The sequence below is a fragment of the Pelobates fuscus genome, chromosome 4 (genome assembly GCF_036172605.1).
Source record: "Pelobates fuscus isolate aPelFus1 chromosome 4, aPelFus1.pri, whole genome shotgun sequence".
NCBI lineage: Eukaryota > Metazoa > Chordata > Amphibia > Anura > Pelobatidae > Pelobates > Pelobates fuscus.
Window position 1 is genome coordinate 284,657,863 of NC_086320.1, and position 288,358 is coordinate 284,946,220.

At 42.0% G+C, this 288,358-nt stretch overlaps 1 protein-coding gene across 4 annotated transcripts; it reads right to left on the bottom strand.

The window, feature by feature from the left end:
- Positions 1-16,915: 16,915 nt before the first annotated feature.
- DNAJC13 (DnaJ heat shock protein family (Hsp40) member C13) lies at positions 16,916-206,475 on the bottom strand. 4 transcript variants are annotated; one of them, XR_010090773.1, is made up of 58 exons: positions 206,160-206,475; positions 166,684-166,764; positions 153,034-153,109; positions 142,950-143,099; positions 141,723-141,764; positions 141,208-141,408; positions 139,879-140,085; positions 139,659-139,754; positions 137,402-137,493; positions 133,836-134,002; positions 129,931-130,010; positions 126,709-126,878; positions 110,910-111,009; positions 102,197-102,304; positions 94,074-94,229; positions 90,613-90,669; positions 89,524-89,645; positions 88,541-88,616; positions 87,768-87,863; positions 86,556-86,699; positions 85,684-85,698; positions 79,458-79,540; positions 78,479-78,632; positions 75,110-75,213; positions 74,859-75,018; positions 65,500-65,562; positions 63,682-63,783; positions 59,944-60,048; positions 57,098-57,300; positions 56,431-56,515; positions 55,997-56,151; positions 54,074-54,119; positions 49,478-49,632; positions 48,965-49,166; positions 48,143-48,258; positions 47,211-47,289; positions 46,045-46,180; positions 42,819-43,000; positions 41,867-41,941; positions 38,345-38,464; positions 38,003-38,182; positions 37,173-37,340; positions 36,400-36,513; positions 35,083-35,199; positions 34,644-34,821; positions 34,047-34,138; positions 32,833-32,932; positions 32,201-32,275; positions 31,453-31,565; positions 28,805-28,974; positions 28,422-28,464; positions 27,384-27,557; positions 26,301-26,480; positions 26,076-26,216; positions 25,034-25,177; positions 24,784-24,883; positions 22,424-22,532; positions 17,754-17,839 (listed from the first exon to the last, which is right to left on the bottom strand). XR_010090773.1 is itself a non-coding variant. In XM_063452169.1 (57 exons), exons 2-57 carry the CDS (start codon positions 166,749-166,751, stop codon positions 17,742-17,744), a joined length of 6,735 nt encoding a protein of 2,244 aa, XP_063308239.1. In that variant the 5' UTR covers positions 166,752-166,764; positions 206,190-206,475; the 3' UTR covers positions 16,916-17,741. The 4 variants fall into 4 exon arrangements, 3 of the variants coding, with proteins under 3 accessions (XP_063308239.1, XP_063308237.1, XP_063308240.1); XM_063452169.1 differs by lacking the exon at positions 22,424-22,532 and having other exon boundaries at positions 16,916-17,839; positions 206,190-206,475; XM_063452167.1 differs by lacking the exon at positions 22,424-22,532 and having other exon boundaries at positions 16,916-17,839.
- Between the last annotated feature and the right edge of the window lie 81,883 nt (positions 206,476-288,358).

Genomic DNA, 288,358 nt, shown 5'->3' on the forward strand with positions numbered 1-288,358 from the left:
CCTGTGTTATACAAGTCACTATCCCTTTCTCTTTTGGGGTAATTTGTACGGGTATATACACAGAGTCTTAGAATTTTCACTGTTTTCCGATTCTATTCATCTGCAATTGGGCTGGGACTCTTGAGATTCACTTCGGTTCTTACAATCCTTATTTCGATCATATGACCTTTAGTTACTGGTGGTTGTTGTGTTCATTTCTTGTCTGGAACGAATATACCTGGATATATACCTCATATGATAGAAATGAAATGCGTTTTGGTTATTCTATTGTTTTTATCTTTTTTTTTGTATTCTATAATTAGTCATTCATAATTAGTGTATTCACCTAAATTTACTCAGAACAGCCACACTCCTACTCACACCCCAACAACTTAAGGGTTCCTCTTTGTCTGTTTGTAATGTTGAGAGGTATGGGTAGTGTTCTGAATGAGGGTGAAGCCGAGTAAGGGGTCAGTAGAGGTTCGCACAATTTATCAATGGACACATTAGAGGTTTGCACATTTATCAATGGAAAACATCCTTTTCTAGACTCAAAATGCTAAATAAAGAGCAATTACCTTGGAAATCAACAGAGCATCTCTTAATCAGAGGCGGCTCTCTAATTAGGTGATTTAGTGGCCGCCCAGGGCCTCGCGCTGACTGGGTACTTGCAGCCGCCTAAATCACCATAGGGCAGAGTGACCTATCAAGTCCTCAGTAGATGACCGGGGGCCTGACGGCTTGTCCTGTATGCCGCTGGTTTTGAGGCTCCTCCTCTCAGTCTGCCATGGGGAAGAGTACCCATTGCCTTAGTTCTGCAGCTCCACTGGGTGCAGAGCTGCAGACTGTGAAGCTAGTGTCTCTTGATCTCTGCTCAATCAGAGCGTTGCTACGCTCTGGAGATTGTGAGACTCCTACACCTGGTCTGCAACTCTGCACCTAGCGGAGCTACAGACCGGATGGCTGATCCACCAGGGATTTGATGAACAAAAAACAAAAACAAGTTTCCAGACACTGTCACCCCTCCTACCACACTAACTCTTCCACACATTGTCACCCCCTTTACAAACACATTTACTCCTCCTAATCCTGAAAACAGAAAGTATTAGGATTGGTTAAAACAGTAGGAAAGGTGCTACAATCACCTATGTGGGTCACTTTACCACATACAAGTGCAATACAATAAAATCCAACACATATGTGAGAGCACACTAAAAGACATGCATATTATCATTCATGTATATGGAATAATCTGTCAGGGTATTTATATCGGCAGACATTTTGTGGTATGATAGAAATTAAAGTGTATATTCCCTAAATCATTTTGAACAGAGCAGACTCCATTTTGTTATCTTCAAGCTAGCAAAAGACACAAGATTTCTATCCTTTCTGTAAAACTAACCACTTAGCCAGAGCTAAAGGAATGCATAGTATAAACAAACCTGTTGATAAGAAATGAGAACGGGGGATGTACAGACTGTTAGCTAAATGCTAATGGAATATAATTAATTCTAAAACCCAGACATTTGTGACAGAGAAGATTAAAAAAAAAAAATTTTACTTTCGATAATGTGTAAGAGTCCCATTGTAATTTAAGGGTCATATTTAGTATTATAACTGTCATATTAGAAATTATAGCCGAATTTGCCAGACACATAGTCTGGACAAAACTCAAAGAAACTCTTTGATCTGACAGTAAACTTAAATTATAGACAACTATAAAGATAAGGTAAATGACGTCAAAATAGCCACCAGGAGGGGGGCGGGGCCGGACCGCCGAGCTGGATGGTCGCAAGCATGAGAAACTCCTGCAACAATCCACTAAAAATAAGCAAAATGCTGCCAAATAACAAGCCTGCACACTTGAAAATAGACCGACAGCACAGGCGCCCAAAGCAGAGGGAACACTGGATCCAGGGAGAGGCTGGCCTATCGGGCTCCAGTCCTCTGGAGGAGAACTTTCCATGGCCTCAACGGAGGCCTTCTCCGGCGGTGAGTGGGGCAGACGGCCGCTGCCCCTACTATCCTGCAACAAAGCTCCCAGCCAACGGCGCCAAACAGAGTGGACCTGGCCCTGTTCCCCCCCTTTGGACCGGTGGGGGTCATCCCGGTCCTCACCCTGCGGCTCTGGCCGGGCTGCCTCTGAAGGGACCGTGGGCACGACAGCAGCGTCTAAGATGGCGGGCGCCACGTGTACGGAGGACGAGGGGGAGGCTGGCTCCCTCCCCACACTCACAGCGGTCACCGCGGCTCCCACATTCCGAACATGCCACAAGAATGCGGGATACCACTCGCATACCCCCACAGCCGAAACAACCAACCTCGACAGCAGCTGCACTGAGGGGAAAGCACAACAATGCACGCCAAACGATCCCGCCCGAAACACCGAATCTGCAGCCAAGCGAGAACTGCTGGCAGCCCAGCTGACCTTCTACCGACCTTCTACCCACCTCCCAGCAAGCCTGCACCGAGACGTCCCAAGAACCGGCAAGCCTGTTCAACCGACTTCAAATCTCCCTGTCATCAGCCTCCAGATCAACATGAGGGGCACGCACACCACCTTACAGCTACAACCCGAGAGACTTTTGCACGACACCCACAGCATGGAAGGGAAGGGCTGCGCTCTGACACCCGCTCAGACAGATCCTCGAACCTACACAGAGGCAGCGGAGCAGGTGCCGGACGGCGGTGGGACTCCTTCTTTGCCGGTGAGAGCTCGGGACCAACATGCTGGCTCTCTCCCCTCCCGCCCCTACACCCCTTGGGGCGGCTTGGACAGCCCCGATACAATAGGGTGAAAATCTGTAATACACATGATCCGTATTTAATAGTCTCTCTGCCCACTGGCCCTCATGGCGTTATTTTACTTATCATTTCGTTTGCATTTTTATTAAGCGTTATTTTACTTATTCTGTGAAACGTTAACCCAGAGGCAGACTCTGAGGGATCCCCTCTAGCGCAAAATCACAGCAACTGCTTAGCTAAATATCCTTAGAGCAGTTAGCTCAACCCCAGTAGTCTACAAAACTACTCTTGTCTCCTCAGAATGCCACTAGAAAACTAATATTTCAAGTTTAACAAATAACAAGTTTAACAAATAACACCGAACAGCAACTAAATAAGCAACCACAGCAGTGACTTAGCTAGCATGTAACTTAACGTATGGTTCATACCTAAGCAATCATATCCGTGTTATACCCATTTATCTGGTCTATGCATGTTTGTAGTGGCACTATATATAATAGACAACTCATTGAGAATAAGCTTAAAAAACTGTATATTAAACATAAAATTGTGCACGCAAAAAAAAGCAGGTACACACAACCGTATAGCCAAGCTTGCTAAAAATATAAAATGTGCGGACTCTCATGCCACTGTTTATCCAATGTATATCTTGCAATACGCTGTTGTGGCGTCTGTTGAATCCTTGTACCAACCTGCACAGCAAAAATAAAGAATAAAAAAAAAAAAAAGCCAACAGGAAAAGTTAACTCTTTCCTGGATAGGACTGTTTAGTGAGACAAGACTGCCCTCTATAGACCAAGTACTTAAAATGTTATCTGGAAGGTAACCACACCTCCAGTGTCCCTATTGGTCTATCACCTAGTGAATTTTTCCTTTAACCCCTTAAGGACACATGACATGTGTGACATGTCATGATTCCCTTTTATTCCAAAAGTTTGTTCCTTAAGGGGTTAAAAGTTAAGACAAAGGGAAGAGAGAGGTATGCAGTGAATGCAGAGAGAGCAAAGCAAGGAAGCAAGAGAGTGAGCAGTCGGGGGCAAAGAGTTGGAAGCAGGCTAAGTCAGGAGACAGAGAAAGAGACCCATGACATTCAAATTCCTGAGAATACCTACTAATCTGATGAAAATATCTACCCAACTGGTAATTATACTGGTTTCATTTAATTAATCTAATTTAATTAAAAAATTCTAATAGCATGAAATATGACTGGATAAATCACGATCAGATTTCGATATTTAGAAATCTTAGTTAACTAAGAAGTATATATTTATAAACTTTCTATTCTGCAGATAGAAATGAATAATTATGTATTTTTTTCTGGAACGAATATACCTGGATATATACCTCATATGATAGAAATGAAATGCGTTTTGGTTATTCTATTGTTTTTATCTTTTTTTTTGTATTCTATAATTAGTCATTCATAATTAGTGTATTCACCTAAATTTACTCAGAACAGCCACACTCCTACTCACACCCCAACAACTTAAGGGTTCCTCTTTGTCTGTTTGTAATGTTGAGAGGTATGGGTAGTGTTCTGAATGAGGGTGAAGCCGAGTAAGGGGTCAGTAGAGGTTCGCACAATTTATCAATGGACACATTAGAGGTTTGCACATTTATCAATGGAAAACATCCTTTTCTAGACTCAAAATGCTAAATAAAGAGCAATTACCTTGGAAATCAACAGAGCATCTCTTAATCAGAGGCGGCTCTCTAATTAGGTGATTTAGTGGCCGCCCAGGGCCTCGCGCTGACTGGGTACTTGCAGCCGCCTAAATCACCATAGGGCAGAGTGACCTATCAAGTCCTCAGTAGATGACCGGGGGCCTGACGGCTTGTCCTGTATGCCGCTGGTTTTGAGGCTCCTCCTCTCAGTCTGCCATGGGGAAGAGTACCCATTGCCTTAGTTCTGCAGCTCCACTGGGTGCAGAGCTGCAGACTGTGAAGCTAGTGTCTCTTGATCTCTGCTCAATCAGAGCGTTGCTACGCTCTGGAGATTGTGAGACTCCTACACCTGGTCTGCAACTCTGCACCTAGCGGAGCTACAGACCGGATGGCTGATCCACCAGGGATTTGATGAACAAAAAACAAAAACAAGTTTCCAGACACTGTCACCCCTCCTACCACACTAACTCTTCCACACATTGTCACCCCCTTTACAAACACATTTACTCCTCCTAATCCTGAAAACAGAAAGTATTAGGATTGGTTAAAACAGTAGGAAAGGTGCTACAATCACCTATGTGGGTCACTTTACCACATACAAGTGCAATACAATAAAATCCAACACATATGTGAGAGCACACTAAAAGACATGCATATTATCATTCATGTATATGGAATAATCTGTCAGGGTATTTATATCGGCAGACATTTTGTGGTATGATAGAAATTAAAGTGTATATTCCCTAAATCATTTTGAACAGAGCAGACTCCATTTTGTTATCTTCAAGCTAGCAAAAGACACAAGATTTCTATCCTTTCTGTAAAACTAACCACTTAGCCAGAGCTAAAGGAATGCATAGTATAAACAAACCTGTTGATAAGAAATGAGAACGGGGGATGTACAGACTGTTAGCTAAATGCTAATGGAATATAATTAAATTCACCTAGTGAATTTTTCCTTTAACCCCTTAAGGACACATGACATGTGTGACATGTCATGATTCCCTTTTATTCCAAAAGTTTGTTCCTTAAGGGGTTAAAAGTTAAGACAAAGGGAAGAGAGAGGTATGCAGTGAATGCAGAGAGAGCAAAGCAAGGAAGCAAGAGAGTGAGCAGTCGGGGGCAAAGAGTTGGAAGCAGGCTAAGTCAGGAGACAGAGAAAGAGACCCATGACATTCAAATTCCTGAGAATACCTACTAATCTGATGAAAATATCTACCCAACTGGTAATTATACTGGTTTCATTTAATTAATCTAATTTAATTAAAAAATTCTAATAGCATGAAATATGACTGGATAAATCACGATCAGATTTCGATATTTAGAAATCTTAGTTAACTAAGAAGTATATATTTATAAACTTTCTATTCTGCAGATAGAAATGAATAATTATGTATTTTTGTGACATATCACATGTTAGCATATCGTGATATTTATCCAGGTGTATTGATTTGCTCTAAAATAAGATAAAATATCTGTTTAGGCAAGTTAAGATTCTGCTTATAGAACATAATAGATTACTCTTATTGGATGGTTCCAGGAAATGACTAATGAACTGGTTTAAATGTTATTTTATTTAAAATCACATGAGAATAGGTCTTAATTACTTAGGAGATCTAGCCAGCATTGAAAGGGTCATTTTAACTGTCAGCTAAAGTTTTATGGCCTTAAGCTGCAGCTCTGTGTTTGTGTGTAAGTTTCACTTTCGAAGCTCTGTGAAAGACAGTCATAAATCTTGTCTTAGCCATTGGAAGATGTTTTTAAATTACCATATTGTATTGCATACTATGTTATACTAAATATTCATTGATTATTGTCACGCATGTTACATATTATTATTATTATTATTTAAATTGTCACAATAAATTGTATCTATTTTTATAACAAATTGTGATTTTTATTTATATGGAATACATTTCACATACACGATAACGATCTTTGGGATCTGAGAATTGAAATAGTGGGCAATTCGCAACTGTTTACTATTATTATCCCATAAATATCCCCACAAATCCAAATAAATTCCAGCCTGTTGACCAGAATTAAAACAGCTAATTTTGCTCCAGAGCAGTAATTGTCCTCTATGTGAATTCTCAGCCTTTGCTCTGAACCCATAATGTGGTAACACTCCTAATCCTATCACACTCACCCAGTCCGACCATACCACACTCACCCTATCACATTAATCCCCTCTAATACGGTCAACTTCATCCTCTAGTAATAACCCCCCGACCCTAATATGCTTACCTCCCCTTGCCCTGTCACACTTCCTCCTCCAACCGTGCCACACTCCAACTATTGGTTGGAATATGTTATAAACCACCTAATGTTAATATTGACGAGGAACAACAGCTGCTTGAGCAAATTGAGAAAGCTGCAAATCTGGGCAACACTTTAATTATTGGAGATTTTAATTACCCGGACATAAATTGGGACAGAGGGAGCTCAGCAAAGGGAATTAGGTTTTTAAACTTGTTAAATGACACCTTCATGTCACAACTTGAACAAGCACCAACTAGAATGGACGCTTGTCTGGACCTGGTTTTAACAAACAACGTTGATCTTTTGACCAACATTCAAGTAGGTGAGCACTTGGGAAATAGTGATCACAATATAGTGTCCTTTGAAATAAACTCAAAAAAACAAAAGCACATGGGGTATACTAAAACATATAATTTTAAAAAGGTCAATTTCAATAAATTAAGGGCAGTTTTACAATATATTGACTGGCGGAGCGTTGCCATGGCAACTGGGTCTCGCGAGAGTTCTTAGCAGAGAGGAGAAGAGGAGTTGAAGCTGTGTGCTGCCTGGGCCCCCTCTGTGGACTGCGGTAACAGGGAGCCGGGCCCCCCCTCCCAACCGGACCACCAGCGATAGAATCTCCCCCCTCCCTGGACACAGGTAAGCAGGGAGGGGGGAGAAACATTTACATTAAGTTTACACATTGCACATTTACACACACACACACTGCATACACTAACACAACACACACTCTGCATACACTAACAAACACAACACACACACTGCATACACTACACATTAACACACACTCTGCATTCACTACGCATTAACACACACTCTGCATTCACTACAAATTTACACACACTCTGCATTCACTGCACTAACACACACACTACATTCATTACACTAACACACACTCTGCATTCACTACACACTAACACACACTATGCACACACTCTGGATTCTGGATCTTGATGACATTCTTATTCATTCTCCTAATATTCAGATACATCACCAACAAGTTAGACATATTTTACAAACCCTTCTTGTTAATGGCTTGTATTGCAAACTTGAGAAATGTCTGTTTGATCAGACTTCTATCCAGTTTTTAGGGTATATTATTTCTACTGACGGATTTCAAATGGACCCTAAAAAACTATCGTCTATTCTTGAATGGCACTTACCCATTGGTTTGAAGTTCATACAGAGATTCATTGGATTCGCTAACTATTATAGACAATTTTATAAAGGGCTTTTCCCAGATTATAGCTCCAATCCCAGCTATGACCAAGAAGGGAGATAATCATGTCAATTGGTCTGAAGAAGCCAAGGTTTCTTTTACTCTCTTGAAGAAATCTTTTGCCTCAGCTCCCGTCCTGGTACATCCAGGCCCCTCTAGACCCTTCATCCTTGAGGTTGATGCCTCCGAGACCGGTGTGGGGGCTATCCTTTCCCAGAGGGAATCTCCTACCGTTGCATCCTTGTGGATTCTTTTCCCGTAGGCTGACATCTGCAGAAAAGAATTATGATATCGGTAATAGAGAACTATTAGCCATAGTATCAGCTCTCAAGGAATGGCGTCACTTACTTGAGGGATCTACGGTTCCTATCATGATTCTCACCGATCATAAGAATTTATCCTATTAAGTGACGCTAGAAGGCTTTCGCCCAGACAAGCCCGCTGCGCTCTTTTTCTTTCCCGCTTCAATTATGTAATCTCCTATAGACCTGGTAATCGTAACACCAAAGCAGATTCTCTTTCCAGACAGTTTGCCACTCTTGATAAAGAGGAGGTCATAACAGAACCCATCATACCTCCTGAGAGAATCATTGCTTTAACCAGAACCAGGGTCTCTTCCCCTATTTTGCACAAAATCCAAAGGATCCAAGATAGGGCACCTAGTGATAAGCCTGTTGATAAATTCTACGTACCTCCAGAGCTGAGAGGGGGAGTATTCAGCCATTACCATGACAGTAAAATGGCTGGAAATATGGGGGTATCTAAGACCATTGATTTGATTACTCGACAGTATTGGTGGCCATCTCTTAGAAAGGAACTTGAAGCTTACGTATCGTCGTGTAACGTTTGTTCCCAATCTAAATCTTCCCATCAAATACCATGTGGTCTTTTGCATCCCCTTCCTTTGCCATCAGTTCCTTGGTCCCAGCTGTCTATGGATTTTATAGTCGAGTTGCCACAATCTAAGGGTTTTACTGTTATTTTGGTTATAGTCGGTGGCACCTTCTTATGTTGCTGGTGATAGAGTTTGGTTATCTACTCGTAACTTGCGCTTACGTGTTCCCTCTATGAAGTTGGCTCCTAAGTTCATTGGTCCTTACAAGGTCTTGCGACAGATCAATCCTGTTTCCTATGCCCTGGACTTGCCCAAAAGCCTCCGTGTACCCAACGTCTTTCATACGTCCCTCCTGAAACCGCTTGTTTGCAATAGTCATTCCCGTTTCCAGCCTCGTCCTCCTCCTGTTTTGATTCAGGGTCAAGAGGAGTATGAGATTTAACATGTTGTAGACTCCTGCATCTCCCGTGGTTCACTTCAGTACCTGGTTCATTGGAAAGGCTATGGTCCCGAGGAGCGCTCCTGGGTTCCTGCTTCTGAGGTCCATGCGCCCCGACTCCTTAGGGCGTTCCATGCTAGGTTTCCTTCTCGCCCCTCTGGTGTTCCTCCAGTAGGCGTTCCTTCAGGGGGGGTTCTGTCATACCTTGTGTCCCGCGCCATCCCGGTCCCGCCGTCCGCCCTCTCCTGTTGGACGGTGTGGATCGCTGGCGGGCGTTGCGCGCGCACACCTCCAGGGGCGCGCGCACGTCTGGGAGAACGTGCGCGCGCACAAGGTAACAGGCAGGGGTAGCATTGAAAGATCTCTTAAAGAGATAGTAGCCAATTGCTACTACCTATTTTATACCTCCCTCAATTCTGTCCCTGCCTATCAGTATTCACCTTACCCTATATATACCTCCTTCTGACATCACTTCCTTGCCCTGTCGTGGTTTATTATAGCCCGAGAGTGCGTTCTGAATAGTTGTCTTTTCTTTGGTTCCTGACTTCGGCTTGTTTATCGGTTATTCTCGTTTCTGGCTCCCTGACCTTGGCTTTCCCGTATCTCTGTATTCCTGACCTTGGCGTGTTTGACTATTCTTATCTCTCGTTCCTACGTTAAGCCCGGCCACCTTAAGGTCCGGTAATACGTCTATCTGTGTTCGTCTTTATTGTTCTCTGGTTTGTGTGTTGCGTATTAACCTTGACAGAGCCACATGCAGCCTTACATGCAACTCCCCATGCAAGGGGTGTCTGGATACATATTCCAGTGGCATTCCCCTCTGGACCCAGGAGGAGACTACAGTAAAACACACACATAATTACATTAACTCTCAGGTCCAGGACACTCCCACACAAAACAGGGCAATCCCTCCCCTGTGCCTGAGAGATAATTGAGTCAGGAACTATGATAAACTCAATTATCTCATACCCCCAAAACACATGGTAACCCCACAAGAGTCATAGCCCCTATCAGAGAGACCAACATATTCAAAAATCACCCAGATTGGTTCAGGATTTCCATGGAAGTAATAATTTGACCGACTGCACACAAGGCTCCTGCCCAAAACAGTTCTATGCAATGGGGCTGGGCAGTCTGTCTCTTTCAGGAGTGCAAAGTACAGTAAAAGTACAGAATTAGCGGTTCGTGGGTACGCTCAGTCTATGTCTCCCGTTTAACGCCTTTCAATTCCCACACGTTTTACCGAACTTGGATGGAAATGGAAGTTCTAGCGGTGTTTGCGCCGTCGAGTGTCCGATTTGAGTTCCATGCACTCGATGACCAAACACCGGTCTATGCGTTCGCGGCTAAAAATGGCCGCCACCACGTGTTCGGCAATACGAACGCCGATCACCCAGCCGATCACCAATTAAGTTGCGGTTAAGCACAAATCAATGGGGTTAATAAGCTGTACACTAAACTTACGGGTGGACCAACTGTTCCCGAGTTGGTTCGGTAACCGAAGAGAATAAGTACAATCTGTTCAGTACATCTGCTGTACTGAACCTGGGGATTAAAAAGGCACGAACAGAGCCATTTAACAGTCCTGAACCAGGGGCCATATTCCTGAGGTAGGAGACTGGCCAGCCGGCTGATGAGGTTCAGTTAATCACATTTCTTTCCCCTCAAGGTAAGACTAACCAAGTACCTGACCTTTTGTTGGTCGGTACCTGAGTTAGTCGAGTAGCCCACCCATAAACAACCACTTGACCTGGTGGCCGGCTCTGTCCTACAGGTCCAAGGCTGTTGCGTGGATGTCCATCACCCCATGTCTCTCTAGTACTCCCAGGTAGAGCATTGTGGGTACTTGGTGGGCAGAGGCCAGCAGCGCTCTGCCTCGTAGCCAGCGTTGCTGCTGGGTAGGTCAGTGGGTTGTCAGGACCCAGAACAACTGGACCGGTAGGTGAGAGGCCAGTGATGATCTGTCCGGTGAGCATTGCTTCTGCACCGGGAGCCTGCTGGGCGTCAGGCTCAACAATACTAAGACAGGTAGGGCAGAGGCCAGCTGCGCTTTGCCCGGAAGCGAGCTCTTCCGCTGGGATGGGGTTAGTTAAGACTGCCATCCCATCCACTATCTCCAGAGCTGGGGTTAGTTAAGACTGCCGTCCCATCCACTATATCCACTATCTCCAGAGCTGGGGTGGGCATCTGTTGTGGGGAAGCGGGACTGGTCATCTCCACCATCAGGGGCTCCCCTTGTAGTGGGGAAGAGAGGGCATCTGTCTCCTCTTCCGGTTCCTCCGGCTGCCGCTGGGGAGGGGGACCGATTATCCCCTCTCCCTGTATGGTATGCTGCCGCTGAGGAGTAGGACCGACTGTCCTCCCACCTGCAGTTGAGGATCTGGGCATCTCTGTAGGGCTGGTGGAGAGACCCCTGTCCCATCTCCACCTGCCAGTTGGGGTTCCTTCCAGGACCAGTCTGTAAGGTCCCCCTGTAGTGGGGTAGAGAGACCAGCTGTCTCCACTTCCGGTATCTCCAGCTGTAGTTGGGGATTTGGCCCTTCTGCCCAGCATCCCTATAGGGCCGGTGGAGAAACCTCGGTCACATCTCCACCTGCCAGCTGGGGGTCCTTCCAGGCCCAGTCTATAAGGTCCCCTAGTTCTGAAACCGGTTGTGCAGTAGGGGTGACCACAGCCACTTCTTCCCACCTGGAGGGTGGCAGGTCTGGGTCAGCCACCCAGTTTCTCTGCTCTCCCTGCAGGGTATATTGTGACTGAATTGAGCTGAGCAGGTATTGGTAATCCTGCTCCAGCTCCCATTCTAGTGTCACCAGAAATGTCATGTCTTGTCTCACATCACTGACTGTAGACAGATCATACATGGTCTCCCTGTAGTCATGTATATTCCCAAAATCGTAACTTTCCAGCACTCCCGAACTCCGGTTCGGCAAAAGCCTCTTATAACAGGCCAGGGCCATCGTAATCCTCGCCCTCTGGCCTGTCGCGCTCAGCCATCCCAGGAACATGCTGAATCGTGTACCACCATAGCACCTGGTATGCGTTGTTGAGCCAAAGCTCCTTCCATACCAGGCTCTCGAGCTCCGTCACCTACTCATCCAGAGGCTACTCTCCCAGGAGAGGCATCCGCAGCGCCACCCTTACCAGTAGCCGCTGCTCCTCGCTGGGGAGGCTCTCCCCCCGTCAAGACTCCATAGATCAGCATGCCCTCCTCTAATACAGATCCATTCTTTTGGGCCAAGTGGTGCTGCAACCTCCAGAGAAACTCCTCTTCTTACGGGGACGCTGCCTGGGGGCTAGCTCGCTCCATCTTGCCGAGTTCCTTCGCACACAGGGGCGCTGCACAAGTGCTAGTGTTGCCCTCAATTATAAATCCATGATACCGGTGTCTCCAGGATTCTTCTATACTCACTAGGAAGCTATCCCACCGCTGCCACCAGATGTGGCGGACCGCCTGGCACCCCAACTGGGTGCCTCTGACAATCGCTGCTTCCTAGTACCTCCAAGCACTCCACCAGACACCATAACCAACCTTAGGGGTGCTACAGCAGTATAATACATCATATGTTGCTCAACTATGTCATCAGAGTAAAGCAATACCCTCGTATGTATATACTCCCAACTTACCTGATGTCTGAGTGTGGTCTCTGACTGGTGAAGAGGCCCAGTGGTGCCTTGCACTGACATCAATATGACTTGAGCTGTTAGGCACAAGACTGCAACTGCATACAGATAGATTTTTATGTTGGGAGGGTAGGCATTCAAAAGTATAAAGATATGAGAGCTTGGCAGAGCACATATGTTTTTTGAGAAATAAAGCATTAATGGCTAGTGAAGTTTAAAGCTGGTGTGTTGTTAAACCCCTATTCTTGATGGGCTCTACCCACTTAGCCTCATATAAAGCCATGCCATGTTCAAAACCAGGTGCATCTCCAGTCAAGAAAGAGGAGAATGAAAACTGCAGATGTAATTCTGACATTTATTGGTAAAACACTTATCAGAAGTCCTTACATTGCAAATTAATTTGACTTGTGTTTTTTAATGTATTTATTGCAACAAAAACTGGGGATAGTGGGAGAGCAGTTGCCTCTATGGACCACTGATATAAAAGTATGATATGGGAAAGAGTCTTGGACTACAGGTCATATTAAATACAGAAAGGAATAAGGGTACATAACAAGGGATAATATGGAAGAACATCTATAAATGTAGCACCAAGAACATCTATAAATGAAGCATATGATGATAGAGACAAAGGACAAGTGGCAAAGAGTTATAAGAATGTTTGCTAGCAGCTTAGCATGTGCTGTTTCTTTTTTTTTTTTTAAATTCTTTATTTTTGAAGCGCAATGTCAGGTACAGTGTGTAGTCATGACAATTAACAGGTTACATGAGTTGATGCAGTGACATAATGGTAAAGATGATTTGTTGCGCTTTTTTTTTTTTTTTTGCTCGTTTAAACATACGAAACGTTATGGCATTGGATAAACTGGCTGTGAGCCTAAAATTAAACAGATTATGCATGTGTTGATTAGACTACTTGCAGGTAGCATCTATTAATCATAGCTTATTAGGGACTATGAGTAGATAGTGAGACAATTAGTAAGCTATGAGAAGAAGGTAGTTTAGGTCTTCCAGCTTATGTTGTGACAAGTGGGCATTATACGCTTTTTACAATTAGCTAGGTGCGTGCTTTAGAGATGAGAGACAGAGTAATGCTGGACACATGTGTGGTTATGCATATTATAAACCAAGCTTAATGTCCACCGGAGTTTACATTGGGGGAAGTCTTGCTGTCCCCTGGGTTCAGCGTCAGCGGGCTGCTAGTGGCGGCATGCTTTCCGGGCTGCTGGGTCTTTGGGTTCAGCTGCTTGTGCCTCCAATTTGGATGTGAGAAGAGCGGAGCCTCGACGGAAGGGAAACTCTGGTGCGTATCACACCGCCAGCCCCAGGCTCTGTATGAGCTTACCGCTTGCGCCCTCGGTTCCGGTACCTCAGATGGCCGGCAACGGGATTCCCGGTAAGTATATTCCCTCCAGGTGCTGGGCTGCGGTTTGAGGGATGTTCTCTAAGGGCTCAAGGTCCGAGAAGGCTGATGAGGCGACCATGCCCGGACTTTGGGTGCGGTGGCTGAACGATGCTGGCGGATGTTGAGGAAGCTCCTGCAGGAGTCCCCGAAGTTGAGGTTAGTTGCTTCTGGGTGTACCACTGATTGCATATTGCATATAGCGTGTGCAGCCTGGTGTGGATCCCTGAGCCGCCATGTTGGTAGTGGAGCATAGCATGTGCCCAGGCGCCGAGCTTGCCCAGATGGGGGTCAGTGGCTGATCTTCGTTTCCCTCCGGTGGCGGCCGGGGTAACCCCCCCGGCCTGTGGGGGGGGGACCAGGGCCTGCGAGGTGTGTCACAGGGTTGCAGTGTGGCTGCCAGACTTGCGGGTAGGGCAGCGGCCGTCTGCCCCGCTCCTCGTCCGATTAGGCCGCAGGCTCCGAAGCTTGGTACCACAGGGGCCCCAAAACACCCGATCTCGGAGTCTACGGTAGCGCCAACCTTCACCCATGCACTTGAGTGGGCAACTACGTTCCCTTAGTGTCCGTAGGACCATGATTATTGCTATTTAGGTTGGATATAGCAGGAGCCTCTGTGACATGCGACCGGTCAGCATGGCGGTCAGGCCCCGCCCCAGCATGTGCTGTTTCTTGTCAAATACTGGATTAGCTTTTTTGTGTGCTATATTTACCCATGATAGATGCACGGTCAATGTTTGAGCGTCATGTGAGGGGACAAGTCATCCTTTGAGCATGATTTGTGCCAGTAAATGCTAAAAGCGACTGTCATCCCACCCACCCCTTCAAAATGAGAATCTCATAAAGATAAAATGTTTGACTGAGTTGGAATTACACTGGAATTGCAATGCAGACAAAATATATAATAAAACAAAGGGACTACTTTGTCTGTGTTTTCTAAACTTGACCAAAAAAATAAAAAAAATAAAAAGTGGAGCTACCTTTGTCAAGCATTGTCATTTCCCCCATCCGTCATTAACAACTTCATAAGTTGGTTTCATTTTACACATGAAAACCTTGCACGATAAGCATGTTGACATTATTTTGTAATCCAGCTAGTTCATGTTATCTCAGTCTTAGTTATCCTGCCCTTGATCAATCATAATTTATCTGTTGATCACAGCCTCTAGCTGGTAATTTTGTTAAGCCCCGTCATCTGAGCAGGAGTCATACTTTTGACAAGTGAAAGATAGGAGTGCATTGCTTTACTAGACATTATAGTGGGATATTTTTTGATATGGTTACTAGTTCTAAGTCTTCTAAAGGCAATTTTAATCCATATTAAAATGATAAGTAAAAGAAAATCCAATGGATGTACTGAACTTGTAAAATTTAGTCTGAGACGGTTGGGATAATACATAGAATGTGATGGCAGATAACCATTTGGTCCATCTAGTTTGCACAATTTTATAAATACTTTAATTAGTCCCTAATCGTATATCTAGTATAGCCTCATGCCCATCTCATCTACCACTTCAGCTGGAAGGTTATTCCATGCATCCACTACCCGTCTCAGTAAAGTAATACTTCCTGATATTTTTTTTTGCAAGCTTTGCCCCTCTAATTTAAGACTATGTCCTCTTGTTGTGGTAGTTTTTTTTTTTCCTTTTAAATATAGTCTCCTCCTTTACTGTGTTGATTCCCTTTATGTATTTAAATGTTTCTATCACATCCCCCTTTCTTCTCTTTCCTCAAAGCTATAAATGTTAAAATTCTCTAATCTTTCCTGATAAGTTTTACCCTGCAATCCATAAACCCGTTTTGTAGCCCTTCTTCTGGAGATATACGGTCTCCAGTACTGCGTACAATACTCCAAGTGAGGTCTCACCAGTGTTCTGTACAATGGCATGAGCACTTCCCTCTTTCTACTGCTAATACCTCTCCCTATACAACCAAGCAGTCTGCTAGCATTTCCTTCTTCTCTGTTACATTGTCTGCCTACCTTTACGTCATTTAAAATAATTACCCCTAAATCCCTTTCTTCAGATGTAGATGTTAACAATGTATCAAACATACTATACATGTTGGAGTGTGTTTTCCAACTCCGTTATTTTTACGACTATTATGTGTTGAATATTTTGTTCACGGACAGGAACCCTGAATGATATTTTGGAACAAGGTGTTATCGCTATTAAAAGGACACTTCAAGCCCATGGCTGTTGGACTTTCATTATACTATTGTGAAAAACTTGACATTTTGTTTTTGCTATATATTCTACTGCTTTCTAATGTGCAGCAACAAAGCACTAGCGGTAGCATCTACTACCGCATATACACAAGGGTGTACATAATACATACAACATTTAATACTAGATTTGATTACTAGAGTGATACCTCAGGATAGTATTAATTATTAAAGGGATACCCCTAAGGTCATAAAACTCTACACCTTGTGGATTGTGCATAAATGTTCCCCACCTTTTTAGATTATGTAAAATAAACTACCTTTTCTGAGAAATGGCATCGGTTACAACTGGCAAAGTCACACCTTTTGTGCCAGTCAGATTGACAGTGTGCTGTAGTGTTTATGGTGCCCCCAGTATAAAGTAGTCAAACCAGTTGCCAGTGGTTTGACAAGTTATCTGGGACCACAGAGCTTCTGGCTCTCATGGAAGAGATGTCTAGCACCCAACGGACCCCAGATTGCGTGTTAAAACCTTTGCAAACCAATATAAAATATATAGAATACCACAGCAGCATTTTTCTAACAGTGGGACAAAGATCTTTTTAACAAGGTTGTCAATTCCCTTTATTTTCTTAAAATGTATGTACAACAATGAATGATCTGTATAATGTACATTCATAGAAAGCTCTATAGTAATGGTTAATGAACGAATAGTGTGATTATTACACCATTATATAACAGGCTGACATTTTAATTTTATTCTTCACGCAGATATTCTTTTTTTTATTATTTGGTAAAGCTATGCTGTACACGGGAATTTCTTCTGGTTTCCATTCTTGATAAGGTAGTGTTAATGAATTATAAAGGATACAACAAATCGAGCAAGAACATTGTATGTAATGTTCATTAAGCCCAACCACATTAAACATGTAAGAAAATGGGAGACAAAAATGCCCTTCAGATTTTTTTTTTTTTACTCCACAGTCCTGCAAATCCATGGAATATAAAACGGAGAACGGAGATTATGCTTTTTGATTCACAGTCTTGTAAACAAATACAAAAAGGAACAGAATGTGATCACGTACAAAACAGAACAAAAAGAAACAAAACAATTTAACCCAAAATGGTTGTGTAACCAGACAACTGATCCACAGAGTGCTTTCATGTTTATGTTACATAGTGATGATACTTCGTCAGAATCACATCCCAGATTGTTTTTTTCTTTTTAATATCCCTAAATAAAAATATATTTATTACAAAAAAGAATAACACTTTGTCGTAAAACAAGGAAGGCAGAAAATAAAGTCCTTTCAAATCAACCTCAGTGGGAGGGAAGGATTGTGTGCTCTCCCTCGTGCAACAATTGGCTATTATGCCTTTTGGAACTTCATGGGTGGAGATTCTGCACATCTAGCCAAGATCGCCAGCTTCATGGTCTACAGGTGGTGGTACGCTGGGCAGGACAGTTGATGAAGATCCTGCAGTAAGGTAGCCAGCAACTCCAGGTCCTAAGACAAAAATAAGGCAAAACACTGCTTGGGTTTTCTGAATTTAGTTAATGCAGGACATAAAAGTAATTGTTTAAGATAACTTGACAAATGAAAGTCAGTAATATACCAATCTTGGCACGTGGAAAGTCTATTCAATCAGTTTTCTGTTACCTAGTTAAACTTGCAGGATCATACAACATTCTGATGAGTCCCTACTGTAACATGGAAGAAACCACAAAAAATTCGAAATTACACAAGTTTGTGCTGATTTAGGAGGAATTGAGTAGTTCAGACATTTCTTTCAATAATACTATAATATACCCAAGAAGCTAAGCTCAATTTCTAATCCAGAAAGTGTTACAAATGGGGAAACACAAAATTTCCCTTGTTCAGTCAAGGGAGACTTGATGGGTATTCAAACTGAATTTCACATTTAAAAGGACACTATAGACACCTGAACAACTACAGCGTGATGTAGTTGTTCTGGTGTCTGTTGCCTGTCTCTGCAGGCTTTTTGATGTAAAAACTGCCTTTTCAGAGAAAAGGAAGTGTTTACATTACTGCCCAGTAATCCCTCTAGTGGCAGTCGGACGGCCACTGAGGTGCTTCCTTGGTCAGTGCTGCACAATGTGCATGCGAAGCCCTGCGTGGCGCTGGAAAAAGGAGAGTAAAATAATTTTTTTATGGGAGTGGACCAATATCCTAACAGACTATTTAGACCTATAGTGTCAGAAATAAGTTTGTATTACAGACACTATAGTGTTCCATTAATAGCAAAAAAGTCAAACTGGAAAAACTCTCCAAGTCAGTTTTGCAACCTGTCTGGCTTTTATGGTTTGCTTATTTCAAATTCACCATGAATTCCCAACAACTCTTGGATTAGTGATTAAACTGTCTATTTCCTTTCTATGCCTATCACAAGAATTCCTTGCACTTTTCCACTGCATTCCTTTTTTTACTCTGACCCTCTGCCGCCATGCTGGAGCCTAGTCAAGGACTAGAGCAGACAAAGCTGCAGGGAGACAGCCAGGTAGGTACTTACCAATGTGCCAGTCCTGTTGCCCACAATATAGTTATCTCGTACACACGATTTAGCAGGTCACAACACTGAGCTGTCATACCCACAAAATAGTTGATTTAGTAGATTATGACCATGAGTGGGTTAGAACATTTGCACTTTAACTATTTTGTGGGCATGACATGGCTAGGTGTGGAAAAACATAAATATATTGCATGTCACCTCTGGGGCTCTGCATGAATCCCAATTTCTGGTGGTGCCTTTTTTAAGGCAAACATGCAAACAATTAATAATTTCAAATTCCCTTTAGCATTCATTACACATTTACTTGGATAAAGTATATATCAAAATATATTAAAGCAGCTTTGTCATACATACATCTTTTTTATCCAACCTGCCTATTTTTCAACCCCAAATGTTCCCCTTTCTATATTTCTTTGTTCCAAACACCCTCTTTACCTATCATTGTACTAATCTTCAGGGCGCCAGATCCTTATTCAAGGCGTACCCATATACCAAGTACTGGCAATGACGCAACGTCATTGCCTTCTCCTGTCCAAATATGCACCGGGGTCTTAATCCCATGCATGGTCTTTGTGCATGATAGACTTAAACGCATGTTTTTTCCCTATGTTCATTTGTTTTGACAAAATTTGGCCATTATTTTTGTTTCAGCATTTCATTATAATGAATGAAATTCCAAATCAGGGCCTGGCTGCATCTTGCAATCATTTAGTAGATAACTACTGAGATTGGTACCCTTGTGGGATTGCTATATTTAAGGTTAAAAAGTTAGGGAGCGGTTTAGTAGATAGTTCATTTTTGGTATCCTTATGGCAATCTCACAAGGATCAGGGAGCTACCTACTAAGAAGCTGAAAGACCAAAAGTATGAAAAGCTAATTTTCTTAATTTTAATCTTTCGGGCAATGTTACTAATACTACACAAAAAGAATTGGTAAGTAAGAGAGGTTAAATCCTTCATCCTGCCCTTACCCACCGTGTCGCGGGTAGGGGCATGTTTATTAAACAACAAGAAATCAGTCACTAAACCCAGGTGTGGGACCTAGTGTAAACATTGGTGGGGGCTATTTAATAAAATGATAGGGGAGACATAGGGTGGGGGCTATTAGATAAACAGAGGGAGGGCTAGTGTGGGCAATTAAGGCCAATGGCTGCTTGCTGTTTAGTAGACCTGCCAGTACGGCAGTAGGGTTAGGATTTAACCTCCTTTGTACTAATCTGGGGGTCCACATTGGAACAGACTAAATTTGTTTTTCGTTTCATTTGTTGTAATTTGTATTCATTCATTCGTCTTTCAGACGAATTGATGAAATTAGGCTGAATACCAATGCCCAAGTCTACTAGCAGAAGAAATTATCTTGCGAGACAATGGAGGAAGAACAGGTCAGAGAGGCGATAATTGTATGATAATTTTCTGTGATAAAGCTTTAGTTAAGCTCCACCCTCTTGTCACATTTGTCATGCGTAGGAAAAATATATACGACAAAATAGTCCCTACTTTGTCTTAGGTGTTAAAGAGAAATACATCAGAAATTAAGATTATAAGAACAGATTGGAAATGTGGAAGAGCAGAGGAAATAAGAGAAAGGTAAGTAGTATGCAACAGAGCCGCTTTAAACAGTTTGACCATACAGTTTTGGAGCAGACAATACTTTAGAAGTTAAGGAAAAATCCAACTCATTCAAAAAGTATATTTAAATGGGAACCATTACTTCGCTAAAAAATACAGTTCAATCAGTACAGCCAGTGCACACAGCCCAAAAGAGAACAAGAAAAAGATACTTTTTTTTTCCACTTCTCTTCGTCTCGGTATCCTTTCTCAGTGCAGAATGCCAGGTACAAAGAAGGACCAAGCTTATGAGAATGATTGACATGGAGCCAAGATGGCAGTGCCCAGTTGTAGTTTAAAGATGTGTGGATTTCTACATTTAAAGGGACAATATAGTCACCATAACAACTACAGCTTAATGTAGTTGTTCTGGTAAGTTAGTCAGTCCGTGCAGGCTTTTTGCAGCAAACACCATCTTTTCAGAGAAAATGCAGTGTTTACATTACAGCCTGGCCACTAGAGGTGCTTCCTGGGCCAGTGCTGCACAGTGTGCAGCACTGACATTCAGTGTCTTCACCCTCTGCACGGAGACACTGAAATTTCCTCAAAGAGATGCGTTGATTCAATGCATCTCTATGAGGAAATGCTGATTGACCAGGCTGGTGTTTGCCCCCACCCCACCTCCTTGGCTACGTTTTTAATGGTAAAGCATTGTGATTGTCTGTGATCATCACTTTTTATGGATCAAGGGCAAAACCTGCACCAGCAGACTGAAATAAAGGTAAGATTTTACTATATTTAGGGAGCAAAGGGACTAGAAATTAATTTAAACAATATTGGGTCAAGAACAGTCAAGAGTGACAGATCCCCATTGTATGGATACAATTTGATTCTTCCATTTAGTTTTTGGGTATATTTTTCCTGTAATGTCTATGCCACTGACAGATGTGTTACTCTGAGTATTAGTAAATAGATGTGCCGGATACTCTCATATCTACCACACTAGCCATCTTAGAGGTAATAGAAGAAATCTACAACATGGGTGTAGGGTCTGAGAGAGGAGCTCTGTTGTTGCATGCTACAGTTTTAGGTAATGAGGTGGCTAGTTAGAGAAGCAGCCTCCACTAAGTGCTTGGTGATGCTAATTTTGGAGTTAAAAACAAGTAGTGGTAGATTGATTAAAGCAAAACAAAAATATGAGATCTATTTGGGGAGAAAGGCAAACAAAAACTCAGTGAGGGAAGATTTGGGGGCAAATTCTAAGGAGAAATTTTGGTGCGCATAAGCTTGGCGGGTGGGGGGGTGGGGAGGTAGGTGAATTACAGTGTAGACACAAACTGTGCAGAGGATTTAAGAGCACACAAACTTGGGGGTGGGGGCACATATAAACTCTATAGGGTAGGGAGATTTGGCACAACACAAACTCGGCAAGAGGTTTGGGGCAAACACAAACTCTGTGATTTAGGGGAAAGGCAAGATCTGAGAGTGGAGATTTGAGGCAAAGTAGGATTGGAGCAGATAAACACTGCAAAGAAAAAAACTAGGGCAATATAATCTGCAGAGTGGTTGGATAGAATACACAAGTGAAGGGTACATTGGGGATAGAAGAGGGGGAGAGTGACACAGATGCAGATGGTAAAATGAGGCAGAGAGAAAATGGGGAAGACGACTGGGAAAGATATACCATGAGAGAGGAGTCTGAGCAGATACAATCTGAGGGGAGGTAGGAGCAAGCACAATTATACCCCTGCATTCTTATAAAGATATTGGGCAAATAAACACATCTGCGTTTGTACTGGCTACTACCCAATAAAAACTTGCTATCACACATATCAATTTATTCACTTAAGTGAATTTTCTAAATCCCCTATCTTGAACTACAATTTTAAATTCTTAATTTGTTAGAGTTATACACAGTCATGCATTTGGCGGGGGAAAAAAAAGAAAAATAAACAGCAAGAACGGAGCAGGAAAACAGCAGTTAGCAAGCAGTTTAGCAAAACATGTTCTACCTGTGTTAAAAAGGGACACAGCAGTTAGCAAGCAGCTTGGAAGAGAGTATCTAAAGCCCACTTCTGAGGTGAAGGGGGCTGCTACCAGTAAGAAGGGAAGGAGAGACACCTGAAGGAAAAAAAGAAAAGGTAAAAGCAAGGGATAAGGTTAGGAAAGTGCAGACAGCAAACGCTCAAGATATTGGGTACTATAAGTTAGGAATAAGCGATTATACACTGGAACTTATGGGGCATTAACAGAGGACAGGGTGGAAAAGACAGGTAAATATATTTAAAGTAAAAGTAAAGGTAAAATATGCAGGACTTAATCCACTAGAACTCACTGTATAATGTGTTTCAGATAACTAGCCTTTTACTAATATTTACCAATCAAAAAAGTTTACATGCATGTGTAGGACCAAGCAATTCATGGAAATTATATTACTTCCATTAAAGGGACACTATAGTCACCAAAACAACTTTAGCTTAATGAAGCAGCTTTGGTGTATAGCTCGTACCTCTGAAGCCTCACTGCTCAATGCTCTGCCATTTAGCAGTTAAATCACTTTTGTCTCGGTTTATGCAGCCCAAGTCACAACTCCCCTGGCTCTGACTGACACAAACTGCACGAAAAAAAATTGTTTTATTTTCAAATCAGATGTTCCCTACTTTAAAAGTTTGTATCTCCTGTTATGTAAATTGAACTTTAGTTACACACAGAAGGCTCTATCCAACGATCAACAGAACAGGAGATAGGAAATTCTAAATTAAACAGAATTTGCAATAAAGTGAGTATAAACATTAGAGGACTCTTTACAGGAAGTGTTTAGGAAGGCTGTGTAAGTCACATGCAAGGAAGGTGTGACTAAGGCTGCATAAACAAAAGTTATTTAACGCCTAAATGGAGATTTGAGCAGTGAGACTGCAGGAACATGATCTTTACACTACAACTGCTTCATTAAGCTAAAGTTGTTTTGGTGAGTATAATGTCCCTTTAACTATTCCCAAAGGTACAGATAATATCCTGTAACTTACAGGGTTTAGAGTCTCTTTTGAAAATTACTTGCATGGATATTTCACTCTACAAGTCTGCCTTCATCCCTCTACTCTACAAACGGTCAGGCAGATTGCAGCAAACAAGTTTTATATTAGGATCAATAAATTATATTTGAACATTTTTAGAACACTCTGCTGAAATATAGGTAGACTTGGGAGCTATTTGGCTTCCACATGGTGGATTGGGGTTTTGTGTACCCACAATGTTAATGTGGCACCAAACACAGACAACATTAAAAAGAAAAGCTGGAAAACAAGACGGTGGTACCTTACAAATCTACCAACTGCTGAGCTTCTCTTCATCCATGTCAGTCCCAGGCTCCAGAACAGGCAGTGAGTTACTCCACAAGTTAATCAGAATCTTGTGTGCAGGATGTGTTTTTATTTAAATTTTATTTTTTTGTTGAAACATTTATTTTAATACGCTGAAATAAAAGCTAAGTTTTAAAGACTCAGAAAAGAGTCTGTCATACTTGAAATTTGGTCCTTCACTTCAATTAAAGCGTTCTGTTTCTGGGTACCAACTGTTCTTTTGTTTGCCCCGCAAGGCCCAAGCATGAAGTGAGGTTTCATCTCACAGACTCTCATGCACACAATCAAAAACCCCCAGGTCCTATTAACAGTATAGACATCGCTATGATGCTTTATGGGTTTAAAGCCAAAACTTGCCAATTATATGTAATGCATAGGTAACTAATTTTTTTTTAGCATCACAAGTAAGCCAAGAGTACGTTTTCTAGTGGAGGAACTTTGTACATAACTAAAAACACTAGGCAGTGATGTAATAGTAGTTATGCAAGCAGTATTCCAAGAAAAAGTCAATGATAAGTGTATGTGATGTCACTACCACAAATAGAATCCTATACAAAATTCCAAACTTGGGTGTTGATCAAACTGCATTATTCTTTCAGTTTGACATGCTCATGTGAGATTTATAAATATATATATATATATATATATATATATATATATATATATATATATATATATATATACAAATATATAAAGTTGAATGATACCATCATGTTGTCCTGTAGGAAGTTCCTGTGTGGGACTGAAATATTGACTGTTATGGATTATATTGAATAAAGTAGATTTGTTTTTAGAAGAGTGCTGGTATTGTTCAACTTTGTACCCAGTGTTGCTGAGAACCGGGCAGTTTTAGAACTTTTAAATTGGAGTGCAAATCTTGTGGATTTATACATATGGACAGACAGACAGACAGACAGACACACACACACACACACACAAAATGCTTTCAGAATATATTATTTATAAAAGTCACTGACCATGTATAATATATTTAGATTGGGAACACAACTTACCAGTGAGGTATCCTGCTGTTTGTGATTCAGAAATGAACAGGTCATGCTTCTGATCTTTAAAGGCACTCCAGATAGAAGAGCGAGACAGGATTTCATTTACCTACAAGACCAACAGGATCTGTCTAAATTTCTTGCAGTCATGTTATTATTCAATATGATTTTCCTTCTGAATAAACAGTAACCTATTAACTAGGTTAATCTGCAGAATATTATACATTATATACTGGGATGTAATCCCAGGGGAACTCACCTGTTCTCCATACTGCAAGCTACGTGTCATTGATTTAAGAGCTTTAACAATTTGCGCCTTAGTGGATGCAGGGCTTTCCAGGTTCTCAAGGCCCTGCCCTTCTAGTAACCTTAGTAAATATGGAACCAGGTCAGCTTTCAACGCCTGAAACACAATTATATTCATCTATATAAATTCACACATGCAAACTGTGGAAATCAAACATAGCTTCATTTTTACAACAAATAAAAGTGCTGTCGGGTTCGACTATTTTTAACCCCTTAGTGACAACTGCTTCAGTTTGCTTCTTTTGTACTTAAAGGGAAACTCCAATGTTCAAATACGAAAATATATATTTTTTTCACTGGGGTCTACTTCTTACATAAAGCTGAAGGCTCAGTATGCACGCACATGCGTACACAAGTCAGGGAGGGAGGTAGACAAAGGCAGGGCTAACTGGCGACAGATATAATTAATGCACAAAATAAACAGTATGCAGTCCAGAGCAGAGTTCTGGGATACCCAAGTTATGTGTGCCATGAGTACCACCATGACCACTTGTAAAATCAGAAGTGATCATGGACATTGGCGTAACCCTTTAAGACACACAGACCGACATACATTACATACACACGAGAATGGTTGCTACCACATTGAACTATTGGCTACAACAAACGTACATGGCTCAGGAACAATACATTTCTAGTCTTACTGCAAATGTTTTCAATCTAGAAATCATTATAACTACATGAACTACACGGAATTACAATGATGTAGATTTCTTGATTAAAAAACCCTCTGTATTTGCAGATCTTTGTATTATGTCTAGTCAGTTAATTCTGATAAAGCGAATATTACAAATATAAACAGATATTTTATTTAAAAGCCATAAGTATAAAAATGAAACAATAATAAATGGATGTGATTGATGTATGGCAGATTAAGTTATACTTCATACAACACACAGAGTTCAAACCAAAAAAACTAAGTACATGTAATTAAAATATATGGAAACACCCATATTAATTATGGAATATACAATATATGTTGTATATAATCTTACTTGTGCCACTAGCTCTGTTTGCTCTTTCTGGAACATCCTATTAAGTGCTTCACAAGCCAACCCGATGATGTCGGAACGTTTCTTCATACCACACATCAATGGTGAGATTGCTTCTAATGAGGCCATTGAACGGACACAAAGCTATGAGAAATGGAAGAAAGCACATTAAAGGGATATCATTCTAAAATGTGCGTGTGGAGTAAGAGACATCAAAAAGAGTAATACCTCATTATCCGACATTGTGTGGATAACCCTTATCGCACACTTTGGAATGGCATTGTTCTTGTGGCTCATGGCCTGCAGAATCTTGGGAAGGTGACCCAGGGGTGGGACTTGGTCCAATAGCTGAGGCTGTGCACTGAACAAACATACAGTTGCCGTGGTCACCGTTTCTAATGTTTCCCCCTAAAAGAATATTATGATTATTAATTTAAAAAAGTTGGACATTTCGTAAAACACAAACTATATTTCACATATTGTCTAATGTTTGCAATTTACTCCTTTTACCTTTAAAAAAATTCTTCATCCCATCGCTTTAATTTCCCACCACTCCCTAGAATAACCTAATGAGCCGCCTTTCGTCTTCTTTTTCCCAGAATCTTAGTAACATCTACTTCTCCATAAAGAGACGGTATAAGCAACATAATCACAAAACCTTAGTGAAATGCTTATATAGTCAAAAGTCTATGGATTCAATCTACTAGCTCTTCCTGGAACCCAGAGGCTCAACTCTTTCGTGGGCTACATTTCTAATGTAGAAATTACACTTCCAAATTATCAAAAGCATTATCACCCAACTTTGACTGCTGTTACAAGGTCTTTGTTATGCAATTTGCTTTAACAGCATGTATAATGTTTTACAAAAAAGTAAGTAACAGATGCCCTCTCCAAAATACACTGAACTGTAGTGGTTATGCTGCCATCATTGTCACTTAACCCCTTAAGGACACATGACATGTGTGACATGTCATGATTCCCTTTTATTCCAGAAGTTTGGTCCTTAAAGGGTTAAATTCACAGATCATGGTGTTCCCTGCCATTGTTTGGTCATCTGACATGCAACAGTGTGTTTTAAAACACTCACATAAACCATATTGTGTTCTCCCCAGTGTCTGTTATTCTCACACTTTCTAATGTGCAAACTCTCTGCTACTCTCAAGTGCATTTATACTTTTCTACAGGTTGGCGTGATACAGAAATGCATGCACTTGAAATCAAGCAGCTAAAATTGCATCACAATGAATGAAAACAACTAGTGCTAACATGCACAACTACAACAGGCGTTCGATTTCTGAAATAAAAACTTACATGTGCATTATTCTTTTCTAGCAGCTCAGTGAATTTTTCCAGAAGAGCAACAAGAAACTCTCTTGGCTTCCGGAGCACCCAAGCCGGCTGTGCAATGAAAATCCTTAAGAAGACACCACCCACAGAGAGTTCACCATGTGCCTCTCCAAATTCTACAGTGAAATCGTCTGGGAGCTACAAAGTAAGAAGAAATAATATATATAATATACTACAGCAAGTATGAAGGAAAAACAAAAAACACCAAAACAAAAAACAACCCACATAGCACAGGGCTTTCCAGATGGATCTAGCCAAGAATATTATTTTGCTACAAAAAAAAAGGCATTTTTAACATCAAAAGCCCACCTATCAACTCAAGAGACTTCATCCTATCCCAAAGTTGTGAGTTTAATACCTAATCATGAAGGTTAGCCAAACCAAGTATTTTCTTTAATTGACAGAGTATTGCAGTATGACAGATGCTCTTGCCAACCAACCATGATCTTATTGCATTTGCCATGTTTCAATTTAATGAAGAACTAAAGAAAATCCACTTGAATGTACTGCATGCCATACATAGGACTGTGCTATTTAGTTATCCAATTTAATCTGTTACCCACTATATTGTAGATTGTTTTTAGTTATATGCACATATATGATATAATGCTGATATCACTAAAACAAACTACAATAAAGTAGACAACAGATTACACTGGATAACTAAATAGCACAGTCATATGTATGGCATGCAGTACAATTCAAATGCATTTTCTTTAGTTATTTAAATAAGATCATGGTTGGTTGGGAATAGCAACAGTCATACTACAACACTAAGTCAATCAAAGAAAATACTTGGTTTGGCTAACCTTCATGGGTGGTGTTGTCATCCTGTCCGGACGCATCTGCTATTGCAATGCTAATCTTTATGTTAGGCTGCTTACCGGTATCTAAAATTACCCTATGAAAGTGGAGGAAAAGCATTTCTTATAACCACTAACAATATCAAAATATGATAATACAGCCACTTGATATATAATATACATAAAACTTAATATTTACCTTCCAGTTTACATCAGGGTTTTCCACTTGTTGCTTAAAGTGCCTGAAATTTTTAACAAATAAAAAGACTTATCTTGCTGTTTCAAATCAAGTTATACTCGGTGCTAACATTTTCCAGACTAACAGTTGCATATTAGTTACATATAATTCCAAATTACAGTTAAGCCATGATTAGAATATAAAAACATTATAGGAAGGTTACACTGAAATTTACTGAAATTTAATTTGAAGATATGGTCTGGGCTACAGAATATGATTACACAACTAATTTATATTGGTTTTCGCAACTTAAAGAGGAAATGGTCTCGAACTTGGAACGCGTACTATAGTTGGGGCATAATTAACATAAGTAAAATTAGTTTTTTTCTTCTTCACCAACTTACTCCAACATCATTTCCCGGACAGTCGTAGAAACCCTTTCCCTGGAATTATCATTCCAGATTAACTCTGGATTTTCATGTGTTCCCTCAAATATATGTACAGCAGCTTCAGGGTTGTCTCGCATTGCATCCATAAAAACACCGGGCAAAAACTTTGTTAGAGCAATTCTGACCTGCAAAATAAGTTACAGAAAAAATAATGGCACACAATTAATAATAAAGATGGTGAAAGAAGTGAATAATAGGCCAACAATATGAACTTGTTTGGTCATTGTTCGTGTCGCTTCTTATTTCCATATAACAAGATAGGTTTGCTTTTGAGCATGGGTGAGCATTTGTTTGAAGAAAGATTTAACCTGTTAACCTTCTGAAGTCATGTTAATGCAGTAATATTCTCCACCTTTATTTTCATGTTATATTTGGAGAAAATGCTCCTCACTACTAATGACAATGCAATGACTCAAACTCCAAATATCTTACAATGTGGTGTAATGTTTTACATTTAAATAGGATTATGACAATGCAAAATATGTAATGCATTGTAATAAGCAAACTTGTGGTATTGAGAAGCTAACGCGGTGAACATTAATTTAAGTGACATTTCATCAATCAGTACATGGATAAAAGCAGGCAGCATGAGTATATTTAGAAAATATTTTTCTGAGAACAAAGCAAAAGCAGTTTAAAACAATCTAGCATAGCTTGTTCCTACTTGACATCTTGTGGCCAAAAAGCACACCACAGTACGCTTGCCAGTTGTTTTACTACCAAGCAGTTTGCAGTAAAGTTCGTATAGCACGGTGAGCTTAATCAGTGCCTATTTATATACAGTGAGAAGATTTAACCAGCCTAGATGTCTCTGGTAAATTGCTCTAACTTGCAATAAAAATGACCAGATTTTACCAATTACATGACGTAAAGTCATGATTTTATTAAGGACACGGAGGAGAGTATTAGGCTTCTCTCTTTCTTTTATTCCTCAGCAGCAAAGAAAGGTAAGATATTCATAGTAGAAAAAATTAAACAAATACCCTCAGAGGGTTAACCATTACCTCACAACATCCTAGCCTATGAAAGCAGTCCACATAGCATATACTCCCATGTGACCCCAATCTATTCCTCTTTCTTTGCTGCTGCCTCAGCTAAGTATTACCAAAATATTGCTCTGTCATATTTTGCTATATTGTGTTTTTCATTGACTTGCAGTTTTTGTATTTATTATTTTCTGGTGATTTTGGCTTTTGATTTACCACCCTCCGGTTTCCCGCCTCCCATGGCGGCTAACCCTCTTTCCCCTCAATCCCTTCGGGTTGTTTATTACACGCGTGCGTTCCCGGACGCAGGACACCTCTTAGAAACGGTTCGTTCCGACGAGGCCTATTTCGCAACCTGGGCCATTCGCGCATGCGCAGTGGCAGTGACCATACTGTGGGTGGCAAATAGTTTGCTGCGCTTTTCTTGGCTTGCGCTGCTCGTTAGGGGGCGGGCGCGAGATCATTGGATACTTATCATGCCAGTCAGCTTACCAGTGCTTCCCCGAAGCCATTCCTGAGGGAACACTCGGTAAGCTGCCAGCAAAGTTTAAATTGTGCCTTGCCTTTCCTTTTCTTGCCGGTCACTGCAGTGTATGAGTTACCAGACACTGGGAGGCTGATAAGCAGAAATTGCCATACTATTTTTGCATTATATTTCCATGCAGTCTAGTTTACCATACCCCTTTTAGTGTCTATTATGCAGACCCCTAAAGAATGCCAGGGTACTGTTCCTACCACTGCTGAGGGTGTCACTAGGCACCAACTGGCCCCTGAGCCTAGACCCCATTCCCTTCAGGGAGAAGAGGTAGCTTCAATGCAGCAACTGAACTCTGAGGAGTTCCATTCGCCCCTGCACGCTACAATTACCAAATCGGTCACCCAGGCTTATTACCCTGCAATGGGGGCAATGTCGGATAATTTATCCCGCTCCATTACCAACGCCATCCGGGCGTCTAGCCACACCCCTAATTTGTCACGCCCCAATGCCTCTGAGGATAGGCTGGTGACCCATAGCGGCCATAAGGCCATGAGTAAGACCCACAATGTGGGCGTGAATACCTCCAAAACTGAATTGACGGACAGGTTGCGTCCTGTTACCACTGAGGTCGTGGGGCCCCCACGAAAAAGAGCCACCTGCTGGGCAAAAGCAGCGCGGACATGGAAATCGGAATCCGGAGACTGATTTTTCCGTCTCTGGTTCAGATTCTGAGGAGGTCTCGAACGAGTCTGAGGAGATCGGCTCTATTGAATTGGAGAGTTCATCTCCGGACCGTAGTGTGGCGTGAAAACCGGCTATAGACACTAACAAAGTTGCAGATGCTTCCGCCATTCTAGACCCACAGGGTAAACCCATGTTTGACCCCGATGGCTTACAGAACCCGAGGTCGGCCAAATGGTAACAGACTGAGCACGTGGCACGATATATAGCTGCTAGAATCAGGAAACCCCTGTAAAAGGCCACAAAAAATAAGCTTAGGGCGGAATGCCCGCGCCCTACGGTCCCCGACATGGTCTGCGCCATGCTGGACATGGACCCAAAATTCGCCTGATAATCTTACAAATAGTACTTTCTACCCATATTTTTTTTTTTCTTTAATAACCATTGCTATTGCTCACCTTTGGGCCAATAAGCTTGTCTGTAGTCATCTTGGCAAATAACTCAGCAGTTTGGGATCGAACTTGTGGATGAGTTGAATTACAAAACATATCTAACAAGTAGATTAAAGCACCTGGGGAAACACATTTGTATTAATCAATTAGATCAAGGAAAGTGTACATTTGAATCCACATAATTTTTTTTTTTTGTATTTTATGTACATGAATCATCTAATATGTGTTCCATATTAAGGGTTAGTAAGTATATAGGGGTGTATATAAAAAATACCCCTCTCTGTCTCATTAGAGATATCTTTGCCAGAGGCTCAAGGAAGCAGGGTGAAAGGTCAGTGAAGGACCCACCTAAGGGGGTCTGCCTTGACGTTGGCAGGCGGGCATCCCTCCAATGGCCATTGGAGTAACTAAATTACCTCCATTTATTTAAATATACATAGGGATTTAGGAGATAGTGCAGGTAACTTTTTCTTTGGTTTTTACTGTATGTATTGAGGCTGATGTGTACTGTGGTCGTTGCTGCCGCTCAGGAGTGATGGGAGTGAGCGCAGGACTTGTGTTTTTTTGTATCAATATTCTCTAGAGTTTACAGACCACGAACATGTGCAAAAATTCTGCAGGCATTCCAGTTTGTAACTCCAAAGGTGAGTCACCAAATAGTAGTATTCACAGAAAGCCTGTGCATTGTGCCATTTAACAGTATTAGCTGTAATAAACAAAATTATATTTGGATGAAAAAAAATGTAAGGATTACCTTTTGCCATGGCCTCCTTTATAATTTTTGTACTGGATGTCAAGGCATAGAGAGTTGCAAGAACAAGCTGACGACCTAAAATAATAATAATAATTAGAAACAGTGTTTTGCTTTATTTCTGTATCAATTTCAATAAGGAGATGGCGCTACAAAGCCACACATGTATATTTATTAGGCATGACAAAATTTCAGATACATAATCGGCTCGCCAAACTGTTCGTAAATGAATCACATCGCATATATTTCTATATTTAGTTTTCACTTCAATATATTTGGCTCAGGTAAATAACTTTTTTTTTTTAATTAAGAATTTAGGGATAAAATGCTGCCTGTCCTTAGAAGATAAATGAAGAAAAACCCTCATGTTGGTACTGCCACTATCCGTATGGAAAATGCAGATAAGGCTATCGTTAATGCTTTGTACAGCACCAGATAATCATTAAGAGTTTAGATGCTGCAGTAAAAAATAAATAAATAAAAGTAAATAATAATATCTGGCTTTGGTAGCTTCTGTTTACGCCTGTGTAAGTAATTTTCATTCTCCTGAATTTTAGACACTATCAGCGATCAAATCATATTATTAAATCATCACTCCAAGAATCAATATGAATAGCAGATGACGGAGTACGTACTTGTTGGCAGTGAGTGCAAAAGAGATAATAAGCTTGAGAGGACCATAGATTCCGCAATGTTATTGACGCACTCCTGATTATTGGTAACTATGTTAACCACCTGTCAGGGGGAAAAATACATATATAAATAGAACAATAAATGCATCAGCACTGTGCAGTAAGGTACACAATTCAGATATCAATCCAAAAAGCTATTTAACAGCACACAAGGGCTCAGTGATGGAAACGAAAAGGTTCTGTTTTCGAAATAAAATGATTTAAATATTTGCTAATTATGAGCGGACATATATTAGAGGTTATTTTAGTTATTTATTTAGACACTCATTTTGGATGAAGGGATTCTGTTAAATGGGCCAACAGATTATTGATTATTGATTATTGCCATTACAGTTCCAACAGAGAAATTTAAAATTAAAACTCTAAAGAAAAGGGTACATCAGTTGCATGCCTGTAGATGAAATAAAACGGAATGCGATGGCATGTATAGAAGTGTAGTTTTCCAGATCAGTGCACCAGTAAATACAGCAATTATATAGGAAGTAAACACTCGCCAAGGGATAAATGTAGTTTGGGTAGCGCTCACTTTTCTTGTCTTAGTAATCAAGTAATGATTTGACTTGAATGAAAAAGGACTAGTCGTTAAAAATAAGACAGACACCAATTAATTTCTTCCTACATGCAAATCCCCAGGATTTGTAAAGATCAGAAAGTGGCTGAAAAATATTTTTCATTCCTGCATTTCCTATTGATTGCTGTGTGAGCATTGCAAATACGGGGTTTAAGGTTGCATGGGTCATGGCTCAGCTTTCGATGTAAAGCTATAGTGCGTGTTCCTTGTACTAAACGGACCAGTACTTTTATTCAGGTTTTTTTCTTTCCAAATGTGAAACTATGCCTGTATTCAGAAAGTTGTGGGTTATTTAGGAGTTGTTTGACATGCATTCCTTTTATCGAACAACAAAAGTAACACTCTGCAAATCTTACCCCACTTGGAATAGATTTGCAGAACTGTTTGCACCACCATTACAACAATAGACACAGGCACGAATGGACTGATCCTTATTCCATAACCTATGCAACTAACCGAAGTCGTTTTATTTTTCAACTGTCCTTTAACATCTGGTCTAATACGTTTTTACCAAATAAACGCAATATCTTAAAATGCTTTATATGATGGCGTACACATGGTATTTATCATAGATCCAAGTCCTTACCTCCAAAGCAAGTTGCTGCACTGAGCCAGCTCCATGGACTCGCAGTAAAGAAAACAGCAATTTAAAATGCCCAATGCATTCAGTCTCTGAGCCTAAATATAAACTCAAAATAAATTACAGTTAATTCGGACAAGGGACAATTGTTTGATGAGATAATGGATTTTATAACCAATAGGACTGAGCTGCATAGTTTACAAAACCTAGAGCTTTCCATCTTGTAAGGCACACAATCACCAACAATCACTTAATGTACTTTTCAGAAAAAGAATGGAACAAAATGTGCAAAATGTTTAATAAGTGGAACAATCCCTCAAATTGTTTCCCTGGTGACACTTGTAGAAAGGTCATATTTTGTAAATGTTCAATGTAACAATGACAATTAATGTATTTTCATGGATGTTAATGTTATATAATTGAAACTAATGGGCAAACGGATAGGAACCACAGTTACTGAATAGCTTCTCTGAGGAAAGAGCATCTTCCATTAGCTGTCCCAGTTACATCCAACTTTAACAAAGAAAACACATGCAGGAACACAACAATTCCTTGCATCATATTCTACTGCACACAGAAAATGACACTTATTGATTGCCTTACCAGGGTTGTGTTTGATTACATTCCTCAGTGCTTCCAGTGCCATCTCCACCCATCGCAGCCTGTCTACATGCTGATCAGACTCCACTTTCCCAGTCTGCGTCATGGCCATTAATGTATAGAGGTATTGTGCTTGGGACCCAATATAATCCAAAAGGCTTGCAGCAAATGCTTTCGGCATCTAGTCACAAAAAAATTGGATATATTGCAAAGGTCAAGACTTCATGAAAGCAGAAAATTCCTGGCCGATTTTTCCTCATTTCCTATGGCACTCATGTGAACCAAATTGTGCATTAGTTAATATCTTGCTATAATACTACTTATTGCTAATGTTTAAACATAACATAAAATCAAACCACTCTAAGATGCCATTTTAAGGACTATTCATATGGACAAAAAAACACAACACTTTAGTTGCAGATAAATTATTACAGTAACTTACTTCAAGTTGGAAAGTAGGCTGCTCGTTGTACACGCGTACAAATATCTCTCCTACAATGAGTTCCTTCGAGTGTTCTGTGTACACAAATTCCGCACCGTAGCTTTTATCACAATCCCCCTAGAAAAAGAAACAGGCATTACATAATGGGTGCTTGCCAGCAGAGATCTAACTACAACGTATTTGCAGAGACCCAAGAAACTAAAATTGAAAAACACACTAACAAGTGACAAGTATACAAAAATACGTGATGAGGATAGTGGAAATAGTGATCAAATAGTTGATAAAGTGCAAAAGGTCACTTATTAATGACATTTACTCAAAAGTTAATTTGTGTTCAACAGTGCAGATAACGTGAGTATATTCAGTCTACGGATATTCTTATCCGCTTTCCGCATCAGTGAACGCCTAAATAAATATTATGCCTTCTGTTGTAAATCATGAAAAACCCCTACGAGGCTTATCCAAAAGAAAAGGGTACTCCATTATTGGAGACAGCAATGTCACAAATTAAATAAAGAAGAGCAATATGCATCACTAGTGAATACATCAAGGAACTACCAATCATAAAGTCTATTCTATTGAGTTCTTGTTACAGTAAGATGTAAGCAGCAGTACTGGGTAGAATTAGAGACTGGGTTACAGCCATGTGTGTTTTGGGCTTACTCACAGGCGTATACATGAATGTTGGTTAGCACAAAATATAATATGATTAAACCAATAATGGATGCACATGTATTCAATGCTTTATCAGTTACTTGGAGAGGGACAGAATACAGATTATTATTGTTTCACTGCCTTCTTTATTAACAGGTGCTCTGAGGAAATATATTGCTACTTGTCTAGGCAATACTCTGCAACGAGACTATACTTAAATGTGAAATCACCACTTTAAATCAGTTTTGCCCTTAAACAAAACGATTTTCTTTGCAACAAGTACAACATATATGAGAAGTTGTATTTGGAATTCTTGACTTAAAGGGTTTAATAATAGCTACAGTACTGCCACTCCATACTGTGGAGACTCTAGTAATTAAAATTCTGTGATTCTGACTTCAGTAGTACAGAAAGAATTACGGTTAACAGAAGACGGAAAAAAGATCAGAAGGGGTTTTTCGCATGGTGTAGTTTAGATATAGGGAAAGAGTGGTTAAATCTTGATTAAGGAGGAGGATTCATTCATAGCTTATATATCTCAGTGGTATTTCAATTGACTAATTATCAGATGAAGGATATGTCACTAGCACTCTTCAGATCTCATCATAATCTCCTGCCAATATTAATAATGCAGATGTGTAGATCCCGATTGCAATGCCTTACCCGTCTGACCATGCTCTCCTGTTGAGATTCAAGAAACTCCAAAATCTCTGCCCTTGTGCTGTTGTTCCATATTAGATAAGGGCTTTCAGTATTACTGTTAAGCATTTTCAGAATCTGAATGGATAAAATTTAAATCAATAAGATTATAAACATGCTTAATATGATCTAAGACAAGATCACTACAATCCCATTGCACATTAGTATGATTCCTGTTGATATAGTAGATGGATTCAATAAGCATCAAAGCATGTTTTTTTTTTTCTTTAAGGTGAAACACAGACCGTTAAACATGTCAACTAATTGTCCCAATATATTACTAGTTGAATAGTATTTGATCTATGCATAAGATTGTAGAATAAGCAAAAACAAAACCAATCCAGTTTAGTGTTTTTCACTGTACTTTAGTATTTAGCTTGAATTTACCTCTATTAGAACAATTTACTAACGGGTTAAGAAAAATAAATAAGGATGGGTAGGTGTAACTCTGCCTTTGCTATTTCTCCAGTGAGGGCAGAGCTATGGGTGGTCGGGGACCTTTGTTCAGATAAAACAGTTTGTAAAAGTATTATTCAGTTATTGTGTCTAGAATATCCCTTTAAGATGTAGACCCTTAAAACATTTAGTTGTGGGTTAAAGATTAAAAAATAGAAGGGCTATAACAAAATTCACCTTTTTTCGAGATACAGCGACTGATAAAAGAATGTTTTCCGGCCTTTAAACCTAGCAAAAGCAACAGCAATATAAAAGAGAATCAATCTGTGTGTTACAGTTACCTCTGGAGGAGACGCCACAGAGAGTTTTCTTGCAATATACGGAGTGAGCATGCCAGCTAAACATTTTCTGATTGACGGATTTTCAGGTGTTTCTTGGTCTTCAGATAAATACCCACCCAGCCGGCTAACGGCAAGAAGGCTTAGTTTTGCAAGACTGTTGGCAACCTCCTATTGCAAGGAAGCAGAAAATAAAGCTCTAACACAATTCTTGCAAATAAATATTTGAACTTCTGTAACAGATCACTAGAGACTCTTGAGTCGGAATACATTTTATATATAGGACCATATGGTGTTTTAATCTGTAAACTATCGGAGATTACAATAGCAGTTGGTGTAAGTGACACATCTCAATATTCAACAAGGCAGCATATTGCTAATCTCCACGTACATCCAATTTTGTTAAGTGATTCTGAACAAGGTTTCATTTACTAATGGCTCAGATTGTAAACTCTAGAAACCAGGTATTATAATGTATCCATATGCAGTCTATCCACTATTATAATGTCTGTATAACTACTGCAAAATTCCTTAAATGTAATGTCACCTGTAGTGCTGAGAACACGGACTATGGCTATAGCTATAAACTATACACATGTTGTATAGCTCTTGTACCTCCTATACCGCCTTACTACCCTTATGTAACCTGTAAAGTAACAAATACTCAAAAACTCAATGACTGGGGACAAAATTAACTCGCAGCTCACCATTTACAGTGTTAATTAAAATTTTAGCACATGCGAGTATAATAAATAGGTGGGCATATGACACAGGGATTTGTTTTTCTTGCAGATCCACATCAACAGACTACATGAGTATGTGCATGTCTTTACCTGTTGATTAGTATCTTCATTCTTCTGAATTCCACTTTCCTCCAAAGTAAAGTCATAGTTGAAAGGGTAGACCAATAAATGCCACAAAATCCCTGCTTGAAACAAATGTGTCTGCAACCAGTAATCCACAGCAAAGGAGCTGACGCATTCCACTGCCAGAGCAGCCAGTCTTTGGACCTTCTGAAAATACGAGCAAATGATCACTGTGTTATCGTTCCAGTAGGTATTTATTAAGCACAATAGACTGTTGAAACATAATGAGAAACTAATCATAATTACTGGGTGGCTCTTTTCTTGATCTTTTCACCCACAATAAGTATGAGAGATAAAGATCAGCCCTACCTTGCCATAGTACAGAACCCTGCAAAGATCTTTGATGATGTTTGGCATCTCTGTAATCTTCTCTCTGCAGTCCTCAAACTGAGCTGCTACACTGTAGCACTTACATATATGGCTACAGACCTGTAAAGAGTACCAATTGGTTATATGCAACACAGGTTTGATAAGAATTTAAACAATTGATGGAGGGTTTTATATATATATATTTTTTTAAAAAAAAGTAAACTATTATCATGCTTTGAGAAACACTAATGAAAACGATAAGTGGATAAAAACAGGAGCGGATTAATAAAAACCAATAAAACTCAAAGTGAAGTATATACAAAAAAACTGTGTGAATGTCTCTTTAAGGTGCACAGAGTTACATGCAGACAAAAACACACTTTGCAAACTTTCTTATTAAAGTGCTTGTGCTATTAAAAACAGTGTGAATGTTACTGTGCAGCAACCAACACCGAATACAATTCAATATCCTTAAGTACTCCAATAAAGCCCGCAAGTTGGTGCACAAACTGATGTAAAAATAAATAAATGGTAAAAAGTATAAAAATACTATTTCTCAGATAAAGCCTTGCAGCTCTGGCAGCTGTCACAGCAGCTTGCACACAATCCCCGTCTCTCTTGCCTGACTGGACACTCCAATGAACGGTACTGTGTACTGCCATTTATGGGCATTGGTTAGCATTACTTAGCCACAGGTCTCTCTCTACACCAGGCCACACACAGCAGTATCCAGATCAGCTAGTCTAGCTTGATACTTAATATCTCTGGCTACGCAGGCACCCAGTGCAATTATTATGTTCTGTTGTTTTATCTTGTATCCCACACTGCATTGTGCTAATCTTGTCTTATTTCCCTTTATAAAAAAAAAAAAAAAAAAGAAAAGGGCAGATAATTGTCTACCTTGCTGGGTATAACTTACTATATTTTTATCTCTACTATAAAACAAGCAATGCCCACGATGTATTTATGCACATTAAAAATACTATTTCTTTTATATTGGTTTGCGCACCAACTCGTGGGTTTTATTACCATGCTTTAAGACACCAGGTAATGACCAGATATTGTTTAAAGTTAAATCACATTAAGTCCTATTGAATTATTAATAATATCTATCTTGACACTAATTAGTTGGCAATCAGTCAGATGTGGATGGTATTTAAAAGGAGCAAACACACAACACCTAAAATACTACACACAAATTGACACGCTACACTGCAACCCATCACTACAAATATTCAATCTCACTCTGCATTCATGCAATGGGCCACTAGTCACGCAATTATATAGTCATATTCATATATAGTTATATTCATCCACTGACATAATACACATAAATACATCCATGCAAATACGATCTACACAAAAGCAAAACACAGAACAAAGAACACCCCCAGAAACACACATTAATTCTAACACTAAACATGGAAATACATATTTACACACACAGATGCAAAATCACACTAAAAATAAAAAGAACAAAAATCTAAAAAAATGCATGTCTGAGCTATGGACCTGAACATAATTGTGCTAGGTCTGGACATTTCATCTTCTGGTAGACAATATGCAGTGTGGAAACTACTGTGTATATTCCAATGCTTTCTCTCGCCCAGAATGCAAGCTATACACAGGGCTGCCATCAGAAATTTTGGGGCCCCTGACAAAGCACAAGGTCTAGGCCCCCTTCCCGGGCCCGCCAACGCCCTACTAGTCCACTGACAATGATGCAGGATTGAATGTGGTGTGTATAGTGGAAGTGAATTAGAATGTGTGTAATGGATGTAGTGTTTGTGTGTATTAGATACTGTTTGTGCAGTGAATGCAGAGTGTGTGTTTGTGTAGCGGATGCAGTGTGTATAGTGAACGCAGTGTGTGTGAGTAGTGGATGTAGTGTGTGTACAGTGATGTAGTGTGTGTTTGTGTAGTGGATGTAGTGTTTGTATGTACTAGATGAAATGTGTTTAGTGGATGCAGTGTCTGTAGTGGATGTAGTGTGTGTATTAGACGCAGTGTCTGTGTATAGTGAATGCAGAGTGTTTCAATTTGTGGTGGATGTAGTGTGTGTACTGTGAATACAGGATGTTTGTGTAGAGGATGCTGTGTGTAAAGTTAATGCAGAGTGTGTGCATAGTTTAGTGAATGCAGAGTGTGTGTTAGTGTGTAATGAATGCAGAGTGTGTGTTAGTGTGTAGTGAATGCAGAGTGTGTCAGTGTAATGAATGCAGTGTGTGTGTTAGTGCAGTGAATGCAGAGTGTGTGTTAATGTGTAGTGAATGCAGAGAGTGGGTTAGTGTGTAGCAGATGCAGAGTGTGTGTTAGTGTAGTGAATGCAGTGTTAATGTGTAGTGAATCCAGAGAGTGTTTGAGTAGTGGATGTAGTGTGTGTACAGTGATGTAGTGTGTGTTTGTGTAGTGGATGTAGTGTTTGTATGTACTAGGTTAAATGTGTTTAGTGGATGCAGTGTCTGTAGTGGATGTAGTGTGTGCATTAGACGCAGTGTCTGTGTATAGTGAATGCAGAGGGTTTCAATTTGTGGTGGATGTAGTGTGTGTACTGTGAATACAGGATGTTTGTGTAGTGGATGCTGTGTGTACAGTTAATGCAGAGTGTGTGTCAGTATAGTGAATCCAGAGTGTGTGCATAGTTTAGTGATTGCAGAGTGTGTGTTAGTGTGTGTTAGTGTGTAATAAATGCAGAGTGTGTGTTAGGGTGTAGTGAATGCAGAGTGTGTCAGTGTAATGAATGTAGTGTGTGTGTAAATTTGTAGTGAATGCAGAGTGTGTGTTAATGTGTAGTGAATGCAGAGAGTGTGTTAGTGTAGTGAATGCAGAGAGTGTGTTAGTGTAGTGAATGCAGAGAGTGTGTTAGTGTAGTGAATGCAGAGTGTGTTTATGTGTAGTGAATGCAGAGAGTGTGTTAGTGTGTAGCGGATGCCGAGTGTGAGTTAGTGTAGTGAATGCAGAGTGTTAATGTGTAGTGAATGCAGTTTTCACATAAATGTATTTATTTTTTAATTTAATTAAATGTTATCCCCCCCCTCACTGCTTACCTGTGTCCAGGGAGGGGGGAGATTCCATCCCTGGTGGTCCAGTGGGGGGGAGGGGGGCCCGCTCCCTGTTACCACAGAGGGGGCCCAGGCAGCACACAGCTTCTTCTCTGCTCGTCTCTTCCAATAACTCTCGCGAGACCCGCGGAGCGTTGCCATGGCAACCAGGTCTCGCGAGAGTTATTAGAAGAGAGGAGAAGCTGTGTGCTGGGCCCCCTCTGCGGTAACAGGGAGCCGGGGGCCCGCGGCTGCCCACATAGATAGCGATATTCGCTATCTATGTGTGCAGAGGAAGAAAGTGGGGCCCAGGACTGCCAGAGCAGTCCGGGCTCCCCAGGGCCGCCAGGCCCGTGACAACCATCATGGTTGTCACCCCCTGATGGCGGCCCTGGCTATACATAATGGTTTGAGAAGTGTTGTAAATGAAAGTTACTGCTTGACAATTACAGCACTTCTGTTCTATATACTGATAAAGTACCTGCACAGGCATGTCATCTGGTTTGCTTGACCCAGTCAATACTGAAACACAGCGAGAGAAGGCATCTTGTAACACCTGAACAAAGAGAGAGCAAACAGACATATTACAACAAAGCACACATCAGCACACAGTGTATCACAGTTCGTTACATAAGGGGCTGCATAGCCATAGACTGGTCAAGAGTGCCCACGATGAACCCTGCCCACCGCCGAAAGAGCCTTCAAAGTGCACATCAGAACCAGAGTAGCATGGTCTGATTAATCACGTTTTCTTTTAAGATCAGGTGGATGTTTTGCTGCAAGTGCGCTGTTTACTTTGGAAAAAGATGGCAGCAGGATGCAGTACGGGGAGAAGACAGGCCAGCGGAGGCAGTGTATTGCTCTAGGCAACGTTCTGCTGCTAAACCTGGGACCCTGGCATTCATGTGGATGTTACTTTGACATGAACCATTTACCTATAGATTGTTGCAGACTACGTGTACTCCTTCACGGTAATGGTGTTCCCTGAAGGCCATGGCCTCTTTCAGCAGGATAATGCACCCTGCCACATTGCAAAAATTGTTCAGGAATGGTTTGAGGGACATGACAAAGAGTTCAAAGTGTTGCCTTGGCCTCCAAATTCCCCAGATCTCAATCAGATTGAACATCGGTGGGATGTGCTGGATCAGCAAATCTGGTCCATTGAGGACCCACCTCACAACTTGCAGGATTTAAAAGAATCTGCTGCTAATGTCTTGATGCCATATACCACAGGACACATTCAGAGGTCTTGTGGAGTTCTTGTCTTAACTCATCGGAGCTGGTTTTGCAGTTTGAGAGGCATGCAGGATATTAGGTCAGTGGCTTTAATATTGTGCCTGATCAGTGTAGGTTCCAACAGTACAACTGCAACACAAGCCGGGAGAGGGAGATATAGAGGGTAGAAATAAAAATGTTTTTCCTCTTGTCCATACCTCTATGCCATTTTCTCTTCGGAGTTCTTCTGCATTAAGTGCTGAGCAGTTAACAGTGTGGAAAGCCAACTCCGTTGAAGCAGGCAGCAGAGACAACTTTGAAAAGAGTTGTTCATCGCTTGTCTCCATGGTGATGGTCCTAATAAGCATGGGGTAACCTGCATACTTGTAAGGCTGAAGATCTTGAAAACAAAAACAACAGGATACAAATAAATATTACGCAAAAAAATAACCACATATGAAATCTAGGACAATGTTAATTTCAATCAGATGAAATATATCCTACCACGAATGCCCACAGCTAGATCTGCTCAAGCAATTTCCACAAACAGATTGTAACAGCAAAATATACTGGCATAGAACGTCTATTACATCAAAGATAAAGAAATAGAGATAAATCATTTAGAAGTAACACTGTCAATGGAGTGCAGTGTCTATGGTCCCTGGCAGTAGTGATGCAGGACTCTGCACCTATGGGCTTCAGGCATCTTAACAACTTCAATCTATTTAAGTGGTTATGGTGCTTATGGTTTTTCCTTTCATGTGAACCTACCTGCTGCTAAGAGGTATACAGCTTTAATCTATGTACTGTGCTGGTTAAAACACAAGGAAACATATAGATCACAGAAACTACCCAGAGTTGATTTACCATCTATTCTCCTATTGATATTATCAAAAACCAAGAACATATTTTTCCCTATTTTCTCATTAAAGGCTAGCAATATTCTCCATCTCTGATTATCCACTTTGGTTTTCCAAATTATATAACCACAAATAGGTGGCAGGTCACAAGCCTTTAATATCGCTTGTTAGATCACCCTGTGTAATTTGTATTGCAATTTTTACTTATTGCAATCTTTTATCTGTTATTTTAAATTCCAATAACATTGGAGAGTTTTAATTTTTTTATTTTGTAATTAATAAACCCCTTTTTTCTAGTAGTTTTACCCTACATTATTTTAATTATTTTTTTTGGGGGGGGGGGGGGGGGGGGGGGGGGTTTAAATAGAATTTTATATTGTTTGCATGTTAAATTCATGCTTTTGACCAAATATACAATGGACAAATATTATTATGCCTATTGGAATTTAAAAGATGTTTTAAAATCATGAATGTATAATTCAATATTGATTAAGTCTCATCTTTTCCCCCTTTCCCACGCATTGCCCTTCCAAAATATGGCCGAGAATACTCTTCTATAACATGAAGAGTATAGCAGAAGGAAGTGTGACGTCATTTCCGCTGGACGCCACACACACACACATCAAACTGAACCATCCAGCTAAAGACTATCTTTACAATGTGTGTGGCAGAGACATTACCATACTTAAACACCACAGGTCTATCCCCATCATCCACATCATAGCACTAGCCGAATGGAACGCAACGGCGCCATTTTGGCGCCGTATGCATTCCAAGCTGGAACGCACAAAATACCACACTGATTAACGCCGCGTCACTTACGGTATGATACGTGCATTTCAGAATGGTGACAGGAAATTGGTAATTGAACACACCAGGAAGTAACTTTCATTTAACAGACTACCTATATAAAGGAAACGCATAAGGACTTTCTCCACACTTCTGAAGAAGCCTGTAATAGGTGAAACGCGTAAAGTAGGATCCTTTGAAGCTATTGAACATTGTTTTTATTGTTTTTGTATAATAAATGGTATATTTTACATTTATATTCTCTTATTTTTTTATCTACATTTTTACTTCCTGGCACCATCACATTCCTAGGTGGGGATTATACCACCCACGCTGAATACACTAAAGCAAATTCTGCTCTAGTAAATGTGAGTACATTACTTTACTTTCTCTTTTTTATATTTAATGGTACTTAATTCACTATTGGAGCAGTCTTTTATGTTTTTACATATCAACTGTATATCGCATCCTATTTGAGATACCAGACGTCTACTTCCGCATAGATCCTTAGACGGGGATTGTTCCGTCCGTGCGCATTACAGCAGAGCTCTAATTTAGCTCTATCAAATGTGAGTGATATTACATAAGGTTATCCCAGTATTTCACTCACTGAATATACCATACTGCACTATTGTATTTCTTTATTTTATCTTTGAGGTCAATTGTGTGTACAACTCTAAAAATATTTGTGTACTTATATAAATTTATGTATATCGCTTGGGGCGCGGTCTCCTATTTTCTTCAACACAGAAACAGAATAGGTTTAAAAATATATGCAGAATTAAAAAAATAAATAAATAATAAGATATCTATAGTGCTACACATGAGTTTATTTGCTAATTTCTAAAAAGCCAGACAAGAAGCGCTACTTCTAGTGATGACCATATGAATGCTTGGATACCAGAGTATGTTTTATTAGGCAAATTGCCATTTATGCATTATTCCACTAATTTGTAACCAAATTCTGGAACAGAATTCACAATGTCTAGATGGAATAGATTATATAATACTGCTGGAAATGTTATATTTTCAAAATGTACACAAAATAAATACATATTGAGAATTATTACTGCTATGAAAGATACGTAGAGGTATGAGAGATTTTTAACTGCGGATAGGTTACTCCACATTTGGGATGCTCAACAGGAGAGGATGCACTGCAAATGGAATGGAGGTGGCAATGAAGAAGTGGAGAAGGAAATGGCTAACGATGGACAGCACTGTGGCTGTAAGGTACACACATCTGAAAGAGAATGGCATTGACCTTGGGCCCAATGGGTTTGAATGGGTGGTGCACAGACTATACCAGGCTTTGAACAGCACAAATGCTCATTGCAGGTGACACATCCACTAGAAGCCATTCATGTTCCACCCCACCAAAAAAAAAAATATTTAAGAAATTCCCAAAAGTGTATGGATGGAATATTCCTTCTGATTAACATTTTGACCCCAAAAAAAAAAAATCAACAATTCATCTGATACCACAAAAATGTATAGAGATAAATACCAAATAACTGTGAACAAATACCAATTTTCTCCTCAAAACTTCTCCTTTTAGCTGGAACATTTCATCCATCCCCAAAACCTTTATAGTGAATGTCAGCAATCTCCACAAGATAATCAAGTGAAGTTTCACAAAAAAAATCCTAGCGTTCACAAAGAGAAGCCCTCTATAGGATCCAGCAACGTAAGATAGAGGTTATGACATCAATACTGGACGAGTCCTACTGCACAGAGCCCAGCACATCCAGAACCCCTAGCCATTACCAGTGGCATTTCCATGACTTAATTTTACCTTCTTTGTGTCTGTTGAAAAGAATGCTTTGGGTCTTGAGAATCAAGATAATATTTTCTGGATCTGGTCCATCCACAATTTTGGCAGATTTTGTGCACAAGAACTCATATGCCTTATTGACTTTTTCAAACATATCCTGAAAAATAAAGCACCCAAATGGGATTAACCTCCTTCCTACTTTGCTTATTAGACAATGCCTTATTTCTGGCTGCACACCACTTTATCTATATATGGATCAAATGAGTTTCAGATTCCTATCACAGTTATTATTAGAAATAAATCTATAACAGCGATGTTGGAAGAATTGTTCCAACCTGCCAGTACATGTGCTAAAAGTTAATCCTTTGCATTCACTACCCATAATGGAATGCAGCAAAAAATAGGTAACATGATTGTAGACCGGCAACGTTTTGGCTCAATACGAGCCTTTCTCAAGCCTCCTGTTTGAGTCGAAAAACGTTGCCTGTCCAACTTTCATAAATTCTGCAGTTTGGGATATAGTCTGTGTGTGCCCGGATCACTTTCTTTTTGCCTACAATTTTTGAAGGATTGGCGGTCCCCTGTTCTGTGTGGCACCACAGAGTCCCCCCCCCCCCCCCAATTTTCTTTGATTGAGAGTGCCGTAACTTTAAATATACATGACGGCATCTCCTGTATTAAGTGAAGAATTTATACTGGGTGCAATCACACATCTGGCAAAATCACTGCACTCCTTCCTTCTTCGTAAAACCAAAACACAATTTTCTCTGCTACAGTCGGTAACAACAAATAAGGTGAGGCATTTCTGCCACTGCAACCACTCCACATCACAATATTGTGTTTTGGTACACATCGAATCCTTTTTCATTTACTCTTGAGGCATCATCTACAATGTAATTAACCTACACAGGGCTAGCATCAGTAACAGGGCAACTTTGTATCATCTATTTAGCATCCATTCGTGATACCCATCAATAAACCACAATCCCCATAGTACCCACCAAAATAAATGATATATCTGTCATACAACATTCTTGGAACACACAACAGTCAGTATTATAAAAAAAAATATAGAACTCAAAATCCAGACAGAACCTATACGTCAACTCTACGGCTCGCAATTACCACATATCTCTAAAACACAACACAGCAACACATCTTATTTTTTTTTAAAGTTCGACACATACCCTTCCTTCTGGGTTCTTGTCTGGGTGATATTTCTGAGCGAGTCTAAAATATGCTTTCCTTATCTTGCTCTCATCATGCCTTTAAAAAAAAAATATATATACATTTATTTATTTACAAGCAACAGGATGATTTCAACAGGAACGGTCACTTGTTCATGTTCTATTTAATGTATATTAAACATATAGCAAATAAACTAACAACCCAGTCTATTCCAGGCACTATAAGAGGAGAAGCAGTAACATTGTTTTGGTTCTTTCTCCTCCTTTCTCTACATTGATTGACAAGTGCAAAGGACAGAGCATATAGCATTGATTGACAGGGTGTCGAGAAGAGCTCAGCTCTAAGATAGAGATTTTATTATATTTTTGGACCCTGTAAACACAGATTTGGTATACATAAGGATAAGTAAATATAATACTTTAAATCACAGCAAAATACATTTCCCCTAAAATTATTCATTTTGCACCGTTGCAAAATTGTATTTGTATTCCTTCTCCAGTTTATGTGCAGTGTTGCACGCCCCCCTTAATTAATTCCCCTCCTGATAGGCAGCTATTAAATCTTTAGTTCATATATCTCTGTTCATATATTGTAGCGATCACTGAGCTGCACACCGGATAGAGATTCGTGTGAGATTTAGGGATAGACTTGAACTAATACACACTTAAAAGATGCAGCCTTGGATGCTCACTCAATATTACTGTGGTAATAGTTTTGTGTGAATGTTTCACTAAGCCCAGTAGTTATCATGTATGAGGCTATCAATAAGCCAAGTAAATTCAGACAGTGTGTAAGGTGTACGATTTGTGGCTATCATGATACCAAGTTATTTTCTGAATCTCATGTTCGGGAGTGTAAACAAAACTAATCACAAGTACAATTGTTTATTTACTTTTAACAAGATGCACATATAGGACACATTTTCACTTACTGGCCATGTCCCTTGAGAAGCCCAAGGACTTCGTAAGCTTCCTCTATAGACATGGTAGGAGGCTTTTTCTCTACCTCCTTTTTCCAGGAATCGAGAGTGTCCTTCAGCAATTTCACCTAAAGCAACAAAAAGCATATAGCATTAGTCCAATATCAATGCATATATCAACATTGCCCAGTCTGTTTTTTCCCCCCCACAAACTTTCTTCTGAATGTGGAATTTGATCAAATTTAAAGCACACAAAGGCTTGACTCACATGAACACTTCACTATTATGTAAATGTAACTTTTTTTAGCCCAAATACTTGAACTAAAAACAGAGCGGGCATGGAGAAATTTTAATGCAGCCATTTTGCCTAAAATCTAAAATTCACTTCAAAGTCCCAACAATTCCCAGTTTAGTGAATAAATACAGTAGTCAAACAGAGTATGAGCCTTCATAATGTAAGCCTCCGCTCATACCTGGCCTATGATTTTGTGCAAAAATGTGTTCCTCCCCTTCCTATGTCAGACAGCAATAAAAGTAAGTTCTTATAGAATGATGAACTAATAATAAGTGTACTCTAGCTGAAGGATTCTGATGTTATCGGCACCCTCTTTTATCCCTCAGATTAAGCAATCCAAACGAACGTAACCAACATAACAGAAGTAACCATGTGTTAAGAGATATGAAAACAGCTCAATATGCAAATGCAGTATATAACTTCCCTGCAATAAGTACATTCAGGGGAGATGCAAGATTTGACAAAACAACTGCATAATAATTTCCACCCAGCAAATGATGCAAGACTTTGAATTATTCCCAGCAGGATCAATAACTTACAGGATCCTTAATGGGCCAATCAGGAAAGCGGAGTGTATCGCAGAAATGCTTTAAGTAATAAATGTTGCAGAACAACTCATTCTCCAGTTGAGGATAATTGATGACTGGTATGGGACAGTACTGATAAAGTGCTCTAGTGTTGCTCTGGAGACGAGGACTGAAATCGGCCAAATGGGCAGCGATCTTCTCTATCATGAGTCGCCTGCAAATAATCAAGAAAGTGAATTATGGATCACATTACTATTACAGGCAATCAACAAAAAGGGGTTTAAAACTAAATCAAAATACGACTTCTGAACGCTTGCAAGAATATTGAGATCTTAAGTGGCCTAAAATACTTTAACAAAAATAATGTAATTGTCTTCATTTTCCTATGGACTGGAGGAACATTTAATACAGATAGTTCAACATCTATTTTTCAAGGGCTTTATAAGACATTAAGCTTTCAAAATATCGAAAGATTAAACCAGTAAGCAAATTCTCAAGCAGGTGAAATAAAAGGACAATCCATACCTCATCTCGCTGCTCCATATGGCTTCTGGAGTATCAAATTCTCCAAGGAAGATTTCTGAAAATTTTTCAGGCTCATAATTTTCAAGGTAGCACACCATGGCTTCTGGAAGAATATGGCCAAGAATACTTCTCTGAAAAATATCTGGTCCTTTGCTCTGTTGAGAGAGAAACAAAACATCAGTACACAATGGTACTATAAACTTAACATTTTAAATGGGTGTAAATTTTTACTACATACTGTTTAGTAATGCTATCTTTCTATATTACTAATATAAAACAAATGTACGGTTTGTTTTACAATAAAAAAAAAAAAAAAAAAACATTATAAGCTATTGTTCTTGCATAATTTGTGGTGTAAGAAGATCCCTTGTCCCTGTTGCTTATAATTGTAGTGATTTGTAAAGGATGTGCACCTATATGCAACAAGTCTAAAGGAAGGTATTGCTTGATGGAGGTTATTGGATTCTCCTCACTACATTGGTCAAGCCCCCACTTTAAAGGTTACTACAACCTGCTGTAGTGTTAAAGGAAAACTCCAGTGCCAGGAAAACAATCCGTTTTCCTTGCACTGGAGGGTCCCTCTCCCTCCCACCCCCCAATCCACGGTTACTAAAGGGGTGAAAACCCCTTCAGTAGGGGGGCGGGGCCTGACTGCAGAAGGGAGCAGACGTGTGCTGCTGAAGCTCCAGAGGCCACGCACAAAGCGACATAAAATCCGTTATACGGAACCTGCGATCCGACCCATATTGGCCACTAATCGACTCAGGGCACCGAGACCGGCAGAATGACACCTCTCCTGAGGCTGTACGCCAAAGTCCCGAATATCCAGCCGTCGCGGCCTACTCACGAGGTGGACACGGGGGAGGCGGCCGCTCTCCCGTCGCCGCAAAGCATGGAGAAGCTCAGTTCCGGCTCCCGTTCCCCCCCCATGGACCGGAGGGGGTTATCCCGGTCCCCACCAACCCAGCAAGTAAAGAGACACTGATTACAGCAGACTGCCCAGACTGGGGCCCTGGACGGGCTGGACCCAGCAAGATGGCGGAGGCTGTATCCCAGCCTACATTCACGCTGCCACAGCCGACCAACCTGGACAGGATATTCCAGAACTTCTGGGCCCGACTGGAACGACTCCTAACCGGGTCCTCCTCTGCAAATGGAGAGGAGACGAAGGAGGTGAGGAGAAGGGGAAGGAGTGGGCCGATCCCGGGTAAAGCTTGCCCCTCAACACCCACTGTACCCACTAAATACCCACCTGGGCCAGAGGTCCCACGGAGACATCCTCCACAGCTTCAGCCACCACGCCGAAAGCCCGCCCGCCGCTGGCGGCGGCGAAACACCAGGGCAACCCACGGCGCCCACCAGGGGAAAGACCCGGCTCACATAGACACCCGAGTCTGTGGCAAGAAGAAGCCGACCCCACAAGAGGCCTGGGGCTGGGGAAAAGCCCTCCCTTCCTCACGATCACTCAGCACTGACCAAACGTCGAGAGATGCTACATACAGTACACCCTCCACTCCAAGAGCAGCCATATACAGGCTTGGTGACCCACCTCAACGACTCCCATCACGCCCAGGAAGCCATCGCATCAAACTGCCGTCCAGAGGACCCTCACTGGGTACTGACTGCACCCCAACAGAGGGCATCGGCTAACAGGGGCAATACCACAAGCGCCCAATGTTCCGGCAACATGCAACCACAGCAGCAATGCAGCCGGACAATGTTGGGGATTAGCATTAATCGGACTTGACTGTACACTTAGACAATAATTTTCCATACTCTAATGCAAATCTTATAGTATGAAACCATTTCTCCACTCCATATGCCATGTTGTCATACTGCTATTGTGCTTTAGGCCTCAGTCTACAACCTATGTAAACTACAGGTCAATCTTACTATTATTAAGCGTATGATCTCTAGCCCTAGCCTATGAGACTTATTCATAGTTGTGTTTTAAAGCTTCATAGCCAGTTTATTAAACTATATGTTGATTGTTACGCGCTGAATTACTATACAATAACTACTCACACCTAATTTGAATAGCATGTTTACTATGCATAAACCCGCGACCTCTTAATTTGAACAGCATGTTTAATACGTATACACTCGTGACCTCTTAATTTGCATAGCATGTTTTCTATGTGTAAACTCGTGACCTCTTAATTTGAATAACATGTTTACTAAATTTAAACTCGTGACCTCTTAACTTGAATAGCATGTCTACTATATATATATAAACTCGCAACCTATCCTCTGGTAACTAAATATATATATAAAATTGTGCATTGTTCCTATGTACCCCGTTGTAACCTTTGTTTCGAATTGTGCAAGTGGACTGCCTTTGGGGCACCACGTGCTTGTATGTTATCTTAATATGCACTGCAAAAATAAATATTTACAAAAAAAAAAAAAAACCCCTTCAGTAACTTACCTGAGGCAGAGGTGATGTCCCTCGTCGCTGTCTCCTCCTCCGCGACGCTCCTACTCTCCATTGCGTCGGCCGGTGGGCGAGACTGATCCCGCCCACCGGCCGAGGAGACCTAATGCGCATGCGCATTAGCGCTCCCCATAGGAAAGCATTGAAAAAGATTTTCAATGCTTTCCTATGAGGAAATGAGCGACGCTGGAGGTCCTCACACAGTGTGAGGACGTCCAGCAACGCTCTAGCACAGATAATCTGTGCTATGAAGGAAGAAGTGACCTCTAGTGGCTGTCTAGGAGACAGCCACTAGAGGTGGAGTTTACCCTGCAAGGTAATTATTGCAGTTTATAAAAAACTGCTATAATTACACTTGCAGGGTTAAGAGTAGTGGGAGTTGGCACCCAGACCACTCCAATGAGCAGAAGTGGTCTGGGTGCCTGGAGTGTCCCTTTAATGATACCAGGATAACTAGCACCTTTCCCCATTAAAAAGACAAACTGTTTTGTAGTGGTTTGCCTCTTACTTGTTGCCATGTTTGCTCTATCATTATCAGCTTCTTTTGGAAGCACAACTATATTTCATGGCCTAGCGAAGGGTAAGACAAAGTTCAGCACTCTGCATATTGTGGACTACATCTCCCATAATGCTGTTAAAGCTATAATGCTGGCAAAGCATCAGGGGAAATGTAGTTCACAACATCTAGAGTGCCAAAGGTTGTCGTCCCTTGGCCTAGTGTAATAGACAAACGATGAACACGTTAAAGGGACAGTTATGCAAAGAAAAAAACTAAAATATAATCCAGAAAAAGCAAGCGCTCCTAATACAAAAGGAAAGGTTTATTCTACAAGGTATATAAACAAACAGGAGCAAACAAAAGCCAAAGAATAATCTTCCTTACATGTTTTGGGCCACGCGGTCCTTAGACATAGGAGCCAGTATAACCATTTAATCTTATTGAATTGATTCTAGTGCTTTGTATTCCCTGGCACTGTACCTCCAATCAGTGCTAAACCATTTTCAAGTAGTTTAACATTAAATACTAGCCACTCATAGCTGGCCAATAATTGGAGGTGTAGCTAAGGCACAGATTGCACACTTCTTTGTAGCCATACAAATCCAATGGAATGATGGTGACAGGGGATTACAGACACAACAACCATTTCACTAATATGAAGCAGTTACAGTACCTACAGTGTCCAATTAAGACAAAGAAACAGAAGGTGAAAAGCGTCTGGTACAAATTATTTTACAAAAGTGAATATTGCATAAAGAAAACTTTCAAAATAGAAACTAAATATTGTATCCCATGCAATTAAAAGTTTACACCTCCAAATGTGCTAAAGTTAGTGCTCAAGATCCATTCACTATAAGGACTAAAACAGCAGCCACCGTAAGCTGTAAACCAACCAGAGTTCAAACCTATGGGCTACCATTGTTACTTTCATTAAAGTGGTGGCTTTGGGCTGATCTCTCTCTCGTTCCCAGAACGCATACACAGTCAGTGGCTCTGCTGATCGCTTCACAGAGCCTGGTTTGCAAACATGTGACCTGTGTATAAAGCAAAAGCAGTGGTGGTATGGATGCTGGCAGTATAGAACGCAATTCCATTCATCATATAAGCTGAGTGGAATAGTGGCTTGGGATAAATTACTTATCCCATAAATCACCTGCCAGATGTCTATGTGATATGATCAGACCTCAAAGACTACAATAAGAAGTTTGTTGCTGGTTAAGTCAGGGTGGAGTTTGTCTGCTACTTACCCTTGCTGTGCACGTGATAGCTTGAGGAATTTTTACATTTTATTTTATGTTTTAGCGCATAAAGAGCAAGAATGAGAAAACCCAAGCGCTGTTTTTATTGACATGAAGAAAACAAAAAAACCTTCCACATCTGAAGACGGAAAAGTATTTTTTATTAACTATGTTTGATTGTCAGCCAATCAAAACATCACTAGAATTAATCTAAGAAAATCAGAGACCATCATGAAGCAAAGATTATAAAATACAACAGTCAGCCACCAGTTAATAAGATGCTGTATTCCTGTAGTAATAAATTAAATGCATATTGCTCGATATTGTTGATGTATATGTCAGAACTTCCCAAAAACTTTGCTTTTAAATTAGCAAAACAGTTAAGAGCTACTATTTGTCAAAATACACGTTTAATATGTCCTCACCTCTTCCGATCTAAATGCTTGTTTAGTGTGGGTGTACTTCAGAAATCTGAAACAAAACCAAAGAATCAAGTGAATCATTCTAAAGTTAATACAAGAATTTCACTCTAAATATTCTAAGCTGAATACAAACATCAAATAAGTTAAACATTCAAGAGGTTTTTCTGGGTGACTTTATTGGTCAAAGTATTCTTCTATTACCAGGAACTAATGACAATTTCAGAAAAAGCTCTCAATGTTAGTAAGTTTTGTAGAAGTATGTTTATATTAAGAGGATCTATTATTCAAACATAGGTCCAATCTCACATGTTGGAACAAGAGTTGCAGCTAGATGTTTGAAATAAAGTTCTATAATTTTAGGGTCTCAACTTGAATTGGTACTTTTACATATACACCTTACATAAAATACCACCAGGATATGTAACCTTATGTGTAAAGAAATAATTAAAAAAAAATCTGAATCAGAGTAAGACAAAACAGCCAATTAACAGACACTCCAAGCTGGATGGTACCACCAGCATTTCAACAATTCTATAGAAAAGAGCAAAGGAAAAAAAAGGATTTATTAGAAAAGTCAAGATTAGGTGCAGACCCTAAGTATTTGACCAGTGATAAGGTTTTTAGTTGTAATTCAGCATACTGAATATGAAATAAATCAACTGTAGTATTTACTTTTCTTTATTAAAAAGAACATACATTACTTAATTATTTTTAAACCAGCAAACACTTTTAAACAAATACAGTATAAATCAAAAACAAAGCAATGAAAACTTTATCAAGTATGTAAAACTCACTAAACGTTGGTCAGATTGCATTGTTTGTCACGCCTCTCAGTTAAGGGAGTTTCTTCAGCCTCACCCCTCCCATTCACCTACCCATTTCAGTTGCAGACCAGTCAATTAATGACATAAACAGGGAATCATTGTGCAGCAGCAGGAGAGAGAAACCCAAAAGAACAGCCTGCTCTGCATGAATAACACTGATCAGACTCCCTCTCATCTAGCCCTTTCAGGATGTTACAATGTGAAGAAACCTGCACGTGTGTAAATCTGTCAGGCATGCCCAATGCACTTTTAAAGCATTCCTAGGGATAGCACACCGGTTGGTTGAATCAGTTACCCCCCCCCCCCCCCTCCTCCACCAGAGTTGGTGTGGAAAGCAAACAGAAGAGGAAACAGGTAAATGTGAAACAAAACAAAAAAAATCATATTTATCTGCGGTTATCAGCCTGCAGTGTGTGGAAACTGTCTCATTCAAAGCATTTGAATGACAAAAGATGCATGTCCCTTTAAGTATGTTGAGAGAAAACCAGAACAGATTTCATAAGCAAATGCCACACCTAGAATCACATCTGTGCACAAACAATCAAAGATACAAGTGAGCAGCCAATAACCTTTAGTCACCTAAAATGTAAGGTCTGTAGATACAAATAACGGTAGTCCCTACACAATTCAAATACATACATGTATATAATAGTACAGCATGCACTGTATAATTTCACATAAATTATTCTACATGAGATGCACAAAATATCGCCTTCAGTGATAGTAGAGTGAAACGTCCCATATTACAGGAGTTTCAATAGCCAGGAAAACTGCTTTGAATTTTGATTAAGAAAAAATCTAAATTCATCATAAGCTAGACACAAACTGGCAAATTATGCAAATCTTGTGGTGTCCCATGATGCCATACTCTAATGTGGCGTGCATGGCATCAATGTAATGATATCACCATGCATAGCATTTCAAGAAAAAGATGTGTTTTACACTCCTTTCTACTGCACCTCACCCTAATAAACCTGGGTGAGGTGCAGTAGATGGTAAGTGTTTGTGGAAACATCACAAACGCAAGGGGACAGTTCTATGAAAAAAAAAAAAAAAAAGACTTCACTTCTCACTTGTGAGCAGTGACTCACTTCCTCCTTACCTTGCTACAGGAAGCACGTTGGAACCAGTGTACATCATAATAAAGAAGAACACTCCGGTGAGATAGAAACGAGGCAGCTGTGGGTTGTCTTGCATGATGTGATAGAGCAATATGGAAACCTTCTCAACCAGGATGGGGTCAAACGTCAGCAAAAGCTGAGGAATGAAATGGAAACAAAAGCTGCTAAAACCCAAGCAAGTCAACAGCATCTTGGCCACAGAAAATGAAAGGGGACCGTTCGAATGGTTAGTGGAAGGAAAAAGTTTAGAATGACTAAATGCTTCCAAACTTTCTTTCCTTTATGTATTTATAGTTAATGAATCTGAAAAACTGAAAAGAAATATGAAAGAAAGACAACTAAAACAAAGATCGCAGCCCAAAAAACAAAAGGGTGGAATGCGATTTGTTACTAAACCTCAAAATAAGGTGCTTACCTGAGTAAAATGGGGTAGGCAGGTGTTATCACTCAGCAGTCTCTTTACCTTTGGCAATGGTCTAATGATGGCATTATCCTGATCTCTGGAAAACACACGTTTCACTCTATTAAACATTTTGATAAAAACAATCTATACACCAATATTTTTCAATATATGTCACCATCGCCCCCCCCTCACCAGAAAATAAACAAAAAAATCTAAAACCTGTTTTGCATGTTTTCTTCGTCAGAGGATGAACTATTTATTTGCAAAAGCTGATCTAGCATCTGCAGCTACTATGGCTGTCCAATCCCAGACATCTCAGTGAGGTATCAATGTGAAATCTTTACAAGGTAGAGCTCTGGGCATTTGGACCTAAATTACCCATAGTCCGAGTCACTGTTTGGTAAAGTTCCATTCCACATTAGTAATTTCAATTTTATCCATATTTGGATGGCATTGATTGGCTTTCACCAAATTAACTACCTCAAATCTGTCGATTTTATATTGGGAAAATGAATTTTATGTATTTTATCCATTGTACCAGCACCCTTTAATAGCATTTCTTAACAACTTGTTTTGCACCTCATGAATGGGTACATGACAATAATTAATATGATACAAACATTTAAATTAAGAGAGAAGTCAAAATTCTGCAGAACGGTCATATCCATCTCTTCTTTACCTGCTAGGAAAGTATCCGCACATGGTGATGAGCATGTTAAGTATTAAGGTGGCAAGATCGGTCTCATTCAGCACAGCCTGTCCACTTGCCAACAAACACCACTTTAGCTGAGGAATTACTTGTAGAGGTCGCCAGCCATCCATACCCTGAGCCCAACAACGGGTTTTTGGACTGAGGATTCCTTTAGCCCAGAACTCTTGCATCTACCAAAATAATAGTTCTATTTCAATTATTGTTGACACCAATTCAGTCCTTCATATTCTAGTCATTAAATGACACCATTATAATCCACTACATGTATTAGGCAAAAGTACTATGATGATACAAACAGATCAATCGATAAACAGTTCTGTTGGTGTGTAGCAGCAACAATCCTGCCAAGGGTCTCTTCTCTTGGCTAGAGAAATGGTAATAAGTCACAGTAGGTGGAAGGTTTCACTTCAGATGGATATAGATCTAAGACAAAATTAATAAAAAAAGCTCAAATGGTTGAATATATTTCTATTCATGGACAGGAAAAAGTGTGGAATGCCACTTACATTAGGTGGAGCTTCATACCAGCTCTGAGATATAAACTTTGAAAAAGCCTTTTTTATGCGCTGAAAACGCGTTGGTGTTTTTATGATACTCTTTATTGCTTTTAAATAGTTAATAATGAAAAAAAAGTTCCCTCTTTATCCTTGCTCCTACATGCCTTCTCATCTGTGAATATTTTTCCAATTATATCCTTAGTGAGGATTTTATCCACTAAAGTAAAGCGCTGAGAATTTTTTTTGTCTACGGAGATCAGTATATTTTGTTTTTACATGACACCCCTGACTGCTCCTGATTGAAATATCCAAAAGTGGGGATTGTATTGGAGCTGTTCAGAGCTCTATTACACGCAAGTGCATAAACTATATACTTATATTATTCAAAATATGCCTTATATACTACACCATATTTTGTATCTGTACCCTGCTCTATGTTTCATGTCTTGGCGAGGACCAATATACAGTACAAGAAGATCTCTCACATATCCTTAGTTGGGGATTGTTCCTCCCAGGCCCAAAATCTCAGATCTGGTGTGGAGCTACACCTAATGTAAGTGGCACTCCACACCTATTTCTGTCCTAAAATAGAGATATACGCCACCATTGGACCTCTTTTGTTCTTTTTGTCCAACATATATATTCTTCTGAATCGAAACTATCTTCCTACTGTGAATTATATATAAATGTACTTCCTTATTTTTAACGCAAGTCGAACACTTTCATATATCAAATAAATATATATAAGTTTGTGGAAACATCACAAACTCAAAGGGACAGCTATATGAAGAAAAAAAAAGTATTAGACTTGCATTAAAAATAAGGAAGTACATCTAAGCTTCATTTATGTTTATATATTGTTATATGTACTTATCAAAAGAGCTACTCTTTAAAATCCTCACATGGTTAATAACAGATAAAAATCAAATATAAATGCTGTGAAATGAAACTCAGGAAACAGAAGAGACTGCAACAGTGTAGATTATATTAAATGAAGCATTTCACATTTACAGAGATTGTTTTCTGTTTCACAATTGGGATAAACAGTGCTTTATCCTAGTGGTACACCATTTTGTGTTTTTCTTTCACCTTTTGAAATGTTGTTTTTGCTTATACAGTTAGGAGCAACAACAAAAAAAAAAAAATTAAAATAAATAAATATATATATATATATATATATATATACACACACACACACACACACACACACACATATATATACACATATACATATATATATATATATACATACATACATACATACATATTTACACACAATATAAAATGAAGATATAATTAAATGGGCTGGCAAAAAATAGAGTATGTGCGCTCCTTAATTAAATAAAATATAAATAAAAATTTGAGAAATAAAACATAAGTATATCTTTAATAAACAATACATTTAAAAATCACTAGATAGCGATATCAAGCTGTTCTGAATCCTCTATTACATAGAAACAAATTAATTCATTCTTCCTATAAACTGCTGTCCCTGACTTGGAATACATAAATGTGTTAACAGATACAAAGTAGATATATAAAATGTTTCAAAACTGGGATGCTGCAATAATGTTAACAAACAATATCTCTTGCAGCAACCCAGCATGAAGATAATGCAAATAATATCTTAAATACACACTATAACATGATAGGCAGAAATCTAATTTTTATTTATATTTTATTTAATTAAGGAGCGCACATATACAGTTAGGAGCACCAAATGGGTTTGCAGCAATGTAATGCAATATATCAGTTAAAGGTTTTGAGACAGCCAAGTTCATTGAAGGAATGTGTTCATTGGTAAACAGAGCCATTGGCCAAACCTAGTCAAACTGAATCGGATTCAAAAAGAGGCCATTGCCAGAAAAGATTAAGATTTTAAAAAAGCAATCTGCTATAATAACCATTAGCACATATTAATATTACATACCACCAAACATTTCAAAAGGGTAAAAAGGGACACTTTAAATGTAGGGGTGCGAGTGGGGGTGTAGGCAGCGGAAGGGTGTTCGGAGAAATTTGAGACTACTTACTAATAACAATTTAGGCAATTAAAATGCAACACAGAACAAGAGCAATGTATTTTATTTACACACACTGATTTCTAAAGACATTCATTGTAGTTTAAATGCATATTATTGTGAATATTAATGCTTTAAGCTCTGGTATACACTCAGACACATCGATAATATGGAGATTCTAGAAAAGAGGGTTTAAAGAATTTGAACCCAAAATAGGGACCATGCCTCATAAATAGGGACACTTGGAAAGCATGCTAGTAATAGGAATCTACTGTTGCTATTTAAAGAAACCTACCTCAACAAAACTGTATGGACCGCTCCTTTCCTTGTCAGCATTCCCAAAATACCACTCCTTCTCACTCTCCCTCTTCATGTCAGGAGATGCTTCGATGACATTACTCTATAAAACAGATTGAAGATTAATTCAGGACAATATTTAGTTGGTGCTTTTTAAGGCATTTGTGGTATACATATCTGTTGAATATCATTCATGTACAATAAAAGAGTAGCTGTGATCTAAAATACATTGTTCACATCATAAACAAAAATAAAAAAATCTAGTGCAAATAGTGCAACACACAAAAATACATCATGCACATTACATCACTATATATGTAGTGCCAGCACATTCTAAAAAGCTGTACAAAGGTTTAAAGAAAACAAACAAAAAAAAAAAAATATATATATATATATAAATAAAAGATAAATGATGACAAACAAGTAGCGCACATTTAGCCTTGTGTCAATAAAAAGCCATGATGTCTAGCTTTAACACTTACTAAGGGTTACGTTTGTACAGGAAATTATTATTGCAAAGTTATCAAAACGTAGCCATAAATACAGGCTATATATCTGTAAGGGTATAGGCCTTCATCTAGCTAAGGATGAAACTCCAGTAGTCTAGAACCCAAATACACAGCTTTATTATCTATAATTAATTATTAAGTAGCTAGAGATTAAATTAATTATTATAAATGATAAAAATATAGTTAAAGGGACACTGTAGTCACCAGAACTACAGCTTATTGTATTTGTTCTGGTGAGTAGAATCATTACCTTCAGGCTCTTTGCAGTAAACAGGGTCTTTGAAGAGAAAATGCAGTGTTCACATTACAGCCCAGTGATCACTCCACTGGCCACTCCTCAGATGGCTATTAGAGGTGCTTCCTGGGGAAGTGCTGCCTAGTGTACAGCACTGTCATTCAATGTCTCCACCCTCTGCATGCAGACACTGAACTTTCCTCATAGAGATGCATTGATTCAACTCAGGTCTATGTGGAGATGCTGATTGGCCAGGGCTGTGTTTGACTTGTGCTGGCTCTGCCCCTGATCTGCCTCCTTGAGAGTCTCAGCCAATCCTATGGGAAAGCATAGTGATTGGCTCACAGAATCACTTCTAATGATGTCAGCTGTAAGCAGGCAGATCAGGGACAGAGGCAGCAGCTGCAGACTTGAATACAATTAAGATTTTACTATATTACGGGAGGCAAGTGGGGGCCAGGTGGAGTTTTTTTTTTTTAAATTCTTTATTTTTGGTGCAAAAGATTTTACATGCAGGCCCGTGTAGCCATGACAGCGGGCACAGGCAGGTTCATGCAGACATGTTCGTGGCTTTTTACATTTGCACATTTTTGTTAAAAATGAATATAACAGGCTAGTAACCATTGCTTATATGATAGAACATGCTAAAGTATTTAGACATATTAATAGTTAATCGTAAGATTGAGAATCCGCTTCGTCTATTTGGTATGATTCTAACAGGCTAATACAAGTCGAGTGTTCGTTAAAGGTTAAACAGGCTTATTGGTTAACTGTAAAATAACAGGCTTTGTAACATTAGTAGTCATATGAAACAGTCTATGCTAGACATGTATGTGGTAAAGTTAATTACGCTTAAGATTATGCTGAGGTACATGACATTGCTTATCCGAGAGGGGGTACCATTTATACTTCCTTAAAGTGGGCTGACGAACTGCAAGCCGTTAAACACAGGCTAGACTACCTGAAAGGGGTTAACGTAACATGCTCATTATGAACACAGAGCTAGAATTTAACATGGTTTGGGAATGATGGATGTTGTGCGTCATTAATTATTTATGCCGGCTTATGAAATAATACGTTAAAGTAGATTAACAGTTAACGCTTTCTGCAGTGGTATCTGGGGAGTTAATATTGCTGGAGTCTGAGAATCAGGCCTGCCCTCAGTGCTGCCACTAAAGGGAACACCTGAAGCCCCCTGTGGCAGTAGTCCAGCAAATGCTTTACAGCTTTGCAGGGAGTCTATGCCAAGTGAAGACCGTGTTATTTAAGATAGAGGCCAAAGTCTAATGCAGGATAGCTGTCGTTATTCATGTTAGAACAGAGCTCTCTGATTACTAGTGGTCATTAGCGTTACAGGGGCTTTTAAGTAAGATAAGCTATACTAACAGTGCTACCCCTCCAGGTTAGGGATGATTCGCTTAGTCGAATAAAACAAAAGACATGTATCAGATGCAAGGCAGTGATAGATTAGTGAGTGATAGGTTAGATGTCAACAGGGTCACTCACGGCTGCGTTTGAGTGTTAGTCAGGCCTCCGGTAACATAAGAATGGGCAGTAATTGAAACAACAAAAAAAACCAAAAAACTTTGTAACCCAGGTTCGTGAGAGTCCATTTGGGGCATATGAGGCTGGGTTACAGCGTGTACTATGCCTGGTATTGAGTCCAAGTCCCTGTTGGTTCAGCCGATGCCGTGTTGGGGCTGAGTGTTTTCCCCCTGCGTTGGTCGGTGCATTTCGCTCGTACTCTCCGGTGTGTGTAAGCCTGGCGTCCCTGTGTCTTTTAGGTGTGCGTTGGTCGGCGAGTCGACTCTCCGGTTTGCAGCTGTGCTGTGAAGGGGAAGATGCGAGCCTGGCTGGACGTCGGCTCTTGGAGCTTGTGGGTAGCTTGTGTGGGAGGTCGGCTTAGCAGCCTTGTTCTCTCGGGTGCGGGGGTCAGTATGTTCGCCCATGCAGTATGGCGCCGCTTCCCGCCCATTGGGCTTGGCGGCGTTTGCAGGTTGCAGGTGTCACTGGTCGAGAAGTGGGTCTGGCAAGATGGGTGGTCCCCTGCTGGTGTACGTTCGAGTGGGAGCTGGTGCCCGTGGGATTTATTGATTTCTTCTGCCGTTTGGGTGTTTGGTGTAGCCACCGTCGGGAGGCAGCCCTGGGAGCCGCTGGCGGGTGTCCGCGTAATTGGTGGCGGGTCGTGGGGCGTACCCACGCCGCTGCTTGTTTCAGTACCAGCTTAAAGATCTGGCCTTGGGTGTAGAGTGCTGACCAGAGGCTTGCGCCAAGCCGGTCAAAGAACTCCAGAGTGTGCATGGGTGGTTTGATGCGGGTTCTCCCCTGCGCGGGCCGCGTCCGGCCCGCCATCTTGGTTGGGCCCTTGTATTGTTGCCTGTCTGCAGATTCTGTCGCTTGGTTGGGGGTAACCGTCCCCAGCGAGGACCGGGATAACCCCCGCTGGTCCAAGGGGGGGGGGGGGGGGGGTAGCAGGGCTGTGTGTGTGTGTCTCGTGCCGGGTGATCTGCCGCCTCCCCCATGCTGCAGGCTCCGCTCCTTTTTAGGCCGCATGGCCGGTTCAGGCTCTCTTAGTGCGGATCGGTGCCGGACTGGTATCGCTTTGATCCCTGCGAGGTACTGCATCTTGTTCCAAGCACCTGAATTTGCTAGCACCTGTGGTTTGGACAGGATTAGTGTATTTGTGGCTGTTGGTGCTGGAGGTTTCAGAATGCACGTCCGGCTATCTTGGCTGTCAGGCCCCACCCCCAGATGGAGGTTTTAACACTATGGGTTCAGGAATACATGTTTGTGTTCCTGACCCTATAGTGTTCCTTTAAATATCTAGCTAGAGATTACATTTTAATAGCTGAAGCTACTTATATTCAGGAGTAAACCCAAATCCCTATTAACTACAGGCAAGTAAGGTATAATGAGAAGATGAGTACAACAGGCAAGCTTGGGAGTGAAGAGAGACAATACTCTAGCAAAGCGCAGAATGTGTGAAACATACTTGCAGAGGTACAGTGGCCCGGCTGGTGTGGAGATGTGCCAATGTCAGGAGGTCTACTAGTATCCTTACACCGTTAGAATCCATAACTTCTTTTACATTTTTCTAAGAGATAAGAAACAACATTTTCATGAAGAATAATTTCCAAATTGAACCATTCAATTTCTTTATAAGTATTAAAGGAACAGTATAGTGCCAGGAAAACAAACTTGTTTTCCTGGCACTAAAGGGTTATTAGGTCCCCCTCTCCCTCGGATCCCCCCTTCAGCCACTTACCTTAATCCAGCGCCGGTGACCTCTTCTCCCCCTGCCGATGTCAGCTCCGAATGAGCATGCGCAGCCAGAGCTGCGCGCGCATTCAAACCGCCCATAGGAAAGCATTACTCAATGTTTTCCTATGGACGTCCAGCGTTAGTTCAATGCGATTTTCGCATTGAGGATCGCGGAAGCGGCCTCTAGTGGCTGTCAGGAAGACAGGCACTAGAGGCTGGATTAGCCCTCAATGTAAACATAGCAGTTTCTCTGGAACTGCTATGTTTACAGCTGCAGGGTTAACTAATTTTTTCTATTAAATTTTTCTATTAATTTTTATATATAAATTCCTTTAGTGATTATATTTATGTCATCCAATCGTCCCTTTTTTGAAATATGAATCATAGTATTTACACTTTTATTTATTTTTTTATTTTTTATAGCTATATCTTTTATGTATATGACTATAAGTGGACTTTGATATCAAGTATGTTTTTTCAGTATTCTTTTATACTTTTATTTTCGTAATTTAAACTGACGATATTAAATTGTTTCAGTTATAATGTATCTATTCATTTATCTTTTTCTGGCTAAGAATCTGATAGTTACTCTTCTTTTTCCTTTTCATGCCCGTTTTCTACTCATTTGTTTAATTTACGAGTGTGGAACGCATATTTGCGTTCCACACAATACCGGAAGTATATACACCTTATACGGACATGAAAGAGAGTCTTGAATAGCGAAAATGGAACGCAAATGACGGCATGATGGGATTGGCCACATAGATGGCGGGATTTTTGAATCCAGGACTTAAAAGACGGACGGAGACCTTTTCTGCTTGCAGACCTTCTTTTTTTGCCCCTGAGGAAGTCCAAATTTGGACGAAACGCGTAGGGCGGAGGGACCACAACAGCACCTTTGGACTTTATTTGTATTTTAATTTTTAAAGTTCATTTTTATATATGTTCTAAATTCAGCGATTTCCTATCGGCTATGGGAGGAAGGATGTCGACACCATAATCCCTTTTAGTGATTGATACGCTGCATTACACCTGAACTTCTGTAAGTGTAACTTAATAAAATCATATTGTTATATATTATATCGGTGCACTATGGTTTGTGTGTCTCTCCTTCTCCAATAAGGTCTTAAAGAAGATTACAGAGACTCCGTCAAGTCCACAAAGATTGTTATACGCCTATACTGTGCTTTCTTTCTGTGAGTGCAATTTAACTAGCGCATTATATGGTGTTTAAAACCAACTACACTATGTTCTTTTATGTTTATTTGTAGATTGTATTTTTTGCATTAAAACTAGGGGGACCTGGCACCCAGACCACTGCATTGAGCTGAAGTGTACTGGGTGCCTATATTGGTCCTTTACTAGTTGGAGTCCGCCATAGGTATTCAAATTTAGATTATTAACACTTTGAGGGGCACACCATATCCATTTTGGAATCCTCACTCATGTTTGCGTAGACTGACAAAATCAGGTTTGCTTGGCTTCACAATTTAACCCTTCTGTAGATGAGTGCAAAAAAACAAAAAGAAAAACCCCCACAAAAACTAACCTTATTTAGTATCAGCTTGTTCAGGAATATAATCAGCCGATCCCTCTCCAGCCTGTCTGTACACTGTTGGGGACAGAATAAAAATCCACACATTACTAAAATAACACTAATTTAAAAGATGTAACAACCAATTATTTTGATTAACATTTTTAGGAAGTCTTAAGGTTTAAAACACGTCACATTCTGCCACTTATTGATTAAAACTATGTGTTCCAATAATTTGACAAGGCAAGTTGATAAAAAATAAAAAATAAAATAAAAATGGATTTGTCAGTAACTTTACAAACTATACAAATTGTTTTATTAACTTATTTACTGATCTAACAACATTTCTAAAGTATGTATAGACACAATGCTATTTACTAGAGGCTGGGATGGCATAGATCTGAGAAATTAAAGACTCTACATCTCTCTAAGTAACCATTATTATTGTAGGTAGACAAATCTATACATTTGCTGGCAATTTTACTAGAATAATAGAGCCATGCAGCCAGTGTGCACTCCGAGGAGTGAAAAAAAAAAAATTGTCTCCTACCAGGCAGTGTCACAATGACTGTTGGGTAGGGGAGATAAATGTAGGAGGAGCAGTGTTGCTGCTGTTATATAAACTGTTGCTTTGCCAATGGCGAAATTTATAGCAATGTGTTGACTGTGTCAAATCATGCAGCATCACCTGCAAATGTATTGATCTTTGCTAAAGGAACACTCCAAGGATAATAAACACTACAGTACACTCTAGTAGTAATGGCTCTTGACTGTAAGTAGTCCAGAAGTGGTTATGGTGCCTGTAGTGTTACTTTAACCCCTTAAGGACCAAACTTCTGGAATAAAAGGGAATCATGACATGTCACACATGTCATGTGTCCTTAAGGGGTTAAGGAGATGTGATTCTTCTTAATCAGTCCACCAGCTGTATTTCAATATACCACTTGTGACGATACGGCCTTGATATATATCGTCCGTGGGCAATCTTTTTACATAACTTGCAGCACTAAACTGCTCCACTAAATGCTAGGACTCCCCTTTGGTAGCATATGCAGGATATACTGAGCTGATATCTGGTTACTATATGATATTCTATCCATCCAGTCTTCCGGCAATACTCTTATTAGTAATTACTCTAAAGAGGACAATGAATCGCCATATCGTGTGAGACCTCAAGGAAGAGACAACACCAGCTTCTTTCTTGGCAACTCCTTAGAACTCAGACTCACTCTAACTGTTTATTGTATCTAGTTCCAGCTTACAAAGATCATAGCATACAGTAAAATAAACATTACACAAAACATTCACCAATGGGAATACAGAACAGATCGCAGGGAAAGAACTACATTGCAACAAAGTGATTCCTTACACAATTTACCATCTCCCCCTGTGCCAATACACCATGACAACAAAAGGTTATCTTGATTGGACCCACTGTCCCTTCAGAGCAATCTCTAGTTACATCAACACAGCCCTTTGCTGTAGTAGATATACTTGCTGGCTCCCACAGCAGATGGTCACTCACAGGGCAGCAATTAACTTGATTAGCCCACAGAATACATTTCACACCTAACTATACTTTATGCCTGAATAGAGCTGCTGTCCTCTGTTGACCCACAGCTGCATTTACAGACATACATTGAACTCTGTATAATACAGGTACACAATACAAAGATGCCTGTAATACAGAGATACCTAGGTACATGGAAAACAGTCACAAAGGGGGGCGGGGCCGGGCCACCGAGCAGAGCGGTCACAGGATAGCTCAGCTCCTGCAAATGAAGACACTCTAAAGCTTATAAAATATGACCTTAAGCACCCAACTCACCCACGGCCGTGACCCTCGATGGCCACCGGAACCGGGGAGAGGCTTGCTCCTTGAGTTTTAGTCCCGCCTAACGGAGCCACACAGCAAAACTACACCTATGTGGTCCCGGTCCCGAACGACCCCCCCCCCTCCCCCCCCTCTGGGCCGGGGGGTGATCCCGGTCCACACTCAGTGGCCCTGATCATGAGGCGGAGGGGCCTGACCGCTGCCTCTAAAATGGCGGGCGCCATGTGCGCAGACAACAAGAGGTAAATCTTATACCTCCTGTGATTCCAACTAAAGCGGCTCCTACCTCCTGATTCCAGCCGTCGCAGCCACTTAAGCCAGCACTGAGAGGCACGGACGACTCGAACAAGCAGTGGGCAGCAACCATCCCCCGCCAGGGGTGAATGTGCCAGTTGCTCGGTGCGACATCTCTACTGGAGGACCGACCAGGTGCTCACATACCACCCAGCCTGCAACAAGACTGCTCACGGATAAAACCCAGGTGAAACATGCACAGATGCCTGCTCTGAAGGACACTTCCCCCAACTATTCGGACACAGCAGAGCAGGCACCGGATAACATCGGAACATCCCCTGCCTGAAAGCCCCTGGGTCCACCGGAATGCCGACTCCCTCCCACTTAGGCAGCACTGGAAACCCTGACCCACCTGGGTGACAGTGGCTTTAAATTGTCCAATCTCACTAGTCTTTATTATATGCTCAACTTAGACCTAGCTTAACGATTACTCTAAAATATATCATAAGCAGTCTAACGATCCCTGTTTTCATTTAGTCTTATTAAGCCTGTATTTGCGGCTCACATATAGCTCACTATAATTACAGCTTAAACGTAATTATGCATGCCATGCTTTCAGGCTCCTTTGTCACTCCTCTGTCCACTACCTCTTGAGCTCGCGGGGTGTCATTTGTTGCATGAACAAGCCATGTGTTGCATGTATAAACCAGCATGATACTCAATGTTAAATACATTTAACAAAGCTAACCCGTGATTAAACCAGATCATATGCATATTAAATATAAAAAAGTGCAAGCTCTAACTCCTGTTTGTAAAAATTTTTTTTTGAAAAAGCATGTGGATTGCCCTTGGGGTACCCCATGCATGTTGTTATCTCATATGCACTATAAAAATAAAGAATTAAAAAAAAAAAAAAAAAAAAAGACAGATAAAATTAGGTGTTATTTTGACACCGATAGTATGTTAAGTTTTAAAAATATTTATTTGATATCATAATTTATAAACTTGCTGTATTGCTTTTGGATTGAGTAATAAAGAATAAAGAAAACAGTCACAAAAATGGTGCCATGAGCTTGCTGTTTGCACCAAACAAATCAGGCCGTCCATCACACCACTGTATTTTTTTTACATTTTTGCATATAAATATATTAAGTAAAGAAGAAGAAAAAAAAAAAGAGAAAGAAAAACACAGCAAGGGAGAAAATAAATTGCTGAATGCATTTCAGTCCAATTTTGCATTTCTTCAGCTGCTCATATTATGTGCTCTGCACCATTCTGGGATTGCTGTACAGTCAAGCAACTCCCATCATTACCCTGTTTTCCCTTCAATGGCATGTACAGCTGCAGGGTGGAGTCAAAAAGTGAATGGTGTAAACTTGTCAACTATTCTTCCAACTAGAAGATTTATATGCAGACCTGATCATTTACAAATCACTTTAATGCTCTGAATGCATACAGTTAAAGGACCACTCTAGTGCCAGGAAAGCATACTCGTTTTCCTGGCACTAGAGTGCCCTGAGGGTGCCCCCACCCTCAGGGACCCCCTCCCGCCCGGCTCTGGAAAGGGGAAAAGGGGTTAAACTTACCTTTTTCCAGCGCTGGGCGGGGAGCTCTCCTCCTCCTCTCCGCCTCCGATCCTCCCCGTCGGCTGAATGCGCACGCTCGGCAAGAGCTGCGCGCGCATTCAGCAGGTCACATAGGAAAGCATTCATAATGCTTTCCTATGGACGCTTGCGTGCTCTCACTGTGATTTTCACAGTGAGAATCACGCAAGCGCCTCTAGCGGCTGTCAGTGAGACAGCCACTAGAGGATTAGGGGGAAGGCTTAACTAATTGATAAACATAGCAGTTTCTCTGAAACTGCTATGTTTATAAAACAATTAGTTAACCCTAGCTGGACCTGGCACCCAGACCACTTCATTAAGCTGAAGTGGTCTGGGTGCCTAGAGTGGTCCTTTAAGTACGGTTTAGGTAGGTGCCTCTCCGATAAAATGAACACATTTACGCACATTTATGTAAATATTATTACAATAAATACTGTGACTCATGAACTGAATATAAAGACAGAACAAAGTCTGCATTAGATTATTTTGACCAGAAAATAATTGGAACTAATGGTTTCGTGACTTTAAAACAGTACGTGGAGCAAGGCCAATTGCTTAATTATAGCTAAATATAACGCATGATCTAATCACGGTCTTCCTATATTGATGTGTAAGGGATTTAATGCTGCAACACAAGCAGGTCTAATATAGTAAGATGATTTGGATAACTACACCTCATCTGGTAAAATGTAATAACACAAAACAAAACAAAAAAACTATTAAATAAGAAAGCATCTACAGGAATCCACATATTTATATTTTTCATTTTGTCCTGTCCTGTTAGAGTGTAGTGGATTATATGGGTATTTATAGGGTCTAGACCAGGGGTAGGCAACCTACGGCACTAGTGCCATGCACGGCACTCGAGGTGTCTTTGCACGGCACTCAAGGCTGCTAGAGCCAAACAGCCTCTGGCCTATCAGGAGTCCCAGTAAAACTTCAGATATCTGCTAATACGAAAAGGTGGTGAAGGACAATCCTCAATGTATGCATTGCAGCACATAGAGGAAATGATCTCAGAGCACGTAATTCCAGCACTTGTGAATGGGAATCCACACTGTAGTAGAGCAGCTCGCAGTTGCTGTTGCAACTCCTGTCCTTGACCTTTACTTGGCTGGCCTGGTCCCCACTGGAACCCAGGGAAGTCACCCACACTGCTAGATATACACAGACCTGCAGAATAAGCCTCCCCTCATACAAATAATACGGACAGCCCACACACAAACATACACACAATCCGCACAAACACAACACCAGTAACAATCCACATACATGCACACGAACCCACATGCAGCCTCTCACATGCAATACCCCAAACAGCCCCCACACACACTACCAAACACACAATGTGACATATCCATCCACACACATACAATTCCACAAGCAGCCCCCATACACAGCCCACATTTATATGTATCATACACGATACCACAAACTACTAATGAACAGATACAATAGCTCATATACGCACAAATACAACGATACAAAGCAATTACAGTAAAAATAACACAAGCAGAATACGGCAGCATACACACCTCAATTTTAAAAAAATAGGACCAGCACGCTACGGGACATCACAATCCTATATCGGCACAGTGCTGCTAAAAGGTTGCCTACCCCTGGTCTAGACAAACGTAATTGCAAAATTATATGATGGCAAAAAATAAAAAATAATAAAACCCTTTTATAGTTCTTAGAGTTGCACATTTTGATTATTCAGTAATAAAACAATCTGAGGATCTTGTGTAAGCACAATAAAAAGATAAAAAAAAAACCTGCTTACATGCTTAAGAGCAAAGTATGCTTTGCTCAATCCAATAAGCGTAGGTGGTATTATCCCCACCAAGGATGTATCCCAAAGATCCAGCATCAGGTCCAATGAAAAAGTACTTTAGTGTTAAAAAACCCCCAAAACAAACAAGCAATAAAAGCTAACAACAAGGTAAAAAATATATAAAACAATATATTAGGAACACTTGCGTGTTAAATTAAGTGTTCCTAATATATTGTTTTATATATGTTTTACCTTGTTATTCGCCTTTATTGTTTTGTTTTTTTTAAACATTAAAGTACTTTATTGGACCTGCTGCCGCTGCTGAATCTTTGGGCGGGATAATACCACCTTAGCGTGTTGGATTGAGCAAACCGTACTTTGCTCTTAAAGGGACTCTATAGTCAACATATAAAAGCAAGAAAGACAGGTCCCCCAGCCTTCCTTCTTGCTTTTATATGTACTTTCATGGATTACAAATAATTTTCGAGGTGTTTATAATAAAAACTTACCTCTGTTCCAGCGCCGAGCTCCCAGCCAGGCCGTGCCCCCTTTTTCGTCAAAATGACAAAATCGCGGGGCCCAATAGGACGCTTCTCTGAGAGAAGCGTCATCGCGATGTGGTACGCATGCGCGGCTTCGCGCTGCACCAATCGCGTTCTTCATAGAGCGGCATTGACAGCCGCCCTATGAAGAACCTGAGCGCTTTACCGCGCATGTGCGCGGAATGCGCGTTCGCGAGCTGAGCTGTCTGACTGACAGCTCAGCTCGCTTTCTAAAACTAACAGCCCCCACCCCCTGTGCGGCGGGTGGGGACCTACTGTCCCCCCCCCTGCCCCCACCCCTGTGCGGTGGGTGGGGGCCCTAAAACTAAAAATAAGGGGGGGTCCTACTGCCCCCCCCGGGCCCCCACCCCTGTGCGGCGGGTGGGGGCCCTAAAATTATCAATAAGGGGGGGGGACCTACTGTCCCCCCTGGCCCCGACCCCTGAGTGGTGGGTGGGGGCCCTAAATACAAAGGGGGGGGGGATCCTAGTTAACCCTCCCCCCCCCCCCCCAAAAAAAATGATCTCCCTACCTACCCCCCTCACCCTAAAAATAATGAGGGGGGACCTTTAACTAAAAACCTGTAAAAAAAAAAAAAAAAAAAAAAAGAGATAAAAACAACTTACCATTCAATGTTTTCTTTCTTCTAAAATCTTCTTTCTTCAGCCCCAAAAAAGTCCAAATAAAAAGCCATAATAACCGACGCAATTAAATAAAAAAAGAAAAAACGAGCGCCAAAAAAACAACATGTTCACCCATGGAGGGCTCCGCGCAGACTGAGCTTTGCAGGGCGGGGGAAGGCTTATAAAGCCTTGCCACGCCCTGCAGTTAGGCTAAGAACACTCTGATTGGCTGGTTTAAGCCAATCAGAGTGCTCTCTGTCATTTTACAAAGCGTGGGAAAGTTCTTTTGAATTTTCCCACGCTGTGTAAAATGACACAGAGCACTGTGATTGGATGGATTTCAAGCCATCCAATCACAGTGCTCTGTGTCATTTTACAAGCGTGGGAAAGTTCTTTGGAATTTTCCCACGCTTGTAAAATGACACAGAGCACTGTGATTGGATGGCTTGAAATCCGTCCAATCACAGTGCTCTGTGTCATTTTACACAGCGTGGGAAAATTCTTTTGAATTTTCCCACGCTTTGCAAAATGACAGAGCACTGTGATTGGACAGATTTCAAGCCATCCAATCACAGTGCTCTGTGTCATTTTACAAGCGTGGGAAAGTTCTTTTGAATTTTCCCACGCTGTGTAAAATGACACAGAGCACTGTGATTGGACGGATTTCAAGCCATCCAATCACAGTGCTCTGTGTCATTTTACACAGCGTGGGAAAATTCTTTGGAATTTTCCCACGCTGTGTAAAATGACAAAGAGCACTCTGATTAGCTTAAACCAGCCAATCAGAGTGTTCTTAGCCTAATTGCAGGGCGTGGCAAGGCTTTATAAGCCTTCCCCCGCCCTGCAAAGCTCAGTCTGCGCGGAGCCCTCCATGGGTGAACATGGATTGTTTTTTTTGCGCTCGTTTTTTTTATTTTATTTTTTATTCCGCCGGTATTATGGCTTTTTATTTGGCCTTTTTTGGGGCTGAAGAAAGAAGATTTTAGAAGAAAGAAAACATCGAATGGTAAGTTGTTTTTATCTTTTTTTTTTTTTTTTTTTTTTTACAGGTTTTTAGTTAAAGGTCCCCCCCTCATTATTTTTAGGGTGAGGGGGGTAGGTAGGGAGATCATTTTTTTTTTTTTGGGGGGGGGGAAGAGAGGGTTAACTAGGGCCCCCCCCCCTTTGTATTTAGGGCCCCCACCCAGGGGTGGGGACAGTAGGTCCCCCCCTTATTGATAATTTTAGGGCCCCCACCCACCGCACAGGGGTGGGGGCCGGGGGGGACAGTAGGTCCCCCCCCTCCTTATTGATAATTTTAGGGCCCCCACCCGCCGCACAGGGGTGGGGGCCGGGGGGGGACAGTAGGTCCCCCCCCTTATTGATAATTTTAGGGCCCCCACCCGCCGCACAGGGGTGGGGACAGTAGGTCCCCCCCTTATTGATCATTTTAGGGCCCCCACCCGCCGCACAGGGGTGGGGGCCGGGGGGGGAACAGTAGGTCCTCCCTTGATAATTTTAGGGCCCCACCCGCCGCACAGGGGTAGGGGCCGGGGGGGGGGGGACAGTAGGTCCCCCCCCCCTTATTGATAATTTTAGGGTTCCCCCCCCCCTTCAACCATTATTGTTGCCAGAAAGAGTCCCTGTGGGTTCGGGCTTCAGCTGTCAGCTGAAGCCACTCCCACAGCAGTGCTGACAGCCTCAGCACACAAAGCACGTTCACAGTGCTTTGTGTGCTGATAGCCCGTCTGAAGTATTCACCCAGAATGCATCAGACGTGAGGCCTTTTTAGGGCCTCTGAACTCGGAAGTCCCTCTGGTGGCCGTCTGATTGACTGCAACAAGAGGTGTTCCAAGCTTCCAATGTAAACACTGCATTTTCTCAGAAAATACAGTGCTTACAAGAAAAAGGCTGCAGGGAGCTGTAGCACTCACCTGAACAACCTCGTTAAGCTGAAGTTGTTCAGGTGACTATAGTGTCCCTTTAAGCACGTGAGTAGGTTTTTTATCTTTTTATTGAGCTTTACAATCCATATTTATGGTGTACACTATTGTGGTTTTATTTGTTCTTTTTCACATATATATCAATGGAGAAAGATGGTCTACACCAGGCATAGGCAACCTTCAGCACACCAGATGTTTTGGACTTCCCCTCCCATGATGCTTTGTCAGCATTATGGGTGAAAGAGCATTATGGGGGATGTAGTCCACAATATCTGGAGTGCCGAAGGTTGCCCATCCCTGGTCTACACTTCATACGCTAATTTGGAGCCATACTTACGGCTCCATTACATGTGAGTGCACACTTTATATTTATACCTACCCCTGCCCCATAACCCAAATATACTACACTATACTACGACTTTTTATCTATTTTATTTCTTCTTTATTTTATGAGGATAACTCCTACAACCACGATCTTTTGAAGAATCAGCACTTTACTTTATCCTTAGGCGGGGATCAAACCGCCCAGGCGCAAAAGTTGGAACTGTATTGAAGCTCCAAAAAAGTGTGAGTGCACATTTTTTATCATATTTATACCAATTATAGTTGTACATAGTACACTATTAGTTTCTTCTTTTTTTTCTTCTTTTTTTTCTTCTTGTCATTACAAACTCCCAAATAAGGACTATTTAGGCGCTGCAGCTAACTACTGTTTTACCCAGCTTTTAACCTGACTAGAGAGACTCCATACTTGGTATTTGAGCTGCCATTGGATTGTAATTATCTTACATAAGCGTTAAATTATAGTTGTGTGTTGTTCGACATTTTAAAAATGGCTTACCCGCTCAAGCATTCCAACAATGTACCTAGTGTCCCCAAACGCCCCTATTTCTTCATGGCACCTCCCATATACAATAGCCAGCGCTTGTAAACAGAGGCATTTCATGTTCACTTTTGGGGTGAGAAGAAAGCGGTGATAAAGTTCATTGAAAAACTCGTACCTACAGAGAGGTAAGAAAATAAACCGTTATGGGATTTGCTTTGGTAAAAACCCAAACATGTATTTTAAATATAGCTTTGTTTATTGCTTACGATTGCTTTATAGCACTGGTGTCTTCATTTTCATCTTCTTCTAAAAGTAATCTCAGATAATAGTCTCCTATTTTAATTTCTTCTGCTAGGCATTCATACTTCACCTAGAGGAAAAAGTGCAGGATAGAAAAGTGGAGAGATTTTAAGAGGACCTGTTACCAAAACGTTGTGAGCAACAATGGTAACTTCAGCCTTACATAAATATTTGATCTATATACTGAACAAAGAAAAGCTCAAGCAAATGTATAGATTTAAAAAATATTCCAAACAGACAATGCTTTATACAGAAGATGAAAAATCGGCTTTAAAAAAATAAATAAAAATAAAATAACGTGCAAACTATTGATGTAATTGCTCCCTGAACACCACAATGAACAGTCAGACGTGTTTAAGGTGGGTTAGAAATTAAGACTTCAGCATTTCTTATTTTAGACTTTCAAATATATGGTCATTCACTGAACTAAATTGTGGGAAAGTGAAAAGGGATTTGTATTATTCAGACCAAATGTAGCAAATGTGGAAAAAGAGATGACAAGGAGAATGAGTCCAGTATGCCTATAAAATCTCCTTGTAACTTTTCCACAATTCACGGCTTAGCGAATAAACACCAAATGAGATGTACCGTATATACTCGAGTATAAGCCGACCCGAATATAAGCCGAGGCCCCTAATTTTTCCCAAAAAAACTGGGAAAACTTATTGACTCGAGTATAAGACTAGGGTGGGAAATGCAGCAGCTACTGGTAAATTTCTAAATAAAATTAGATCCTAAAAAAAATATATTAATTGAATATTTATTTACAGTGTGTGTATAATGAATGCAGTGTGTGCGTATGAGTGCAGCGTGTGTGTGTATGAGTGCAGCGTGTGTGTGTGTATGAGTGCAGCGTGTGTGTGTATGAGTGCAGCGTGTGTGTATGAGTGCAGCGTGTGTGTATGAGTGCAGCGTGTGTGTATGAGTGCAGCGTGTGTGTATGAGTGCAGCGTGTGTATGAGTGCAGTGTGTGTATGAGTGCAGTGTGTGTGTGTATGAATGCAGTGTGTGTGAGTGCAGTGTGTGTATGAGTGCAGTGTGTGTATGAGTGCAGTGTGTGCAGGGCCGGTGCAAGGATATTTGCCCCCCCCCATATGTCCTGACCTCCCCTCCTCCTCCCTCAGTGGTCCTTACCTCCCCACCCCCGTGTTCCTTCACCCCCCTCCCCCAGTGGTCCTGACTCACCCCTCCCCTAGTGGTCCTTACTTCCCCCTCCCCATCCCTAGTGGTCCTTACTTCCCCCTCCCCATCCCTAGTGGTCCTTACTTCCCCCTCCCCTCCCCTAGTGGTCCTTATCCCCCCCTCCCTCCCATAGCGGTCCTTATCCCCCCCCTCCCTCCCATAGTGGTCCTTATCCCCCCCCTCCCTCCCATAGCGGTCCTTATCCCCCCCCTCCCTCCCATAGCGCTCCTTATCCCCCCCTCCCTCCCATAGTGGTCCTTATCCCCCCCTCCCTCCCATAGCGGTCCTTATACCCCCCCTCCCTCCCATAGTGGTCCTTATCCCACCCCCTCCCTCCCATAGTGGTCCTTATACCCCCCCCCCCCTCCCACAGTGGTCCTTATACCCCCTTTTTTTTATTATTATTTTTTTTATTATTATTTTTTTTTTAATTATTATTTCTTATTTTATTTATATTTATTTTTCGTCCCCCCTCCCTGCTTGATACATGGCAGGGAGGGGGGCTCTCCTTCCCTGGTGGTCCAGTGGCAGTTCAGTGGGGGGGAGAGGGGGGCTGGCAGAGCTGTAACTTACCTGTTCTGCAGCTCCTGTCAGCTCTCTCCTCCTCCGCGCGGTCTGTGCAGCTCCTTCTATCAGCTCACACTGTAAGTCTCGCGAGAGCCGCGGCTCTCGCGAGACTTACACTGGGAGCTGACCGAGGTGCTGAACGGACGGCGCGGAGGAGGAGAGAGCTGACAGGAGCTGCAGAACAGGTAAGTTACAGCTCTGCCAGCCCCCCTCTCCCCCGGTCTGTATTATGGCAATGCAAATTGCCATAATACAGACTATGACTCGAGTATAAGCCGAGTTGGGGTTTTTCAGCCCAAAAAATGGGCTGAAAAACTCGGCTTATACTCGAGTATATACGGTAATAATGTATTGATGTAAATTCAATGTAACTAACAAAGACGTTGTTCAAGCTTACACTGTAAGAAAATGATTAAACGACAACATTTCCTAATGATGATGTAAGACTAAGTTAATGTATCAATTTGTCACCTATGTCATTAGTGCTGTGATACGCAAGTAGAATGACAGTTAACTATGTATCAGCCAGCTATATGATGTGATGACTCGCTCTTTCTTATTTCTGCATCCCCAAAAACTATTTTCAATATAGTACAAATTGAAAGGAAAAAAAAAATGTATGACCAGTCATTGTAACGAGATATGTGTGAATCATATATAATGTAAACCCCTTTGCTGATGGCATAGATCTATAAGTTAAATATTGAAGTAAAATTAAACAATACCACAAAAATTTGGCTAGAGTTGATGAAACTATATGCCACAAACTCTATAAAGTGACACTGTAAACTGCATAACAGGTACAATTTATCTCCAGTCTAAGTAGTTGTCTGTGGCCACGGGTTTAATGGCAAATGTTAGGCAATAGTTAGCTTTTTTTTTACTTTTTTTTACTTTTTTTAATGGCACAATCTACAGGAACATTCTACTATTGCATTGTTTTTCCTATTGACAGCTCCAACATCCTAAGGGTCTAAATTTAAAAAAGGCCCAAATCATATCTAGTTTCCTTTTACAATCATTTCCCCCTCTCTATGACTTGAATACTTCCTTGTTTGTGCTTGGAGTTATGCAAACAAATGCTTCTCTATGAGAAGAATTGGAATGGCGAATCACGGCATTAGGCGAAGCACTGTGGGCACTATAGCAGCAAACTGCTAAGCCCATTCTTCTCAATGTGTGCACACCCAGAATATTGCATTCACATACTAAGCATGCGGAACCTAGAAACAGGTCAATTTAGAACCCATTTTAGATGGAAGCTCCTGATTGACATCTACAAGGAGCATAGGGAGGGAAAACATACAATGCTTCCTAGAAACTGCATGTTCACTGTTTAGGCTGCAGTGATATATGCATCAAAAACACTTCATTCAGATAAAGAGATATTTGTACTTAGACTGATCCTTTAATTTGTCGTTCATAGAGAACAATTACCTGCAACTGTTTTCAAAGCAAAGTCCAACTACTCCAATTGAGAAGTGGTTGGAACGACTGATAGCAGTATTTAAGGAAATACAGCAAGAGTTACATATAGAATCAAAACAGATGTTAAAGAATCTGCATTAGTTATACAGGTTACACACCTCAAACTCATGGTGATTCCAAGAAATTACTGTGGCACTTCCCAGTTCCCGATCTACATTGAACGCTCTCATTTCAGACTCTAAGGACTCTCTCAGTTCTTCCCTAGTTTTAAAGTTCCAGATGAGATTTGACCGTGCATGATCCTGGTGAAACCTGAAAACAAGAGAGCCGTGTCTTAAGTGTTATTTAATATCTCTTTTATCATTCTAATGTTGGCTTAATATACATTTCCTCTTGTATGGTAATAGCAAAACTGCATTGATAAGTCATTGAAATGTGATTATACCTATCACAGGTCCTAACCATAAAGGCCCTGTGCTATCATTGAATTTCCGTAAAGCCCTGCTATTAATAAACAGGTAGGACAAACCAAATCATAGTAAGGCTCCAAGGATATATAATGAATGCCATTTGTTTTTGATGGGTAACTGAAACACCTGTATTCATGCTTAAAGCTGAGCATACATTTACAGACTACATGCATGTCTGAAATACCCAATTTTTGTTCCTGACTCAGCGGTTAAGAACACAGCTCTAAAACGTCTTTGTTGGAGAGTGAACCACAGTGCTATGTTTTCTAAAATGATGCTATTCATGAAAACATGGATTTCTTCCCTGAAAATTGATTTCTTGCATATTTTGCACAATTTAAAAACTGGGGTGCATGCTTTCTAAATATACTGCACAGGGAGGATTCTGAATTTAATTACTGAAGAAAAAAAAGAAAAAGAATTTAGTGGATAGATTGTATGCTGAGTTTGGGGTATCTGGTAAGAAGCAATAAAATGTTTTTGTGGTAGAGACTTTTTAGGTATTTAACGGTTGCTGGATTTGGGGAGATAAGGGATTTCATGTGTAGATGGGGTAAGCACATAAAGGTAATAAATAGTTATTGACATATATCTATGACGAACTATAAGTTAAATAATTGGAATAACGTGGAGAATGAGATAGATGAATGTGCTTGAAGAATTTTACCTGTAGTAAAAAAGGTCCCAGTTGGATTCAATCTTTATTCTTTGCCTTCTTTTTCTAAGTATGACAGGCTTTTGGGTAACATTCTGTGAACAAAAAAAATATACCTATGTAGAAAATGTACTTGAAAATGTAACTTGATATCACTAACTTACTGTTATTGTAATTCACGTGACAAAACTATTTTAAACTGGCTAACCTTATAAGGAACACCACCTTGCAATTATAAATTATTATTAGCTAGCCCTGCTAAGAAGACATAAATAAATATATAGGTCTAGTCAGTAAAGCCTCACTCACCCTCATTTATAAACTTATTAGGATTACCAGCTTGTAGAGGAATTAATTTCACTGTCAGAAGCCACTAATCACTGATATAATACTGAAAAGCTCACTACTGCTTCCAAACAGTACAAGAAGTCTGAGTAGGTCATAGAGAGTTAAAGCGAATGGACTCTACCACTTCACTTTTAGCATTACATTAGCATTCCAGAGATTGATGAAGATTGCTATAGCAGTTTTAAAAACCTTCATTTTAGAAATCTAGGTATTACCGGAATTTACTGTATGTGGGCATTATTACCAAATGCAGACATATCTTCTTCCATTTTAGCTGAACGGCTAGTAATACCTTTGGGCCCTTACAAATACCTATAAGTAAGGTTTTTGACCATTTTTATGTATCTATTTTTTGTCACATCTACTGTAGATTTTTCCTTTTATACCAACACTTAAACCAGTGTGAAACATTGGGAAAAAATGGACACATTATGCAGTCTAAAGTTTTTAATTTCCCATATATTGTTTTATAAAGGATGAACAAATAAGTGAAGAAAATTGTGTAAAATCACTGGAACTCTGAGCTGTGATTCTGTGTTGCAGGCTGAATAGGGTCTCCCAGTCTGTCCTCAAGATTATTATGATTGGTGCGCGGCATTGCCAGATGCTCAGCACCAAATCACATTGTAATCAGCTGGGAAGAAGGCTTCATTCATAATTACATAGAATGTAATTATGAAAGCAGCCAGTAGATGGTGGTCACAGACCACTCTCCTGTTTTAAACAGGAAACCCACATTCTAATATCAACTTTGATATTAGCAGAGGGATTCCTTAGGATTAGAGGTAGATTTAGGGGCAAGTGTAGGGTTCGTGTTACAGTAGGGCTAGTGTCAGGGTTAATGGTGTATTTGGGTTAATGCTGTTTTAGGGTCAGGGCTAGTGTAAGGTTAATGTAGTTGAATGAAACAAAGAGAAACGGCGCTTCTATTTTTGAAAGAGGACACACTTTGGTAGCATGAAAAAAAAGGGGGGATAACCTCTAAACAGTGAACTTAAAATTGAAAAAAACTAAAGAACAAAAGAAAAGGTCTACCAAAAAATGTGTTCTCTTAATGTGAGTATTAATATAATAACTTTTAAGAAATATCATAAAAATTTGAAAAAAGTGACTAAAAACTAAATGGAAAGTTCAATCCTCTCTATTTGGACAAATCTTAGTGGTTTAGCAGGAATATAGTTCTAGAACACGATACATTGTCAAAATTAGCAATTAATTATTGATTTAATGTAGTCCAAGTGATAGAGAGAGATCCCTCTCTCTGTTTTCCCCACTGTGGACTCACTCCAGATGCTTTATCTATCTGATTTCATTTTTATTTTTATTTATTTTTTTATTTTACACTTTATCCTAATCTTGTTGTGATGCTTATTCTATCCCTGTCATCTCCTAATTATACATATAAGATGTTTTTAATAATAGACTGTGAGTAATGTATAAGATTAACAAAGTACTGCTAACATTCAATCACTATATGTGACAAGTATCAGATGTTGGGATCACTTTAAGATCACGAAAATGTTTTAAGTGTGTTTTACTTTTCAATATGAAGTTTGAGTTTTCAATGTATACAATTTTTTGGTTGGCTAAATAAGAATAATGCCCTGAACAAAACACTAATATTATGTATCTCTTTTTATCTTATTTTATTAGATAATGGTTGCTTAATCTTCGTGGGGATGAAATGGAACGCACGTGCGTTCCAACGATATGGACTGCGTCCGCACAGCTGATTACTTCCGCACGGCTGACGAGAATGCGGATGTTTCCGGGTTGGTGGAACGCACGTGCGTTCCACGGAGACGCTCCGGAACTCCTTATATGGACTGCCATTACGAACTGCAACACAGCTGACGAGCAACAGCTGATAGGGGAAAATCAGCCCGGAAAAAAACGGCGGGAGGACCTATAAATAGAAGACCAAGTACCCAGAAGATTTGAAGCACTTCATCACTCCTGAGGAAGTCTGTGAACACAGACGAAACACGTAGAGTTATATGCTAGAACTGTTTGCTTGACTGAGATCTCTACAAGGACTTCGTTCTCTGTATTGACTGGATGACAGAATTATATTGATGAGCCTTTTTACATCTTTTATGCTGTAAGTGCAACCATTAAAGCTGATTTATACTTTTTCAAACAATGCTATACTATGCCATTTCTCATTTCTTACATGTAATGTCCACTACTCCAACTACGAGGAATTCATTAAAATCCACATATTTTTGATGGGCTTGAAAACAACCTCAATTCTGTGAGTGTGACATAAATAAGGGGCAGTTTATTGTATTAACGTTAATCCCCTATGAGCGCATTTTCTATTGTATTTTTTAGGTATAGGTATATCTTGCTTTGTTTCTATGTTCAAGTGATAGTTACTGGCTTTCTGGGTATAGAGGGAAGGGGAATATAGCCACAAAGCTATTTCTCCTATTGTAGAGTCTAATATGCCTTCGAGGGAACCCCTTAAGAAAATCCTACTCTGTAGTAAAGCCCTCTGCTCCCTCTAAGGTCTGAGATACAAGCGGAAATCAGATGGCACCTGTCAAGAGGTGAGATATTTTAGGCAGCAAGTGAACAGTCAGTTCTTGTATTTCATTTGCTTGAAGCAGGAGAAAAAATATTTGAGTGACTTTGGCAAGGACTAAATAGCGATGGCTAGACAAATGGGTTTAGAGCATCTCCAATATGGCAAGTGTGGTGTTCCCAGCGTTCAGTGATTAGTACCAACCAAAAGTGGTGCAACCGGTAAACCGGCATCAGGTTCATTGGCGCCCAAGGCTCATTGATCCATTGGGACAAAAGGCAAGCCCACTGAGGGTGGGGCCGGGCCGCCGAGCTGAGCGGTCGCAGGACAGCTCGGCTTCTGCAAACAGAGGCACATATAGCCTGTAAATCGAGATTTTTGGGGAGATTTACCTGCAAATAACTGCGACCCTCGACGGAACCGGGCTACCTGAGCTGAGGAGAGGCTTGCTCTCGAAGTTTTAGTCCCTCGGAGGATGGGGCCCGCTGCAACAGGCGGGACCTATGCTGGCGGTGAGTGAAGCAGACGGCCGCCGCAACACTATCCTGCCCGACGGAGCCCGACATACGTGGAATACCTGCGGGCCCGGTCCTGTCCCCTCCCCTCTGGACCAGGGGGGTGATCCCAGTCCAAGCCAAGCTAAGCTATGTAGCTAACTGTGGAAGCGCTGACATGCAGACCCGAGTACAAGATGGCAGAGACCATGTGCGCAGGACCTGCAATTTTGAGCACAAGGCGATCGGCAGCCACCACCTGGTCTAGCACACGGGGTAATAAGCGACAACGGACATCTACCAAGCAACGGTCCCCACGCCCGGAGACACCCCTGGCATATGGCGCTCGTCAACCACCACACACATGGATACCACTGCCGAGAGGCCCGCTCACTCTTCATCTGAGCTGGGCGCTCACCGGGAGGAACCCCCCCCACAGCCTGCCATACACCCAGGGAGAAGCTTGGGATCCGGCGGAACCCTGGGCCCACGGTCCTGGTGATGGGTCCAATGGCATAAGGGCGCGAGAGAAGCCACGGCAAGGAATCCGGCGTTACAACCCACGCCCACAGCGCCCGCTAGAGGAACCGGGGAACCGAACAAATGAGGCCGGAAGGGCAGACACATGGAAAAGTGAACTGACAAGGTACAGTCATGGGTTGGAACATGTGGGTAACCGACATCCGCCTCTGCCGTGCTTTATCAGGACAGACTACTGTATACACGGCTTCTGTGATGGACTGATGCGGCCTGATCCTGTGCAACTGTCGTGCCCGTGCACAGCAGGGCTTCATCTGATGAGTACCAACGTCAAGAATACTGTTTTCTTTTATGATTTCTTGTTAGACCGCTAACAGCATACTTACACCATCAGACAGACATCGCTAGAGTTAGCCACACAGAGGTATACCCTGCGGAATCTTTATCTCTTTATCTAACACCCAGAAGTAACTAGTAAGAGGGCCAGACTATGCTTACACCATGCATACTAGCCACTGACGTAACATACACAGAACAGGACACACCAAACCAAGTCAGCCCGCACAGCTCAGCTCAGCCGCTCTGAGGATCTGACAATGATGGGCATACTGCAGGAACATAACTCGACCAGCCTGTTCACAATTATACTTATCCCATAACGCTGAAGCGACGACCATTGCCTAACTTACCAACCAATCTTGTGCCTAACTCGGGCCTGTGACCCTTCATAATCTTGCACCATTCTTTAGACCACTTAACTAGATAGGCAATGCACTAGAGCAAACTCACAAGATTTGTACTAATTTGCCAATGCCATATAAGCCAAGCTAACCAGACATACTGTATTATCTCCTGTAACGGAAATTTATAAGCTTGTATAACTAATAATGTTAAAAAGTATTGAGCAAAACAGTTCAGCGTGTTTAAGATCTTATAACATATAAAAAAGAGGCACTGTTATCCAGGAAATGTTTATTTACAGCTGTGATCTCCCTAACATGTATCTAAAATTGCACATTTCCCTCTTCTTTCTTCTGTACCCCTACTCATTTGACTCAATAAAAGAAAGATTGACAAAAAAAAAAAGGCAAGCAAACCTGGTTCGATCACACAGAAAAGCTACTGTAGCACAAATGACTGAAAAACTTAATGCTGGCTATGATAAAAAGGTGTGAAACAGACAGTGCATTATAATTTGCTGCTTATGGGGTGCTTAGCCACAGACCATACAGAGTGCCTATGATGAACCCTGTCCACCACCTTTCAATGGGGACATGAGCATCAGAATTGGACTATGGGCCAATCGAAGAAGGTTGCCTGGCCTAATTTTATTATTATTATTATTATTATTATTATTGCCATTTATATAGCGCAAGCAGATTCCTTAGCACTTTACAATATTATGAGAGGGGGGATTTAACTATAAATAGGACAATTACAAGAAAACTTACAGGAACGAAAGGTTGAAGAGGACCCTGCTCAAGTGAGCTTACAGTCTATAGGATCAATAACGGTTTCTTTTAGATCAGGTGGATGGCTGTGTTTGTATGTTGTTTACCTGGAGAAGAGATGACACAAGGGTGCACAATGGGAAAAGGGCAGGCTGGCAGAGGCAGTGTTAGGCTATGGGCAATGTTCTGCTAGGAAACCTTGGATCCTAGCATTCATGGATGTTACTTTGACACGTACAACCAGTCATGGCAATGGTGTACTCTGATAACTGTGGACTCTTTCAACAGGATAATGCACCCTGCCACACTGCAAAAAACTGGAATGGTTTAAGGAGAATGAAAAAGAGTTCAAGGTGTTGCCTTGGCCTCCATATTACCCAGATCTCAATCCAATTGAGAATCTGTGTGATGTGCTGGAAAAACAAATCCAATCCATGGATGCCCCGCGTGGCAACTTGCAGGACTCTATGCATTAGAGCTGATTTGGTGGCAGAATGGGGACTTACAAGATTTCAGGCAGGTAGTTTTAATGTTGTGGCTGATCAGTGTATAGGATATTAAATAAGAGCCCTTTCTTTCCTTTAAAAAAACAATATACAATATGCATGGGAGCACTTGAAAGAGAAACCTTTAGATTATGGTGGGACAAACACATTCTAGGTTTTGTTTTGGTTCACGACTAGAAAAATTATCACGATCCATCAGGAGTTAATTTTGTATCATACACAACAAACACATTTTTTATGGTTGTTTTGTTATGGGTAACCCAAGTTAACAGTTTAACCACCACAGAATAAATGTTAGGCACATGCTTCCAATAACTATAAACAAATATTAAAACAGTTTTTTATTCAAGTCATGCATTTTAGAAGTACAATGCACAGAAAGGCCATGCAGGTCAAACACTGCCTAACAAAAAGGCAAAGACATAAACTCACCATATTATTTCTGTCCTGATCATGAATATGTGCAGAAAACAAAACAAAAACAAGGGGAATGCATATTTTAAAGAATGTAAAACAATAGCAACGAATCATGCACATATTATGTTATTTTACAAATCAATTCCAACAATGAAAGTAAAAAAAAAAAACATTCAAACTCTTGCTAGAGATAAAACATTGTGAAAGACGATAAAAAGCCTTATAATTTTCCTAGAAAGTTAGATAGACAATATAGACAACCATGTCTTAGTATTTCAAGGGAGACTGGCACAGCGGCAGCAATTATTCTCTCCCTGACAGCTGCAAATTTAACACGACCAAAAACCCCTCTGCTTTGCCCGGCATTCCAATTGTGATAACAACAGAGGTAATTGCTGTGTGTGAAGTTTGTTCAGTTAGAAGCCAGACCAGTTATATCTCTGATACAATGGCTTCTAAGAGTATAACAGCGCATATGCACGCAGTAATAAATGTCCATTCAAAGCAGAGGCAAAATAAAAGACTCACTTAAAATGGCAGAACTCAGAGAGAGAACACGAGGAGGTGACAGTTTTTAGATGGAAACCCTTTCAAGCTTTATGAAGGGACCTAGATTTGGTGAGAATTACATTCATTATAAAGTACTTATTAAGTCCTTTTCTAGCTAAGGAGAAAGTCCTTAATGTTCTTAATATGGAGAAAGGCTCAGGATACAGGGAAAGTTCATAAATTGAATATGCCCAGAACTTGCTAATTGGCGCACTACAAAAGAACAAGAATTAGGTTATAAGCACAATACTATATATGAAGATCCCCGCAAGAGAATTGACATTGTCCTACTATCTGCCTTAACAGTGAAAGATTACAGGTATATCTGATAATTTTACCTCTTTTTGTGCAATTCCCATCCTATCCCTCCAGTGCAATAAAACAATGTCCACTTTATCCTTGGCAAATTTTTCAACTTCTTTAGCAGCTTTCCCAGCAATTCTTTGCCATTCTGGGACTTTGTTACTTTTGCCATATTGGTCCTATAGAAGCAGACAAATGTATCATGAATACCTGTCGTACTTTGTTGCATAGTAACAATTATTAAAGCTCTTATAGTATGCATTTAAGGGTTCCATTTTGCTCAAATAATAAGATACACAGCTCTAAATGAAAGGTTTCATTTAGGTGAAATGGTTAGGCATAGAAGCACATTCAAAATATACAGTTAGAAGATTAGTGCATACTTTGAACAACAATGTTTATGGTAGCCCATGTTTCCGGTTTCTGTCATGTTAAAAATCAGGTGTAACAGAATAAAGTTTAAAGGAACACTAGAGGGTCAGGAACACAAGCATGTATTCCTGACCCTATAGTGTTATACCACCATCTAGCCACCCTACCCCCTCCTTCTTAAATACAATACAATCTTGCATTTACTCCAGTCTGCTGCTGCTGGCTCTGCCCCTGATCTGCCTGCTTGGATGACATAATCAGAAGTGTTATTCAAGGCCAATCACAATGGTTTCCCATAGGATTGGCTGAGACTCAAGGAGGCAGATCAGGGGCAGAGCCAGCACAAGCCAAACACAGCCCTGGCCATTAAGCATCTCCTCATAAAGATGCATTGAATCAATACATCTCTATGAGGAAAGGTCAGTGTTTGCATGCAGAGGGTGGAGACACCGAATGGCAGTGTCACAGGAAGAACCTCTAGTAGCCATCTAAGGAGTGGCCAGTGGAGGTATCAGTAGGCTGTAATGCAAACACTAAATTTTCTCTGAAAAGACAATGTTTACTGCAAAAAGCCTGAAAGGAATGATTACACTCACCAGAACAAATACAATAAGTTGAAGTTGTTCTGGTGACCATAGGGTCCCTTTAAAAGGGAAGTAGTAATTTAAAACCTGACAGGACTGTTCAAGTTTTGGGACACCATAAAAATAATTGCTCATGTATATAAATATAGCTTGCCTTGAGGATGACTGTATTATGTCAATGTCATTTTGTATGCCTAAGTGAGAAACAACTGACTGCAATTAATGTGTATCTGATAGGGATAAACAGTTGTGAACATAATGGTGGCATATCAAAAAGATAAGTCAACTTACTGTAGCAATTTTCAAGTTATCCCTGATGTGCATTCGGTCTACGTCCTTTTCAGGAACCGGATCCGAACTGTCCAGGTATGCCAGCAAACCCGGGGGCTAGAGACATATAAAACAGATTACATTATGGCAGACAGAGGACTACTCGATAGCTACAGTATTCGTTTACTAAACTCATTTTTAGGCTTCAACAGCAGTTTATTTTGATACAATTGCTGTTTGAGATCTCAGAAACATGTCCTGTTTGTAATAAACCTGAATAAAGATTTCACAGATCATAAGAAAGGTAATTTATCCGTTTTTAAGTGCATTAGGACTTTCTTTTGATTCCTCATATTTTGTATACATGCTTGTACATGTACATATGCACAAGTGCACAGCATTACTTTACATTAGATAATTAATTTACAGCTAGTGTATTGGAACACTATGTTTTATGCACATCAAGGCCTCCCAAACAAACAGTTTTACATGTGTAAAAAGTTACAGGGACATATTTAAAATGTAAATATTATAATCTCCAAACTTTAGTGGGCTTATAGTATAGCAGTTTCTCTAATCCAAAATATCACAACAAAAATCAAAAATATATAGAGAATGCGGAGTGGTAATAATGGTCAAACTGGCAGACTAATACATTAGGAACGGCAAGATGTTTTTTGAATGCCTTTCGTCCTGCAAGGAGTATTTTTCACAATGTCACTGGCATGTCGCCGGTCACACTTCCACAAACACATACCACCTTTGAGAAAATGTGTGTTTAATCTGTGGCTTACCAAAATCCGTTTCAGCAAATGTAATGACGTTAAGTTGTCGGCTGTCCAAAGGCCCACTAAATGTCTACTCAGCTGCCTGAAAAACATATGGATGAAGTTTGCAGACTTTTTATTTGATGCTTTGCAGGGTATGTCTACTTACAAACAAGTACCAATAAATTATAAGCTCACAATAATGATAAGCTTAACAGGGCATTTAAAGGACCACTATAGTGCCAGGAAAACATACTCGTTTTCCTGGCACTATAGTGCCCTGAGGGTGCCCCCACCCTCAGGGACCCCCTCCCACCGGGCTCTGGAGAGAAAGGGGTTAAACTTACCTCTTTCTCCAGCGCCGGGCGGGGAGCTCTCCTCCTCTGATCCTAGTCCTCTCCTCCCATTCGGCTGAATGCGCAGGCGCGGCAAGAGCTGCGCGCGCATTCAGCCAGTCTCATAGGAAAGCATTATCAATGCTTTCCTATGGACGCTTGCGTGCTCTCACTGTGATTTTCACAGTGAGAATCACGCAAGCGCCTCTAGCGGCTGTCAGTGAGACAGCAACTAGAGGATTTGAGGGCTGGATTAACCCATTTATAAACATAGCAGTTTCTTTGAAACTGCTATGTTTATAAAAAAAAAAATGGGTTAACCCTAGCTGGACCTGGCACCCAGACCACTTCATTAAGCTGAAGTGGTCTGGGTGCCTATAGTGGTCCTTTAAAGCACCACCAGTACAGCTTGTTGTAATAGTTATGGTAACAGCAAGTGTATAGCTTCCACATAGGCAATAGACCAGGCAAAAGGCTAGGTCAAGGGTGCCGGGGGACCCACTGTTTGTGTTAACCCACACTAAAACAGTTTGGAAAACAACCAAGGATGGTGTCATGGGCATTCTGGCACCATAACTTCTACAGCACTGTTAGATAAGAAAAAAACAACATCTCAGGTACTCATAGATGTGATAATATGGGAAATTACAAAGAAAAAAATAGATAAGATCTCACCTATTTGTTAGCATTCTTTGATCAATGCTAATTGTAAACATAGCAGTGTGCAAGTGTCGAGGTAAGGCACCTTCACTGAGGGCAAGTTCCTGCATTTTGGTTGCTATTTCTTTATCTGCTTCCTGGGAAACAAGGACAAAAATAATAACAGCAATAAATATGTTATAGCGATACAAGATTCATCAGCAACAAATTAATACAGTCTATAATCGTATAGCCTCCTAACTTTTCAATACATCATGACGTCATGAATCCAATATGTCAATAAACATGGAAGTGACAAAAACTTCCTAACAGTCCTAGCAGCTTTCTGCAATACTTGCTCCCTCCACATGATCCCAAGGTTTTTCCCAGGTTTGCAATTTCATGATCAAATCCTGACAATTCCCAGTTTATTAGATAACCTTGGCAAGTCCTACTGAAGCTCCTCAGTTGCAAATCACATTTAAAATGTGTATGGGTACAATGTTTTTTATAAAAGGTATGGCCATTGCCCACTGGTTTTAATTTTGGAGAATGTCTACATACAAGATGACTAGGACACTATAGACCAGATATAGTTCTAACAATGGGAGTACTCAGCAGAGAGATTTCGTTGGTTTATCTGTCATCACTCCAGTTTTAGAATTCGTAAAACATTTTAGAACATTTATTGAAATTTAGTATTTTTAGTTAAGAAAACAATCGGAAAAACATAGCAAAATTAAAGTCTTAAAAGTTTGCTTAATTTTGTCCCCACTGTGTTTCTATGTGATTGATTTTTAATCTATGCATTAAAATAGCAAAACTTTCTTCTGTAAGTAAAGAAAACTTTGGATTTTCAGTATTTATCATATTGAACCGATCAGCATTTGAATTTCTTTTGTATGTTTGTATCTGGTTCAGTTTGGTTTGTGCATTTGTCGTTGGTCAAACCAAAAGATAGATATTTTTCTCTCTCATTATTGCAACACTACAGATTCATGTCACTTTATTAATTTCAATTATACACTGCACAGACCGACACACACACACACATACACTATAGCATTGTATGATACCTGTGACTATATTTTGCACTGTACATCCCTCGAAATACACAACACTTACCTCTATAATAGCCTTCATCACTAAGCCGGCTCCTTTTACAATGGCCATGGAAGGATGCTAATAATCAAAGAGAGGAAAAAAGAATGTACTACTTTATTATTGATCATTTTATTGAAGTAAAACAAAATGCAATTTGGATTAATATCAACCAAGAAAAGAAATGTATATAGCAATGAAATGAATTCACTAATCTGCAAGTTGAACAACTACAAAGAATACATATACAAATGAGACACCAGGGCACTCAACATCATTTTTCAGGTCTTTCATTTGAGAAAAAAAAAACACACGTTTACTTAAAACTCTATATACATAGCGTTCCAGGTAGCAGGCTGGCTCTAATAGCCATGTTTTAGTGAGCTTTGACAGTGGACCACACAACTCACTGCAATCCAGTGCCATTTGCACATAGTACTTACCCAAAAGCTATACCCTGATATTGCTTAACAGTTTGGCTGGGGGAGCTGCTCTCAATTACTTTAGGCACAAAATAGAAGACCCCAACAGTCCTTTATTTCCACAGTGGCAAACAATTAGCAAAAGAAGAAAACTTGAGCCATTATTAGCCTTTATATAGCGCCTTCATGTTCCGCAGCGCTTTACGTTTATAAAAAGCGGTAGATGTAAGACTAAATAAGACAATTACAAACGTCTACAGGATAATAGGTTGAAGAAGACCCTGCTCAGAGGAGCTGGGGTATAAAACTACAATAAGAAGGGCATCGAGTAAGATAACTAACCAAACAACGTCGGAAAGTAGCAGAACTGGATGGCGATAATGGAGTGTGGCCTTTTAAGAGAGAGGAAGAGACAGGTTTGTTGAATAGAAGTTACTCTGGAAGGTTATGAGCTCTTCTGAGTTGTTTAATATGGATCAATTAGAGTATTGTGACTAAGTTGCTTCATCACCATTTTTGACTAAATTGTGTTGTAAATGTAAATCTTTTTACATGCTTATTGAGATTTAATGGTGAATTTCATAGAACTTCTATGTCCCACTACTTCAAAAACCCCAAATTGGTATTTTACTATAGCTCCTGAGAACAACAATAATCCACATAGCTTTTACTGAATTTTGGGGAACTTGTAGGATAAAACTGGACACATCTGATCCGAAAAAAATGCCAGAAATTCGTCCTAACTCAAACTGACCAACCGTTCACATTCTATTACGACAAAACTCAGTCAAGTCGCAGGTGCCCTAGTCTACATGACAGGACATTCGCACAGCGAATGAAGCAACAAGAGAACACGAAATAGGGTTAGTATTGTGGGAAACTGTATTTGACTACAGGAAATGAAGCAGACTTCAGCTCCTCCTTTAGTCAAAGCTACTTTGTTACCCCTACTTTTACCCTTTGTGTCACTATACCCCACTCCCTCTGGTATGTAAGCTCATTGAGCAGGGCCCTCAAACTCTAGATTCCTGTGTGTCCAACTTGTCTGGTTACAATTACGTGCCTGTTAGTCCACCCATTGTACAGCGCTATGGAATTTTCTAGCGCTATACAAGTAATACAATGATAATAAAGAATGTCACGAGTAGGAAAAATACATAAGACAAAATAGCCCCCATTTTGTCTTTTTGTTTTTAAACTAGATCGGAAATAAAGACAAGAAGAACAGATTCTAATAGAGGAAGAGAAGAGGAAACAATAGGAGAAAGGTAAGTTCGGCCTGACAGTGCCGCTTTAACACGGACAGATAACTATTTTTAACATTGTCCCCTCTTTGTATTTGTTAATCACAGTGGTCAAACTGCCTTAGCGGACAGCTGTGATTAGCTCCCAGTGTGATCACTCATCCTGGGGGTAAATAGCGCAATATTTGTTGGACTACTTCATAGTCAAAACATGTACTGTGCACAGAGACTGCCTGCAGCAGAGGTTTAAATTAAACTGATGTCTCATACTTCCGATATCCAGCAATAGCTCGGTACATGATGCAATCGACATGTAGCAGAGCTAACACGATCCTGCAATTTCCAGACTCCATCAGAGCACCATGTTACTTTTAGATTTACTACAAGGTATACTAAGTCTCAACTGTGAGATACACTATCTGGGGTTGCAAAAATAAAGACCGTAAATCTGCAAAGTTTGGGTTATGGGTTTGCAAACTTTGTAGTGTTGCGACACTACTTTCTTTATTTTTGTACTTCGAAGGTTTTGGAGGGTAGCCTTGGAAGCTTACACCTACGCTGGTGTGCAGATGTTTCAATTCCACACACTTTAGCAGAAGAGGAGTAACACTTTCCTACATACTTCTAATTTCGGTTGGCAATGCATGTGTGTTACCAAATTGTACAGTCTGCCTGTTCTGTATGCTGTCTGATATCGTTTTTTTCCTACGTAAATGCATTTTCTGTGTTTAATAATAACAAAAGAAGAAAAATCTATATAATTAATTATACATCTATATACACATGCATACACACACTTTCAACTCATGCAATCCATAATGAAAGAAATATCTTTAGGGGATCTGTATGAACTATCAGGAACTATTTTTTTTACTGACCATTTTCAAGGTCAAAGTGCCAACACCATTAAAATATTCAGACCACTTATTAAACACTGGCTCATTAAGTAATTATTATAATGAGCAGGTACACTTTAATTTATTAAAACAACTCATAATTACCTCATTGTCAATTGGATGCTGCAAGCAATTAGAGATTATTAGCAGATTATATAATCCATTGTTAATATTTTCCAATATAATGAAACAAAATGTAATGTATTACTCGTGATTACCAATGGAAGAAGAATGGCATGTAAATGATTCTGCTTTCCAGGAAGCTCTCAGCTTCTAGACTGAGCGACCTTTGGTCCGAAGGGTCTGGATCATTTTTGAGCTTGTCTGATTTTTGTTAGTCTTCTTTTTTTTTTTTTTTTCTTTCAATAATTTAACTATTTATTGGTTTCAAACAGAATACAAATGTGTTAAATCCAATAATACCATTTTTTTTTTTTCATTTTAATTTGTTGCGCAAGTCTCACCCTATGCCCTTTCACGGGTGCACAATGTGATTTAGGAGAATGGACAGGGTGCAAACTGTCAAGCCCCTCTTGGATATGCTTTCCCTTTGACTCCCCTACGATTACAGAGGGGAGCTTGGGTATCCAAATAAACTACTGGATCCTTAATAGGTTAATTTTATTTTTTTGATGGCTTGTTGAAGTGTTTTAGGGACAGGCGAGGCTGCTTTGGTGAAATAAATTCTTTAAATAACGTTTTCTTCTGATTTTGTAAAAATGAATGTTTTACTGGTTCATGTTTTAATATTCATATGTGAAGAAAAGGAAAATGAAACAGAAAATGAAAAGGACACATACCAAAGGATACAAGCAATCCATCTCATGTTTTAGCTCCAAATGTTAAAATGTCCCCAATACTGGGGGTTCACAAGCAATAAGCAACTTACAAGGGATTATTTAACAAAAACCAAATAGCTTTACCTGAAATAGCTTGAAGAGGGTCCGGCCATTAGACGCTACCATCTCCAATAACATGTCAAACTGTTGTCCTTCTGTTGTCTCGCTGTATGGAGCGCAGAGGGCAAAGGTGAGGAAGTCCAAAAGTGAACTGATAACAAGCGCACCTGTCCCATAATTCTGAATAAAAAATAAAAAAAATAGATTTGGTTCAATTTACACATTTGCAATGAACATATGCAAAATACTGTAGCATTATTAGGAAGCTGAAAGGGACATTATATGCTTAAAGTATTTTAGAGTCACCTTCTGTTTTTTTTTGTTCCATTTGGTAATGTGAGTCTAGGGAAAACAATTCATTTTGTCTAATGGAAGAACAGGAACACCACTGTTGGCGCAGGCATTTCTTCCCCTGCTCCCTCATCTGCTCAAACTGTCACGGCATGACCTTTTTTTTGGTCATTCGCAGAGTGGACCATAAAGGTATCAGGATAAATACCTATTCCACTGCATTCAATAGTCCTCTTACAAGACTGCAAGTACCACATAGAATGCAGAACAGTTAGACCCTTTTAAAGATGGGAGCCCTAATTGTAATTGCATTTCTGCAGTCATCAGAAGCAACATCACTGTACATTACACATCCTACGATTATTCATGGTCTCTGCACGACACCATCCATTTTATATTCTGGCTGCAATTGCTATGATCTGCATGCAAGGGTATATCAATGACCTTAAAAACACAATTTACAGAGAAAATACGGAGTTTCTATTTTCTGAAAAAAAAATAAAATTAAAATGACATTATAAACCGCAAAACAACTTTAGTTTAATGAAGTAGATCATGCCCCTGCAGTCTCGCTGCTCAAGTCTCAAATAACTTTTGCTTCTGATTATACAGTCCTACTTACACCTCCCTGCATGTGACTTGCAAAGTCTTCCTAAACACTTTATGTAAAGAGAGATCGAATGTTTAACCTTCTTTTATAGAAATCTGCTTAATTTAGATTATCTTATCTCCTGCACTATTAAAGGGACACTACAGGCACAAAAACATCATATAAATTAAGTTATGGTGCCAGGAGGCCCTTGGAGGTACTCTTACCTTTAGCTGTTAAACTGTTATCTAATGTTTTAAACGCAAAGTTGCCTCCAATGGCAATTTCCACTCCCCGCCCCCCCAGACGGATTTCGAATTTTGAGGTAAGAGTGCCTCCAGGCACCAAAAAAAACTTAATTTAGAGGAAGTTGTTTTGGTGTCTGGAGTGTCCCTTTAACAACACACAGAAGGCTCCTGCAGACTATTAAAGTTAACAAAGCAGGAGATAAAAAAATTCTAAAGAAAACACACTGTGCTGTAACATCTGATTGAAAATGTTACTTCTTTTTTAAATAGGCTGTGTGAGTCACAGCCAGGGGAGGTGTGGTGTGTCTACAGCTGTATAAACAGAAACAAAAGTGATTTAACTCCTAAATGGCAGAGGATTGAGCAGTGAGACTGCAGGTTCATGATCTATACTTTTTGTCTTTGTCATGATCTATACGCAAACTGTTTTATTAGGTTAAAGTTGTTTTGGTGCTTAGAGCATCCCTTAAAGGAAGGATATCAAATAAAGTGAAAATTTCACACAGGACAACGACATGTTACTCCATGTCAGGACCCCTAAATATAGTCAAACCATTACAGTGCAGAATTGTCTGCAAACTTTGGATCAATGAACTTAACTGGTCACTCCATACCACTCAGACCCTTTGTCAATGTTTACGGATTATGGCCATGATGAGTGCTAGCAAAATATGGGATAGATAAAGGGCAGTTACATTAAAAATGATTCCTTGAAATGTTGTTCCTTCTTTAGATGGGAGGCTCTATTTTAGGGGGTTGAAGTTACCAGAAGATTATCAACATTTTTACAGTATCTTACTGTCTGGGTACCGGTTGTCTCTACCTCAGAGGAGGTGAGACACTTAGAATTCCGCCCTCTCAGAGGGGCTGACTCACTCGTTCCTCGCAGTCCTCTCGGCCGTTTACACGCCGGACGCCTCTGATCCGCCTCCTTTTATGACGCGGCTCTAGTAGCCGACGTCATGACGACTATCCGTTCCGACCTGTCAATCAAGTCCTGAGCACGAATCAGGACTCGTCGGGGGCGTGATCATCTATTTAGAACCAGGGTATAAAATAAGGTTTTGTGTATTGGTTCATTGCCCTGTCGTGGTTCTAGCTAGTCTTTTCACTCAGCGCTCTTATTTCTATTTGTCTCTTTGGTTCTGACCCGGTTCGTATTATTTCTACCCTGCTTACCTCTATTACCTTTTTGACCCGGCTTGTCTCTCGTTTACCTGCTCTCTCGTTCCCTCGACCTCGGCTTGTCTCTAGACCATTCTTTGCTTACTCCTTACGTTAGTCCGGCCATTCTAAGGTCCGGTATACGTAACTTCTCCTGTTTGTACTCTGCGTGTTGGATCCCTGTCCCGATCCTGACATTACGACAGGGCCAATGGATCCTGCAGGTACAAACACTCAGGTCGGTTCTCCTGACTCTAGATTTGAGGCCATGGATCATAGAATGGACCAGATGGCTCTAGCGTTGCAAGCCTTACTATCTCGTTCTAGTAACCAATCAGAAGAGATGCGTACTGCATCCATCTCTCCTGTAAGTTCAGGCCTAGAGGTAGCCACAGTAGGTGCTTCATCCCGTATAACTCCCCCTGTACGTTATGGTGGCTCTCCGGATACGTGTTGAGGTTTTTTAAACCAGATAGGTATTCATTTCGAATTACAACCCCGCTCCTACCCTACAGATAGGGCGAAGGTTGGATTCATAATCACACTACTCATTGATAAAGCTTTGAGATGGGCTAATCCTTTGTGGGAGAATGATAATCTGTTAGTCTATAATTATAATGCCTTTGTCACTGCTTTTAGAAGGACTTTTGATCCTCCAGGTAGAAAGGTTAATGCTGCTAGACTACTGTTACGTCTTAGACAACATAACCGAACCCTTGTTGATTATGCCTTAGAGTTCAGATCCTTGGCAGCAGAAGTCAAGTGGAATGAACAGGCTTATATGGACGTATTTCTAAACGGACTATCAGACGAAATTCTAGATGAGGTTGCCACAAGAGAGCTTCCTGAAAGTTTGGAGGATTTAATTTCTTTTATTTCTCGAATTGATGAACGTTTAAGACAGAGACAGAACACTCGAGATAGAACCCGTAGACCTTCCTTTAGACTAGCTCCCTCATTCCAAAGTCCTGAATCTACAACTTTAGCGCTTCCAGAACCTATGCAGATAGGCAATACTCGTCTCTCAGAAGAGGAGAGACAGTACAGGAGAAGGGAGGGGTTGTGCATGTATTGTGGAGCAAGAGGTCACCTACGCCTAAACTGTCCTAACCGCCCGGGAAACGCTCGCACCTAAGTTCCTCTAGAGGACAGGCCTTGGGTGTTTCTATCTTGTCCTCTATACAGGACTATAAAGATCATAGGCTTCTACTACCTGTTTCTTTAGCTTGGGAGAAGGGAGTATTAAATACTATGGCGTTGATAGATTCCGGAGCTGCTGAAAGCTTTATTGACCAAGTCTTCGTCACTAAACACTCTATCCCATCCCAGCTAAGGGATACACCCTTGGCCGTTGAGGCCATAGATGGTAGACCATTATCTGAACCTGTTATTTTTCATGAGACCATACCTGTTAACTTAACTGTTGGTATCTTACACGAAGAAGGTATATCTTTTATGCTTATTTCATCTCCTTCTGTTCCAATAGTCTTGGGGTATCCTTGGCTTAAGAAACATAACCCCATTATCGATTGGGAATTGGGTGAAATAGTCTCTTGGGGTCAAGGTTGCCAAAGCAGGTGCTTACAGAAGGTCTCACCGGTTTGCGTAGCTGACACACTGGTTAATTCTACCCAATCTACAGACTTACAAATACCACCCCTATACCTGGATTTAAAGGCAGTCTTTGACAAGAAGAATGCTGACACTCTACCTTCACACAGGTCCTTTGACTGCAAGATCAGACTCTTGCCCGGTACCATGCCTCCGAGGGGCACGGTATATCCTTTATCTACTAAGGAGAACCTAGTCTTAGAGGAGTATATTCGTGAGAACCTGGACAAGGGATTCATTAGGAGATCCTCCTCCCCTGCCGGGGCCGGGTTCTTTTTTGTGAATAAGAAAGATGGTACATTAAGGCCTTGTATCGATTATCGGGGATTGAATAAAATAACTATTAGAAATGCCTACCCGATTCCTTTGATTACTGAGCTCTTTGATCGTTTAAAAGGCTCCAAAATTTTCACCAAGTTAGATCTCAGAGGGGCGTATAACTTGGTGAGAATTCAACAGGGAGACGAATGGAAAACAGCTTTCAATACCCGTTACGGGCACTATGAGTACACGGTAATGCCTTTTGGTCTCTGTAATGCACCAGCAGTATTTCAGGACCTGATTAATGAAGTTCTTAGGGAATTTCAACATGATTGCGTTATTGTATATCTGGATGATATACTTATACACTCTAGTGAGATTGAGACTCACCACAGACAAGTCAGAAGGGTATTGCGCAAACTTCTACAACATGGATTGTACTGCAAATTGGAGAAATGTAGTTTTGACCAGTCTCAGATAAACTTTCTTGGGTACGTTATTTCTGGGGACGGGTTTAAGATGGATCCGGTTAAACTCCAGTCTATTTTAGATTGGCCATTGCCCAGGGGACTCAAGGCCATTCAGAGGTTTATTGGATTCTCCAATTATTATAGGCGCTTCATTAAAGGATACTCGTCTATTATTGCGCCTATTACCAATATGACTAGACAGGGGGCTGACACTAAGACTTGGTCTACTGAAGCTCTCGTTGCTTTCAAAACACTCAAGGATCTTTTTGCTTCAGCACCGATTTTAGTTCATCCTGATACATCTTTGCCTTTTCTACTCGAGGTAGACGCCTCGGAGACAGGTATAGGTGCTATCTTGTCTCAAAGATTAGGTGTGGATAAACCGTTACATCCATGTGTTTTTTTTTCCAAGAAATTGTCTGGGCCTGAAAGTAGATATGACATTGGTGACAGGGAACTATTAGCGGTTATTATGGCTTTAAAGGAGTGGAGACATTTATTGGAAGGGACCTTGCACCCTGTTACTATTTTGACAGATCACAAGAACTTGTCCTATATTGGGGAGGCCAAGCGCTTGTCCGCCAGGCAAGCTCGTTGGTCCTTATTCCTCACTCATTTCAATTATGTGCTCACTTATAGACCTGGTTCTAAGAACACTAAGGCCGATGCTTTGTCTCGCCAACATGAACCCTCTACTATATCTGATGCGGTTTTGTCCTCTGTAGTTCCCAAGTGCAATATTATCGCCAACACGAATCTCAGGATACACTCCCCGTTGCTTGCCGAGATCATGAAGGTACCGCATCTGGCTCCCAGACAGGCTCCCGGGGCACGGCACTTCGTTCCTCCTGAACTCCAACTGGAACTGTTGCAGTGCTTTCACAACAGCAAGGTGGCTGGGCATCCTGGCATACGCAAGACGTGTTCCTTGATTTCTAAAGATTTGTGGTGGCCTTCATTACGTAAGGATATTAAGGATTTCGTCGGGGCATGTGAGGTCTGTATGAAGACTAAGCAACCTCATACGCTTCCTTGTGGGCTCTTGCACCCCTTGGAAATTCCCGAGAGACCATGGTCCTGTTTGGCTATGGATTTCATTGTCGATTTGCCTATTTCTAAAAGACAGACTGTTATTCTCACGGTGGTTGAAAGGTTTACTAAGATGGCTCATTTCGTGCCCTTACCTAAACTTCCGTCTTCTCCCGAATTGGCTGAGATATTCGCGAGAGAGATTTTTCGTTTACATGGTATACCCTCCGAAATTGTCTCTGATAGAGGCCCCCAATTTGTTTCCCGTTTTTGGAAATCCTTTTGTTCTCAATTGGGTATCAAATTGAATTTCTCTTCTGCATATCATCCCCAGTCTAACGGAGCTGCTGAACGCACCAACCAAAAGATTGAACAATATTTGCGTTGTTTTGTTTCCGAACACCAGGACGATTGGGTCGGTCTGATTCCTTGGGCGGAGTTTGCACACAACAATCTCGTTTGCGATTCGACTCGTTCTAGCCCCTTTTTCATGAATTATGGCTTTCATCCTCCTATTCTTCCCTCGGTTTCCCCTTCCCAAGGGGTACCGTCGGTTGATGTCCATGTTGCCAATTTGAGGAAGTTGTGGGATCAGACTCGACAAATTCTCCTTCATAATTCCACGTTGTTCAAACACGCAGACAAGCGTAGAAGGGCGGCTCCGATTTTTGTTCCAGGGGATAGGGTATGGTTGAGTACCAGAAACATTCGCTTGAAGGTTCCCTCTATGAAATTTGCGCCTCGTTACATTGGTCCTTACAAGGTTCTGACTCGAATTAATCCTGTTGCGTATCGCCTTGCCCTTCCACCTGGCTTGCGCATTCCTAACTCCTTTCATGTTTCCTTGTTGAAGCCTCTAGTTTGTAACAGGTTTTCCTCCGCTGCACTCTCCCCTCGCTCTGTTCAGGTTGAGGGCCAGGAGGAGTATGAGATCAACTCCATCCTCGATTCTCGAATTTCTCGGGGGAGGTTACAATATCTTGTGGACTGGAAAGGATATGGTCCTGAGGAGGTGCATGCTCCTCGCCTCCGCAGGGCTTTTCATTCCCGGTTTCCGTCTCGTCCCGGTTCCTTCCGCCCGGTGGGCGTTTCTGAGAGGGGGGGTACTGTCAGGGTACCTGTTGTCTCTACCTCAGAGGAGGTGAGACACTTAGAATTCCGCCCTCTCAGAGGGGCTGACTCACTCGTTCCTCGCAGTCCTCTCGGCCGTTTACACGCCGGACAACTCTGATCCGCCTCCTTTTATGACGCGGCTCTAGTAGCCGACGTCATGACGACTATCCGTTCCGACCTGTCAATCAAGTCCTGAGCACGAATCAGGACTCGTCGGGGGCGTGATGATCTATTTAGAACCAGGGTATAAAATAAGGTTTTGTGTATTGGTTCATTGCCCTGTCGTGGTTCTAGCTAGTCTAGTCACTCAGCGCTCTTATTTCTATTTGTCTCTTTGGTTCTGACCCGGTTCGTATTATTTCTACCCTGCTTACCTCTATTACCTTTTGACCCGGCTTGTCTCTCGTTTACCTGCTCTCTCGTTCCCTCGACCTCGGCTTGTCTCTAGACCATTCTTTGCTTACTCCTTACGTTAGTCCGGCCATTCTAAGGTCCGGTATACGTAACTTCTCCTGTTTGTACTCTGCGTGTTGGATCCCTGTCCCGATCCTGACACTTACTAAGTAACTAATGGGTGGATTGGTTTCCAATTGTGGTCCTTAATTAAGGAAACCATAACGAAACGTGAAAATAATTTCAGTGAAAAAAAAATAAAATCTAATAGTTCCAAGCCTGCCATGTCTGTCTGCACTTTCCAAAGGAGATATAGAGTCAGACATTATTTAAAACACAAATACATTTGAATCAATGATAACGGTGGAAGAGACAGACGACAAACAAGAACGTCATTACATCATAGGATTTGTCTAATCCCTTGAGACAGTTTATTTAGTCATCCTGATTGGTTCTTTTTTCTTTCCCTTGTAAGATTTTCAAGCTGCCATTTTGAATGATCAATTGTTAAAAATCAGGTGTTATTTGATCCAAGATCACCCGCACCTGCTCTGGTGCCGAGGATTCACAATGTAATGACATCATCAGTCATTGCCCTGTGAGCACTGCACAGCCAGGCAGTTTCCCAGGAGTTCTCCACTCTGTTGAATCTGTAGTATTTGCAGCCATTCCTGTTTACTGAGAACTCAAAACCGCCTTGAAAGCTGCCTGGCTATTAACTATTCGGTTAACCCACAGCAGCCAGGCAGGTAAGAGTGATCTTGGGTCAGCTAAAAAGTTATTCTGATCCAATATCACTCAAAATGGCTGTGCATGCAGGTATAAAATGGGAATGTAAATGTTGAAGATAGCAAAATAAAGGAAAAGCAATGAACATGGAGGAATGGTGAAAAACAGTCTTAAAAAAATAAATTAAAAATTAAATTAAATACAAGAGAGATTTTTTTTTGGTTTAAAACAATTGTAGATCCTGCTTACCACGTGGGAGTTGAACTTTTCAAGCAGGTTTTCCAGAAACTTTTTTGAAGAAAGAAGGGACGCTTTGTTCAGCTGCTCTTGCCTCAAGTCATAGTCGTCATGCATAGGCTGCAGAATCAAGAGATTCAAAGAACATTTTTAAAGAGCGTCCCCAAAATATTTAAAATAAATGAGCGAACGGTCATGCACAGCAGAACGACTACATGAAGGCCTCTAAAATCGCAAAACTACAATTATTTAACACAAGCAGTTTATTTATATTATATAAGAAAGCAGTTTATATATATTATATATAATGTGTATTTTTTCTAAGTGCTTGTTGAATCGTTTTATTTTTTGGTTATAGTCTATAACTACAGATAATTGTATTTTTATTTTCCCAACTCTCTCTGAAAATCCTTTTCAACAGCTTGAATGGTAGTACAGACATATGGATAGTTGCCCCCCATTCACAGTTACACAGGCTCTTACTATTCTTTACACCCCTCAACCCCCTCTACCCCCTCCAAAAAAGGCAACCATCCTCCAACTCCTGAGAAATAAGCATTCGATACAAAATATGGAAAAATGATAAAATAAATCAAGAGAAAATGAACATGTTTTCCATATGCCTTTGCTTTGCAGGCTGTGGGTGGACGGGCAAAGACCCTCGTTCAGTGCTAAACTGCTTGAAAATGTCTTAACACTGAATGCAGACACTGAATGCCAGAGGACATCAGAGACTAAAACCAATTCAATAAGATGAAAAGGTGTAAGAAGTGCCTACAACGTCCTTATAAAGTATTCATCAGCTGTGATATTTTCTGATTGAATCTGCACATTTATTTGCAATGTGTTTGTAGAGAAGACATAACTTGATATAATAGAATGCCATCTCAGTGTTCTTGATACATTAATAAACCATTTGAAGGTATGCAAGTCTAAATTCTGGATGCCAAAATAAAGGGATCTCCCTTAATGGCCTCGAAGTGCACTTGGAGATGAAGGTGGAAAGCACATGCCAATGCTGTGATCATCAAGCTCTATGCATGCTTTCGCTCTGGGTAAATATGCAGGCCTAACTGAATCTGGTTCCAAATGAGGCATGACTGAGCCACAGTAAAGGTGGGTCCTAACATGACCTACTTGAAAATCTAAGGTATAAATATGTGTACTTATTAATTGTAGATTATGCTAGCTTTAGTGTACCTATAATCTTAATTTTATTAATGACAGGAGGCGAGTATTTGCTTAAGACTTTCTTTACTTAAGCTTCACAGCAGCACTTTTTTACTTAGTAACAAGGTAACCAATCAGAAAAAAGAGATAACAAGGTATATAAGTCCCTCCCAGTGACGTCATTTCCTCTTTCTGGCTGCGAACAAACAGGAACCGGAACAGAAGGAACCAGATGAGGAATTCAGGATGTCATATGAGAAGAGATGCTTGAGAGGGAAACAGGAACGTAGACTTGCGTTCTTGAAGGGTAGAGGTGAAGTTCGTGAAGGAACGGCCACTAGCTTTGACTTCTTAAGGGAGTTTTATGCTGAAACGAGAGAGCAGAGTCGAAACCAAGGATTAATCCGTGAATTGGATTTGGAAATCATGATAACCGGTTGTTATGCAACATATGTTATAATTTGTTAGAACAGTTAAGCTATACAGGATAGACAATAATAGCTGGCCCCATGGAAGTAAGGTATAGTGTGTTCGTTCTAGCCTTAGAACTTACCTTAGAAACTTACCTAGTGGGGCGAACCTAGGGTGGGGAAAAACCGAAGGTAACAGTGGTGGGAAATACTCGCCTCCTGTCATTAATAAAATTAAGATTATAGGTACACTAAAGCTAGCATAATCTACAATTTTATAACATGACAGGAGGCTTCGTATTTGCTGTTTTAACGCTCCCCAAGGAGGGCTAAGGAAGCGTGCACAGCGGGACGAAAGTAGAAGTTGCGGAACGTCTGTTCTCGGGACCAGTCTGCAGATTGAAGAATGTCTCGAAGCGAGGCTCCCGCGTTGAATGCCCCCGATGCTGCCGCCCCTCTGATGGAGTGGGCTCCGAAGGAGGCTTCAATCCCGGCTAGGGAGAGTAACCACCTAACCCATCGGGCCAGGGTTGTGGATGACACTGGATTATGTGGCTGGACGTATGAGACCAATAGTTGGCTGGAAGTTGTGGAACGAAGTGAGGAGGTGAGTAATAAGTAACGAGAAAGAAGAGACACCACGCACAATTTTGGGTGGTTAGGAAAGTAAGGGTAAAATATAGAAGAAGAGTTCGATTTTGTCCGTCTGGACACGGAGAATGTGACACCCTCTGGGGAGAAATTGATAGCGTCATGGTCAAATGCTCGAACATCTGATATTCGTCTGAAGGACACTAAGCAAAGTAATAGGGTGAATTTTGCCGAGAGTTGACGGAGGGAGAGATCTTCGTTGTCCGGCCAAGACTCAAGGAAACTGATCATGACATTAACGTCCCACAGATGGGAGTATTTTGGTTTGGGGGGGCGAGCTAGTTTGATGCCCCGCAAAAGTCTACAAACCAGGTGGTCCTGGCCCACTGGAACTCCGTCTAGAGGAACATGGGCTGCCGAGATGGCTGAACGGGAAACGTTGATGGATCTGTATGAGCGGCCTAGATCGAAAAGATGAGAGAGGAAGTTCAAAATGTATTGTCTAGGGGCCGTAAGGGGATCGGTATTCCGTTCCAGGCACCAATTGCACCAAGTGTTCCAGGAAGAAAGATAGCATCTTCTAGTTCCAGGGGCCCATGAATCCCAGAGGAGTTCCTTAGATCTCTGATAGTTCTCCGAAGTGCCAGGTACCCCTGAAAGAGTCCAGGCTACAAGGTGGAGGTGGCCTTGCGTTATCATTGGATGAGGGTTCCCTTGAGGGTCTTCTAGAAGGTTTGGCCATGGAGGCAGAAGGAGGGGATCTTGGCAGGAGAGGTCCAGAAGATCCGGAAACCATGCTTGGCCCCGCCAGAGCGGTGTGAGTAATACCAGAGTGATCTGTTGTCTGCGAATCTGGAGGAGAGTTCTGGGAATCATCGCAAATGGAGGAAAAGCATAGGCTCCCGTTGTCGGCCAATTCTGAAGGAAGGCATCTACCGCTAAACATTCTGGGTCTGGAAGCCAGCTGAAAAACCGTGGGACTTGAAAATTTGTCCGGGAGGCGAATAGGTCTAGGGTAAACGGGCCCCTGCGTTTGGAGATGTGGAGGAAAACTGTTCTGTGTAGGCGCCAGTCGCTGGTGTCCCTCCAATGTCAGGAGAACCAATCCGCAGTGATGTTCGATTCCCCTGGGAGATATTCTGCTCGAAGTGTGATGTTGCGTTGGAAGCAAAACTCGTAGATGTCTTTCGTCACTTCGGAAAGGATGCGGGATCTGGCCCCGCCCAATTTGTTGATGTATTGGACAGCTGAGACATTGTCCATCCGAAGGAGAATACAGCAGTTCGAGAGGTGACTGGTCAGACTGCGAATTGCGAACGAGCCTGCGATTAATTCCAGACAATTGATGTGGAGAAAGTGTTCTGAGGTGGTCCATGGTCCTCCGGTGGAGGTCGTATGACAGGTTGCACCCCAACCTTGGAGGCTTGCATCTGATTCCACTACATAGTCCGGGGTGGGACCGAAGATTGCCTTGCCATTCCAGGCTGACATGTGACGGAGCCACCAAAAGAGTTCTTTCCTCACCTCTGCAGTAATCGGGACCCTCTGATCGTATGATGGATGAGACCGGAGGAATTGAGCTTTCAAACGTTGCATGGCCCGGTAGTGAAGGGGGCCTGGGTAGATTGCCTGAATTGAAGCAGAAAGCAGGCCTACAATCCGAGCTAAACCTCGAAGGGGTAAATCCTCCTGACGAAGGACTTTGCGAAGTTCCTTTCTGATCGCAGATAACTTGGACTGGGGTAGGCGGAGAACACAAGTTGAAGAGTCGATCTCGAAGCCGAGAAATTGGATGACTCTGGACGGGGACAGTGATGATTTCTCTTGGTTTATGACGAACCCCAAGGACTCGATTAATCCAGATGTGTAGTTCGTCTGTGAACGCAGCCTGGATGCGTCTTCGCAGAGAAGTAAGAGGTCGTCGAGGTAGATCAAACAACGAATGCCCCTTTCTCGAAGATGTGCGGTGACTGGTTTGAGTAGTTTGGTGAAGCACCACGGGGCGGAACTCAGGCCGAATGGAAGGCAGGTGAATTGGAAGATTCGGTGGTGCCAATGAAAGCGGAGGAAACGCTGACTGGCTGGGTGTACTGGTACCGAGAGGTAAGCGTCCTTGAGGTCGAGGCGAGAGAACCAATCGCCTGGTCGTAGAATGTCTCTGAGGAGGTGAATCCCTTCCATTTTGAAATGCCTGTAGACAACGAAAGAGTTCAGTTGACGGAGATTGATTACTGGACGAGAGTCTCCTGATTTCTTCTGGACTAAGAAGATGGAGCTGAGGAAACCTCCGTCTAGAGGAGCGAGTTGAATTGCTCCTTTTGTTTGAAGAGAACGTAGTTCTGAATCTAGAAGAAGGCTCTGAGACTTCGACATTTTTGGATACTGAGGAAAACCTGTTTGAGAAGGAAGAGAATGAAACTCTATGGAATAACCCTGAACTGTGTTCAGGACCCAGGTATCTGAAGACAGAGTCTTCCACATGTCTACACAGTGTGACAACCTGCCCGCATGATAAACAGTAAAAAGGTGAAGGGTAGGAAATCTCACCTGTTGGATATCTGTTGCGTCCGCGGGATCTGTACCCTCTTCCTCTATCTGCCCTTTTGGGCGTAGGAGCCTCTTGTTTGATAGTTGGGGAAAAAAGATGATGAAGTTGGGGTTCTCTGGCGTTGGTTTGTGGTCCAGAAACGGCTGACTGTACGACCCCTTGTACGGCCAGCCCTGCCAAAAACCCGTGAGGGTTGATAATGAAATACCCTTTTCATGGATGACTGCGCCTTGTTTAGCGTGGCATATAGGTTTACATGCTTATGTAGTTCTTTAATGTATGGTTCTCCAAACAATAGACCCTTTGCTTTGGGGCCCAATTCTTTGGTTCCCAAGTCAGCCAGCTTGGCATCCATACGCAGCAGCACTGCTTTTCTACGCTCAGTACAGAGAGATGTATTAGCGTTGCCCAGCAGGCAAATAGAGCGTAGTGCCCATTCTCTAATCACAGATGGGTCTAGAGGGCCTTCATTAGATAGGGCTTCATCAGACAGTAGGAGAATTTTAGCTAGGGGTCCTAGGATATCTAGCATTTTGTCTTGGGTCAGGCGTAGGCTGCGCTCAATGCCCTTCTTTGGATCACGGCCCGATCTGGCCAGATATGTGTGGAGCAGCGTATCAAATTCTGGGGTCACTGCAACTCTATCCGGTAGAGTGGGCCTAGGACATTCTGCTCGTAGTTTTTTACGGATCTCCCGCTCTAAGGGTCTTCTGATCCAGAAGTGAATATACTGAGCAAGATGGTCTGGAAGTGACCATTCAGATGATCGGGGATATCTAATTTGCCTCGGGTCAAACAGAGGTTGGCCAAGTGCATCCAGGAAAGATTCAGCGTCCCCAGATGGATTCGATCCGGGTATCTCACTTTCAGTTGGGAGATCTCCCATGATGGATTGAGGGAGAGGAGCACCTTTAAAGGGTGCTTCGGGCCAGTCTTCCCCTTCATCTGAGGAGTGGTCAGCCTGCCATTCATCCAGGATGGCTAAGGGGTGTAGGTCGAAGGAGTCTTCCTCCTCTTCCGACAGGGTAGGCTGGATGGAGTGTTGCTCTCTAACATCCGCCTGTTTAGGGCGCTTCGCCGGCTCTTTCCCTTTACGTTTGAGAGGTTCAGGCCCATTCCCTTTCCAATAACGTTTACTGGGTTTGGAAGGGTTTCTATTTATGGAGTCGGACTCCTCCGCATCTTCATCAGAATGCGGAGTTTCCGAAATTTTTGGCTCTTTTGAATCCACGGGCAGCACCCGAGCCAGGGCCTTCTCCAGTGAAGCAGCTACAGCTGCGTTAATAATTGCTTGCAAATTTTGGTCTTGATTTGAAGCCTCCATAGCAATAGAGTGTTAGAATGTATTTAAAGGCCGTCACGGAAAATTACAGTTTGTTATAATTCCACATTGCAAGCTGAAACTGGGGGTCACCCAGTAATAAATCACCTCAGGGAATACTTTTTCACACCCGTATAGAGGTATCGTGGCACAGACAAAGCGGGCCGATCATGGGCTGTATAAACAGACAGCAATCATATTTAATAGTTCATCAACCTTATACACATGAATTGTGTAAATTTGAGATGTATTAATCATAAATTATATATGTGGAATTGTTCAAAATAAGTATTTGAGAAATATGATTCCAGTTATATATGAATAAATTGGTTTTAAATTCCAGTAAAACAGATGTAATATAAACTTCTCCCCAAGGGGGAGCAAGACATAGGTAAAGCTGTACCAGTATAGTGGTGAAAACTTCCTTATTAGTGAGGGAAATATGCAGGGAAAATATATATAGCCTTAATAATATAAGTCCGTGACGTTGATGTATTGAACTTGTGTAATGGAATCTGACCGCTGTGTAAAGCGGTATAATGCCCGCCGCACGGGTGGAGGGAAAAAAGCAGATCGCGGCTCCAAGAAAATGGCCGCCGCGATCTCGCGCGTGCGCACTAGAGAGGAAGCCGTTTGGATCCCGCGGGGGAGCGCGAGATCCAAGATGGCCGCCGTGCGCACTGAGGACCGTTGGAGGCGTTCTCCACAGTCCGAAAAGCCCGGGAAACGGGGCGAGAATGCCGCCGAATAAAACCGGGCTGGAGTGAAGGAAAAACGAAATTAAATGAAATAATAAGTAAGAAACTTTACACAATAAATAAATGAATAAGGAAATACTAAACAAAATAGTTATATGGGAAGAGAAAATATATAAACAAAAGATGAGCTTAGGAAAGTAGGTAGTAAGCTCAAAGGATAAAATAATATGTAAATAGATAACAGTTGAAGGAGTATGACAGAAAAAATTAATAGGTAAAATAGTAGTAAAACCACAGAAACCCACATTAAGTAGGAGACAGTGGCACTCTGACCTGTACTGGTGTGAAGCAGCAAAGAAAGAGGAAATGACGTCACTGGGAGGGACTTATATACCTTGTTATCTCTTTTTTCTGATTGGTTACCTTGTTACTAAGTAAAAAAGTGCTGCTGTGAAGCTTAAGTAAAGAAAGTCTTAAGCAAATACGAAGCCTCCTGTCATGTTATAAAATTTTAGGACACAGAGGAGAGATTTTGGAGACAGAGACGCTGCTCTATTTTATCATGACAGAGAGCTTGACATGTTCAGGAGGGTATGTTATTCTAGTTTACTGATATTGCAAGCATATACCGTACTTTAATCTTATAAACTCGGCTATAAATTATTGTAACGGATTATTACGTTTTTATAGGTCTATATTTATATTTTATTTAATAAAATATTTTAAATGAAAAAACTTTATTTTATTTAGACCTGCTAAATTCTATGCTTTAAAACATTATAGTGGTAAATATGGGAATTAGCTGCGGTTACACCTGTGAGGTGCATTTTTCGGTTAAGGTGAGATACAGTATTACACAGTTTGCTCTCCATTCCACCTGAAGACAAATCTGGTATAAAACAATGGCATTAAACGTATGTTTCAATGCAGACACACTGTTAGCAATCAAAAACCAGCTCAGTTGGCTAGACTCCGAGGAAAGGGCAAACCCAACCAGTGACCTTACAACCCAAGCGTAAGCACAACCTATAAAACAAGAAAACAAAGGTACTTATCCTAAAATATTTGCAGATAGGCATAGGCATTTTTTTTGTTTAAAAGGTTACCTGCCTGGTTGTGAAGGGCAGTTATCGAACCATGCAATATGGGAAACATCCTTTGAAAGGTTACTCCAAGCACCATGGCCATATCAGTGATCTGAAGTGGTCATGGTGTCTGGAGTCTATGTGTTTAGCATTCAACTATTTGACGCTGCACATACAGAGTTTAACCCCTCTGCTGCTGAAGTTGTAACTCCACCTCCCGCAGTGTCATTGGCCAGCCTGGAACAAGGTTTCTGATTGGCCAATATTAATTCTGTAGGACTGGTATTAGATTCCTCATGAGGATAAGAGAAGATTATTTTATTACCCTGATAGGTCAAAGTATCACATTCAGCTCTGCATATCTGTATGAAGAACATGGCTGGAGCAGAGGTCAGGATGTTAATATTTCATTAGGAAAACACTAATCACAGCCACATTAACATAACAAAATGGTGACAACAGAATCACCAGGAGAGTTTTCTAATAAAATATTAACATACATTTATATAGCACATATATTCAGCTCCAGCCTTTAAACCAAATTTGTGTTTATATGATTTAAGCAGTGTCTTCAGTATATTGCTACAGATTTTTCCCCTCTAGCTAATAAGAGAATGTCGGCAGTGGATGGTGACAGCAGACATTATAAGGCAATCCAGACTTAACTCTACATGCCATTTCCATCAATACTGTGCACTCCATTAATACCAAATGCACTGAAAGCTAATCAATTATCTGGAAAGCTAATTAATTTTGTAGTTGAAGGAACTAGCCTTCTAATGCATTATAAATTGCCTGCAAGTTGAGTTTCAAAAAGAAATTGGAAGTCCCCGGTCAGGGAAAATCAGGAGAAAAGAGGGGTTTGTAAATACGAACATCAATACGGCGAAAACATTACTTACACACATAAGGGCACACAGCATGTCAATTGCAGCGTGAGTGACTCCATCATTGTTTCTTTTCAGAGCTTTTACTACTTTTATGCCAAGACGTTCACGGAACCTTTAAAATAAAGGAAGCATCCAAGTAACAAAATATGTAATGAGCAATGTGATTTAATACAGAGAACCACACATCTTAAATCTAACTTTTCAAAGTCACACAGCAAATTACATAGGGTACAAGGGCCACCACTGACCGTTTTTGCAGGCCCTGAAAGATGATTGAAAGGCTGTATTTCTGGTAAACGAGCTGTAAAAGATCATTCCTACCGCTAAACAGTTTCTTCTCAACTCTCTATACCAGTGGTTCCCAAACTTTTTAGGTTGAAGGCGCCCTTAATATTTCAGTACAGGCACCCAAAGTCAAAATTTCTAGGTTGCATATCTGTACAGCGCTGTTGCATTTACTGGCGCTATAGTGTAATGTACAGTGTTGGTGTTTGAAGGGGTGCTTGTATATACAGGGAGTGCAGAATTATTAGGCAAGTTGTATTTTTGAGGATTAATTTTATTATTGAACAACAACCATGTTCTCAATGAACCCAAAAAACTCATTAATATCAAAGCTGAATATTTTTGGAAGTAGTTTTTAGTTTTAGCTATTTTAGGGGGATATCTGTGTGTGCAGGTGACTATTACTGTGCATAATTATTAGGCAACTATATATACCCATTTCAATTATTTATTTTTACCAGTGAAACCAATATAACATCTCAACATTCACAAATATACATTTCTGACATTCAAAAACAAAACAAAAACAAATCAGTGACCAATATAGCCCTTTCTTTGCAAGGACACTCAAAAGCCTGCCATCCATGGATTCTGTCAGTGTTTTGATCTGTTCACCATCAACATTGCGTGCAGAAGCAACCACAGCCTCCCAGACACTGTTCAGAGAGGTGTACTGTTTTCCCTCCTTGTAAATCTCACATCTGATGATGGACCACGGGTTCTCAATGGGGTTCAGATCAGGTGAACAAGGAGGCCATGTCATTAGATTTTCTTATTTTATACCCTTTCTTGCCAGCCACGCTGTGGAGTACTTGGACGCGTGTGATGGAGCATTGTCCTGCATGAATCATGTTTTTCTTGAAGGATGCAGACTTCTCCCTGTACCACTGCTTGAAGAAGGTGTCTTCCAGAAACTGGCAGTAGGACTGGGAGTTGAGCTTGACTCCATCCTCAACCCAAAAAGGCCCCACAAGCTCATCTTTGATGATACCAGCCCAAACCAGTACTCCACCTCCACCTTGCTGGCGTCTGAGTCGGACTGGAGCTCTCTGCCCTTTACCAATCCAGCCACGGGCCCATCCATCTGGCCCATCAAGACTCACTCTCATTTCATCAGTCCATAAAACCTTAGAAAAATCAGTCTTGAGATATTTCTTGGCCCAGTCTTGACGTTTCAGCTTGTGTGTCTTGTTCAGTGGTGGTCGTCTTTCAGCCTTTCTTACCTTGGCCATGTCTCGGAGTATTGCACACCTTGTGCTTTTGGGCACTCCAGTGATGTTGCAGCTCTGAAATATGGCCAAACTGGTGGCAAGTGGCATCTTGGCAGCTGCACGCTTGACTTTTCTCAGTTCATGGGCAGTTATTTTACGCCTTGGTTTTTCCACACGCTTCTTGCGACCCTGTTGACTATTTTGAATGAAACGCTTGATTGGTCGATGATCACGCTTCAGAAGCTTTGCAATTTTAAGAGTGCTGCATCCCTCTGCAAGATATCTCACTATTTTTGATTTTTCTGAGCCTGTCAAGTCCTTCTTTTGACCCATTTTGCCAAAGGAAAGGAAGTTGCCTAATAATTATGCACACCTGATATAGGGTGTTGATGTCATTAGACCACACCCCTTCTCATTACAGAGATGCACATCACCTAATATGCTTAATTGGTAGTAGGCTTTCGAGCCTATACAGCTTGGAGTAAGACAACATGCATAAAGAGGATGATGTGGTCAAAATACTAATTTGCCTAATAATTCTGCACTCCCTGTAGGTATTGTGTTTTAATACAGGGGTGTGGTTGTATGTAATGTTTGCAATTGATTGCAGGGGTGTGTCTGAAAGTAATGTTCACTTTTAAATGCAGATGTACATTTGTGTGAAGTATTTGTGTTTGAGTAAAGGGGTGTGTTTGTATATATTTTTTTTTAAGTTTGTATGCACGGGAGTGTGTATGAAACATTTGAGTTAGATTGCAGGAGTGTGCTTGTATGTTGTGCTGGTGTTTGACTGCTTGGATGTATGCACATACACTACCACATACATAAGTACATACACACACAGATATTCATGCACATTGTCACACAGATGCATAATACACTGACACATACACACAAATTCATATAGACACCGACACACACACACACACAGACACATACACACACACCGACATATACACAAATGCACCCTGACACACACAAACATTGATACACACACTGATATAAAAACACACACCCTGAAACACAGATGCACATACACAGATGTGTGCGCAGACACAGAAGCACACTGATATATATATATATATATATATACACACACACAAATGCACACCCTGGCACACACACTCAAACACCCTGACACAGACTCACACACACACAGACTCACACACACACAGACTCACACACACACAGACTCACACACACACAGACTCACACACACACACGTGATTTTTTTAATTGTATTTTTATATCTCCACCAGCTTACCTTATGTGCCAGGAGGGTGGCTTGGAGTCCTGCTGGTGTTTGGTTTTGCTCCTCTACCCTCACGCTGCGGCTGCCTCCTCCCGCGCTGTCTCCCTGCAGGATGCTGGGAGGAAGTGACAGGCTGTCATTTCCTCCCAGCCGGCCGACATTACAGGGGTCCGGTCGCAGTCTTAAAGGACCACGGCACCCAACCGGCCCCTGTTCAGCAGTAATGTTTCCCCCGGTGCTATAATCGGCACCCCCGGGACACAGTTTGGGAACCGCTGCTCTATACTATATCTGCAAATTGTATGTGTCAGAGTGTCCATAGCAGGAATAAAGAGCCAATAATTAAGATCTCACCGGATAAAAATTGGATGGTTTTAACAGCAGATAAAAAGCAAATGGTTCCATTTTATCTGCCCATTAGATATCACAAACTTGCACAATCTTTATATGCAATATATATTGATTACCCAGCCCTTGAGTGCTCTACTGAAAATGTAAACCTTGATAAAGCTTCAGATACTATGGATTAAATATTTCATGTGGTCTGTAACATTTCCAGAACCATGGAGAACAAGAGTATGTTTAGAACAAGACTATACTTTAAATCTCGTTTCTTTCACATTTCTCCATTATTTAAGAGGAACACAAATTCATGCCAATGCTTTTATTAACATTTGTATTTTTTAACAAACCTTTATTGTATGTACGGTTTACAGTGATGTTTTTGAAGATAAAGGAGAGTAAGAACCAGTAAGAGTGTGTACTACACAAAATTGGAGAATGCCATACTGAGCAGCATAAAATATTCAAATACTTTGGGTTATGTGGCAGGTTCTTCTTCTAATAAACCTAACAAAACAAATGTTTCAAAATGGCGTTCGTAGATCCTTGAAAAGTAAATGGTACTATTTATACATTTATTTGACACACACACACACACAAAAAACAGACTGATAAACAGAGCATTTTAAGTTTATAAACTAAAAAAAGCAGACATTCCCTTTAAAGTCCCATGATATGGAGGAAAAAACTAAACAAAAACAAACCAAGAGGTGGCAATAATGGTGCTGTTGTTGTTACTAGGAGTAAATAAGGTCATATTTCCTGTCTTCTCCATAAGATGTAACAAAATGTAATTCCACCAGAAGTTCGTGAAGCCGTAATATGATAGGCAGCAGAATGGAAACACAATTAAGCATGCATTATTAGATGGATATTTAACTCTGGGTCAAACACATTAACAGTCATACTTTTTCCAGGCACAGTACTATAAAGTGCATAAAGATAGTTGTTCCTGTTACAAATAGATTGCTAAATTGATACTGCATGGACCCATTGACAGAACCATGGTGTATTTCATAAATCTCATAGCATAGCTATGGACATTGTTCCGAAAGCCACACAGGGAACTGCCAGCCTGACATTTAAACTACCATCAACAGAGTTGAACAACTTAATAAATAATGTGAGCCTCTGAAGTTAGAAAATAATGTTTGGTGAGGTCTTGTCTACAGATATTACTAGGGGCTGCAAGAAAGCACAACATGCTCTGACCATTGTATAACTGCACAGTTTCATTGTCCCCTGCACTACGACACAGATACACACACTGATATAAAAACACACACAGAAGCGCAGACACAGAACCACACCGACATATATATATATATATATATAACAAATAAAGTAGAGGCTGGAATGGGTTAACTAGAAAGTGCTCCCAATTGCAGTCTCTATACCCTGAATGTGACTGCTCCGTTAATGTAGAGCCATAGATTGCTAAATCTGGAGTATAAATAGAACTAAAAATAAATAAACTTTATTGGTCCCACTTGGGGAACAGGAAAAATATAACGAGAATCCCAAAATAAAATTAGTAATGAAAAAGAAAATAGCTTTGGAGAAGACTCAGTGTATATACAGTGTATTAAGAATAAAATAGGATCATCTAATACTGTGTAAAGATGTTGATCACGTCAGGTATTGTGACCATATAAATGTATGTAACGATGATTGATAAAAATAATTGTTGCCTGCTACTTAGTAACAGTTACTGACAACTTGTGTGTAACATTATATCAGCATGATAGGAAAGTAACATATAGTCACTAGGACAGACTCAAGATTAAATCTTTTAGCGCAGCAAAACAAATGTCTGCACGTGCAGTTGCTGCCTAATCGGAGTAAGAATATAGTTAGAGTATTAAATATTGGTCAACATCAATTTTAGAGAAACGAATAGACACACTATTAATCAGTGGGTATATAAAGCTGGGTATCTGGGAGCAATGGTCGGCAGAAAAACTCAAACAATACATTAGTCTAGATACTAACCGACACGGTATCTACAGTCTCAATTATGACACCCCCATAGGGTCCCCCACAGAATCAATAGATGGTAAAAAAGAACCTGGGGTACAAGTAAATATTAAGTCCGGCCAGACAATGAATAGCGGTAAGAATAATGATGGTATGAATAGACCTTCAGATTAATCCAGACTCATTAGTTGAAAGGGCAGACAAGATCCCCTAAAATAGTCTGTTTGATAGCCCAAAAAGGCAACTAGTATGAAACAACCTACAGAACAAGTTGAGAGATGTCTGAAAGAAGTCCTACGTCTCAAGAGGAAACTAACTGAAGTTCCTAGGACATATACAATAGCTCTCTAGCTTAATTTTATAGTAATCCCTAAATGGTATATAAACAAGCTTCTATAGTAAGCCCTAGGGTAATATACACACACCCCAAATAATGATTAAATAGTGAGCCCTAAATGATATAAATAAGCCCTAGACCAAGTTAGGTATATGCTAGGTAAGGTCGAATATAGGATGATCCGAAATAAGATTAATATGAATCAAAAACGCGCGTTTCGGCACAGACGTGCGCCTTTATCAAGAGCTATATATATATATATATATATGTATGTATATATACACACACATAGGATTTGACAAAAAATAAAAACCCGAAACATTTAGATTTTATCTTTGGTCAATGTCAGATGAATTTTAAAATGTATAAAAAGAATATTTATTACAATTAAAAGGTCCATTGACTGGGGGCGTGGCCTGGCAGCTCGAGGAGATGGTTGTGTGAGCTGTTAGCTCCAGCGAGGGTACGTACTAAACAGCGATTAGAAGAGAATTCCTGACCTGACCCAGCATTTATACACCACCACACGACGCCCGAGATAGCCATGGCACAAAGAACAACCAAAAAAAACAAAATTCGCCCTGCAACTATGAAAATCGCGGCACTTACACCTCCGCGACGGACCTCTCAAAATGGCGCCGGCGGCCCAACATCTCCCGCGGCACGCTCAGATAGAAGTGACAGCACCTCAATTTCAATAGGGACTGCTATACCAACGTCAGAATCGACCCTCCAAAGACTGCTACAAGATTTACAACAATCGCTCCAGGCAGACTTCTCCAAACTAGCCCGTGATGTGAGGGCAGATATACAGGCTATTGGGGAACGCACATCTCTACTAGAAGATAAATCGGAAGAGATTATTGCTGCTCACAACTCCCTAGCAGGTGCTTATGACGCCATGGAAGAAAAACTCACCTATCTCACAGCGAAGGTAGCCGATCAAGAAGATCGAGACCGACGTAACAATATACGTATTAGGGGGATTTCTGAGGAAATAGGCCCCGCGGAACTGAGAGAATATACTGTCAACTTCTTCAAAACACTCTGTCCGGAACTCTCGGACCGGGACCTAGGTTTGGACCGAGTGCACAGGCTGCCAAAGCCCAAATTTCTAGCTCCCTCTGTGCCCAGAGATGTTATCACCCGAGTGCATCACTTTGTCTCCAAAGAAGCCATAATGCGCGCGGCGCGAATTACCAGCAACACGCCAGCTCAATATGACGGGATTAAATTATTCGTGGATTTATCTGCGGCCACCTTAATGAAACGTAAGGAATTTATGCCTGTCACCAAAGCATTACGAGACTCTGAGATATCTTACAAATGGGGCTACCCCACACGTATTATAATCAAGAAAAATGGTTTGGAACATCAGATCAGATCCCTGGCGGAAGGAGTAAAGCTATTGAAGGAGTGGGACATCTCTATTGAATATCCAGAAGATGGCAATTCTACTAAAATCACGCACAAATCGCCTACGAAGATCACTAAAGACTGGACTCAAGTGGCGCGAAACAAATGAGACTTTACCCTTCGTAGCTGCCAAGTGCAGCCTTGATCTTTCATGACGGTGATCCGTGAGGACACGTGAGAAAACTATACCGTTAACAGTATTATTATTTCTGTTATTGCTATTATCGTTTTTTATTGTTAAGTATGTATATCTCTATGCCAGGCGGTATCTGAAGGTCAAGATATCCAACAAGCTAATCGCTCCACCAATCTTTTAAATACTCTTGATTTAAGGCGTTACTGGCCGTTGCCGTGGCCTTGAAATTATCTCCCCTGAAAGTGCTGGTCTTACTGACCGTTGGCGACCGGAGGTCGCCAGGCAGAATGGGCACTAAAAACTGCGAGGTCAGGCACACATAATCAACATTTACCCTCCCCCATTATGGCTCCGAAGGGCCGAAACTTTTTACTTTTATTTGGACAGTGGACTCTATGTCCTGGTTTGTCCTTATGTATATAGTTGCCCTAGGGCATTATGTTTGTTACGTACACCTTGTATCCCTCCCCCCGGTGTCACGAGATATAGCACCATATACCAGCAGGTTCAGATTCACTAAGGGCTGTGTTGTACTTAATTGGATAAGCATGAACGATAAGGTACCAAACAGGCCTGGCGGACAGGTTCATTCAGGCTATAAGGATAGGAAATACTGTGATGCCCTAGATCTCAAAACTCATGTTCATGTTCATGTTCAACCATACCGGTACCGCTCAACATTGTTTGTGGTTGTGCACCACACAGGCGCACATAATAAGCACGGCGCAAAGGCCAAATGGGCAATTGACATAAAAATTTTAAGTGACGGTATAGGTATTAATCTAGGCTCCTATCAAAAAGCACTTGCAATGATGTCGCTGGATGCACATACTTCCACTACCCATGGCCTTAACTATAATGTCCCTTAACGCCAAAGGCCTGAACTCCCCTCACAAGCGGAGACTGGCCTTGGCTGAAGCAAAAAAGCTAGGAGCAAATATAGCATTCTATCAAGAAACCCATTTCTTGAAGGGCCATATGCCCAAATTTTATTCCAAATCCTTCCCAATTAATTTTCACACTGGTTATACCAAAAAGAAAAGAGGAGTGTCGATATTGGTGCACAAAGATGTGGTTTTTGCACTCCATAAAGTTGTGAAGGACAAGGAGGGTAGATTCATCCTCATTCAATGCAGCATAAATAATGAACCATACACACTACTGAACGTGTACGGTCCACATGAGAATCAAATAGATTTTGCGAATAAAATGATTTCTCTAGCTCACATGCACTCTGTTGGGACGCTAATTATAGGAGGGGACACAAATTTTATTCTAGACAGTGGCCTAGATACCTCATCTGACACATCAGTAACACATGCAACCACTCAAAAGAGATCTCAGGTGGCGACACACATTAGAACAGCAATACATGATGCGGGACTATTAGACATATGGAGGGTGTTACATCCCTCAGAAAAAGATTACACGTTCCACTCTCAGGCACATAATTCGTATTCACGAATTGATAGATTCCTGACTCATGCATCCATTACACCGACAGTAACGGCAGCACATATCGGGGTCATTACGTGGTCTGACCATGCCCCTATTACCATATCGATAAAAGAAAAATTTTCCACCATAGGAAGGGGAACTTGGCGTCTCAATGACACTTTATTAAAAGACCCTCTAATCGTTGCCCAAATTAAAGAGGATTTGACCTCTTATTTTGAACTTAATACCACCCAAGACTCCTCCATAGACACAATATGGCTGGCCCATAAGGCAGTAGTAAGAGGTCTGTTCATTAAACATGCTAGCCGAGCCAAACGCATAAGAGAGGAAAAATATCGCAAACTTTTAGCAGACATAACGGCTCTTACGCACACTAATAAAAATAGTCCAACCCCAGCGCAATCTAGTGAACTGAGGAAACTCCAAACTACACTACAGGAATTTGAACTAGAAAAAACAAACTATATGCTACAAAGATGTAAATTTAAATTCTTTGCACATGGGAACAAATCTGGTGCGGTGTTAGCATCCAAACTGAAAGCACGAATGGCCAACTCACGGGTGGCTTGGCTCCAATCCTCTGACAATAGCAAAATTACCAACCCCCAGAAAATCGTAGACGAATTTGCACAATACTATAAGAAACTGTACAACCTTCGGGAAGACGCAGACACACACACGCCATCACTAGCCCAAATTCAGGATTTCTTAGAATCAGTTAACATTCCCAAGCTACACAAATCAGACATAGATCTCCTCACATGCCCGATTACCGACACTGAAGTGTTACAGGTGATTAAGACTTTACCCGCACAAAAATCACCAGGACCAGATGGCCTCCCTAACATCTACTACCAGACGTTTTCTGGGACACTCATTTCCCCTCTTACAATGCTCCTAAACCACTGTTTCCTAAACGGCAATATGCCACAGGAGATGTTAAGAGCCCACGTCTCCACCCTGCCAAAACCAGGCAAACCAGCCACTCTATGTCAAAATTTCCGGCCTATTTCATTGCTGAATTGTGACGCAAAATTGTATGCTAAAATCTTGGCTGAGAGAATGAAACACATAATGACAAAGATAATTCACAACGACCAATCTGGCTTTGTTAAACACAGGCAAGGTTCAGACAATACGAGAAAAATCTTGAATATATTGTCCCATATGGAATCACAGAATATGGAAGGTCTTCTCTTAGCGCTGGACGCGGAGAAGGCCTTTGATAGGCTAAATTGGTGCTATATGGAGCAAGTCCTCCTAAAATTTGGGTTTCCTACAATATTTATCACTGGGATCTTTACCCTATATTCTAACCCTACAGCTAATGTTTCTAATGCTGGCTTTCTGTCGCAGCCCTTCCCAATTACCAATGGTACCCGCCAAGGTTGCCCTTTATCACCCCTATTGTTTGTGCTGTCCTTGGAACCTTTAGCTTATAAAATACGAGAATGTAAAGAAATCACAGGGGTTCAGGTATCTGCTAAGGAGTATAAACTGTCCATGTTTGCTGATGATGTTTTAATATCTCTGTCTACACCAATGCAAGCCTTACCCCACCTCATGCGAATTTTAGACGAATATAGTGCAATATCATACTATAAACTGAATAAAGCAAAAACTCAAGCCCTACCAATCAGACTTCCTACAACTGCAGTACAAAAATTAAAGAACACATTCTCCTTTGATTGGAGACACACACATATTACCTACTTAGGGATTAAAATAACACCTACTCTTAGAGGCATCACCACTCATAACTTGTCTCCTTTACCACTAATGTGCACACGATTACTCCATAAATGGAAAGATGTTAAACTGTCCTGGATGGGAAGGATCAATGCCATTAAAATGGTGATACTCCCCAAACTATTATATATCTTCCGAATGATTACAATTCCAATCTCACCTACGCTGAGCAAACACATTCAACGCATAATTACTACGTATATATGGGAAAGGAAAAAGCCGAGGTTACCATTGTCCTTACTCCAGACCCCAACTAATGGGGGGGGATTGGGTGTCCCCAATATCTTAAATTATCAAAGAGCGGCTGTGTTGGAAACAGCGGTTAAACTCCACGCCCCTAAGAACACCATACAATGGGTAGACCTTGAAAACGAGTACAATCCGAAAAGCTCAATTCCGGAATACATGTGGACCCCCAAAAGCCTTAGAGATCCTACATGTACCTTGCTACCACTGTCGAGGTTTTCAATAAAAGCATGGGATAGCATACACCGCAATCTCACTACTGAAAATAAATTCTTGCCGTGGGCCCCACTGACTACTCTAAACACAATATCGCCTTGGTTATCTCTAAATAAATGGAAAGATCTGGGAATCTCCCGCATTATTGATCTTTGTAGACAAGGCGAAATCAAACCGTTCCCAGAATTGCAAGCCACATACAACCTACCTCACTCATATATCTTCCCCTACTTGCAATTAAAAAGCATAATAGGGAACAAAGTAATAACATCCTTGGGAGAGACACAGGACAAGGTGGGAGACAGGATCGCTCTATATGACAGATGCCATAAAAACCCGATTAAAAACAAAACTTTATCCCTAAGCTACTCAGTACTACAGAACCTGATCCCTACCACAGAATTTAAGTTTAAAGCACAATGGGAAAGGGAAGTTCAATTGAACTTTACTAATGAGCAATGGATCAAATCGATACTAGCATTAAAAGGGATAACATCTTGCTATTCCCATTTAGAGGCCCATAAGAAACTAATTTTCCGATGGTACCTAACACCCGACAGACTTCATAAAATTTATCCGAATTCTCCGGATAGATGCTGGAGATGTAATCGAGAAAAGGGAACCATGTCCCACATTTGGTGGGAATGTAACATTATTGCTCCCCTATGGGGCGAAATTAAGAATTTATGGACCAAGATTTATTCACAAACTCTTAAACTAACAATGCCCGTAGGCATCTTTCTTAGGCTACCTGACAATTTAGCTGTCCCAGACAGACAAATACTCACGGTAATGATACTGGCGGTTCGCAACCTAATTGCCACACACTGGAAGCAGACAATATGCCCACCCTTACCACTGCTTCACCAAATAATTCGAGCATATCTAAAATATGAAATGCTCTCTGCCATTACTCCCAAACAGCAAGAAACCTCGCAATATAGTTGGACAAGATGGTCTTCCTTAAATATGGAAAACACAGGGTGAAGAGGTGATTTAGTGCTTCAACATCCAACCCCCCACACTACAATCGTTTAACAGGATGCACTAATGCACTACCTGCACAATATTACTGTAAATATCACAATCCCGCTCCTCTTTAGTTGTATATCTCTTGCAAGACTATTGACGCAATGTATGTAATTGTGGGGTTTGTTGCACAATACTACTACTGTTTTTAGTTTGTATAACTGGGACATATGTATCTAGTACGATGTGAAAATTGTATACTATCATATTAAATTGTCAATGCTGTATAATCTCGTGACCTTACCCCCCCCTTCTCTTGTTTTCTGTTTGTTAATAGTGATAAACGATTGTTGTCGCCCCCCCTTTTTTCTTTCTGTATCCCTTATTGTATTTGAAACTGAATAAAATATAAATTTGAAAAAAGGTCCATTGACTAAGTGGCAAACAGCAATCGATGGAACATTTGAAATTTGTAATGAAAAGCTTGCTATGGGAAACTACTAAACAGAGCTAATCACAGAAGGCACACATTGTTATTTCAGCAGAATATACACTTATATTTGAGAAAATCTTTATATAAATTAGAAAATTCCTTTTATATTTATCAAAAGCCTAAACCAACCAAACATCTTTTTTTTCCAATGCCATCCCTTCGCTACAGTGATCCGGTTTTCCTAAATCTCCGCAAAACCGACTCACAACTTGGAAGCATTTACTTTTATTATAGCTGGTCATTCAAGTATAGTTCTGTTACCCTTTTGCAACAATTCATTGGGACTAGTGATGTCCCGAACAGTTCGCCGGGAACTGTTCGCCGGCGAACATAGCTTGTTCGTGGCGAACATAGCTTGTTCGTGGCGAACGCGGCGAGCGAACATATGCGATGTTCGATCCGCCCCCCATTCATCATGGAGGTGGGAGGGTCTGGGAAGGAGGGTCTGCTGCTGATTGGCTGGTATGTGTTTGCTGACTGTGAGGTACAGAGTCAAAGTTTACTCAATGATGACGAATAGGGGGCGGACCGAACATTGCATATGTTCGCATGCCGCATTCGCCACGAACAAGCTATGTTCGCCGGCGAACTGTTCGGGACATCACTAATTGGGACCCATTTTCAAACAAATCCAGAAGAAGAGAGCTGCTACCCATTCAGCTCAATGCAATTTCAATTCTGTGACAGTAAATAAATTGAGACAGTGAGGAATTTAATTAGCACAACTGAAGTGGCCATGTAGGTCCTGTAACAGCTTCATCCCATTTAAGTAGTTATGGTGACCAGATTCCCCGGGGGCGATCATTTAATCCACCATTTAACTGTTGTTAATGTTTTAAATTCTTTATTTTATTTGTGCATATGTTTACAAGTAGAATAGCGTCGCCACAATAGCTGGCGCAAACAGTTTTAAACATATGAGTATATTAGTGTGGCATCAAGAACTGTGCACATTTTTTATAAAACAAAATGAAGAAACAGAGTTTATCCGAAATAGATTAGGTACGCTTATCTGATTGTATAATCAAGATTCAAACTTTCCCATTGGTAGAGTATGTCAGACAAGAGGGATGTTTTATAAACCACAAGCCAGGTTCATGCATCTAAACATTAGGACATGTATATATTCTAACCTTAACAAGCTTTAACATATTTAGGTACAGGAGTAAGTGCTCTGCTTAGCCATAAGTGTGACTGTGAGGTGGAAGGGGTGAGCACATGTGATGTAGGGATTCTGCATCATATAGCTTTGCCCCATTTCTATAGTAAGTAAGCTAACAGACATTCACAGACTATGCTGACCTACCAGGACTGTCATACAGGTAATATGAATAGGTTGCTGCAAAACAGGCTAGATATGTAAACTCGAGCTAGGGCTACTACTGTGGTTGCCCCTGAGTAAGACTGCTGCATAACAGGCAGGAATTACAGGTATTAATAACAAAGGAATGCCCTGTATCCAGACTACATAAAAGTATAACATCTATTGGACATGCTAAACTAGCAGAGCCAGCGTGCCTAGCAGGGTGGTGCATAGCTGAACATAGATAAACGAGAAGTAAATTATATTAATATGTCCCATGGATTCGGTTGTGAGAGGAGTGACAGTATAAGAGGCAAGTAACGCTGCCAGAGGTCAGCCGATGCCTGTGGTGTCTATCTGCTTGTGTTGGGTGTAAGAGTCCAGCAACTCCGTAGCGGGGAAGGTGCAGTGTAGAGCTTCTCTCCAGCCTGGTGTCGGCAAGTATGCCCGTTTAGCTGTGGTGCTGATCTGGCTAAGGTTGTCCTTCCAGCATGGAGGGGGAGAGGAGGTTGTATTGTGGTGATGCCGCCGCCTGCGGGTTCCTCGCTGGTGGCGTGATCGATGTTGCAGGGTCTTGCTCCTTTTTGCCCGTGGTCTAGGGGTTCTGGTTGTCGGAGGTGCACGTGTGCGTTTGGGGTTAAGGCCCTGGGTAGGCCCACCCTCCTCCACTCTCTCCGGTACCTCTTTTGCCGCTGGGAGCTGAGATGCCCTTATTGCATGTCTCTCCTCCAGAGAGGCCCAGAAGTGGGCAAATATTTGGTCCAGTTTCCTCAAGGTCTGCTGGACGCTGACAGAGTGCTTTCTCTCGGGCAGAATGGGTTCAGTGCCACGAGGTGGGGTTGCAGCCGCCATCTTGAAAGTGGGATCTGCATGCCGGGCAGGATCGGGTGCAGTGTCCTCATTTCTCGGTGCGGTTTGTAGCTGGCCTGTGGGGACCGGGATAACCCCCACCGGTCCAGAGGGGGGGGAACGGGTCAGCAGAGGCATGTCAGTGCGGTGCTGTATGCCGTGCGGGAGAGCGGCCGCCTCGCCCGCCCGGCAATTTCTCCAGGCCTCGCCGGGACCTTCGTTATAAGAAGTTGTGGCTGAGAGTCTCGAGTGTCAGGGTGCCCCGGCAGGCTCCTGGCTGAGTTTTGTTGCATATTTCGCAGTTTTGGCTTGCTGGGACGCAGTGTTGTCGCTTAATTCTCCAGTTTAGCGTGGAGCTCTCTTGAAACGCGTCCAGCCGCCATGAAGCTCAGGCCCCGCCCCCGTTTTTAATGTTTTAATGCTAAACAAGAGTCACCAGCAGGTCCTCTCTTCTGTGCTACTTGGGCTGAGGACAGTGTTGCCACCCTTCTTGGAAAAAAATACCGGCCATGCTAATTTGCATAATGAATTATATATGCATGACATCACTGGATGTAAGTCACAAGGAGTGACATAAGAGAAATGTAACATTGTAACAAATGTAACAAGAGAAAAGATATTTGGAACAAGGAAAATTAAAAAAAAAAAATAACAGAACAACTTACAGTTTGATTCTGCTGTATATAAGGATTGCTCTACAGTTTGGGGAGATTGAACTGCCCTTCTGAGTGATCACTCAAAGGACCCAGCAGCAACAGGCTGTTTGCGTCACATCCCTGTCTGCATCATAGACAATATATACATGTACAAATACACTAAACACCCCAGTGTCTCTGTCAGGGACTCCCCCCATTTCTTCACTTACCTGCTGACTGGACATGCTCTAAATCACCGTGGATTTGGTGAGTAGAGAGAGACGGTATAGAGACACACACACACACACTAATAAATATGCTTAGTTGAGTTTATTATGGGAATACATTGCATTTAAAGGTGGCATTCCTGTGACAAATATGCAGCTGCAAAATGTGTTGTCAAGCTTCTGACATGCCCAATTAGAATCCCTGCCAAAATACGGCTTTAAAAAAAGGATATGTGGTAAGCATTGAAACTGTGATAAATAGAAACAGAGGGGGAGATTTATCAAAGTGCAGTGATCTAAAAATTTCAAAGGGTTGCTGGTTCCAATATGTTTCATTGTGACTGTGCCACTATTAATACATAGGACCACTTTTTTTTAGAACAGAACACTTTGATAAATCTCCCTTAAGTTTATAATTCTCCTCCTTCAATGCCATGTGTGTCCCAGAAGATTGTCAATTTGCGAGATTGTCAATTTATAAAAAACAAAACAAAAAAAAACCAATAAGCTGAAAAAAGCCAATGCAAGTTATAGGTGATTTTTTTATGTTTTAATCAATGGTGATAATTTACCTTTAACTTGACAAACATGTAAAGTTATAGCTCATTCGTTTAATGAACAATACGGTGTACACTATTTATGTAAAAAAGCAATTAAGAACTGCTAGAAAGATTGTAGCAGAAGACATGACAAGCCGATTATATGCTTACTTTGGGAGTTGAGTGAAAGCCTGGAACCCAGCTTTTGAAGCCACTAATCGTCTGACTGCCTGGAATTGGCTTTCAAGTTCAGCATTTGATGCGGTTGCTTCTCCTTCTTGCGAAAGCAACGATATTATCGCATTATTAATTAACTTTTCTTTGTTCTCAGAGAAGAGTCCCTGTTAAAAAAAAAAATGTAAATAAATAAACTGTTCGGCTGGTAAGATTAGCACTACTCATAATAAAGATATTTACAAAAACACCAATTTATTTTGTACGCGATAATTTATTTTGAAAGCATTTATTCCAGCACTGATTTCCTGTTTTTTTGTTTTTTTTTTAAATAGGAAATTATTATTAATTCACCAGAATACTGCTGTGGGTAGTTCCCATCAAACAGGTGAAAATCTATAACACATGTGACTTATGGGCAACCTATTTGAGCCAGTATATCTTAGATCTCAGTATATGACTTAAAGGGCTACTATAAGCACCATAACTCTTTTGCCAAAATCAAATTCAAAATCAGTGTAATGTTTACAGGTTTTGTAGCTGGCCACTTAAGATATCATATGGCACACAAAGCTAAGCCTCTACCAAAAACGAAAAGCTATATTTTAAAACATCCTTTAGAGATGCGGGTTTCTATTAAAAAAAATTTAAAAAATCTTAAAGGGATACTATAGTTACCAGAACAACCACAGCTTATTGTATTTGTTCTGGTGAGTAGAATAATTTCCCTCGAGCTTTCAGCAGTAAACAGTCTTTTCAGAGAAAATGCAGTGTTTACATTACAGCCTACAGATACCTCCACTGGCCACTCCTCTGATGGCTACTAGAGGTGCTTCCTGGGGCAGTGCTGCACACTGTACATTACAGACATTCAGTGTCTTTGCCCTCTGTATAGAGAGACCGAACGTTCCTCAGAGATGCAAGGATTCAATGCATCTATATGAGGAGATGCGGATTGGTCAGAGCTGTGTTTGGCTTGAGCTGGCTTTGCCCTGATCTGCCTCCTTGATCGTCTCAGTCAATGAAATGCTTTCCTATGATAAAGCATTGTGATTAGCTCACATCAAGACGTGTGATGATGTCAGCCAAGCAGGCAGATCAGGGGCAGAGTCAGCAGCAGCAGACTAAAATACGGTAAAGGTATGATTTTTCTATATTTAGGGGAGCAAGGAGGGGCAGTGGGGCTAGATAGAGTTTGTAACACCATAGGGTCAGGAATACATATCTGTATTCCCGACCGTATAGTGTTCCTTTATGTATTAAATCAAAAATTTGGGGATTTTTTAAATTGGATGTCTAAGAAGTTAACTTTAGAATTTAGACTTACCGTATCTAAATAGAAAATATGTAATATTCTATATCTAGATCAATTAATGAACGCCTCAGGTACCAAACTATTCCCTAATTTAACGTCTGAATCCAAACTACCTCCGTCTAAACTCTTTAATTACCTAAGGGTCAAACATACACAGCACATAATTTGGAATTAAAGAAAGCACTATCAAACAATAAAAATATTTGTAATTATAATAAAGTTCATAAAATACTATCTAAAGATTTAGCCCTTGTACAAATCAGTAATACAGATATAAAAATAACCGCTATAAATAAATGGGGAAAAAGAATTAAACATTGAGATTTTACAGATCGAATGATATAAATCATTAATTAATATCAGAAAAGCTGCTCATTGTATAAATCTACAGGAAAATCAATGAAAATTGATTAACAAATGCTATTTAGTTCCTTCTAGAGTAGCCAAAATGTTCCCTAGGTCATCTGAGATGTGCTGGAGATGTGAGACAAAAAGAGGATCCTATCTACATATTATTCTTTGGAGAGAAAATTATTTACATGCATCCATAAAATAACGAATGGGAGATTAGGTGTCTACCCAGAAGTAGCTCTATTGCATTTGAAATAGCTTCCTTTATTTTTTTAAATCTCTCAATTATTATATCAATTACATATTGAACTGCCCTGTTATAATGGAAGAGAACAACTTATTATGGAAAAAACTGTATTAGTAAATTAACCTCACTGGGGCCCTGATGATGGCCCTAGGGTACGTATGATTGAAATGCCAGTGTCCCTTTGTTCCAAAAAGGTACATTATAAGTGCTGAAAATAGGCTATTTCTACAGGACATTCTCCTTTAGACAAGTGTCTATTTCTGTTTAATGGGAAATCTGGCCATGTGGAGCTGTGAATAGGATAACAGCAGACATGGTATGGCTGCTATCCACTTGTTTAACATTTCCATATATCTTACATGATGGGGCTGAACTACATGTCCAATAAACCTCTAACAGAAACAGAATAAGAAAAATCTCATAAATCTTATAGATCAGGGGCTTTCGATTGCTCAATCATTTTCTTGGTCTGGGAGGGATCTATATAATGTAGACACTAGCTTGGTGGTGCAATTTGTTTGTGAAGTGTGTGTTCTCTTTTTTAATTTTGGAAAAAGGGCAGATTTCAAGAGAAATTGTCACTTTTAAATTAACCGTGTTACAACCCCTGGCTGTCAGACACTTGGTTCCTTTACTTCTTGTTTGTTTAGCTCAGTGGAGTTAAACTCAAGAAGCAGGCAAATGCTCACAGCACAGCACCGGCCTTGCAAAGACTTCTCATTGAGCTGCATTTAAAAGTCAGTGAAGGCCACAGAAAGCCTGGGCTAGGGGAAAAGAGGAGGGCTTGCAAAGGCTGCAAACAATAGATCATACCGTACAATAGACATACCCTACAGTGGGCTGTGGTGCTTAAGATGACTAGAGTAACACTTCTAATAACTAATACACCAAAACGTGGCATCACCTTCACTCTGACAGTGACATTTTAAGGATGTCAAATTGTAAAGAAATTTCAAAGAATGCTTAAAGAGGAAGTAATTCAATTTATATTAAATCCCTCAAGCTAGGCCAGATTTTATTTTTTTATCGGTTTAAATGAAATAAATGTATCTTTATGAACAAAACACAGATGCAAAAGAAAACAAACAAACATAACCTGTAAAGAGTTATTCAATAACGTGTAAACTGTCAGAGGTCTGAATGAATTTCAATAAAGTTTGAAGCACATTACCTCTATTGAGGCTAAGCAGTTCTTTTGTAATTTATAGATTCTGCCCAATACGATAACACATTTATGACAGAACTGGATATTTGGGCAAGGGTTTGTGGCAACACAAATGCAAATTAATCACTAATTGCAACTTACATCTTGTGTTACAGCATGCAGAACTCCGCTGTAAGATATATTTGCATTAAATCTAAATACTGCATCAGCAAAGATCCCATCTAAAGGAGGAAAGAACAGAATAAATGTTCAGTTTTATACACAAGTATATCACATAACAGAAAGACGCTTACAATGCAGAAAACATTTTTTGGATGTTATGAATCTACAAATGGGGATCAGCACAAAAAGTATTAACACCACACGTGGTTTCAGCCAAGCGACAATAGCTAGTCCCACTCACGCTTCACTAGGAAATATGTCACTGCTTGTTTTACAGATAAATTCGAGGATACTGCATGAGAAACAAGGAATTGCTAAAGATGGGTGAATCACCCTTCTCCCCCGTGCTGCAGAGGATGTCTAATAACCACTTTCTAGGAATCTCCAGATTGATGCATTAGCTAGGCATTCAGCTTCCACAAAGTACAGATTGCATCATTTGCAGGTTAACTGTTATGAATGACATAGTCCATTTACGGTAAAATACATGTTCTCAATTTAATAGATATCCTGTGTCAATTAGGAAACAGCCAAGAGTGATGCCGAGGTCTGTGAATTCTCCCTTAAAATACAGTTTGTTAAAATATGTGCCAAGCCAGGAATCGATAAGAACTGCAAAAATCATTGGTAACTTGCACACATTAAAAAGTCTAACAACTGGAAAGGAGTTTATTCACTAAAAACTTGCTTGTGTTGAATTGAAAATCAAATTGAAAAATTCAGGCCAAATGAGCCAAACTGTGACAATTCTGTTTTCAATACACAACTATTCCTTAAAGGGACACTATAGTCACCTGAACAACTTCAGCTTAATGAGGTTGTTCAGGTGAGTGCTACAGCTTCCAATGTAAACACTGCCTTTTTCTTGTAAGCACTGTATTTTCTGAGAAAATGCAGTGTTTACATTGGAAGCTTGGAACACCTCTTGTTGCAGTCAATCAGACGGCCACCAGAGGGACTTCCGAGTTCAGAGGCCCTAAAAAGGCCTCTCGTCTGATGCATTCTGGGTGAATACTTCAGACGGGCTGTCAGCACACAAAGCACTGTGAACGCGCTTTGTGTGCTGAGGCTGTCAGCACTGCTGTGGGCGTGGCTTCAGCTGACAGCCCGAACCCACAGGGACGCTTTCTGTCCACAATAGTGGTTGAAGGGGGGAAGACCTACTCTCCTTCCCCCCCCCCCCCGGCCCCCACCCCTGTGCGGCGGGTGGGGGCCCTAAAATTATCAATAAGGGGGGGACCTATTGACCCCCCGGCCCCCACCCCTGAGCGGTGGGTGGGGGCCCTAAAATTATCAATAAGGGGGGGACCTATTGTCCCCCCCGGCCCCCATCCCTGAGCGGTGGGTGGGGGCCCTAAATACAAAGGGGGGGGGACCCTAGTTAACCCTTCCCCCCCACCCAAAAAAAAATTATCTCCCTACCTACCCCCTCACCCTAAAAATAATGAGGGGGGGAACATTAACTAAAAACCTGTAAAAAAAAAAAAAAAAGAGAAAAACAACTTACCATTCGATGTTTTCTTTCTTCTAAAATCTTCTTTCTTCAGCCCCAAAAAAGGCCAAATAAAAATCCATAATAACTGACGCAATTAAAAAAAAAAAAAAAACGAGCGCAAAAAAAACAATCCATGTTCACCCATGGAGGGCTCTGCGCAGACTGAGCTCCGCAGGGCGGGGGAAGGCTTATAAAGCCTTGCCCCACCCTGCAATTAGGCTAAGAACACTCTGATTGGTGGGTTTAAGCCAATCAGAGTGCTCTTTGTCATTTTACAAGCGTGGGAAAGTTCTTTGGAATTTTCCCACGCTTGTAAAATGACACAGAGCACTGATTGGATGGATTTCAAGCCATCCAATCACAGTGCTCTGTGTCATTTTACAAGTGTGGGAAAATTCCAAAGAACTTTCCCACGCTTGTAAAATGACAAAGAGCACTGTGATTGGATGGATTTCAAGCCATCCAATCACAGTGCTCTGTGTCATTTTACAAGCGTGGGAAAGTTCTTTGGAATTTTCCCACGCTTGTAAAATGACACAGAGCACTGTAATTGGATGGATTTCAAGCCATCCAATCACAGTGCTCTGTGTCATTTTACAAGCGTGGGAAAGTTCTTTGGAATTTTCCCACGCTTGTAAAATGACACAGAGCACTGTAATTGGATGGATTTCAAGCCATCCAATCACAGTGCTCTGTGTCATTTTACAAGCGTGGGAAAGTTCTTTGGAATTTTCCCACACTTGTAAAATGACACAGAGCACTGTGATTGGATGGATTTCAAGCCATTTGTATTTAGGGCCCCCACCCACCGCTCAAGGGTGGGGGCCGGGGGGGACAATAGGTCCCCCCCTTATTGATAATTTTAGGGCCCCCACCCGCCGCACAGGGGTGGGGACAATAGGTCCCCCCCCTTATTGATAATTTTAGAGCCCCCACCCGCCGCTCAGGGGTGGGGGCCGGGGGGGGACAGTAGGTCCCCACCCTCATTGATAATTTTAGGGCCCCCACCCGCCGCACAGGGGTGGGGGCCGGGGGGGGACAGTAGGTCCCCCCCCTCATTGATAATTTTAGGGCCCCCACCCGCCGCTCAGGGGTGGGGGCCGGGGGGGGGGGGACAGTAGGTCCCTCCCCCCTTATTGATAATTTTAGAAAGCGAGCTGAGCTGTCAGTCAGACAGCTCAGCTCGCGAACGCGCATTCCGCGCACATGCGCGGTATAGCACTATCTTCATAGGGCGGCATTCAATGCCGCTCTATGAAGAACGCGATTGGTGCAGCGCGAAGCCGCGCATGCGCACCACATCGCGATGACGCTTCTCTGTGAAAAGCGTCCTATTGGGCCCCGCGATTTCGTAATTTTGACGAAAAGGGGGCGCGGCATGGCTGGGAGCTCGGCGCTGGAACGGAGGTAAGTTTTTAATATAAAAACACCTCGAAAATTATTTTTAATAAATGAAAGTACATATAAAAGCAAGAAGGAAGGCTGGGGTACCTGTCTTTCTTATTTTATATGGTGACTATAGAGTCCCTTTAAGTGAATAATCATTACTGTAAAAATATGACACAAACTGCCACTCATTCCTTGAAAGTTGCATTAGTCCATGAATCTGCAGTTAAAACTTCATCAGGTTGGCAGGTATCGTATACATTCTTGGCATTACCAATATTCCAAACAAATCTTTAAATATTAACATTGATAAGATGGGAGTTCAGGCAAGGTATCAGAATTATGAAACACGCTAAGAGGATAATCAGCAATGGAAGTTATTTACTCAACATATTGATTAGCAGAATCAGGTGATGATGCTTAAAGGCACACTGTGTGCACCCAGACCACTTCAGCTCATTGAAGTGGTCTGGGTGCCAACTCCCATCACCCTTAACCCTGCAAGTTTAATTATTGCAGTTTTTATAAACTGCAATATTTACCTTGCAGGGTTAAGTCGTCCTCTAGTGGCTGTCTACCAGACAGCCACCAGAGGGACTTCCGGTTTCTTAGACGACTTTTGGTTGTCTAAACGACGCTGGACGTCCTCACGCTATGCACGAGGACGTCCAGCGTCCCTATAGGAAAGCACTGAATAATGCTTTCTTATGGGGAGGTGTAATGCGTGTGTGCGGCCATTGCCGCACATGCGCATTAGGACTCCCCTGCCAGCGGACGTGGGTGGAGCCTGACCCAGTCCCAGGTTTTTTTCCTGGCACTGGATAATCCCTTGAACCTCTAGTGAAGTCTCATAGAAGATACACATAAGTAGTCCTCCACCGGCAGCATAGATACAGTTTTTTTAATCTTTATTTATTTGAGAACGTCTTCGAAAAGTCAAAGATAACGAGGCATAGATAAGCTACGGTGGTAACAGTATAACAATCTGCCAGGTATAACTTACTTGGAGGTGTGTTTAAGAACCTTAAGTGAAGACTTTCTACTTCTTCATCTACAGGGACACTCATTAAACCCCAACGTTGCCCTCGTTGAGTTGGGGTCATCTTGACACAAATATCCCTGTTTCCCGACGCTCTGACTCCATCTAGCAGGCTTGCCAGCAATGAATCTCTGAGAAGAAGACACATAAATTGTGAAAATACTGGTTAAAGTTGGCACAAGTTAGCAAACACTGAATCCACATTGCAGAACATATAAAATACATTTTAATTTAATGTGGTGGAAGTTTATGGAAAATACCGTTGTGAAGAAAATGGACTTTTATTTAACATTTTCTTCTTTATTCGTTTGTTTCCTTTATTACTACATGGATATTGAATATTGGTTCGGTAGTTTGAAACTACCGAACACCGACCACCCTCCTGGCTCATTAAGTTCAAAAGAACCGACTATTAAGTGCTCCCTGGGCGGCCGCTGTTCGTATAGCCGAACGCCACGTGGAATAGAAAACGGCGGCCATCTTGTTCGCACGAGGGGAGTCAGCGGGACTTGGTCGTCGAGTGTCTGGAACTAAAATCGGACACTCAACCTCACGAATCACCGCTGAAACTACCGAACGCCGGCTTCTCTTAATTACCGAACAGCCAGAAGAGCGCCATTCGGTAGTTTTGTTCGTACAGACAAGGGGAGCAATCGCTCCTATGAGCCAGGAGGATCCATTCGGTACTTTGTTCGTTGTTTTACCTTTTTCTCAATTGACCGACCGCACACGCTGAATTCGTGGAACTGTTTTGGGCAGGAGCCTCGTGTGTGGTCGGTAAAACATGACTTCCAAACTTTTTAAGAACACCCTGATCTGGGTGAAATTTGGATATGTTTGTCCCCCAGATCGGGGCTATCAGGGGATATGTAATTTGTTGGGATACCTTGTGGGGAAAGGGGTTTTCCAACTTTTGGGAAAATTGTGTGCCCTCTACCTGGAGATAATTTATTTATTCCTTAACTTATCTCAATATCTCCCAGGCAGAGGGAAGGCGTGTATTACTGTAAAACTGTAGGATGATTGGCTAATGTCTTGGTTTGCTGTAGGAGGTCCTCTTGCAGGAGGATTTCTCATAAAAGCCAATGTGTTTTCAATAAACTTCATTCCTGTTACACCCTTCATGAAGTCTAGGCTCATGTTTGGGAAATATACTATTTGCTGAGGAGAATCGTCTTGGAAGCTGCATTCGTCTACCCTATTCCTCTACTCCCTGCTGCAGCTATATTCACTTATGCTCAGCTGTTGGGGAAGGAATAGAAGACCGCAGTACCATAGCCACTGCAGGTCTTAACAACTGTGTATAACAAAAACAAATAAACAAAAACCTGCAAATAAAGGTAAAGTGTATTATTTTCTTTACACTAAGCTAAATACCAATTATAAAGGTATTATTATAAGATCACTTGGTACCCACTTGTGACCTGTGAAATAGGATCTGAGTTATACATCACCCTTAATAATATTGTGTAGAAAATACCTTTACAATGGCAGGGTGGTTGCTCACATAATGCCATGACACAGTGGGTACAGGCTGAAGCAAGACATATACTTTTCTGCAAATTAAATAGTCCATGAACGAATTAATTCAGTTAATGTTGTCCTCAAACTGTGACTTGAATAAATGCTCTTAAAATACTAAAGTTGAAAATCAAAATACATATATTACAAAAGTTCAGTTTTTCAGAAGAAAGCCTAATAAGGATTCCTTCGATCTCCATTTAAACTAGTATTTCTCATCTCTGAGTTGGACCCAAATAAGGGTCATTATATTATTTCACTTAAGACACAATGGCAAGAAAAGCCATATCCTAAGTTTCAAGCAATGGGTAAGATATCTTACTGAAGAAGCATTTCCTTCCCTGATACTATGGAGGCCCTCACAACATTAGAAAGTCTAATGAAGTGGTTATTATACTATATATTACAATAGAGTTGCAGAATGGTCATTGAGCTAGTTTTAAAGTGTGTTGCCCAAAGACGCAATACATCAGGGTACATCTTAATGCACTTAAGATACAAACTGCATACATCAAGATGCCTAAACAGTTGAAACTATAAATCAGTGCATAACTCATCTCGCAGACCGTAACATGTTACTAAAAGCACTCCTACTCCATTTAGAGTACAGTGGTAATAAAAAAAAAAAAATGTCTTCTCAGCAGGGACGGAACTAGTGACAACAGGGCCCTGGTTTAAGCAGAGTTTTATTTGTTTGTAGTGTTGGCATTTGACTGCAAGATGAATGTGTGTAGTGTTGGCATTTGATTGCAAGATGAATGTGTGTAGTGTTGGCATTTGACTGCAAGTTGAATGTGTGTAGTGTTGGCATTTGACTGCAAGATGAATGTGTGTAGTGTTGGCATTTGACTGCAAGATGAATGTGTGTAGTGTTGGCATTTGACTGCAAGTTGAATGTGTGTAGTGTTGGCATTTGACTGCAGAGGTGTATTAGTGTGTAGCACTGGTGTTTGCATACAGGACTGTATTTAAAATATACACTAACACACACACAAAGAAAATGTGTATTTTAGTAACTTTCTGGTATCCATACCTTTTGAGTATAAGGGGGGTGGTTTCCCTGGAGATCAATGCAAGGTAGCTGCTGTAGGTGGGAGCATACTGGGTCTTGAGGAAGAGGGCTGATCCAGTCACTCTCCCTTCTCTCTCCACAGTGGCTATGTATGGGCAAAGGGAGGAAGTGAAGTAAAATCACTCCCTCCCAGCGTAGCACCACTCAGGAAAGCAGACAAAATGACAGAGGCACGGACCGGTGCTCTGTAAAGGACCAGGTCTCTCGATCAGGCCCTTGATCAGAGGTGGCTCTAACTGAAAGCCGTTGATGGGCCTTCACAAGCTTGTTGACCCCCCTGCTTATCTGTGCAATTTTTAAACGATTCAATATATAAGTATTTCAGCTAACAAAACGGACAGAAAAAAAAAATACATTGATTAAATTGTATACTAATACCCTCTTCTACCAATACATCTGTCCAATGATACAAATATATAATTGAAGCAGAATGTCCCCAATATGTGAGGTTAGACGTAGAATCAAGGATAAAACGAGATGAGCACATATGCAGTGCAGCATCATTATTGATAGTTTTATCTCTGTGCAATTAACATAGAGAACTAAATATAGAAATAGAACATTGCTACTAGACTCTACGTTGCTTTTAGAAGTACACTCAATATGAGAGAAAAAAAGGTTTACAATGTTTAAATATATGATAAAAAAGAAAAAAACACACATAGGAGACAACTGTAGTTTGACCATTAGATGGTATGGGATAAATCATACACAAAAGATGTGTTTGTTTTCGTAACTAAGGTGTGAATTGTCTGCAATTCAACTGGAATTTAAAGTAAATTTCACATTTTAGGCAAAAATAGTCAACCTGAAATAAAATGGCTTGGAGAGCTTTTCCATTTGACTACTTTGGCCTAAAGTTCACCTCACTCTGACTTTACAACAACTTAAACTTTAGTAATAACCCCGACTGTCACTTGCACCAGTTGAAAGTTACCTTTCAGTTGAGGAGTATTTCCGAATCTGTCCTTTGATAAACTCAATGGTAAAAAGTTGTGGACTCTCAGGATCATATACAAGTGCAAATATCTGTGAAAGAAACAAAAGTCAACCAAGTAATGTTCAGTTCCAACATTAGATATTTAACTAAAACCATATTTTCTTTTTTTTTTTTGTCAATCTTTGTTTTTATTGAGGCATAAGATGGTTCGGTACAGAAAGAAAAACAAGGGGTTAATGCATGAATGACGCATGACATGTATAACTGATTGTACAATGGTTACATGTAATCCCTAGAATAGCAGCCTCATTTTATAAACGGTACAACAGTAGTATTATACAAGCTAAACAGGTTATTTGTTATTTAATATTTTGTTGTTGGCCTAGTGCTGAGAGTACAAGATATGGATCATATGATCCGAATGGTAGCATGCAGACTAATTACCATAGCAAAGAGTATGTGTATTTGTTGAGATCAGATATCATTTGTCGCTTTAACTTTTGTCACTTTAACTTTTGTCGCTCTAACATTTGTCGCTTTTACATTTGTCGCTTTTACATTTGTCGCTTTTACATTTGTCGCTTTTACATTTGTCGCTTTTACATTAGTCGCTTTTACATTTGTCTCTTTAACATTCGTCGCTTTGTCCTTAGTCGCTTTAACATGTGTCGCTGTAACATGTGTCGCTTTAACACATATTTTCTTTTTATGCATGTTTTTAAATGTTACACTTGAGAAAGCTTTCTTCAACGATATAAATGGTAGCTTCATAAGCTATATTTAAAGGTAACACTACATGCAAAGTGTAGATTAAAGGACCACCATATCATTAGAAATACAAACATGTATGTGTAATGTTATAGTTTTACCCTACCTATATTGGTGTCTGCCCCCATGAGGATTAAAAAGTAGAGCTTTACTTACTTCCTGGCTGAGATCATAAAGATTAATGAGCTCAGCTTTCTCCATAGGCATGAATTTGGCGGCTAGTGCGCATGCGTGACAAAATGCTCTCTAGGAGCAGCCTTTGATTGAGAACAGAGTCAGACTCTGTTCATAGGGAAGGACAACCGCAATAAAAGCATTTTGCAGTTCAATGGATACATTGCAGTGTCTACAAAATTTCCAATGTTTTACACTGCAGGATTAAAAATAAAAAATAGAAGGCTACTGCACCCATACCACTTCATTCAGATGAATTGGTCTAGGTGGCTTAAGCAGACCTTTAATAATGAATTTATATTGTTACAGTAAATAAAATATTATTTGAACACACTTTAAGGAATTTGGCTATGTTGCTTAGTTTTCACAGCATTCGCATGTTTTTGTTCTATATGTGATTTCAAAAGCCAATGAATGCTATTTAAATTAACCCTTTCAGTGCTCTTCATGCACACAGCACTTTTGGAGAAATGTCCAATTCTGTGCAGATTCCTCCCAAGTCTGTTTAACCCCTTAAGGACACATGACATGTGTGACATGTCATGATTCCCTTTTATTCCAGAAGTTTGGTCCTTAAGGGGTTAAGCATGCCTGGAACATCATGCACCAACAATGTCGCCATAAACAAGGAACTGCCCCAATATAGTATTTATATTTACCTCCACTGGTTAATCTGTAATAGTGTTTATCAAGGTGAGGCAATGAGGAATTGTGACTTTAAGCAAGGCTGGCAGAAGGTTTTGAAATACTAAATAAATTAAAAAAATAAATAGGGTCTTGCACAACAGCAGTTATTAGTGATAACTGAACGTTCGTAATAAACAACATTATTACATAAGTAAATATGTAAAGTATCGATATGAGGCAGCACAGGCTATTAAAGGAAATGGGTATAAGCAACATGGCTGGAAGCATCACACTGCAACAATGCAATTGTGTGAGGAGTGATTCCACCTAGAAAAGACTGCTTTTCCTTATGTACAAAAGAGACAAATACAGTACTGTATTCATTCTAATTTGCCAGCTTAGTGAGTTGTTAGACAATGGTTATTGTGGGGAAAAAAAAGAAAAAAAAAAAAGTTATTGCCGAAATCGGATCTCAAAATTTCCACTTGCCACTAACCATTTGGCAAATAAAAATGTTGCCCTGGTAAATAGAAATTCACCCCAATGGACCCCCTAGGCTTCAGTGGAGAGTGACACTTCATGCCTGGGTAGTAGCACAGGATTTGAAATTGTAATCCTTGGTTGCAATGAATAGTCATGCTACATTTGCAAAATAAGGTCACCATCTAACACAGGTAACACTTACCTCTCCTAGTGGTTTTAGAGTTACTATATTATAGGTGGCTGGGTCTCGTTCTACCAGACATGTTTCAGTAAGGGCTAACAATCTTCTGACTGGCTCCTGAAATGCACAGCAGGAAGAAAAAGAAAAATTATCGGCGTGTTTGCCTCTAATGCAATTTCTCACTCACTCAAAACTCTAAAACTATACACTTCTAAATGTTGAAAAATTAAGTATTCCTCACCGAATGCCTAGGTGTGATTTTTTGAACAATGAATTCGGCTAATGAGGTGATGGATTCATCATTGCTGTATTTCCCCAAACGAAGACTGACAAAATGTTCAAACTCTACAGGTTCTTTTCTTGTCCGTAGGGTGATGCCAATATAATTCCCAGCATGCTCTATGGCACTTTTAATTATTTCATCTCTCTGCTCAGTTGCAAATAAATGCTGCAAAACAAAAGAATTGTATAATGTAAAGCATGAAACAAAAACAAATAAATAAATAAATAAAAAATACTGTAATGCAGAGTTTGTAAGTCAGAACATTCTTTGGACCATGGCTCAGTATCTGACTTTAACGTTTATCAAAGTACACATGAGGAAAGAACTTAATACACTGAGCTAGCAGGATTGTTGGCACATGTCTACAGTTGCCAATAAATCTACATAAAGATATCGTACATCCTTTCACCTGTACAATAATTCTCTGGATAGAGGTCTATGTTGATAACATAACAGGCTCGCCTCCTCTTGTCCTTCACTGCAACTACCGCATATGAGCTCTAGTTGCTGTGATTACTCCTCTGACGAGAGCATTTCTTACTTTGTCAGAGAGATATAAAAGCAAAGAGGTACCCATCACTAAGGTCCACTGGTAATTAAGCCAATGTAAGTGTCATTGGGGTGGTACACCCTACTTTGGGAAAAATGTCCAAGCAGGACAATATAGATCACGGTTTGCAGTTGAGGGGATATATTTACTTTGTGTCCCATTCTGCCAAGAATCACTAGACTTTAATAAAGCTTAATAATTTTACAGTTTTTAACAAAGGGCTAAAATAAATCACTCTTTAGTAGATATACCGCTTGATAAAAACATGCATTCATTTAATTATGCATTTTCTTATTCATGATATTTATAACACAAATTGCAAAAGCTGCAAATCTCTTGTCTGAAAGCCTTTGCAATCCCTCCCCTTGTTACCCAGCTGTGGCTGTCCAATCAAAGACTTCCAATGCTGCTCAATGAGAAGTCTTTGCAAGGCAAGTGCCCCGGGCAATTGTGGCCTCTCGAGTTTAGTTCCACTGAGCTAAACAACCAGAAACAAGAACAGTTGTCTGACTGAAAGCAGGAGGGTGTGGTAAGATTCAATTAGAGTGTTTGAAAATCTACTGAAATCTACACTTGCTGCAATATGGAAAAAAAGAGCACTTACTCCCAAAGTGCTTTAGGGGTCTGGAGTGTTCCCTTAAGCATGTCTAGGCTTAACTGGAATTGTTCATGCTCACTTGAAATCAAATTAAATTGAAAAGATGATCTACAAATCTTTAAGTAGTCTCAAAACTTACCAGTCGACTAAAGCCCCCATACACAATACAGAAGCCGCCTTGGTAGTCAGAGACTTCGGCAAATCCTTCAATATTTCGATAATCATACGAGCAGAGGATTCGGTTGGTTGTAGGGTCAATTTGATCAATGCCCCCAGGAGTCACTTCCAGAGTGACTAGTTTTCTTGTATCACTCCAGTGATGCTTATAGCAGTTGTACCTCTGCAGAAAAAAAAAAAGGAATCAAATATAGATTTACTTCAATAACGCACCTGGCAATAAAATTACATTTTATTAACATTAGTAGAAACTTGGAAATAAAATTAAGTTATTCCACTATCTATTACAAACTTATAATTTAAATAATTACTACAGAGTATCAGAACGCCTAACAGGATTATCAAAATAAATATTTTTTGCATTTATCAACTGAAGAAAAAGAATGGATTCTTTCTGTGGGTTGCATTACATCATTAATGTTGTTTATCACACTCCATAGTACAAGGGAATAATTATCCAATAACACTTATACATACCCTTCCAGTTATCTTTCCTTCAGAAAAGTCTGTTCTGAATCGCTACAGGGAATAAATACATGTGATTTAATTTCAAGAACAGTTGTTTACGGCACTATTCATTTCACACTGCGGTTTTCATTAGAAGCAAAGATAAAACTTTTATATTAAATGATGAGAAAATGGTGCCAGTCCTCATAAAGGCATCACAGACAAATGCATGCTTATTCGCTTGAAGAGCTGCTGCTACATAATACAGAATGCTTGTTCCACCCAGTACACAATGATCTGCATATTGCAGTACTGTACCCATCTGACTTTTTCTCCTTAGGGGCCTAATTTTTTTCCAATCTAAAGTATTTAACATTTTTGGTAAACAAGTTGGTAGTAAAACTAAATCCAATGGCAAAGACCATGAACATGAAATTAACAGATTGGTTAAGAAAAGTTAACTATTTTTTACCAAACTGTGGCACAGATTGATGGTAACATGTTTGGCTACAAAGTGATGGACGCTCCATGTGGAATGACGTGATCTTCCCGTCCATTTTGCCCAGTTTGAATTTGTGGCCTGTGACACTGTGCGAAATAAAATGTGGTCGCAGAAAACGAATGAATCAAAATTCCTAGTTTTCTTTAGACTAACACAGGCATGTTCCAAATGTTGATGTTTAAACTGCATTAAAAGCATTGGAAAAACTTACTTAATTGAATTAATGTCACTCAACTATGTAGCCTGACAAAACAAAAAGGGTTTGATTGATAAAATTAACAGTAAAAATTATAAAATGTATACACAACACAAAAACTAGCACGCACAATAACAAAAAATATATACTTTTTTTTCTAGAGTTTTGAGTTCTATGCCCATGATTCAACTAAAAGACCAAGCATGCCAAATATTAAAATAGTTCAGCTTTCGAAAGATTGTACTCCTTGTAAATTGAAAATAGTAGAAAATATCCATTTAATATGTGGCAATCCCAAATCAAGACACAAACATATATTAATTTTGAAAAAAATCCTTTAGCTGCAATAGCAGTAAAAACTACCATCAATGTCTAGATTGGGTATGAAGCTTTTGAAAGACAATATCAGTCTACATTGGTTTGTGTTTCCACACGTTTTGTTTTCCATGAAAGTTCACTATACCAAGTCCAGTGAGGGCACACGTATATACACACACAAATGATCACAACCTCCCCACACCATGTAAAAATAATACAGCTACATTACTTTATATCTTACCAAGGCTTCCGTAAGAAGTTCTGTTCTGTGCTCTGTGGAAAATTTTAATGTTTCAGATTTTTTTCCGCTGCCCTTTCGGAAAGTAAGGGCAAATTCCGTTCCTTGTCCTTTGCCCACAGGGCCGATACCACAAATGTCTCCATAAGGCCACTAAAAAAATAAATGTAAACAAAACATGAAATGCCAGTGTGGTAAATTAAATAGTAATATACAGATATGGTTAGATTGCTGTTAAAGCCTTTGTATATTGTTCTACCAGTGCCCCTGTGCAGCCCCATTTGTTGTTTGTATATGCTTTTTTTAATGATGATTATATTTAAATTTATACATGGAGAAAATCATGGAAGGGTAGAAGTAGAGATTTGCAGCTCACACCATCTTGGAAACAAACAAGCAAAAACAAATGGCATCCAACAGCACCAACACCAATCACTAAACATAGCAGTTGGAGTTAGGGAGATTTAGTAAAAATATTTTTAAATGGATAAAGGGTTACTCCAACCACCAGAAACACTTCAGTTATTTAAAGTGGCCATAGTGGTAGGAATACGTATGTGCAGTGTTTCAGCTCGAAAGACATTACATACTGAATAAGCTGTACTTTTTTGCCGTGGGCTACTTCAGTACACATGACTTTGGCATCCCAGAACTATCATCAGTGAATTTGAATGACAATTTTACGCATATTTTAGTCTGTCGTCAGCATGTCCTACTGTGCGCTTCCTCCAGCCATTGAAGGAATGGTTAGGTTTTTTCCTTTTTCTTTTATAATCTGCCATCCCTTTGCCAGCTCAGAGCGGGTGCATGCAATCTAAGCCAGCAAAATAGTCTAATCACAGACTTCTCTATGTGAAGCCTGTGATTGCACTTGGCGTGGCAGCCCTGACTTCACCAACAGGCATGGAAAGCAGTGCAGGAGCGGTTATGGACAAAATACTTGAATGGATTAGTAACGGTTTCCTCTCATCCTGCTCCCCCCCTTCCCATCGAGCAAAACCCTCGTGTAACAAAATGGAGATTCACTGTGTTAAATTGCCTGTTAGAGGAACTGCTTCCCTTTCTAACCCCTCCCCCTCCTTCTTTGTTCAGCAAACGGCACTCTCAAGAACTTGCCACGTGTAATAAAATGGTGCTGGGATACAAAGGAATGTCATGTGACGATGCTGGGGTCACGCCCAGTGGGATGGTAACAGGAAAGACCTCCTAACTTTTAACCAATTGTTGAAGTATATTCTCTGTTATCTCTGACTATGCATATGACGTATTTCTGGCTTTTAAGGGGCTCCCACCCCTCGGAATAAACACATTCCTGAAGTTTTTCATGAGCCTGAAACTGTGTCCAGTGTGAATTACTATTAGGAAGCGTGCACGCATATACTTATTAATTTGGACAGGGGCAGATATACAAAGATTATCAAACATTTGATTTGATCTATAACAGAGCTTCTTAATTAGCCATCAATGTGCTGCAACTCAAGAATTAAAGAAAAAAAAAAAAAAAAAAAAAATGCTAAGCAAAAACCTATGTAAAACAGAAAGCCAAAAATATTATGATGTAAAAATACATTTTAGATTAAGTGCGCCTAGTTCTGAGATTTTTTTTAAAAGATCTAAATGCTATTTGTTCCTTGATATTTGTGCCATGATAACTCTTTGCACCTTCCATTAAAGTTGAAGTGCCTCTGTCATGTATTTGCATATTTTGCAAAGTTCCCCTGAAGTGGATACTCTCAGTCCGTGGGAGGGAGCCAGATGGTGAAGCCGAAGGAGATATACTCACCTGAAGCTCTCCCTTGCACGTGCCGTCATCTTCTTTCGTCAGAAGTCTACTTCACGGGGGCGTGTCCTGGACGCAGACCGGAGCAGCCGCATGTAAGTGGAGCTCCGTGCCGCGGCGGCTATTAAAGGCGGAATACTAAGCCCATCACGCGACGAAACGCTACCAAAACTGACCTCCAACTAACATGTCTCAGACTAAAGGCAAACGGGCGGGTGAGAAGGCAAATTTTTTCGCCGCACGGACGGCGCAGGGGAAGGCCCCAAGCCAGACTGAAAATTTCCAAGATGGCGCCGAAGGAGAATCTGAAGCAGAAACGGGCGACCAGGAAAACCCACTGACACACAGCTCCCTGAAAAAACTGCTGGAGGAAATGTCAGACAAGATAGTGGGTAAGCTAGACACCGCTATTAAAGACCTGCAAAAAGAAATCCAAGATATAGGCCAGCGCACGTCGCACGCCGAGGATCAGCTTGCAGATTTGGCAGAGGCCCACAACACCCTCGCTGACACGGTGGAGGCCCTGGCTGGAAGGTTAAATGATCATGACCTAAAGATAGCCGACATGGAAGATCGGGCGCGCCGCAACAACTTGCGGATAAGAGGAGTAGCGGAAACGGTGAAAACTGAGGATCTCTCTGCACACATCACGGGCCTACTACGAGAACTGGCCCCGGACCTGCCGCATGATATACTCCTGCTAGACAGAATCCACAGGACAGCCAAACCCACATTTCTACCTCCATCCACTCCGAGAGATATCTTACTCAGGATGCATTACTATCATGCTAAGGAGGCGATTCTCACTGCCTGCAGAAAACGGAGGGAGATGCCACCGGCTTACAAAGACATAGCCATATATGCGGACATTTCCTCTTACACACTCAAGAGGAGACGAGACTTCAGAGAGGTAACCACCCGACTCAGGGAGAACCACTTGCCATACCGATGGGGATATCCCACCAAACTCCTGGTACTGAAAGAAGGGAAGACAACCGCCATCGGCTCCCCGGAGGAAGGCCAGAAAATCTTGAGAGAATGGAACATCGCAGCTGCGCCAACGAAGGCCCAAGAAGGAGACAGATCCAGAGTGACACAAGACTGGAAAAAGGCGAAAAAAAGATAAAGGACAATGACTGTCAGTGTGGGCGCCCTATGGTGACCTAATACATGGACATTTAAGCTGCAAGGCTGGGTAATGTACGAAACTGCAATGCATATACACCACACCACATATGCCCCCGGTAGAGTGAGAGGATGAGGGAGGGAGGGCTGCAGGGAGCACAAGAGATAGGAAGATAGCACAGAAACATGCTCCAGCTCTCCCCTCCTAACTCACTAAGGTGAGCCGGACCAACACAACATACCCACACCAAGTAGCTTTAGGCAATTAAAAAAAAAGAAAAGAAAAAAAAAAAGAAAAAAAAATTAAAAAAAAGAAAAAAATAAAAAAAAATCGAAACACTAAAAGCAAAAATAGTACAGAGGGGCCACCCTCATAACTCTAAAATATTCATCCGTAGAACGATTAAGCGAGACTACACTGACATGTTAAATGTAACGAGCAAAAAAAAAAAAAAGAGAGCACTAAGCAACAAAAGACACTACGTCTACAAGAAAGATGCAAAGTCGCGAAACTTTAGCTGAGAGCTGGGCTTGCCCAGCACACGCATGTAGTATAGCCGCACAGGAAATTGATATTCCTGTAGGACAGGAGGTCTTACGACCTCTTCCCCCACGGCACGCCAATGCAGTGCCATGCCGAATCCACGGCACCAATATCACTAAAGAATGTTTATGTATATACTTTGGTTAAAGTTACTGTATTACTGTATGTTGTTATCAGTTATGTTTTTGATTTATATGTTATGTACCTTACCACCAAACCGGGGACAGGGTTAGTGGGTGATTCAATGATTAGCAGTATACAAACTATGCCAAACACTGAATGTCGGGGGGTCGAGACTGCTAACGACTCCATAGGCACATTAAGGGAACTACCCTACACACAGGGGAGGACTCTGCTCAGCACGAGCGAGCTGGGAAGGGCAGAGACCCCCGAAACAATCGAATACCACCTCAGAGGTGCAGAGTACCGATCCCACGACCCACCGTGATAGTCTGTTCTTTCAATGTCAGAGGTCTAAACGCCCCGGTGAAAAGACATCTGCTCACCAGAGAAGCTAGGGCCCTAGGAGCTGATGTCCTTTGCCTTCAAGAAACGCACTTTAGGCATAATGACCACCCAGCAGTATTGACTAATGACTACCCGACCCAATTCCACGCCACGTCTCCAGCGAAAGTTAGAGGGGTGTCCATCCTGATTAGTAGGGCGGTCTCGTTTAAGCTCCTTTCCTCAGACATAGACCCAAACGGCAGATACATAATCCCCATAGGAGAACTTAACGATGTGTTGTACACCATCGTAAACATCTACTCCCCCAACACCAACCAGCGAAATTTCCTGCACAAAATTCTGACCAAAACGAGCTCTGTCCAAAAGGGCGTCACAGTGATTGGAGGTGACATCAATCACATTCTAGACCCGACACTCGACACGACACTACCGACACATAGGGTACGCCACTGCCCCCTGAATAGGCAATGTAGGGCCATAGCGAAACTCCTACATACCCATCACCTATATGACGCTTGGAGAACCACACACCCAACAGAAAGAAAGTACACTCACTACTCAGCTGTGCATAACTCCTACTCGAAAATCGACGGATTTCTGGTGGCAGGCTCAGCACTTGACCAAATCATATCCAGCGACATAAAACAGATCACATGGTCAGACCACGCACCAGTAACCCTAGAATTAAAAAACAATTACGACTTTAAGCACCGCAGCCCCTGGAAAATTAATAACTCCCTGCTGAGGGACGAGCGGTTTGCAGACACACTGGCAGGTGATATCCACACATATTTCCAATTAAACGATACCAAAGATATCTCAGATGCTACCTTGTGGCTGGCACACAAATCAGTAGCGAGAGGCTTACTAATACGCAGAGCGGCATACGTGAAAAAACAGCGGCAAACACAACTCAGAACATGGCAAACAGAACTATACGAGATAAACAGACTGAACCAAATCGCACCGACTATAGAGACAAAAACCAAGATAGCCCAGCTCAATAAGCTCATACTCCAACACGCACTAGACACGGTCAACTTAAACATGCAACGACTCAGATTGTCACATTATGTCCAGGGCAACAGAGCTAGTAAGCTATTAGCGCAACGCCTAAAAACCAGGCAGGCGAACCAAAAAATATCCTACCTCACAGACCAAGCAGGAGCCAAAATATCCACCCCTAAGGGAATTAGTGAGGTGTTTGCTACATACTACTCCTCTCTATATAACATAAAGCACAACACACACACGACGCACCCGACAGACCTCAATATTAGAAAGTACCTAGACACGATCACACTACCTAAGATCACAGCTCAACACAAATCAGCACTCACCAAACCGATCGAGGAACAGGAAATCATAGACCTGATCAAAGACCTCCCGATGGGGAAATCTCCAGGGCCAGACGGGTTTGACAACCACTATTACAAGAGGTTTGGCACCATACTGGCACCTTACCTGGCTAGACTGTTCACAGAGGCGGCTCTCAAGGGGGAACTCCCCAGGGAAACACTAGCAGCGCATATTGTGACACTCCCTAAACCGAACAAGCCCCCAACGGTGCCGCAGAACTTTAGACCTATCTCCCTCCTAAATACAGATGCCAAGCTTTTCGCTAAACTCTACGCCAACCGCCTAGGGAAAATATTACCGCACATCATCCATAACGACCAAGTGGGTTTTATAAAAGGGAGGCAGGGGGCAGATAATACGAGGAAAGTTATCAATATACTCCACCATCTGAAACTCAGAAAAGGGGCGGGTCTCATGGTCTCCCTTGACGCCGAAAAGGCGTTTGACCGATTGCACTGGGGGTTCCTCCAGCAGGTATTAGGCAAATTCGACATCCCCGAAGGGTTTGTGTCGGTGGTCAAAGCCCTCTATAGCGACCCCTCAGCGAGAGTACTTAATGCGGGTTTTTTATCCGAGCCGTTCCGGCTCACAAACGGAACGAGACAAGGGTGCCCCCTATCCCCTTTGCTCTACGTCCTGGCGCTAGAGCCGCTGGCGATCAGGATAAGAGAGAACACGGCGATTCATGGGATGGGGATTGGAAACAAGATGTACAAGGCGAACCTATTCGCCGACGACATATTACTCACCCTCACGCAACCTAACATCTCCCTGCCGAACCTCCTACACGAAATAGAAACGTACGGAGGGCACTCATATTACAAACTCAACATCTCGAAAACGCAGGCGATGGGGATAGGGATACCACGAAGTGACATAGACCACTTGAAACACACTTTCCCCTTAGATTGGAGAGACGACTACCTCACCTTCCTGGGATTGAGAATCCCAAAAGAGCCGCAAGGTCTCCTGGAGCTCAACTATGGGAGACTGCAGAGGGAAATTAGCGACACACTAAAACAGTGGGAGACTAAATACATGTCCTGGGTAGGGAGACTAGCGGCGGTAAAGATGATGTTACTGCCAAAATACCAATACCTGCTCAGAACACTACAGATTCCATTACCTCACATATACCTCCGAAAACTGCAAAACACCCTCACCAGCTTCGTATGGGCGCACAAAAAAGTGAGGGTAGCCACAAAGATCCTCACCAGACAGGTGTCGCAGGGAGGGCTGGGTTTGCCAGAGGTCCAGACATACTATAGAGCAGCCCTGCTGACTACAGCACTACAGACACACACGACACAAAACCCACCACAATGGGTGGAGATGGAGTCCACTTGGACATGTCCCAAAGGACTCAAATATCTCTTCTGGGTACCTCATGGGAAACGCCCGGCGCTCCCTGAGATGCCCACCACAACCGAAACCTTACTGAAGATTTGGGACAAAGTAAGACCTCAACTGGGGTACACCACCAAATGGACAATGGCCACCCCCCTATACAGCTTACATATAGCACACCCCAACTTTGACCACCGGGGATGGACTGAGAAAGGATGCACACTGGTTACTCACCTGTTTAACCATGGACTCCTAAAACAATTCCCTGACTTGCAAGCCGAGTATGACTTACCACAGCGGTTGATATTCTCTTACCTCCAACTAAAAGGCATACTGTCGCACGACACCACCACAATCATTCCGTCACAAGCGAAAAACATAGAAAAGGCATGTACGACTATGACCATGCCCACTAAGCCGCTGTCACTTATGTATGCCGCTCTCATTGACTCCACAGACCAACCACAAAAGGACAACTTTAGAGACGCCTGGCATAGGGAATTAGGCATGACACTTACAGTTGAGCAATGGAACAAGGCATTCATTGCACACAAAGGCAGGTCCAGATGCGCCTCCCACTTAGAGCTCCTCCGCAAGCTGCAATACAGATGGTACCTGGTACCAACCAGATTAGCCAACATATACCCAGGCACCTCCAAGCTTTGCTGGAGATGCTCCAAAGCAGAAGGTACAATGCTCCACACATGGTGGGCCTGCACGGCCCTCAAAGAATATTGGAGCGGGGTAGAAGGGACCATCAATGGTGCGCTACACTTAGACACCAAGCTAAATCCAGAAACAGCTTTACTGTTCATGTCGCTAGAAACCTACACTAAATCACAAGCCAGCCTAATATTCCACATACTAATGGCAGCTAACCTTTTGATAGCTAGGAATTGGAAACAAACGCAAGCACCTACAAGATCTAATGTCAGCCAGCAAACCACACTAAACCTGACGTATGAGACTGGGACCTACCAGGGGTTCCACCCATCGAAACACATGATACAGGCCAAGAAAGACTGGGAGGCATACATAGAGAGGGACAAAGAGCTGAACCCCTAAGAGGATAGGGACAAACGTTACCTCCACACAAAGGGAATCACTAAAAAAAAAAAAAAAAAAAACATATCAGGTAGAAGGGAGGACAAGAAATCACTACGACAGGAGTAATAGACGAACTGAACAATCAGGTACGAGCGTCCACATTCGGGAGAAGAAGGCGTGGATTATAAGGTCAACGGCCCTAAAGACAGAGAGGCAGGCATAGTACCCACTATGTACATATCTATAGCGAAGTAAGGTACCCCGTTCTCATCGCCCCCTCACCTATAGCCCCATCCCCCTCCCCCCCCCCAGGAGTACACGGTGAAATCAATTGGGAGATAGCCCACACTGATGTGCCCGCGATAAAGCACCAGTAGCATGCATAAGTATATTCTGATTGTGACTTTAAAAATGTATCACTGTAAATGGAATGTCGCATTGTAAATGGCTCCTTTACCCACCCCTTTTTTCCTTCTGTATCCCAGTTTTGATATTTGGACTTGAAAAATAAAAATTGTCAAATTGAAAAAAAAGAAGTCTACTTCACTGCTGCACTCTCTGACAAACACAAAACTGCCGCACTGAGGTTTATGGAGGATGCTCTAAAAACATAGCTTCCTACATATTGCTCAACTCTCTGAGCAGATGCCTACTAGCAATAACTTTAAAGGACCACTATAGGCACCCAGACCACTTCAGCTTAATGAAGTGTTCTGGGTGCCTGGTCCAGCTAGGATTAACCCTTTTTTTTTTTTTTTTTTTTTAAATAAACATAGCAGTTTCAGAGAAACTGCTATGTTTACACTGAGGGTTAATCCAGCCTCTAGTGGCTGTCTCATTGACAGCCGCTAGAGGCGCTTGCGTGCTTCTCACTGTGAAAATCACAGTGAGAAGACGCTTGCGTCCATAGGAAAGCATTGTAAATGCTTTCCTATGAACTGGCTGAATGCGCGCGCGGCTCCTGCCGATGATGTCGCTAGGAAGGAGGAGAGGAGGAGGAAAGCTCCCTGCCCGGCGCTGGAGAAAGGTAAGATTTTAACCCCTTCCTCTCTCCAGAGCCCGGCTGGAGGGGGACCTTGAGGGTGGGGGCACCCTCAGGGCACTATAGTGGTCCTTTAAGAATTGACAAAACATGACGGTGGAAGCTCTGAATCTTGTTAAGTTTTGTCAACTTTGCAATTACAATTAAAGTTTGTCAACTTTGCAATTACAATTAAAGTTGTCTCTACATTGTCTTTTGATTGTGCGGTTTCAATACAATCAATATGAGTTAGATGATACTGCTACCACATCGGTTATTTAATTTATCCCTACCCTTTCAGTGATGTTATGTTTCTTCTTTTTTTTTGTCCACTAGTTTTAGACAATCAGAGTTAATCTCCTTGAAATGTCCTCCAACATCGGCAAATATGCAATGAGATAAAGAGACAATTAAATAGAATATAGTGTAGTATGCCAGATATCGATTGAAGATAACAAGAGGAAATTCACTTCTGGTGTATAGAGCTAAAAGTTAGCTCTACTTCTATGTGCCTGGTTGGTATGATCCTTGTCTAGGGATATGCAGTGTATTTCTTGTTCCAAAGAAGGGTGGTTTTGAGGGTATGTAAAAAGACAGATATAGATATAGACAGATAGAATTATACCACTTCACACTATTTATTGGGAGCTATCGGGGGACTCCAAAAACATTAGTATAAACCTACACACATACCCACCAACCACCATATACAAAACACCAAATATATTTTTACATACCCTCCAGACCACAACATACACTACTTAGGCGGGGATCATATCGATCAGGCTCATAGAAGTAGAGCTGTTCGCTCTAAAAACACTGTCAGTGTATTTCATCTAGTCATCGTCAATCAATACCTGGCATACTACACTACATTCTATTTTATTGTTTCTTTATCTCGTTGCATATTTGCCCACATCTGAGGACATTTCAAGGCGCTACTCCCTTTTCCCCTGTGTAAATTTTATTCTTGCCCGGTAAAGAGAGCCTCCAGTTTGGGCTGTTCGAGCTGCCTTCTTCATTCAACCAGAAGAGCTAGAAACCTACCAACTTTTATTCTCCTTGAATCAGAGTTAATTGCTGATGTGTTTAAATTACATGAATTTCAGAATTTGGGCCAAAACACAGGTATTTTCTATGTTATTTACCAATTCAACTATAAGCCTTAACGTTTTATTCACATTTTAGTGCATAAACTTATTGTCCTACTTTCCTTTCTCACTTAGTACATACATACATTAATTTTAAAGTTCATAATAAATTGCATATCAAGTCATCCTCTTGTGACAGGTGCAAAAGAAATAGGATGCATTCTAATTGCAGCAGACTTATTTTCCAACAACACATTGTAACAGTACATTTACCACAAACATTTAAAGAGACAACACATACGCACCTGATTTGTAACTTCGAGCGTATTAGGGTTGTATGTGGTTATAGCATGTGTCCCAACAGAAAACACTCTTTTATACCTGCAGAAGAGAAAAAAAAGTATTTGAAAAACTATTGAATTGTAGTTTAATATGCTTGTCAGAAACATATATGCGATGTATCAATTTAACATTATTAATGTATATAGAATTAAAATTTAAAAAATTGCAGTAACATTTTCCTTTAATGCAAAACAATTGCTTGTATGAGATTCAAGAATATGAAAGGAAGAGGACAATCCCACTGGTGTAGGGTGTCCAGTTCTAGACATGCTGACCAGTCCAAGTTTTATGAAGAAATAAAGACATGGCTCTTTGAAACGGCCATCACACATCAGCACTAACCTCTCATTTCTGTTATTTTCGTTAAATGTCTATGTCATTCCCTTTTCAGTACAGATTCATACTATAAGTAAATAAATTCATATATAGTTGGGGATAGGGGTATCAACAAGTAAATGAATAGTTTTGAAACAATAGGTAAAAGCCAAACCGTTAAAACATGTTCTAATTATAGGCAATATGGTATACTTTAGATGTAATAACAGATTACATGCAGGTATACATGATACCATTTGTAATCTTTGTGTGGACACTTTACCCAGCTCTACTAACCCCTACTAACCCATAACATAAAATCTAGTCAGTGTGTGCTAAATTTAATGTAATAGGAATGTCAAATAAAGAAGGTTAAAAGGCATGGCAAAATATTTTGCTCCCAGCTATAATTAAAATGCAAAAGTTCAAAGCTACTTTACTACAACTGTTTTTACATTTTATAAGACTAAATAAAACTGACAAAATTTCATGCCACAGTACGCTATACACAATAAACCCCCTCTCAAATTCTGCAAGTGCCGCAATATATTATAAAAAGATGAATGAACATTATCTATTGATCTGGAAAATAACAATGCCATGGAAAGGATATTGCACCATACCATTCTCCTCCACAGGAGACCAAATACCAGATTATTTTACAACAAAAACAGAGAATATGAGAACTCTGAAAATGGACAATGGCTTAGAGAAATTCAATAGCTTGCCCTCCTCGCTCAGGTCTCAAAATAGCGTTTGCTCACATGTGCCATTAAAGAGTGAACCTATACCATTGTATATCAGACTGATGGCACCTATAAGGGAAGTCCAGAACCGACATGCTGGCAAGTTCTCTTTGCACAAGAGATACAGCAACCTTGGACGATCGCTTTGGCTTTCTCGGGCCTCGTCGGGGTTCTCATATTCTCTGTTTTTGTTGCAGATTATTTTACGCTTCTGTTTCCCACAGCTTTATTAATGTTAAAAAGATAGTGTTTTACTGAAATCAGTTTTCATATTACACAACAGGAAGGGACAAGAGCATTTCTTTTGAAATGATGGAAAGAGGATGGAGTTTTAGTTACCAGAAACGCCTAGTCTTTGAATAACTTATTTGGAACAAACTAGATATTTCCTCAGTTAAAGGACCACTATAGTAACCCAGACCACTTCAGCTTAATGAAGTGGTCTGGGTACCAGGCCCCCCAGGATTTAACCCTGCAGCTGTAAACATAGCAGTTTCAGAGAAACTTATGTTTACATTGCAGGGTTAATTCAGCCTCTAGTGGCTGTCTGTTTTTAATGCGCGTGACACTCTGGACGCGCATGCGCATTCGGCTCCACTCGGAAGCTGACGTCCGAGGGGGGGGAGAGGTCACCAGCACCGAGAGGGGGCCTGGCGCTGGATAAAGGTAAGTGGCTGAAGGAGGTCCTGAGGGAGGGGGGGACCTAAGGATTATATAGTGTCAGGAAAACTAGTTTGTTTTCCTGACACTATAGTGATCCCTTAAGAAAAGAAAAAACAAAGTTATATATTACTATAAAAATATTAATTAAGGGGGCAGATACAAATATGAGATCCATGCTATCGGCTCCATTTAAAGCCAATTACTTCCGTGCAACCAGGCCTATTGGCTTTGTACACCCTGTTCCAAATTATTATGCAAATTCTATTTAAGTGTCACAAAGATTAAATATTTTGTTTTTCAGTTTAACTCATGGATGGCATTGTGTCTCATGGCTCTTTTGATCACTGAAAACAATCTCGGACACCTGTGATGATAAGATTGCCAGGTGAGCCCAATTTAAAGAAAAACTACTAAAGGAGGGGGTTCCACATTATTAAGCAGAGCTCCATTTTCATGCAATATGGGAAAGAAAAAGGATCTCTCTGCTGCCGAAAAGAGTGAAATAGTTCAACGCCTTGGACGAGGTATGAAAACATTAGATATTTCACGAAAACTTAAGTGTGATCATAGCACTATTAAGAGATTTGTGGCTGATTCAGAGCACAGACAGGTTTGTGCAGATAAAGGCACATTGAGGAAGATTTCTGCCAGAGCAATGCATCAGATCAAGAGAGCAGCTGCTAAAATTCCATTACATAGCAGCAAACAGATATTTGAAGCTGCTGGTGCCTCTGGAGTCCCACGGACATCAAGGTGTAGAGTCCTCCAGAGTCTTGCAACTGTGCATAAACCTTCTATTTGGCCACCACTAACCAAAACGGCTGCATTGGGCAGAAAAATACATGAAGACTAATTTTCAAACAGTCCTGTTCACTGATGAGTGCCGTGCAACCCTGGATGGTCCAGATGGATGGAGTAGTGGATGGTTGGTGGACGGCCAACCTGTTCCAACAAGGCTGCGACGTCAGCAAGGCGGTGGTGGAGTCATGTTTTGGGCCAGAATCATGGGAAGAGAGCTGGTCGGCCCCTTTAGGGTCCCCGAAGGTGTAAAGATGACCTCTGCAAAGTATGTGGAGTTTCTGACTGACCACTTTCTTCCCTGGTATAGAAGGAAGAACTATGCTTTCCGTAATAAAATCATCTTCATGCATGACAATGCACCATCTCATGCTGCAAAGAATACGTCTGCATCAATGGCTGCTATGGGGATAAAAGGAGAGAAAGTCATGGTGTGGCCTCCATCCTCACCTGACCTCAATCCTATTGAGAACCTTTGGAGCATCCTCAAGCAAAAGATCTATGAGGGTGGGAGGCAGTTTACATCCAAACAGCAGCTCTGGGAGGCTATTCTGACATCTTGCAAACAAATTCAAGCAGAAACTGTCCAAAAACTCAATGGATGCAAGACTTGTGAAGCTGCTATCAAATAAGGGGTCCTATGTTAAAATGTAACGGGACCTGTTAGAATGTTTAACATGTTAAAATGTTGTTATAAGTTTGATTGAAATAGCTTTTGATTTCAGTAAATATGCTGCAAACACAACAAATGACAATTTTCAGTTCTTTACAACCTATAAAGTGTTTTGAAACTTACTGTGCGTAATAATTTGGAACAGTGCATTGCAAGTTTATGTTTAAAAAAAATACTGCTATCATTAGGAGGTTTGTTCAATAAAATTTGAATTGTACTCTTAATAGTTGATAACATGAGAATTATGCTGACTTATTTACATCAATTATTTAGGTACATGAGAAAAATATAATTTGCATAATAATTTGGAACAGGGTGTATATCTATATATCAACAGAGAGCATTATCAGCAAGATTTAGAAAGGAGTAAAATGGCAGGAGCCTGTTGAGTTGAATGGATCAGAGGGCAGTTATGTATTTTGAGAGATCACCATCTGCAAAGGCTCTTTTGCAGGAATACAAAATGGTGAGTCCAGGGAGTGGGGATAGAATGAAAGCCTTATGGGACACTACTCAACATACTACTGCTACTGGAGGCCATAAGGTTTAATTTTCTGTATTTCTACAACATAATTTATGACAGGCAAGTAGCTAAGCCAGGCCTCTGCACACTCTTTGCGCATGAGCCCTGACTGAAGTCTACTCTGCACAAATGTCATGTGTGTTAGAATAATTAAAACAGTTCTTATCAAGATAATTTAAAATGTTGGCAGTTCAACGTTAGTATTCTTACAGACAGAGGAATATATAATATAATATTCTGACACAAAAGGAATATTTACTAAAATGTGAATTGTTGGCAATTCAAACTGAATTTAAAATTTTAGAGCTAAAAACATTGCTAACTTGACAGACTGAAAGCATTGTTAACAAGGAGAATTTTCCAAATGTAGCTACAGTTTCCCAAAATGTTTAATTTGTTTTGAATTCCCAACAATTCACCCTAATGTCAAGCTAAAAATGTATCACTCTAAAATCTGTTTTTACTATCTATTGGATTATATACAGCTTAACCCAGCGGTTTCCAAACAGGGAGCCACGGCAGGCACACGGGGGTGCCACGGAATGTTTCGCCAGTGCTATGATCATAGCTCGTGGAAAACATTACTGCCGAACAGGGGCCCAGTTGGATGGAAGTGACAGCGGGCACTGGTAATATCGGCCGGCTGGGAGGAAGTGACACCCTGTCACTTCTTCCCAGCGTCATGCAGGGAGACAGTGCGGGAGGGAGAGGAGGCAGCCACAGCACGAGGGAGAGGAGCGCGAAGAGCTTCAGACCCCTCACTCCCACAAGCAGCAGCAAGACTCCAAGCCACCCTCCTAGACACGCAAGGTAAGCTAACAGAATGGTGGCTGGAGATATAAAAAATATCACGTGTATGTATGTATGTATGTATGTATGTATGTATGTATGTAAAGAGAAAAATAATCTTGCACTCCACTCACAAAGTATAAATGCCCGGTGCTTGTCCAGCAAAATACAGAAAATCCAAATAAGATAGCACTCCCAGGACTTGTAAATCAGAAGATAAAACTTAACTTTTAATTCTCTTGAAAAAATCGACGTTTCAGTCTGTTAACCACAGACTTTCATCAGGACCTGATGAAAGTCTGTGGTTAACAGACTGAAACGTCGATTTTTTCAAGAGAATTAAAAGTTAAGTTTTATCTTCTGATTTACAAGTCCTGGGAGTGCTATCTTATTTGGATTTTATGTATGTATGTATGTATGTATGTACGTACGTACGCACACACCTGTGGATATGTGTATGCGCATCTATAGATGTCGGTGTATGTATGTATGTGTCGGTGTCTATATGAATTTGAGTGTATGTATATCTGTGTAAGTATGTATGTATGTGCATAAATCCAAGCAGTCATACACCAGCACAACATACAAACACACTCCTGCAATTTAACACAAATATTACATACAAACACACCCTTTCACTCAAACACAAATACTTCACACAAACGTACACTCACATTTAAAGTGAACATTAAATTCAAACACACCCTTGCAATCAAACACAAACATTACATACAGACACACCCCTAAATTATAACAGTAAAATCATATATAAGTACCTCTTTAAACACCAACACTGTACATTACACTACAGCGCTGTACAGATATACAACCTAGAAATTTTGACTTGGGTTGCCATGGAGAAATATTGAAATATTAAGGGTGCCTTAATCTAAAACGTTTGCAAACCACTGGCTTAACCTTTTATAGTTCACAGTATAATTTCTACATTTGTGCACTGCATTTCATTTTTGTTATTGCTTTAATGTTAATTCTTAACTTACTCCGGATGTGGCAATGATTCTCAAGCCTCCTCAGAAGACATTACAGCTTCAGCTTGAAATATTCTTAATATCATGTTGCCATTGCAGAGAAGATTCTATGGCTGCCCTTTACAAGCTGGGAAACTTAATTACTGTGTAGGCCAATCTTGTGCATCTGTTTATCATTGTCAGCAACCTCCTTCATGTACTTACACTGAAAGCCATTATTCATCTTCCCCAATCTCCTGCAGTTTATGAACAAGGTTCATTTTATTGTGCAACAATAAAGAATGAACACACCAGTAAAATGCAAATTCTACCATAAGATATCTGCAAATCTAGCAAAAATCAATATTTATTTATAAGTGCTATTTATAAAGCGCCAACAGATTCTGCAGCGCTGTACAATTAGTGGCGAAATGTACAATATACACAGACAAATACAAGAGGTAGAGAGAACCCTGCCCGTAAGCTGATATTTAGCCATTGGAGCTCTTTTATACAAAGTGCTTGGCTAGATGGCTCATGAGCTTACAGTCTAAAGGATACCATGGGAATTTGAGACAAGAGGTAGCAGGGGGAGATTGGAGGTGAAGGAGTGGCCATCAGTCTCCTGACCTTAATATCATCAAGCAACTCTGGGGAGATCTCAAAAGTGTGGTTCATGCAAGACGACCAAAGACTTTGCATGACCTGGAGGCATTTTACAAAGATGAATGGGCAGCTATACCACCTGCATGAATAATGGGCCTCAGTCAACTATTACAAAAGACTGCACACTGTTATTGACGCTAAAGGGGGCAATACACAGTATTAAGAACTATGGGTATGCAGTCTTTTAAACAGGAGTCATTTAATTTATTTCTTTATTGCCATGTTTTGTTTTATGATTGTGCCATTCTGTTATAACTTACAGTTGAATATGAATCCCATAAGAACTAAAAGAAATGTGTTTTACCTGCTCACTCATGTTTTCTTTAAAAATGGTACATATGTTACCAATTCTCAAAGGGTATGCAAACTTTTTCATATATATATATATATATATATATATAACATTAATGCAATGTTAAAAATAAATCTGCACACCCGTCAAGCCATAAGACTTGCTTTTCCCACAGAAATCACAAATCTCGTAAAAATCAGATTTATAATTCACGGTTTTATAGCATATAAAATTATACTTGCACGCAATTGGAAAAGTGATCAAGTATTGGCATTGGAACTTATCAAAGAACAAATATCTGTACAGATTAAGATGGAAAGAGACTTAAGCATTCCGTTTTTGAATGCCCCTAAAAAGACAGGCTTTTTGGCAAGGCTGGGATAATAAAATGCAATAGTGTCTAGATCTAAGGAGAAATTTAAAGGTTATTATCGCCTGAGCACAGATAAAATCCTCCCCCCCTCTAGACTTTGCAAATATAGGTGATTAGTGGTATATATGTTCAATAAGAAGATAATGTTTGGAAGATGAACTACAGTGTTGTATGTTTGTTTTTTAAAAGTGTGTTATAATGTCTTAAGTGTATATTTGTAAAAAAACGAATAAAAGAATTAAAAAAAAAAAAAAAAAAAATTCACAAATCTGCAGTGATGTTACTACCACAAAGGATTCTGGGTGGGTATGTGCAAATTAGTTTAACAAAGAATACATTTTTTGCCTCTTGGAGTTTGTGTTTGCTGTATACAACAGCTTTAAAAAAACAACAACTCAGAAATAGCTGTCCATGAGTGGTTCACTGGCTTTGCATCTGTTTCGTTAATGCAACTCATCAGCTTGAGGTTGGTTACTGGCTTGCTATTGAGGCTTGGCATTACGGGATTAGATCGATAAATATAAATATATATATATATATATTTCACTTTATGCTATATATACCCACAGCACAGTTTTACAATAGCCACATATTTGGCAACTATGTTATACATAATATTTTTATAGCTATATTTAGTTATAAAAAAGTGTTATATTCCAAGTAGGAGGTGCAATAACACTTTTCAATAGGTAATTTCACTGTGAAACCAGTGTTAGGTTGCATTATAATTAAAACATGATATATTTAATCCTGCTAGATAGACATGCTTCTAGCATGTTTTGTTAGGATGACTTTTTCTAATGAATTTAAATTTAAAAATGTAGCATGCTGTGCATTGTTTGAAAAAAGAGGGTATGTTTCAAAACGTAGCAGTTAGTAAACAACAAAAAGGACAGCAGTGAAATGGACTATAGGTCTGCCAGCAATAAGACAGAGACCACAAAATAATCTAGAAAATAGTTTTTGTTAAGAAAAAAGGGACCAAATGAGAGCAGCATGCACATTTGCAATAGAGTCAACAGTGTAATAAAATTAATATTTGTGTCAATAAATGGAAGCCAAAGGTCATTGCGCGTTATGTTACCATCCACTGGCAAGTCCCTCCCAAGCAGGGATTGACCGATAATCTGCTTGGTCGATAATATTGGTCGATATTCTGCATTACAGGAAATATTGATATTGGTGTAAATGAGTTTTCCACCCAGGGTGCCACTCACATTGTAGAGGGGGCAGCTCGGACCCAGGAGGCGTATCTTCAGGTTTCCAGCAGGTCCTCTCTCCAACTCTCAGAGAGAGGACCTGCTGGAAATCAGAAGATAGCGTGTCCTGGGTCCCAGCAGCCCCCTTCTCAATGTGCGAGCTCCTTGCAGCCTGCACAAAGCTAGTGGCTTTGTGCAGGCTGCAAGGAGCTCGCACATTGAGAAGGGGGCTGCTGGGACCCAGGACACGCTATCTTCTGATTTCCAGCAGGTCCTCTCTCTGAGAGTGAACCACCAGCAGTTTAATGTCAGGGAGGGTGGAAGAATATCAGTACCAGTTATTGGGTATTGACCCAAAAGGCCTCCAATAATTGGTATTAGCCTTTAAAAATTAATATTGGTCTACTCCTACACCCAAGTGTCCCTGTGTAGGAGGATCTGGCCATATTTTGACCCAAATCCCTCTGTCCCACTTTTCCATTCTAATATCCCTCTTTTCTAGGGCCTACATATTGTTGGTGCATCTGAGTAGATAACAGAGATCCACAGCAATAATACAGCAATGTGTCTTTAAACTACAATAAAAGTGTTTAATATTGTTTACACATTTATTGTTATACATTGTTATTTTAGTTGCATAAATTGTCTATTAGTAAGTCATCTAGAATTTCTCAGACCTGCCCTACGGCCACACTACTAAAATGCAAGTGGCTCTCGTTGTCTATTTGAAATGTTTGAAGGTATGCAAAGATACACATTCTGGGTGTCAAATGTAACATATAAGGTCCTAATTGGAAAACTTTATTGGTCTCACAGGACTACGCTCAGCTGGTCAAATAGTTTTGTCACCAAAACTAGAGCTTCCAATAGTGTCATGGCTGGCTGATCTTAAAGGTAATAAGTAAAACACAAAAATAAAAGACTAATGCAGGGATATTTACAGTGATCACTTCAAGAGATAGCGGTCGGGAATTCCCACTGAATTTTAAATTAATGGTAAAACCGCTTCCAGTTCAGATGCTTTGGCCTTAAATTTTACTTTGCACTCACATTGAACATCCGAGAATGCTCACATACGAATAACCCTGACAGATTCTTCAAATGAATGCAACACAAGTGAGCCCCTTGTGTTTCACATTATGGGGAGTATTTTAATTTAAGATCAGACTCGTGTAAATGTTTCCACAGAGTAGGTTTCTAATCCATATCCTCATTTGCCCTGACTTCATAAACAAAAAGAAAGGCAGTAAAGCAAAGTGGGTTTTTTTTGTTTTTGTTTTTTGAAACACGCCCTTTCAGTTGTTGCGGTGTCATCCTATTTCATGCCTCAGACTCTCCAGAAACACAATCATGTTAAAATCGGAAACAGCCAGAATGTGCTGTCAGTTCCAATAAAACATAAATCAGTTGACCCTTGCTCCACAGCCAGAAGTACTTTATGTCAGAAATCTTTCTATGTTTAATGTTCTATTGCCGTAATGAAGCACTCCTGCTCCAGTATTTAAATACTACTATCCCATTGTAGTAGATTTCAGTAGGACCTTGTAGTAGATTTTGGTGACTATAGTGTCCCTTTAATTATTTCTCCAATCAAATACAGTCCCTTCCAAACTGATGGTGCTAGAAAAACACATTGAGTAAATTTGTCCCTCACAAGCGACCTTAATCCCCATGTCTATAGGCTACAAGACATCCACAACTGTTCAATAATGATAAAAAAAATAAAAAGAATACAGGCTATAATAGAATCAACTGACTCAACAACCAAGAAGAAAAACAACAACAACCCTTGTAAAATAAGCACAAGCCACAAACCCTTCAGAACGAAAGCTAATCGTGGCAGACAACTGATTATTACATCCAAAGTAGTATGCAGACCTGGAGAACAGACATCCTATCGCACTTCTTGTGGCAAGATTACAAGCTAAATTCCATCAATTCTCCCCCCTCTGTGGGCATACAAACATACATTCCTATCCTCCTCACCACTTTTTCTTACAAGGTTCTCTCTGAGAACTATAATTCATTACATAACCATTTATCCCTCCACTAACCTCATGGCTAACAATTTGCAAACGCTCCCAAAAAAGTGCTTCTCCTCTAAGAAGTTACTGAACTATTTCTGCCCTCTTCCTCAATAACCTATTGCCTCACAGTTTGGTCAGTTTCTTTTCTCCACTATGGTTTCATTTTAACGGATAACCTTAACCTCTTCCTCTATTCTGGTACCTAACCCATTTCTTTCAATCATCAAAGTACAGTAGTATCACTCCAGTAAAAAAAAAAACATACTTTAACTTCCCATTTACTTCTTGGCAAACTGTCTGTACACAACTAACTTTCTGAACTACAATTTCTACATTCTTCAGACACTTACGTGTCTCCAATGATTCCTTGCAAGACAGGAACTTCCAGAATCTGTTAGGTTACCCATATATAACTCGGAAGTGGAGTATGTGTACTTATATCTAGTAAGATTTTTTGTGCTGAGAAATCTCTCAGAAATATCCATTCTGATTCACTACACTTGAACAATCATTCAAGCAGATGTGAGAGCTCCCACATGGAAGCATTTGTTTACTGCTTCCCTATGAGAAGCATTCCCCTGTTTGATTGATGCATTTGATTGTGAGGAAGGGAATAGTATTGTCACTACTGTGAGTAAAGTAGCAGTGAGAGAGCTAGTTTCTGGAGAAAAAGAAAAGTAATGTTTATTTTTAGCTTCGTGGGGTGGGCGCCTTGCAATCTAAAAGGACCAAAGTAAAAAATGCACGTGTTAAAACAGAGTATTATTTTTTTTTTTTTTTTTTTTTTAAACGTTGGTGGGTTCCTTTAAAAAAGAAATGAATCTTCAAAATGGAACACTGCAGGCACCATAAGCATGTCAGCAGACTGACGTGGACATTGTGCCTGGATTTCCTAGGTGCAGAGTCCTGCATCACTACTAAATGGTATTTTTATAATTTAATAACAATTCTGGCCAGAATTCTGGCCTTCCATCATAATATGGCAAAAGTGGATCTATGTTCCACTTCATGCCGTACCAGGTGTAGGAGATTGTAAGTGCTCAGTTGACACTCTCAGACAGACGATCACTGCCCCAATCCTTTGAATGAATTGGTGAGAGGTGGACGAGTAAACCATTTTGAAGAGATGCGTGAATTAGTGCCCACAGACTCCAGTCACCACAACAACTTCAAATTCACTGAAGTGCTTATGCTGCCTGCAGTCTTCTTCTAACATTTAGAATAATCCCTTTCCACACAGTACTGCTCTTGCTTCACTTTGCAACTCTATAGCGAGAGTATGGCATTGGTTTTATAAATAAATTTAAAAAAAAAACAATGTGTAAATAATATTGGAAGGTGTAAAACTGATGTGTCCAAGGTACTTTATATTTCACTATTTAGGTAAACTCAACTAGCTCAAAGCGGTCAGTAACCTCTTTTGAGGAGAATCTGCAGTTAAAATGATTTAGTTTTATGTTTAGTCTACACATTGCAGAAAAATTGTTGAACGGTTACATTGGTATGTTTCATGATAGATAAACATTAAAAAAAAAAAAAACAAGCGACATCTGCATATGAGTGGTAAAAATGTAAATAATACTGCTCTACTTAGATAATGAAAAAAAGCATTGGAATAATAACATTAAGAGGTCTACTCACTGAAATATGAATTGTGGTTTAATGAAAACCAACATGCAGAATGCTGACAGAAAAATATACAATTTAGAATCTGTGTTAATTGAGTGGAAGTAGAAAATTATTTCTTTAGTAAATAAGAGAGGGACGCTATGCACCATAATCACTACACCTTATTGGCTGGTTTTAGTAGTGTCTTTCCCTGCTCTTTTATTAGGCCTAGAAAGATCAGGTTCTCTTCAACACCAAACCCATTCTCTATGCAGTTACTCTGATAAGGAGGAGTTACACTTTTCACATTATCCATGCAGTTCCGACCAAAGGCAAGGATAGGTCACAAATGTACTGCCAAGCAAGATGGATGGTTTTGGACAGAAAAAAAAAGGGAGAAGTATTATTTCAGTAGCTGCAGCATTATGGGTTTTTGATGACAAGGAGAGTCTAGTTTTCTGTTTAACTGCCCACAGACTGTTTGACAGAAAGGCAAATAAACTAAGCCAAAGAGTCAAAGGTGTGCAGCACCATAACCACATCAATGAACTATACGGTTTATGGTGCATACAGTGTCCCTTTAAGACCTACGCTTTTTAATACACTCTTCATTTCCCAATATTGGGGAATACGTTTTATGTTGCTTGAAGTGTCTTTTTTAAAAGTGTGTTAACACTAGTTATAAAACTATAGAATATAATTTTATAGAAATATCAAATTCATAAAACAAGACGTTGAATCAGTTCTCCTATCTGTCTACAACATGTTTCCGCATGGTTTTTATCTTCAGATGAAAAAAATAGGATGTTTCAGACTTGTGAGAATTTGGAAATTACTCAACATCAAAAACTAGTAAGATGTTGTAATGTATACATACATTATAATCACTATATTGCCAATAAGCTATTGGAGGATGGAAATAAGGCTCTGGAGAGACTGCCTTGGACCCCCAATACCTGTACTGTGTGGAAGGAACGGTTCTTAGGAACGGTTGGCACGTTGCTGGTCACTGTAGCCAGATGGAGTGATGTTATACTACGGGACCAGAAAGCTGCACACTTTTAAATCCTTAACCCTTAAGCACTCTCACAAGAACTGACGTTCTATTCCCTAGTGGCTTACCGGTGATTAGAAATTTGAACCCTGTTTTTAGTATGCATACACTACAGCAAATAATCATCTCAGTACTTCCATATGGGGAGTAATATACAATTTCTCATGAGGCCATGAGTCACGCGTGGTGAATCGTAGTGGAAATCTGCAATGCCCTGGTACACAGAATATGGATGCCTCTTTGGAGGAAAAAACAAAACATATTGATGGATATAACAAGTTCATATGTTAATCTAGGAAGGAACTGGACTGACATTTTGGAGTCAAGAAAAAGTTTTTCCTTTTATTTGGCAAACTCAAAATCCCTTCACATTTGGGGGTGTGGGGGCGGAGGGGGTGCTTTTTTCTGGATCAACAGCGGAATCCAATGTTTAAAGGGCTGTACCCGATAGACTGAAGTCTTTTTTTAGTCTATATACTATATAAGTTATTATAATAAGAAAGAAAAACCAAACAGGTCAAAGGGGAATGTGAACGAAACAAAAACAAATAAATCCACCTAAGTAACTGCCCAAGCCAAAACACTGAACTCCATCCTCTTCGATCAGGGGAAGACAACTTTCAGCACTCCAGATGTTGTGGATTACATCTCCCCTGATGATTTGCAAGCATTATGGCTGTAAAAGCATTCAGGGAGATGTAGTCCGCAACATCTGGAGCATAGAAGGTTGCCTACACCGGCCTAGATCCGTATGTCAATGGACATTAATACATATATTTAAATGAACAATATATAGAACCAGTAAGCAAGCGAACACTGCAAGAACAAATCCTAATTAACAATGAAATGCAAGAAGAACAGTTAATTTTGCTAAGTAAAAAAGAAAAAAAAAAAAAGGAAACACACACACAGTACTTACTTCCCCCTCCAGGAATGCTTTGTAGTGAAGAAACAAGCCAGATCCTTGTTCTCTCTAACTATATTCATTTTGCATGGAGGCCTAAAAAATAAAGAACAAAAATGTTTTCAATTATCAATCAATACATGAGAATCTATACTACAGTTTATCCAGTTCATACATTCAGTACATTGCGGAGTTAGAAAATCTCACACCTCTGAAATACAGCTTGCTCTCAGAAGTGTTAAGATGTATTCAACATGTATTAAAGCGGCATTGTCACCCCCCCCCCCCCCCCCCACCTCAAAAAAATAAAAATAAAGTGCATTTAATGAAGATAGAAATGAAAATGAAATACTAATTTTATTGAAATTACAATCCAGTCAAGAGATATACAGAGACAAAATAGGGACTACTCTGTATTTCTCCAGTGCCTAGGTTTCTTAAACTCTGGGCAGAGTTACAGAGTCAATCCAGACAACCTTCACCAGTGACGACTGCAGAGAATTGGCTCAGTGTATTGAGAATCCTGTGGTCTCATTGGATCCTCCATAGACCATAATACTGTATGTGTGAGAATACAGCAGTGACGTCAGCTCCGATGATAGAAACATAGAATGTGATGGCTGATAAGAACTATTCGGCCCATCTAGTCTGCCCGATTTTCTAAATACTTTCATTAGTTCCTGGCTAATAAAAGTATTTAGAAAATCGGGCAGACTAGATGGGCCGAATGGTTCTTATCTGCCTTCACATTTTATGTTTCTATGATAGGAGCTATCGCTGAAGAGTTAGACAGAGGAAGATGGTGGCACCCGCGAGGGACATGTTCAGGTAAGTAAATCTCGCCTTTACCTGCCCCCCCACCAGATGTCACAGTGGAGGGGTCTTTACAAATACAGTGACAGTGACGCTTTAATCATAGTTTGTGTTTCATCTCAGTAGCGCTTCTCAACACAAGATGCAGATTACTGGAGTGGCCAAATACAGTGAAATAGGGGTATGTGAATCAGCTTAAATACAGGTGATTTTACAAGGAGTGGTATAGTCAAGGTTTGCCGAGTACCTGTACTTCAAAAAAAGAAAAAGTTAAAACTGGGAGACATAGAGGGACTCTTAACAACTGGACCCTAAAAAAGCAGATTCACTCCCAATTCATAGTTTGTAAAATCTACACAGTATTTTGTATTGTATCCAGCTGCTATAAAAAGTACCCTTTGTGAATGTATTAACCGAATATTAATTCGCTGGTAAGGAAGCAGGTCAGACAAACACTGGGGTTGATAATCATGGATTACAAACTGTTCTACTTATTACAGCTTTCAGATCCACGGATCCAGAAACCTACTGTTTGGCGAGTAATAGTGTTATTCAGAGCTTTCTGACGCATTACAACAAAATCAGATAATCAGATTGGAGCTTATTTCAGTAAAATAACACAATAGATGTGTCTTGGCCATATAAGATAATTTTATATACAAAAAATGTTAAGTGAATAATAAACCGGTGCAATCACTGTTGGAATGACCACAGTGTCTCTTTTTAAAGGTTGAGGAACTATTTTTATAAAATAATGGATACATGGGTCACCTATCCAAATCTCCCCATAACTCTCCTCCATTCTCTTCCCTCCGCTGTCCTGTTAGTAAACTCTTAAATGTACACTATAGTCACCAGAACTGCTACAGCTTAATGTAGTGGTTCTGGTGTCTATAGACTGTCCCCTACAAGCTTTTCAGAGAAAAGGGCAGTGTTTACATTGTTGCCTATTATCACCTCTGGTGGCAGTCACTCAGAGAGTGTTTTCTATTTTAGTGCTGCACTGTGCACAGCTCGGCATGGAGACGCTGAACGTTCCCCATAAAAATGTATGGATTCATTTCTGGGGTGATAAGGATTGGTGCAGTGTGGCGTTTTTTTGTTGTGTTTTTTTGTTTTTTTTTACATAAATGCTCAATAAAAAGCTATTTTTTATTTTTTTGTAAGTGGAACTGGCCAATTTGAGTCATTTGTATGTTTTCAGACTAGAAGAACTTTTTAGTTATTTCAAGCATTTGTGACGGAGACTATTTGTGTGCGGTTCTCTAGGATAATGGGGCAGTCTAAAAGTTGATAAGTTACTAAAAAACTAAACATAAAAACACTGATTTTGGTCAGAGCAACCATACCCATACACACCCCCTCCCCACAAAAAAACAGAACAAAAAAAACACTGCTCCAGAACTGAAGCCCAGTTCTTCCTGCAGCCCAATCTTCCTAAATTGATGTCACGCTTCCTCAGTCAGAGAGGGTGCTGTCAGAGAGGGATATCATGGAGGAGGACATGCTGTGCATGCTGGCATCAAGACAACAAACACGCACAGGATTCACAACAGCACTCTTTATCCAGGCTGACTAATGACGTCCCAATGACGCTGCCAGAAGTAGAGAGTTACAACTCCGGCTGCAGAGGGGTTAATCTCCATATGTGCAAGGCTTCATAGCAAAATGCTACATACGCACCTCGACCACTTTAAATTACTGAAATTGGAATGGCACTTGGAGTAACCCTGTAAAGGAGAACTGTCATTTCTCTAAATATACTACCACTAAATAAACCATCTATAACTTGTGTTAAATGGGAACTGTCACTTACTTGCATTTTAAATACAATGCTTACTGCCTATTTCTGAAGTGCAGGGGTGTGGAAATGAAAATAAATAAATTGGAAAAAAAAATCTAGTTGCCCCGGGTAGTAGCCCAGGGCTTCCCAATATGTAGATCCCCAGGTAAAACTACAACTCTCATGATGCTTTGCATGCCTTCGGAATGCATTTTGAATGACAAAGCATCGTGGGAGTTGTAGGTCTACAACATCTTGGGATCTACATATTGTTCAGCCCTGCATTAGCCCAATCTACTTGGCCCTTAATAGATTTGTCCTGACACAAAATGTAATATTAGAAGGTTTTGGAATCCTGCTTAGACCTGGACATTGGCAGGGTTAACCACTAAACTCTGATTAAACGACTTGTCTGAACTAGATTATGGTGTGATTTGCTAAACTCATAAAAAATAAAAAATAAATAAATAAATAAAAAAGAGCATCTCATGAAGAAAAAGCTCACACAAATTATAGGCGATTTTCAATGTTTTATTCTATGGTCTAAATTCCAGAGAAATTACAGATACAAATTTCCTTTAAAATTGAAACACAATATTTAGCAAATGACATCACAATCCAGGCTCAGTCAGGGCACATAATGTATATGTAAAAATAGAAATATGGTTTAATTTCTCTTGTTGTCTGCACTTTGCAGCCAGTAGGAAAAACAAAAACAAAAAAAAACTGAGCTCACAACAGAACGGACAGGAAGCCAATATGGATACACTCAGAAGCAGAATAAAAGATTTTTCTTCTACATTCTAAATTTTAGTTTTATATGTTGTACTCATTACAAATACACACACGTACACACATACACACACACACACACACACACACACACACACACTTATTCTTTAATAAGTAAACATAAAAATCCTGGGAAATGAAAATTCTTATTTTTCCTGATAAAGAGGGGTTAGGAGTAGCTTTTGCATACATTAGCACTTTTAAATTATTGTCAACCATAGAGGAATCTTGAAAAGGAAGCTGTTGTCATACTGATTGAGTAATAATTTGTTTTTTTGGTCACAGAGGGTGCAGGACCTGAACTTTGAGCTTTCTTTCTCCTTGTGCAGATTCACACATCCCGATTTAACTAGAACAATGAAGATCCAGGTTGCTTTATTCAATATATCCAATATCACCAGTTGTGTAAACCATTTTTGTCCAAAATAGTAATATATTCATATGGTAAGGAGCTATAAACTGCTCATACATGAAGGGATCACTGAATGCTTATGAACATGTTTGTTTTATTAAGTTTTATACTACATGGCTGTTGAATGCTTGAATCTGATTGGTTAACGAACATTCTAAGGTGTGCATTATTTTCAGGGAGACGCCCGGCTAAAGTAGTTCCAGACAGGTCTTGACCGAATTACAGTTGCATAAGAAATTAGTCCTACATACAAGAGTGTTTTAATGACAAAAACTTGACAAACTTCTTGAAATACATCATCTGCACAATGTTTCGAGGTGTGGTAAATGTAGTATAAGCGTAATAATGGACTCCAGGCCGTTGAATTATTAGGAAAAAAATAATGCACACCCGAGGTGTAACGGTTTTACCACCTCAAGTTAGCATTATTTTTCTAATAATTCAATGGCCTGTCGTCAATTGTTCCTTACATATCAGACTGCAATGGCTCTATATAAAGAAGATAATATTTTTACATTTCTTAGCATTGTTTTTAGGCAATAATATTTTCAAGCAGATCTGTCTTAAAATGCCATAGAGTACTGAACTATGCAGCTATGCCATGAACATAGTGGTAAAGATTACAAATAAGGAGTCCACAGGTAGCTGCACTAATCATCTTACAACTCTTAGCAGGTACCCATACGCTACAAACTGTTTATTACTATGCAAGTGCCTAATCTTGTTAATTTACCCCTCCTAAAATAAATATATTTAGTCTAAGCTATTAGAACAGGTTATTAGAATGCAAAAAATGCATGCGGCTGTGATACTTATACCTCTTAAGCGGGAGAAGAAAAAAAAAATTCCATAGTAATTGCCTTTAACTGCTTCACTACCTAAATCAAACATAAAAGTTTTTGTTTTCTGGTATTTTGCCAATTAAATCTAGTCCATAAAGGCTCACTCATGCTCATTTATACTCTAGTTATGATTATCAGCTAGTACAGGAACACATTTCCCAATCAAGACTCACTGGTCTCTGATATAATGCCTGTCTCATGACTTCACGTGGTCTTCACTTTGTGGCGGAGTTGCTGCTTGATGTTCCTAAACGCTTCCACTTTTCAATAACACCACTTACAAGTGAGCGTGGAATTCCTAGAAAATCACCACTTACAGTTCACTGTGGGTGATATTTCACAAACTGACTTATTGCAAAGGAGGCATCATATCACAGTACCACGCTTGAATTCACTGACTCATTTGTTTCCACAAATGTTTGTAAATGCAGCCTGCATGGCTAGGTGAATAATTGCATACACTTGTGCAATGGGTTTCACAAAATTGCTGTGTTATATGTTTATATGCTAGCTATTCATCTCTTACTTCAAATAAATGCTATGTTCATGTTTTGTTAATGACAAAGTAGTCTGTAGTGAAGGGATTACATATATTTTCTCTTGTTTATTTGTAATTTTTACACAGATATGCTAAGCACCAAAACAACATTAGCTTTGTCATTAACAAAATATGAACATAGCATTTATTTGAAGCAAGAGATGAATAGCTAGCATATAAACATATAACACAGCAATTTTGTGAAACCCATTGCACAAGTGTATGCAATTATTCACATTGTACATGCAGGCTGCATTTACAAACATTTGTGGAAACAAATGGGTCAGTGAATTCAAGTGTGGTACTGTGATAGGATGCCTCCTTTGCAATAAGTCAGTTTGTGAAATATCAGGTTTAGTGTCTAGATCATGTCCATGCAGTCTCAATGTTCAATTATCTGCCATTTAGGAATCAAATCACTGTTGTTTCTCTTTATGCAGGCCTAGCCGCACATCCCCTGACTGTGACTCACATAACCAAAGTGAAAAAAAGGTGTTTTTTTACTTTTAATTAGAGTACAGTGTGTTTACTTTCAAAGATTTGATTTTTAATTTTGAATCTCCTACTCTGTTAATTGGACTTTATTCACACACAGTCGGCTCCTATAGGCTCTAACAGGTGATTAACACAGAAGGAGATGAATTCTAAATTAAACAGAATGCGCAATTTTATGTGTAGGTACACTGTCTAGGTCACATGCAGGGGAGGTTTTGCCAAGGCTGCATAAGCAAAGTAATAATTATTTTCCAGCATGTCAGAGAATTGAGCAGTTGGACAACAGGTTGTTGTTTTGGTGCTTATAGGGTCCCTTTTTAATGTGTTACCTCTATAATGCATACAAATATAAGGGTCACTTCCAGCATTATGTTTCTTTAATATGGCAAGGACTGATTAGACAGGAAACATAAGTAAACTGTATACATGTTACATCCACTCTATTTGGATGCAATTACTACATTAATTGCAGAAGATTTTTTTCACAATATACCTACTGGGACAGTTGGTTCTGCTAATTTCATTGATGGGATGCATTACGGTTAACCATTTTTGAATGCATTGCAAGACAAAATATTGCAGACAGCAGCATGACCGTACAAACATGAAGACACAAGGGAGATTTGGCAACATGCTATATTTCTACATTTATATTGACATGGATACGGTGAGTTCACAAAATCTATGAATGTGTACAGTTCACATAAGGAAAAACATCTGACAGGAATAAAATACCAATTTGTGTGTAGCAGAGCTATAAGGTTGGTTAAAAGGAAATTAAAAATTAAAACAGCAAACATTCACCAGACTATAGAGAAAGGTTTTTAATGCTAAAGCGAACAAAGGAATTATTCAAATGAGAACGGTCACGGGTGGGGGTGACAACACTGAAAAATGACTTGTAAACTTTCAGCTTTTTTCCCCAGGTGCTACCTCGTTTTCTTTTAAATGTTTATTACAAATTTAGCAACGGATATCACATGCCAGTTAAATCCTGGCATAGCTAGGGCACACAATGTATTGGAGTAGGAGAAACAAAAGGGGAGATATTTCAGTTAAAGTGCTTAAAAAAGTAGTCTACAAAGATTTGCCTCTCTTCATACAGTTTCTGCACCACCTTAATTATGTAGAATTAACTTAATTCTGTGAACATCTGCCTCATTTCCTAGGCCACATTTAAAGAAGTGTAAAAAGGAAATTTGAAAATTAAATTTACAAAAATAAATAATAAATATTAAAGGAACACTATAGTCACCTAAATTACTTTAGCTAAATAAAGCAGTTTTAGTGTATAGATCATTCCCCTGCAATTTCACTGCTCAATTCACTGTCATTTAGGAGTTAAATCACTTTGTTTCTGTTTATGCAGCCCTAGCCACACCTCCCCTGGCTATGATTGACAGAGCCTGCATGAAAAAAAAAAACTGGTTTCACTTTCAAACAGATGTAATTTACCTTAAATAATTGTATCTCAATCTCTAAACTGAACTTTAATAACATACAGGAGGCTCTTGCAGGGTCTAGCAAGCTATTAACATAGCAGGGGATAAGAAAATCTTAATTAAACAGAACTTGCAATAAAGAAAGCGTAAATAGGGCTCTCTTTACAGGAAGTGTTTATGGCAGGCTGTGCAAGTCACATGCAGGAAGGTGTGACTAGGGTTCATAAACAAAGGGATTTAACTCCTAAATGGCAGAGGATTGAGCAGTGAGGCTGCAGGGGCATGTTCTATACACCAAAACTGCTTAATTAAGCTAAAGTTGTTCAGGTGACTATAGTGTCCCTTTAATAAATTATCCTGAGTGGACATGCTTCTATTTTTTGTATTCATTTTAAATAAATAAATGCAATTTAAAAAAAAAGAAGAAGATGCTGCTTAGTATGCAGTGTCACCAGAATCTTCATTGCCAATACATGGAGAGGACTGCCCTCTTCCTTCAAGTATATACAGTTTCATAATACATTGCCTTGGACCTTGGAGTCTTTGATTTTTCTACCCTCCATTATTGATTAGTTTTATACCATTTGGTCACTTTTGCTCTACCTTTACTCCTTCTCTTCTATACTACTACCTTCGTCTAAATGACAAACTATCTTGTATATCTAGTCACATACAAATTTTAAAAAGGACTCCATCTAAATATCCACCTTTTTGGGCAAATCTATGTCATCTCACCCTACTCCAGTGCTGTCCTCTCATTTTCTTTTAATCAAATTTATTTTAATGGCATCTTGTCACTTCAGAATTGAATTACAAGCTTTACAAGCACCATATCAAGCTTGTTTTCCTGCAAACATTGTCAATATCCAGTACCAGGGTCAAAACTTAAGTGCTGAAGAAGAGGAGTTAGTCATGACATGGGTATCCAGCAATCATCCTTCTCTACTGCCAACTATAATAAACTTCAGAGATTTGGGGTAACCTGGAACCATTCAAGAAATAGGTGTTTGCTCATGAGGTTTTAAAGAAAGTCACATCATAAGACTGGTGAAAGTCACTTTAGCACTTGAATTTATAAATTGTTAAAGTAATGATTTAACTTTTAACAGTGGCCTGGTCTGCTGGAGTCGAAAGAACATTCTCTTTCGATGGACGTGTTCATTCTAAATTGAAAAATCGTCTGGGGCCCAATAAAGCAGGAAAGCTTGTTCTGCTTTTCCAGATTATGAACAAAAAAAAGAGAATGAAGCATTGATGTTTAAAGGACCACTATAGGCACCCAGACCACTTCAGCTTAATGAAGTGGTCTGGGTGCCAGGTCCAGCTAGGTTTAACCCTTTTTGCTGTAAACATAGCAGTTTCAGAGAAACTGCTATGTTTACCTATGGGTTAATCCAGCCCCTAGTGGCTGTCTCATTGACAGCCGCTAGAGGCGCTTCCGATTTTCACAGTGAGAAGACGCCAGCGTCCATAGGAAAGCATTGCATTGAGAATGCTTTCCTATGGACTGGCTGAATGGGTGCGCGGCTCTTGCCTGGCATGCGCATTCAGATGATGACATCAGAAGAGGGAGGAGAGTCCCAGCGCCGAGGGAGCCCGGCGCTGGAAAAAAGGTAAGGGATTAACCCCTTCCTCTCCCTTCAGCGCCACGGCAGTGGGACCCTGAGAGTGAGGGCACCCTCAGGGCACTATAGTGCCAGGAAAACTAGTATGTTTTCCTGGCACTATAGTGGTCCTTTAAGCAAACGTGTATGTATGCTATATAATGTTATTGTTAACTTTAATAAAACAATTTAGGTAGTTCTCCAAACATGAGGGATTAACCTATTGAAATAATCAATTCTGATATAGCTGTTTTACTAATCTAAATATAAAATCTCCATCTGGTTGCAACTATTAAAGATTATAACTACCAACAAGAGTGAGTCTTTACAATTAAAAATCTTTATTTAATTGGATTCTTACTGAATAGCGATTTAAATAGTTCGTGCCGAACTTGCCTTTCTCCTATTGATTCCCCTTCTCTTCCTCTCTCGGGATCTGTGTCTCCTCCCTCTGCATGCAGACACTGAACTTTCCTCAGAGACTCATTGATTCAATTCACCTCTATGAGGAGATGCGGATTGGCCAGGGCTGTGTTTGAATTGTGCTGGCTTTGCCCCTGATCTTTGTCAGTCTCAGCCAATCCTATAGGGAAGCATTATGATTGGATCAGGCTACCACTTCTGCGGATGTCAGCAGGCAGTGGGCAGTTCTAAAGGAAACCGTGACAAAGCAAGCAGCTCCAGACTTGAATACAAGTAAGATTTACTATATTTAGGGAGGCATGAGGGGACCAGTGGGGCTAGATGGTGGTTTTAACCCTATAGGGTCAGGAATACATGTTTGTGTTCCTGACTCTATAGTGCACCTTTAAAACATAAGACAAAATAGGGACTATTTTGTCTTGTGTATTTTTCCTACGCTTGCCCAGCTACGACCTATGAGCTCAATTTCCTGTGGTCAAAGCAATTTTCTCACAATACTAACCACTCCTCCTGCTGCTTCATTCGCCCTTTAAACGCCGGCGAAACTACCGAAATTCGTCCTAATAGAATAAGAACAGTTTGTCAATTCATGTTAGGAATGCAATTTAGTACTTTTTGTTCGGTTGGGAAATGTAATTAGAATGAATGAAATTCCAATCCTATTCGTGCCGCGAGTAGATAGGGAAATTAGGGAGCTATCTACTAAAAGGCTGAAAGATCAAAATTGGTCTTTCAGCTAAATTTACTAAGTAAAGATTAAAATCTTGTCTACTAAACAGTGAGGTCACTGTTGTAAAAAAAGACGCCCCAACATTCTAATAAAGTGCCCCTAGTTGGGCACCTATAAAAATAATCAGCGGGGGGGGGGGGAGGGGAAGGCATAGTGTCCCTTTCCACTCGGCCCACACCCATGAGCAGCGCGTGGGGCCCTAGTGATAATAAGAGGGAGGGACCTATTGTCCCAGCCCACACCCATGAGCAGTGGCCACTGGCTGCTCACTGTTTAGTAAACGTGCCCCTACTCACTATAGTAAGTAGGGACAGAAGGGAGATTTTAACCTCCATTAATTACTAATACGAAGTAATCTTTACCGTGGGAATTAGGGAGCTATCTACTTGCGGCACTGAATCTGAATTTTATTAATTCAACAAAAAGTATCGAATTGCGTAGTTCCGCGAAATTCGGTAGTTGTGCCGGCGTTCAAACAGTGAATGAGGCAGCAGGAGGAGCGGTGAGTATTGTGGAAAAATTACTTTGACCACAGGAAATAGAGGGGATTTAACTCCTCCCCTGGGTCAAAGCTGGGCAAGTGTAGGAAAAATACATAAGGCAAAATAGTCCCTTCTTTATGTTTTAAAGATCAATTAGGAAAAAAAGAAGAACAGATCATGAAAGAGGAAAAGAAGATGAATCAATAGGAGAAAGGTAAGTTCGGCATGACAGTGCCGCTTTAAATTATATCCACCCTGTGTCCTCTTCTAAAAGAAAATAATTACCGGTGCCTTTCTTCAATGACAACCTCTTCAAAACACCAATCATGGTCCACCAGAAGACTTCCATTGGAGAACTGTACTATTCCTAACTACTTTTACTGTAAAGTATGCACCAACAGAGCAGTTATATATTATTTTTTAAAGAGCTCTCGGCCGGGAAAAGGTTAAAGGAACTCTCCAGTGCCAGGAAAACAATTAGTTTTCCTGGCACTGCAGGTCCCCTCTCCCTCCCACCTCCCATACCCAGTTGCTGAAGGGGTGAAAAAGCCTTCAGTCACTTACGAAAGGCAGCGACGATGTCCCTCATCGCTGCTTCTTCCTCCGCCGCCGCTCCTCCCCTTCATCACATCAGCCGGCGGGGGAGACTGATCCCGCCCGCCGGCTGGGGAGACCTAATGCGCATGCGCGGCAATGCCGCGCGGGCGTATTAGACCTCTCTATAGGAAAGCATTGAAAATGTTTTCAATGCTTTCCTATGGGGATTTTAGCGACGCTGGAGGTCCTCACACAGCATGAGTGCGTCTAGCGACGCTATAGCACAGAAAACCTGTGCTATGGACCAAGAAGTGCCCTCTAGTGGCTGTCTAGTAGACAGCCACTAGGGGAGGACTTAACCCTGCAAAGTAATTATTGCAGTTTATGAAAACTGCAATAATTACAGTTGCAGGGTTAAGGGTAGTGGGAGTTGGCACCCAGACCACTCCAATGGGCAGAAGTTGTCTGGGTGCCTGGAGTGTCCCTTTAATGGGAAACATACATCTTGTAATTTTATTTTGCCACTTATTGCTGCCATGTAATGCAGATATCGATATAAATATCTGCTTATGATTAAAATTAATAAAATAAAACTTTAAAAGCAGAAGAGGGCACAAGAAGAAAAATCACATGATATGTGAAAATAGAACAACCATATTCCATTATGGAAATGGTTAGATGATAGGAACTGGAAAAACAATCTCTAGAATATAATGGTGGAAAAGGAAATAATGCAAATGGAAAATCTAAAACGATTGCACAACACCTGCTGTCTGGCGATCATACCAACCAGCACAGGCACCACATGAAAGAGAGGAAAGATTCAAACTTAGCTGAACGTATCTGAAAGCACCACTTTACTTGTGGTGTCATCGACTAATTTTGTATACATCAAAACACTATATTTACATTTTTTTACAGTTTTGTGGCTGAACGGAGACCCATTTGTGTTTGTGTGCTTTTTTTTATTTATTTTTTTTTAACAACCATGTAAAACAATATTTCTTAATGTGCATTTCATAAACCTGATGTGTGTTACATCCAATGTATGCCTTTGCCACTATCTTGTGAAGTTACAGTACCCTATATGCAAGACCAGGTCATTTACATTTTTGCAGTTAGAATTCTGGATCATTATAGCCGTTCAGAAGCTCAAATTACCCCAAAATGCATTACATTTCCAAAAGTAGAAAAGTAGGTTATGCCCAAATTCTTATCTGAGAGCATATGCTTAACCCTTGTTTCCAGGTTCCTTCACTAAGGGCCCCATCTCTACTCCACAATCCGGATCCTCACATAATCTCTCCTAAATCTGTGATGGACTACTGGCTTTTGCATCTCCTAGGACTGATCCTCTGAGCCGGCTCTTGATTAACAGCTTTCTCTCTGGTTATTCCAATTATTGGACTGATGTATGGTAAAGAACTCTGGCTAGTTTATTTGGCCTCTCCAAGTGATATTCTCAGAATGATTCACAGTTTCAAACTCTGGCTTATATTCTGGTTTATACTCAAAGGATTATGGACTGAATTCATAATACTGTAATTACCTTTTGTTTTCCACCTAAAGATAACATTCTATTCCTTTCACTTACCTAAAGATTTCTGGCATTTTTTTTTTCCCTCTGAATCAATTGCTTTTCTGGCTGGATTCTAATAGGAATACAATTTTACTTGATAAGTCTAGTCAGAGAAAGCTACTTTATTTTTTATATAATTTGTTTACACTGTCCTTTTGGCATAGGAAAACATAACACTTAGAATGATCAGCAATGCGTAGCCTGAACAGCCCAGCACAGGGATTTAAATTCACTATGATCACTGCATACGCCTCATCAGTGTCAGCATGAAGCCAATTATTCTGGCCCAAACAGAAAAATGCAAAAACATATAATCGCATATATATATATATATATATATATATATATATATATATATATATATATATATATATAGTGTATATATACTATATATATATATATATATATATAGTGAGTGCGCTGGATTTTCATTTTTTATATATATATTAGTTTTAATTGTGTGCAGAAAAATTTAATCTGTCGTCAGATTGCACTCCCGGCCTTCCTACATAGACAGTCATTGGGTTTTTATAATAAAAAAATAAAAAATATATAATAACAAAAATTAAATTTCCACCTTGGTCCAACCAACACTACTCGCACATGTACTCTGAGCCGGTCAGTTCAATCCAATCAAATGATTCTATACGAGGAGCCTTTGAGTGGACGTCCGAGAGTGAAGGAGTAAGGTTGGACAGGGCTTGGAGACCAGCAATGGAAACTTTTCCCAATACTGGATTCCAGGTAAAGGTAAAACTAATTTAATAGAGTTTTTACAATAAATAGAGGGGAGGGGGGAGTGGAATACCTAGTTACTAGTGCCAAATAGGGCATTTTGAATTATAAATAAAGTTTGTTTGTTTTTAAAAAGTATGACTAGCTTTAATAAATGAACATGCTTATGAAATAAATCAAGAATTAGGGAAAATTGACAAGGGAAGTGCACATTTAATGATAAAACAGCCAAGTTAAACAATGTTCCTAGTTTGATTGGTGAAAAAATGTGTGAGCACAAATCTGACATGTGATAGTTCTACTTCAAAACCTCGATGCGCGTGTCACAAAAACTTAACAGACCACAAAACGATAAGGACTGATAACGACTGTAACTGTTCCAATTCATAAGACTTTCAAAATCAACAGTTGAAAATGCATGAATCGTTAACTCTTACACCAGCTGCTTGGATTCCCTATCTCTGATTACAAATCTAATAAATGGCTAAAGAGGATTTATTCATAATGATAGGTTACTTATATATTATTGTGTATGCTCTGGATGAAAAACTAGCTTCTACAAACATGTTGCACTAAGGACATTTGAACTTTAGCTACACTTATGTAACACATGCTGGTTACTAATTACTGGTTATTAATCAGAAATGGATATCAACTATACAATACAATAAACAAAAATAATTATTGGAAACAACCACCTGTGGATGTCACACTAGAGACATATAAAGAGATATGAATGAAAGCTGCTCTAAAAACACGTGTGTGCGACCCCTTCTTAACCCCTTAAGGACCAAACTTCTGGAATAAAAGGGAATCATGACATGTCACACATGTCATGTGTCCTTAAGGGGTTAACAGCACACCAGAACATAATATACAGCAAAGAATATAGATTGAGCATATACCTTATCTTTCTGACGACAGATACAGAATACACACACACAATGGAATAATGAGATTTCCGCTGCCGGAGAAGATTGACGTAATACCCACTGAGCCAGGTGAATACTTTTGGAACGAAATAAGAAGCATTAAAGCGGCACTGTCATGCCGAACTTACCTTTCCTCAAATCGATTCCTCTTCTCTCCCTCTCTCAGGATCTGTTCTTCATTCCTTCCTATCTGCTCTAACAGATTATTTCTCTTATGGAGGTTTCCTACGCCATGACCAGTGGTGGAGCAAAGTGTGCTTCGTTTCAGATGGTCACAGCAATTTTCCCACAATCCTTACCTTTCCTCCCTGTTCCGGCGATGCTTCCTGTCACTTAGACAGGACGCCGGCAAAACTGCCGAATTTGCGTTCTAACAGTTTCTCCATTCGTGTTAGAATGCAATTCGGGACTTTGTTCGTATCGGAATTTCATTCGAATGAATGAAACCCCGATCCTATTCATTGCCGCGCTTAGTAGATAGCTCCCTAATTCCCACGGTATCAGGGAGTTATCTACTAAAAGGCTGAAAGACCTAAATTGGTCTTTCAGCCAAATTTACTAATACTAAGTAAAGATTACTTAGTATTAGTAAATTCAGCCCCTACTCGCTATACAGCGAGTAGGGGCATGTCTAGTAAGCAGTGATCAGCCTGTGGCTGCTCACCGTAAAAAAAAAAAAAAAAAAAAAAAAACTATTGCCCCCACCCCTGTGAGACGGGTGGGGGCCATAAAGATAATGAGAGGAGGGGACCTATTGTCCTCCCCCCACCCCTGGGCGGTGGGTGGGGACCATAAAGATAATGGGGGGGACCTACTGTCCTCCTCCCCAGCCCCCACCCTTGGACGGCGGGTAGGGGCCATAAAGATAATGGGGGGGACCTACTGTCCTCCCCCCACCGCCCCCCCCCCTTGGCCGTTTCCCCCCCCCCCCCCTTTATCTTTATGGCCCCCACCCACAGTGCAGGGGTGGGGACCGGGGAGGGAGGACAATAGGTGTCTCCCCCTTATTGTTATTTAGGGTTCCCACCCGCCGCGCAGGGGTGGGGGCCGGATAGTATGTTTGTTTATTAACAAGGCTGCTCACTGTTTAGTAGACATGCCCCTACTCGCGGTATAGTGAATTGATCGCCAACATCACACAAACGAGTAAACTAAAAAGAATAGCTATAAAAATCCCAGTGAACCACCTATTTTGGCAAATAGTCTGGAATAAGTGGGATTCCTCCACCAAAGCATCCCCGTAGAGGGGACATACTCTAAATGTCTGAAGTATCAATGTTCACTTCAGCCCGATGTTGCTCTCACGCACAATAAGCAAAGAAACTGTTGCAGGTACCCCCCCCCATCCCCTCTTGACCACTTAGGCTTGCTGCTGCCCCCCTTTGTCGGAACCCAGTTATTGATCCACGCGTCTGTGCTTTCCATATGGAAATAGTAGCACCTCTTGGTACTAATACACATGTCTGATACTGTAGCTTTATCTGTACCATAACACTATACATTTCTATACATTTCTCGGGGGGGGAAATACTAAACTGTAAGACTAACATTGATAAAGTTACTAACAGTCTCTTTTTCCCTTGCGTTCTACCTGTGGAAAGAAGGATAAATACAGCTTGCAGCATTTCTGTCTACAGGTATAACTGTTTAATCAGCATATTTGCTGACCAGCCATAATCAAACGCAACCCATTCCTGTAAAAAGTCAAAAGGATGTTCCTGTAAATGTACAGGTTATTGGAAAACAAAGAAGTCGATTATAATAAAGCAGCTATCTACTGAGAGCATTCACTGTACTTTTAGGTAGCAAGGGTTTTATCCCACAGTGTTCAGTAAGTATTTTATTTTAAAAAAGTAGAACAGACACTTAAAAGGGTGCTTTTAAAGGAACACATCTCGTTACTGTCAGCATGACACTGTCTGCTGCACTGACCAAGTAAAACGGGGCATTATGTCTCATTTCTCTGCCACGATTGGCCCTTCATTAAGGAGGCCATGCCTCCTTCGTGACAACGCAGGTAGTAGGGAGGTAAAAAACACCGATTTAAATTTTTTTGAATCAAAAGCTTTATTTTTCTCTAAATTTTATGGTTCACGGGGGCATGCCTATTTAGAGCTAGGGAGAAAGACACTATATAGTGTCCCTTTAAGTGTGCTCCAAGCACCATAACTACTACAGCCAAATCAGGAATGTGGAATTTATACTGGATGATGCCAGAAAATGCAGTATTTTTTTATTTTTTTTTAAATCCACACCCCTGCAGCTGTAGAGTTTATAGTGCCAGCATGCAGCATTACTTAGTTTTGAGTAGCTTAACCCCTTAAGGACCAAACTTCTGGAATAAAAGGGAATCATGACATGTCACACATGTCATGTGTCCTTAAGGGGTTAAACACAAATGGATGGTACTCTGGGAGCCTGTGGCCTGCACTCTGGTTCAGCATATTGCAAGGGCAGAATATACACTTCCACAAGCAATTTAAAGCATTCATTGATTGTGTGTCAGTTGATGCTCTCACAGCAATGCTATTATTAAGGTTAAAAGTGATAAAATGCATGCTAATTTAAATATTTTCAGGGCTACTTTTGAAAAAAATATATGGTCTGCTTTATACAAACATTAGAAAATATGACCCCCTAAACAGTAGTAATTAAATAGCTCCCAACATTTCAAATGAACAAAGTTGGGCACTTAAATTTTAGGGGTGTACCCAAGAGCAAGGCTGTTCTGAGATTTTTTTTTTCCAATTTGACAAATATTTATTATGTTTTCAGGGGTACAGGAAAAAAAAGGGATGGTAAGGGGTGAAAGGAAAATATAACAATAATTATTGAGCATGGTATCTGATGGCATCAGTGCACATTGGGTGCAGATTGTCAAAAACATACATAGCCAAGCACATATTTTACATTTTAAAAGAGACCATGGAATATAGTAGTATGGCCTGAGCTACGAGTCTTAGATATCTGATTCAACGCCTTCTGATATGTATGGGAGTCAAAGGGTAAGGGGGATTGTTCTGAGATATTTTAGGTGACTTACTAATAATTTGCTCTTGTACTAAATTACATTTAAATTGCATAAAGTATTTTATTTACACAGACTATTATACACTCAGACATACCAAAAATTAAACTCCTAGAAAAGAGACATTAGGATAGAAAAGAGGGATTTATGTCCAAAATAGGAAATGTCCCTCCTAAATAGGGACAGTTGAGAGGTATCAGCTCAATTAAAATAAATTTAAAAAAAAAAATATATATATATATATTTGAGCGGTCAAGCCTAGAATCAGCTCCTGTTCAAACGCACACATTTAGGGGGTAAAATCCCCCCCCCCCCCAAACCTGCATGAGTGCACTCTGGAGTGTAGAGGAGTTGGGGACACCCGGGGGAATCTCCCAATACCGAAAGCTTACCACTGACCGGGAACCCACAACACTAACCTGAGGCCTACCGGCGACCGAGCCGATCTTCCTGTGTAGCGTGTTAAATTTGGGGGTGAGGGGGCATTGTATTCATTTGAGGGAGGGGCAGTGTACTAATTTGAGGGAGGGGGCCAGTGTATTAAATTGGGGAGGGAGGGGGACAGTGTATTCGAGTGGTGGGGGGAGGCAATCTATTAATCTGGAGGAGGGAGGGCAGTGTATTAGAGTGGTGGGAGGGGAGGCAGAGTGTTAAATTAGGGAGAGGGCATTGTATTAAATTAGAGTGCTACGAGGGGGGGCAGTGTATTTAATTAGGGTGGAGGGGGAGTGTATTAGAGTGGAGGTAAGGGGGGCCATTTATTGGATTTTGGGGCAATGTATTGGATATGTGGGCAGTGTATTAGAATGGGGGGAGGGGGCAGTGTATTTGATTGGGTCTGCATGGAGGGGCTAAACGCTCCCCACAGAGATGCTGATTGGCCATGCAGCTTTTTGCCACACATGGGAAATTTTCCCCTATGGGAAAGCATTGGATTGGCTGAAATCATCAAGTTGATAATCTCAGCCAAAGTGAAGAACACATTTATAGGACTTCAAAATCAACAAGATAACAGCATTTGTTTTTTACAGCTGTACAACAGCATACATTGACCATTTCAGTCCCATTACCAAACTTTTCTTAATATTTTAAGGTAGTTGGACTGAAATAAATACATATCTCCTTAAAAAAAAATTAGCTCTTTTGTTTACTTTGAAGCCCTACGAGCGTGAGGACGTCCAGTGTCAGTTAGGCTACTTTTTTTTTTCTATGAAAACTGAAGTTTTTGTTTTTTTGGCCGCCCACATAAACTGAAACCTTGTTTATTTGGCCAGTGTTAGCCTTTGAGTTTGACATGCTTGTTTTAAATGAACGCCAACATTATGAATCTCAAATCTCAAGTGATTAAAGCATTTCATGAAGAGGATGAGATGTTTTAGAACCCAGTTCTTGCACATATTTATATGGGAGAATAACTGCATTTTAATTCAAGAGAAAAATAAAAAAATATCACACACACAACTGTGCAAAAAGATTCTTTGTATTTTTGCAGAAAGCATGCATAATTCTGCACTTTTCGTGCTTGACTTGCATTAATAGTTTGTGTCCATGGCATCAGTCTTAGAATTCACACATCAGGCAAAATGCTCACTAATGTAATGTAATGTACCGTACTTCAAAAATCACTGGAGTGTACGAAATGCACAGTCAGGATGCAACTAAAGAACCATGAACCTGTGAGATTCCAGCGATTATTTGAAGAGAAGATAACCAATTACCAAGTTATCATTAACTCACTTCAACCACACTCAGTAGGCCTGAACACACCAAGAGTCATTTAGCCCGCAGAAAATAGTGAAAAACAATGTTTGCCTAGCACATCAGCCAACAAGCTAATGAACAATACATTACAGAATTGCAAATCTGTAATGATACTTTTGCAGACTATTTACATTATAGTGGGAGAGACATCTGGATAGGTTGGGTATGTGAGGTTGTGTTCTCAGTTGTTCTTTGCTGCTGGGAGTAAAGAAATACTTAAAGCGGCACTGTCATGCCGAATCCCGTTTTTTTGTTTTTTTTTAACCCCCCTCCCACCTCCACTACATCCAATCGACCCCCTAGTCACCCCCAAATGCCCCTAAGCCCCCCACATTACCTATTTTTTATTCTTTATTTTCTGCCCCGATCTATATTCAGGGCGCCGCCATCTTTGTGTGGGTAGGTGAAGTCCCTGTGGGACACGTCATCTACCCACACTACACAGACTGTAAGATTCCCGCACATGCCCAGTGAAACACCTGGACATGCGAACGGGAATTTCACCTATTCATTCATTCATTCATCAGACAGACGAATGAATGAATAGAAAAAAATCAGATGAACAAACTAACACTGTGTATCAGTGTTCGTTTGTTCGTTCAGTTTATTACAAGGAGGGAGCTACCGGCGTGCAGCTCCCTCCTTGTAATATGTAACTATAGAAGCGGCAGGGAGCAGAGCTCCCCACCACTTCATAAGCCCCCCAGGTCCCCCCTCACTCTATGGGGGTCAATATGACCCCCATAATAGCACAAGGGAGATTAAAATCTCCCCAATGCCCCTACTCGCTATACCGCAAGTAGGGGCATGTCCACTAAACAGTGAGCAGCCTGTGGCTGCTCTTTGTAAAAAAAAAAAAATGGTAATTAGGGGGGGGGGGGAACCTACTGTCCTCCCCCCCTCGCCCCCACCCCTGAGCGGTGGGTGGGGGCCCTGATAAAACAATAAGGGGGGGACCTACTGTCCTCCCCCCCGGCCCCCACCCCTGAGCGGTGGGTGGGGGCCCTGATAAAACAATAAGGGGGGGACCTACTGTCCTCCCCCCCTGGCCCCCACCCCTGCGCAGATTTTAAAGAAAACTAAAGAAGACAGGAAGAAAAGAATAACAGATCCCGAGAGAGGGGGAGAAGAGGAAGAGATTGAGGAAAGGTAAGTTCGGCATGACAGTGCCGCTTTAATGCACAAGATGATCGTCCGTGTCTTAAAATAAAATTACAATAAACTCATCATTGCTTCACAGCTTCAATGAAATTCTGACCTTTGCTCAAGACAAATGTTCTCTGGTTAAATCCATTTAGGAAGAATGTCAAAATTATTTTTTTCCACAAACATGAGAAATTTTAACCGTTCACATTGTTTAGAGCATGTGAATTAGTAATGACGAAACAAAACACACAGACAGAGATAGATACAACTTCAAAGTATTTAATAGTTTTTATAAAAACACCTGCCAGGTCCTATTCTAATGCCTGGTCTTATAAGACTAGCCCACTTGTCTTGGGAAATCCTTACCCCTAGAGCTCTCTGCAGGGATACTCCAACCACCATGACCACTTCACCTTTTTCAAGTGGTCAGAGTGGTAGAAGCCTGGATGTGCAGTATTTCAGCTTAAATCACTACACATTCTGAGATACTGGCAATTGTAGGCTGGAGGCAAGCTGAGCCCCAGGCACACATGCCAGACAGCCTGGAACTCTGTTCTTGGCTGCCTAATGTCAATTCTGTGCATTATTTACACACTGCACTCTGCAGACTGACGTAACTGTTACCCACTTGCGGGATATCCCACAAAGATTGTAACCCTACCTATACCCTCTGCTATATTCTTCCTACTCCCTTTTCCCCTCTCCTTATTCTCCAATGGATTGGACGTCGGCGTAGCTGCCATGAGAGACAAGGGTGCGCCAAGCTGCAATCTGGAACTTTAGCATTATGGAGATTAAAACGTATTTGAAATTGCTTTTAAAAGGGGGGGGGGGGGGGGGACAGAGTATATATAACAAAGCCACAGGGCAATATTCTATCTATTAAAATAAAAAAGGGCTAGAGAAACCATTTAAATAGGGCATTGGAATAAAACACATGTAACAGGGAGGGTTACACTGGATGTGTAAATGGGTACATTGGCGTTGTGGTGGGATTATGCAACGTATGACCATATACTAAATCCCCATTATTTTTGCTTTAGTTTTAAACAAAACACATTTCAATTCAGTGAGAGTGGAAGTTGCTCTTTGGAGAATGATTGTATCTTGTATATTGTATTACTTGGCCTCAGCAGCACCATTATAATGCATGCATGATCAGGTGAGGGCAGCCCTCTTGGAGTGTGTATGTGTATATATGTATGTACACACACACACACGCCTTATAGTTTCCTTTTATTCCTTAATTTAAAATTGTGTTCTATTCCACCTCCATCCCTATAGTCTCACTGCTTAATTGATATCCATTATATTTTCCATACTGATCTTCTGTGTTGATAAAGTCGGTGCACTCATAGTCTTGTTTAGCTAGTGTTACTTCTTTCACTGATAGTCTTGTAAAATTTATGTTCAGCGTTTATGACTTAGGGATATCTTTTTATCCCTAATGTTATCTTCTCTGGTTTTCCATCTCTAATTACCTCAATATCTCCATGTCTCCCCACCCATAATGGTGTTTTTACTAACCACAGATTTTATATTTCAGACTGAGCCCCAAATAACTGCATTCATTAGTAACTCCCAGAACTCAAAAGCAACCAAGCACTGCAGAAAAGCCTAAGCAAAAGTATCATCTCTGGAATAGAACCCATCTCTTTAGGAAAGCTTATGGCCTGCCAGAGTAACCTCTTCATCACATACCGGTCTCTTGCTCTCTCCTAAAGGGCAGCATTCTACTCTCCTCCAGCCCTGCTTCACTCCCACCATATATGATTGCCATTCCTGTCCTAATGTGTTTTATACCCCACCTCTTATAGACTGTAAGTTTGTTTGAGCAGGGCCCTCTTCTACCCTTCGTTTCTGTATGTTTTCTTGTAATTGTCCTATTTATAGTTAAATCCCCCCTTCTTATAATATTGTAAAGTGCTACGGAATCTGTTGGGGCTATATAAATGGCAATAATAATAATATATAATCTGTCATATGTATATATATATTCTCAAATTAAAACACTTTTATATTGCCATGGAGAGCCTTTTGCCAGTTGGTGTAAATATACAGCATTCATGAAACAATGTTTTAGTTGTGGTTTTTTTTTTTTTTTTAATATATTTACAAATTAACATTTTAAGAACATTAGTGCCTAGTACCTATATTAACATACATCATGTTTACACAATCACAAGAAAAGCCATTCAGGTGATTGATTATTTGCTATTCCACAAATTTATAGTTTTAAAAAGACTGCATACTGTATAGCAGGGGTGCCCAAAAAGTAGCTCCCAATATGTTTTAGAACTACAGTTCCCATGATGCTTTGTCATTCTAAAGACGTGCAAAGCATCAAGGGAGTTGTAGTTAGATAACATCTGGGGAACTACCTTTTGGGCACCTCTGCTCTATAGCCTCATGATGCAGACCATCATTCCCTGGTGGTCCGGTGGCATAGACTGTGCAGAGGGTGCCCAGCACACTCTTACTTACCTTCCCACCAGCTCCCTTGTGTAACTCTCGCAAGTCCCGCGCAGCCGTCAGTGTTGCCACAGGTTACCATGGCAACGCTCGGCGCGGCACACAGGTCCCGAAAGTTACACAGGAGAGCTTAGGGGAGCTGCTGGGAAGGTAAGTAAGAGTGTGCTGGGCCCCCTCTGCACAGTCCATGCCACCGGACCACCATGGAATGCCATATCCCCCCTCCCTGGCCAGGTAAGAAACAGAGATGGGAGACTAAAACACATTTTTTTAAGTTTAAAAAAAAATTGAAATGCGCCCCCCCCCCCTTTTTACACACATTACAGACCTACACAAACAGTCTACATTCATTATATACACACACACACACACACACACACTACACAAACGCACACGGCATTCACTATACACACACACACACACACACACACTACAGAAACACTGCATTCACTAATCAAATACTCTCACTGCATCCACTACACACACATATATATATATTCTTGAAAACAACAAAAAATCTGACTGGCAACAAACATGTTCAGTTAACAGTAAATTTGTGTAGAAATAGTTTATTTTTTTGTACAGAATATCGGTAAATTATCGGCTATCGGCCTGAAAGTTCACAGATTATAGGTATCGGCTTTAATTTTATTTTACAAGTGGTGCCTTTAAAATTTAAAGCAAATGCTTTGTTTAGTCATCATTCATGTGTATTAGGACAGTACATGTACACAACTGAATTATTTTGTGCTGCTATTTTATTGATTGTGCTCAGCTGTTTGGGAAACATTAATGAGAGAAAGTCTAATTGAATTGCGCAAAACATGAAAACACAAGCTTTTCTTTTCCGTCTGAGCATCCTGAGACATTTCCTGCTCAAGAATTCTAAGGTGCAATACAAGCATTTATTTCAAGAGACTTAATCCATTAAAGAAAGCTATTTCGGATCCTATTTCTATTGCCTGTCCATGTAAAATACTACAAGGCTGAATGTAGCTGCCATTGCGAAAGTAGCAATGTTGGCACAAGGTCTTTAGGGACTGGTCCTTGATAATTTTTTATTTTTATTTTATTTTTTTAAGGGGATATAGGGGCTTGCATTTGTTTTAGAGGCTGCCAGAGTTTTGAACATTGTGTGTTTATTCACTGATCAGAGAAATGTGGTCAAATAAACTGAAAGGAAAAAACAATGTAAAACTTAGGCTAAAATGAGGCAAGTTGAAAAACAGTTTCTTTTAATCTGTATTTATTAATTTGAATTTCCGACGAAAAAGCGTTCGTCCGAAAACTAATGCCCATATCTAGAACTTCATAGTCAATGTTTCCCCCCACATATAAATCAGGTTAACCTTTTTAAAGGATCACTACAGGGTCAGGAACACAAACATGTATTCCTGACCCTATAGGGTTAATACCACCATCTAGCCCCCCCACCTCCCCGGGCCCCTCATGCCTCCATAAATATAGCAAAATCTTACTGTATTCAAGCCTGAAGCTGTAACTCTGCATGTTGTTTGACTCAGAAAAACAAGTAGTCTGCTGACATCATCAGAAGTGGTAGCCTGATCCAATCAGAGTGCTTCCTCGTCGGATTGGCTGAGACCGACAAGGAGGCAGATCAGGGGCAGAGCCAGCGTGATTCAAACACAGCCCTGGCCAATCAGCATCTCCTCATAGAGATGAATTGAATCAATAAATCTCTATGAGGAAAGTTCAGTGTCTGCATGCAGAGGGAGGAGATACTGAATGTTTGGATGCATTTTAGGCAGCCATAACCCAGAAAGGATCTGTAGCAGCCATCTGAGGAGTGGCCAGTGAAGTTATCACTAGGCTGTAATGTAAACACTGCATTTTCTCTGAAAAGACCGTGTTTACAGCAAAAAGCCTGAAGGTAATGATTCTACTCAACAGAACAAATTCAATAAGCTGTAGTTGTTCTGGTGACTATAGTGTCCTTTAATATATGATGCACAATTTTCTTTTACATTTATATTAGAATTTGATACAGGATAACGAGGACATATAAATTATAACAAAACATGAGAAATAACATTTCCCATTTGAAACCTGCCTTTAACAACGCGTTTGTTACTTCACAAAACAAACTATGTTTAATAAATAAAACGATTTTTAAAACTGGCACACTGATGCAGAACCTAGCTCCATAGGTCAGTCCTATTTATCACAATAGACAAAACAACGTACCAGTTTAAAAGGAAATAACAGAGAGAGCCAATGCCAGGTACACTGGAGAACGGGAGGTAACCCCAAATAGAAAGTTGAAAGGCAAGAGTAGTGTACCTGAAGGGACTGGGAGTGAAACTGTAAACTCAGAAAGGAGTATCAAATGTGACAGGAAAATAGCTTCCAGGCAGAGTGCTAAACTAATAAATGCAAAAGAATATACGAAATAGCATGGTAGCAAGTCCGTGTGCTAGACTCTAAATAATAGGAATAGCACGCTAAAGACCTCTGACGCGCACGTTTCGCCCAAACTGACTCATCAGAAGGGAGGCCAGGTCGGGCGAAACGAGTGCGTCTGGGGTCCTTGGCATGCTATTCCGAAGATTTAGAGTCTAGCACACAGACTTGCTACCATGCTATTTCGTATATTTATCTATTTATTTTTGGCAACACTCCAATATGAGGTCTTATTAGCTCAGCGGGATTAGCGTTAGGTGCCCTCGAACGCAAAGGGGGGAGGGGGGGTGTTATAGATTTAGCACTAGGTAAGTGTCAGTTCATTCTGAAGTACTTTCTGCCTAAGCATAGTACAAAGCAGGAGAGAATACCAATAGCTGCTCACGTATTAATATTAACATACAGCCTTTGCAACAGCTCTCACAGATCTACATTATAGGTAATATAAATTACCTAGACTCAGATTGTGACACTATATAACCAGCTCTAGTATGGATTCACTGTCCGTTTATAGACTTGTATAGAACTGGATACATTTAATACTAAAGCTTACCCTCCTACCATTATTAAACAGAGCTCTATACCCAGACACAATCATGTGCAGCAATATACCTTAACCCCTTAAGGACACATGACATGTGTGACATGTCATGATTTCCTTTTTTTCCAGAAGTTTGGTCCTTAAGGGGTTAAACTGGCTAACTCCACTACCCAGCATTATCTCACTACAGCTTCTATTTAATTTGCCATAAATATCTATTTATACTTATTTGCCGATACTCATACTAATCTCACGTTCAATATTTATTTTGTTATATTGTGTATTTACTTGCTTTTATTAGTTTAGCACTCTGTCTGGAAACTATTTTCCTGTCACATTTGATACTCATTTCTGAGTTTACAGTTTCCATCCCAGTCCCTTCAGGTACACTACTCTTGTTTTTCCAACTTACCAGTTTAAACACATAGAATAACCTATAGAAACCTTCTAGTCAATGAATATATATCTTGTGAAAAGTCTCAGAGGACTGAAACATCGACACATTTTCTGGTGTATGATTGCACAATAAAGCTTCAAGATTTATCTACAAAGCCCTGTGAGTGCACCTTCCTTTAAAGACACACACACAAACACACAAATATGGGAAAGAACAGAAAAATATTAAACACGTGGAGATACCATTTAATACCTAAAGTGGGAGAAGTAAGTTATGATCATTCAGTACACTACCAATAACACTATTACAATACAAAATAAATTAACATTAAGCCACTATCAGTGCAAACCAGTTAAAACAACAGATGGCAGCACAGTTTTCAATTACATAACAGCATCCAGAATCAAATGTGCTGACAATGCCCAGGGCTGTCACAATGCATCTTTATCAGCATCAAGTAAAAAGAGGGTAGGGAAATCTACATTTTTTTTTTTGGCATGATGATAGATGAATGTGTGTAAAAAAAATAAATAAATAAAAGAATAATTGCTTGAACCATAACATTGCCTTTCAGGGGGGGGGGGGGGGGGTGCGGAGCTTGTCAGCCAACCTGAGCGCTAGCATTTCAGATGAGCTCCGGGCTAAACAGCCTAATATCAGCCAAAACTTATGCAACAAACTGCATATTGCCTGCTTTTAAGCCCCAGAGACAGGGGTCTACTATTGCAACGATGCACTATCGAATGCTCGACCAAAATTGGCGACCGCATCCAGGAGATAGACCTGAGGCCTACTTGCGGCCTACTTAGAGGGCACGAGGGAGGCGGCCGATACCTCAGCCGACTGCAGCCTACTTTACTGGAGGTCTCTCTGGAACACCCTCTCCCCCACCCCGCCAGTGAGGTATATCCCGGTAACTACAGCATGCAGCTCAGGACGGAGGCACCAACCTCAGATCACCTGCACCGCTGGACCACGACACACAGCATGGCGGACGCCACGTAGGCCCCAGCACCCAAACTCTGTCTGTCCCCACTGTCTGAGCGACTAGACCGTCTACTCGCCGACTTCTGGGCCAAGATCTCCGGCTGCGGGAGCACTTCGGAATAAGTCCCACCGACATTAGTTCCAAGGGACCCCGCGCTACAACCTGCTGTCTCGGTACAGGCCCCGAGAGCGGCCTGGATAGCAGGAAAAGGGAGGCGGAAGACCCGACAAAAGCTCCAGCACCCCAATTTTCGACCAGCGGTGAGTCGCCCAAAGCCTCAACAGAGACTCACCCCGGGGCTGCCCCCTCAGAATCCCTCTCTTCTGCATACTGCCCCATCTTGGAGATTGCACCATACCGGAGGGCCTCGCAGCCCCCAGCACGACCCACCCCGGAACAGCTCCCTTTCAGGTCCACAGATTCAAACGGGACTCCCGCATACTCACCACCCTAACTCACCAGAAGAACCAGCTACTGAACTAGGCCGACTCAAAGCCCAACGATCAGGGACACTTTGTCTCCTAACTCCTCAAAATGGCAGCTCCAGCACCAGCACGGATCCGGGGAAATCAGAGGAAGGCCCACCATACGGGCTTGCAAGCCTACGTGAGAACTCATGTCTCTTAGTGTTGCCGGCCTGCCATCAACAGGGATCGGCTAAGCGTCCCCATGCAGGCCCTCTAATACAATGCTCACCTGTGGTGCTTACCAGGACTGATGTGCTGCACCTTTGTAGGCATTAATAGCCTAGAGTCTCCATCTAACAGATTTGCTGCGAAAAAGCAACCCAACGGTTATTCTGTTTTATTTCACATTATTTATGTCTATATTATTCTGTTTTATGCCAACCCAGCACATCAGACATACCTTGTTAGCCTGTCTTACTCATTTTATTTTCAAATCTCTTTCAATATGCCTAGGATTTTGTATAGCCTAGTTTCTCTCACTTAATAGTTAACCTAGACATGTTCTGCCTAGCCTGTAATTTACACTACATAAAACAAAAAAACAAAAAAAATGTGTAGTATACTCGAATGCCCTGTCCAATTGACTGTCTTGCCAGCGCTGTTGGGGAATTGAAAGATCGCCCGTTAAACATTTGCACATAAAAATAAATAATTTTTTTTAAATAAATAAATAAAAAACCATTGCCTTTCCTGATCTTTTGCTCACCGTAGTAGGTTTATGAAATCTAATCAACGAAACATTAACTTGGTATTTTTACAAAAAAAAAGGATGGGGAACATTTTCCCAGTTGAAATAAAAGGAGACACTTCATCACATACCCTTGGAATAAGAACTAAATAAATGGGAATGTTTGCAATACAGAACTGCCATTTAAAAAGTAATTATTTCAGTAATCAAAAGGCTAGATTTCACTAGTTTGCCAGTGCTGAGTCTACATCAGCTTCAATAACATGTGAGCTCAATTTGGCAGAACTTGCAATGAGGTTTACGGGCACTAGAGTGGCTCTGTCCCCTCAAACGTACCTTTCTACTATATTCTCTTCCTGGTTCAGAACCTGTTACTTTTCTTAACTTCTGATCCACCCTTGGTCAGGATTACCAAATGTAGGAAAAATACAGTACTTACTTTTCTTATGTTTTAAAAAGAATATCAGAAATGAAGAAAAGAAGAAGAACAGATTCTAAAAAAGGAAGAGAGCATGAATCAATAGGAAAAAGGTAAGCCGTAGGTAACAGAGCCTATTTAAGAGGCAAGCTCTCTTGTGAGGACTGTATAAGAGAGGAATCCTATGGCAAGGAACATTAAAATAGTAGCATACTTTGCCCAGTAAAGTCAGCAAAGGACAATCCAGGCACCATAACCACTACAGATTGGAGTGTTACTTTAAATTTACCTGTAACCCTGCACCGGGACAATCTCTCTGCCTTCTGTAAGTTCAGTCAGGATGCTCTTTTTCCAATGCAACTTCTTATAGAGATACACTGAGGACATAGTGCACCTGCGTGCAAATCTCAATACCTTGCCAAGCCACTGCTTGTGCTGTCTGGCTGACAGGAGAGATGCACTTTAAGCAAAATGCCAGACATGTGGGGCAGCATTCATGCACCAAACTACCTTAACAACTTTAGCTTGCTTAAAAGCTTTATGTGTGAAAATTGTGTTTTTTTCATTTTGCAAAAAGTGCAGATTTCAATAGAAATCGACACTTTTATAAATTGACCGGTTACACCCCCATGGCTTTCAAGCAGACAACAGGTAATGTTACTTCCTGGTTTCATAAGCTCAATGCAGCTGACCTCAAGTGGCAGCTATTGCCCAGAGCAGCTAACTTACAAAGACTTCTCATTGAGCTGTATTGGGAAGTCTATGATTGGACAGCCACAAAGTCTGTGCGAAGTTAGAAAGGGAGGTTTTGCAAAGGCAGCAGACAAAGAAAACTATGTTTTGCAAGCTGATTTTAGATATATCCCAAGTGGAAAAAAAAAGTTTTCCTTTACGGTATATCTACTAAACAGTGTTTTTTTAAAATTTATTTTCTATTTGAGCAGTGGAGTGTCCCTTTAAGATGTGAATTTGATGCTTAAATGTTTCCATTCTTGTCAATCCTATATAAGCCTTTTCTGAAATTTCATTTGAGAAAAACAAACAAAAAAAAAAAAACCAAAACACTGGTGGGCAATGTATATTGACAAAGAAGTGTATATTGCTCCTCTATGACTCAACCTAGATATAATTGTAAGTTTCCAGACAGAATAGAATGTAACGAGTTAACAGAAGTTAAAACGGTATTATATGAAACAAAGTGTACTTACAAAAGAAAAGTAATATACCCACAGATTTAAGCAATTTATTGATTATTCTGAAAACATTCCATGATCCTCTCACTCACAAATAAAAAGATGGATAATGTGGGTATTGTCTGTGGTTTTTGTTTTTTTGTTTTGCTTTTGACCTTCACCTATTCATCTGGATGAAGCCGTATGTGTGACATCACATCGGCTTGGCTAAACATGCTGCATATGACATCACAAAGGACAACTACAGCAGGAGAGCAGTGTGACCAGGTCAGTCCCAAACCCTCCAGCTGATGGCTGCTGTAGCAGCCAGTGTAGGCACAGTACACCTCTGAAGAATGGATCAAGCAAGCATACAGCGGAATATGGTGATAACAATTAAGAAGGTAAGCACCGTCTAGATATTTTATTCAAAACAGAATATCCACTACTTTGTATGTTATACTCTTAGTATGGTGTATTGCACATTAATTAAGAAAGCCAAGTCTGGGTACAGATAAGTATTAGCTTGCTTTCAAATCTCTACATAATGCTGCTCCCACCTATCTATCCTCCCTTATACACAAGTATGTCCCGTCTAGGCCCTTACGATCTGCTGAAGACTTACATCTATCTTCTATCCGTACTCCCACCTCTGATGCTCGCCTTCAAGATTACTCGACGGCTGCACCGTTCCTGTGGAACTCGCTTCACTCCTTCGTTAGATGCTCACCCAGTCTCCACTCCTTCAAAAAATCGTTAAAAACCCACTTCTTCATAAAAGCGTATCAATTAAACTGTTAATAGCTCCTGACTGATTCCTCTTCTGCAACTGTCACTAGTCTAATATTATCCTTACCTTTTTGTGTCATTTTACCCCACTCCCTCTAGCATGTAAGCTCATTGAGCAGGGCACTCAACCCCTCTGTTCCTGTGTGTCCAACTTGTCTGGTTACAACTACATGTCTGTTCGTCCACCCATTGTAAAGCGCTGCGGAATTTGATGGCGCTATATAAATAACATAATAATAATAAGCTGGCTACTAAAACAATGTAGCAGGTCTGCTAAAAGAAATGAACCCTTTTAATGCGAATGACATGACAGATGGGGAGAGACTGATAACTAACAAACAACATAACTAATTTGGGGAGTTTCTCTCAGTCTTGCACTCCCTCCCCACACTGTAAGCAGACCTCAGACAGCGGGTTGTTGTTTAGAATATGTAGCCCAAGATTTTAAAATAACATTTTAAGTTATCGATATGCATGGTATTAACCAGTATCTTTTTAGTAAACAACACGTTTTCTAGAGAAATTCCCCTTTCAAGTCTAATGCTTGAGACTTTGAAAAGGGAATATCCCTTGAAACCTTGTTCCAAAAGTCTGGTAGCCCAATAAAAATAAATAAAAATTTCTTCTGAAAGGTTTGTTAGGATATCTGTTTGCACAGTTCTGCACGAGTGGGGGCACCATGCAGTAATTGTGCAGGGCCTTTTCTAGCCAAGCACTGTGTGAGTTTGTGCATTGGCTGGTGGCCCGTGCTTGCAATCTGCTCTAGTCCTTTACTGGTTCACGGGCAGATATTTCCTCGGGGGACTGCAGTATCTGAGGCGGTCCAGGCTGTCAGAATGCTACAAGTACCGTATTTATCGGCGTATAACACGCACTTTTTTCCCCTGAAAATAGGGGGGAAATCGTGGGTGCGTGTTATACGCCGATATCCCATAATTGTGCACACTTCCTTTCAGTCCCGCCGGAAACCGGAACATGAAATTAAAGTTCCTGTACCGCGGTGCAAGCTGTGAAGCCGGCCCACGCTTCAGGACAGGTAAGTAATTATGGGAGGGGAAGTACACTATGGGAGGGGAGGGGGGAAGTACACTATGGGAGGGGAGGGGGAAGTACACTATGGGAGGGGAGGGGGAAGTACACTATGGGAGGGGAGGGGGAAGTACACTATGGGAGGGGAGGGGGGGGGAGTACACTATGGGAGGGGGGAGAAGTACACTATGGGAGGGGGGAAGTACACGAGGGAAGGGGAGGGGGGAAGTACACTATGGGAGGGGAGGGGGGGAGAATGGGAGGGGAGGGGGAGAATACTATGGGAGGGGAGGGGGGAAATACTATGGGAGGGGAGGGGGGAAATACTATGGGAGGGGAGGGGGGAAATACTATGGGAGGGGAGGGGGGAAATACTATGGGAGGGGAGGGGGGGAGAATACTATGGGAGGGGAGGGGGGAGAATACTATGGGAGAGGGGGGGGAGAATACTATGGGAGGGGAGGGGGGGAGAATACTAGGGGAGGGGAGAATACTATGGGAGGGGAGGGGAGAATACTATGGGAGGGGGGGAGAATACTATGGGAGGGGAGGGGGGAGAATACTATGGGAGGGGGGGAACACTATGGGATGAGGGGGGAATACTATGAGATGAGGGGGGAATACTATGAGATGAGGGGGGAATACTATGAGATGAGGGGGGAATACTATGAGATGAGGGGGGAATACTATGAGATGAGGGGGGGGAAATACTATGGGAGGGGGGAAATTTCCTGGAATTTCTTTCTAAAAATGAGGTGCGTGTTATACGCCGGTGCGTGTTATACGCCGATAAATACGGTACTTATGATGAGCCTAAAAGTGTTTGCCAGTGACCATATAATGAGATGAGACAGTGATCATGACATTTGTAAAATATGCCTTTTTACTTTAGTAACATTGGAGTTGGTGGGAAACAGAGTCTGAGTCTCTTAGGCATGGACAGACCTCTGAAGGCTCCTTCTCACTGTGCAGGTCATACTGATGGCGTTTGCAGGGATATTTTACATACCTGCCAACATTGTTTTCTGTTTTTGGGGGTTTTTTTTGAGTAAATTCATATAGATCTGTGAGTTATGTGCAGATAAAAAGGCTATTTGTTTGAACTTATCCCTATGTCAAAAGCTGCCATCCCTCCTCTGCGTATCTATTTCACAACAGCAATGCTAAACTAATTATGCTAATATTTAAACTTTATTTTTTTATTTTAAATTCTTTATTTTGGGTGTGCACAAAATGAAAAAGTTGCCGGTGTGCGCCACAACAGCGATATCTGGTAGAATAGGTGAACATTGGTATTACATGTCATGGCATTCGATATGCAGGCACATTTTTATAATATTAATATGATCTCTAGTACAGTGGTTTCGTTTCACGTTTGGTTTTAAGTATGCTAGCTTAATGCACATCATGGAGAAATAGGTAGAGGAGAAACAAAAGAGGAAAGCATGGCTTGTGCAGCGAATGTACATATAAGATTATTCTGAAATTTTATAAGATATGACTGGCTAGGTACGAGCAGGTAAAACTTTTATAGCTAGTCTGTGCATGTTTAGTTGTACGCTTGTTATATGGTTATTGAATTACAGGCTATGCACGGTAACAACTGGTACAGATTTCTATACACTTATAAAAGGTTAACCACCAGGGGACAGTGGAGTGCTGGGCTTGCCGGGTGGGTATACATGTATGCTCAGGCTTTTGAAGTGCTTTCTGTGGAGCAATGTGGAGGTGGGACCGGCTGTGCTAAGTCTAGAGTAATGGTGAGAGTGAAATGCTTAATAAAGGATGTACAGTACTATGTTTATGCTTAGCAGCCTCTTGGTTGTTCCCATAGCAGTGCTGGATCCACCGGCTTTCTGGCTATGAGCAAGTCCCTTGTGGTTCACTCTGAAATCTCATTAGCTTGGGTACTTGTCAGTCAGGCGTGTGTCCGTTCTTGTGTGTCTGCCGGCGCCTGCCTCAGGTAGGGAGTAGAGTTTGTATCCCATGTCCGCTGCTCCCCCATGTTTAGACAGGGTCACAGGCCCGCCGGTTACAGTGCTGAGCCGAGCCTCCTTGGTAAGAATGTGCTCTATTCCGATGTCTGTTGTGCGGGGGGAGTTCTCCGTTTGTCTGCAGAGGTTCTATTCAGCACCTGTTTCCAGACTGTGCCCAGCCGTTGCTCCGCTACTGCCTCTTTTCTCCGGCTTATGGTAGGCGTGGCGACCATCTTGATTTTTGCCATGCGGTCTCGGGTTTGTCTTTGCACTGCTCACCCGGCTTAAATGGTCACTGCATCTCCAGAGGGGTCCGGGATAACCCCACCCCGGCCCACGGGGGGGGAGGGGAAGAGAACGGGGCCCTCAGTAGGCGTGAGGGAGGTTCCGCCGGACTAAGCACGGCTGAACGGCTATTTCTCCCGCCAGAGCCTCATAGCAGGCCGCAATCCCATCCGCCAGTCGGTCGGCATCGCCGGCAGGACGGATGCCGACAGTTGCACCGATGGTTGTTGCTTGGGTCCCCTTTGCCTTCTTGCCTTAGCTGGATGTTTGTCAGGTGGAATAGGATAATTTTGGGCTGTTTATTTAGGTTTCATCGGGGAGCCGAGGTGCTCCACGTCCGTCCAGCTTGGCGGTCAGGCCCCACCCCCCAAAAATTTCAACTTTAATACACACATTTCCACATATAAACATTAGCTCTGTGCCAATTAAATAGATGACACAAAGTGCATTGCACCAGGACGACAGGCAGCACGGCAGAGCATCCAAGCAGGGCTACCCATATGAAAAAACAAAGTGAAGTGCAGCACCCACCACTATGGAAACTTTCTCTGCATTTCCGAAAAGAAAAAAAAAAAAAATGTGACATCAGGACATGCATCCAAATTGTGACTGTCCTGACAGAAAAGGGGCTGTTGGCAAGGATGCAATTCCTGTTTTCAGTCAGAAACAGAAAAAGGGGAAAATTGGGCCATGGGGAAGGCATAAGTATCGCGGACAATGCATTTTACGGGACACTATAGGCACTATAGGTGACGTGTCCCTGCCCAATGTAGAGTTACTACAATGAAAAACATTGGGGTTTCAGAAAAACTGCAATGTTTACAGTAAAGGGTTAAGACAGCTATTAGAGGTGATTCCTGGAGTTTTACACGAGGACGTCCTGCTTGCTGAAATCCCCATAGGACAGTACTGAATCAATGCTTTCCTATGGGGAAGGCCTTATTCTCACACAGCGCTCATCTGGTGCCCCTTGATTGTCGACATCAGAGAAGGCAGAGACATAGCCAGCGCCAATGGACATCGGCACTGGAAATGTTTTTTTTTTTTTTGCTCTTTCAAAACTGGGGGAAGTGGAGATAACACACACACACACACACAATCAGTTTAGTGCATAGGGACACAATAGTGTTGGAACACACTTGTTTTCCTAACTCTATAGTGTTACTTTAATAATGATCTGACTTTCGAAGGTTGTCCATTACTTGACCTGCATTATTAGGGTTATTTACTAAAGTGATAATTCAAAGTGAATTTCAAATTTAAGGCCAGAGTAGCTGAACTGAAAGCACAGCTGACAGAGTGACCCATTAATACAGCTAATATGTAAACATGCATGCAATGCTGCAACAAAGAAATATGACCTTGAAAAGACTAGGAAAAAATATGAACAAATGAAGAAGTTCCAATGATGACAAGGGCTGAGACAGGAATACAAAAGGAAATTGCATTATGCATCAACAGGACATTTCCACATTTCAGCAATTACACGGATACAAAAAGAGCCGTTTAAAAGCCTTAAGTGGAATCCCTTGTGGATGATTTGCTGGTGTTGAACAAGAAAATGATCCTAAGCAAATATTGCTGATTTTGTTTTCAATACTGCAAGTGAAAATTATCAAATGTTGCCTCTCGCATATGAAATAATATACTGCTCAGCTATGGCCACAACACAATTCAGTTTTTTTGTAAATATATTCTATATACAGCATAGTTAAACATAGAATGTATTTTAGAGGTAATGCCAGAAGCAAAATATATAAAAATAAATAAATAAATAAATAAAAAGTAGTAGATACACAGAAATGCCTTCCAATTAGGTCGGTTGAAAAGGATACATTTCAAATGATCAAGAAAGCTCAGGATAGACATACTGGTGTCTTGAAACAAAATCAATACCAACGCATGAGCTTTTAAATCTAAAATAGAAGGCTAGCAAATTGGCATTTATCTAGCATTAAAAAGAGGGCTTCTATAAATAGAAAAGCCTAATCTCTGTAGGAAGCACACACTGAACAATAGATAGCAAAACATCAGTCAACACATGAAAGACAGCAGACTGACATTAGCATGTACCTGTCATGCTACACGCAAGCGGTTTTATTTAAAAACTAAATTCCATCTATACATTGTGCCAGCAAATGGATAGTTTTTTGTTTGTTTATTAAATAATAAAAACAGGTCCCATCCTCACTTGCCATTCTGTTCTTTAGTAGAGAGCTTTTTCCAATTGACTGACAGAGGGAGCAGGAACATCCTGTCCAGCACAGCAACTGTAGCCCATGTAAAGTGTTGAAGGAGTAAGCAACGTCCAATAATCAATGTGCTGGAAGTCAGAACAGCATGTTGTAATTACTTCAGGACGTTTCTAAGCTGGGTTAGTCATAATAATAGTGTTTTGGGCCAGATGTGAATGGTACAATAGTTTAACACCCAGAAAGCGGTGGTCATAGTGATGCTGGAGTGGATGCAAGTAGAATCTCGATTTCAACATTTTTAATGAAATATATAATTTATCTATGTGACATGTCTTTTAGCTAAAGGAAAACACTCAAAGCACGTTGACGTTAAACCTGTACTCAAAGGTTACTTGTAATATACGGCACAAACAATTTGTTTGTGACATGGTTAATGGATCTAAGTTACCAAGTAAGCTAATTCTTTTGGCAAACAATACAGCATATTTGGAGGTAGCTGCAGCGATTCATTCTTAGTCTTCCGTTTAATAAGCTTTCCAGATGATTTATCTACAGAAGTCATCATTAAAAGCTATGAGAATTTCTGTAGATAAATAATTTGGAAATTTTACAAACAGTATAGAATCATTTGGAAAGCTTATTAAATCAAGGCCTTAGTGAGAAAGAATCTTTTTCTAGATTAATGTATACCACAGCCAGAAAGCAAACACGTGTATTTTCAACATCTATACTGTTGCAGTAAAGTAAAAGAATGTTTTTTTGGTTAAATCAAATTAAATTAAATATGTTTATTGTGCAGCAGTGTCAGCCAGCACATAGCTATCTATCCGTATGTTGTGAAGCTAGCCACCTTTTTTTTCCTTTTTTAAAAAGGACAGTTGAGAACCATCATGTAATTCTTTTTGTTTCACCACATCTGAAGAGCTACCTACTGGTTATGCTATATTTGAAGCATATGCAAGTAATATGGAGTTACCTGTCCTTATTCCCTCTGCAATACTTTATGGAACTAGTTTTTAAAAAGTAATTTTCCTTGCCTGAGAGAATGTCAGTACCTTTAACGGCCAGGAAGTGACTGTTTTCTTAACCAATGTGTGTAGAAGTGTTGAACACACCCCATTTATGAAATTTACAGTTTAGCTGTCATAACTACTTTTATTCATGATTTTTTTTTTTTAAATAAGACATAAATACATGGATTCAGATCTATGACAAGTGAATAGCTGCTGCTGGGTAGCTCCATTCCTGATTTTACATGGATGAAGCCATTCATTGCTGCTGTACAAGCTGTCTAATATAATGACAACATTGACAGCATCCTTGCCAGTCACTAAAAAGTCTTATTACATGGAAATATAATTTATGCCAGTGTAGTACAAGATCTTATATAGGCCAGATTTCCTTGTGACGTCAGAGTAGGAGCAGTGGCAATACATCAGTAATGCCATATTGAACAGGATGAAGGAAGACAGAGACAATAGATATCCATACACACATAACCTATGCAAAGGTGTGTTTTTCTACGCCATGTGCAGCTGAAAGTGCCTAATCTGCAGCTAGATTACATGATTTCAAACACAAAAATTGATCAAATTAACAAACCTCTATGAGAATGTATACCTAAATGTTTAAATTAAATATTAATTAAAAAAATGTAAACAGCACAAAGTGAATTTACTATCTCCTTATTCAGAGATAACAAAATACTAGTAAATGAGATGTGTTTTTAACAAAAAAGACTATATACACAGTATGTTATTAGACAACACATTAAAAGTGGCAAGAGAAATCCAGCCACAATTACCACTGATGTGAAGTACCGAATTCATTTCCTATGTAGTCAAATCAAAACTAAAATAAAAATAAACATTTTACTAAATGGCAAAAATGCTGTTTATTTCATGTATTTTTTTGGACATGGACCATGACCTGTCATCCATCACTCAATGAACAGCAACCTCACTAATCATCACCAGCTAAGGCTTATCATTTACTTCCTCACATGACCAACTGAGGGTGTCACTGTACGGTCAGTTTTAAAGAGGGAGGAGGAAACTGGTCTGCTAATCCTATAGCCCACAACAATCCACTATTTTATATTAAAATCTAACCACAATGCAGATTAGTCACCGCTTAAATAACTTAGCCTGAATTTTGCAATTCTTCACCAAAAAAAATAAAAAAACACTAACTCGTATTACATAAGTGTTTACCTTCTTCAACCCAAGTGAACAGGAAACACATACAAAAAAAACCCCATCTACAATGAACAAGTCCATTATGTAGAAGAAAATGGACAGTGACTTTTAGTGAGTGACAGGATCACAGCAATTTATGTTATTACATGCACGTTAACTATGCAACACATTCGGATGATCTGAATAATAATTGCCTTACCTATTGCCATTAAGTGGGTTAAAGTGTAAGGGATTTATTCACAAAACAGCAAATTGCAGTGAACCGACATCCAAATCACAACAATTCGACTAAAACGTCAAAGCCAGGAATAAAACGGAGTTGGAGAATTGTTAGAAATCATTTTTTGGCAAAACTGCCATTTGGTTTTTAAATAGCTATAAGTTACATTCAGGGAGTAACCAGTCTGTCTGAGTGAGATAATTAACAATACAGTTATAAAAGAAAAAAATATACAAAATCTGATACCTATATTTATGTTTTGAACAAACATTATACAGCTCTACATAAAATGCTAAAATGTTTGTAATTTGGATGAGCACTACACAAAGAAACCTCTTTATAAACACAAATTCTAAAGTAGACCCCCTGCTCTGTTAGTACTAAAACTCCCATGATGTTCTGACAGTAAAAACACTGACAAAGCATATTGATAGTAGTAATCTTACAGCAGCTGAGGAAGTCTGTATTTTGGGTACCCCCTTATTTACTGAATACCTACATACTTCACTAATGGACTCATGCCTTAACAGTTAAAAAAATAATCTTATTTACAGATAATCACTGTTCTATGTTCTAACTGATGCACAAAACAACACACCCATAATAAATCAATATAATTCATTTCCATCATGCAGCTCTGTGCTGGGCTGTGCTGACAGTGGGCTCTGTGTTGTACAATGCTGACAGTGAGCTCTGTGCAGGGCTGTGCTGACAGTGAGCTCTGTGCAGGGCTGTGCTGACAGTGAGCTCTGTGCAGGGCTGTGCTGACAGTGAGCTCTGTGCAGGGCTGTGCTGACAGTGAGCTCTGTGCAGGGCTGTGCTGACAGTGAGCTCTGTGCAGGGCTGTGCTGACAGTGAGCTCTGTGCAGGGCTGTGCTGACAGTGAGCTCTGTGCAGGGCTGTGCTGACAGTGAGCTCTGTGCTGTGCTGTGCTGACAGTGAGCTCTGTGCTGTGCTGACAGTGAGCTCTGTGCTGTGCTGACAGTGAGCTCTGTGCTGTGCTGACAGTGAGCTTTGGGCTGTGCTGACAGTGAGCTCTGGGCTGTGCTGACAGTGAGCTCTGGGCTGTGCTGACAGTGAGCTCTGGGCTGTGCTGACAGTGAGCTCTGGGCTGGGCCATTCTATATGTACAATAAGGAGCGGACCCCGGGTATGGTTTACCTGCACTTATAGTGGAGAGCAGCACGTTACCAACCAGGAGCCGCGCTGTATCCGGGGCTCCTTTCCCCGCCCCTCCTCCGCTCTCCCGGTGAATGCAGGCACAGCTCTGTCTCCTTAGAGCGCCCCTAGTGTCCGCAGGGTGTAATCACGGTGCCGGGGATTCCGAGTGACCCAGGTCCCCCCCCCACTCGCTGCGCTGTAACGTCGCCCTGAGTCTAATTCACAGAGTGCTGATGGACGCCGCCATGTTGGCTCCCTCCACGCTCCTCCAATCCCCTGCTCGCAGGTTACAGCACCACGCAGCCTCCGCTCTGGCCCTCCCCGACCACGCCCACTGCTAACCCTTAGCTGTCAGGCGACTGTCAGCTGACAACTGGCCTCTGCACCTGACTGGGAACATGCCGGAAGTGCTGGCAGTGCCCGGTCAGCCATTTTTAGTGTGGGCACATTCTAGGAAGAAGAGCTGTTAGTTCTGGCATTCTGTATGAGCTGTCAGTACAAAACCCAGCACTGCTGTAACCTCCTATAGCCGTACTGCCAATTCTCAGTTTCCTGTTATCTAACAGTAAATGCTATTGCATCTTTTATTAAAGGGACACTATTGTCACCAGAACCATTGCAGCTTAATGTAGTTGGTTCTGGTGTCTATATCCTGTCCCTGTAGTCTTTTCAATGTAACTCCAGCCATTTCAGGTTACATATTCAATATGCTAGGTGAATTGATACAATAAAGTAATTACTGGGGCGTGGGGTCTCCAGTGCGGATACAGTCCTGTCACGGGGGGCCCAGACGGTGTCTGGCCATGTTTGGATGCCCCCGAATCAGGCGCTTATTCTTTAAGGCACAGTAGGTACCTGCTTACCTGGACAGTAAGTGCCCAATATGCTGAAATATTCCGGGGAGAGAGGAGGCAGGTAGCGGCGAGGGAGCGCTGATCTTCTTACCGTTCATCACTGCTCCTTCGTGCGCCCTTTGTGGTGCCGTGAGCCAGGATATGATGTCACTCTGGCCCCAGCATCACCAAAATGCACACAAGGGAGCAGTGAAGAGCACAGGCACTAGCGGTGTGACCTAAACGTGGCCCTACAACCATCCCTTGACACATCCTCAGGGTCATCGGCAGTACCGCAACACATCCTGACCACCATCGCAAGGAACAGTGCCTGGTAGACTGTTGGAGATCCATGCACCCAGATGACAGAGACTTTACCTTCTTCTCCACCCCAAACAAGACACACTCTAGGCTTGACTATTTCTTTCTCCAACACTACTACCTGCCTGACATACGACGGACTAATATAGGCACCGCAACATGGTCCGTCCATGCCCCCGTCACGATGACAAAAGCTTCACCTCTCTACAGCCCTACATGCTGCAACTGGAGACTGAATGAATCCCTTTTCAATGACCCACTGGTGACAACCGAGGCCCGAGACAGACTCACATTATACTTCACTGAGAACGACACACCTGACATCACTCCCCTCTGCCTGTGGGAGGCTCACAAATGCATCATGCAAGGCCATTTCATAGCTAAGGGAACAGCGCCGAAGCGGGACAGAGCCACACGCCTCTCGATCCTAATCTCAGACATAACGTCGTTAGAAAACCGACACAAACAGACCCAGCTCCCTGCTGATTGGACTCAGCTGACTGTCCTGCGTAGGGAACTATCCTCTATCTTAAACGCAAACTGCCAAAGGGCATATTTGCAATCAAAATATTTCTTCTACACGAATGCCAATAAGTGCGGGGCCCTACTGGCCTGCATGATCACCAAAACAAGGATGTCGGCCTACATCCCCAAAATTAAGGCTAGGGAAGGGCAACTGAAATATTTGCCTTCATAAATGGCAGCCACCATCAGGGAATATTATGTGGACCTCTATTCGCTCACTCCACACATAGGGGAGGCAGCCACAGGCGACAAAACAACCCGTTTTAGGCAAAACCTGGAATCTCGCCTAAGTAAAAGCCTCACACAAGAAGCAATGATAGACCTAGAAGAACCGATCACAGCTGACGAACTGACGTGGGCCCTAAAAACCGCTAAGCTCAGAAAATGTTTTTGGCCGGACGGCCTGACGACAAGGTATTACAAACAATACGCGGAGGATCTCTCCCCCGCCTGCTGGCCCCACTAAGTTTACTCCGAGAGGGAACCCAGTTCTCTCACAGGCCTTAGCGGTAAACATCTCTCTGACACCCAAAGAGGGCAAGGATGTGGAGTAATGTGAGAATTGCTGTCCGATTTCACTGCTAAATTGCAATCTAAAACTATTTTTAGATCATAGCCCATAGAATACAGGCCTTCCTCCCTGACCTGGTCCATGGGGACCAGGTCAGGATTTATCCTGCAAAGTGAGTCGCGGGACAACACGACCCGGCACTTGCCCTGATTCACACGGCCACCAGCAGATTTCAGTTGAAGGGGGCTAACCCGTAGTAAACGCCCACAAAGTTAAGTAGTGAATATCGCCTCTTGCATGATAGATCTAACCGAAAAAACTGTTGATCAAACCTGATCTAACGAATTTCTACCAAAATCAATAAAAAAAAAATGTAAATTTCAGTTGAGAGGGGCTAACCCATAGTCACGCCCACAAAGGTAAGTAGTGAATACTGCCTTTTGCGTGATATATCTAACGAAAAAAACTGTTGATCAAACCTGATCTAACGAATTTCTACCAAAATCAATAAAAAAAAATGTAAATTTCAGTTGAGAGAGGCTAACCCATAGTCACGCCCACAAAGTTAAGTAGTGAATACCGCCTTTTGCGTGATAGATCTAACGAAAAAAACAGTTGACCAAACCTGATCTAACAAGTATCTACCAAAATCAGTAACATTTGTCCAAATTTCAATTGAGGGGGGGGCAGTATGCAATATCTCAGCAATTAGACTAGATCTAACAAAACATTTGCCTAATTAAACCTTATCTAACGTAGAGCTATCATAATCAAGAACATTTTGTACAAAACAAAACATAAACAAAACCCACGCTTATTATATATTATTTTGTTCAGGAGAACCAGGGCTTTCATTTCATATATATTTATATATAAATCAAATTTAATATGCATAAAATCTAAAAATGTGTGAGAAATTAAGACATTTTGTTCTGCATGACATTTTAACTGTGAATGTCATAATTCTGTTGGATTTTTCTGCAATAAAATATACATATTTGTATTCAGAAATGTCTCACAAGTACAACAGTACCTCCAATGTACAAGTTTTATGGGTTTTTGGAAACTTACAGGGGTCAAATACAGAGCTTTCCCCTTTTCCATGTTTGCACTTTGAAATTTGCCAGATTGCTGTTCTGGGAACTATGTTGCCTTTGAGATAGTATGGCAGCCCAGGAATGAAAACTAACTGCACCATGGCATACCATTTGAAAAAATAGACAACCCAGGGTATTCAAAATGGGGTATGTCCAGTGTTTTGTAGTAGCTACTTAGTCACAAATGCTGGACAAAGCTAGCGTTCATGTTTGCTTTATGTTTTTTTTACAAAAAAGTGCAATATTACTGGTGATATCATCGTCGTGATAAGTTTTACTGTTTTGAAACACTCATATTTATGTTCAGCAAAGTCTCCTGAATATAACAATACCCCCCATGTACAGGTTTTATGTTGTTTTGGAAAGTTACAACAAAATAGGGTTTGCCCATTTCACTTTGCCAGATTGGTTTGCTGGGCCTATGTTGCCTTTTGAGACCATCTGGTAGGCCAGGGATGTGAATTAACACCATCATGGCATACCATTTGTAAATGTAGACAACCCAGGTTTTTCAAAATGGGGTATATCAAGTCTTTTTTAGTAGCCACTAGGGATGTGTATGGGCAAAGAAATCAGTTTGGATCAGCACTTCCGAAATTCGGAACTTCAGCAATTCGGTTCAGTTCGGCACTTCCGAAATTCGGGACTTTGACCATTTGCCATTTCGGTTCGGTTCAGCCCTTCCGAAATTCGGCAATTCGGTACTTCGTGAATTCGAGACTTTGGCAATTCCCTAACCCTACCCCTAACCCTACCCCCAACTCTACCCCTAACACTATCTAATAACCCTAACTCTTACCCTAACCCAACCCCTAACTCTACCCTTAACCCTACCCATAACCCTACCCCTACACCTAACCCTTATCCTAACCCAACGCCTACCCCTAACCGTATTTCTTACCCTACCCCTAACACTACCTCTACCCCTAAACCTACTAGGCTTAGGGTTAGGATTAGAAGAAGGTTGGGATAAGGGATAGGGTTAGGGTTCGGGTTAGAGGAAGGTTAGGATAAGGGGTAGGGTTAGGTGTAGGGTTAGGGGTTAGGTTAGGGGTAGGGTTAGGGTTGGGGTTATGGGTTAGGTTAGGGGTTAGAGTTAGGGGTAGGGTTTGGTTCGGTTCGGCACTACTGAAATTCTGCACATCGGCAATTCGGGACTTTGGCACTTCGGCAATTCGGACATTCAAAAGCATACGAATGTCCGAATTGCCGAAATTCATCCGAATTTAAATTCGTACCGAAACAACTTGCACAAGTCTAGTAGCCACTTAGTCTCAAACCCTGGCCAAAGTTAGTGTTCAAACTTTTTTTTATTTTTTACATTTTTCACAGAAAAACTGCATTTTCATTAAGGATATCATCCTCATGATACATTTTATGGTTTTCATATTTGTATTCAGTGAAGTCTCCAGAGTAAAAGAATACCCCCATATAAATGTTTTATGGTGTTTTGGAAAGTTACAGGGTTAAATATAGGGCTTGCCAATTAAATTCTCTGGACTGTCTGCCTGGGTTGTCAGGCACGCCCCTAAAATTACAACTAATACAATCAAATAATTATGTAGAATTAATAGTTAAAGGACCACTATAGGCACCCAGACCACTTCAGCTCAATGAAGTGGTCTGGGTGCCAGGTCCCTCTAGTTTTAACCCTGCAGCTGAACACAAGCAGTTTTAGAGAAACTGCTATGTTTCACTGTGGGTTTATCCAGCCTCTAGTGGCTGTCTCATTGACAGCCGCTAGAGGCGCTTCCGCGAATATCACAGCGAGAAGACGCTGGACGTCTTCTCGGAAAGCATTGAGTAATATATACAAGAAAAGCATTGAGTAATATATACACATACATACATGCACATTTTTATTTCGTATATATGTATAATATATTATAAAATAATGAAAGCATTTTATAATATATCAAACACATATAATACATATGTATAATTTCATTATAAGTGTATTTTGATATTTATATATATACACCCTGTTCCAAATTATTATGCAAATTATATTTATCTCATTTACCTAAATAATTGATGTAAATAACAGTCAGCCTAATTCTCATGTTATCAACTATTAAGAGTACAATTCAAATTGTATTGAACAAACCTCCTAATGATAACAGTATTTTTTTTAAACATAAAAAACTTACAATGGGGGGCGGAGTCTGACCGCCAAGCAGCACGGACGTGCGGGGAAAGAGCTCCCGCCGGGCGGTCAGCAATAACGCCGATACCGGCAGCCACAGAGCTCGTACACCCATCGGGGTGCGCCACCCGAGACGGGGGTGCACCACAGCACCGGAGGAACCTTTTCCTGAGCCTGTCGGAGCCTGGGGCCCGACACGCGACTTGTGGCCTGCGGGAGTGGATGCCGGGGAGAGGCGGCCGCTCTCCTCGACGCCGGAACCCCGAGAGTCAATACCGGTCTCCTACCCCCCCCCCCTCTGGACCGGTGGGGGTCATCCCGGTCCCGATCAGAAAAGCGGGCACAGATTGAAGCAGAGAAATTCAGCTAAACAGTCGACTGAAACGGAGAGTGTCTGAGCATGCCTAAAATGGCCGCCCAACAAGGGCCAGTGAGAAAGCACACAGACAGCTACCCACACTCGCAGCACCTAGAAGCACTGGACCGACTTTGCTCAAAGTTCTATATTATACTATGCGATAGAGGGGTGCTGTACCTTCAAGCGGCTAAGATGGTCTCCTCATGGCTCCGTCCTGACACCCGCCGACGGCACTACGCAGCCCCACTGCGAGCCTTCGGGGAGGACAAGCAGACCAAACAGCACCGGCAACAACGGCGGCGGACGAAGGTACGGAGCACATTGGGTGCATGCCACCGCTCACATGCAAATAAGAGCGGGACAGCCAGGCAGCCACAAAGCCCCGGCAAAGCACCTAGACACAGCACCCTCGACCAGCCAGCCTATACTATGCAATCGGGGAACACAGCAACCTACCAAGCCCCAGTACAGCCTACTGCCGCACACGAACAAGCCAAAGAGGAACCCTGGCCCTCCCCAGTTACAGAGACTGTCTATCCCAAATGGCCCATATGCGGGGTCGGCTGATCCGGGACTGGACCTGGTGTGATCGTGAGAGGCATGGACGGACAATCCAATCCCAAGAAAAAACTTGCATTCATATAATATGTTAACATTTGTCGCTACGTTGCACCATATCGTTTTAATGCTTTAACATACTCAGCAGGCAGAAATAATCAGCAAATCTTGTTACTGTGCCTTTAATACCCAAACAACACGCAAATGTCATCTCTTGTATTAACCTGTGGAAAACACACTAGCATGTATGTAAATTCTTGTTATACTCATGTCATTAATATAATTAATCTAGAACTGTTAAACGTTGACCGTCCTACTTTACTTTATTTTACTATTGCTAAGTTCACCGTTTAGCCATGGGCGTAGGAACCGGGGGGGATGGGGGGGACGCATCCCCCCCAGCAAATAATGCGGGGGGACAGGTAATGGGGAAATCCCAGCGGCTGCAGCTTTACCCGGGCTGGTGCGTCCATGAGGGCACACCGCCCGGGCGCAGCCAGAGGAGAGGGGCTGACAGGAGGGAAGCGCTCAGCGCTCCCTCCTGTCACTCCCTCAATGTAGCGTGGCCGAGCGCTGTATAGTCTGCCGGTACAGGGAGCATCTGTCTCCTGTACCCGGCGGACTAAAAGGAAGTGAACACTGAGTGTGCACTTCCTGTTAGTCCGCCGGGTACAGGAAACAAGAGCTCCCTGTACCCGCGGACAGTACAGAGCTCGGCCACGCTACAACACAGGTAGGGGAGGGGGGAAGAAAGAAACGGGGGGGGGGGGGGAATAAAGAAACAGGGAGGGAGGGGAGAGGATAAAGTAACAGGGAGGGAGGGGGAGGATAAAGTAACAGGGAGGGAGGGGGAGGATAAAGTAACAGGGAGGGAGGGGTAGGATAAAGTAACAGGGAGGGAGGGGGAGGATAAAGTAACAGGGAGGGAGGGGGGGATAAAGAAACAGGGAGGGAGGGGGGGATAAAGAAACAGGGAGGGAGGGGGGATAAACAGGGAGGGAGGGGGGATAAACAGGGAGGGAGGGGGGATAAACAGGGAGGGAGGGGGGGAATAAACAGGGAGGGAGGGGGAGAAAGAAACAGGGAGGGAGGGGGGAGAAAGAAACAGGGAGGGAGGGGGGGAAGAAACAGGGGGGAGAAACAGGGAGGGAGGGGGGGAGAAACAGGGAGGGAGGGGGGAGAAAGAAACAGGGAGGGAGGGGGGAGAAAGAAACGGAGGGAGGGGGAGAAAGAAACAGGGAGGGAGGGGGGAGAAAGAAACAGGGGGGGAGGGGGGAGAAAGAAACAGGGAGGGAGGGGGGAGAAAGAAACAGGGAGGGGGGGAGAGAAACAGGGAGGGGGGAGAAAGAAACAGGGAGGGGGGAGAGAAACAGGGAGGGGGAGAGAAACAGGGAGGGGGAGAAAGAAACAGAGGGGGAGAGGGGGAGAAAGAGTGACAAGGGAGGGGGAGAGAGAGTGACAAGGGAGGGAGGGAGGGAGGGAGGGGGAGGGAGGGGGAGAAAGAGAGTGACGAGGGAGAGAGATTGACATCCATCACACACTCACACAATCATGCCACCCTTACACACACAGAAACACACAATTCATCCTTACACACGCTCAATGCACCCCGTGCACACACACACACACAATCACACAATCATGCAATCCTTACACACACAGAAACACACAATGCATTCCTTAGACACACTCAATGCACCCCGTACACACACTCAATGCACCCCTTACAGACGCACACACTGCATCCCGTACATACACAGAATCACACCTTGCAGCCCTTACACATACAAACACATATTCACACAATGCATTCCTTACACACATATCAGGACATCCCCTACACACTCCACCCCCTGTGAACAAACTCATTGGTGGAACGTGAAGGTGGACCCTGGAACCCAGACCTTGAGCTGTGTAAAGGGCCCCCAAAAAATGGAGCTGCTTCCCGTTCTCACAGAACATTGATTTTTGGGACCAGTTACAAACAGCCTCCAGAGAGCCTGTTCTACACCAGACCAGTGGAGCCAGACTGCAGCTAGAGCCCATCATCATCCTCATCTGGTTGTAAGTAGGCAATCTAGCATATTATTCGTGGCACTAATCTCTAATTTACCTCACATTAAAGAAACACTATAGTCCCCAGAAGCACTGCAGCTTAATGTAGTGGTTCTGGTGTCTATAGCCTGTCCCTGCAGGCCTTTTAATGTAAACACGGCGGCACTCCAGCACTGGCGTTAGTTAACATGGCAGAAAAATAATTGGAAAGGGTTAGGGGGGCTACTAATAAGGATAGGGGGAGAGGGGTAGGTAGAAAAATAATTGGAAGGGTTTAGGGGGGCTACTAATATGGATGGGAGGAGGGGGGAGGTAGAAAAATGATTGGAAGGGGTTAGGGGAGTACTAATATGAATGGAAGAGGTAGGGTGGGTTCTAATATGCATGGCAGGGGTTAGGGGGTTCTAAAATGCATGGAAGTGGTTAGGGGGGTACTAATATGCATGGAAGGGGTAGGGGGTTAATATGCGTGGAAGGGGTAGGTGGGGTTCTTTTGTGCATGGAAGGGGTAGGGGTGGTTCTAATATTCATGGGAAGGGTAGGGGTGGTTCTAATCAGGAGGATCCCGGCGCTGTATCTGGGTAAGTAAAACCCCTTCCTTGTAGTGACCCTTTAATGTTATTATTTAATCATTTATATAGCGACTGCAAATTCCGTAGCGCTGTACAATGGGATAAACAACTCCTAGTTTACGGAATAAGAATATACCCGGCGAGTAAAAATGCTATCCCCCCCAGATTTTTTGGGGTTCCTACGCCCATGCGTTTAGCTATGCTTAAAAATACAAAAAATTTGCAATTCCTCATGCCACTGTCAAACTCCAGTACATCTCTTAACACGCTGATGTGGCGTATGTCACTACCATGTAACACCCTGCACAACAAAAATAAAGAATAAAAAAAAAAAAACTTACAATGCACTGTTCCAAATTATTATGCACAGTAAGCTTCAAAACACTTTATAGGTTGTAAAGAACTGAAAATTGTCCTTTGTTGTGTTTGCAGCATATTTACTGAAATCAAAAGCTATTTCAATCAAACTGATAACAACATTTTAACTTTTTAAACATTTTAACAGGTCAAATTTTAACATAGGACCCCTTATTTGATAGCAGCTTCACAAGTCTTGCATCCATTGAACTTGGGAGTTTCTGGACAGTTTCTGCTTGAATTTGTTTGCAAGATGGCAGAATATAGAACGAACAAACAAAGTATTGTGTATACAGGCGCTTGAAATTAATTTATCAGTGGAGGAAATAGTGCTGCTACCACCAATGTGCAATTCTCCCACAACTTGTCACAAATGTATAGGATGCAATAGTAGACTGTGTGGTTAAAAAAAAATAACACAAGTCAGTCGGTGGAGCGCTCAGAAAGAGATAACTCACCCCCCTCTTAGGCTTTGTAGAATAACCTAAAGATGGGGATGAGATAGAGAAATAGAATCGTGTTGATACCGGAGAAACTGACAGAAGCGAAGCACAGAGAGATGGACACAGGTTTCTTCAGGAAGGAAGAGATTCTTTATTGGATCACCGATCGTGACTCAGAGGGACTAATGTCACCAAAATACAACAAGTTCTGAGCCCCGGACAATAGTGCAGGCTCCTTATATAGGCACATAACTCCTCCCATATTAAGCTCCACCCGCACATTCTCTTGACCAATCAATACAAATAAGAATTAACTTCCTGCTTGACCGCATGGCCTGTCCAGCACAATGGAGGAGGGGAATACTACATCCTGTATTCTTGCACATGCTCCGTACACTACTGATCGTATCTTGCCTCGTGCAACCAACTGATCGATACGTCAGCATATGCACGTACACATGCCACGTGGTAATCTCGGCCTACTAAATTTATTTTTTACCGAGATTCCACCACATTCCCCCCTTTGATGCCTCTTGATATTTCACAATTACTTGAGGCATCACTTAACCTTGGTTTGCATGCACCGCAAGTTACCTTGAATCAAACCAGACTTATCTTATGATGTGAATCTTCAACACTCATCTTCCTGCATTGGTTCTCCCTGATCTAGAGCCTCATATTTATAAATTGCCATTATCTGTGCAGCAGCCTTCCTCTCTGCTATATTTTCTATCAGGCTTTGCACAGACCTAACTACTAAGGGTATAAGACACGGCAGGAGTAGACACAACATTAAAATCAGCAGGACTCCACCTACCACTGCCTTAAGCCCTCCAAACCACTCATACCAGCTACCAAACCAACTACTTGGATTGTACCCTTTCCATACCTGAGTAGGCACATGCGCTAGTTTAACCATATGGCTAGTAAGCTCAGCTATTGCTTGCCCTTCGTCATCTATTTGAAGACAGCAATTGCTCAGGTTAAACTTCCCACATACACCTCCCTCTACTGCCAAAAGGTAATCCAAGGCTAATCTATTTTGGTAGACCGCTGTCCTCATCCTGGTATTATGCTTCGCTAGAAGATTGAGCGCTTGTGATGTCTCGTTAGTAATAATCTCAACCACCGCCTGTAATCTTATAATACGGTTGAGCATATAAATAGGGGTTCTATAACCAAAGGTACCATCCTCTGCCCACGTGGCTGGCCCATAATAATCTATAATACGCTGGGGAGGCCATTCATTATCTTCCTAGTCGCCTATCTCTATGGGTCCCCTTTTCTTCCTATGATTCACATCATATACTTTAACACCTAAAGTCTCACCTGTTTCAATAGGTAACAAGAAGAAGTATGGTTTGAGCATACCCAACACACATGCCCCTTCCCAGTCCTGTGGCAACTCCGAATAGGCTTCTTACCACAGATCCAGTACAAATTTGCTGGGGCTCTCCAGGTAGATGTGATGGATAGATCAAACCACACATCCTTTGAATTGGCGTATCTAGCAAACGGGTTAGATGGTTCTGAGACATTTGAAGCCGACCACCAAGTTGTATTCTTTGTATCATCATCATAAGCTTTTTGCCCTAGACAAGTTAATTCTCCTACAGAAGTATTATACATCATTCCTTTCCTTGCTATGCAAACATAACCTATGATGGAGGTCTTTAATCTCCACTCAGATTTACCTCTAACACTCATATGATAATCGGCTTGTGTAGATATTAATTGGTCAACTGCCTCAGAACCGGACATTACCTCCTTTGCTTCCCAAGGCCATTGGTCTCCCATGTTAGTACCTCCACACACATAGCAGTTGGTAACATTAAGACTACCGGCAATACTTTCGGCTAAATCAATGAACAGGTTTTTAGCATTATGGGGGATCTTATTATCTATACTCATCTCTTCATAAAAGGAATGGTATACTTGATGAGTTTGGGAGGATACCGTATCAGTCTCTATCCCTATAAACAATACTGTCCCAGGATCTAAACCCGTCCCATATATTTGAAACCCAAATAAATTACCATACTTGTCTAAGAACTTGTCGGGGTTATTTATAAGTATATGGACTGGATTGCATTCCATAGACTTACAATATGGGCTGGTAGGCAACTTAGTCACTATCATGTCTTTGTCTACTGTCTGTCCCCAAGTTGCCCACCCCACACAAGACCAATATGGGCAAAAGTTATAATCTCTATTTGGGCATCTAGGACTCACATATTTATTTTTACTACTGGGACAAATATATTTATCATTAGACCCATACGTCCTCTCCCATCTAAGATCCCCACATACATTCCACGGCTTTCTACCACTTGATATCGCTTTACACGCATCAAATAGCAGAACACCCGAAGAATGTACGGATTCTAACACCGTCTTATTAATTAGGGTCCCCTGAGGATCTCCATTCCTGAGAGTCAACCAAATTGTACGAGGTTGATACTCCGGACTGAAGCACTTAGGTTCTCCTACTCCTAAATGGCACACACTATATTCTATATTTAGGTATCTACATCTTGATACATCTCCTTTACACTCGTATTGTGAATGCCAAATTAGGGTTTGGGAAATATGGTTACCTGTTCTTGTAGTCTTAATGCATACCTCACAGCTAGGAGTGTCGGTACCTCTACCTTCCTGAATATAAAAATACACATAAATAAACATTATCAAGAACACATCTTTCGCCGTCATCCTCAGTCTTCGTCCGTGCGAAGGCACCTCAGCTTCCAGGATGTAAGGGCTGCAGGGAATGGAGTTCTGCTCGTCTTCACAGGAGTCCCTTCTTTCACATAACTACTGCCGTCGGTATAATATTGAACATCGGGGTTCTGGATAGGAAAATCACGAAGATCTGGTCTACTTGAGAATACTTCATCCATTACTTCCAAACAATCATGTTGACTTTCAGTAGGTTGTGGCAAAAGGGTAGCTGGATTTAAGGTGTTTACAGTCTCTAAATGCACTCTTGGGTTTTCACACAACATTGCTTGATACTTGGTCATACGGCTGTTACTAAACCAATGATTTCCTTTGTAATCCAACAACGTCTGTACTGCATGTGGGACTCGTGCATAAAGTTCTTGACCCAGAGTGAGTTTATCGGCTTCAGCTACTAGCAGGGCGGCTGCAGCTACGGCTCTTAGACAAGGTGGAAGTCCGCTGGCCACTGCATCCAATTGCTTAGACATGTAGGCAACAGGTCTTTGTCATGATCCCAAGTACTGTGTCAATACTCCCACAGCCATTCTTCTTTGCTCATGTACATACAGATAGAATGGTCGTGTGTGATCAGGTAGACCTAATGCTGGGGCACTCATCAAAGCCTTCTTCACATCTTCAAATGCCGTTTGCTGTTCTTGAGTCCATAAGAAGGGGTCGTGCTCTGTACCTTTGGTAGCTGCATACAGAGGTTTTGCCAGTATCGCGTAGCTGGGAATCCATATCCTACAGAAGCCTGCTGCCCCCAAGAATTCTCGCACTTGTCTTCTATTCTTGGGTATCGGTATTTGGCACACAGCTTCTTTTCTCTCTGGCCCCATAATTATTTGACCTTCAGAGATATGGAATCCCAGATATTTGACAGTTGGCAAACACAACTGAGCCTTCTTTCTAGACACCTTGTATCCTGCCTTCCAGAGAATGTGTAGTAGATCGTGCGTTGCTTGCTGACATATTTCCTTTGTAACTGCTGCTATCAACAAGTCATCTACATATTGTAACAATACACACTCTCCTGGGATGGACTCGAAATCCAGTAGATCTTGACTTAGAGCTGAACCAAATAGGGTAGGTGAATTTTTAAACCCTTGGGGCAGTCTTGTCCAGGTCATTTGGCGTTTTGAGCCCGTTACAGCGTTCTCCCATTGGAAAGCGAAGATACATTGACTTTCTGCGGCAATTCGGAGGCAAAAGAAGGCATCTTTGAGGTCTAAGACTGTAAAGTAAGTAGCCCCGCCCGGAATTAAAGCAAGCAGGTTATATGGATTGGGCACAACTGGATGTATACTAACAACCGCATCATTGACTGCTCTCAAGTCCTGCACAGGTCGATACTCATCTGTACCGGGCTTTTGAACAGGCAGCAATGGGGTGTTCCAGGGGGAAGTACAGAATTTTAGGATACCATACCGTATGAACTTATCCAGATAGGATTGTATGTTCTTCTTAGCCTTCTGCGGGATGTGATATTGTCTTAGGCTTACTGGATAAACCCCAAGTTTTAGTTCAATTTTAATAGGTGGAATATTGCGGGCCAGTCCTGGTGGGTTGTTCTCTGTCCAAACTCCTGGTATGTTGAATAAGGACTCATCACTCCTAGGGTTTTGGCTAGTCAACGCTGTATAAAGTCGCCACTCTTCTTCCTTTGGTACGGATAATGTCATAATACCTGAAGGTCCATTAAACTTTAAGGATGTTGTTCCATTTGGTAGGAACGTAATCTGTGCTTGTAATTTAGATAGCATATCACGTCCCAGCAATTGGACTGGACATTCAGGCATATAAAGGAATTGATGTTTTACTACGTGGCCTCCCAATGTACAGAGTCGACTTTTAAGAACCGGTTTTTCAGCACTTCTTCCAGTTGCTCCTATTACAGTAATAGTCCTTCCAGATGGAGGAGCAACTAGATTAGTCACCACTGAATGTTCAGCACCAGTGTCGATCATGAACGCACTCCTTTTTCCCCCTATTGATACATCGACCATAGGCTCCGCTCGACCAAGGGGGATGGAGCCCGGTCGGTATCAATAGTCCTCCATGACCGTGTCAGCCAATCCTACAAAGTCCCTGCCTTCTCTATCGCGGGGCCTTTGAGCTGCTGGGAAATACCTATCTTCCCTAACACTTCCTCTGTTCCCATTGCTCCCTCTATTACCATTACTCCCTCCGGGGCCTCCTCTACCTCTCGCTCTGCCTCTAAAGTTTCCATAACCTGTCCTAGGTCTGTCTCTCTCACACTGTTCTCTTCGCGGACACTCATTTCTCCAATGCCCTTCTTCCCTACAGTATGCGCACTGATTTCTACTTAGAGGTTCCTCATTCCACTTACTATCGCCTCTATCTGGGCCCCGTCTATCTACGCCTGCGATCGCTACCGCTAGCATATCTGCCTTTCTACGCATCTTGCGCTCTTCCTCTTTCTTACTTTCTGTTTCCCTATTCATATATACTTTATTCGCTACCTCCATTAGTTGGGTGATAGACATACCTGCAAACCCTTCTAACTTCTGTAGCTTGCGCTTAATATCTCCGTAAGCTTGGCTGACAAAGGCGGAGTTCACCATTCGGGAATTATCTGCGTCTTCCGGATTATAGGGGGTATACAAGCGGTATGCCTCCAATAATCGGTCATAAAAGACACTGGGCGCTTCATCACTTTTCTGAATCACCTCAACTGTCTTCGACATATTAATGGCTTTCTTTCCTCCAGCTTTCATGCCAGCAATTATAGCGTTTCTATAAGCTTTAAGTTGGACCATATCTGCGCCATTAACATTCCAGTCGGGATCGGTGTTAGGATAATGTGTTGCGGCCCATGCTGATGGATTGGCTTGATTCAAAGCACGGGCTTTATCCTCTAACGCTTTAATGGCCGCTTGATTCATTCTTGTCCTTTCCTCATTATTGAACAAAGTCATTAATAACTGCTGGCAATCAGCCCATGTCGGGTTATGTGTCTGAACTATTGAGGTGAACAGATCAGTCATAGCTTGTGGTTTCTCAGTATACGAGGAATTGTGGGTCTTCCAATTCAAGAGATCGGTTGTCGTGAACAGGACATATACGAAGACTGGGTCAGCATGTGCCATTTGACCTGCGGCATCGATATAGGCTGACCCGGGATTCAGACGAAGAGGCATCTGATAATGTTTTAATTGTTGGGTACCAGTCAGTTGTCGGGTTAGTATGGGGCTACGTGGAGGGGCGTCAGTTAGAGGTTCCGGTCGGGGGGTAATAAAACATGAGGATGTGGGAGCTTGGTTTTGGGAAAAGGTAGTAAATAAAACACTTCGAGCCGAGCTAGAAGAAGCTTGACCGGAAGTCTGAAGTGGCGCCAAATCAGGATATTCGGATCTAATGGGGGTTGGCTCTGGTTCCGGAAGGGGAGATTTAGTACGAGAGGTGGTGGATTCTGTACTGGAGGAGGAAGCGGAAGTGGATGAGGGCAATGAGGGAAGGGGTGCAGGACTTCCTGCATTTGCGTCACTTCCTCTTAACGGAAAGTAAGGGGGCGGCAAAGGGATCTCGGACTCAGGGGGCGTGTCCAAAATGGGCCTAACACCAGTCCTAGTGGACAAACAAGTCCTAGCCACCATGAGGCGACATTGCTCCTCGTGGCATGTCTGAATCCATTTTGGCGAGTCATTTACGGCCTGTCTCCAACAATCAATATAAGGAAACTGCCCGTAAAGTTCAGGCCTACCCGATACAGCCACGTGTAAGCGCTGTACCAGAGTTGGATCCAAACTGCCACGCGGCGGCCATGCCGCAACCAAAGTAGGCCACTCCCTAGTACACAAAGTGACCAAACGTACAGGAGACATTTTAACCCCAAAATCACAAGTTTTGAATCCCTTTTTAAAATTCTTCACCATACAACCTAAGGGATCCGGAATCGTTGACTGCGACGCGCCCATACTTATCAATGGAACGTCGTTGACAACGAATACTATGCACGCGTACTATTCAACAGTCACACCCGTTTCCTCTGGCAACAGCACCACGTGGTACAGTTACCAAGTGAAACGTACACAATAACACAATAAACACTCAGGGAATTCCCGTACACACACAGCTGTTACACCAGTCACTAGATAATCAATATTATGCCCTTTGGCGAAACTATACAGTCACCCACGCTATAATTCTCTATATACGAATTACCCGTCTATAACACACCCCAGTAACATCGTCTTTTACAAATAGCGGTTACAGTACGGTTAGCATAGGTCAAAGCACAATTTAAGGTCACAATACAATTATTAGTGGTTATGGTGTTAAACATGCAATAGACGACAATGATTAGTACTTATATACAGTGTCAGTAAATATACAGGGTTATGGTACCGTGCACTATAATACAGCAACACACTATTAACACTCTCGCTAGACGGCTGAGCTCGCGCTATCTAACAAGATATACACTTTACTAAACAATCTTTATCACATTTACAATTCCCAACTAAACTATTGGCCAGTACCTTGAATGGACTACCAAAAACTATCTACATACGTTTTGGTTAGCCACACTGCCCAAGCACCACATATAGCGAGCTAGAGGACCGAATTTACACAGACGCCTCTTAGTCGATTACTATCAAAAATCTAGTGGGTTCCAAATTTACACGCCTTCCCACTTAGCCAAGATAGGTTGAGAGCTAGCGAACCGAATTTACACAGACGCCGCTTAGTCTCCCGGTCCCTCCGACCTAGCGAACAAAATATACACCCTAGAACGCTAGTCTAGACAAGACACCGGTGTCCGGCTAGGGCTATTTACACCAGAGCCCCGCCTGACTAACAAAATCAAACGGTCTGACTAAAGAGCGTTCGATCGAGCGGTGCGCCTTCGCTCCTTCCCTCCGACAGAGGGGGCAGATTCCATACACAATTCAAACCCCTGATGGGCCTACCGCACAATCGGTATACCCCTAGTGGGTCTGCCGTCTAAAACAGCAGTTGTCTTACCTCCTCGTTCCTGAACCTGAGTTCACACTCATCGACGGGGACACCCCAGCACTTCTTACGTAGAGGCCGATGATCTCCTGGACAACAGACCAGTGGCGCCGAGACGAAGGGAGGTCCACGCAGAAGTTCAAGGGTGCAGCCGTAGAGAACGTGGGCAAAGATAGACCGTCTCACGCCTCTGCCTCTCAGCTACCGTTGAACGATGAGTTTCCCGGCCAATGCACCAAATGATACCGGAGAAACTGACGGAAGCGAAGCACAGAGAGATGGACACAGGTTTCTTCAGGAAGGAAGAGATTCTTTATTGGATCACCGATCGGGACTCAGAGGGACTAATGTCACCAAAATACAACAAGTTCTGAGCCCCGGACAATAGTGCAGGCTCCTTATATAGGCACATAACTCCTCCCATATTAAGCTCCACCCGCACATTCTCTTGACCAATCAATACAAATAAGAATTAACTTCCTGCTTGACCGCATGGCCTGTCCAGCACAATGGAGGAGGGGAATACTACATCCTGTATTCTTGCACATGCTCCGTACACTACTGATCGTATCTTGCCTCGTGCAACCAACTGATCGATACGTCAGCATATGCACGTACACATGCCACGTGGTAATCTCGGCCTACTAAATTTATTTTTTACCGAGATTCCACCACAGTGTGATACGTTTTAAATAACAGTGGAGTGGTAATAAGAATATATGGAACCGCTCACATGGTGCTGAGTCTCACTAGGGCAGGCTCAGATTACTTGGGCAGGCGTGTTTGGGATAACACGAAACCTATAGTTGATGGAAGTCGTACTGTTCCTTTAAAAGTAAAAAAAACGAATTTGATGCAGAATGAAGGTGAATCCCAATACGTATGGTGAAGTAGACAGAGTATGGCTCTGAGTATAATAGTATGTGTGCCAATAAGGGGGCACAAAGCCCTATAGGAGATATCAGGAACACTGGATGCTCACATCCACAGGAAGGAGTGAAGTAAAAATGAAATTTATTCAAAATTTAAAAACACTAATAGAAAATAAAATGACAATATAAAAACAATAGTACAATTAATCTTCAATCTTCAATCCTGTTGACAGCCCGAGACGCGTTTCGCCGGTCGGCTTCCTCAATCGAGGAACAGGCTGCTCACTGTTTAATGGGAATGCCCCTACTCTCGGTATAGCGAGTAGGGACAGAATTAACTAATACTAAGTCATTTTTACTTAGTATTAGTAAATTTGTCTGAAAGACCAATTTAGGTCTTTCAGCCTTTTGGTAGATAGCTCCCTAATACCGTGGGAATTAGGGAGTTATCTACTAAGCGGCTGCTAGATGCAGCCACAGATCGGATCAGAGTTTCATTCATTCGAATGAAATTCCAATCCGAACAAAGTCACGAATTGCGTCCTTACACGAATGGAGAAACTGTTCTCACTCTGTTAGGACGCAATTCGGTAGTTTCGCCGGCGTTCTGTCTAAGTGACAGGACGTTCGGGAAAAGTGAAAGGAAGCATCACGGGAACACGGAGGAAAGGTAAGAATTGTGGTAAAATTTCTCTGACCACCGGAAATTAAGCACACTTTGCTACTCCGCTGGTCAGAGATGGTCAGGCGTAGGAAACCTCCATAGGACAAGTAGTCCCTACTTTGTCTTATGTTTTAAAGAAAACTAGAGCAGACAGGAAGAAATTAAGAACAGATCCTGACAGAGGGAGAGAAGAGGAATCAATTAAATAAAGGTAAGTTCAGCATGACAGTGCCGCTTTAAGTCTATATTCCTACACTTACTAGCATGTCTGATACAACTAACTTCTGGTATCCTGTTATGATTCTACCTGGTGGTTTTATTGTTTTATTATCTTATGTTGTTTCTCATGCAGTCTGCCAATATACCTTGAAAGGTCTTCTGTTCTATTCTCCTGTTTATATGCTGACTCACACTTGAACATGTGATATCTACATAAAATTGTGCAGTTATTTAGAATGTAAAAGGAAAGAAGAGGGTTAGCGCTTTCAAACAGAACAAGGCAGCAACTTAAAAAGGGAATACCTCAAAATCACTTTAATACCATTTAAATATATTAAAAAAAAATTTTTTGAGGGTGACCCCCTCTAGCCTATATTCTGAGGGTGACCCCCTCTAGCTTCTTTTCTAAGGGTGACCCCCTCTTTGCCTCTATACAGGTGTAGCGGTACTTACCCTCTCCAGGGGCCGGCCGGGGTCCTCCCTTCTCGCCGCGCGCGGTCCTGCTCCTGCACGAGCCGCGCGCGGCTCAGCCAACGATGGGATCAGTCAGGCGGGCAGTGACCGCGAGAAGCGGTCACATGTCCCGCCCGACACTAAGAGCGCGCCGCGCGTCTCGGGCGCGCTCTTAAAGAGACAGTGGGAGACTAAATTAGAATCAGTCTCCCATTGGCCCCTGTCAGGCCACATTCCCCATACACTCACGTTTTGGGGGCGTGGATATGACAGGGGCCAATCAAAGTGAACCTTAAGGGTATTTATACTCACCTGTTTCCCTTGCTCTTTGCCCTATCGTGGTTTCTGTCCAGTTCCCTTTAGTGCTTGTATCGTTCAGTTGGTTTTTTGGTGCTTGACCTTGGCTTTGTTCCTGACTCCGCTCTCTCCTTATCCTTGCTTGCTTATCCGCTGTTTTGTCCTCTGTGTACCAGTCCTCGGCTTGTTCTACGCTACGCTGTCTCTCAGTTCCCTTGACCTCGGCTTGTTCTGACTCTGTCTTTCTCTCGTCCTAGTCCGGCCATTCTAAGGTCCGGTAAGACGAACACTGTTTCTTGTCTCTTGACTGTGAACTATTCCTGCGTGTTGGGGTATATTACCGTGACATTACGATAGGGCCATGGACCCCGCAGGTTTAGGTCAACAGATGGCCACTCATGAGGCTAGATTCGCAGAACAGGATCACCGTATGGATCAAATGGCTCAAGCCATCCAGACACTGTTATCCAGATCTGTTCTGGTACCTGTACCTACGCCTCCTGTAAACCCTATACCGGACACAGCTAATATGTCTAATGCTTCTGCACATCTAACCCCGCCACCTAGGTATGGAGGGGACGCTAAGACATGTAGGGGATTCCTTAATCAAGTGGAATTCCACTTCGAAATTTACCCACGTTCATTTCCCACTGACAGATCTAAGGTGGGTTTTCTTATGCACCAGCTTACGGATAAGGCACTAGAATGGGCAAATCCTATTTGGGAGGCTAATGGGCCTATGGTACACGACTTCAATAGCTTCCTCACAGCGTTCCGTAGAACATTTGACACGACTAAAAGGTCAAAAAATGCCGCCAGGGCATTAATGAGAATAAAGCAAGGATCTAAATCTGTAGCCGATTATGCTATTCAGTTCCGGACCCTTGCCTCACAGGTAGATTGGACTAATAATGGCCTTACTACTGCCTTTATGGAAGGTCTGTCTGATACTATCTTAGATGAGGTAGCAGCTAAGGACCTCCCTGTACCCCTGGAGGACCTGATTGACTATCTTATCGATATAGATAACAGGATCCGTGACAGGTTATATACCAGGTCCAGAAATAGACATTTTGTTCCCTTTAACTCCCCTAGAGCTGAGACTCCCGATGGATCTAAAGGTTCTGAGGAGGAACCTATGCAGTTAGGGGTTGCTAAACTTACCGACGCTGAAAAGCTTTATAGGAGAAAGGAGGGACTTTGTCTTTATTGTGGTAAGAGGGGTCATATGAGACAAGAATGTCCCGTGCGTCCGGGAAACTATCGCACCTAAGACCGTATAGAGGACTGGCCTTGGGTGTGACATCACAGTCCTCACATTTGCCTCTTAATAAGTTACTTCTTCCTGTTTCTCTGCACCTTGATAGTGACTGCATAGCAGGGAATATACTAGCCCTGGTTGATTCCGGAGCGGCCGAAAACTTTATTGATTCCAGTTTTGTCAAGGAGAATAACATACCCACCAGAGAGAAGGAGACACCCTTGGCCGTTGAGGCCATAGATGGTAGACCATTATGCTCTCCAATTATCACACATGAGACTGTTCCCCTACATATGTCTACAGGGGTGTTACACTCTGAGACCATTCGGTTTCAGATCATTACTTCTCCTTCCTCTCACCTCGTGTTAGGGTATCCTTGGTTACGTACTCATAATCCCACCATTGATTGGGAGTCAGGACAAATAGTTTCTTGGAGTGATTCTTGCCAAGAGTCTTGTGTTGTTAAAGTCACCCCTTTGAATTCTACTCATATTCCTCCCGTGCCTACGGTCATACCCTCTCAGTACCTGTCTCTTAAATCTGTTTTTGATAAAAGGGAGGCTGAAAGATTGCCACCTCACAGGCCTTACGATTGTGCAATTAATTTATTACCTGGTACGATGCCTCCCAAAGGGAGAATATATCCTTTATCTCCTCAGGAGAATCTGGTTATGGAGGAATATATCAAGGAATCTCTAGAGAAGGGATTTATAAGAAGATCCTCTTCCCCGGCAGGGGCTGGGTTCTTCTTTGTGTCTAAGAAAGATGGCGAATTAAGGCCTTGTATTGACTATAGGGGCCTTAATAAAATCACCGTCAAAAATGCGTACCCCATACCTTTGATCACTGAACTTTTTGATAGGCTTAAGCAGGCCACAGTTTTTACTAAATTGGACCTGAGGGGTGCTTACAACCTCATACGTATCAAAAAGGATCACGAGTGGAAGACTGCTTTCAATACCAGGAGTGGCCACTACGAGTACACCGTGATGCCCTTTGGTCTTTGTAACGCCCCAGCAGTTTTTCAAGAATTTATTAATGATGTCCTACGTCAATTTATACATACATTCGTTATAGTACACTTGGACGACATATTAATTTATTCTAATGATTTACAGACTCATCACATGCATGTTAAATTAGTGTTGAGAACTCTTCTGGTTAACGTTCTCTATTGCAAACTCGAAAAATGTTCATTTGATCAATCTGAAGTCCAATTCTTGGGTTATATAATCTCTGCCAAGGGTTTTCGTATGGATCCCAAGAAACTGTCTGCCATTATGGAATGGCCTCTGCCCCAGGGTTTGAAAGCCATTCAGCGTTTTCTGGGGTTCTCTAATTATTATAGGCGTTTTATTAAAGGATTTTCTGCCATTGTAGCGCCTATAACCAGAATGACCAAGAAGGATGGTAATACTCATGTCTGGAAACCTGAAGCACTCGAGGCCTTTGAATTCTTGAAAGCTACATTTGCCTCTGCTCCTGTTTTACAGCATCCTGTCCCTTCACTGCCCTTTATTCTTGAGGTTGATGCTTCTGAGATAGGGGTAGGTGCTATCTTGTCTCAAAGAGATTCACCTGAAAAGCCGTTACACCCTTGTGGCTTCTTTTCCAGACAGATGTCCAAAGCAGAGAGGAATTATGATGTAGGCAATCGTGAACTCCTCGCTATCATTTTGGCGCTCAAGGAATGGAGACATCTGCTAGAGGGTACCAGGGATCCTATCCTCATTTTAACGGATCACAAAAACCTCTCATACCTTAGTGAAGCAAAAAGATTGTCTTCTAGGCAGGCCAGGTGGTCTCTCTTTTTGTCTCGTTTTAATTACATAATCACTTACAGACCGGGTGATCGTAATACTAAAGCTGACGCTCTGTCCAGACAATTCGAGACTACTGACAAACTCGAGGTCGATGTTACCCCTGTCATTCCGCCTGACAGAATAATAGCGACTACTGTTCTTTCTATTTCGTCTTCTCTCTTACAAACTATTCAGGCTAAACAAAACTTGGCTCCTGAGGAGAGGCCTGCTGATAAGCTATTCGTTGATATACCAGAGAGACGAGACATCTTGTCATTATATCATGACACTAGAACTGCTGGACACCCTGGTATTTCTAAGACAGTCTCAGCAGTTTCTAGATATTTCTGGTGGGCTTCCTTGCGCAAGGACGTCACCGATTACGTTAATGCCTGTAGCACTTGTGCCAGTATGAAGTCCTCCCACAGAGTTCCTTGTGGGTTGTTGCATCCGTTGCCCATACCCGAGAGGCCATGGTCCAATATATCCATGGATTTTATTGTTGAATTACCTCCCTCTAATGGTAAAACTGTCATCCTGATGATTGTGGATCGTTTTTCTAAGATGGCTCATTTTGTGTCTCTTCTCAAATTGCCATCATCCAAGGAACTTGCCTCTATCTTTGCCGGGGAGGTGTTTCGGTTGCATGGTATTCCCACTTCGATCGTGTCCGATAGGGGTAGCCAGTTTATTTCCAGATTCTGGAGAGCGTTTTGTGCAGAGATGGGTATCTCCCTCTCGTTTTCTTCAGCCTACCACCCCCAGTCTAATGGAGCTGCTGAACGTGCCAACCAATCTCTGGAGCAGTATCTTCGCTGTTTCGTGTCCCACCATCAGAACAATTGGGCTGACCTGCTTCCTTGGGCTGAGTTTGCTCGTAATAATGCTGCTCATGAATCCTCCGGTAACAGCCCTTTTTACGTTGTTTATGGCCGGCATCCCGTGGTTCTTCCAGCTGCATTCTCCTTACAGGGCATGCCAGCTCTGGACGAACATTTGGCTAGTCTACGTAATACTTGGGAGCAGGTTCAGTGTTCTTTGATGGCCTCAGCTGCTCGCCAGAAGGTTCACGCTGACAAGCATCGCAGGGCGGCTCCATCTTATGCTGTGGGAGACCGGGTTTGGCTTTCTACTCGCAATATTCGTCTTCGTGTGCCTTCTATGAAGTTGGCCCCTCGTTTTATTGGTCCTTTTCGTATCTTGCATGTGGTTAATCCTGTCTCGTATGCATTGGATCTTCCAAAAAATTTACGCATTCCTAACGTGTTTCATACCTCCTTGTTAAAACCCCTCCTGTGCAACCGTTTTACTCGGCATGTCCCCCCTCCTCCTCCGGTTTCGGTGGAGGGCCATGAGGAGTTTGAAGTGGCGGCTGTAATTGACTCTCGCTTGCTTCGGGGTCGCCTCCAATATCTGGTACATTGGAAGGGCTATGGGCCTGAGGAACGCAGTTGGATTTCCGCTGACGCTGTTCACGCTCCTCGCCTTGTGCGTTCTTTCCACGCTCGTTTTCCTGCCAGGCCTGCTCCTCCCCGCCCGGTGGGCGTGTCTTCAGGGGGGGGTACTGTAGCGGTACTTACCCTCTCCAGGGGCCGGCCGGGGTCCTCCCTTCTCGCCGCGCGCGGTCCTGCTCCTGCACGAGCCGCGCGCGGCTCAGCCAACGATGGGATCAGTCAGGCGGGCAGTGACCGCGAGAAGCGGTCACATGTCCCGCCCGACACTAAGAGCGCGCCGCGCGTCTCGGGCGCGCTCTTAAAGGGACAGTGGGAGACTAAATTAGAATCAGTCTCCCATTGGCCCCTGTCAGGCCACATTCCCCATACACTCACGTTTTGGGGGCGTGGATATGACAGGGGCCAATCAAAGTGAACCTTAAGGGTATTTATACTCACCTGTTTCCCTTGCTCTTTGCCCTATCGTGGTTTCTGTCCAGTTCCCTTTAGTGCTTGTATCGTTCAGTTGGTTTTTTGGTGCTTGACCTTGGCTTTGTTCCTGACTCCGCTCTCTCCTTATCCTTGCTTGCTTATCCGCTGTTTTGTCCTCTGTGTACCAGTCCTCGGCTTGTTCTACGTTACGCTGTCTCTCAGTTCCCTTGACCTCGGCTTGTTCTGACTCTGTCTTTCTCTCGTCCTAGTCCGGCCATTCTAAGGTCCGGTAAGACGAACACTGTTTCTTGTCTCTTGACTGTGAACTATTCCTGCGTGTTGGGGTATATTACCGTGACAACAGGGTAACCCCCTATATAATTACACAGGTACATACCCTTTATTGATTTTGGACATTATATTGTCCTTTTCTCTCTGGGTGAACCCCACTGATAAGCTGTGGATGAACCCCACTTTTTACAGGATAATTGTTTACCAGAAGTTTACATACTGTCTAAGTCCACCGCCTCATTGTAAATAGTTTGTCTGCATATAATAAAAAAATCTAAAAAAAAACTTATATATATATATATAATATAAATAAGTTAAATACTATAGTGGTGACCCCACTGTTACTGACAATATGTCGGATTTGCCAGAACCAGCAGTCTCTGCTGAACTTAAGGCTTGGCTATTCAATGCCATTACCGAATCCATACCCAAAGCTCTAGCAGCTTTCCGCGAACAGACAGTCACAGCCCCTACAGCGACTATTACCCAGCTGTCAGACTCCGAGGATTCTCACGGTTCAGAACATGATGAAGCTCCTCGCAAACGCCCTTGGAAGGGCGATAGCGCTACCGCCGGTAAAAGCAAAGCGCCTGCCAAACACCCTAGAGTATCCTATTCTAAACCCAGGTAGGTTGTCTCCCAACATAATTTTGACCCACTTGAGGGTTCAACCTCTTATTATATTCTTCAGGTGGTAGATGAATACTACGCAGAACATTCGGATAATGATGCTCCACCTCATAAGACATCCCGAGACCTTTACCCTTCTGATTTTGCAAATAATGAACCCTCCCTCATACCTCAAGAGGAATTCCATTTGGAATCTGACCTAACATCTGAAAACCCTAACTTAAAAGATGATACCTTGCTTGACACCTCTGGCCGCCCTTTATTTGACCCCAGATGCATCAGGCACCCTAGATCTGCCGAATGGACACCCCCGGCCCACATTGCCAAATGTTGCAGAATGTGGCTCCGTCGGCCTTTAGAAAAAGAGGTGAGAGCCAAATTGAGGGCAGAATGCCCATGTCCCATTATCCCGGACAAGGTGGCCAGTACACATGAATTCGACCCCTTCCTTGTTACCTTTCTGACCAAATCAGGGAAAGACCCCCGTAAGGGTCTAGAACAGGGTCTGAAAGCCACTTAAAATAAGTTGATGGATGTGGCGGGCCCGCTTATACAAATTTTCATTTTAGCAGACGAGGCTTTATCAGGTGGCACGTTTGACGCACATATGGTGCGAGAGTGGGCACAAAGGGCTTTATGCCTTTTAGGCAATGCCAATGTGGCAATCTCGACAGAACGGCGGAAGGCCGTCCTTTATAAAATCAATGCCAAGCTTGCCGAATTGGGCATTAAAGAACTTGGTCCAGAGGCTCAAGGCATGTTATTCGGAGACAAGTTCATAAAAGAACTAAGTAAACACGTCTCTGTATTTATTACGCTGACAAAAGCACAATCCTCCATTCGCAAGGTGTTTCGCACACAGCGTTTTTCCGGGAGAGCTGGTCGCTACAGAGGCCGAGCGACTGGCAGAGCCGCCTTCACGGGCTACAGGCCTCGACCTTCGGACAACTGGAACTCGTGCAATACCCGATTCCACCACAGGCAATTTTTCCCCTCGCGCGGAGCTATCCGAGGACGTGGATCCGCTTCCCTCCGCGGTCGCACTGCTACAGGTAATGGACCTTCCTTATTCTCATATTCCTATTGCAGGCCGGTTAACCCTTTTTTCCCAACAGTGGTCTCAACTCACTTGGGATCCTTGGATCCTTCAGACTGTGTCCAGGTTCCACCTGGACTTTTCAGACGAACTGATACAAAAATGTCCTCCTATCCCGATCAAGATGTCATTGTTAGACGAGTCGACTCTACAGAGCGAACTCAACAATCTATTCACCAAAGGTGTGATCGAAAGAGTTGTTGGCCCTCAGGTCTTCATAAGCAACATGTTTCTAGTCAATAAAAAATCAGGAGACCTGCGACCTGTTATCAATCTGAGAGATCTGAACAGGTTCATCACATACCGTCACTTCAAAATGGAGGGAATCCATTTATTGAGAGAACTACTCTGCGAGGGAGATTGGTTCTCCCGCTTCGATCTAAAGGATGGATACCTCACGGTGCCGGTAACACCAGCCCACCGCTGCCTCCTTCAGTTTCGTTAGGAACAAGAACTATGGCAATTCACCTGCCTCCCCTTCGGCCTATCTTCCGCACCCTGGTGCTTTACCAAACTAATGAAACCAGTAATGGCATTACTGCGTTCCCAGTGAATCTGGTCCATCATTTATCTGGACGATATCCTCCTCATGGGGCAGGACCAAGAGACTCTCACCTTCATACAGCCATGACCTCCGCTTTGTTGCAGAACCTTGGCTTCGTGATCAATCACCAGAAGTCATCTCTCACACCATCCCAGACGGTACAATTCCTGGGATTCCAGATAGATTCTGTTCAGGCAGTCCTTCAACTTCCGGCAACCAAAATCAAATCCATAAAAAAGGACATTCGGAGGTTGCTGATATCACCATACCTCTGCCTGCGAGATCTAGCTCGCATCATCGGCTTGCTCTCCGCCTCAATACAGGCCATATTTCCTGCCCCATTGCACTACCGAGCATTGCAACGCCTGAAGACGCAATATTTACATCAGTCGACATCCTACGAACAACAGATCACACTCACAGACGAAGTCCGGCTAGAAGTCCATTGGTGGCTACACCATATGGACTTTTGGAATGGAAGAGCCATTTTCGGATTTTTTCATTCTAGAATCGGATGCAAGCCTGCTCGGATGGGGCGCAACTTGCTCGAAAAATTCTACAGGAGGACTTTGGTCCCATTCGGAACTAGCACTTCATATCAATTGCCTTGAGCTAATTACAGGCTCCTTCGCAATCCGCAGTTTCGCCAAGGATGTCTACAATTGTTCCGTGGTGCTGAAGATGGACAATGTGTCAGCAGTTCGCTACATGAATCATCTAGGAGGTTCCAAATCGAAGATGCTTTCGGACCTGACCAAAGAATTGTATCAGTTCTGCCTAGACAGGAATATCTCCCTGCGAGCAGAATATCTACCGGGATCAGACAACCTCGTTGCAGACTGGTTCTCCCGACATTGGAGGGATTCCAGTGATTGGCAACTGAATCCACAGATATTCCACCGTCTCCAGATTTGTCGGGGACCATTCAACCTGGACCTCTTTGCGTCTCGCCTCAACAGTCGGACGCATTTTTCAGCTGGTTGCCAGATCCAGCGTGCCTTGCAGTCGATGCCTTCTTACAGACGTGGCCGATGTCCGGTGCATGTGTGTTCCCTCCATTCTCCATGATTCCACGCACACTACAGCACCTCAAAACTCAAGGTGTCAAGATAAAACTGGTGACCCCCCTATGGCGGGCCCAACCATGGTACCCTTACCTCCTGGAACTGTCAGTGGACTTTCCCCTGCTTCTACCCACCTCCTGCGACCTCCTCAGGTACCCGGCAGGCAACTTTCACCCGTTGGCAATCCAGGATTATCTCCGACTAGTGGCTTGGACCGTTTCAGGGGATCTTGGAATGTCTCAGGCCTTTCGACAACTGCTCAGGGACTCCTCTGGGATTCATGGGCCCCAGGAACCAGACGCTCTTACATCTCTGCATGGCGTCTCTGGAGTTGCTGGTGTTTGGAAAGGAACTTTGATCCCTTTTCAACATCTATAATTAATATTATCAATTTCCTGTCACTCTGTTTGACCAGGGTAAATCCTACAGGACTATTAACGTGTTTCGATCTGCTATCTCTGCAGCGCACGTTCCTATCGAGAGTTCTTCAGTAGGCAAACATCCTTCTGTGTGTAGACTCTTGCGGGGCATCTGCATCGCTAGACCTCCGGATCCCAAATATAATCAATTCTAAGACGTGCCCATCATGCTCACATTCTTAGAAGCTTGGCCGGACAACGAGGCGCTCTCCCTCCACCAATTGTCAGCCAAATTAGCTCTCCTCCTTTGCTTGGTCTCCTTCTGAAGAGTCTCCGACATCAGGGCTTTCAACTTTCATGCCCTCGATTTCACACCGGAAGGGGAGCACTTTCACAATACTAGACGCACCAAGACCAATTCATCTACAGTGAGCTAACCCTATTTTTCGGAGAAACCCATTCTCTGCTTATCCCGTTGCATAAGACATTATATCTCTCGCACTACCCCTCTCAGGGCACCTACTGGGCCCCTCCTGGTGTCTTATGTGCCACCACACAAACCAGTCTCGTGCCCTACCATCGCTCGATGGATTAAATGGCTACTAGCCCTGGCCGGCATTGATGCGTCTTTCGGGGCTCACTCGGTTAGAGGCGCGGCCGCTTCCTCTGTATTCATAGCTGGAGGTTCCCTGGCGGAGATTTTATCCTCCGCAGACTGGTCTAGAGAATCCACTTTCCGTACCTTTTATTTTAGACATTCTCCACACGTTTCTTTGTCCATGCTATCTACGCGTTAAAATAGCAAATATGAAGCCTCCTGTCTTGCCATAAAATTTGGGATTATTCTAACTTTTAGTGACCGAATAATCTAAATTTTATTAAAGACAGGAGGTGAATATTTTCCCACCCTGGAATATCTTTACCCACCCTAATAGGTAAGTATCTCTTACTAACTCCATCTCTAACTAGGTGACTAACATTCTCTCAACTTTTCTAGCCTATACTCGTTAGTTCATTATTATATGTTAAGCTTGCATTCAAATTGGACATTAGTTTCATTACATTTTAATTTGTTTTTCACTTGCCCTAGACACCAGACCGTTAACTATTATATGTTAAAGCTTGCACTTAAATTGGACGTTAGTTTCATTACATTTAATTAGATTTTTCTCTTGCCAAAGAGACCATACTTTCATGATGTCTCTCTTTCCTCCTAGTGTGAAGATCACTCGTCCTCTCTGTCTAAAGTCTCCCCCGTGGGTTGAGCACTGTCTTCATCCTATCGGATACTTACACCGTTACCTACTCATCGTTCTAATGGTTCTACGTTTACATGGTTGACTCTACGGCTGTTCGGCTACATCAAGAAAGAGGAATTTGGAGGTGCCTGATGGCAGCTTATATTACTGTGTTGCATGCGGATTGGTTAAACTGTTTACATTGATTGTTAACTGTTTCTTTGCTGCTGGGAGTTACAGTAAAGAAAGATAAGCAAATATTCGCCTCCTGTCTTTAATAAAATTTAGATTATTCGGTCACTAAAAGTTAGAATAATCCCGAATTAAGATTTTCTTATCCCCTGCTATGTTATTAGCTTGTTAGACCCTGCAAGAGCCTCCTGTATGTGATAAAGTTCAATTTAGAGATTGAGATACAATTATTTAAGGTAAATTACATCTGTTTGAAAGTGAAACCAGTTTTTTTTTTAATGCAGGCTCTGTCAATCATAGCCAGGGGAGGTGTGGCTAGGGCTGCATAAACAGAAACAAAGTGATTTAACTCCTAAATGACAGTGAATTGAGCAGTGAAATTGCAGGGGGAGGATCTATACACTAAAACTGCTTTATTTAGCTAAAGTAATGTAGGTGACTATAGTGTTCCTTTAAGGCAAACTATCATGTTTTAATATTTAACAATACTTGGAAAACATTTATTAACTGCAGAGTTCATATATTAACTTACCTTCACAGTTACCATTCAAATCTAGCATAACTGAAATAGTGTCTTTCTCTTTTTCTCTATTAATAAATATCCTCTGCCACTTCATATATATTTCTGTCTTTAGCAGGATTATGTTTCATCTCACATTCTTCTTCTTTGAGGTCTGTTCTATATTAACCTCTTTATCTGAATAGCTTATATTGATTCCATCCAGTTGTCCTTTAAACATGCTTTTTAGCTGAGGGCAATGTGACAGTTTGTGGAATAGAAAACTGCCTGTGACAATGCTTTTAGCTTTAGAATATTCTATATAGATGGTACTATAAATAATTACTTTCTGTTTTATTATAATTTAACTAAAAGCTTAATTTCCCTAGAATTCAACTCAATTAAACGTGAAAAGGTTGGCATGATTAAATGTGACATTCGTTAAAGCTTGCTGTAGTGGTTATGGTGCCGGGAGTGCTCTGGCACCCTCTCAGAGTACTTAGTCAAACAGTTTAAGAATTACCTGCATCCCACCGGGTTCCACTACCGTTCCTGCTGTCAGAATCTCCGGCCATGCAGGCCACACTCATTGGCTGATAACACTCAGCTAACACACTCAGCCAATGAGTGCAGCCCTGCAGAGTTGGGCTTAGCACAGTGCAGCTAATTGGAAGATATTTTTTCCTACATGCAGGTGCATGTTACTTCTTGCTCTTGAAGGAGACAGAGCACGCCTGGCACAATAACCACTGCGCTAAACTGTTGTCAATGCCCTTCGATAGGCACGTTTTAAATATTGACGTGGGTTTCCCTGATCTTTAAAGCAACTTTGTCACTTTTGGGTTCTTGGCATGTTTTGCACCACCTCCTAGGTGACATCTCTTGTTCCGGGTCTGGGGGCTGTCAGGTGCAGTTTTTGAATTGCCTGAAGCTGTCCCTCATCACTGCCGCCATCTCCTTCCTGCAGACCTTCTTCAGCTCCTGGCAGACAGTGCTGTACTCTTACACATGCATGAGTGCACCACACTGAGGACTACGAAGGATCCCGGGAGACCGCAGAATTCTCCACAGATCACGTCTCACGATCAGCGAGATGATTCTTGAATCCGACAGCCGATATTTGTGATGGCTGCTAGAATTAAACAAAAGAGCTCCTCCTCTTGTCAACATTTGTTATTTTTATGCTTTTCCATAAGCAAAGTAGTCCCAACTTTGTCTTATGGTATCTTGAGATTACTTTGGCATTTTAATGAATTGCAGCACAGTCAGCATGAGTATTTCTTTATTCTTTATCCTGTTCTACGTTTTCATGCAGTTGTCAGTAAGCTTTGCTGTATGGCACATCTCAATAGGTTTAATCAGAGTTAAGTCTCTTTCTCTTAGGAGACGCTGCCATGGGCAATAACAATGTATCTCTTGTCATTTAATACTGTAGAGTGCCATAATCACAAATTGCTGCTCTTTCTCTAAGGTCTGTAACAAATTATCCATTGACTTACCCTCTTTTTGTTTGCAGCATCTAAACATGTACCTTTCATGTATCACATTTTTTGCTGGTTTAGGTGAGCCTCCAGTGCATCTAAAATGGCTGTAATATTTAGGCGCTGTTCCACTGTGGCTCCTAAAGTGGCTCTACCACCCCTTCATCAAATCTTTATGAAATACTTAGATTTGCGTTTTTTAGAATTTCACAGAATTTTCACTTTGTCTCAGTATTTTTCCTACACTGTACAAAGCTTGACAAACTTGTCTCCAGTGACGGCTGTGGGGAAAAATGCTCTTTCTGAGGAAAATCCCATAGTCTTGCGGGTCTATAGACCTCAATGCTGTACTCTCGTGCATGCGCAAGAGTACAGAGCTGATGTACAGACTGAGCGTTTACACAGGTCAGTCTACAGTGACATGCTCTATACTCTGGAATCACAACTTTAAGCTGCAGTGTTTCTGGTGCCTTTAGTGTCCATTTTAGGTGAGTGTAGCCAAACTGAAGGTTTGCCGTGAAGTAAACCAGTTTGGCTATTTGGACTGTAAATTTTAAATTCATTTTAAATTCTCATTTTAGTGAATAACCTTAGTTTTTTTTGTCATTCAAGTTTATTGACATAAAGCAATAGATATACATTGTTAGTCAGTAAGCATTGTTAGTATTGCAACACAAATGAAACATAGTGATATCAAGATAGACTCACTCTTGGATCTTCATGAGCAGTGGAAGAACGTTGTCGCAGTCCTCTTGAGAAGCGAGAGGTGAGTTTATAAGGTAAAAAATAAAAATTTAAGTTTTTTACTTTAAAAATAATTCATTTTCAGGTAATGGTAGCTTGCCAAACATGACCTCTACAGCATCTTAGTCAATTATAAAGTGAAGGTCGTAAAAAAGTTCCCCAATGATGACTAGCACATAGGCGTGCGCAGCCTGTTGCATTAGGGTGTGCACCCTAAAGCACAAACACACACGCCGCGTGTATATGTATTTTTATATACACACACACACACACACACACAAATGCAAGTATACGTAGGTGCAGTGTATGTGTGATTGTGAGCTGTGCAGTGTGTGTGTGATTGTGAGCGGTGCAGCGTGTAATGGGTGCAGTGTGTGTGATTGCGAGGGGTACAGTGTGGTGTAGTTGTGAAGGGTGCAGTGTGTGTGATTGAGAGGGGTACAGTGCATGTAATTGTAAGGGGTACAGTTTGTGTAATTGTGAGGGATTCAGTGTGTGGGGTACAGTGTGTATGATTGCGAGGGGTGCACTGTGTGGGCGACAGGGGTTAGGAGGGTGGAGGGGCAGCAACAGGAGTTAGGCGGGTAGAGGGACAGGAGGTGGGGGGGTGGAGGGGCAGTGACAGGAGGTAGCGGGGGTAGTAACAGGGGTTAGGGGTGGTAGAGGGGTAGTGACGGGTTAGGGGGATAGAGGGGTAATGACAGGGGTTTGGGATAGAGGGGTAATGGCAGGGGTTGGGGTAGAGGGGCAGTGACAGGGGGTGGGGGAGTGGATGAGCAGTAACAGGGGTTAAGGGGGGTGGAGAGGCAGTGACATGGGTTAGGGAGGTAGAGGGGCAGTGACAGGGGTTAGGGGGGTAGTGACAGGGGTTAGGGGGGTAGTGACAGGGGTTAGAGGGGTAGGGACAGGGGTTAGGGGGTAGTGACAGGGGTTAGAGGGGTAGTGACAGGGGTTTGAGGGGTAGTGACAGGGGATAGGGGGTTAGAGGGGTAGTGACAGGGGTTAGGGGTTAGGGGGTAGTGACAGGGGTTAGGGGGTTAGAGGGGTAGTGACAGGGGTTAGGGAGGTAGAGGGGTAGTGAAAGGGGTTAGGGGTAGTGAAAGGGGTTAGAGGGGATAGAGGGGTAATGACAGGGGTTTGGGATAGAGGGGTAACGGCAGGGGTTGGGGTAGAGGGGCAGTGACAGGGGGTGGGGGAGTGGATGGGCAGTAACAGGGGTTAAGGGGGGTGGAGAGGCAGTGACATGGGTTAGGGAGGTAGAGGGGCAGTGACAGGGGTTAGGGGGGTAGTGACAGGGGTTAGGGGGGTAGTGACAGGGGTTAGAGGGGTAGGGACAGGGGTTAGGGGGGTAGTGACAGGGGTTAGAGGGGTAGTGACAGGGGTTAGGGGGTTAGAGGGGTAGGGACAGGGGTTAGGGGTTAGGGGGTAGTGATAGGGGTTAGGGGGTTAGAGGGGTAGTGACAGGGGTTAGGGGGTAGTGACAGGGGTTAGGGAGGTAGAGGGGTAGTGAAAGGGGTTAGGGGTAGTGAAAGCGGTTAGAGGGGTAGGGATAGGGATTAGAGGGGTAGTGACAGGGGTTAGAGGGGTAGGGACAGGGGTTAGGGGGGTAGTGACAGGGGTTAGAGGGGTAGTGACAGGGGTTAGAGGGGTAGTGACAGGGGCTAGGGGGTTAGGGGGGTAGTGACAGGGGTTAGGGGGGTGTGACAGGGGTTAGGGAGGTAGAGGGGTAGTGAAAGGGGTTAGGGGTAGTGAAAGGGGATAGAGGGGTAGTGACAGGGGTTAAGGGGGTAGTGACAGGGGTTAGAGGGGTAGTGACAGGGGTTGGGGGGTAGTGACAGGGGTTAGAGGGGTAGTGGCAGGGGTTAGAGGGGTAGGGATAGGGATTAGAGGGGTAGTGACAGGGGTTAGAGGGGTAGGGACAGGGGTTAGGGAGGGTGGGGGGGCAGTGAGTGTCAGGGGTTAGGGGGGTATGGGGGCAGCGGCAGGGTGGGGGGGCAGTGAGTGACAGGGGGCAGAGGGGGGTTTAAATACCTTCCCTGGTGGTCCAGTGGGCGCCCTCTCTCTTCAGTCTGCAGCTCCGCCGGGAGTGAGCTGCAGACCACATGGTGAGTCTCGCGATCTCCAGCCAGAGCGTTGCCGTGGCAACGCTCTGACAGGCTGGAGATCGCGAGACACTTCAGTCTGCAGCTCACTCCCGGCGGAGCTGCAGACTGAGACTGGATCTCCATCAGGGCAGACGGACAAGAGGGGCCTCTCACCCGGCGGCATTGTGTGCACGCCGCCGGCCCCCTCCTGTGTCGGGTCCTCGGTCATAGACCGAGGACCCGACATGTTAGTCTGCCCAAAGGTAGTGCAGCACGGAGGTGTGATTAGGGTGTGCCCAGGCACACCCGGCACACCCCGTGCGCACGCCTATGGACTAGCATTTTACGTAATGACAATACTATGATCTCATCTCTTGGAAATCTATTACTCTAATGTTTTAGCTTTCACCATTCTCTTTGCATGAATGAAAATCGATAAAGAGACAGATCAACACTTCTAGATGTTTTTCTGCTCACAAATTGTTTCAAAATGAAATTAAATCCGGTAAAATTTATACTGTGTAGGTGTTAGGCGCCACTTAACCAAATTCATAACTATTCTTTAATGTAATCATAAAGTATTTTAAAGCTTTTCTTACAATTAATCTACCTGCACAGGGATAACAGTGAAAAATTTTAACTTTTTTATTTAAACGGTCTCATGAAAAATACATATATACTACGTTAATTTGTTGAGTAACTGTGGGGTGGGTTTTATGTTAAAATACTCACCCTTCCTTTGTATTTCTTACTTTATCTGCACACAAATGGAAATCTATATTTAAAGGGACACTATAGTCACCAGAACAACTACAGCTTATTGAATTCGTTCTGGTGAGTAGAATCATTACCTTCAAGCTTCTTGCTGTAAACACTGTTTACAGCAAGAAGCTTGAAGGTAATGCAGTGTTTACATTACAGCCTAGTGATAACTCCACTGGTCACTCCTCAGATAGCTGTTAGAGATCCTTCCTGGGTCATGACTGCCTAAAATGCTTCCAAACATTCAGTATCTCCTCCCTCTGCATGCAGACACTGAACTTTCCTCATAGAGATTCATTGATTCAATTCATCTCTATGAGGAGATGCTGATTGGCCAGGGCTGTGTTTGAATCATGCTGGCTCTGCCCCTGATCTGCCTCCTTGTCAGTCTCAACCAATCCTATGGGGAAGCACTGGGATTGGATCAGGCTACCACATGTCAGCAGACTGCTTGTTTTTCTGAGTCTAACAGCATGCAGAGTTACAGCTTCAGGTTTGGTATCAGATATTACTGTAGGTGAAAGATTAGGATCCAGTGATCATCAGTCAGTGTGGTTTAATATAAGAACAAAAAACCCAAAAATGAAAGTATAGGTACACTTAAAACTGAAACGGGGGTGTTAGTTAATGAAGACCAAGAAAAGGCAGGAATTCTAAATAACTATTTCTCCTCCGTATATATTAAAGAAGAACCCATGGCAATATATGTGCAAATGATTGCTACTAAAAACTTGCAGAATAATTGTAATTGGTTAACTCAAGACAATGTGCTGCAGCAACTAAAGAAAGTTAATATAAACAAAGCTCCAGGGCCTGACGGTATCCATCCACGTGTACTTAAGGAACTAAGTGTAGAAATAAGTGAACCTCTGTTTTTAATCTTTCAAGATTCTTTTCTTTCAGGAAGTGTTCCGGAGGATTGGAGGAAGGCAGATGTGGTTCCTATATTCAAAAAGGGTTCAAATTCCTTGCCTGGAAATTATAGACCTGTGAGCTTAACTTCTGTGGCTGGTAAAATATTTGAAAGGTTATTAAGGGATAATATTCAAGAATTCCTTGAGAAGAATATGGTTATCAGCAAAAATCAGCACGGTTTTATGAAGCACAGGTCATGTCAAACTAACTTGATTGTGTTCTATGAAGAAGTAAGTAGAAGTATAGATCAGGGTGTTGCAGTGGATGTGATCTATTTGGATTTTGCCAAGGCATTTGATACAGTTCCACACAAAAGATTAGTGTTCAAACTCAAGGAAATCGGTCTCGATGAAAATGCTTGTTCTTGGGTAGAACATTGGCTTAAAAACAGAATACAAAGAGTTGTCGTTAATGGTAAATTTTCAAGCTGGACAGAGGTGGCAAGTGGTGTCCCTCAGGGGTCTGTTCTGGGACCCCTTCTATTTAACATTTTTATAAATGATCTTGAAGACAGCATTGAAAGTCATGTTTCAGTGTTTGCAGATGACACAAAACTTTGTAAAATAATACAATGTGAGCAAGATATTACTTTGCTGCAGAAGGATTTAGATAGACTGGAGGACTGGGCATTCAAATGGCAGATTCAATTTAATGTTGAAAAATGCAAAGTTATGCACTTCGGCGTAAAGAATACACAAGCAACGTATACCCTTAATGGAAGTGAATTAGGGATAACAACACACGAAAAGGACTTGGGAATTGTTATAGACAACAAACTATGCAACAATGTGCAATGTCAATCAGCAGTGGCCAAGGCCAGTAAGGTATTGTCATGCATGAAAAAGGGCATTCATTCTCGGGACGAGAATATCATTTTGCCTCTCTATAAATCACTGGTAAGACCACATATTGAATATGCTGTGCAATTTTGGGCACCTGTTCTAAAGAGGGATATCATGGCACTAGAAAAAGTGCAGAGGCGGGCTACAAAATTAATAAAAGGAATGGAACATATCAGCTATGAAGAAAGGTTAACAAATTTAAACCTATTTAGTTTAGAAAAACGTCGCCTGAGAGGGGATATGATAACATTATACAAATATATTCGGGGCCAATACAAACCATTGTGTGGAAATCTATTCACAAACCGGACTTTACATAGGACACGAGGCCATGCGTTTAGACTGGAAGAAAGAAGATTTCGTCTAAGGCAAAGGAAAGGGTTTTTTACTGTAAGAACAATCAGGATGTGGAATTCTCTGCCTGAAGAAGTGGTTTTATCAGAGTCCATACAGATGTTCAAACAGCTACTAGATGCATACTTGCAAAGACAGAATATTCAAGGATATAATCTTTCAATGTAGGGTAATAACTGCTTGATTCAAGGATAAATCTGACTGCCATTCTGGGGTCAAGAAGGAATTTTTTGTCCTAGCTTGTTGCAAAATTGTGCTTCAAACTGGGTTTCTTTTTTTTTTTTCTTTTGGATCAACAGCAAAAAACAGGTGTGAGGAAGGCTGAACTTGATGGACGCAAGTCTCTTTTCAGCTATCTAACTATGTAACTATGTAACAGTGACTGAGTCACACCACACAAAAACAAAAGTTTTAGACTTTAGAAAAACAGACTTTTCTAAAATTAGAATATGTGTAAAGGAGTCATTATCAGACTGGAGCAACTTAAATGGAGTCCAAAAGAAATGGGATTATTTAAAAGCTGCACTACTGAAGGCAACAGAAAATTGCATTAGGCTTGTCAGTAAAAGCAAAAAATTCAAGAAACCACTGTGGTACTCCGCAGATGTGGCCAAAATAGTAAAAAACTAAAAGTTAGCATTTAGTGAGGAAGACAGAATGACCTATAAGATTAGGCAGAAAGAGGCTAAGCAAGTTATAAGAGCTTCCAAATCACACACAGAAGAGAAAATAGCACAGTCAGTAAAAAAGGGGGACAAAACTTTTTTTAGATACATAAATGAGAAAAGAAAAGTAAAACAAGGATTAGTTAGATTAAAAACAAAAGAAGGAAGGTATGTAGATGAGGATAAAGGTCTAGCTGACTGCCTCAATTAATATTTTTGTTCGGTATTTACAGCTGAAAATGAAGGAAAGGGACCTCCGTTAAAAAAAGGATAAATGAGTCATTTATTACACGTGAGTTTACAGAGGAAGAGGTTCTATTTCAACTGTCAAAAGTAAAGACAAATAAGTCAATGGGACCTGATGGAATACACCCAAAGCTATTAAAAGAGCTTAGTGGTGTACTAGCAAAACCATTAACAGATTTATTTAACCAATCATTGTTAACAGGAGTAGTCCCAGAAGATTGGAAGTTAGCGAATGTTGTGCCCATTCACAAGAAAGGTAATAGGGAGGAGTCGGGCAACTATAGGCCAGTAAGCCTTACTTCAGTAGTGGGGAAAGTGATGGAAACCATGTTAAAGGATAGGATTGTTGAACATCTAAAAACACATGGATTTCAAGATCAGAGACAACATGGGTTTACTTCAGGCCAAACTAATCTTATTGATTTTTTTGATTGGGTAACTAAAATTATAGATCAGGGTGGTGCAGTAGACAGTGCTTACCTAGATTTCAGTAAGGCTTTTGAAACTGTTGCACATAGAAGGCTTATCAATAAACTGCAATCTTTGAGTTTGGATTCCAATATTGTTGAATGGGTAAGGCAGTGGCTGAGTGACAGGCAACAGAGGGTTGTAGTCAATGGAGTATATTTAAAGCTTGGGCTTGTCACCAGAGGGGTACCTCAGGGATCTGTACTTGGACCCATTCTCTTTAATATTTTTATTAGTGATATTGCAGAAGGTCTTGATGGTAAGGTGTGTCTTTTTGCGGATGATACTAAGATATGTAACAGGGTTGATGTTCCAGGAGGGATAAGCCAAATGGCAAATGATTTAGGTAAACTAGAAAAATGGTCAGAGTTGTGGCAACTGACATTTAATGTGGATAAGTGCAAGATAATGCATCTTGGACGTAAAAACCCAAGGGCAGAGTACAGAATATTTGATAGAGTCCTAACCTCAACATCTGAGGAAAGGGATTTAGGGGTGATTATTTCTGAGGACTTAAAGGACAATGTAATAGAGCAGCAGGAAATGCTAGCAGAATGCTTGGTTGTATAGGGAGAGGTATTAGCAGTAGAAAGAGGGAAGTGCTCATGCCATTGTACAGAACACTGGTGAGACCTCACTTGGAGTACTGTACACAGTACTGGAGACCATATCTTCAGAAGGATATTGATACCTTAGAGAGAGTTCAAAGAAGGGCTACTAATCTGGTTCATGGATTGCAGGATAAAACTTACCAGGAAAGGTTAAAGGATCTTAACATGTATAGCTTGGTGGAAAGACGAGACAGGGGGGATATGATAGAAACATTTAAATACATAAAGGGAATCAACACAGTAAAGGAGGAGACTATATTTAAAAGAAGAAAAACTACCACAACAAGAGGACATAGTCTAAAATTAGAGGGACAAAGGTTTAAAAATAATATCAGGAAGTATTACTTTACTGAGAGGGTAGTGGATGCATGGAATAGCCTTCCAGCTGAAGTGGTAGAGGTTAACACAGTAAAGGAGTTTAAACATGCGTGGGATAGGCATAAGGCTATCCTAACTATAAGATAAGGCCAGGGACTAATGAAAGTATTTAGAAAACTGGGCAGACTAGATGGGCCGAATGGTTCTTATCTGCCGTCACATTCTATGTTTCTATGTTTCTAGGTTTGCATACAGTAAGATTTTTACTATATTTATGGAGGCACGAGGGGCCGGGGGGGGGGGGGGGGGGGGCCCTCTAACTCTTTGTAATTTTTATCGGTGTCTGAGATATTATATCGTTGTTTCAGTTTCTCAATAACCAACATGCATTCTTCCTTGCAGTCATTCATCAATCTATGTTTAAATTGTAATTTTTCATATGATAAAATAGTATTGCCGTGTAAAAAACTATCTATATTGTTCAAGTGGTATTTCTTCAACAGATCTGAGTCCAAAGAGGGCATATAGTATTTCAGTAGTTCGATCGGCATAGCCCTATACAGTTTCACTGAGTGACGATTGTTTTTAAACACTATATCCCAGGCTTTAAGGGTAGTTTTTGTCAATAGAAATAATTTTGCGACTCCAGGCCTTCTTTCAGGACTCAACCAGGGTGATTCTTTAAGTTGGAATGGGAGAATTTTAGCTTCCTCTATTTCCATCCATCGTGGCCTATTTACTAGACTATTGAAGCTAACGACCACTGCAGCATTCGTGGCAAAATAGTATTTCCGGATATTTGGCACTCCAATACCTCCATGGGATTTTTGGTGCTGCAGGGATGTGAGCTTGATTCTGCTGGACTTGTTATTCCAGATGAACTTTACCATAACTGAATGCATTTGATTAAAAAAGGATAATGGGATGGATAGAGGTATAGTCTTAAAGTAATATAACATTTTAGGAAGAATGGACATTTTTTTTTTTTTTAAATTCTTTATTTTTTTGTGCAGAGAAAATACAATACGGTTCGCAATGCCACGACAGCAGAGCCAACCAAGATATACATGCAGTTGTACAGTGTCATGTCACATAAGCAAAATGCACATTTTTAATATTGAAACTCGCTTTCACATTGTAGTTACGTAGCTGCCCTGCACAATGAGAAACTTGAAGCAGGGGCGATGATTGGTTATTCAGGCTAATGTTTCAAGACGTTTCATTATAGGTTTGGTAAGACCTAGGTTTCATTAGGCAAGTGAATACATTGCGGTTATACATATGCTTATATGGAACAATAGCTTATCTTAAGGTGAGTATTCAAATAGGGAAATATTATACCACCAGGCAGGTTGTTGTCTACACTAGGGCATCAAGACCATCTCTAACTGCAGCCTCAGTTATAGTACCAGTGGTGGACATGTCCGTTTGGTTGTACCCACAGCCAGGGTCCCTGTTGTTACGGCTATCAGCAACTGGTCCAGTAGCTTCTGCTTTAGTTTCCTTCGCTTTGCAGGTCGCAGTGATCAGGTTTGGGCCCCGCTGTAATGGGGTAATCGTTTAGACACTGCCTCTATGTTGGTCCACGGTGTGCATTATGGGGAGCTCTGGTGAGGTGCACTTGGTTTTCAGTCTCCGCTGCTGCCCCGTCGTGCATATAAATGCCCTGTGTGGTCGTGGCTCGGGCCATGTGCCACTGGAGCTCTCTCTCAGCACGCCTTCTTCATCGGTCGGCAGCCTAGGTGCATCTCCGTCGGCCATTTTTTCAGGGCCGTGTGGTGGCTGTCGGCGCTGAGTCGCCCAAAAAGCTCTGCCAGGATGTTGCCTGCCCGGTGGGGGCTGGGATAACCCCCACCGGCCCAGATGGGGGGGTGAACGTGGCCGGGGACCCCATATTCGGTGCGGTTTTCAGTCAGTGCCGGGGCGGAGAGCGAGGCAGTGGCCGTCCGCCCCAATCCCATCCCAGGTAGGCCTCAGTCTCCCCAGCCCCGGAGCATCTCCAGGACCCGGTCCACCCGTTCTCAGGTGCTCCAGCTGCGCCGGGACACTCCAGGACCAGGTATCTCACACTCCCAGGGGGTTCCAGGCTGCTTTTGTTTTTTCAACCAATTATTAGTCGAGTTCCCCTGGTCCTATTGTAACTAGCAGCTTGCTGGCATGGCCGCCCGGCCCCGCCCCCCAGAATGGACATTTTAATAGAAGCAATTCTCCCTAGCCATGAGAGTTCCATCCCGCACCATCTCTCCATCTCTCTTTGTAAGTCCGGCCATGCTTTCTTTAAGTTTTGTGCATGCATATTAGACAAGTTTTTACATAGGTTAATGCCTAGATACTCTAAATATTCACTTCTCCAATCAAATGGATAGATTGACTTTAGGGTGACTATATTGGATTTATTCATATGAAGTGGGAGGGCCTGGGTTTTGGATTCATTCAATTTATAGAAGGATACATCCCCAAATTGGAGTAAGATTTCTATAAGAAATGTCAGGAATTTTTTGGGATTTTATAGCGCTAGTATAACTTCATCGGCGAATAGACCAATTTTATGGGTGGATCCTTTAATGCTAATGCCTTCAATTTCTGGGGTCCTTCTGATTAGTTCGGCCAAGGGTTCCATTGCCAAAACAAAGAGAACTGGGGATAAATGGCAACCTTGTCGTGTCCCATTAGTAAGGGAAAAGGTTCTTCATTGAAAACCAGAGGCCGAAACATGGGCTGTAGGGGCAACATAAAGTGCCTTTATTGCATCAATAAAAGACAATGGTATATTATACCTAATCAGTGTACTCCACAAATACCCCCAGTGTACCCTATCAAACACCTTCTCTGCATCCAATAATAGGAGCATAGAAGGAGTTTTTGTCAAATTGATGTGTTGGGTTAAATTTATGAACCTCCTCGTTCCATCTGGAGATTGCCTACCTTGAACAAAACCCACTTGATCGTTATTAATTAGCAAAGGGATCAATTTAGCTAGTCTGTTAGCCAATACTTTAGAATAAATTTTCGAATCATTATTGATTAAAGATATGGGTCTAAAGTTAGGACATCTGTTTGGAGCTTTTCCTGGTTTCGGCAAAGTGACGATTTGTGCGCACAAGGACTCTCCTGGCATCTTCCCCCTGGACTTATATGAATTAAACAATTTAGTCATATGGGGAATTAACATTTCTGGAAAGGTCTTGTAATAAAGTATAGTACATCCATCTGGTCAAGGGGCCTTTCCAGATGGCATACGTTTAATTGCCTCGGCTATCTCTTCACCTGTTATGTCAAACTCTAAGTTTTTTAGATTATCAGAAGACAGTCGAGGCAACAACACCTTATCTAAAAAACTATTAATTGTTGCCTCAGATGGTTGGGTGAGGTTCAAATCCGATTCCAAATTATAAAGTTTGCTATAATACTCTGCAAATTGATCACTAATTTTAGTCGGGTGAAATATTTTTTGTCCCTGGTCATCTAACAAATATGCTATTTTTGATTGGGCATTCACATGCTGGAGTTTAGACGCCAGAAGAGTTGGGGCCCTGTTACCTTTTAAATAAAATGTTTTCCTAAGTCGTCTCACCATAAGAGTTGTGCGGTCCAGATTAACTTTTTGTATCTTAAATTTAATCTCTTCTATCATTTCTGATAAGGAAGAGGATGGGCCATATTTGTTTGCCTGATTCAGATTGTATAGTTCTTTTTCCATATTTCTCAGATTATTGTTATTAATTCTCTTTAGGTGAGACGCTCTAGAAATAAAATGGCCTCTTAACACAGCCTTGTGCGCATTCCAGGCCACATTGCCAGAAACTTCAGATGGAACATTGTCCAGAAAATAATCATTCAAAACCCTCTCTGCAGATGACCTATTTTCTACGTTGTTTAACAAATAGTCGCCTAATTTCCATTGTCTGTTAGGGACAGAAGATATAATTTCATCCAAATGCATAATGATTGGAGCATGGTCGGACCAGTTTATGTCTAGGATGTCGGATTTCAAGATGTGCGGGATTAGAGCACCCTGGATCAAGAACCTGTCCAGCCTGGAGTACATGTTTTTAGAAACCGAATAATATGTGAAATCCCTTTCGCTCTCATGCATCAGTCTACAGGGATCATACAGTCCGCATTCAATCATATATTTAGAAAAAAATTCAGCTAACCTATCACTATCTCTCCTGTGGGGTTGATCATAATCTTCCCTCGCATTATCCAAATCGCCATCCATGACAAAGTTCATGTCAACCCACATCACTAAAGTTCCTCTCAAGTTCTCATTCACCAGATCCATTACCTTTCTGAAAAAACCTAGTTGACCTGAGTTAGGGAAATACAAATTCACAATTGTGTACAGAATATTATACATTTTTCCTGTCCACAGTAAATATCTCCCTTCATCATCTGCCATTACCTTTTCTGTTGAGCAAGCCACATTTCTGTTAAAAAAAAATAGAAGCACCTCTAGATTTGGATTTATAAGTACAATGAAATTGAGATGGGAATAACTTCGACATAAGCCTATAATCTTTGCCTTCTTTAAAATGAGTCTCCTGTACACAAATAACGTCTGGTTTGTTGGATTTTGCTTCCTTAAAAAGTAGTCTTTTCTTGTGCGCGGTATTCAGGCCCCTCACATTGAATGACATAAACTTAATAACCATGACCTAAATAAAAAATCATGGTTAATGGAGAGAAATCTGCTGTCAATTTGTGAGCCCGAAGTTCCGCGCCTCAAGAGAAGTATTAGGAGATCCAACATTTTAGACAAGAATTGTTTTTGGTGATACATTAAGAAATTAGTTAAAGCAATTGAAACAAACATTGTACAATTTATGTCTTGAGACTGTGTCTGTCACGTTCTGTTCCTGCTGCGGATCATTCTGGTAATGGCTTCTGGTATCCAGTGCTCCTTTTACTATTCTTGTTTAGTATTTCTTAGTTTTTGGTTTTCTAATCTATGTCTGGTTTTCTTTATGCTGGGATTTCTGGGTTCATTCCTATAGTTCGTCCCTGGATTTCCCAGTCTCCAGGTTTCCTTTAACCTCCCTGGCGGTATGATTATGTCAGGAATTTTGTACCAAAAGCGGTACCATTTTTTTGCATTTGAATTACCCGCCCAGTTCCGCCCCCATGTCAGGCATGTCAATCAAATTTTAATTAATCAAATCACATAATTACGTTAAAAGATTATTTAAATATACATGTAGCATTTTAATATAAATGCATTTATAGGTATTTAAATTCTACGTGTATACTAATGTAATCTTTTATGTAATTATATGTATTTATCTATATATATATATTTGCGGTTATTTGTATTTTATATATATATATAGATATATATAGAATGTCATTCTAAGTGTATTTTGTTACCGATATATATATATATTAATAACAAAATACAGTTAGAATGAAATTACATATGCATATATAATTTATATTAAATTTTGTTTCAATATTTTATTTATTTATTTTATTATTTTATTTATTTATTATTTTAATTATACATATTTATATATAATATATATATATGTACATCTATTATATATATATAATATATATACATATTATATATGTAACGTCATTCTAAGTGTATTTTAATATTAATATATATACTTATATTAATATTAAAATACACTTTGTATGACGTTACATATATATATAATATGCATATATATTATATATATAATATATATACATATTATATATATATATAAATATATTTAATTTATTTTTACACTTGTCTTTTATTTTTATACTTCCCACCAGCAGGGGGACTGTCTGATATTTCAAACAGTCCCCCTGCTGGCAGATCCACAGCCAGCTATAGAGGGCCATGTGATCGCTCTTTGAGAGCGATCACATGGCCCCCGGGGGCCTGATTTGCCGTGGGAGGGCTGCCTGGGCTGTGAGGCAGTCCTCCCGAAGCGGATCGCGGCGGAGGTAAGTAAATCTTACCTCCGGGGGCTCTGTTATCTACCCCGAGCGTGACTCAGGGTTACCGCTTCTGGCAGCGAAAATTAACCCCGAGTCACGCTCGGGAATACCGCCAGGGAGGTTAAATGTTTTATTTGCCACACCCTTATGTTTCCAGCTTTCATTATGTGTTAGAGTTCCTGCAGACAGCGGCTCAAAGCTTCTGTCCTTTCTTGCAGGTAAGTGCTATATATGTGTTCTTAATCTGTGGTTGTTTTAGCATACATTAGGCAGTGTAGGACCTGCCAGATATGGGGTACATTGGCGTTGTTGGCAGGCTTATGCAATGTATGATCATATAGTGTGACTAAATCCCCATGATTTCCATATGTAGTACTTAGTTATTTCTCCTCTTGTTTTGCCTATGTTATCTTGTCTTGTTTTAGTTTGTATCCCAGTCCATGTACAGTCCTGTCTAGTCATGCCCATGTTATGTTCATGTTTTCCTCATGTCTTGTGTATATGTTCTGGGCAGGGGCGGACTGAGAACCCTCAGGGCCCCCGGGCAAAATAAATCAAGGGCCCCTTACAGGCCCCACCCATACTCCGCAGCAAGCGCCACCCATGTCCCGCCTCCATGCACCGCCTCCAGCCACACCCTACACAATCTTTAGACACAAGGAACAAAAGTGCAATAATCCCTTCAAGGCCCCAGTAGAGACTACAATGGGCCATGGAGGGGGGTCTTTCTAGCAGAGGCTATCTCAGTGTCCTTTAGAGAGTGTGTTAGAAAGAATCCCCTCCAGGCCCTATTGGAGACTACAATGGAGTCTAATAGGCTTGGAAGGGGGTCTTTCTAACAGAGGCCATCTCAGTGTCCCTGCTGGAAACAGTCGCCTCCAGGCCCCAGTAGAGACTACAATTGAGGGCTAATGGGCCATGGAGGGGGGGAGCATTCTAGCAGAGGCTATCTCAGTGTCCTTTAGAGAGTGTGTTAGAAAGAATTTCCTCCAGGTCCCATTAGAGACTACAATGGAGTCTAATGGGGCCTGGAGGGGGGTCTCTCCAACACTCTGGTTCCTATTCACAATATAGCAACACAACATAGCTGATACCTAGGCCAAGTTGGCTCCTCTTACCTTAATTACTGTTGCTGACTGGCAGTCTGTGGGCTTGCTGGAAGGCTGTGGGCTTACTGGCTGCGGCTGGCAGGCTGTGGGCTTGCTGGCAGGCTGTGGGCTTGCTGGCTACTGCCGGCAGGCTGTGGGCTTGCTGGCTGCGGCTGGCAGGCTGTGGGCTTGCTGGCTGCGGCTGGCAGGCTGTGGCTTGCTGGCTGTGGCTTGCTGGCTGGCAGGCTGTGGCTTGCTGGCTGCGGTTGGTAGGCTGTGGGTTTGCTGGCTTTAAGCCTAACTGGTGGCCTGTAGGCTGGCTGGCTGTCTACAGGCCAGCCTGTGGGCTGGCTGGCCTGTGGGTTGGCTGGCTTGCTGGCTACTGGGGCACTCGTAGATTATTTAAAGAAATAATCCATGCAAAATAACCACTACTACTCTGTGTAGTCGTTATGGTGCCAGGAGGGCCGGGCCCCCCTCCCAGAGTAAGTAGTCAAACCGTTTAAGAACAGTTTGACAACTTACCTGGGGTCTGCTGGGATATGAGGCTGTAGTAGGGTATAGGAGCAGTGGTGCAATGTGTAAGGGGTGCAGTGTGTGTGAAAGGTTCAGTGTGTGTGAGGGGGTGTAGTGTGTGAATGTGTAGGGTGTGTGGGGCAATGTGTGTACGAGGGGGCTGTGTATGTGTGTGGCAATGTTAGTATGGGGGGCTGTGTGTGTATGGGTGGGCAGTGTATGTGTGTGTGTGTGTGAGGCAATGTGTGTAAATGTGTATGGTGTGTGTGGGGGCAGTGTGTGTGTATGGGGGCAGTGTGTGAATGTGTATGGTGTGTGGGGGCAGTGTGTTTATGGGGCTAAAGTTCACTAAAGTTTACCTGGTGGTCACAGTGTTGAGAGTGAACTCTAGCCCGTAGCTCCAGGGCTAGAGTTTACTCTCGCAAGAGCCGTAACGTTGCCGTGGTAACCGCGGCAACGATCTGTGCTCGCGCAAGAAGGACCCAGAGGAGCTGCAGGCTGAGCTCCTGGGTCCTCTCTTCCTCCCTCCCCTGCCGGCTGCCCGCACGGTGCCTGCGGACAGGGGAGGGGGCAATTGCCCTCCTCTTACTCCCCCCTCCCCCTCTTCTTACCCCCCTCCCCCTCTTCTTACCCCCTTCTTACTCCCACTCTCTTCTTACCCCCTTCTTACTCCCACTCTCTTTACTCTCCCCCTCTTCTTACTACCCCTCCCCCTCTTCTTACTCCCACCTCTTCTTACTCCCCCCTCTTCTTACCCCCCTCCCCCCTCTTCTTACTCCCCCTTCCTCTTTTTCCTCCCCCCTCCCCTCTTCTTACCCCCTTTACTCCCCCCTCTCTTCTTACTCTCCCCTCTTCTTACCCCCCTCCCCCCTCTTCTTACTCTCCCCTCCCCCTCTTCTTACCCCCTTCTTACTCCCCCCTCCCTTCTTACCCCCTCTCTCTTCTTACCCCCCTCCCTCTTCTTACCCCCCCTCTTCTTACCCCCCTCCCTTCTTACCCCCCTCCCTCTCTCTTCTTACCCCCTCTCTTCTTACCCCCTCCCTCTCTCTTTTTACCCCCCCTCCCTCTCTCTTTTTACCCCCCTCCCTCTCTCTTTTTACCCCCCTCCCTCTCTCTTTTAACCCCCCCTCTCTCTTTTAACCTCCCCTCCCTCTCTCTTTTAACAACCCCTCTCTCTTTTAACCCCCCCTCCCTCTTTTAACCCCCCCTCCCTCTCTCTTTTAACCCCCCTCCCTCTTTTAAACCCCCCTCCCTCTTTTAAACCCCCCTCCTCTCTCTTTTAACCCCCCTCCCTCTCTCTTTTAACCCATCTCTTTTAACAACCCCCCTCTCTCTTTTAACCCCCCTCCCTCTCTCTTTTAACCCCCCCTCCCTCTCTCTTTTAACCCCCCCTCTCTCTTTTAACCCCTCCCTCCCTCTCTCTTTTAACCCCCCCTCTCTCTTTTAGCCCCCCCTCTCTCTTTTACCCCCCCTCTCTCTTTTACCCCCCCTCTCTCTTTTACCCCCCCTCTCTCTTTTACCCTTCCCCTCTCTCTTTTAACTCCCCCCCTCCCTCCCTCTCTCTTTTTACCCCCTCCCCGTAGCGTGGCCGAGCTGCTCTGCGTCCGCGGTGCCGGCCGGATTGATAGGAAGGTGCACACACACTGAGTGTGCACCTTCCTGTCAGTCCGGCCGGGTACAGGAAACAAAAACTCCTGTTCCGCGGAACAGGAGTTTCTGTTTCCTGTACCCGGCCGGACTGACAGGAAGGTGCACACTCAGTGTGTGTGCACCTTCCTATCACTCCGGCCGGCACCGCGGACGCAGAGCAGCTCGGCCACGCTACGGGGAGGGGAGGTGAGAAGCTGCAGCCGCCTGAGCGCTCTTAAGAGAGCGCTCAGGCGGCTGCAGCATTTAAAGGGGCGGCCGGGCCCCCTGAGGGCGGGCCCCCCTCCCGGCCGGGCCCTCGGACCATGTCCGAAGTGCCCGACCGGTCAGTCCGCCCCTGGTTCTGGGTTTAGCTTACTATCCTTCTCTGGTTCTGGGTTCTACTAGTTCTGTCTTGTTTTCATGTTTGGTGCCTATCTCTTTCCTTGTTTCTAGTACTGGATACAATCTTGCTGCAGGGACTCCCAATTCAGCTCCTGGGAGGTCTGCTAATTTCCATGCTCCTAGTTCCTGGTATCCGCTTAAGCTGATTCAGGGTCTTGGTATGTGGCTGCACAAACGCTGGTGCTCAACACCAGGGGGCGTGCGGTTACCCTGCACCAGACCCTGCTAATCCACCTCCACGCTGAAGACTCCCTCTTAACATCAGGCATTATGGGTCCCGGTCCATGCGCCGCCTGGACACTGTGTCTGGGTTCCGGGCACCGGGCCGCCACCCTGACAGTGTCATGCTGAATTGTATACCTGTCCCAAGAAAATGGATGGACATAAAATTAAAAGTAAAAAACAGCGGGTAAAAAACTTGGAAAAATACCCCTATTAGGAGAAGTAAAAAAACTTTGGTAAGTGATAGGGCCATGAGGGAGAACAAAAAAAAATTCTCCATCTCAGGGTGGTAGGCCCAGGTTGGGGGGAGAGAAAACTACCTGGGACAATGGGAACCAATGTAAGCAATAAAGAATTATCAAAAAGTAGAGGATTTTAAAGGAGATAAATTAACAAATAGCAGAAAGAAAAAGTCCTGAAATCTTAGTTGAACAGAGAAAATCCTCAATTGACTTGGAATGGAAAAGGAAATTCTTATCACTTATCTTAGTGGTATGTCTCAAAAGATAAGGTTATTTTAGATCCAGGTAGGAAAGAACAAAAATACAAATTTATTTCCAGGTACTGGAAGAGCTTGGGATGGGACCATTTATGATAGCCTGGATCAAAGTGCTATACTCAAGACCGACGGCATGAGTCTGCATAAACTGAGCCTTCACCGACCCCTTCCCGATAAAGAATGGGACCAGACAGGGTTGCCCCCTCTCACCCCTCCTCTTCGTGCTAGCCCTGGAACCATTTCTGAACTCAATCCGAAACAACCCACACATCCCGGGGCTAGAGGTAGGGAAGAGGAAACATTCCGTAGCAGCATATGCGGATGACTTACTGTTCTTCGTAACCAAACCAGAAACCGCTATGCCAGCAATACTGAGGGAATTCGACACATACGGAGAGCTATCAAAGTTTAAGATAAACTTCTCCAAATCCACGATACTTAACATATCAATCCTGAAACGCAAGGCAACGACACTGAGAAGGGAACTCCCGTTCCAATGGTCCGACACCTGAGGTACCTTGGAGCGAGGATCACGAAAGACCTCACCCAACTGTACGTGGCCAACTTTCAACCGCTGTTGAACACCATCCAGAAAGACCTAAAAGACTGGGAGCAGGTGCGACTCTCGTGGTTTGGAAGAGTGGGCGTTCTTAAAATGAACGTCTTGCCGCAGGTGCTGTACCTGTTCCAGGCCATCCCCAGCACCATCCCGGAGGCCTTCTTCGCCTCCCTCAGAGCCATGGCCCTCAGGTTCACCTGGCAGAAACTAAAAGCGAGAATAAAACACGACGTACTCACACTACCAAAAGAAAAGGGAGGGATAGCCCTCCCAGACTTTAAAGGGTACTACAGAGCAACACATATCCAATGGATAGTGGAATGGACTAAACAAGGAGTGACCAAACCCTTGAAGGACATAGAGGCAGCACAAGTGGCTAGACCCATCTCAATCCTCCCCTGGCTAGACCACCAACAAGGCAGACAATTTGCGGCCCCACACCCCCTTATCAAGGCAAATATGCAGGTGTGACACAAACTGGCCACGCCACTGTCACTCACCACCACACCATCCCACTGCTTCCACTGGTCCATAACGAGACCTTCCCCCCAGGGAGGGAACCAAGGACACTAGCCCACCTCTTGGGACATGAAGTCCCAAGAATATACCACGCCACCACCAACGGCCAACTCAAGACCCTGGAGACCATGACAGGGAACACTAACAACCCATTCATGCTACAGTTTAGGTACTGACAATTGAAAGAGTTCACACAAACAATACTCCAAACACACAACACCACCAGACCACTAACACCATTCGAAGAAATCTGTATGAACCCAGACCCCCTAGCAAAAGGATTCTCCATGCTCTATGGCATGCTCATGTGGATGCATAGACAACCACCCCCAAGCTTCATGGAGAAATGGGAAGTAGCATTAGGCACAACCTTCACACCTGACCAATGGGACAAGATATGTACTCTCACACTACACTGCGCACCGTCAAGCAGGACGCAGGAAACGGCCTACAAAATATTAGCACTCTGGTACTGCACCCCATATCAAACACACATATATGACCCCACGACAGACGACGCATGCTGGAGATGCACAGGACACACAGGCACCTACCTCCACATATGGTGGGAATGCCAACTCATTCAACCATACTGGGAGACCATATATAAAATCATCAAGAGATTCACTGACACCCCACCACCAAAGGACCCTGCAACATTCCTCATCCACCGCACCACGACAAAGGCATCAATATACAAAAAATCCCTCACAATTAGAATACTTAATGTGGCTAAAAGCCTCTTCCCCATCTACTGGAAAAAACTATCCGCACCACCACTGGGAACATGGTACCAACGCATGGAGGAACTCAGAGCACTAGAGGAGCTCTCCCTAATAACAGAGGGGAAAGCGCAGACATACCTGATGATATGGACACACTGGATCTTGACTACTGAACGCCCGGACTTCCAAGACATGCTACGGAGTATGTGTGAGTGAATGTACGGGTGTGTTTGCACGTATTGGCATTTGAATGCAGGCGTGCATTTTTCTGTAGTGTGGTTTTTGAAAATGGTGGTTTGTGATAGTGATAGGGAGGGGTTGATAGTTTGAGGGAGGGGGGAGTAATACTGTGATGAAGGGGGTGATGGTGTGAGGGAGGGGGTGATGGTGTGAGGGGGGGTGATGATGTGAGGGGGGTGATGATGAGAGGGGGTGATGGTGTGAGGGAGGGGGGTGATGATGAGGGGGGGTGATGGTGTGAGGGGGGTGATGATGTGAGGGGGGTGATGATGAGAGGGGGGTGATGATGAGAGGGGGTGATGGTGTGAGGGAGGGGGTGATGATGAGAGGGGGTGATGGTGTGAGGGAGGGGGTATTGATGAGAGGGGGGTTGATGGTGTGAGGGAGGTGGGTGATGTGAGAGGGGGGGTTGATGTGAGAGGGAGAGGAAGGTGATGGTGTGAGGGATGGGGAGAGGGGGGGACAGGGACGGACTAAATACCTTAATTCCCTGGTGGTCCGGTGGGCTCCCTGGTGGTCCACTGGACATAATATCCAATGAATCTCACAAGACCCAGTCAGAGCGTTGCTGTGGTAACCCTGGTAAGCGTTGCCGTGGTAAGCTCTGTTTGAGCTGCAGACCGGTGTCTGCGATGGGCACAGGAGGAGCATCTCACCTGGCGGCATATCGAGCAAGCCACCGGGCCCCCTCCTGGTGTCGGGTCCTTGGTCAGTGACCCAGGACCCGACACAGTCTGCCCCAGGCACCCCCTAATGAGTGGCACCCGGGGCGGACCGCCCCCCCCTTAGTACGCCACTGGGGCCAGCTCTATAAGCATAGGGCCATATTTAGTGGCTTAGACTAACAGATGAGCTGTATGCAGCAATCAAAGTGAGCGTTTCACACAGCACTTTAATTTTCTGATGCCACCAGAGATTCCCTCCAAATGAGGCAACATACAGTGTAAGAGAAACTACCAGACAGCCTCTGGAGACACTTCCTGCTGTTTAACAGAGTTTAACTCTGTGAAACGACGCTGGGCGTCATCATGCTATGCTTGAGGATATCCAACATCTTCAATTGCCCCATAAGAAAGCATTTTTTCAATGCCCAATGCACGGGATTTAGGCATTGGAAAAGGTGAATGTTTTCAATTATTTTTAATTATTTAATTCCCACGAAGGGAGTGGCGGGGTTGAGGGGGTGGAGAGGGGACAGAGGGACACTTTAGTGTTAGGAATACAGCTTTGTCCCTTTAAGGCCAAAAAAGCTAAACTGGAAGCATAGCTGAATTGGAAGATTTTTGGAAGTTTGGCTAATTTGGCCTTACAATTAAAATTCACTTCGAATTCATTTCACATTTCTGACAATTCTCTCTTTAGGGAATAACCCTGCCTGTGTATATTTGTTGAATATGGTTCTGCTTCCATTTCCTTATTTCCATCTCAGGGCAAATAGGTATTATATAGGCATGTGCAATTCGTTTTGGTCCGAACATGAATTCAGACGAATTTCAGGCAATTCAGACATTCGGGTACTTCCGAATGTCTGAATTGCCGAGGTCCCGAAGTTCCGAAGTTCCGAAGTGTTGAAGTGCCGAAGTGTCAAAATGCCAAAGTGCCGAAGTTCCGAAGCACAGTATTGCCTAAGCACTAATATACTTACCCAGTGAAAGGTCCCCCCCTTATTAGTATTTAGGGCCCCACCCACCGCTCAGGGGTGGGGCCCATGGGGGAGGACCTTAGGTTTCCCCCCGTTATTAGTATTTAGGGCCACCACCCACCACTCAGGGGTGGGGGACAGGGGGGAGGACAATAGGTCCCCCCTGTTATTCCAATTTAGTGCCCCCACCCGCTGCTCAGGGGTGGGGGCCAGGGGGAGGACATTAGGTCCCCCCTTATTAGTATTTAGGGCCCCCACCCATGGCTCAGGGGTGGGGGCCAGGGGGGAGGATATTAGGTTTCCCCCCCTTATTTTACTGTAGGGCCCCCACCCACCGCTCAGGGGTGGGGGCCAGGGAGGAGGACATTAGGTCCCCCCGCTATCATTTTACTTTAGGGCCCCCACCTGCCGCTCAGGGGTGGGGGCCGGGGGGGGCAATAGGTTCTCCCATTAGATTAAAAGCCCCCACTTGCGCGTTGCGGGTGGGGGCTCGGGAGGGGGGACCCTATTTTTTATTTATTTTTTAACAGTGAGCAGCCACAGGCCACAGGCTGCTCACTGTTTACTAGACATACCCCTACTCGCGGTATAGCAAGTAGGGGCAAAATTTACTAATACTAAGTAATTTTTACTTAGTATTAGTAAATTTCCCTGAAAGACCAATTTAGGTCTTTCAGCCTTTTGGTAGATAACTCCCTAATACCGTGGGAATTAGGGAGTTATCTACTAAGCGGCTGCAAGAGAAGTCCTGAAGTGCCGAAGTCCCGAAATGCCGAAATTCCGAAGTTCCGAAGTGTCGAAGTGCCGAAGTGCCGAAGTTGCCGAATTTCCAAAGTGATGAAGTTTCTCGAAGTTGCCGAAGTTCTGAAGTGTTGAAGTGCCGAATTGCCGAAGTCCGAATTGCGAAAGTCACGAATTTCGGAATGCCGAACCGAAAATTTCCCCATGCACCTGCCTAGTATTATACTATTGTTTAACCCCTTAAGGACACATGACATGTGTGACATGCCATGATTCCCTTTTATTCCAGAAGTTTGGTCCTTAAGGGGTTAAAATATCTTTACTTTATTGACATTATTTGTGAACATGACACTTTTACATTGGCATATTACAAAATGTACTTTCATGTGTGAAAATGTTTTACTTTAGTTATAAGTTTTAAGGTCTTTAAAAAACTAGTCTTCTGTAAAATATTGTTTCCATTTCCCTGCATGGAACATTTCTAATATTCTTAAGTAAACTACCCGCAGATGACCAATCCATGATCTCATTGAGGCGTAATCTGATTGCTCAGTTTTTGGCAGAAACATTGTACATGTTGATGAAATTCCAAGCTTTTGTCAATTTAACTGTATCATGTAGGAGCCAAGTGCAGGTACCCAGAGTTGCAAAATACTGTTTAGCTTTGCTCTACAGGTCAAATCATATTGATTAGTATGAGTTTACAAAATATGAGCAGAATCCAGTTTAAAAAAATCACAGCCTCTTATCACAAGGTGTTATCTCCTATAGATTACTCTGTCAACATACTTATATAATTAATTACATTAAAATAAAGATACTTTATTAAAAGTATATTCTCAAAAATAATGTTAACATAGATGCAATCCAGCAGAGTTATGAATAGGATACAAAATTATAAAAAAAAATTGAAAAGTACTGTGCTGAACTTTGCAAATTTCTATTGCACCTGTGATATATCAGCTAGTTAGAGCAGTAGTAATGTCACTACCTTACAAGATGACACTATAGGCACCCAAATCACTACACCTCATTGAAGTGGTCTGGGTGCAGGGTGCCCGTCGTCCCCTTAACCCTGCAATTTAAAACATTGCAGTTTCCGACAAACTGCAATATTTACATTTCAGGGTAAAAACAACCTCTAGTGGCTGACTTCCTGATAGCCACTGGAGGTGCTTCCTGGCTTTTTACGGAATTTAGCTCTGTGAAACAACGTTGGACGTCCTCACGCTTTGCATGAGGATCTGCAGCGTCTTCAAAATCCCCATCGAAAAGCATTGATTCAATGGTTTCCTATGGAGAAGATCTAATACGTGCAAACTAGGCTCCCCCTTGGGAGGAGATCAATCCAGCGCGGTAAGTGGGAAAGAAAATTTTAACCCTACAATCACCGGGCTGGGGGGTGGGGGATACTGAGGCAGGAGGACACTATAGCGTTAGGAATACAGTTTTTGTGTCACAATTCCTTAACCAATCACGTTAATAAGAACTGGAGTGTTATAATGACCAATATATATCACAATCTGTATCAAATTAAAACCACACTTTATAGAATTTATCTTATGTTTTTCATTCTGAAGTTATATAAACTTCTTATTAATAATAATAATAAAAAAATTAGACAAATTGTATAAGGTTATTCACTAAACCGAGAACTCAAAGTAGGTTCAAAGTTAATTTTAAATCTAAGGTCAATATACCCAAACTGGAAAAAAATATCTTCATTTTTATTTCACTTTAAATTCTCAATTTAGTAAATAGTGTAACCTTTGTTACAATAATAGAGAATACAAGCAAATTTGAAAAAAACTCACATTAGAAGGAGCAAATCAGTTATTCTCTTACAATCGCTTTAAATAACCGGCGGTTTGTGTATAAGTCCACACCAAGTCTCTCCAGCAATAGGTAAACCCTCCTCAGTAAGATAATGGAGATTCCACAGTATTCTTCAAATGAGGATTTATTCTCAAACAGAAAAATAAAACGATCTGGAAAATTATTTCACCTTTACTCAGGCTTTCTCAGTCTGATAAAAAGCATCTTCCCACATGTCGCCCATATCTGCACACTTATCTGCATCCGCTGCAATTTCTGTAGCAGCACAAGTCTCTGTCATATCTTATATTATTCCTGGTTTTAATCTCCAGACGTGGGTCAGAGCCTTTATTTCCCACTTCACGGAAAACGCTTATTCACCTTTATCCATTTACAATCTTGTTTTCATATCTTAGTAGACAGAGCCTTTTTCTTTTACCTCCTACTTGTATTGTAATTTTGTTCAAATAAGCTTTTCATTCACATTGCTCACACCATCACTAATGCCCACGTCTTGAATATGCTGTACAATTTCGGGCACCCGTTCTAAAGGAGGATGTTATAGTTTTAGAAAAAGTGCAGAGGTAGGCTACAAACAATAAAAGGAATGGAAGATTTTGTTTTTATATAATTCTTTATTTTTCAAAGTGCAGAGTTCATTTCACGAAGCAATATTGATGAATGACATGACAGGTGCTGTACATGTTAATGGCAAGATATGCTGCACTTTTTTTTGTAGAAAAGATAACAAGATTGAGTAACAATATTGTCTAAGTCTAGAGAAACAGATAACAGGACAATCGATTTGAACTGACAACAAGTACTGTTAGATATGCATAAGTGAGGTATGAGATTCTAGTAGATGCTTGGTTAACTGGGATAGCAATCTTAGTGTTATCAGGAAGGCCCAACCACACACGCGTGGACAAGTTACTGGCATTAGTGGAATGTGAGCTGTTATGGGGTTAAAAATTCAGTCCACCTAGGCTAATTATGGTCTTTCCTCAGTTTGACCATGGGGGACATATCTGGTAGACTAAGTTAGACCCTAGTCCACAATAAACCTACACAAGTCCTGCAATATTTAGAATAAACAAAAGGAAAATGAAAACATGAAGAGTGTAGCTTATACAGCCTGTCGCCAAGTTCAGCCAATGCCTCGGGGGACAATATAGAGCCCAGTCCTGAGGGTTGCAGTATCGGGCTCATCTGTTCGCTGGCTTGGGGGTATGTTGGAGTTTGACCAGAGCAGGACCTGCCCAACGGGGCCCGATGGATCCCCCTAGCTGTCGCCAGACAACAGTATGAGTATGGGTGTAGGCTTTTCACTGTGTATGGCAGTGGCTGGAAGCTGGACTGGGTTTTCGTTTTCTTTCGCTGGGCGGCAGCTGTTGCTTGGTGTGGACGCGTGGGTTTGCTTGCAGATGGGTAACGCCGGCATCTGTGGCGCCATTTACAGGTCTGCTTCGTCAGGCAAGATGAGCCTCTCAGATGCAGGAGGGTAGTGCCTCAGGTGAGTACCCATCTGGAGTCAGCGTATGAGCCTACCGTTCTCTCAGCTCTATCTTTCTCCAGAAGGCTGCGAACACTGCATCCAGCCGTGCATGGAGGTCAGGCCCCTGTGCTGTACCATTATGCCTTGTCATGGTCTCCGACATTTTGAGGTCAGTAAGCTTTGCCTGGGGATGTTGCCGCAGGGCTCGATGGGGCACTCCTGGGACCGAGAACCCCCATCGGTCAATAGAGGGGGGAACGAGGCCCTTGTTCAGGGTTGTAGCCATTGGGGGCAACAGGGGAGCGGCCGCCTCCCCTGCACCGTCCACGCTTGTATGCCGTGAGTGTCGCATCTGTTATTCCTGCAGGGCAGGTTGCTTGCTTGGTGCCAGTATGTGCCCCTTGATATCACATTGCAGTTGGTGGCCCATTTGTGGCATTTGAAGGCTGTTTGTGGCTTGTGGTCAGCAATATATGCCTGGAAGAGCAGGAGCAGCACTACCCTGCGTCTGCTCAGCTCAGCGGTCAGGCCCCGGCCCTCAGGAATGAAAGATTTTACTTATGAAGAAAGGTTAACAAATTTAAATCTGTTTAGTTTAGAAATAAGAAGCCTCAATGTGGAATATATTTGGGCAAAAAAAACACATTCTCTCAGCAGGACTATACATAGGACACAATATCACACATTTAGACTGGAAGAAATGAGATTTAGTCTAAGGCAAAATAATCGGTTCTCTAAAGTAATAACAATAAGGTTGTGGAATTCTCTGCCTGAAGAGGTGGTTTTATCAGAGTCTGTACAGAGGTTTAAACAGCAACTGGATGAATGCTTGCAAAAATATATAGAGATTTAGAGATATCCTTTTTACTATCAATAACTTCTTCATTTAAGATATTTGATTGCTATTCCAGAGCCGAGAAGGATTTTTTCCTAGTATGTTGCAAAATGGGAAAGCACTTCAAACTGGGGTTTTTGCCTTCTTTTGGATCAACAGAAAAAACTAAAATTCAGGCAAGCGCATCTAAATTAGAAGAATTCTAAATTCAAAAGTCAATTCTGGTTTTAGGTTGGCTGATTTGAAGTTTAATTTGGAAATTAATTTACATTCACAGCGATTCTCACTTTAATAAAAAATCCTGTATATGTCACATAATTACCTCCACTCTACAATGACCTGAGATAAACCACTATCCCCCAGGTGGTGGAGAGGATTCACATAGTTACAAGTACATTTATTCTTGAAAAGCTTGTTAGATCATTCACCTCCCCACTGGGACACCTATCTCTCTTCCAAGAAGAACAAAATCAGTCTCCTGAGCTTGGAAGTGAAACAATTAAATCACTACTTATCCCCCTGTGGCCACTACAGGCAAAACATGTCTTTCATGTTTACCACTCAACAATCTCCATATACCTACCTGACTTTGCTGTCATGATCTTATTTAAACTGTTGTACATTTTTCTGTTTGTACATTTTTCATAACGACAAGAGATATTGTTTACTATAATGTGTCATCCCATCTTGAATTGGAAGGAGGATGGAGAAAGAGGGAGCTGCTGGACCATTTTGAGCAAAGGGTCAAAAGGGCTTCTATGATGATTATTGTGGGGGACAGGACCACCGCCATATCATCCATGGTGACTTCATGGATGGATCATAGCACTCTTCCAACAGGGAATTTCGGGATCATTTTTATTTATATTTATTATCAATGTGGTACGTTTGGGTATTCTGCAGCGGCACGGAAAAGGTTACTTTAGTACTAGCTAGACAGGTCACACATGTGCAACGGATACCCATATATGTTTTATGGCACATTTTAATTGGAGTTTTATTTGTTTTGTTTTTAATTAATTTGGCTGGCTCTGGACTACAGCATAAAACACTATAGAAAATAGTTGTTTTTTTCATTCTCTTTATGTGTCTAACATACAATGAGTGTTTTTAAAATGTATCTGCCATGGTACACCCAGATTTAGATAAACTGAATGTATATCATATTCTATCTTAATAATTTTGTAATTGTATTGATAACATATATTTTTAGCACAAACTAAATAAGTTAATTGTGCATACCTTTAATGACATTCAACACAAGCCAGAAATGTTTCCTACAGGGTTGCAACCAGGGCCGGACTGGGAAAAAAATTTGGCCCGTGCATTTTTCAATCACAGCGGCCCCCTGAGAAGGGGGCGGGACCATAGAGGGCGTGTTTTGTCATCACTAATGACAAGCATGCCCCCTCTCAAAGTGGGCATTTTAGTTCAATGCGCAGAGCCCCGCTGAAGAGCTCTAGCATGAGAAAAAGGCCTTTGTTCTGCGCAGCGCAAGCAAATGTAATAACATGCTTGCGCTGTGTTTGCTTCTAACTTGTCTCTGGTGTCTCAGTAAGTGGGATACCAGAGGATGAAAGGGCCAGGAAAGCGTATCGTGCTAGGGGCTGTAGAGAGTGTGTGTATAGGGGGCATAGTGTGTATTGGGGATGTAGCGGGTGTGTGCATACTGGCTGTAGTGTGTGTAGGGTTTGTAGAGAGTGTGTGTTTAGAGAATGTAGCATGTGTTTGCTAACAAGGAATGTAGTGTGTACATAGGGGATCCAGAGATTATATGTCAGGAATGTAGTGTGTGTAGGTGGTGCAGTGTGTGTGTGTGTGTGTGTAGGGGATCTAGTGCGTAAAGGACCCAGAGTGTGTATAGGAGATTGTGTGTGTGTAGGGGATTTAGAGTGTATATAGTGGTCTAGTGTGTGTATGTGTGTAGATTAGATGATCCAGAGTTGGGTAAGGGATCTAGTGTGTATCTGGAGCGTAATGTGTGTAGTGGTGCAGTGTGAGGGGTGCTGTAGTATATATATATATATATATATTTGTGCTCGGAATTTAATACGTAATGGATAGTATCTGAAAGGGCAAAGTTGGTTGTGGTGTGCCGAAACCAACGTACGAGTAGGCCTGTAAATAAAAGAGGGCCCACCAAGGAGAATGTAATGATAACAGGGTGTAGGTGGGTGGGGACAATAAACTGGAATGGCAGAGGTGAGTTGGGGCTGGGAGTTTAAGTAGGGGACTTACTCCTCCCACAAATTCAGGCCTGATGGCCTTTCTACTTGTGCTCGGAATTTAATACGTAATGGATAGTATCTGAAAGGGCAAAGTTGGTTGTGGTGTGCCGAAACCAACGTACGAGTGGGCCTGTAAATAAAAGAGGGCAAAAGAGAAGTTCGAGAAAATACACACTTTATTGCCTTTTTTACATAACCAAGTACGTTGATGAAGCTCTTTTTCTGGTCGTGGTATAGGGTGTTTGTGCTAGAGGCTGATGAAGCGGCTCCTATGCGGAAGGAGTGCCCGGAGAATGAAGCCGGATTGTAACCCAGTTTGGATAGTAGAGTTCTGACATGTGCCGTGAATTTAGCCGTGGTGAGCAGGTGCCCTTGTAGTGATAAGAGCGGAGAGTCTGGTAAGTGCGCGTGATGGGTTGACTGTAGGTGGTCTAGCGCCTTGACCGGACACCAGGCATTATCGGTAGGGAAGAGAGGAATTATGGTGGGGTGTTGTGAGTGATTCGTTTTAGTTGATGGGATCGTAAGTAGGTAGTGATCCCCCACCTTAGTGAGGTGTGATGTTTTTAGGCTGTGCGTGATATCTCCTTGACAAACCACGGTGAACTCTCTGGGTCTGAGAAAACCGTAGAAAGCAAGATAAATAGCAGGTTTGATCACCAGGTTTGTGTTGGGATCGAACGGGGATTCGTCAAGGAGATTGCTAAGTGATCTAAAGATAGACCCATCTATAGGTAGTCTTGTGGTGGTGAGTGGAACCGAAACCTTTAATATACCTTTCAAGACCTTTTTAATGGGATATGATGACAAGAAGGGGGTATTGTTAGGAAAATTGGTGAGGCTATGGTGCTGAACCCCAGTGAGGTAAAGTTTAATGGTTTTGTGAGAAAGTTTAAGATGTGTCAGAAAGAGGCAAAAGCCACCATGGTTTGTGTAGAAAAATCGCCTTGTAAACCGAATTCTGCAGTGAATTTGTTAAAAATGGTAAGTGCCCTATTGTATGAGATAGCTGTGTTAGGTGATAGTGCTTGGTGAGTGAGAGTCCTAGCGTGGTGCATTAGTGTCTCAATCCAGGATTAGTTTGTGCAATCGTGGTGTCCTGGATGGCTGGTGGTGAGCCGTAGGGAGTGCCTGGAAGAATACCTGGAATTGAGAGCGAGAAAGAGCGTCAGCGGGCGTGTTGTGGATACTCGGGATGTGAAAACAAACTAAGTGAAACTAGACGGTTGCTGCCAGCCAGGTCAGCTTGCGAATCAGCCGCATGATGGTCAGGGACGATGAGCGCCCCTTGTTTATGATTTCGCAAGCCGCCGAGTTTTACTGCCTTGCCGGACCAGAGATGACCCCAGGTGTGTGCGGCTGCCACAATGGGATACATTTCGAATAGGGCTGAGGTCTCCCTGAATCCTGGCAAGGCATCCGTCTCAGCGGGCCAGTGACCCCTGAACCAGTGGTTCCCGAAAATGGCTGTGAAACCAGTGTTGGCTGCAGCGTCTGTGTGAATGATGGGTGAAGAAATGGAGAGAGGGGGGATAAACATGGAGATACCGTTCCAATCTGCCAAAAACTTCCCCCACATAGCTAAGTCAGCCTTGGCGTGGGGGTCCAATGAAACTGGGCGAGAGTTCGGTACCCCGTGGAGCAGGCAAAGAAGCCTGGATATAAAAGACCTTCCCTGCGGGATGATGCGCATGGCGAAGTTAAGGGATCCCAGAAGGGACTGGAGTTCCCTTCTGGTGCAAACATAATTCCACAGGAACATGTCTATCTCCCCTCTCAAGCGGATCAGTTTGTCATGGGGAAGGCTAGCTCGGAGGGTAACAGAGTCTAGCTCTATCCCCAAAAAGGTTAATTTAGTTGTGGGGCCGATTGTTTTTGATGGAGATAATGGTACACCAAGTGTGGAAAAAAAGTGCTGTAGTACTGCTGATAGCGGTGGGTGTTTGTGCCCCTGGCTCTATCAGTAAGAAGTCGTCTAAGTAATGGATAACAGAGTGACACCTGAGGACGTTCAGAAGCAGCCAGCATAGTGTCTCAGCGAAGATATCCGAGAACCGAAAGTGAGTCATGTGGAGAAGTAGTACTTTTCTCGCCATTTAACACTGTGCAAGTGCCAGAGTGAGGGGTGCATGGGTAGTAATTTAAAAGCATTTGTGATGTCCGTTTTGCTGAGCTAGGGGCGACTACCAGATGAGATGATGGATTGTATGGCGTCGTTAATTGTTACATACTGAAGTGAGAATTCGTCTGCGGGTATGAGTGCGTTTATGCTGGGAACAAAAGAGGAGTGTGGTGCCGATAAATCAATAATTATACTATTAGAATATTTGTGTACTGCGACACCAATGGGGTTAGTGCGCCAGGAGGAAAATGGTGAGGAGGTGAAGGGTCCGATCATGAAACCATTGGCAATTTCAGAGGAAAGGAGAGTGTCTGTGGAAACTGGATCTTGGCATGCTGACAATAGATTGGGACATTCCAGTTTGCCCATGGGGATGGCTACGATACATGTGAGAAAACCCTGTGTGAACCCAGTGGTCAGATATTCCACCAAATGCCTGCTAGGGTGTGTCCTTAGGTATAAAACCAGGTTGTCGACATTGATGTCGGTTAGTCATTTGTTAGGGGACAACCTGGACGGGCACATGGTCTTGGTATGTGCCCTAAAGCATATGGAACAGATGTGCAACAATCTACAGGCGCTGAAACTGCAGGAGCCTGCGTTGAAATTATTGCACACCTGCGCTTTACCTAGAAAGGAGATGGGCCTACCCAGCTTATCACGTAGACCACCTGCTGATTTGTTGTGAGGGGTGAAAGTGGGATGAGGTGTGGGAGTGGAGGTGGTAGGATCAGCTTCGGAAGGACATAAGTCCGCCGTATGCGATGTAGAGTTGCATACGGCGCAAGACGGGGGCCTGAGACCAGCGAAGTGGCGACAGAATAGTTCTGTATCCATCTGACACCAGTTAATTCTGACATTGAACTGTTTCAGATGGGTCGCCGCCTTCGCTGATACCGACTTATGATGCCTAGATCCATCACTTTGTGGAGGTAGAGGTCTAGCTCCTCTCTTCTGTGGGGATACACCGTGCAGTTGATGTCACGGTATATCCCGAAGGCTATCACAAACTGGGGGATGGATATTTTTTTGTTAAGCCTAGGGTCTCTAGTCTTAAGCACCACTGAGATGTCCCCGTAATTGTATGCCCTGTTCTCCAGTATGTCTTGGGATGCTATAAGCAGAGACACCAGACACACGTCCTTCCCGTCTAGGATTTCTTTCCTGATGGAGTCTGGGATGGAGTGAGGTGGTGACTCGAAAGGCGATATAGCTGTGGCTGGTGCTGGAGAGGGGAGTATGGGGGGGCATGGTGGTACAGCGGGGACTGCCGGGGTGGAGACTGGGAGGCCTGGGGTATTACCTGGGGAGGCGATGGCGCTCTCCACCTTAGATAGCCTGTTATTTAAAGTATGCAAGTTGGCCAAGATTGCTGCTAGGGTATCCTGGGTGGCCGTGCCAGCGCTTTGTGGCTGTCCTTGAGAGCTAGTGCCTGGCCTAGGCTCAGGGGTTTGGTAGGTGAGCAGTCTGTAGAGTTCTGCCTTTCTAGCCATAGCTGGAAAGGGGATTCCCCTGAGCTTAAGCTCGACCGTAATTTTAGGAATAGTTCATGCTCTCAAGGACGTGGGAGTTGAGGGGGTGAGAGATTTGCATGGAGACTCTGGTCTGATGGGCGTATACGGGATCTCTTCGGGCAACTCTTCGATGGGGGTTGGTTCTTGGGACATTCTCAAAAATGATTTAGTGAATGAGATATTAGAAGGGGAGTAGGGGAACCGGGAGGGATATGAGGGGGGGTCTTTTTCCAAGAACTGGACTGTAATGCTAGTGCCGAAGCGAAACACTTAACTGTGAATTGGTGATAGGTGAGGCCCTGCTAATGCCAAGTGGCGGTGAGAGGCTCTACCTATGATTTGGCTTAGGAAAATCGTGGCCACAGACGTGGTGGCAGGGTGTTGGCCTCTTGGTGACTGTAAAGAGATTCAAAACGTGTGGCCGTGACAGGTGAGGCCCTGACTACAGCCCTGTAGTAGGGCGGGCGGGGAGTATAACTATGATTTGGGCGTGGGGCCGTACCTCCGTGTTGAGGTGGGAGATGGCCTTGTGGGACCGGATTTTCTACTAGGGTGAGCTAGGGCGGTAGCCTAGACCCTGTAAGCCAGTTCACTTATATACTTAAGGTTGAATGGTAATTCTGGTGTAATGTGTGGATACTAACCTTGAAGGGGTTATAACCGAGAACTGGAACCTTCTAGTATTTTTATGTAGCGAGTCTTGGCTGCTGCTGTCCTCGTAGAAGAAGCCTAAGGATTAAGACAGATGTTGATGTATTTATGCGTAACGTGGTGGCGTATGATTTGTAGTAAGGGTTGGCTGTTAGGAGCGCAACATGAGATCCTGAATTGAGGGATCTGAATGGTTAGTCTAAGACTGGGATGAGTTTACGTTATGGAGAGAGGCTGATTGAGGCCTTGGGGTAGTGACTGCCGTACATGAGTAAGGACGTAAGTACCTGGTAGTATGGCTGAGTACTGGGTTAGGTAGTTTGGGTATTTTCTTGCCTGATGGCAGTATGACCGTAGGCCTAGGTAGAAAAATGTAAAGAATTTAACACACCAAGGGCGTAGGACCGTGAGTTAGTCGTAATGAATCGAGACCGCGTTAGGTCTTGTATGAAAAGGTCCTGTAATGAGTAGAGAACTATACCTTGATTTGTTGTACAGGTACTTGGATGAGCGTAACTGGTTTTATGCGTAGAAATCGGTGGAGGCCTAGAATAAATCTGGAGCTATGCATTAAACCCATTGAATATTTAATAATTAGCGAAGGCTGTGACAGTATGCTATAAATAACCGATTTTTTACTGTGACAAGTCTAGAGTGCGTGTTGTATTGAGGCATAGACATAGATGAAACCAAAGTGAGTAAATACTATACCTGGGTTTGTAAATACAAGAACTTGAATTTGCTAACTTTAAGCAGAAATACAAGAAACCGAGGCAATCTGTGAAGCCAAAGACATGTAACAGAGGCAGGATTAATGACTGCGTAACTTTAAGGAGAAAACGTAGTAAATAAAATTGTGGGGTTTTACCAGTATTGCCCTAAAAGATCGTGTTAATAATTAATATATGTATGTAGTGTTTGTACAGGGTTGGCGTGGAGTTAAAGAATTCTGCCCTTTTTAGTTTGGTGTCAGGAGGAATCTATTTTAATTGATAAATGAACGTTAAACATAGTTTACTAACCACTTTGGTGTAGGGAAAAGAACCGATTACCAAGATACAAGGTTTTAATATTTTAAACATAATTAAACCGGAAAACACAGTTTGGTAAAAGGTTGTAGTTTTAAACGGATTTAATAACTCATACTGACAGGTAGGTATAAACAGTTAAATAACCGAACAGAAAGTATGTGCTTTTAAATGAATTTGTGTGTACGAAATGCTTGTATTATTGAACGGGATCGGTAGTTTTAGCCGTACGAGGGACCTGTTTAGGTAAAGTATAATGTGCGTTCTTTTAATTCCGCACGAATAGCAATAGAATGAATTAGGTAAGTATGCGAGGGGTGAACAGGATTTACATCAATCGCTTAAGATGCACGAACGCGTAAGTAAATAGGTACATGGTTCGTGTGTATGACCGAAAGGTAACACAGAAATGTAACGATTAGCACCAGAGTTATGCCTATACATGGTTTGGCAGTTTTGACCGTACGAAGGCCCCAATGATTTGTCTACTTTAGTGGCGCGAATGCATGAACGGGTAAGTATACGTGAACTGGTAATGTAAGAGAAAAAAGGGAGCCTACCCCTACGTTTTTAGGCCCGAGCAGAGGGAAATAGCCGAACGCTATTTCCCTCACTAGCTTACGTGAGCATGCCGGTCTTGTGACCAGAAGCCAAGTACCGCGACCGGGAGGAAGACGGGTGGATGGGCCGCAGAACGGACGGAGGATTCCGCTGGACACATCTTGCTGCAGGAGACTGGAGCTGTTTAGCGGGAAGCTCGGACCGGAAGTGCTGGTTGCTATGGGGATAGACAATCAACTGGAACGGCAGAGGTGAGTAGGGGCTGGGAGTTTAAGTAGAGGACTTACTCCTCCCACAAATTCAGGCCTAATGGCCTTTCTACATATGTATATGTATGTTTATATGTGTGAGGGTTACAGTGTGTTGGGTGTGCTGTGTGTATGTGTGAAGAGTGCAGCATGTGTGTGTGTGAGGGGTGCAGCATGTGTGTGTGAGGGGTGCAGTGTGTGTGTGTAAGAGGGTGCTGTGTGTATGAGGGTGTTCTTATCTTCCATCATATTCTATGTGTCTAATTATTTTTGTCTGTTAACTCACTGAGGGTTATTTTATATATTATGTATATGTGTGTGTGTGTGTGAGAGTGCTGTGTGTGTCTGAGGGTGCTGTGTGTGCGTGAGGGTGCTGTGTGGGTAAGTGTGCTGTGTGTGTCTGAGGGTGCTGTGTGTTTTTCTGAGGGTGCTGTGTGTGCGTGAGGGTGCTGTGTGTGCAAGTGTGCTGTTAGTGTGAGGGTGCAGGGTGTGAGGATGCTGTGTGTGTGTCTGATGGTGCCGTGTGTGTTTGATGGTGCTGTGTATCTGAGGGTGCTGTGTGTGCTCAGTGTGTGTGTCTGATGGTGCTGTGTGTGTCTGAGTGTGCTGTTACTGTGTGTGTGCTGTGTGTGTGAATATGTCTGGAGGAATTGTGTGTGTCTGTGTGTGTGGGAGGAAGATGTAAATATATGAAATTTATTTTTCTGTTATTAAAAAAAATAAACTTCATATCCCCCTCCCTTCTTACCTGTAGCCTGGGAGGGGGAGCCGTGCTGCCATGCAGGAGTCTGCATGCTGCAGTCCCTGGTGGTCCTAGTGGTGAGTGAACTCTACCCTGCAGTTCCTGGGGTAGAGTTCACTCTCGCGAGATCTGAGCGTTGCCACGGTAACCGCAGCAACGCTCCGACCTCGCAAGAGGAACCCGGCGGAGCTGCACGGTAGAGCTCCACCGGCTCCTCCTCACCCTCCCCAGCCAGCAACAGTGTTACAGTGGATATATATATATATATGTATCACAATAGACCACCCAAGTGCAGCAATATGTAATAAAAAAGGTTATGACTTCCCTTATATTCTAGAGTGTAACAAAGGATTCCTCAAATCCTCACAAATAGCCAAAAAATACAAGATACACCTAGAAAAAATAAAAGCAGAAAACATACATAGTGTAACACCATTAAGTAGAGTAATCCCTGCTATACGAATTACACTCACGAGATAGAGGTATGTTTCAAGCCCATCAAGGTATCTTAGAAATTCCTGTAGAGGGATCCCTTATTGGTCAGGCGTATATGCAAAAGAAAAATTGAACATAGTATAGGACTGTATGATATAGTAAAATTGCAATTTATTGGAAGCACTTACAAAAAGTAAGAAGTGAAAACGCCCATCAGATATCCTTATCACTCCTTCCAGATGGTAAGATAGGAACAGTGGGTCACAGGACTCACAGGCAATAAAAATAGTGAATAGCTCTAGCTCTACGCGTTTCGTCTATAACACGGGTGTCAAACACAAGGCCCGCGGGCCGAATCTGGCCCGCCCGACCTCGTCATGTGGCCCGTGTAGCCGCCGCCGGCCGCCAGCCTTCACCCAGGGCCGGCGCGTCCATAAGGCGGCTCAGGCGGCCGCCTTAGGGCGCACCGGCCCGGGGGCGCAAATGTCCGGGTGACCGGCAGGAGGGAAGCGCACAGCTCCCCTCTCCTGCCGGTCACTTCTTGTAGCGTGGCCGAGCGCCAAGCTGCAGTGCCGCGGACTGTGTGGAGGGGGCGTGGATATGAACACGTCATATCCCTGCTCCCTCTGTAGCACACAGCGCGGCTGGCGCCCAGCAGGGGCGGAGCTACCGCCGGCCCCCTCACGTCTGCCTGGGAGGAAGTCCTCCCAAGAAGACAGCAGAGGGCAGAGAGGAGGGGGGCTGGGCAGGACCAGCTCCTCCAACTCCCAACTACCTCAGGCAGCACTCTGGATCCCAGCTAAGCCACCCTCCTGAACCTGTCTGTCTGTGTGTGTGTATGTCTGTCTGTGTGTGTGTATGTCTGTCTGTGTGTATGTCTGTCTGTCAGTGTGTATGTCTGTCTGTCAGTGTGTGTGTGTCTGTCTGCCAGTGTGTGTGTGTCTGTCAGTGTGTGTATGTCTGTCTGTCAGTGTGTGTGTGTCTGTCAGTGTGTGTATGTCTGTCAGTGTGTGTGTGTCTGTCAGTGTGTGTATGTCTGTCAGTGTGTGTGTGTCAGTGTGTGTGTGTCTGTCAGTGTGTGTGTGTGTGTGTGTGTGCATATGTCTGTCTGTCAGTGTGTGTGTGTGTGTGTGTGTATGTCTCTGTCAGTGTGTGTGTGTACAGGGAGTGCAGAATTATTAGGCAAATGAGTATTTTGACCACATCATCCTCTTTATGCATGTTGTCTTACTCCAAGCTGTATAGGCTCGAAAGCCTACTACCAATTAAGCATATTAGGTGATGTGCATCTCTGTAATGAGAAGGGGTGTGGTCTAATGACATCAACACCCTATATCAGGTGTGCATAATTATTAGGCAACTTCCTTTCCTTTGGAAAAATGGGTCAAAAGAAGGACTTGACAGGCTCAGAAAAGTAAAAAATAGTGAGATATCTTGCAGAGGGATGCAGCACTCTTAAAATTGCAAAGCTTCTGAAGCGTGATCATCGAACAATCAAGCGTTTCATTCAAAAAACCAAGGCGCAAAATAACTGCCCATGAACTGAGAAAAGTCAAGCGTGCAGCTGCCAAGATGCCACTTGCCACCAGTTTGGCCATATTTCAGAGCTGCAACATCACTGGAGTGCCCAAAAGCACAAGGTGTGCAATACTCAGAGACATGGCCAAGGTAAGAAAGGCTGAAAGACGACCACCACTGAACAAGACACACAAGCTGAAACGTCAAGACTGGGCCAAGAAATATCTCAAGACTGATTTTTCTAAGGTTTTATGGACTGATGAAATGAGAGTGAGTCTTCATGGGCCAGATGGATGGGCCCGTGGCTGGATTGGTAAAGGGCAGAGAGCTCCAGTCCGACTCAGACGCCAGCAAGGTGGAGGTGGAGTACTGGTTTGGGCTGGTATCATCAAAGATGAGCTTGTGGGGCCTTTTCGGGTTGAGGATGGAGTCAAGCTCAACTCCCAGTCCTACTGACACCTTCTTCAAGCAGTGGTACAGGAAGAAGTCTGCATCCTTCAAGAAAAACATGATTTTCATGCAGGACAATGCTCCATCACACGCGTCCAAGTACTCCACAGCGTGGCTGGCAAGAAAGGGTATAAAAGAAGAAAATCTAATGACATGGCCTCCTTGTTCACCTGATCTGAACCCCATTGAGAACCTGTGGTCCATCATCAAATGTGAGATTTACAAGGAGGAAAAACAGTACACCTCTCTGAACAGTGTCTGGGAGGCTGTGGTTGCTTCTGCACGCAATGTTGATGGTGAACAGATCAAAACACTGACAGAATCCATGGATGGCAGGCTTTTGAGTGTCCTTGCAAAGAAAGGTGGCTATATTGGTCACTGATTTGTTTTTGTTTTGTTTTTGAATGTCAGAAATGTATATTTGTGAATGTTGAGATGTTATATTGGTTTCACTGGTAAAAATAAATAATTGAAATGGGTATATATTTGTTTTTTGTTAAGTTGCCTAATAATTATGCACAGTAATAGTCACATGCATACACAGATATCCCCCTAAAATAGCTAAAACTAAAAACAAACTAAAAACTACTTCCAAAAATATTCAGCTTTGATATTAATGAGTTTTTTGGGTTCATTGAGAACATGGTTGTTGTTCAATAATAAAATTAATCCTCAAAAATACAACTTGCCTAATAATTCTGCACTCCCTGTATATGTCTGTCTGTCAGTGTGTGTGTGTGTGTGTGTGTGTGTATGTCTCTGTCAGTGTGTGTGTGTGTATATGTCTGTCTGTCAGTGTGTGTGTATGTCTGTCAGTGTGTGTGTATGTCTGTCAGTCTGTGTGTGTGTGTATGTCTATCTGTCAGTGTGTGTATGTCTCTGTCAGTGTGTGTGTGTGTGTGTATGTCTGTCTGTCAGTGTGTGTGTGTGTGTGTATGCCTTTCAGTCTGTTTGTGTGTGTATGTCTGTCTGTCAGTGTGTGTGTGTATATGTCTGTCTGTCAGTGTGTGTGTGTGTGTGTGTGTGTGTGTATGTCTCTGTCAGTGTGTCTGTGTTTGTATGTCTCTGTCAGTGTGTGTGTGTATATGTCTGTCTGTCAGTGTGTGTGTGTATGTCTCTGTCAGTGTGTGTGTGTATATGCCTGTCTTTCAGTGTGTGTGTATGTCTGTCAGTGTGTGTGTGTATGTCTGTCAGTCTGTGTGTGTGTGTATGTCTGTCTGTCAGTGTGTGTGTATGTCTGTCAGTGTGTGTGTGTGTGTGTGTATGTCTCTGTCAGTGTGTGTGTGTGTATATGTCTGTCTGTCAGTGTGTGTGTATGTCTGTCAGTCTGTGTGTGTGTGTGTATGTCTGTCAGTCTGTGTGTGTGTGTATGTCTGTCTGTCAGTCTGTGTGTGTATGTCTGTCAGTGTGTGTGTATGTCTCTGTCAGTGTGTGTGTGTGTATATGTCTGTCTGTCAGTGTGTGTGTGTGTATATGTCTGTCGGTCAGTGTGTGTGTGTGTGTGTGTATGTATCTGTCAGTGTGTGTGTATATGTCTGTCTGTCAGTGTGTGTGTATGTCTGTCAGTGTGTGTGTGTATGTCTGTCAGTCTGTGTGTATGTCTGTCTGTCAGTGTGTGTGTATGTCTCTGTCAGGGTGTGTGTGTAATAATTTATGATAATAAAGAGTGGACACATAGTCCTACAGATACAACCGGCCCTTTGAGGGTGACCAAACTGCTGATGCGGCCCCCGATGAATTTGAGCTTGACACCCCTGGTCTATAACAATAAACTTCCTCAGGAGCAATATAATAAAATAAATAATCACATCTAACAATCAAGTCAGGTAGAATTGCATTGCATTCTACCTGACTTGATTGTTAGATTTGATTATTTCTTTTATTATATTGCTCCTGAGGAAGTCTATTGTTATAGACGAAATCCTCCTTATGTCAACATTCCTGCTCTCCATCACAGCGTGCATGATGAAGCTGCTATGTTATCCCGCTGGTTAGTACGTCTCACATTCGCTCAGTGGTCCCCAACCCAGTCCAGGTTGTGTCAGTATCTCCATTTGAATAAAAAAATGGGAAAGTCATGAGGACTGGGTTGGGGACCACTGCGCTAAAGGATTTTATGAACAGATTGGCGGATGTCACTTTTTTCTGACACTGATGAGCTGGCAATGAAGCCAGCATGTCAGTGTTATTGGAGTAAGTGTTCCCAAACAGGGCCTATAACACCTTCGGGGCAGCAGGACAGGCATGATGGGTTGCTGTCTTTTATTCTTCTTAGTATCTTTCTACTCAAATTGTATTTATAAACTTTTTTTTCTGTTGATTTTGATCTATGCTGTTTTAACACAAACAAGACTTTAGTCTTAAATCTACTTTTTCATAAAAATATTTCAGTAGCTTTTGATGGATCTGGCATTCATTGTTTTTGCAATTGTTCTCATATATTAAAGGGACCCCTAAAGACTATCTTGCTTGATGAAAACCTGTATGTGTACAGAATGTGTTTTCAATGTGTTCTATTTTTTCATTTTGCAAAAAGTGCAAATTTAACAGAAATTTATATTTTTTAAATTAATCTGGTTACACCCCAGGCTGTCAATTATATCACCAGTCTTGTTATTTCCTTGTTGGTTAGCGCAGTGGAGCTAAACTGAAGAGGCAGCTATTGTTCAGAGCAGCTGCCTTCCAAAGACTTTTCATTGAGCTGTATTGGGAAGTCTGTGATTGAGCAGCCACAGAAAGTCTAGGTGGGGTTAGAAGGGGAGGGTTTGCAAAGGCAGCAGACATGAAAACTGCAGGTTTTGTAAGATGTTTTTAGATATACTTCCAATAAAAAAAATAATTAAATGCATGAAATGTTTTAATTAGGGTATACCCACTAAACAATGATTTTTAAAATGTATTTTATATTTGGGCAGTGTAGTGTCCCTTTATGCCCTAATATAGAATTTTAGATCAGTGTCATTTTTTTTAATTTAAATTGGATGAAGAGAGTGTGCCCCTCGCCTTGTAGACTGATTATTTCCTGTGTTATAGTGATTGCCATACTCGATCTCTCTTTACCATAGAGAAAATGTTGTTTCGTATATTGACAAGTGACGCATACATCTTAGATCTAGTTTTCTATCTTGTTGTTGAATTTATTTTTGTATAATATTTTATGTGTTTGATTCGTTCCTTGTTTTTTTTTCTTGCATTAAACATTTTGCCTTAGAAAACCATGTTTATCTAATCCATCAAAATATATATGTTTGAATAATTCGCACCCCCAAACCAATATATAATACTTAGCTGGTGTAATAATTGATAACAGCCTCCCCAACGGGTTTCCCAGTAAACCTCCTTTCTATACAACAATACACTCTATCACAAAGATGGGGAACAGGCTGAAACTATAACAAAATGTGTTTGTATGTAATATTTTGTTATTGATTTAGCTGTACAAGAGATGGTGCTTTTTTATTCTCGCTAGTTTTTATATTTTATTTTATTTTCGTGCCTTACCTAGCACGATAATAATATAAATTTAATTAATCCACGCATTAACCCCATGTCTTTGTTAGAACTTTCATTCAAGATGATGACTTATCCTGTTGCTCCCAACATTATCATGTATCCTCACTTTCTAAGGGCTATTGTTATAGCTTGTTATACATTGTACTATAATGATACACAGAAAATTGATGATTCCCATGTTAAATTTTACATTATTAAAGTGAATCTTGATTAGTACTTTTCTCATTAGTACTTTTACAACTTTATGTCAGATGTTGAAAATTTTGATTCAGATAACTATATTAAATATTCAAAGTCGGGGGCGGGGCCGGACAGCTAACAAAGCAGGACGCATGCTGTCGAAGCTCCTCGATAAAATACCATGAAGCTCACCTAAATGAGAGTCAATCGCCTCACACAGAAACCCCCGGCCCTTCTGTAGCATGGGGACAGCTTCCTCTTGGTCCTGATTGAACCATTTGGTACAAGCTAAGGGAGACCGCTGCCGGCAATGCCTGAGGCCTGCTCCTTCGGACAAGGCAGGGAAAGCAGACGATTTCCTTCTCTTTAACGACACGGCTGACTTGGCCTTGTTTCTCCCCCCCCTTTGGGCTGGGGGGGATATCCCGGTCCTCACCAGCAGCAATCAGCAATCTGCAACAAGCTGAGGGCTCTCACTGGAACTGAGCAAAAGACACAACGCTAGATAACCGGAGAGCCTCAAAATGAGGGTTATTACTGTTACACTACAGACTATGGAGATGGAGATCCAAAAAGAAATAGCACATCAACATATCTTGCCTAACACGGGACCCAGCGGACACCTTCCTGAGCAGGGAGCCACAGGGGATATACATCCATGGCACAGGCCATGGCCTGGGTGAGCTCTGCATAAGAGACTGACTCGGGACTCTACCCTACGCACACGGTGTGGTGGGGAAATTGGATAGTATGTGCTGGTTCCTGTAATGGCTTGGGGCTGAGGAAACGTGGTCCGTGCTAGTAAATGTGTCTATACAGCTGGTCCTAACCGGGTCTGCAGCTTCCCTTACATTGGAAAAGAATGACACACTGCTGTCTCCGTCCCAGTATTTCTGTGGTGGAATCTCGGTAAAAATAAATTTAGTAGGCCGAGATTACCACGTGGCATGTGTACGTGCATATGCTGACGTATAGATCAGTTGGTTGCACGAGGCAAGATACGATCAGTAGTGTACGGAGCATGTGCAAGAATACAGGATGTAGTATTCCCCTCCTCCATTGTGCTGGACAGGCCATGCGGTCAAGCAGGAAGTTAATTCTCATTTGTATTGATTGGTCAAGAGAATGTGCGGGTGGAGCTTAATATGGGAGGAGTTATGTGCCTATATAAGGAGCCTGCACTATTGTCCGGGGCTCAGAACTTGCTGTATTTTGGTGACGTTAGTCCCTCTGAGTCCCGATCGGTGATCCAATAAAGAATCTCTTCCTTCCTGAAGAAACCTGTGTCCATCTCTCTGTGCTTCGCTTCCGTCAGTTTCTCCGGTATCATTTGGTGCATTGGCCGGGAAGCTCATCGTTCAACGGTAGCTGAGAGGCAGAGGCGTGAGACGGTCTATCTTTGCCCACGTTCTCTACGGCTGCACCCCTGAACTTCTGCGTGGACCTCCCTTCGTCTCGGCGCCACTGGTCTGTTGTCCAGGAGATCATCGGCTTCTACGTAAGAAGTGCTGGGGTGTCCCCGTCGATGAGTGTGAACTCAGGTTCAGGAACGAGGAGGTAAGACAACTGCTGTTTTAGACGGCAGACCCACTAGGGGTATACCGATTGTGCGGTAGGCCCATAAGGGGTTATTTGTGTATGGAATCTGCCCCCTCTGTCGGAGGGAAGGAGCGAAGGCGCACCGCTCAATCGAACGCTCTTTAGTCAGACCGTTTGATTTGGTTAGTCAGGCGGGGTCCTGTGTAAATAGCCCTAGCCGGACACCGGTGTCTTGTCTAGACTAGCGTTCTAGGGTGTATATTACGTTCGCTAGGTCGGAGGGACCGGGAGACTAAGTGGCGCCTGTGTAAATTCGGTTCGCTAGATCTCAACCTATCTTGGCTAAGTGGGAAGGCGTGTAAATTTGGAACCCACTAGATTTTTGATAGCAATCGACTAAGAGGCGCCTGTGTAAATTCGGTCCTCTAGCTCGCTATATGTGGTGCTTGGGCAGTGTGGCTAACCAAAACGGGTGTACATAGTTTTAGGTAGTCCATTCAAGGTACTGGCCAATAGTTTAGTTGGGAATTGTAAATGTGTTAAAGATTGTTTAGTAAAGTGTATATCTTGTTAGATAGCGCGAGCTCAGCCGTCTAGCGAGAGTGTTAATAGTGTGTTGCTGTATTATAGTGCACGGTACCATAACCCTGTATATTTACTGACACTGTATATAAGTACTAATAATTGTCGTCCATTGCATGTTTAACACCATAACCACTAATAATTGTATTGTGACCTTAAATTGTGCTTTGACCTATGCTAACCGTACTGTAACCGCTATTTGTAAAAGACGATGTTACTGGGGTGTGTTATAGACGGGTAATTCGTATATAGAGAATTATAGCGTGGGTGACTGTATAGTTTCGCCAAAGGGCATAATATTGATTATCTAGTGACTGGTGTAACAGCTGTGCGTGTACGGGAATTCCCTGAGTGTTTATTGTGTTATTGTGTACGTTTCACTTGGTAACCGTACCACGTGGTGCTGTTGCCAGAGGAAACGGGTGTGACTGTTGAATAGTACGCGTGCATAGTATTCGTTGTCAACGACGTTCCATTGATAAGTATGGGCGCGTTGCAGTCAACGATTCCGGATCCCTTAGGTTGTATGGTGAAGAATTTTAAAAAGGGATTCAAAACATGTGATTTTGGGGTTAAAATGTCTTCTGTACGTTTGGTCACTTTGTGTACTAGGGAGTGGCCTACTTTGGTTGCGGCGTGGCTGCCACGTGGCAGTTTGGATCCAACTCTGGTACAGCGCTTACACGTGGCTGTATCGGGTAGGCCTGAACTTTACGGGCAGTTTCCTTATATTGATTGTTGGAGACAGGCCGTAAATGACTCGCCAAAATGGATCCAGACGTGCCACGAGGAGCAATGTCGCCTCATGGTGGCTAGGACTTGTTTGTCCACTAGGACTGGTGTTAGGCCCATTTTGGACACGCCCCCTGAGTCCGAGATCCCTTTGCCGCCCCCTTACTTTCCTTTAAGAGGAAGTGACGCAAATGCAGGAAGTCCTGCAACCCTTCCCTCATTGCCCTCATCCACTTCCGCTTCCTCCTCCAGTACAGAATCCACCCCCTCTCTTACTAAATCTCCCCTTCCGGAATCAGAGCCAACCCCCATTAGATCTGAATATCCTGATTTGGCGCCACTTCAGACTTCCGGTCAAGCTTCTTCTAGCTCGGCCCGAAGTGTTTTATTTACTACCTTTTCCCAAAACCAAGCTCCCACATCCTCATGCCCTATTTCTCCCCGACTGGAACCCATAACTGACGCCCTTCCACGTAGCCCCATACAAACCCGACAACTGACCGGTACCCAACAATTAAAACATTATCAGATGCCTCTTCGTCTGAATCCCGGGTCAGCCTATATCGATGCCGCAGGTCAAATGGCACATGCTGACCCAGTCTTCGTATATGTCCCGTTCACGACAACCGATCTCTTAAACTGGAAGACCCACAATTTCTCGTATACTGAGAAACCACAAGCTATGACTGATCTGTTCACCTCGATAGTTCAGACACATAACCCGACATGGGCTGATTGCCAGCAGTTATTAATGACTTTGTTTAACAATGAGGAAAGGACAAGAATTAATCAAGCGGCCATTAAAGCGCTAGAGGATAGAGCCCGTGCTTTGAATCAAGCCAATCCAGCAGCATGGGCCGCAACACATTATCCTAACACCGATCCCGATTGGAATGTAAATGGTGCTGATATGGTTCAACTCAGAGCCTATAGAGACGCTATAATTGCTGGCATGAAAGCCGGAGGAAAGAAAGCCATTAACATGTCGAAGACAGTTGAGGTGATTCAGAAAAGTGATGAAGCGCCCAGTGTCTTTTATGACCGATTATTGGAGGCATACCGCTTGTATACCCCCTTTAATCCGGAAGACGCAGATAATTCCCGAATGGTGAACTCCGCCTTTGTCAGCCAAGCTTACGGAGATATTAAGCGCAAGCTACAAAAGTTAGAAGGGTTTGCAGGAATGTCTATCACCCAACTAATGGAGGTAGCGAATAAAGTGTATATGAATAGGGAAATAGAAAGTAAGAAAGAGGAAGAGCGCAAGATGCGTAAAAAGGCTGATATGCTAGCGGTAGCGATCGCAGGCGTAGATAGACGGGGCCCAGATAGAGGCGATAGTAGATGGAATAGGGAGCCTTTGAGTAGGAATCAGTGCGCGTATTGCAAGGAAGAAGGGCATTGGAGGAATGAGTGTCCACAAAGAGAGCAGTACGAGAGAGACCAACCCAGGGCAGGATACGGAAACTTTAGAGGCAGAGCGAGAGGTAGAGGAGGCCCCGGAGGGAGTAATGGTAATAGAGGGAGCAATGGGAACAGAGGAAGTGTTAGGGAAGATAGGTATTTCCCAGCAGCGCAAAGGTCCCGCGATAGAGAAGGTAGGGACTTTGTAGGATTGGCTGACACGGTCATGGAGGACTATTGATACCGACCGGGCTCCATCCCCCTTGGTCGAGCGGAGCCTATGGTCGATGTATCAATAGGGGGAAAAAGGAGTGCGTTCATGATCGACACTGGTGCTGAACATTCGGTGGTGACTAATCTAGTTGCTCCTCCATCTGGAAGGACTATTACTGTGATAGGAGCAACTGGAAGAAGTGCTGAAAAACCGGTTCTTAAAAGTCGACTCTGTACATTGGGAGGCCACGTAGTAAAACATCAATTCCTTTATATGCCTGAATGTCCAGTCCAATTGCTGGGACGTGATATGCTATCTAAATTACAAGCGCAGATTACGTTCCTACCAAATGGAACAACATCCTTAAAGTTTAATGGACCTTCAGGTATTATGACATTATCCGTACCAAAGGAAGAAGAGTGGCGACTTTATACAGCGTTGACTAGCCAAAACCCTAGGAGTGATGAGTCTTTATTCAACATACCAGGAGTTTGGGCAGAGAACAACCCACCAGGACTGGCCCGCAATATTCCACCTATTAAAATTGAACTAAAACTTGGGGTTTATCCAGTGAGCCTAAGACAATATCACATCCCGCAGAAGGCTAAGAAGAACATACAATCTTATCTGGATAAGTTCATACGGTATGGTATCCTAAAATTCTGTACTTCCCCCTGGAACACCCCATTGCTGCCTGTTCAAAAGCCCGGTACAGATGAGTATCGACCTGTGCAGGACTTGAGAGCAGTCAATGATGCGGTTGTTAGTATACATCCAGTTGTACCCAATCCATATAACCTGCTTGCTTTAATTCCGGGCGGGGCTACTTACTTTACAGTCTTAGACCTCAAAGATGCCTTCTTTTGCCTCCGAATTGCCGCAGAAAGTCAATGTATTTTCGCTTTCCAATGGGAGAACGCTGTAACGGGCTCAAAACGCCAAATGACCTGGACAAGACTGCCCCAAGGGTTTAAAAATTCACCTACCCTATTTGGTTCAGCTCTAAGTCAAGATCTACTGGATTTCGAGTCCATCCCAGGAGAGTGTGTATTGTTACAGTATGTAGATGACTTGTTGATAGCAGCAGTTACAAAGGAAATATGTCAGCAAGCAACGCACGATCTACTACACATTCTCTGGAAGGCAGGATACAAGGTGTCTAGAAAGAAGGCTCAGTTGTGTTTGCCAACTGTCAAATATCTGGGATTCCATATCTCTGAAGGTCAAAGAATTATGGGGCCAGAGAGAAAAGAAGCTGTGTGCCAAATACCGATACCCAAGAATAGAAGACAAGTGCGAGAATTCTTGGGGGCAGCAGGCTTCTGTAGGATATGGATTCCCAGCTACGCGATACTGGCAAAACCTCTGTATGCAGCTATCAAAGGTACAGAGCACGACCCCTTCTTATGGACTCAAGAACAGCAAACGGCATTTGAAGATGTGAAGAAGGCTTTGATGAGTGCCCCAGCATTAGGTCTACCTGATCACACACGACCATTCTACCTGTATGTACATGAGCCAAGAAGAATGGCTGTGGGAGTATTGACACAGTACTTGGGATAATGGCAAAGACCTGTTGCCTACATGTCTAAGCAACTGGATGCAGTGGCCAGCGGACTTCCACCTTGTCTAAGAGCAGTAGCTGCAGCCGCCCTGCTAGTAGCTGAAGCCGATAAACTCACTCTGGGTCAAGAACTTTATGTACGAGTCCCACATGCAGTACAGACGTTGTTGGATTACAAAGGAAATCATTGGTTTAGTAACAGCCGTATGACCAAGTATCAAGCAATGTTGTGTGAAAACCCAAGAGTGCATTTAGAGACTGTAAACACCTTAAATCCAGCTACCCTTTTGCCACAACCTACTGAAAGTCAACATGATTGTTTGGAAGTAATGGATGAAGTATTTTCAAGTAGACCAGATCTTCGTGATTTTCCCATCCAGAACCCCGATGTTCAATATTACACCGACGGCAGTAGTTATGTGAAAGAAGGGATCCGCTATGCAGGATATGCAGTAACAACAATAGACAAGGTGATAGAAGCTCGGCCACTGGCGAAAGGAACATCAGCACAAAAGGCAGAATTGATAGCACTGACACGAGCGTTACAATTGGCTGAAGGTTTAAGAGTGAACATCTACACGGACTCCAAATATGCGTTTTTAACCACTCATGCCCATGGAGCTTTGTATAAAGAAAGAGGACTATTGAATTCAGAAGGCAAAGAAATCAAATATGCAGCTGAAATCCTACAACTATTGGAAGCAGTGTGGGAGCCGAAAGAAGTCGGTATTATACATTGTCGAGCGCATCTGAGAGGAGATGGTGATGTAACTAAAGGAAATCGGATGGCAGACAGTACAGCTAAGCGTGCCGCTGAATCGGGAAGACAGGAGTATGTGGGGCATATAGCTGCTCTTATACCAACTCCACTGTCTCAATGGACTCCAGTTTATACAGCTCAAGAAGAGGAGTGGATAAAGACTGAACCTGGAAAGTATTTGGAGAACAAATGGTATCAGTTAGAAGATGGAAGAATAGTCATTCCAGCATCACTAGCGGTAGAAATTGTCCAAAACTATCACAACGGGACACATTCTGGGAGAGATAGCACAGAAGAATCTCTCAGAAAACATTTCTACATACCAAGATTGTCCAACTTGACTCAGGCCATTGTACGAAGATGTGTAACGTGTGCTAAAAATAATGCAAGACAAGGACCAGTAAAGCCACCAGGAGTCCAGTTTATGGGGGGACTCCCCATGTCCGATTTACAAATTGACTATACAGTGATGCCTAAATGGACATCGTTACCTGCTGGTAATTGTGTGAACCTATTCAGGCTGGGTAGAAGCATGTCCTACTCGTACAGAGAAAGCAGGAGAAGTTGTGAGATTCCTGTTACGAGAAATAATACCCCGATATGGACTACCCTGCTCTATAGGATCGGACAATGGTCCAGCTTTTGTTCATCAGTGCCTACAACAACTGACTCATATGCTTGGTATAAAGTGGAGGCTTCATACTGCATATAGACCCCAGAGTTCTGGTAAGGTAGAGAGAATGAATAGAACTATTAAGAATCAGTTGGCTAAAATGTGTCAGGAAACCCAACTTAAGTGGAACGTTCTCTTACCCATAGCTCTATTGTGAATCCGCAGTACCCCTACCAGAAGGATGGGCCTCTCTCCTTTTGAAATCATGTATGGGCGACCACCTCCCGTACTTGGTAACTTAAGGGGGGATTTGAGTCAGTTGGGAGAAGGAATTACCCGGCAGCAGGTTGTAGAGTTGGGTAAGACTATGGAGGAGGTACAGAAATGGGTACAAGATAGATTACCTGTGAATATTTATCCCCCAGTTCATAGT

What these genes read in the sequence shown, in the direction of transcription:
- DNAJC13 (XM_063452169.1), bottom strand. Translation starts at nt 166,751, where the DNA reads ATGAATATAGTTAGAGAGAACAAGGATCTGGCTTGTTTCTTCACTACA. An exon ending in AAGCATTTAGATCGGAAGAG is followed by an intron (nt 49,633 to 54,073) that starts GTGAGGACATAT and finishes CTCTCTCAACAG; the next exon opens with AGCAAAGGACCAGATATTTT. An exon ending in AAAGGAGGCCATGGCAAAAG is followed by an intron (nt 31,566 to 32,200) that starts GTAATCCTTACA and finishes GTGTTTCCCCAG; the next exon opens with GTGCTTTAATCTACTTGTTA.